The sequence below is a fragment of the Haliotis rufescens genome, unplaced genomic scaffold (genome assembly GCF_023055435.1).
Source record: "Haliotis rufescens isolate VD_foot unplaced genomic scaffold, xgHalRufe1.0.p SCAF_6, whole genome shotgun sequence".
Lineage (NCBI taxonomy): Eukaryota > Metazoa > Mollusca > Gastropoda > Lepetellida > Haliotidae > Haliotis > Haliotis rufescens.
The window spans coordinates 21,990,508-22,278,865 of record NW_025964334.1 but is presented as its reverse complement, the minus strand read 5'-3'; the positions used below and the strand labels follow the sequence as shown (position 1 = coordinate 22,278,865).

The 288,358-nt window shown below is 40.1% G+C and overlaps 3 protein-coding genes across 4 annotated transcripts; 2 read left to right on the top strand and 1 right to left on the bottom strand.

The window, feature by feature from the left end:
- Positions 1 to 17,571: 17,571 nt before the first annotated feature.
- On the top strand, positions 17,572 to 18,711 carry LOC124150750 (cholecystokinin receptor-like). The gene has a single exon (XM_046522781.2). The coding sequence runs from the start codon at positions 17,572 to 17,574 to the stop codon at positions 18,709 to 18,711; it is 1,140 nt and encodes a 379-aa protein (XP_046378737.1).
- A 59,569-nt stretch (positions 18,712 to 78,280) lies between these two features.
- LOC124150784 (potassium voltage-gated channel protein Shaker-like) lies at positions 78,281 to 205,271 on the bottom strand. 2 transcript variants are annotated; one of them, XM_046522855.2, is made up of 4 exons: positions 205,063 to 205,271; positions 164,746 to 165,125; positions 158,013 to 160,344; positions 78,281 to 89,324 (listed from the first exon to the last, which is right to left on the bottom strand). In XM_046522855.2, exons 1-3 carry the CDS (start codon positions 205,084 to 205,086, stop codon positions 158,892 to 158,894), a joined length of 1,857 nt encoding a protein of 618 aa, XP_046378811.1. In that variant the 5' UTR covers positions 205,087 to 205,271; the 3' UTR covers positions 78,281 to 89,324; positions 158,013 to 158,891. The 2 variants fall into 2 exon arrangements, with proteins under 2 accessions (XP_046378811.1, XP_046378812.1); XM_046522856.2 differs by lacking the exons at positions 164,746 to 165,125; positions 205,063 to 205,271 and adding an exon at positions 161,715 to 162,907.
- LOC124150785 (U1 small nuclear ribonucleoprotein 70 kDa-like) lies at positions 161,254 to 279,595 on the top strand. The gene is made up of 10 exons (XM_046522858.2): positions 161,254 to 161,617; positions 170,408 to 170,470; positions 173,368 to 173,422; positions 186,546 to 186,604; positions 236,273 to 236,335; positions 259,492 to 259,573; positions 271,335 to 271,436; positions 275,195 to 275,276; positions 276,577 to 276,767; positions 277,993 to 279,595. Exons 1-10 carry the CDS (start codon positions 161,474 to 161,476, stop codon positions 278,343 to 278,345), a joined length of 1,194 nt encoding a protein of 397 aa, XP_046378814.1. The 5' UTR covers positions 161,254 to 161,473; the 3' UTR covers positions 278,346 to 279,595.
- The last annotated feature ends 8,763 nt before the right edge of the window (positions 279,596 to 288,358 follow it).

The window sequence follows — 288,358 nt, the reverse complement described above, 5'->3', positions numbered from 1 at the left end:
ACCGCTCCACAAAGGATGGTGTCTCCACCTTGGATCAGCATTTCTCCTGGGACTGGTGTCTAATTGATTGGCACCCAGAAGGGGACTGATGCACAGTTTATGCCATGCAGTCCACAGGTGGTGGTGTTGGATCCAACATAATGACCACAGCTTTTGCCCTGACCAATTTTGGCCTTGACGATAGCATTGCTGACTGGCCGGTTTTTCTTGCCTGGACAGGCGCTTTGACCATCCATGGCTATGATGAGCCCTTCATCATCCTGGATGTCATCATCACCAGGCCCGTCCTCCACCAGCGCCTGGATCATTGATGGCTTGTCTGGTGTCTCTCATACTCCACTTGGACCAAAGTGCTTACCAGGGATTGGCCCTTCCCCTGGGATCAGTGTTAAACCAACCTACCCTGGGACTGGTATCTACTTGGAGACTGGAAAGGAAAAGTTGGGACCTGGTCCCATTTCAGTTGCTTCATTACATATAAGACCTGTTCCATATCAGCTAGGGCCTCTAATGGTTCCAGTGGTCAGATGACTAAGATACAATTATCAATTCTGCACTGGTGGTGTCCTCGGATTGTTGACGTCAGAACAGGACACAACAAGGAAAGAACGTTTGCAGTGTCATCTCCAGGAATGGATCAACAGTGAACAGACCTCTGTCTCTTTGCTTTGACAATTTCAAGAACTGTCCCAGGTGGAGGAGTGTGCCTGAGAGACGACTCACCACCTCTTTGAAGACACATCGCTACAGGTTCAAGGAGCTCATATGGCTTCCGGGAAGTGTGCCTTAGATGTAACCCAGTTAAGGGGGCAAGATGCCAAAGTTCACTTGGACTTCAAATAGGCAGATAGTTCAAATTTTCATGATACTGTCGCGGTCATCAGTATTGGGGTATGATGGCACTGCTGACAATTTTTGGAAGTTCTACCAGGAAGCGGTTCTTTCCACGGCGTCATGGAGCACGAACATCATGGGGTTCTGACTCAGGGCGACAGTACTAACAGGCAGTGTCGGATCCTCCTCAGGCACATAGTTCACACGGAATCACAACCCAAGCATCCAAGAGATGCTTTGGCGAACGGACAGCACCTTCACCAACTATTATCGGAGGGAACTCTCTGGAGAGGATTACCTGTTTGGACAACTCGTATTGACACTGTAGTTGACTGTTCCGCATCATGTACCTAATCTCTGGCTATGTTTTGTGGGGAGAGTAAGGATGTATCAACAGCACTGATTGTTGAGCTCATGTTGATATACGATACCACAACACCTGCCAATGCTTTTACTCAGGGGTCGTAGGCCTTTCTTGCTTCATCTTGAAGTTCCGATCCTCCGGGCGTAACGTATCGAGAACTGCAGAGGCATTCAATGTTAGACTTCAGTTTACATTACGTGTCCGAATATATACCCCCAAAGACACACACTTTGCGTACACGTTTTACAATAGTTGAGGAACCAGTTTTCTGATGTAATGTCACTGTTTTGTGAAGCACACGTAAAATAATTGACATCAGCATGGATATTACATTTCTGTCCTTTTGATACAAGATTAAACCTGGCAGTCATTAATATATCAACTAAAGGGAATGTGACGTTGACTAAGCTAGACTTCTAATTCGCCTTATACGACAAGCATGGGTTGCTAAAGACCTATTCTACTAACCCTGATTTGCACGGGTCTTTAGCAACCGATGCTTGTCGTAAAAGGCGACTAACGGGATCGGGTGGTCAGGCTCGCTGACTTGGTTGATGCATGTCATCGTATCCCAATTGCGCGGATCGAAAATCTGTAAACCCAACCCGGATAAAGTTGCATGCAGGTATACCATCTCGGATTTTATAATATATGGAATATAATATTCGGAGCTGAAAAGCATCTGATGAATAATTGTATGGTGGTATCCCTTACAAGAGGGAAATTGAATTGACAGCCATTGCAGGTTTGATTTAAGGCTTTATGTTTCTCTTCCAACTGAGATTCTTCCATTTTCAATCTAGCTATTACTAAATATCCTTATTACACATAAATATTGTCTTCTCTTGAAACACTGTCTTCTCGTTGAGCCGTTGCGAGCAAATCAGGAGGCAACATGGGAGGTAAATCATGATTGTCTAGGGAAGGATGTAAACGTTTGTCGGTAGCTTGCCTTGTCAGCCGACTGAAGCTTTCACATGCTCAAACGCCTCTGTTGCATCTACGATGCAACTCAACTGAATCGGGTGGTCAGGCTTGGCGACTTCGTCATTTGCGTATCATGCACGGTACCACGCCATTGCTTGTACTATCAATAACGGATATGTCTATCCCATACATTCCCGTAGGCTGCCGTGACAGCTATATTGTAGCCAGTTGCGCGTAAAACAATAAACCAAATAGACATAATTCTTGAGAATATTCTACATCGGCGTAAAACCATACTAAAGAAGTAAACGATCTTCAATTCCGGCTTTTCCTTCACATTAAGCTTATGTGGGCAGTGTTCGAAATACCTGCCTGCCCGACCATCCGAGACCGGTTGATTTCAACTCGGGCTGCCAGATTTTCAAATCCCCCTGCCCGACGGTCAGGTTATATTTCATATGTGAAAATATTCTAAATATTTTCCAATGATAAGCATTAATTCACATGTAAAGATGAATGATAAAATGTAACCAAAAAGAAACCCCGTTAGCTTATCCTGAGAAACATATGATTATAGTGGGCAGGCAGGTTTTGGTCAGGGCTGGCAAGTATTTCAGCTAGCCAGTCCTGTGGTCTGGCTGAAATTTTGGGGAGTTTCATACCCTGATGTGGGTGATAAAACTGAAATACGTGAAACGAGTCATTCCAGGAGAGAATGAGTTCACGATTATTGTTCGTAAGAAGCGACTCCACCTACTTGTTTTCCTTGAATATGACAAGTATGGCTGATTTCGGTGCATAAATATAGTCCCCATGAAGATCCCTATTATAATCAATCTTGAGAAAGCCACGCTTGTCGTCAGGAGATGGTCAGGTCGGCATTCGGTTGGTTTATGTCATCGTACCCCAATTGCATAGGTCGATGCTCATGATGTCATTCACTGAATTGTCTGGTCCAGACTCGAATATTTACAGACCGCCGTAATATAGCTGGAATATTGATGAGTACGGCGTTAAACAACAAACAAGACAAAACAAAACTTCATATCGAGCGATTGTGGCTAACCTCTTTTCCTGTGGTGGAGGAAGGGTGAGACACAAATTTGACTAAATTTCAATGCCTTTTTTAAGCTTTAATCAAGTTGTATATGACACACTATTCATTAGAGCGTTGCAAAGATAAATCATTTTCACCTTAACCTCCCCCCCCCCCCCCCCCCCCCCCCCCCCCAAAAAAAAAACAAAACAAAAAAAAACAGCAACAACAAACAAACAAACAAACTGAGAAAAGAAATTCACGATCAAAGAAAATGTCTCACAGGAATATTTCACATTCGTCAGATGGATTATACTCAAGAAAGATGAAAGCTCTAGAAAGACGTGCCTTGCATCGACATCCTTTCACTGCTAGAAAGAGAAAAAATAACATAAAACATTATAGTGAGTGAGTATGGTTTTACGCCGCTTTTAGCAATCATCCAGCACTATCACGGCGGGGAACACCAGAAATGGGCTTCACACATTGTACCCCTGTCGGGAATCGAACCCGGGTCTTCGAACGATTTGACCACTAGGCTACCCGACCGCCCTTAAAACATTATAAATGTGTGCCATTATATAATGTTGACACAAATACATATTGAAACACAATTAATGCAAATTATAGAATGCGGGACTGTTTATAATTATCAATCATACATAAGTCATAACCTTCTTCTATGGTCCAAACTAAACGTTTTGTCTCTGCATATAATACTAAGTTTTGTCTTAGAATAGAAAATGTATCAATGTTGGATAACAATTAACACTTAGTTCCTTGCGCGTTAAGGTACCCACCATCTAACACGTATCAAATCAGTGTGTGAGTATGGTTTTACGCCGCTTTCAGCAATATTCCAGCAATATCACGGCTTCACACATTGTACCCATGTCGGGAATCGAACCCGGGTCTTCGGCGTGACGAGCGAACGCTTTAACCACGAGGCTACCCGACCGCCCCCGTATGAAATCAGACATTTCTCACGTAAAGTGTGACACTATGTTTCCATTATCTATTTCGTCATTCTTATCTCCCGTCTGTCTTTTGGACTGCTAAATAAAAAAATATATTCTAAATACTACAAGTCTTAAGAGTCACTTTACAGTAAGATTATTAAACGCGGCGTTACACCCAAGTTGGAGAGGTAAAGTCGGATGTAACGTCGCGTCCCAGATTATTGCACTGACATAACGACGTGCATGCGTGCGTGCGTGCGTGCGTGTGACTGTACTAGTCAGGACTAATGCCAGGTTTATAGTGCCAACCCACTAAGATACCATGCAGCAGTTTAACATGAATACCCCACTCAGACACTGTATACTCCGAGCCGACCAGTCCTATTTTAGCCCATTAAAGCCAAGCGCCAGGCAGGGTAACAGCAAGTACCATCTCTTAACGTCTTTTGATATGACGCGACCTAGGATTGAACCCCCGACCTTTCACTATCCCCCCAGAAAGCTGTACCACTACAGCTTTGGTATGACGCGGCCGGGGATCGAACCCCGGACCTTCCGCTCTCCGGGCGGACGCTCTACCACTAGACAACGGAGGCGGTTTATAGCTTTAAAATAGGCTGAAGTTGAAATAAATGTTTAGTTTTTTTATGACGTGCCCGTCCATGAAATTGAACCGTCACAGTTTGTTTTGCACTGTTAAGAAACGACGAGAGTACACCTTTGTCACTAGAATGATGTTCAGAGATAGTCACCGTTAGTTGATAGTGATTTATGAACATGTGTTTATGATATTGTCAGAATCGTAAAATGAAATCTGCTATTAACAGAGATTGCCTATGATTATGGAGTAGGTTTTGTCTCTTTTATCGTGCATATTTAGCGTGGTTTTATCAGAACGTTACTTGCAGTGGTCGCCGACTGTTTCCTCCATTGATCATGAATGATGACTTTAAAGCATTTTGCGTTCTGTTGAACAGTCCAATCGAAGTGTCGGTCTTTGAGGTCAATGCTTCTCAGACCTTGGATGACTTCTTGGGGAAGCAATGCCTCTTGCTTCTTCTGTTTATCAACAGAGAATAAGATCGATAGTAAGCTAAAGTTATTCATGCCGGATTCTGACACCGAGTTGTTGCAAGAGAATTATTTGAGTCAAAGAATGTTTGATGGTCAGAGGAGGGGTGTGCTGGAGTTTTTTGTATCGAGATTGGGTGTTTCCTTTGCTGCATCCAAAACAACAAATATTTTTCAATGAAAAATTGAAGAATAATGGTGTTTTTAAAGAAAGACGCATTGCAAAATGTAATTTTTATAGCAGGCAATTCCTTTTTTTAAGCATAATTATTTGGTTCAAGATGTTTTTGGAGACCATGTATATTTTTCGATAAAATCCCGACTATTAAATAGGTCCCTTGGTCACGCCAGAAACCTATGATTGTGGGTTCGAATCCCGGTTCGCCCAGATTATGTTTCTAGGTTTGTCAGGACCATACCCGTGCTCGTGGGTTTCACCGAAATGGTTAACGTCTGAGACCTGCATCACTTCGAGCTTTCCTCCCAAATTAAGCTGACACGCCGCGATATAGCTGGAATACTGTTAAAAGCGGCGTTAAACCCAACTCACTCACTCACTCACTCACTCCTAACCTGAATCCGTGTAACCATAATTATTTCGAGATTTATTTCGACTTAATTTGTAATAGCATATTCAGATCGGCACATGTATTATAACAACGACTAAGGTTAATATCTAAATGAAATAGAATAGGTCTTTTAGCAACCCATGCTTGCAGTAAAAGGCCACTATGCTTGTCGTAAGAGGCGACTAACGGGATCGGGTGGTCAGGCTCGCTGACTTGGTTGGTGCATGTCATCGATCGAAATTGCGTAGATCGATGCTCATGATATCAATCACTGGATCACAAACAAACAAACAAACAAACAAACTTCTTCACGGCTTCACAAATCGGGTCCAGTCTCTTCCACTGCCTGCGTAATGCCTTGGGCAGCACAGATGTATATCGTATGTATAGTGACATTGCACGATTTATCTGTACACCGCATAGCACGGGGTCTCATCAAAGAAAGTCCAAACACAAACATGATGAACATTTGGTTTCTTAAAACAGATTATAGTATGCCTAACATTTATTATGCTTATGCTTTGATTTTTTAAACAAAAACAAAACAGAAACAGAACCACTTAAAAATATATCAAAAGGGCTACGAATGGCGCCATTCGTGACCAACTCGTGTTATTCCGGGACAAGCTTCTTGCAGGTTACGTAAAGGGGCGAGTGGTGACGAATGGAATGGCGCAAGATTTTGTTGCATGATCACATGCATGAAAATAGTTCCGATACGGAATTCTACCATTACTGACCTATGGGAATGAGATGACGTTACCAAATGGCCGGGGTCTGTGTAGCCGAATAATAAGGCTCAGGTGTCATTGTGCCTCCTGGTGTATATAAAACCACAAAACTGATGACTTTGAATATATCTGAAAAGGATATTTTGAAAACTGTAAACATCTGAGCAACTATGCAAAACCGACGTGAGAAAATGTGGGTATTATTGTCAGTAAACCTTACTAGCGAGTACTCGTCACTATGTTACTGGAATACTGCCGTTGTGGCATCGAAGCTAAACACACCCACTCTAACGAATACTGACAAATACTTGGTTTACGGGACAACCTCCGTGGTCTAGTGGTAGAGCGTCCGCCCGGAGAGCGGAAGGCCCGGAGTTCGATCCCCGGCCGCGTCATACCAAAAGACGTTAAAAGATTGTACTTGTTACCCTGTCTGGCTCTCGGCATTAAGGGGCTAAAACAAGGACTGGTCGGCTCGGAGTCAGTATACTGTGTCTGAGTGGGGTATTCATGGTAAACTGCGGCATGGTATCTCAGTGAGCTAGCACTATAAATCAGTCCGGACTAGTACAACAGCCACACAAACACATACACGTACATTCACGTCGCTATATAAGTGCAATAATCTTGGACGCGACGTTAAACCCAATTTCACCTCACCTCACCTCACTTGGTTTACGGCTTAAGAACATGACGAACATTTCACAACACCTTTTATAGAAAATGGTTGCGTCAAATATGAAGGACATCCATTCATTAAATGTATTTTACCAATTTTGGTATATGGCCTTTCTGTTTGCAACGAGATGAGTTAGCATGTGCTTGGATATTGTAAAACCAGCATGCATATAACATGAGTCTTTGTTGCAGGATTGTGATCAAATATGACTTATACTTAATAATTGGCAGACAGCCAAGGTCACACAGTAAAACCTTAGTGATAATTTGCTGTGGATCATGAGACAGTTTAGTTCATATGATCAATGCCTGGCAAAATTTTAACTGCCATTTAGACTCATGCGGATTCATACGGTATTGACAAACACTTTTTCTTGCCAATTACGAGAGTGACGGGTACTACCGGTAGGGCAGGACATGCTTACCCTTTTCGAGGAAACCTGGTGTCATCGCTGATTTTCGGTGATCTATTCATATAATTTGGAATCTGTTTCGATGACGACCGAGACAGACCTTAAAATGCTGAAGGCCGGCCGCGAGTGTCGAGGAAAACAGCTATGGCTACCCAACTCTATTACACCCTTGAAGATCCCGACTATGGAATAGGTCATCAGCAACCCATGCTTGCCGTAAAAGGCTATTTCATGGTTCCCCAGATTGAAACCAGCCAATCAACATAAAGCTCTTAAGATGGACACCGTAAAGTTTTAGAATAGGTCTTCAGCAACCTATGGTACAAGTGAAAATAGGGATTTGAACCGGGCATAGCTTTTGTCACTGATGCGGGGTGGAATAGGTCTTCAGCAACCGATCCTTGCTGTAACAGGCGACTATGCTTGTGTCCAAGGGCGTTAGTTTCGGCCCTCGGATGGTAGCTCAGGGTGGATACGGATGACAAAACTCAGGGGTGAAGTTTAGACGACAGCAGCCATATTTATTGTTGATGGATTGGAATAAGTCGAAAAGGTACAAGTTGATAATAACGTGACAGAACGCACACCGGGACCGAGTGGCCAATCTTCCCGAGTGGATTGTCTGGCCAAGACTCGATTATTTACAGACCGCCGTTGTATGGCTGGAATATTGCTGAGTGCGGCGTTAAACAACAAACAAACAATCAAAACTGTTAACTGTTATGGGAATTTCTTGTTTAAAGTCAGTCACGACAAGCACTTGCTTTCAATGAACCTTGCTTAGCTGTTTGTGTGCCATCGTTGATCACCTATCGCTGTTTACTAATATTTATTTGTATTGCAGTTATTTAAACATGTAACATTGATTCGTCACCGATGCTAAATTCCTATTTCTTGACAGGCCAATTACTACACCTGTGACAAATATTCAAATGTGAGAATACTTGTAAAATTTTCACTATTCATCGGTCATATATGTTAGCAATGTTTCAGTTGTGTCCTTCAAATTAATATGTTTTTAGTTATTACTTGATATGATTATTCCCCGGGGGAAACCCAACTTTGAATTTTTTTTATTTTCTTTCGCCAAATCGATCAACTAATTAGTTTATAAACTAATAAATAACTTCAAAGACGGTCTATATATAGGAAGCTAAATATCATTATTTGTATTGACCGGTGCGGCAGGGGAAGGGGGTAAATTAATTATGCTTCGATGTTTGCCGATGAAGCTTTGAATTAATGGTGATGTTTTTCCCGAATTCCCGTTACAAGACAACGGTGGTTGCAGCACGTGCATGTCTCACCGTCTAATGTCAACAATGACACCTTCCTTTGTAGCTTTCATCTTTCCAGTTTTTACTGTCCGACAATTATTGGTCGATAGAAGCTACGGATCTTTCGTTCAGTAACGTTATAATAAAGCCATATACTTATCTATGTGGCATTCCCACCAGCTCCGTTGAAGTGAAACATCATGGAATGTTTCATAACACCATTCACGAACCCAAATGCGCGAAGTAAATCAATCATTCTGTTGCAGTAAACAATTTATTACAAACTCGTATGTGGCGTGAACTATGTTTGGTTAACTGGAGTCTGGTATGCGTCATAGAAAAAACTTTGTAGTTAGGTAAACATGTTTTGTGTGACATGGGTGGCCAAGTCGTTTCGGGCTCGCGCTGAAATTTTCCTGAGAGTTTCAGGGCTTCGGTCCTGCCCCACACTGAAGCACATGTACCACATATTGCGTCTCCTTCGATACGTGCCTCTGCATGAATGGGTACCCGGTACGATGGGTTGTGACACCCCCCCCCCCCCCCCCCCCAAGGTGAGATTGATTCTTGAGTGTACAATGACCCCGTCACCGCTTTGAGCATGAGTGGTGTCGGGAATATGCCTATTATTACATAACTGAAATACCTCTAACGCCATCAAAATCAAACAGTATAAGCTGTCGGTTGAGGGACTATACTGGATCGGTGTACATCTGAAAACATAAAAATCTTACACAATAATATTTAAATCATCCAATCACAGCTTCCAGATTTCTCAATCCGCATTCAAAGTCTACGAAAACTGCTGGTCGAAAGACTGATTCTGAGTTGGTGTAGTTGCACCTGTATGTCAGGATTATCTATGGAGATAGTATAAAGGGAGACAACTCGTGTTGGTTTATGAATAACCAATACAAGCGCTTGTGTTCCGTAAACAATAGAAGGTTCACAATATTATTTATCGATTGCCGTGATTACCGAAAACGCTATCTGAACTCCATTTAAAGAAATATACAAATTAAATACACTTTTTCATCTCAAACATGATCGTGTATTTTGTTGAAATATTACTAATCTAAAAGCGTCGTAAAATCGTAGCACCATACTCACTTATTTCCCATGTGCTGGTTTAACTTCTGTCATAGAAATTGGCTTATAAAACACCATACGAGGCTTGTGTATAGTATTTCTCAGCACACGGACAAAACGTCATTGCACTTTAGACACCAGAGAAATACAATCACAAACTGGTGTGATTGCACCTGGAGCCAGAGCAGCAATAAAAACCAAAAAAATGACTAGCTTAGCCAGCTCATTTTCCGAGTACAGGAAGTTAAACACACCACCCCCAGTTTCGCACCAAATGTCACCTACTTGAAAATAGCTGTGGTCACATTTAGCATAAGTCATCATGTTGAAAAAGACAGTACTAAATATAGAAAACCATGGTCAGTTTTAATAACTGGATGGAGCCTGCAGATATCTCTCGATCTGCACTGAAGGCTACGAAAACAGCACTGTCCCAACTGGTTCTGATTTGGTGTAGTAGAACCTTTAGCACTATTCTAATAATCACGACGGGGGACACCAGAAATGGGCTTCACACAATGGACCTATGTGGGAAATCGACGTTAACCACGAGACTTCCCCACTGCCATCATACCGAGTGCGAAATCGGCAACACCGGAAGCGCTGGTAAAATCTCCAACATCATCATCATCATCAACATCATCATCACCATACCCGAGTTGAGGGTAAAGACGTACAATTTTAGTGAGTGCCGTACTGATAAACCCAGCGTCAAGTGTACAATTGTAGACGCTCACTTATTCACTCACGTTTAATATCTCCCCCGTATTCCGCTTTAAGATTTGTTTTTTTGTTGCTTAACGCCGCACTCAGCAATATTCCAGCTGTATGACGACGGTCTGTAAATAATCGAGTCTGGACCAGACAGTCCAGTGATTGACAACAAGCACAGATCTACGCAATTGGGATCGATGACATGCATGAACCAAGTCAGCGAGCCTGACCACCCGATCCCTTCAGTCGCCTCTCACGACAAACATAGTCGCTTTTAACGGCAAGCATGGGTTGCTGAAGACTCTAAATCTTCCAGTGTCAGCCTTAAGAGCCTGTATATGCTAATTGGCTGGTTTGAATATGGGGAACCATACAATCGCTCAATGAGTCATCTGGCCCAGACTCGCTTAGCATCCGAGATATGATTAAGTTTTGTTTTGTTTGTTTGTTTTTCTTTGGCTATTATCATTTTGGGTTGGTTTTTTCGGGGATAATTGTTCTAAAAAGATACTTTCCCTACCCAGTTACTTGTGATATTACCGCTTTAATATTAGTCTTCACGCAAATTTTCGCAGAACAAACTGACAAGATCGTCTACTGGGGCCTTAATTGTTGTAATTCTGATCAAACACCGTTTGACCATGAATCGTATGACGCTCTTTGAGTTCTTCTTGAAAGGAGCTTGTTCAGCTGTACCTCAAAAGTTGAGAAATGTAGACACCAAAGGCTGGAGCTCCTGGAATATTACTCGACATAAAGGGAAAGTTGACTGGTGGAAAGCTTTTTCTTTATCGACATATTCTTACATGGTGAATTCTATAATAAACCTTTGCCTAACAGCATACTTAGCCGCACCACACAGTAGCGAATAGGATATAAAAGGGAAACAAATCGTGTTGGTTTGTAATGAATTGAGTCGCGCTTCACCCACTAAAATGCTTCAGCAAATGTTAAAAATAATGTCAGAAAAGATCTTTCCGATATCTTTTCTTTCAGAAATGTTTGATATGATAACTTGATAACAGTCACTCTACCTGTAACATCTAAAAGAAGAACAATACTTTTTACTCAAAAGTGACGTGAAGGCTATGTTCTTTGGGCTCATTCGTAAACCTGATAAGGAAATCGCCTAAACATTGAAAGCTTAATATTTAGTTTTCTTTTGACCTTGATATTATATAATGCACATAATCCTTTCAATATAAATTGAATTCCACATTTGTGAAATTTGGGTTATGAAAATAAAACTCAGTTTACCTAACTCTCCGACCCTTCTAGTGGAGATTGTTACTAGGTACTGTTTTTAACACTGAGATAGACCATACCATATAGGCCATACGGAGCAGACCATTTAAACAATAGACCATACGGCGTAGAGCGTTTTACAACCATATCCTGTGTGGCAATATACAGAAGCGACCATACGTAGTAGGCCATTTACAAAATGGACCATACGGTGTAGACTATTTACAAAATTGACCACATATAGTAGACCATTTACAAAATAGACCACGCGGAGTAGACCATTTACAAAATAGACCACATTTAGTAGACCATTTACAAAATAGACCTCGCGGAGTGGACCACTTACAAAATAGACCACATATAGTAGACCATTTACAAAATAGACCATGCGGAGTAGACCATTTACATAATAGACCATACGGAGAGGACCATTTACAAAATAGACCATACATAGTTGACCATTTACAAAATAGACCATGCGGAGTAGACCACTTAAAGAAGAGAACATGCGGAGTAAACCATTTACAAAATAAACCATACATAGTAGACCACTGACAAAAAAGACCACACGGAGTGGATCATTAAAAAAATAGTCCATGCGGAGTAAACCATTTTCAAAATAGACCACACATAGTAAACCATTTACAAAATAGATCATGCGGAGAGGACCACTTACAAAATAGAGCATGCGGAGTAGACCACTTACAGAAAAAGACCATACGGAGAGGACCATTTACAAAATAGACCATACATAGTAGACCATTTACAAAATAGGCCATGCGGAGTAGACCACTTACAGAAGAGAACATGCGGAGTAAACCAGTTACAAAATAGACCATACAAAGTAGACCACTGACAAAATAGACCACAAGCAGTGGATCATTTAAAAAATAGACCATACGAAGTAAACCATTTACAAAATAGACCACACGGATTTGAGCATTTGCAAACTAAATCGTGCTTAATGAGGCATGTACCAATAGATCATGCGGTATAGAGCATTCACAGAATAGAAACGATTCTGTAACATTTATGACAAAAATACAATATTTATCTTAAACAACTGAAATAGTGATTTCACACGAGCTTTCAAACAGTTGTGTAATTGATGTAAATTGTAATGGACTCAAACACATTCCAATAAACTATTAGACCTCCAGATCTACTAGTGCTGCTGTGAATAGTTGTTATTTTGATTGTCAATGTTGACAGATTAGATAGCATGAGGCGTAATATTTCAACTGAATTATTACATAAAGGGTGTGTAAATATTAAAAGTGAAGCATAGTTTGAGCTGCAATTGTGTAAACAATATTTCTACCAAAATGATATTTACTTTTCTGTACCAAATTAATCATGTCATGAAATGAACAAAAACCCAACTAATTAATGGTCAGTAAATGTGATCTTTTTATAATGAACAGAAACAGATAACTCTTTAACAGTCTGTATTCAAATATTTCAAATTCAGAAACTGATATTGACATGACTATAAACTTAAAGTATAAACAGAATTATTTTTTATGAATGCTGTGTAATTCCCATGGGTATTGCAATCAGAACACAATTATTCCCTTTGTTTAATTGTGAAATCCATCTGGTCGTATGTACACAAACATGTTTTGAAACTTTTAAAACAATATATTTTCTTTTGTTCAAGCAATTGCCATGTGATGTATTATTGATTATTAATCATGTTAATTTATATAACAGATGATAGTTGTACTTCCTGAGTCAGTGTGCAATAATTATATTGTTATGGTGTAATATTTTGCTATTGTTAACAATCTTTAGAACTTTATTTTATTTTAATCAAGTCAAGTGGTGTGATAATATTGATACTTTTGATAATTCAATCAAGACGAGAAATATATTAAAAAAATACATAGAGGATATTTGTTTTCCTTGCCAAATAACGATGATAGAATGAATTTATCTCATGTTGTGAGCTGACAAAGTTAATATTTTCATGAGTGGTACAGACACAAGTCAAAATATCAACTTTAGTAAACCACAAGTGCGATAAACATTTCATTTGACAAAACAAAATGCAAGTCTTATATTTTCTTTAGAGTGTCAATAAGGCAGAGTGACTGTTGGTGTGACAAAACGTGATACTTCACCTGATTTTAATAATCTTATTTATTTCACTCCAGTGAAAGTATGTTTTCAGCATGGTCAGACTAAACAAAGTATTTGATGATTAAATACATAAAACAAATGTCAAAACCTGTTTCATTCAAACAAGAGTGAATTTCTGTGTGACATTGATATAAATAACTGTAGTACACCCTGTCATTAAATTGATGCATCTGTTGTGTTTACACAGAATAAACAGTTTGAGATTTGGACATATCAGATAAATTGATGACTTCAAGATTGTTCTAAAGTAGTATGTAATGTTACACACCGTGATAAAATTTTCCTTAAATTTCTCTATTTCAGAAGAATGTTGTTTGCTCAATAAGCACAATTTTAAGAGAAGGTGAATATGTATTGTTTATAAAAAGATTTTATAGAAGTAGAAATATTATCACAATATTATTGAATTATTTTTTGGTCTTTGAGTCCCGAGAGTCAACACAGTGAAGTACAAGTATACGGTAATGAATGTCTGAGAGAGCTTTCCGCCGGCAGTAACACAATGGTTACAATGTGCGTTCTGTCATATTTTACTTAAATAGGACGATGAAGTGAAAAGCCATATTCACTTACTCAACAAACGTGCTTCCTGTCACATTTCACTTAAATAGGACGAGGAAGTGAAAAGTCATATTTACTCACTCAACAACATGGCCAATATCTATCAGACTCTAAAAAACACATTGCACCATTTGTTTACAGGTAAGAAAATTATTTTCGTCATGGAATTTAATTAGGTGCTTTTGACTGACAAAGACACCCGGTCCATGTTAGGAGTTGACAAGCCTGAATAACTGAAGAGGAAGAAAACCAAGCTTATATTGTGTGAAATAAAGAAATGAACATTTCGGTTTGTTTTTCTTTGTTAAATATGAGAAATCCACATTGTTCCATCAACATAATTTGTACCGGTACATTTATTTTATCTTGGCTTGATGACCAATTGAAGTTGATTCCTTTGCATCTTTTGTTATTTCATCTGTACTCATATCAAATGATATGACGTGTTTCATGTTATGCAGTTCATTTACGATACGATACTTCTGGCATTGAATATACTATCACATTGTACCCAAATGCCGTCGAGGTTATGATAAAACAATCTACTTCAGAAATACGTATCTCGAAATGCACCTTTCGATTCACTTCCGGGATCCTGACAGCAAAATGCGAATTCCAGTGTATTACATGATATTTTAGTTAAACCTCAGGATTAAATGTGCAATATACAGAGGATACCATTTTTGTTGGAAGTGTCCATCAGTGAAATGCACATGATCTCTGTTCCCTGTCAGCTGACTCACACTGCATGGAGCTATGCTCTCCAAGCCTCGTTTTCGATCCAAGATGGCCAAAGTATGAAAAAGGTCAATAATACAATGTCTCCTGTGAGTTTATAGATACCCAACATTCTGCTGGATCACAACACATGTTATGTAAGTAACTTGGTGTCCAAACACTTATTAACAAATAAAGAATAATAATAGGGGTTTCTAAGCGAAAAATGCTGTTCTTTCTTTTAAGCATTTAGGGGGCACGGGTGGCCCAGTCGACTAAGGCGCCACGATTCGCTGTGGAGAGTTGCGTCCCATAGGCACGCCAGAAACCTATGATTGTGGGTTCGATTCCCGGTTCGCCCCGATTATGTTTCTAGGTTTGTCAGCAACATACCCGTGCTGGTGGGTTTCACCGACGTGGTAAACGTCTGAGACCTGCATCCCTTTGGGCTTCCCTCCCACATTAAGCTGACACGCCGTGATATAACTGGAATACTGCTAAAAGCGGCGTTAAACCAAACTCACTCATTCACTAATTTAAGCATTTAAATTGTGGTTTTATTCAAACACCATTACTTACATTAATGATTGATATGTTGTTATTTAATTATTTAATTCAAGAAACTAGTGAAATGAGTGATGTGAGAGTCTCCAACACGAAGGACGTGAGGTGAGATGAAATGAAGTTTAGCGTCGCGTTCAAACCTATTGCACTTATGAGTGTGTGGCTGTTTGTACAGACTAATGCCGGTTTTATACTGCGAGCCCACTGAGATACCATGCCGCAGTTAAACATGAATACCCAACTCTGGCACAGTAAACGACCAAAACCCCGTTTAATCCCCGAGCGCCAGGCAGGGTAACAACAAATACCACTTGTTGACGCATTGTGGCATGAAGCGGCTGGGGATCGCACCACCGATCTTCCGCTCTCAGGGCAGACACTCTATTCACAAGATCACGGAGGCGGTCATACCATGAAGGAAGATTTAATTAATTACCAACTACGTACGTAAATAATATAGACACTACCCGTGAAGGTCCGGGTTAAAATAGGTCTTCAGCAACCATGCTGAAGTGCGACTTTGCTTGTTGCAAGATGCGACTAACGGGATCGGGTGGTCAGGCTCGCTGACTTGATTAATGCATGTTATCGTATACCAATTGGTGCTAATGATGTCAATCACTGGATTGTCAGATCCAGACTCGATTATTTACAGACCGCTATCGTATAGCTGGAATATTGCCGAGTGCGACGTTAAACAACAAAAAACAAACACACAAACAAAACATAGACACAAATATAGGAGACAAGTTACTTAAAGGGAAGCCAACATTTGTGAGAAAAAGAAATGAACTGATTGACAAAATAAGCTTTCAGTAAGAGCCAGGTCTGTTAGTATCACCCCTTGAAGCATATAAAATGAAAAACGATAGATACATTTATGCGTCATTTACTCGATTCTTAACACAATCCTGCCGCCGCGTTTATTTGCAATGCATTTGGCAGGGCGTATTTGAATTTGCTTCCGGACCTTCGGAATGTATGTTGAATATTTGTGCAGTAGTATCTCTGCATTTCAGTATTTGTGTATCGAGATTTTATGTATTCAAATACTTCATAGTCACGATAATCTTTTATGAATGTATGCACTTAAATATATTAATATGTAATGAGGACACATGCATGAAAAGAGCATAAGGAAATGTATTAGTATGAAATGTGTAAATATGCACGATTCATGTTCCTTGTGCGTGACGTATAGTGTTGTTTGTATTGCGTTATGATCCTATTACGTCCATATGAATGAACTTCAATTTGCTATTACCATGATAGTGTTATGTTTACCTGTTAAGTTGAATTCAGTTGTTATCTCATAATATACTTCCGAAAACAAATTGATGAGGAAAATATTTTGAAATATTATCAATAATTTGATTAACTTAAGTTCGCAAGTCATTCCTGTGCAGTGGGAAGAATCACGACTCCGCAAATGAGACCCCACTGAGGACAGATACGGATATGATGTAAATACTAGTATTGTGTTCCTGCAGGTAGTCACAGAAACTTCAGAAGACTGCAGACGAAGTGTGAAGTCACATGTTAAAAGTATAGCCCAACGTCATTTTCATCATCCTTACTGGAATGTTGTAGTATGTAGTTACTCTCTTCCCTCTCTGCATCAAAGGACTGACGCTTACAACAAAGATCGGAAAGAATTATCCAGAAAGATTCTATTGGACAATGCCGATCGCTGATAACAGTTCAGCTCCTCCTGTTTCCATTGATGACTTGAACGATGAATTCGCTATCAAGGTATTGCCCGTCATATTGTTTCTCTGCCTGATCATGGTGATAGGGATTTGTGGCAATGTCCTCGTGTTGTTCGTGTACTGTGGTAGGAATGCATCGGTGACTAGGAGGTTCATTTTGGCGCTTACTGCGGTGGATCTTATCAACTGTGTCCTCAACATCCCCGCAGATATCGCAGACATAAGATATAAGTACACTTTCGGCAGTTCCTTTGTGTGCCCAGCTACCCGATTTGTGATAGCGTTTTCCTGTATAGCATCGTGCAGCATACTAGTGGCAATCGCCATTGAACGGTATCAGAAAATATGCAAGCCGTTCAGGAAGCAAACAGCACCCCAAACAGCCATAGTGGCCATCTTGATTTGTTTTGTTTCAGCTGCCTGTTTCGCCATACCTGCTGGTGTTCTGAACGGGGAAAGGGATGTGAAGATCAGCGGTCTCAATGGGTCCGATTGTGGAATCATAAATGAGTTCAGAGACACAAACTTTCCAAAAGCGTTCAATGGTAGCCTTTTCATCCTGTTCTTTTGCGCATGTGTGGTTGTCATCGTAATGTATATACTCATCTGGAAACGTCTTCGCGTACAGAACGCGTGGCAGGCTTCTCGGGGAACGCATGGCCTATCACGAGACACTACTGAAAGAGTAAATCAGTCAGAGGAAGTCAGAACTTCAGACGTCAGCATGGGAGGAAATAACGGAACAACGTTGCAACCAGAAACTACCACAGCTCCGACGTCATGCTCAACACAGGGACCAGATCGACGACTACACCATCCTACACAAACGTCTTCTTCCTCTGTAGATAGAACCACGTTAATGATGTTCCTTGTCACGATGCTGTTCATAGTTAGCTTCCTTCCTTATATAACAATCACCACAGCATCTGCTGTCGACCGTACGTTGTTCAAGGGCTTGAATGGTGCCCCGCTTGTATTTTACACCCTCGCCGTCCGCTCCTACTTCCTCAGCAGCGCCTTAAACCCCGTCGTCTACAGCATCTGTAGCAGTGGTTTCAGGACATACCTCAAGAAGCGGACAAAGGAACTGGTTTGCATAAACGGACAATAACACGCCATTCTTCATGTACTTGTAGTAGGATTTAGCTTCCATAAGGATATCTAACAAAATGTGTGTATTTCGGTTATTAGTTTCTACTTTTAAAAATTACTGGATTATAAGGAAGTTTGAATAATTGCGATACTATTGAAATGATGATATGATTTTAATAACGACCACATGACAATAACTCTACTCTCAAATTGAATATAAACTGTCGGGAAAGAGAAAGTATACAATTGAAAATTGCATTTGACCAAACAATTACAAACGTTATCAAAACGATAGTAGGCGGAAAACTTAAAGTACAGAAAACAACCATATCAAATACCCATATCAAATATTTCACCATTGAATAGTCACTACTTGCCAAACTTGGGTGTATACGTTCCATATTACCAGGCAGTTTACAAACCTATTTACAATTATGGACACATATTTGGATTTCTACATTTGTAAATATGATTAGGATGTATACAATAAACCCAAAAATATGAATACACGAGTCTCATATATTCAAAGAGAATATATAATTATGCTGAAAGAAATCATACCGGTTCAACTACACTTAAAAACATGTCTTATAAACATATACTTACTTACTTATTTACTTACTTACTTACTTACTGAGGTGTTTTTATTATCAATTCGTAATGAGGCTCTGCGGGCCTTATTTAGATGTAAAGATTTGTGTCCCTTTGTCGTGACAGGATCCGTTTATAATTGTTCCAATCCCCGATTCACCTCGGTTATGAGTCTTGTTTTTAAGCACTATACCTGTGCTCGCAGGTTTAACGGTTCTAGTAAGGAGTCCCACGCTTTGGGCTCACCACCCACACAAAACCGACGCACCTTGATGTAAATGAAATACTGTTTGAATCTCACCCATCACACGAAATAAAATATTTCCGCCCAGCCTGAACTTTTTCTCATCGTACATTTCCCGTGGTATATTTGTTGTCCAAGCTGAAACATTCACACATCACCTCGACATTGCAGGCGTCATAGCGGTTGGTGTGACCGTCCCGTGTGACGTCCATGACCTATGCGTCATCACTGTGATGGCATCGAGGAGCTTTCAAAACAACCGATTTATGTAGTTATCGGAGGTCAACGAAATATCAGAACTCTCATGTTGAATTTAAATTGTGCGTGACTGTACATCATGTTGAACGTCTAGGTAAACGTCCTAGGTCAAAGTTGGAATTATTGCTGGGAAAAACCATCAGAAAGGTTTCACACATAGTTAAGAAAGCTGCCGCAGTTCGCCGTATGCAGATGTACACAGAAGACGTAAAATTAACATTTACCTTTTTAGTTATCAGTAAATACGCTATAGTCTCACTGGATTTTAGATCGTTGGTGCGAGTCCCGGTTCGCCCCGATTATGGTTCTAGGTTTGTCAGCACCATGCCCATGCTCGTTGGTCTGACCAAAGTGGAAAACGTCTGAGACCTGCATCCGTTCTAGCTTTCCTCCGACATTAAGCTGACACGTCGTGACATAACTGGAGTACTCAACTCACTCACTCACTCACTCACTCGATTTTATTGTCAGTCGATCACTTGATTGTCTGAATGTGTGTGATTGTCACACATTGTGTGAATGACGAGTGACACCGATATGGCAGGACTTGCTCACGATTTTCGCGAGGACCTGATATCATCAATGATTTTCAGGATCCGTTCATATAATCTTCACAGCTATTTTGCCTTTTAAGCCCAATGGAATCTGTTTCGGAGACTAGCTTTTCTCTGGCGATGACATTCTATATTATCCTTCACCCTTTATCTTGACCCAGCGGTCTGTTAAGGTGCCGAAATGTGCTGTTAGAATGGGGTAAATCTTTGGTGAAACCAAGGTTCGCCAAACTTCAAGATTTCACTTCTCCTTCTATTAAGCCGACACGCCCTCTTATAAACGAAATACTGGTAAAACGGAATCAAATTTCTCAATCACTCTCCCTCTCACTCATTCTCTCGCACTCACTCTCACTCTCTCACTTTGTCTCTCTCGCTCTGTCGATCTCTCCCACTCTCTCTCAGTTTGTCTCCCTTCTCTCCCCCTCTCTCTGTCTCTCTCCACCCCCTCTATTGCTCTCTATCTCTTCTCTCTCACACAATTACTCAATCTCTGTCTCTCACTCGCACCCTCTCCCTTTCACTCACTTACTCACACACTGTCTCTCAATCACTCTCCCTCTCACTCATTCGCTGGCACTCACTCTCACTCTCTCACTTTCTCTTTCTCTTTGTCGTCTCTCTCTGTGGGTCTCTCTCCATCCCCCTCACTCTCTCTCTCCCTCCACCTCTCTCGCTTTCTCTCTCTCTCTCTCTCTCTCTCTCTCTCTCTCCCTCCCCCTTTCTCTCTCTCTCTCTCTCTCTCTCAGGAGAGTAGAGCAGGATGTGTTTGCACATGTCTCACGAAGAGACAATTTCCTCTCTCGATAGAAGAAAAAGATCTCATTGATCCCGTGAAGAGATAAGGCATTATTTATACGACCTATAAAGACATAAATGTATGGCAAAAACATTCGCGGCTTGTTTATACCTCCAAACAAGCATAAACAGCGTTTAAAGATTTAGAAATGGAATGAGAATGTGTTTTAACAATCTACGACGGTGTTTCATGTTGCTGGTAGTGTCTGTTGATGTGTGTATAGTAGCGACGGAGCAGATCAGCCTAGATCCTTTACCATAAACACAGAGGGGGATAATGACAGAACATTCATCCTTGCTGTACTCCTCTGGCTAATTACGTTGTGGTTATGATGTCGACTCGTGCTCGGTATTTTGCACGTTTGGTTTTCTGGCAAGCTAGACGGGAAAGACACCATGACAGGGTATGACCTCATTTTTCAACTGGCATCGGTAATCTACATTGCTGAAATATTGCTGCCAAGGCTGTTCGCCAAATGTCAACGCGCAGTATTTCGACATAGACTAACATATAGTCTATCATGTCGTTTATTACACAGTATAATTTTCTCCTCTATTTTTTCCCTGGTGCTGATATGTGGAATAAAACTGACAAGAAGTGTTTTTTTTATAATCTAGATTGGTATTGGTTTCATAAAATGCATATATTCTACTGCCATTGTTTTGACGGAACACTCGTGTATTTTCATAAACCATATATACCCCGGTCTAGGTTGAGTGAGTGAGTGTGGTTTTACGCAATGTTAGCAATATTCCAGCAATATAAGGGCTGAGGACACCAGATATGGCCTTCACACATTGTACCCATGTGGGGAATCGAGCCCGGTGTGACGAGCGAACGCGTTCACCACTAGGCTACCCCATCGCCCCCAAGGATGAGGGTGATGGTTGTGAAATAAAAATAACACGGTAACAAACCATATTTGAATCCCAGTACAAGAGAATTATGTGAGCTCCTGATACATGGTTCCAAATCGTTATATTTCAAAAGTCAGAATTTTCTTCATATAAATTTAAGTTTTCTTCTCGAAAATATTATTCCTCGATTGACCTGCATTGTAATTGAAATTTCTACACCATACCAGTTACTTCACAGTGAATTGAGGCCAACCGAGCCTCCTCACAACTGAACATAGACAAAATACTTACGTTCGTGTCTGTCCATACGGCATGTATCTTCTTGTGATTTGTGGTGTCCGGCAAGGCTTATGTGTTCGGAAACGTGGACTAAATTGACCTGGGTGCCGAGGATGTCTCCAAGGGATGTGTGTGAAAACACGTGGAACATATAAACATGGGTTCCGAGGATGTCTACAAGAATTGTGTTTTAGTTGTATGGGAGTACTATACAGCCTTCGTAGTTATACGTCCATCGCCGTGATATTGCTGGAATATTGCTAAAAGCGTTGTAAAACCATATTCACTCACTCACTCATTCACGCACGCACGCTCGCACTCACTCACTCACTCGAAGTTATAAGGCTCAGTACGTTTCAACATGTCATTAAATAAATGCATTGTCCATGACAGAATATCAATACTGATGGCAGCTGGTCAGCTTAATGTACAGGAAAGTACAGAAGTGATCCGTTTTGAGGAAATCAACGAACGCATGTACACAAACCAAGACTCATAATCGGGGTCTGTCAGCACCATTCATGCTTGTGAGTTTCACGAAAGTGGTAAACGTATAAGACCTGAATCACTTAGGGTTTTCCCCACATCAAGCTGCCACGCCGTGATGAATTTGATATACTGTTCAAAGCGACGTTCAAGCCAACTCACTCACTCACAGCGTAACAGAGACCAGACACTGAGTATCCCTACACCCAACCCCGCATCATTACACCAGATCACTTTACCATCGTTCATGGCTATAAATATCTAAATTACGTTGCCCGGAATGCCGCATATCATATTTTAAGCCAATGCAATATCTGCTGTATGCGATGTTTCAATCAATATTTCAGTTTTAATTCCAAGCTAAATAATTGGGTCATATATCATGGCACGTCACCCACGCCTATCTACGGCTAAATTGATTTTGTTGAATTTGAGGAGAATGCCATTACACCTGATGTATGATCAGCCTCCCGAATGGGCATCACGTGGTCTCCCGTGGGGTCTCAGATGTACGTAAGACATGGTTGTGTTTTGGCGAGTCCGACAAATGAGAGTGGTTTGAACACGACACAAACAATGGAATTTACGCTGCTTCTGTCACACAAACAATGGCCGTAAACTGCAACAACTGCAAGATTTACGGTAGTCGAAACGCTTATGTCATACATAGCATTACGACAGTCGTAAATGCTGTACTTCAACATAAACGTAAGATAGTCGTAAGATCTTTTCCTTATCGAAGATTTACGACAGTCGTAACGTTTATATAATGCATAGATTTATGATAGTCGTAAATGCGGTACTTCAACATAAACGTAAAATAGTCGGAAGTTCTTTTCCTCTTCAAAGATTTACGACAGTGTAACGCTTATATCACACATCGATTTATGATAGTCGTAAAGGCTATAGTTCTACATAAACATAAGATAACCGGAAGTCAGTTAGTTTATTATGATCTTGGAAAGCGTCTTTTACATTCACCTTAGGTCACTCCTATACACATCAATACAAATACCACCCGTGATGATAAGAAATGGAGTCGTTATAACCGCACATTCGCTATATCCGACTTCATTATATCTAGTGAGTGAGTTGTGTTTATCGCCGCTTTTAACAGTATTCCAGCTATATCGCGGCGTGTCGGCTTAATGGGGGAGGAAAGCCCGAAGTGATGCAGGTCTCAGACGTTTATCACTTCGGTGAAACCCCCGAGCACGTGTATGGTGCTGACAAACCTAGAAACTTAATCGGGGCGAACCGGGATTCGAACCCACAATCATAGGTTTCTGGCGTGCCCAAGGGACGCAACTCTGCACAGCGAATCGCGGCGCCTTAGACGACTGGGCCACCCGTGCCCCCTCAATACATCTAAACATGACTATGATTATATAATGCTTGTGGTGAAATTTAAAACGACAAACGTTGCATAAAAATAAATAGAACCTTCCGCAATTATGCGTATGCGAATTCTAGAAGGTTCCCTTTTAACTTCCCCTTTGACTTCCATTTTAATTCCCAAAGGATGACGGGAGAAAACCAGACTCGACAAGCCAGTGCCAAGGGAGATGTGCACGAGGTGATGACGTCACACAAAACTTCCAATGTCTTCCTGTGCCTGTGTTGGATACAAGTGGGCTGATGAGAGATGGGCCTACGGGATGGTTTGGACGTGCGCCATAGTCAGTGGGAATATACAGGCGTTTGATTGTTCTCCTTTAATCTCAATGAATGTGTACTCTAAGGCCATGAAAAACACAACCGAACGTCAATAATCAGTTTGTAGTTTAATCTTGCTGGATCTGTATATATGGTGTTTTCTCTCTCTCTCTCTCTCTCTCTCTCTCTCTCTCTCTCTCTCTCTCTCTCTCTCTCTCTCTCTCTCTCTCTCTCTCTCTCTCTCGCTCGCTCGCTCTCTCTCTCTCTCTCGCTCTCTCTCTCTCTCTCTCTCGCTCTCTCTCTCTCTCTCTCTCTCTCTCTCTCTCTCTAATAACCGATATTTCATATCAAATTTCATTCGATGTTAAATGTAATATCGATTCTTGTTTAAGTCAAAATGTGTATTAACGCATGCAGGATAAACACAAATAGAAGAGAAACATATATTCAAAATATGACATTTCCATCGTGCTGATGTAAGTGAGTTTGGTTTAACGCTGCTTTGAAATTGCTGATGGGACTAAAAGCTCATTCACTCGGATGTTTAATATATTTCAAGCCATTATTTCCAGGAGCTTCGAATCCCGGTTCGGCCCGATTATGTTTCTAGGTTTGTCAGCATCATACCCGTGCTCGTGGGTTTCATCAAAACGGTAAAAGTCTGAGACCTTCATCACTTGTCAGCACCATACATGTTTCACCAAAATGGTAAACGTCTCAGACCTGTATCACTTCGGGCTGTCCTCCAATATTACGCCGACTTAGCATAACTGAAACAATGATTAAAGCGGCGTTAATCCAGACTCACTCACTCTCAAAGCAGTCATGGTAATAGATTAGCATTACGACTAAATGGTCAATACTGATATACTTTTTTCACAGACCTAGATACGTCAGATGGAATATAGTTGTATATACGTTGTTCACTTGTAATGTATAACGCAATTGTGTCTTCAAGGATGAGGCAGATGGGCACGACATCAATTGGGCATAAATCAGAAATGTCCTGACTGGCCTCCCATACATCACAGTAAGTAATTCCAGTAAGTGACAACTGACGTCACAAACAGCGTCCCTGGTCAATCTGTAGCCCAAATTGAAATTCACACTACCCCCGATATCGAGTTCCACTTCCTTGTTCGACTTTCCGCTCTTAAAAGTATATTTCACAACGGCAGCAATACCGAATTGTGGGCAGTTCTATGGGTCTCATGGTTAAGACGAATGTGAGAAAATGGTAAAACGACTGTTCCCACGAAACAGATAATGCATGATTGCGTAGTGGGTATGGCGTGATATATATCGAATATAGTGTATCATGAAAGATGTTTTAACGCCGCACTCAGCAGCATTCCAGTTATATGACGGAATGTTGCTGAGTGCGGCGTTAATACATCTTTCATGATATGACGGTTTGTAAATAATCGAGTCTGGACCAGAAAATCCAGTGATTGACATCATGGGCATCGATCTACGCATTTTGAATACAATGACATGCATCAACCAAGTCAGCGAGCCTGACCACAGGACCATAAGTCGCCTCTTACGACAGACATAGGTGGCAGGTACGGTATATTAAGCATTGTATTTCAAGTATTGTATGTAATGAATCGCTTTGCTTAGTTTTAGAAAGAGGAGTTTTAAGGACGCTTATATGTTGTTATCCCTCCCGACCTTGAGCATACCAGACCCCGAAATTAACCCTGTCACGTGGCTAAAGTGGTCGCTGTAAGAGGGGACTTTGGCCACGGAAGGCGTTCCTTCTTTAGAGGACGTGTTACACGTTTAATGTTCCTTCTTGCAAAGACTGTGTGTTACACGTTCATTGTTCCTCCTGGAGAAGACGTGTTACACGTTTGATGTTCCTTCTTGCAAAGACTGTGTGTTACATGTTCATTGTTCCTCCTGGAGAAGACGTGTTACACGTTTGATGTTCCTTCTTGCGTAGTCTGTTTGTAACACGTTCATTGTTCCTCCTGGAGAAGACGTGTTACACGTTTGATGTTCCTTCTTGCAAAGACTGTGTGTTACATGTTCATTGTTCCTCCTGGAGAAGACGTGTTACACGTTTGATGTTCCTTCTTGCGAAGACTGTGTGTTACACGTTCATTGTTCCTCCTGGAGAAGACGTGTTACACGTTTGATGTTCCTTCTTGCAAAGACTGTGTGTTACATGTTCATTGTTCCTCCTGGAGAAGACGTGTTACACGTTTGATGTTCCTTCTTGCAAAGACTGCGTGTTACATGTTCATTGTTCCTCCTTGAGGAGACGTGTTACACGTTTGATGTTCCTTCTTGCAAAGACTGCGTGTTACATGTTCATTGTTCCTCCTTGAGGATACGTGTTACACGTTTGATGTTCCTTCTTGCAAAGACTGTGTGTTACATGTTCATTGTTCCTCCTTGAGGAGACGTGTTACACGTTTGATGTTCCTTCTTGCGAAGACTGTGTGTTACACGTTCATTGTTCCTCCTTGAGAAGACGTGTTACACGTTTAATTTTCATTCTTGCTTTTTCATGTTCAGGACATCCTGGGACAATAAGTATGATTTTTGTTTGTTTGTTTTTAACGCCGCACTCAACAATATTCCAGATATATGACGGCGGTCTGGTTATTATCGAGTCCGGACCAGACAATCCAGTGATTGATATCATCATCATCGATCCACCCTATTGGGATACGATGACACACAAACAAGTCAGCGAATCTGGCCAACCGATCCCGTTAGTCGCCACCTATGACAAGCTTAGTCGCCTTTTACGGCAAACATGGGTTGCTGATGACCTATTCTACCCCGGATCTTCATAATAAGTATGAGGCACACAGTAGCGAAAGGTTGTTTTCTGTAATATTAATATAATTATTTAGAGCTCATGGGTAGCCCAGTGGTACGAGGCGCCACTTGCCCTGCGTAGAGTTAGCCAAGGATCCGTTGGTCCTGGTGTCGACTCCCAGTTACACTCTGAATAGGATCTTGATACATCAACACAAATCCGAGCTCTTGGGTTTCACCAAAGGTTGTAAACGGGCATTGTGAATGAGAGGTTTTAGGCGTCGAAATTCACTGTAAAGAGTTGCGTCCTTTAGCAAGTACCCGCTGATCGGTTCCAATTACAACATTGCTTTTGTTAGCATCGGTACCGTGTTCGCGGGTTTCACAAAAGTTTTCTCTTTGGTTTTCTTCTGACATGCCGTGATAGAGTAGTACTCAGAGCAGCATTAAATGATGCGAAAGATTGGGTGAATGGGGGCATACACGTGTCTTGTGTTGCGTACACCTACAAGACATAGCTTTCCCAATCTCTCAACATTGATGGATTCATATCGTGGACAAGGTCTAAACTCAGAGACATCAATCTGCGATCTTGACAGCACTAGTTTCTAGCAGTTCATCAGATGTCTCGTTACCATTAGGCGTTCGTGGCCCAGCGTCCATACAATACCACAGCTGATGTACCCCGAGCTCACATCCGTGTCAAGCTTTAATATGTCATGGACAGAAGCTTATCTTCATTCAGCTTCACTAACGTCTTTAGCTGCCTTGAAGTAAATATAATCGCCTAATATTGATGTGTGTTTACCCCTAAACATTGAATGCGACAATTGCCCCACCTGCCAACAGAGTGATCACCAGCCCACTGAAATCTTGTTGAATATGTATCAAGTAAGATATATTACAAAATCATACCTATCAACATACACAGCTCACTGAAAGAAATATATCCGAATAGTGGCATCATAACAATCAGGATACACCCAATACAACTAACATCAGTATACACACAATACATATCAGTATACACACACAATACACTACATATCAGTATACACACAATACACTGCATATCAGTATACACACAATACACAACATATAAGTGTACACAATACACAACATACTAGTATACAAAATACACTACATATCAGTATACACACAATACACTACATATCAGTACACACACAATACACTACATATCAGTAAACACACAATACACTACATATCAGTATACATACAATACACTACATATCAGTAAACACACAATACACTACATATCAGTACACACACAATACACTACATATCAGTAAACACACAATACACTACATATCAGTATACATACAATACACTACATATCAGTACACACACAATACACTACATATCAGTAAACACACAATACACTACATATCAGTAAACACACAATACACTACATATCAGTTAACACACAATACACTACATATCAGTAAACACACAATACACTACACATCACTATACACACAATACACTACATATCAGTATACAAACAATACACAAAATATCAGTATACACATAATACACTACATATCAGTAAACACACAATACACTACACATCAGTATACACACAATACACTACATATCAGTATACATACAACACACTACATATCAGTAAACACACAATACACTACATATAAGTATATATACAATACACTACATATCAGTATACATACAATACACAACATATCAGTATACACACAATACACTACATATCAGTAAACACACAATACACTACATATCAGTATACATACAATACACTACATATCAGTATACATACAATACACTACATATCAGTATACATACAATACACTACATATCAGTATACATACAATACACTACATATCAGTCAACATACAATACACTACATATCAGTATACATACAATACACAACATATCAGTATACACACAATACACTACATATAAGTATACATACAATACACTACATATCAGTATACATACAATACACTACATATCAGTATACATACACTACACTACATATCAGTAAACATACAATACACTACATATCAGTATACATACAATACACTACATATCAGTATACACACAATACACTACATATCAGTATACATACAATACACTACATATCAGTATACATACAATACACAACATATCAGTATACACACAATACACTACATATAAGTATACATACAATACACTACATATCAGTAAACATACAATACACTACATATCAGTATACATACAATACACTACATATCAGTATACACACAATACACTACATATCAGTATACATACAATACACTACATATCAGTAAACACACAATACACTACATATCAGTAAACACACAATACACTACAAATAAGTCTACATACAATACACTACATATCAGTATACATACAATACACTACATATCAGTATACATACAATACACTACATATCAGTAAACATACAATACACTACATATCAGTATACATACAATACACTACATATCAGTAAACACACAATACACTACATATCAGTATACATACAATACACTACATATCAGTAAACATACAATACACTACATATCAGTATACATACAATACACTACATATCAGTAAACACACAATACACTACATATCAGTATACACACAATACACTACATATCAGTATACATACAATACACTACATATCAGTATACATACAATACACTACATATCAGTATACATACAATACACTACATATCAGTATACACACAATACACAACATATCAATGTACAAAATACACTTCATATCAGTATACACGATTCACTACATATAAGTATACACACAATACACAACATATCAGTAAACACACAATACACTACATATCAGTATACATACAATACACAACATATCAGTATACATACAATACACAACATATCAGTAAATACAATACACTACATATCAGTATACATACAATACACTAGATATAAGTATACACAATTCACCACATATCAGTACAGACACAATACACCACATATCAGTAAACACATAATACACTACATATCAGTATACACACAATACACTACATATCAGTATACATACAATACACAACATATAAGTATACACACAATACACAACATATCAGTATACAGACAATACACTACATATCAGTAAACATACAATACACTACATATCAGTATACAGACAATACACTACATATCAGTATACAAACAATACACTACATATAAGTATACACACAATACACTACATATCAGTATACATACAATACACAACATATAAGTATACACACAATACACAACATATCAGTATACAGACAATACACTACATATCAGTATACAGACAATACACTACATATCAGTATACAGATAATACACTACATATAAGTATACACACAATACACAATATATCAGTATACAGACAATACACAACATATCAGTATACAGACAATACACTACATATCAGTATACAAACAATACACAACATATCAGTATACATACAATACACAACATATCAGTATACACACAATACACTACATATCAGTAAACACACAGTACACAACATATCAGTATACATACAATACACTACATATCAGTAAACACACAATACACTACATATCAGTAAACACACAATACACTACATATAAGTATACACACAATACACTACATATCAGTATACATACAATACACAACATATAAGTATACACACAATACACAACATATCAATGTACAAAATACACTTCATATCAGTATACACGATTCACTACATATAAGTATACACACAATACACAACATATCAGTAAACACACAATACACTACATATCAGTATACAAACAATACACAACATATCAGTATACATACAATACACAACATATCAGTATACATACAATACACTACATATCAGTATACATACAATACACTACATATAAGTATACACAATTCACCACATATCAGTACAGACACAATACACCACATATCAGTAAACACATAATACACTACATATCAGTATACACTCAATACACAACATATCAGTATACATACAATACACAACATATAAGTATACACAATTCACTACATATCAATATACACACAATACACAACATATCAGTATACACGATTCACTACATATAAGTATACACACAATACACTACATATCAGTAAACACACAATACGCTACATATCAGTATACACACAATACACTACATATCAGTATACATACAATACACTACATATCAGTATACACACAATACACTACATATTAGTGTACAAAATACACTTCATATCAGTATACATACAATACACTACATATCAGTAAACATACAATACACTTCATATCAGTTAACACACAATACACTACATATAAGTATACACACAATACACTACATATAAGTATACACACAATACACTACATATAAGTATACACACAATACACTACATATAAGTATACACACAATACACTACATATCAGTATACACACAATATACAACATATCAGTATACACACAATACATAACATATCTGTATGCACACAATACACTACATATCAGTATACAGACAATACACTACATATCAGTGTACAAAATACACTACATATCAGTATACACACAATACAAAACATATCAGAATACACACAATACACTACATATCTGTATGCACACAATACACTACATATCAGTATACACACAATACTCTACATATCTGTATGCACACAATACACTACATATCTGTATACACACAATACACTACATATCTGTATGCACACAATACACTACATATCAGTATACATACAATACACTACATATCAGTATACACACAATACACTACATCTCAGTATACATACAATACACTACATATCAGTATACATACAATACACAACATATCAGTATACATACAATACACTACATATCAGTATACATACAATACACAACATATCAGTATACATACAATACACTACATATCAGTATACACAAAATACACAACATATCAGTAAACAAACAATACACTACATATCAGTAAACACACAATACACTACATATCAGTATACACACAATACACAACATATCAGTAAACAAACAATACACTACATATCAGTAAACACACAATACACTACATATAAGCATACATACAATACACTACATATCAGTAAACACACAATACACTACATATCTGTATGCACACAATACACTACATATCAGTATACACACAATACACAACATATCAATGTACAAATACACTTCATATCAGTATACACGATTCACTACATATCAGTATACACACAATACACTACATATCAGTATACACACAATACATAACATATCTGTATGCACACAATACACTACATATCAGTATACACACAATACTCTACATATCTGTATACACACAATACACTACATATCTGTATACAGACAATACACTACATATCAGTGTACAAAATACACTACATATCAGTATACACACAATACAAAACATATCAGAATACACACAATACACTACATATCTGTATGCACACAATACACTACATATCAGTATACACACAATACTCTACATATCTGTATGTACACAATACACTACATATCAGTATACACACAATACACTACATATCAGTGTACAAACAATACACTACATATCAGTATACACACAATACACTTCATATCAGGATACACACAATACACTACATACTAGTATACACACAATACACTGCATATCAGTATACAAAATACACTACATATCAGTATACACACAATACACTGCATATCAGTATACAAAATACACTACATATCAGTATACATACAATACACAATATATCAGTGTACACAATTCACTACATATCAGTATACACAATAAATAAACGTATTAGTATACAAATAATACTATCAGAACAACTATACAGATCACATCCTTTCAGGGTCCGCTAGTTTACCAAACACCCTCACTAATGTTGCAAAGCTGACCCACACACCATAAAAAAAACTTCAAATGAGTTCGGGGAATCTTGTTAAACATATTTCTAAAGTCGACATTTTACTTTTTATCTACCGTTTTCCCCAACTCGAAACAGTCAGGACACGCGGAAACTGTAGCAGTGAAAACTAAACACACATAATGGAAATGACCCTTGCAGCATTCATGCATCTGTGGCTGGTGCTTAAGAAACCTTTACATGAACGCCAAGGCATGAGAAGCGTCAGTTACGTCACCATTGACGTCATGTTTAAAGGCAATCTTAACAATATAAGCATCTGAGCGTCTCCATAGCAACTAACCAAAAGGCAAGCTATTCATTCGGTGTCTCTGTCTGACGAGGTCGCAGCAGTTCAATTCCTGTATCAATCACGATGCATGTCGACACAGATGAAAGATAGAGATAATATTTCGGTGTGAATTCTAATTCTTTATTTTTGAGTTTTCCTAAATGACACCTACGGCATGTTGGACTCAACGGGCACCTGCCCAGATAGAGTTATATCTCATTTTCTTGTATTCGAGATGCGTGGGTAATGGTGGAAGAATGTTTTGCGCCCCGGTCTGAAATATTCCAGCTATGACACGGCTGCCAATAGCTATGTTTGTCTGGGCCTAGTGATTGATAGTATGAGCATCGATTGACAAGGACACGCAATCAGCCAAATAACTCCCGATCCTTACAGATTCATTATACACCAAGTACTGTGGAGAGGGACGTATGTTTCCTTATGATTGGTTTAACAGTATGTCAATAAATCAGCTTGATGAACTCGAGAGAAAGCGCAAAGGGCTGCCGATATAAGATGTTTACCGCTTTTATGTTTGTTTTGTTTGTTTGCTTTGTTGTTTAACGCTACACTATTCTAGCTATATGACAGCAGACTGTAAATTATCAAGTCTGCACCAGACAATTCAGTAATTGACATCATGAGCACCGATCCACGCAATTGGGATACGATGGCATGCATCAACCAAGTCAGCGAGCCTGACGGATCGATCCCGTTAGTCGCCTCTTTCGACAAGCATAGTCACCATTTACGGCAAGCAATCCCGAAGACTCATTCTACCCCGACTCTTCACAGGTCTTACCGCTTTTATGAAACCAAGGAAGCACGGTGCTGACAAACCAATGGTGATAATAAGATCGAATCTGGGATTCAAACCCACTATGATATCGTGACTGCAGGTCTCACAGCCCTTGAACCATATCATTTTCTCTTCCGCCCAGCCCTTACTGTCATGCAAAAGTCTGTACTGAAGCAAGTCTAGATTTTCCTCAGGTTCAGGAATTTCCCATCTCACTGGGGCTCCCTTTCAAATTAAATGGAGTTAATTGTTTCCATCAAAAATTGTACATTTCCAGAGAATAAGCGTTAGTCTAGAGACGACTTTGCGGGCCTTAGACGACTGGGCCACCGACACACACCTAAAGAAGCGAGTGTGTTTAACTAGTTTGTAATCGCCATGCTACTTTTTAACCTTGTTTGCTACACATACGAATGCTCCCCGGCCACGTCATACCAAAAGACGTTAAAAGATGGTACTTGTTGTTACCCTGTCTGGCGCTCGGGATGAAGGGGACTAAAACAAGGACTCGGAGTCAGTATACTGTGTCTGAGTGGGGTATTCATGTTAAACTGCGGCATGGTATCTCAGTGAGCAGTTATTAAAGCTCTGGCCTATGATGACTGACATGGTATCTCAGTGAGCTAGCACTATAAATCGGCATCAGTCCGGACTAGTACAAGCAGCCACACACAAAAACACACGTGCATGCACGTCGCTATATAAGTTCAATTATCTTGGACGCGACGTTAAACCCCATTTCACCTCACCTCATACCAAAAGACGTTAAAAGATTGTACTTGTTGTTACCCTGTCTGGCGCTCGGCATGAAAGGGACTAAAACAAGGACTCGGAGTCAGTATACTGAGTCAGCACACTGAGATACCATGCCGCAGTTTAACATGAATACCCTACTCAGACACAGTATACTGACTCCGAGCCGACCAGTCCTAGTTTTAGCCCCTTAATGCCGAGCGCCAGACAGAGTAACAACAAGTACCATCTTTTAACGTCTTTTTGTATGACGCGGTCGGGGAACGAACCCCGGACCTTCCGCTCTCCGGGCGGACGCTCTACCACTAGACCACGGAGGCGGTCATCATAGGCCAGAACAGATCTTCACGAACACATGTTATCTTCAGTGTAACTTTGGTCTTACGTGCCTTGGCCAAGCCAGGATCCAGTGATCGTGGATTCGAATCCCAGATTCACCACATGTGTGATCCTTGGTCCGTCAGCATCAGGTTGAAAAACATAAACCGTTAGATGTCAGCAAATAAGATGAGAGTGAGTGAGTGAGTATGGTTTAACGCCGCTTTTAGCAATATTCCAGCGATATCACGGCGAGGGACACCTTAAATGGGCTTCACACATTGTACCCATGTCGGGAATCGAACCCGGGTCTTCGGCGTGACGAGCGAACGCTTTAACCACTAGGCTACCCGACCGCCCAAAATAAGATGAGAGTAATGTGGACTTAATCATTGTTAGTATTTTTTCTAAACAAATTAACACCATAGCTTAAATACGTTATTAAAGTCCTCTGATTCGCCGCACAGCATAGGCGGATGTGATGTCACTCGCGTGTATTTCTATAAGAAATCTCAATATTTATCTCTTCTTTTAGAAGGCAGGAAATGGTTTGTGTTTCACCTAATTGAAGTTAGCCCTCCATACCCCCCGCAAACCCTTCAAACCAGCGGAGTACGGCGTCCTAAAGTAAACGATGGAATTAGAGAAAATATTTAGATACGATGTTTTCCACAGCTCCAGGAACTCTCCGTCGCCATTCAGATTATTGTGAGTGTCATCCCGCACTCATTCACCTCGGATCTGTTCGGCGCGTGCAGGCTGCCATGACAGTTGAGTGAGACACGTGCCAAACGTTATTGATTAGTTATTTTAGAAGCTTGTGGGGTTTTTTTGGCCGTATACAATCAAGACCTGCAATAACTGACAAGAAGGCTCAGTTTGATGTAACCGAAAGACATTTTATTCTGACATACGTATAAATCTACCGCCATGCATCCTCGAACATATAACATTGAATTATATCTAAAATAATGGATATGCGGAATTATCTTATACCGTTATTGTCATGGTAACCTGAAGAATTTTGCTGCATGTGGTTGACATATTCGATATTCAATGTGCCTGAACAGGCATATTTATCCATTTGAGATATAGCGGTGAGAGAATTCTTTCTTCAGTAGTGTTTAATAACGTGTTTGATGTTCAAGGGAAATGACATAACAAGATCAATACAATGAAAACATGACAGTCACCAGATTCCAAGCCATCACGAAATATGAATCAATCAATCGAAATGCTCATGAAAATGAAGAGAGTCAGTTGGTTTTATGCTGTTATAAACATGATTTCAGTTATAACACGGTACGATATAACGTTGGGGTCGTGTAAGACTCGAGCACTGCTATGATGTTATAAAGGCGGTTTCAAACGGCAACAGAAGTTTGCAAACACAGATTAGCAACCTCTGAAGAGTGAGAATGCAATCAAGAACGGTATTTTACTCTGTAATCAGCTATATGCATGTGAGAATGGTATTTTACCCTGTAATAAGCTATATGCAAGCAAGAATGATATTTTACTCTGTAATCAGCTATATGCAAGTAAGAATAGCATTTTACTCTGTAATCAGCTATATGCAAGCAAAAATGGTATTTTACCCTGTAATCAGCTATATGCAAGCAAGAATGGTATTTTACTCTGTAATCACCTATTGCAAGCAAGAATGGTATTTAACTCTGTAATCAGCTATATGCAAGTAAGAATAGCATTTTACTCTGTTATCAGCTATATGCAAGTAAGAATGGTATTTTACTCTGTAATCAGCTATATGCAAGTAAGAATAGCATTTTACTCTGTTATCAGCTATATGCAAGTAAGAATGATATTTTACTATGTAATCACCTATATGCAAGTGAGAATGGTCTTTTATTCGGTAATCAGCTATATGCATGTAATAAGGGTATTTTACACTGTAATCAGTTATATGCACGTAAGAATAGCATTTTACTCTGTAATCAGCTATATGCAAGCAAGAATGATATTTTAGTCTGTAATCATCTATATGCACGTAAGAACGATATTTTACTCTGTAATCATCTATATGCACGTAAGAAGGGTATTTTACTCTGTAATCAGCTATATGCACCCGCCCTCTACCAACAACTAGGGCCATCACTCCCAGGTGGAGTGGGGACACCCACTACTCTACCAACAACTAGGGCCATCACTCCCAGGCCGAGTGGGAACACCCACGTCTCTACCAACAACTAGGGCCATCACTCCCAGGTGGAGTGGGAACACCCACTACTCTACCAACAACTAGGGCCATCACTCCCAGGCCGAGTGGGAACACCCACGTCTCTACCAACAACTAGGGCCATCACTCCCAGGTGGAGTGGGAACATCCACTTCTCTACCATCAACAAGGGCCATCACTCCCAGGTGGAGTGGGAACACCCACTTCTCTGCCAACAACTAGGGCCATCACTCCCAGGTGGAGTGGGAACACCCACTTCTCTGCCAACAACAAGGGCCATCACTCCCAGGCCGAGTGGGAACACCCACTTCTCTGCCAACAACTAGGGCCATCACTCCCAGGCCGAGTGGGAACACCCACTTCTCTGCCAACAACAAGGGCCATCACTCCCAGGCCGAGTGGGAACACCCACTTCTCTGCCAACAACAAGGGCCATCACTCCCAGGTGGAGTGGGAACACCCACTTCTCTGCCAACAACTAGGGCCATCACTCCCAGGCCGAGTGGGAACACCCACTTCTCTGCCAACAACTAGGGCCATCACTCCCAGGTCGAGTGGGAACACCCACTTCTCTGCCAACAACAAGGTAATGAGTTACAGATCCGACTTAGTATATGGTTTGGATGCTCCACGTAAAGCAAACTGTCGTTCCCGGACAATGATTTGGATAAAATGCGTCGATAAATCAACCTGTACTATGATGAGACGAACCCTCAAACCTGCATGCTTATTATGTGCTCATTTGCACGTGTGGCGTCTCATCATGCCATATGATACTATTGATGCATATTCGGGGCAACAGTCATCCTGAAATATGATATGAGTATATGAAATAGAAAATATATTCTAAATAAGTCAAACATCACATTCGTAACACAAATCTAAACAACGTATTTGACTTCTATTAACGCAGACGACAAGTTGCCGCCATATTGGATATTCGAAGAACCTTTTCCCTTCACAGACCTTGACGTCAAACATACATCTAAATTTGTTTAAAATAGACATCCAATGTAAATATGAATAAAGGAATAATGTTTGTGTTTTAACCGACTGTGGCAACTGATTTCTCTGAATTCCAAACACGTCAAATGGAAACACCGTTCTTGGAGCCTGCGTCCAGTAAGTGCTTCGCCCGGTCCCTAAAGATTGATTTCTTCTTTGATAAACACACTCAGACTGCATAATCGGGGATCAAAACGCTAAACTTTGATGGTACGGGAATTGCCATGCTTTACAACAGTAGATGTTACCAGTCGCTTGAACGGCGCCCAGGGCACGCGCTAGAGTCGGACCATCACCCCGTCTCAAGACCCTGTTACTAGCTACATACAACGGATTTTTCCGATTTAGTCGGTGCCAGTCCCTACCCTTGTGACTCCGGAGCAGGTTCCAGTGTCAATGATATAGTTATTTGGCGTCTTTATGACGTCATGGTGTTATCACACTATCTACGTCCACGTGGGAAATGGCGGGAAAACCAGCATTCGTCCTTTGGTGACTAGGTGGGATTTGGTGGAAGATGACTGAGGATAGACTATGAGAAGAAAAAAAGGATATAGTAATACCTTGCTCCAAATTAGTTAGTAGGAGTTCCTGCTTGGTTACGAGTCTAGCAGGCGGGGATGTAACGCTCATCGCGGGATGAGGTGTGGTGGAATCATGTGTTTACTGGAAAGTATATCAGCAACGTGTGTCTATTTAATTAGTTCGTATACATGTTTCCTGTGATAAAACAGAGTGGAGGTGAATTTGTTTCATGATACTTTTCTGTTTGAAAATCACTTGTATCTATGTCATTATTCTTTCGTCTGCGTATTTGCTCATTTGTTTAGCGATTATGTGTTTTTCTGTTTCAATTACTACCTCTCAACCTGGTATTTGAAATCAGATACCATTTTGTGCCGGATGTATAAGACGCCTGACTCCATCCTGTACCCACCCCAGGTAGGTTGTGTTCAGGTATGTACATAAACGGTTCTCCAGAGTTCATATTGTTTAGGCAAGGCATATGTTACAGTAGAATATGTACACAGGGACATCTTAAAGCATATGCATTTCAAAGCTATGTGCGTATACTGGTAATATTTAGATGCCTTGTTCGTTACACAAAGAGCCCTTGTGATGTTTGGAAGTTGTCAGGTAGGTCTGCCTGTAATGAGGGATTCAGGCTGTAGATATGTTCAGCTCTTCTCGATATCTGGATACGTATTTAAAACAATGATTCGTGTGCAGCATGTAATATGACGCCAGTTATTGACAGATGATCATTCGACAGTAGTAGTAGTGGTGGTGGTCTTTTCGGCGTGTACAACTCACATAGTTCCTCGGGGTGCAGTAGTTATGGTCTACCACAGACAAAGGAGCAGACTCAACACCCAGTCATGGACAATGGGGACACATACAAACATATTCCATTAAAAACAAAGGATCGGACTAAACACCCAGTCATGGACACGTGGGGCATATACTAACACATCCCACCAAAGACAAACGAGGAGACTAAACACCCAGTCGTGAACGCGTGAGGACATATACAAACCCATCCCACTAAAGACGAACGAGGAGACACCCAACCAGCCAACATATGTGAACAGACACAATTCCATACACGCGCAAACGGATCCTTCTGTGAGGTGAGGTGGGGTGAAAGGGGTTTAAAGTCGCGTCCAAGATTATTGCACTTATATAGCTACGTGCATGCATGTGTGTGTTTGTGTGTGGCTGCTTGTACTAGTCCAGACTGATGCCGATTTATAGCGCTAGCGCACTAAGATATCATGTCGCAGTTTAACACAAACACCCCACTCAGACACAGTATACTGACTCCGAGCCGATCAGTCCTTGTTTTAGCCCCTGAATGCCGAGCGCCAGACAGGGTAACAACAAGTACCATTTTTTAACGTCTTTTGGTATGACGCGGCCGGGGATCAAACCCCGGACCTTTCGCCATCCGGGCGGACGCTCTACCACTAGACCACGGAGACGGTCCTCCATCTGTGACGATGGCGGTCATCGTGGCTCCCTGTTATCAGCGGAAGAAGCCAGGGAACTTCATTATAAGGGATTTTCTCTGCTGCAAAAGGCACTTGACCCCGCCCACAGATCTGTCCCTGCGGTTCTTGTCGATACTTGATCGTCAGCTTGAACTATTTGTGTGGGTGATACTGGGATGGAAATTCCAAATGAAGAGGATGCTCTTGACATCTGAAGAATGGCCTTGAAACCCACAACCCCATGTTCTCGTTCTTAATTTGAATGCGGGGGTTTCTGAAAGTAAACATTTAGCTGTTGACCTTTCCAAATAGATTCCCAGAATACTTACATGTGGAAAGTGTAATTCTATATCATTATATTTTTTCAAGAAAGACGTTGTTAACAAGTGGAATATGTTATGGTTTCCCACACGTCATTCGTAACGCCCTTTACAAAGTACAGTTTTCTCATAACGGCGAGTTGTGTGTGTGTGGTGTGTTCTTGTTCTAAAATACTTTTTTCAATGCTTATGAAGTTCGTCTGTGATAAAAAGGTATTGAATGTAGAATCCTTAAAGAATCGGGACCTCATATTTGACATCAGTGAAATGGCCGGTTCGTTCATGCAAACCTTATGTGAACAATACCGATTCAGCACTTTTTTATTTGGAAGATGCAAGAATCATTTGTGTTCACGGACGGTCTGTGATTCAGGACGCCGCAATTCGCTTTGCAGATTGTATCCTTCCCATCCATCTGATGCCTGACTCCACCCTGTACCCTTCCCATCCATATGATGACTGACTCCACCCTGTACCCTTCCCATCCATCTGATGACTGACTCCACCCTGTATCCTTCCCATCCATCTGATGCCTGACTCCACCCTGTACCAACCTCTTCCATCTGATGTCTGACTGCACCCTACAATACCCTACCTGTCAGTTACGTCTGTTCTCTTTAGTCTGCATTGTACGATACCTGTGAGACAGGGGTGTGCACGAAATAGCCCCCTTAAGACCTCCATCCCCCACACCCACACCCACACCCACACCCACACCCACACCCACACCCACATCCAAACAACCAGTAAAAAGCAAGACTTTTAGTTCTTAGCGCCAATTTCCCCATGTGCATGAGCAGTGTGGGGGTGAGGGAGAAACAATCCCGATGAGTCCAATCCTCCCTGAATTGTTATTTTCAAAACACCAAGAAGAGAAACAGCCTAAAGTGTTCCAGGAACAGATTTCCCTGGGGAAGGTGTGCCCTTCTATACTCGTCCAGGTAGGTTGTGTTCAGGTATGTACATAAACGGTTCTCCAGAGTTCATATTGTTTAGGCTAGGCATATGTTACAGCAGAATATGTACACAGGGACATCTTAAAGCATATGCATTTCAAAGCTATGTGCGTATACTTGAAATATTTAGATGCCTTGTTCGTTACACAAAGAGCCCTTGTGATGTTTGGAAGTTGTCAGGTAGGTCTGCCTGTAATGAGGGATTCAGGCTGTAGATATGTTCAGCTCTTCTCGATATCTGGATACGTATTTAAAACAATGATTCGTGTGCAGCGTGTAATATGACGCCAGTTATTGACAGATGATCATTTGACAGTAGTAGTAGTAGTGGTGGTCTTCTCGGCGTGTACAACCCCCCACATAGTTCCTCGGACTGCAGTAGTTATGGTCTACCACAGACAAAGGAGCAGACTAAACACCCAGTCATGGACAATGGGACACATACAAACATATTCCACTAAAGACAAAGGATCGGACTAAACACCCTATCATGGACACGTGGGGCATATACTAACACATCCCACCAAAGACAAACGAGGAGACTAAACACCCAGTCGTGAACGCGTGAGGACATATACAAACCCATCCCACTAAAGACGAACGAGGAGACACCCAACCAGCCAACATATGTGAACAGACACAATTCCATACACGCGCAAACGGATCCTTCTGTGAGGTGAGGTGAGGTGAAAGGGGTTTAAAGTCGCTTCCAAGATTATTGCACTTATATAGCTACGTGCATGCATGTGTGTGTTTGTGTGTGGCGGCTTGTACTAGTCCCGACTGATGCCGATTTATAGCGCTAGCGCACTAAGATATCATGTCGCAGTTTAACACAAACACCCCACTCAGACACAGTATACTGACTCCGAGCCGATCAGTCCTTGTTTTAGCCCCTGAATGCCGAGCGTCAGACAGGGTAACAACAAGTACCATTTTTTAACGTCTTTTGGTATGACGCGGCCGGGGATCAAACCCCGGACCTTCCGCCCTCCGGGCGGACGCTCTACCACTAGACCACGGAGACGGTCCTCCATCTGTGACGATGGCGGTCATCGTGGCTCCCTGTTATCAGCGGAAGAAGCCAGGGAACTTCATTATAAGGGATTTTCTCTGCTGCAAAAGGCACTTGACCCCGCCTACAGATCTGTCCCTGCGGTTCTTGTCGATACTTGATCGTCAGCTTGAACTATTTGTGTGGGTGATACTGGGATGGAAATTCCAAATGAAGAGGATGCTCTTGACATCTGAAGAATGGCCTTGAAACCCACAACCCCATGTTCTCGTTCTTAATTTGAATGCGGGGGTTTCTGAAAGTAAACATTTAGCTGTTGACCTTTCCAAATAGATTCCCAGAATAATTACATGTGGAAAGTGTAATTCTATATCATTATATTTTTTCAAGAAAGACGTTATTAACAAGTGGAATATGTTATGGTTTCCCACACGTCATTCGTAACGCCCTTTACAAAGTACAGTTTTCTCATAACGGCAAATAACACACTTAAGACTTAAGAGATATTCATGATATGTCATGCATGGTATTGTGTGCAAGTGTGGTGTGTTCTTGTTCTTAAATACTTTTTTTTCACTGCTTATGAAGTTCGTCTGTGATAAAAAAGCTATTGAATGTAGAACCTTTAAGAATCGGGACCTCATATTTGACATCAGTGAAATGGCCGGTTCGGTCATGCAAACCTTATGTGAACAATGCAGATTCAGCACTTTTTTATTTGGAAGATGCGAGAATCATTTGTGTTCACGGACGGTCTGTGATTCAGTACGCCACAATTCGCTTTGCAGATTTGCTTCCTTAAAACGTGGGTTCGAATCGAAGAGTATCCCTGCTAATTGTCAATACTTTAGCATCACCACACACATACGTATGTTTTCATGAAGTGGAAATCACTAACCTCATTATCACTAACAGCATTCAACAGACACACACACACAGTAGTGAGCGTTGAACAAATACTGTCCAATCACATGCCGTACTGCAGCCAATACCTAGGTTTGACAATTGGAAACGAATAAATAGATGGCGTGTCCTGTTCCTTGCGTCCAAGAGTCCAGACTGACGGACCGCACTCATGAAAGCTAAACAAATGAAAGTGAGACTTTTTTCATTTTGTATTTCTTATCGACATCCGGTCGTACTTTTACTGCCGATCTATAATAACATTAAGATGTTATTTTTTCGCCGTCTCAAGCCCGATACCAATAACGTTCGGAATGAAATGATTCAGAATATATAAAAAATCTTCCCTTGGTATAAAATGACGTGTATAATTATAAACACGAACCTACCGCGATCTGTTTTGAGAAATAACAATTCACCGAGTAAGGCAATTATTTTTACTTCTGTACTGTTTTTCAACCGGCGGACCGACAAAATCCAGACAGCTAATTCTGAAGAACAAATAAATCTTTTTTTTTTCTATCACTGCCCAGAATGGGTTTATTTATTTCAAATTTGTTAAACTTCGTATTTGATTTTGATTGGTTCCCCGACAAATATGCGATAGAATCGTGAAAGACCCGGTTCAAAGAGCTTAATGCTCTTCGTGAGTTTGTTGTCGTTAGTTAAGCTCAGTGGCGTCGGTCGTATTTAAGCTTAGTTTCTTTTGACCCCAGTGTCTTTAGCTCTGCAATTGGGTCACATCGCACCATTAAATACCGGAATTATTTACTATGGGATTCTGATATTCCGACCTAACAACCAACCCTTCCCTGATTTGCCTTTGATGCGCTGACCTTTCTAAATGGCGTTACATTTAACGTGTGAGTGGTCAACATTAATCCCGGCCCGTGTCTCTCCGTGTGATTAAAATCCGCTCAGCCTGTTAATGCGCGGGGCGCTGGATATTTTTTATCTATAATAAATATCTCCACAACGATCCGAAAGCGCCTATATAAGAAATAATAATAGTCAATCTCCACTTCATCTTGAAAGTCGTTAGGATATTGATTGTGATTAATTCCTTTGAAAAAGTGCTAAATGTGTTATCAAAAGATGAGATGTCTCATACTTGGGCAAGCGAAACAGGCTAAGGACCCTTATGGACTACTGGAAATGTCAAATATTAATAGATGAAAGCATTGAAACCAGTCTATGTTTTCCATACATTTCGATATTTTGGAAATTATACAAAACAAAAGTTTGTCTTTTTCTAACTAACTACAGTAAACTACGGTTAAAACGAACTCAAAGGGACTACTAATTTTAGTTCGTTATAACCGTAGTTCGTTATAAGCATATCTGCAGCATAAGTACAGCAAATAGTCGGGACCAAAAAAGTAGGTTCGTTATATCCGTCAGTTCGTTATAAGCGTGTTCGTTATAACCGTATTTTACTGTAAGTTAAAAACGTGACCCAAGTTGGATTTCAGCGTCATACGCCTCTTGCTCAAACGTTGCTGGATCAAGGAGACAACACTTTAGCTCCACCAATTCATTAACGTTTGTTATAAATCCCATTATAAATTATAAATATGCAAGTATAGAAACAAATCAGGCCTAATTCTCATTCATATGAACACATCTAATAGTTACCATAATGATTTGTAAACGTTTTTTCTCTTTCCTTAAGTTATCTATATTCCGAGAGGCAACACGGACCCTATCGTACCCTGTCCTTTGACTAAAGCTTAGTTTCTGAAAATATAAAATTTTGACATACACAAGAAACTACATTTAAACTGAAAAGGAACCCCAATGAGATGGTAGTGTCAGAGACTAATAACACCTTCACTTGAGCTACACGTGTTTGGGTCATTATCAATGACACATTCTGCTACCATCACATAAGGTTGAAGTGACAGGCATATTTATTGGCCCTCGTACCAAGCTGCCCTCTCATCATGGAGTCTAACCGGAACGTGTGTAAAAACTAGAAATTCTTTACTTGGGTACCCTCGATAATAAATTCAAGATCCAACTCAAGTCTAGAATTATATGGCAATCTAGATTGCCTCAGCTCCAGAAAATAAGCATTGTTCTGGGCTTTATTTAAGGAAAAAGCATAACATTAAGAGCTGGGTAGAAGGGTAAATGATATGGTTCAGGGACTGTCGCTGTGAGCTATATTCCAGCAATATCTATATCGGAAATGAGCTTCACACATTGTACCCATGTCAGGAATCGAACCAGGGTCTTCGGCGTGACGAGCGAACGCTTTAACCACTAGGCTACCAGACCGCCCCCGAGGGGAAACGAGGTTTCATCAAAACTGACCAAATCTATTTTACGTTATGGGCAATCAACAAAACGACGAACAGACTTTTAAGACATACTTAAAATCGTTAGTCTTCAGCCCATTTAACTGTTTAATCCATACACTTTCCTCATTTGGGTTTCTTTAGAACGAGAGCGTTCCATGCCCCTGCTTCCGCCATACTCTGGGGTTGACCTATATAGAGACAAGGAGCTGGTACCACGGTCATTGATGGATTTCTTAAGACATCTTAAAGTGCACCATCTGTAGCTGTACGGTAATGTGACTCTATGGAGCACGAAGACAGCAGCCAGCGGTAAGATGATTCCGATTTGCTACTTTCAAATCATCGATCTCTGAACACAATGTCAATCAGTGACAGGTAAAATACGATGGTACTGATAGAGAGAATTGTGTCAGAGACGGAACTCCGACCTTACTCTAGGTAGTATTCACAGTTGATCCCCAACCCTAATCCATTCACATCTCAACCTCTCCACCCCAAATTCATTCACATCTCAATCACCTCACCCCAATACATTCACGTCTCAACACTCCACCCCAAATCATACTCATCTCAATAGTCCACCCCAGTACATTCATATTTCAACCACTCCATCCCCAATACATTCACATCTCAATAGTCCATCCCCCCCCCCCCCCCCCCCCCCAAGTACATTCACTTCTCAACCACCCCAATAAATTCACGTCTCAACACTCCACCCAAAATCATACACATCTCACTAGTCCACCCCAGTACATTCACATCTCAACCACCTCAATACATTCCTATCTCAACAGTCCATCCCCAGTACATTCACATCTCAACCACCTCACCCTCAATTCATATCTCAACACTCCACCCCAATACATTCACATCTCAATAGTCCACCCCAATGCATTCACATTTCAACAACTCCACACCCAATACATTCACATCTCAATAGTCCACGCCAATACATTCACATTCCAACCACCCCAATTCATTCACATTTCAATCACCTCACCCCAATACATTCACGTCTCAACACTCCACCCAAAATCATACACATCTCAATAGTCCACCCCAGTACATTCACATTCCAACCACCCCAATACATTCACATCTCAATAGTCCACCCCAATACATTCACATCTCAATAGTCCACCCCCAGTGCATTCACGCCCCAACCACCCTAATACATTCACGTCTCAACACTCTACCCCAGTACATTCACATCCCAGCCATCCCAATACATTCACATCTCAACAGTCCACCCCCAGTACAGTCCCATCTCAAACCAATATATTTACATCTCAATAGTCCACCCCAGTACCTTCACATCTCACTAGTCCACCCCAGTACATTCACATCTCAATAGTCCACCCCAGTACATTTACATCTCAAAAGTCCACCAGACCCGTGAAGATCCTGGGTAGAATAGGTCTTCAGCAACCCATTCTTGCCGTAAAAGTCGACGAACAGGATTGGGTAGTCAGGCTTGCTAACGTGGTTAATGTATGTCATCGATCCCAATTGCGTGAAGCAGGAAACGCCCATCACCACCACCACCACCAACAACAACAACACCAATACATTCACATTTAAACGACTCTACCCCAATACATACACATCTCAACAATCCACCCTCAATACATTCACATCTTAACAATCAACCCTCAATACATTCACATCTCAACAATCCACCCTCAATACATACACATCTCAACAGTCCACCCTCAATACATACACATCTCAACAGTCCACCCTCATTACATACACATCTCAACAGTCCACCCTCAATACATACACATCTCAACAGTCCACCCTCAATACATACACATCTCAAAAGTCCACCCTCATTACATACACATCTCAACAGTCCACCCTCAATACATACACATCTCAACAGTCCACCCTCATTACATACACATCTCAACAATCCACCCTCAATACATTCACATCTCAACAGTCCACCCTCAATACATTCACATCTCAACAATCCACCCTCAATACATTCACATCTCAACAATCCACCATCAATACATTCACATTTCAAAAATCCACCTCCAATACATACACATCTCAACAATCCACCCTCAATACATTCACATCTCAACAATCCACCCTCCATACATTCACATCTTAACAATCCACCCTCAATACATACACATCTCAACAGTCCACCCTCAATACATACATATCTCAATAGTCCACCCTCAATACATACACATCTCAACAGTCCACCCTCAACACATACACATCTCAACAGTCCACCCTCAATACATTCACATCTCAACAATCCACCCTCAATACATTCACATTTCAAAACTCCACCTCCAATACATACAAGTCTCAATAATCCACCCTCAATACATTCACATCTCAACAATCCACCCTCAATACATTCACATCTTAACAATCCACCCTCAATACATACACATCTCAACAGTCCACCCTCAATACATACATATCTCAATAGTCCACCCTCAATACATACACATCTCAACAATCCACCCTCAACACATACACATCTCAACAGTCCACCTCCAATACATATACATCTCAACAGTCCACTCTCAATACATACACATCTCAACAGTCCACTCTCAATACATACACATCTCAAAAGTCCACCCTCATTACATACACATCTCAACAGTCCACCCTCAATACATACACATCTCAACAGCCCACCCTCAAAACATACACATTAACAGTCCACCCTCAATTCATCCACATCTCAATAGTCCACCCTCAATACATACACATCTCAACAATCCACCCTCAACACATACACATCTCAACAGTCCACCTCCAATACATACACATCTCAACAGTCCACTCTCAATACATACACATCTCAACAGTCCACTCTCAATACATACACATCTCAAAAGTCCACCCTCATTACATACACATCTCAACAGTCGACCCTCAATACATACACATCTCAACAGCCCACCCTCAATACATACACATCTCAACAATCCACCCTCAATTCATCCACATCTCAATAGTCCACCCTCAATACATACACATCTCAACAGTCCACCCCCGATACATACACATCTCAACAGTCCACCCCAAATACATACACATCTCAACAGTCCACCCTCAATACATACACATCTCAACAGTCCACCCCCAATGCATTCCCATCTCAACAGTCCACCCCAGTACATTCACACCTCAACCACCCCACCCAATACATTCACCTCTCAATACACTAGCCAGATGCAATCACATCTCAACGACCCCAATACATTCACATCTAAATTTGCCCAACCCACATACGTGCACATCTCAACCACCCCACCCCAAGACGTTCACACATCAGCTCTCTTTTATACATTCACTTCTCAACTCACCACCCAATACATTCACATCTCAATTTGCCCAACCCACATACGTGCACATCTCAACCACCCTACCCCAAGACGTTCACACATCAGCTCTCTTTTATACATTCACTTCTCAACTCACCACCCCAATACAATCACACCCCTACGACCCTACCCCTGTACATTCACATATCATCCACCCTACCTATTTCAGCCATGAAGACGGCACGGAGTGGAGCTGTGTTTGACCTCCGGTGTACACGTGAACCTGCCTCCAACAACCGCACCTTTCATTCCCCGTGTACCTGACACTCATAGGTCGACCGCTGGTTCACATTCATGAATACAACATAGACCCCCGTGGTGTCAGACCGGGCTAAGTACCCGTACCCTCAGTGACATGCCTATAATAGGGAATGTATGAACGCATGTATGTCTTCGTGTCAGGAGGGGAGTTGTGTATACTATCCTTGAATGGCATACACAGATCGTTCAATACAGAATGCAATGTACCCATATCACAGCAACACTACGGATCTCAAAAGTCCAGGGAGTGACTATTTGCCCAACGCTGTCGTGATTGGGATCTATTTGAAAAAAAAAGAATTGTTCCTGAAAATTAATGAAAAATATATCTTGTCTCCAAAATTAAATTCGCTGGATATAATCAATGTCCTGAAAAAGATGTACTTGGGGAAAATAAAAATGTTCACTCCTTCTTTCAAAGTGTCTTGAAGTAGTGACCGAAAACGCATCTTATGAAAAATGGTCGGTCCTCTATATTGGGGCGCTTGGTGTATCGTCCTTTGTGGTGATGTCGTGGATCAGTCTGGCTGTAGGAACAGCGACAACATAACCATTAGGACAGACTGGACTGACGATCCTAGGTCCCCTTCACACGTGTGATTTCATTTCTGGCTATTTTTGGGACGTTATAAGAAGGACGCTGGTCAGGTGGTATGTCAACGTCGGCTGTTTATAGACTGCGAGTGCGGAGCTAGTCACATCTCGCCTGTCTTACATCAATTATGAATCGCAACATCCAGCTTATGTCAGAGTGGAAGGACAATGCAGCACAAGGATCAGCTACGATGATTATACCGTCTGCCGCTGGAATATGTATCCGGGTTTTGTGGCGTCAAATTAGTGATTTGCAACCCCTCATCGACCCACACGTCTATTATCTGTGCCAGATTACCGAGACCTTATTGACCCCATACATCCAGTCGGGAGTGAATTGTGTCCAGCGACCATTTGAAAAGTATCCAAATATAAAGCGGCAAGTTTCCATAATCATAAGATATATGTGATGTAAGCAGATTCCGACTATATCCTAATCATGAGTTCACTATTTTGTTTCATAAGCACATGCTCATGTCAAAACTGTATCATCGACTCTGCTTTTAGTATATATTTCTTATAAATGTGGAAAGGGTTTTGTCGCTTTTATCAATTATTCATGAATCAGTATAGTGATTATGCCAGGTGTTCGCAAAAAGGTCTATTCTGTCCCATCGGTGGTACCCGTCACAAACACATGCAAAGGCAAGTAAAGTGTTCACCTGAACAAACACGGGAGGATGTGTCAAAATAGGGAATTGCATCGGGCACCATTTTGGTCACTGATGCGTCAAATTTGGAAATGTCCTCCATATGTCTACCATAAAAAAGTTGTGAAAACTTTAAAATGGGGAACCATCATCAAAATACATCTGAGCAAGAGTCGCATTACTCTCGTTCGTAAATCTTCGTAGAAAGAGCATGCTCGCTTTTACCTTAAAAGTTGTGAAACAAAGGCTGAGCTGTTGGAACATTGCACGACAAAAAGTAGAAGGTGACCATTAAAAACTTGAAGTCATCTCTCTTGTCATACAGTCTTGAAGAGAGTTTTTTGTCACTCTGTTTATGAACAGACCTAAATATAAAAAAGATGGGGAGGCTGGTCTTTTTTTCTAGTTCATTTGTGTAAATCAGTGGAAGGCAAATTGGAAATGGCTCTGAACCATGTCAGACCATTGAAATACCTGAAGCTTCAGTAAAACGTCGTAGCCAAAACCCCTGTTTGGTTTTGATTTTGATTTTAAGAAAGGGGGCACAATTGGTGTTCGTGGGGATGCCTGCTTCTTGCCTTCATGTTCCATCTCCAGATTTTATGGCACGGCGTGTCAGCGTGGTGTGGGAGGAGAGCCGAAAGCGATAAAGGACATAGACGTTTACAACTCTGGTGAAACCACGCGTACGGATATGGTGCTGACAAACCAAGATGGACGAATCTGGGATTCGAGTGAGTGAGTTGGGTTTAACGCCGCTTATAACAGTATTCCAGTTATATCAGCTTAATGTGGGAGGAAAGCCCGAAGTAATGCGGGTCTCAGACGTTTACCGATTTGATGAAACCCACGAGCACGGTGCTGACAAACCTAGAAACATAATCGGGGCGAACCGGGATCCGAACCCACAATTATAGGTTTCTGGCCAGGCTTAGTGACGCAAGTCTGAACATGGAAAACGGCAAATTAGAGAACTGGATCACGTGACACAGTCCATTTTACCATTCCAAGTTTCCATTGGCATTTAGCCGCCAAACCATCCGTCAAAGATATATAGTAACTTATCTTATCAATTTCAATTCTTGACGCTAAACACTGAGAATTTAATTCACTAAATGAACTTTGTATATTTTCCGGTCTTTAGACTCAACCTATTTTACTGTTTGACAAACGTCAGACGCCCAGAACTGAATGCATAAACCAAAGCCTCACTGGACCGTGAAGAACTGTCGCAATTCTCATAACTGCCAGTCCCGGGTGAATCGCATGACTCCAGAGAACAATACCACCAATGGTGTACCGTTACAAAGCCTTGAATTTGCCAAATCAGCTGTTCCAGATTCCTGAAACCATTATTTGGTCTTACGTGACGTGTGGAATCAACCCAAGACATTAAATCACGCAATATGGTGATGTGACATGACCGGATGAAAGCAAATGACGCTACATTGCGCGGGGGCGTCAAATGCCGCCAATCACATAAGCAGCATTAAAAACCTTCTTGACACAAATACGGCTTTCACCGAGGGCCTGCTTTCCATTAGCCTTGAAAATGGTGATGTTGAACCTTCTGATGTTACCAATATAACAGAGCGTCCTAAGGACTGCTATTATTTTCTTCATCACATTGTAACACGCGAAGTGTTCATTCGTTATTTCGTCAGTAAGTTAGTGGGTCATCGTGCGATATTGCTGCTTCCAGAACATCATGTAAGTGATGTGCAGGGTGACTTGAGCGGACAACATGACAACAATTACAGGAATAGATTGAGCATCAAGAGTGGTGGGGAGTATATTGAATGACTTTGGTGTAGTCCGGGTGTGGAGGGTTAACTGCCTCTGTGGTGTGCCATGTGAAGGGTTAACTGCCTCTGTGGTGCACCATGTAGAGGGTTAACTGCCTCTGTGGTGTGCCATGTGAAGGGTTAACTGCCTCTGTGGTGCACCATGTAGAGGGTTAACTGCCCCTGTGGTGTGCCATGTGGAGGGTTAACTTCCCCTGTAGTGTGCCATGTGGAAGGTAAACTGCCTCTGTAGTGTGCCATGTGAAGGGTTAACTGCTCCTGTGGTGTGCCATGTGGAGGGTTAACTTCCCCTGTGGTGCACCATGTGGAGGGTTAACTGCTTCTGTGGTGCACCATGTGGAGGTTTTACTGCCACTGTGGTGTGCCATGTGGAGGGTTAACTGCCTCTGTGGTGTGCCATGTAGAGGGTTAACTGCCCCTGCAGTGTGTCATGTGGAGGTTTTACTGCCACTGTGGTGTGCCATGTAGAGGGTTAACTGCCCCTGTGGTGCGCCTTGTAGAGGGTTAACTGCCCCTGTGGTGCGCCTTGTAGAGGGTTAACTGCCTCTGTGGTGCGCCTTGTAGAGGGTTAACTGCCCCTGTGGTGCGCCTTGTAGAGGGTTAACTGCCACTGGCGTGCGCCTTGTAGAGGGTTAACTGCCTTTGTGGTGCGCCTTGTAGAGGGTTAACTGCCTCTGTGGTGCGCCTTGTAGAGGGTTAACTGCCTCTGTGGTGCGCCTTGTAGAGGGTTAACTGCCTCTGTGGTGCGCCTTGTAGAGGGTTAACTGCCTCTGTGGTGCGCCTTGTAGAGGGTTAACTGCCTCTGTGGTGCGCCTTGTAGAGGCTTAACTGCCTCTGTGGTGCGCCTTGTAGAGGGTTAACTGCCTCTGTGGTGCGCCTTGTAGAGGGTTAACTGCCCCTGTGGTGCGCCTTGTAGAGGGTTAACTGCCTCTGTGGTGCGCCTTGTAGAGGGTTAACTGCCTCTGTGGTGCGCCTTGAAGAGGGTTAACTGCCTCTGTGGTGCGCCTTGTAGAGGGTTAACTGCCTCTGTGGTGCGCCTTGTAGAGGGTTAACTGCCTCTGTGGTGCGCCTTGTAGAGGGTTAACTGCCTCTGTGGTGCGCCTTGTAGAGGGTTAAATGCCTCTGTGGTGCGCCTTGTAGAGGGTTAACTGCCCCTGTGGTGCGCCTTGTAGAGGGTTAACTGCCTCTGTGGTGCGCCTTGTAGAGGGTTAACTGCCTCTGTGGTGCGCCTTGTAGAGGGTTAACTGCCCCTGTGGTGCGCCTTGTAGAGGGTTAACTGCCTCTGTGGTGCGCCTTGTAGAGGGTTAACTGCCTCTGTGGTTCGCCATGTGGAGGATTAACTGCAACTGTGGTGCGCCATGTAGAGGGTTAACGACTGGGCAACCCGTTCCCCCTTTAAACTATGGCTTTAACACAAAGCGCCTAATGGCTATCGAAATTATCACATTTTTAACCCGTTTCGAGATGATTATTGCTCAAACTAAAATAATTTTATAATCGGTTCCCATCATATAACTATTTATAGAAACAAAAAAGTTCCGTGTTCCGAGTCGAGAAACCAATACTTTTCTCATGTAATTATGTTTCGAAACCAAATGATACAAAACAGACACATCGTTGACTTCAGGCTGAACATCTGAAAATATATCGGCGCGATGGGGTAGCCAAGTGGATGGAGCGTTGATTTGTCACGACGAGGATCTGGGTTCGATACCTCTCGTTCTGAAGCCCATTCTAAATACGACGCAAAATCAAACCCACCCACTGTTGAGGTATTTCTTTAAAAGTTTGATGACGGGTACATTTGCATATTACCAGCATCTCTAGGGCCTGTAGATAGAGGATATAGACCCGTGGGTTCTACTTCCTGGGACATTTTCTATTAATCGTTTAGATTATAATTGCCAATGTTTGGTTGATAACTGAAGAAGGCATATACATTTCTTTAACTTAGTATTGCCGTTTTGAACCTTTGAACTTCTGTTGAGTGGGCTAGGTTTAACGCCGCTTTGAACAGTATTTCAGTAATATCATGTTAGCTTCATGTGGGAGGAAAACCCGAAGTGATGCGGGTCTCAGACGTTTACCACTTTGGTGAAACGACCACGGGTATGAATGCTTACAAACCTAGAAACATAATTGGGGAGAACCGGGATTCGAACCAAAGATCAACGTTTCTGGCGTGCCCAGGGGACGCAACTCTGCACAGCGAATTGTGGCGCCTTGGACGACTCAGACGCAACTGGAAAGTGGGACATAATCTTCTCCGGACCCCCCAAACTGTGATTCAACCTTTAATGCTCCATATTCCATCACCGTCGCAAACATGAACAACGATATGTTCAAATCATTGCTGAAAGGTTTGTTTTGAACTCTTTCTGAAATACAATGGGTCATTGTAGCCGGTGCATATGAATAACTCCCAATTGTTATATGAATGACAAATGATCCAGCACTGGTGTGTGACACAGCAGGAACGCATTTTGCAGAATGTTTGTATTTTACTGGCATTCACATAATCTATGCAGCAGAGTTTAGACACGAGCGTGTGAACGCTGAGGAAGGGAGGTGGTCTGGAGATTCCTCTCTGAGATTCCTCTTTGTGATAACGTATCACAGTGTCGCATCTCTGTCCGCCTCAGTTGTTATGCGTTTGCACGTAAAGACTTCTCAGAACAAAGGGATGGCTTGCACCAGATATTCTTATATGTGTCCGGCAGTTAAAAATGTGGTCATCTGTCCACTAGGTAACAATGTGGTCATCTGCTCATCAGGTAACAATGTGGTCATCTGCTCATCAGGTAACAATGTAGTCATCTGCTCATCAGGTAACAATGTGGTCATCTGTCCACCAGGTAACAATGTGGTCATGTGTCCAGCAGGTAACAATGTGGTCATCTGCTCATCAGGTAACAATGTGGTAATGTGTCCGGCAGGTACAAATTAATTATTATTAACTTGGTATTTATATAGTGCTAGTTTCCAGACTGACTGCTCAAAAGCGCTCTTGTAGCTCGCACAGTTGGTATGGCCGTATATATTTTGCTGAACAAGTGTGTCTTCAGATGTTTTTTGAAACTGTTAAGTTCACTGAGAATTCTGAGTTCTTTGGGCAGGGCGTTCCAAAGAAGAGGACCAGCCCTTGCAAAGCAGCGGTCCCCGTAGGAGATTGTTCTTGATGGTGGCACTTCAAGCAACGATTGATCACAAGATCGTAGGGTTCTTGTTGGCTGGTATTGTATGATGAGATCCTCCAGGTAACTTGGAGCAAGACCATGCTGTGCCTTGAACACAAGAACGAGAACCTTGAACCGTATTCTCTGTTCTACTTTAAGCCAGTGTAGACCTTTGAGAATCGGTGTGATGTGCTCACAGCGTTTGGCTCTTGTGATCAGTCTGGCAGCTGAGTTTTGTACCAGCTGAAGCTTTTGGATCAGGTGTTTTCGTAATCCTAACAGGAGGGTATTGCAGTAGTCAAGGTGTGATAGCACGCACGCTTGTACAATAGTAGTGGCTGTCTTGGTGTTAAGATAGCGTCGCACTTGACTGATGTTCCTGATGTTAAGAAATGCTTTTTTGCAGACTTTGTTGATGTGTGCCTCGTAGGTCAGGTTTGAATCCAAGATAACCCCAAGGTTTCTTGCTTGGTTGCTTGGCTCAATAACAATTCCGTCGATGTTGAACTCTGGTATTGTCAACCTGTGTTTTGATGCCTTCGAGGTGATGATGACAAGTTCAGTTTTGTCACTGTTTAATTTGAGAAAATTGTTTCTCGTCCATATTTTGATATCGGCTACACATGACATGACAGCTGCAAATGCAAGTTCACACGAGACCTCGTTTGTTAGTTTGAATGACAAGTATATCTGTGTGTCATCAGCAAACAAATGGAATGTAATGCCGTGTGAGCGGACCACTTCACCAAGGGAAGAGGTGTAGATTGTGAACAGCACAGGTCCCAACGCTGAACCTTGGGGAACACCGTATTTTAGCTCGACCTTTTTAGATGTTGTGCCTTTCAGTTGAACAGATTGGAATCGCCCGGAGAGATATGACTGCATCCACGCGAGAGCATTTCCTGTGATTCCAAACCTGTCCTCTAATGTTGATAGAAGTATGGATTGGTCTATAGTGTCAAAGGCGGCTGATAAGTCAAGGAGAACTAATATAGCCGCTCCTTTTGACTCCACTGCTTGTAGGAGATCGTTCTGCACTTTAACAAGTGCAGTCTCATCCGTCCACCAGTAACAATGTAGCCATCCGTCCACCAGGTAACAATGTAGTCATCCGTCCACCAGGTAACAATGTAGTCATCCGTCCACCAGGTAACAATGTAGTCATCCGTCCGCCAGGTAACAATGTAGTCATCCGTCCACCAGGTAACAATGTAGTCATCCGTCCACCAGGTAACAATGTAGTCATCCGTCCACCAGGTAACAATGTGGTTATGTGTCCGGCAGGTAACAATGTGGTTATGTGTCCGGCAGGTACAAATGTAGTCATCCGTCCACCAGGTAACAATGAGCCTACCAGTCGACGACTAGTGCTCACTTTTGCACGAGACAGCCGAGACTAGTCCACACTGTTTGCACGTTAGATAACGGTACCTACTTGTGTGTCCAGTAATGATGTTTGAACACGGCCATACGTTTGATGCAAGGACACTATGCTTGCCTTTACAGAAGAAAACGTTGTATCCACCGAGTAAAGGTCATGGGAGACAGCTATAACATGTGCCTATATAAACGATAACCTACCTGTATTGAAAATAACCTGACATTGTCTGCTATTAGTTTGTATATATACTTGAAGGCATAAGGTACCGTTATCATACTGATTTATTGACAGCTGAAAATACTCTCTTCAAAAAAAGAAACGCACAGGTTGTATATAGTTCATTGAACCTGACAACAAACAAAATTCGGTATATAAATTGGATGTTGGTGGCCTGATATTCGACAAACGGTGCGTCAAAACGCAGCCATTGCCGATTTGCAATGTCTAAAACGGCATTGTTTTCACATTTGTTCAAAAATGTTATGGAGGAAAACAATAAAGCAAAATGCACGTGCAAGTTATGGCATTCGTAACTCGTAACTGGCTATAAAAAGGCAAGCATAAGCCAATAACATTTTTCAAGTTTGAAAATGCCGAGACTCCGATCGGAACATCGCCATAGGACGTATCCAAAGAGGGGAATCGCAGTCTTCTGTTGCACGCCACTTCACCGTCAACCACAGCACCATTTGCCGCCTTTGGGACCGATACACACAGTTCAATTCCACTGCGGACCGTCCGAGAACCGGCCGAACAAGAGTGACCACCCCTGCACAAGATCGCTACATTCAACTGTTCCACCTACGTCATGGCAATGCCACAGACGGAGACTGCGGGACGCATCCCTGGTTTGAGGAGGATATCGGACCAGACTGTCAGGAACCATCTTCGCGAGGCTGGAATCCGACCCAGAAGCCTAGTTATCGTCCCTGTTTTGCAACAGATCCATCCCATCAACAGCGACGCTTGCGTTGGTGCCATACCTTAAAGCCTTGGAATTTGAGAAACTGGAGACGAGTGTGGTTTAGCGATGAATTCCCACATGTGTACGTGAATTCGACAAATTCAGTGGCGGTAGTCTAATGTTGTCCTACACCACGAGATCTGACTTGGTTGTGGTTCAGGGAAATTTGACAGCAAATCGCTACATGAATCAAATTCTTCAATCCCACCGTCTTCCAATCATTGCCCGCCAGAGGGAGCTGTTTCAACAGGGCAACGACCCACTGCACACAGCTAGTGTCGCGGTAGATTACCTTCATAATGCCAACATCAACGTTTTGCCCTGGCCGTCGAGATCTCCAGTTCTCAACCCAATCGAACACCTCTGGGATGAACTCGATCGACGTCTACGTCAACGTCAGAACACGCCGCAGACACTCCACAACTGGCCAACGCGTTACAAGCAGAATGGCGCAGAATTCCGCAGGACAGAATTCATACACTTATCCAGTCAGTGCCGAGGAGATGCAGAGCAGTGACTGCTGCCCGGGACGGTCACACGAGATACTGAGTTCAGCGCAACCTTGTGGCCTTATGTGACAATGAATGGTTTTCAATGCCTTTGTACACCGACAACATGTGACTATCGAGCTCCAAAATTTCATATTTGTATCCATGGTATTAAATTTAATATAGCGACTTTATTAGGTACAATGTTCCTGTGCGTTTCTTTTTTGTTGTTGGAGAGTGTAGTTAATAAATATGATGATATGAAATATATGACTTTACACTTTGCTTAATATTCAAACAAACAACTTTACAATAAACAAAACAGACCAGAGAAGCTTGATGTCAACTTAATGCCTGAGGATCAAACTACAAATCTTCTGTCCATTCTACTTAATACCTAATGGGACCTTTAAATGACAAGGCGCGTCATGAATTAAAAATATTAAATTTCAGATCAACCAAATACTCCCGGCAAATACTCCCGGCACCAGCTCTGCCAAGGGTTCTGCTTCCTTACGTTCCGTTCACCATAGTTTGTGTAAAGTACACCAAATCTGCTGTTCATATTTTTAATTTGTTTATATTTTTATTGTAACGAACCTAAGGAATCGAAATCTTTGAAAGCGCCCCAGTCCACACTTACATCTTCAAAATAAAAGGGATTATTTGTTTCTTTAACATTAAAAGAACAGGAATACTTTACTTTTCATTTTGAGTTTTGATGTAAACTGTATATACCAGGAATCAATGCAAAACTGTTACATCTGCCGTTTCTGTTCTAGGATGTGCTCTGTTACACACGTTTCCCGCCACCTGAATATACAATTACTATCAACAACATCTAACCACAATTTCATTAAACAAGTTGTTATTACAAGATGAAACAACTGTCATTCAACTAGTTAGCCTCGACCTAGTAAATATATTAGTCTAGGGGCCACCTAGGTCGGGATCAGATACTGTACTGTCTATTCAACTACATACATCACCCACAGCTCTCAACTTCATACATCACCCAGAGCTCTCAACTACATACATCACCCACAGCTCTCAACTACATACATCATCCAAAAGCTCTCAACTACATACATCTACCACAGCTCTCAACTACATACATCACCCACAGCTCTCAACTACATACATCACCCACAGCTCTCAACTACATACATCACCCACAGCTCGGGATCTAATACTGTTCTGCTTCATTCAACTACATACATCACCCACAGCTCTCAACTACATACAATACCCACAGCTCTCAACTACATACATCACCCACAGCTCGGGATCTAATACTGTTCTGCTCCATTCAACCACATACATCACCCACAGCTCTCAACTACATACATCACCCACAGCTCTCAACTACATACATCACCCACAGCTCTCAACTACATACATCTCCCAGAGCTCTCAACTACATACATCTCCCACAGCTCTCAACTACATACATCACTCACAGCTCGGGTTCTAATACTGTTCTGCTTCATTCAACTACATACATCACCCACAGCTCTCAACTACATACATCACCCACAGCTCTCAACTACATGCATCACCCACAGCTCTCAACTACATACATCACCCACAGCTTTCAACTACATACATCACCCACAGCTCTCAACTACATACATCACCCATAGCTCGGGATCTAATACTGTTCTGCTTCATTCAACTACATACATCACCCATAGCTCGGGATCTAATACTGTTCTGCTCAATTAAACTACATACATCAACCACAGATCGGGATCTAATACTGTTCTGCTCCATTCAACTACAAACATCATCGCCAATGTACACTTGTCAGAGGGGAACACAGAGTACTGGATCTAGACTGCAAGTTTCAATTTTTGTGGAAGCCTCGGTGGCTGAGTGGGTTAGATCGCTGACTTTGTGTGCTGACGATTAGGTGCCTCACTCTGGCAGTGTTGGGTCGAATCCCGGATAAGAATTAACTTAAAAAAGTACTAGAACCTGTATTTTACTAAGAAAGTGTTATCCCAAATAAAACATTTGTAACATACTTCACGCACAGACCGATATTTTATCTTTTACTCCCGAAAGCACATATTTATTTTTTTAAATCCCCTATTCCATTCTCACGCCTTCTCAGCTCAGGTCTCGCAGCTTATTCTGATTTCCTCGGCATCTCTGTAATTTAAGTGACTTAAAAATCCTTCTACTAGAAGGCCCCTTAGATATATTAAACCTTATTTCACAGCTTCGGGACTATATGTTAGGGTAATAGCTCGGGATATAATACAGTTGTGGAAAAACGTACTGCAAGCGTTAACTCTCTGAATGATCCTCATTGAAGGATGCAAACAGACACAAACCAATCACTCCATCACGGAGTGGCACCGTGGGTGTGGGTGTAAGAGTACACCGTATAGAACGGTTGTGTTAGCTGGGCGTGTTGTTTTGGCCTGTTAGGCACGATGTACGTGCTGAACGCACAGATTCCATGATCACACGATCCTGGCAGGTCATTGTTTGGACAAGAAATAGACACCTCTTTTCTGATTGGTTGATCGCTTATCTGAACACGAGAATGCACGTTATGCCCGTGCACGTCAAATGTGTCAGGGATCTAAATGGAATCAGACATTTATCTAGGAGGATAAATGTAACTGAAACTTCCATCTAATATGATGAAGGTGTATTCAGATTACAAAGAAGGCTCTCAGATTTGTTGTTTGAGTTCTACGTGGTCTTAGTTTAGAGTATAAAGTGTCCACTTTACCCAGCTGATTCTATATGGCGTATCAACTTCCCATTTTTGTGGGTTGGCATAGAGAGCTTTCCTTTTGCTTCTCAGCTGATGTTCTTCCAACTACTGTTCAGCTGAAACCTTTCATTGTTTACTGAGATGAAACATATATCAACCTCTTTTTCTCATCTCATCATATACTAAAATGTTTCTGTCTTAAGTTCGTGATTGTAGCTGGTAGCATATGTCTTAATTCAACAACCCAAGCAATATGATACACGCGGGTCAAAAGAGGGTGCGATGTTGGATGGGTGAGCGACCCACAATTTATTCGGCGTGTGTGTATGTTTGAGGGGATGGGGGTTCTGGGATTTCTGTTAGAGACAGGATATCTTTTCAGTCAATGCTTCAAAACGTGTAACAGAATCTAAATCGTACATTGAACACACATGTCCAGCGAACAATATATCGGGTGGGGTGGGGTTGGGGGGTTGCGGGTGTGCGTGTGTGTGGGGTGGGTGGGTGGGGGTGGGTGGGGGGGGGGGGGGGGGGGGGGTAAATAATACATGAGGACAAATTATTTTTCTGGAACAGAATTTCCCCCAGTCGTCGGTCCTGAAGTTGTCGGCTGTATAAATTGTCGCACTATTCAGGTGTCGTTTGAATAAGTTTTCAATTATGCAGATGTCGTTTGGATATGATATTTATTTATTCATTGTTGCTGTATTATTAAGTTGTGGCTTGGATAAGATTTACATTATTCAGATGTCAATTGGGTAAGTTTTGCTTTATTCAGATGTCACTTGAATATGTTTTGCATTACTTATATGTCAATTGGATACATTTTTTAATTATTCTGATGTCGTTTGGATAAGTTGCCGCATTATTAAGATGTCACTTGAATAAGTTGTCACATTATTCAGATGCCGTTTGGATAATTGTTTAATTATTCAGATGTGGTTTGGATATGTTGCCGAAATATTAAGGTGTCACTTGAATAGGTTTTGCAATTTAAGGTGTCGCTTGAATAAGTTTTCCATTATTCAGATGTCGCCAGCTCGACTCTTTGTTTAAATAAGATCAAGTGAACTTGTTTTCACGCCACTTTCAATAGTATTTCGGTCATATTCGGCTGAGTCGGGTCAATGTGAGTGACCAAAAGACACGCAGGCTGCAGAAGTTTACCACTTTGATGACACCAATAAACATAGATATAATTCACACAGATCAAAGATTTCAATCAGGGCATGGCCCGTGAAGATCCGGGGCAGAATAGGTCTTCAGCAACCCATTCTTTCCGTAAAAGGCGACTATACTTGTCGTAAGAGGCGAACAGATGGTCAGGCACGCTGACTTGTTTGAACATGTCATCGTATCCCAATTGCGTTGATCCATGCTCATGATGTCAATCACTGGATTGTCTGGTTCAGACTCGATTATTTACAGACCGCCGTCATATGGCTGGAATGTTACTGAGTGTGGCGTTAAACAACAAACAAACAAACAAACAAACAAACAAACCAATCAGGTCAAGTCCCAAATTTAGTCATAAAAGTAAAGGGTTAGTGGGACCCACAATACCAGTTGTCACACACCAAGGGACATAACTAGGGGACTACAGAGCGCCACCTATCTGCCATCTCGGGAACTCTGTGCAGATGGCGTTCCCTCCCGTTATGCACGGCTGCGTGTGTGGCGAGCAGCTTCGTCGTTGTGCTGAACCACTCCTTGACAGTCTGTTACAACTGTCACTGCTTAGCCGATCACATGGCAATCGGGGAATTAGTACGTTAATTATGCAATATATTTACCATTAAACACGGGCTGTGTACGTGCAGCGTTCACAGTGACACATTAGTGTTATTAAAACGATTGTCTGAGTGGGCTGACAAAATTGTATTATGAGTGAAACAGGTGGCTGCATGAATTATTTTTTTTGTAGTGACACGTGCGGTATACGTGTAATATGCAACAGCGTAATGTACACCTATTGGAGAGCAATGAATGAGTGAATGAATGAATGAATGAATGAATGAATGAATGGTGGGATATATCGCGTAATAGACAATATACATCAGTGTAATATACAACGGTATAATGAACAACTTTGTTGGCTAGACATGTCGTATGTAATATATAACGGTGGAATGGACAACTTTGTTGGCTAGACATGTCGTATATATATAATATACAACGGTGTAATGAACAACTTTGTTGGCTAGACATGTCGTATGTAATATACAACGGTGTAATGAACAACTTTGTTGGCTAGACATGTCGTATGTAATATATAACGGTGTAATGAACAACTTTGTTGGCTAGACATGTCGTATATAATATACAACGGTGTAATGGACAACTTTGTTGGCTAGAGATGTCGTATGTAATACCTATCTGTAATGGACAACTTTGTTGGCTAGAGATGTCGTATATAATATACATCGGTGTAATGGACAACTTTGTTGGCTAGAGATGTCTTATGTAATATATATCGGTGTAATGGACAACTTTGTTGGCCAGACATGTCGTATGTAATATACAACGGTGTAATGGACAACTCAGTTGGCTAGACATGTCGTATGTAATATATATCGGTGTATGGACAACTCAGTTGGCTAGACATGTCGTATGTAATATACAACGGTGTATGGACAACTCAGTTGGCTAGACATGTCGTATGTAATATACAACGGTGTAATGGACAACTCAGTTGGCTAGACATGTCGTATGTAATATATATCGGTGTATGGACAACTCAGTTGGCTAGACATGTCGTATGTAATATACAACGGTGTAATGGACAACTCAGTTGGCTAGAGATGTCGTATGTAATATATATCGGTGTATGGACAACTCAGTTGGCTAGACATGTCGTATGTAATATACAAAGGTGTAATGGACAACTTTGTTGGCTAGAGATGTCGTATGTAATATATATCGGTGTATGGACAACTCAGTTGGCTAGACATGTCGTATGTAATATATATCGGTGTATGGACAACTCAGTTGGCTAGACATGTCGTATGTAATATACAACGGTGTAATGGACAACTCAGTTGGCTAGAGATGTCGTATGTAATATATATCGGTGTATGGACAACTCAGTTGGCTAGAGATGTCGTATGTAATATATATCGGTGTATGGACAACTCAGTTGGCTAGACATGTCGTATGTAATATACAACGGTGTAATGGACAACTCAGTTGGCTAGAGATGTCGTATGTAATATATATCGGTGTGTGGACAACTTTGTTGGCTAGACATGTCGTATGTAATATATATCGGTGTATGGACAACTCAGTTGGCTAGACATGTCGTATGTAATATATATCGGTGTAATGGACAACTTTGTTGGCTAGACATGTCGTATGTAATATATATCGGTGTATGGACAACTCAGTTGGCTAGAGATGTCGTATGTAATATATATCGGTGTATGGACAACTCAGTTGGCTAGAGATGTCGTATGTAATATATATCGGTGTATGGACAACTCAGTTGGCTAGACATGTCGTATGTAATATACAACGGTGTAATGGACAACTCAGTTGGCTAGACATGTCGTATGTAATATATATCGGTGTATGGACAACTCAGTTGGCTAGACATGTCGTATGTAATATACAACGGTGTAATGGACAACTCAGTTGGCTAGAGATGTCGTATGTAATATATATCGGTGTATGGACAACTCAGTTGGCTAGACATGTCGTATGTAATATATATCGGTGTATGGACAACTCAGTTGGCTAGACATGTCGTATGTAATATATATCGGTGTAATGGACAACTTTGTTGGCTAGACATGTCGTATGTAATATATATCGGTGTATGGACAACTCAGTTGGCTAGACATGTCGTATGTAATATATATCGGTGTAATGGACAACTTTGTTGGCTAGACATGTCGTATGTAATTTACAACGGTGTAATGGACAACTTTGTTGGCTAGAGATGTCGTATGTAATATATATCGGTGTAATGGACAACTTTGTTGGCTAGACATGTCTCGACATGGAGACAGAGTGGTTTTGAAGACGTCTTCTTTCCGGGAATCTCGACATGGAGACAGCACGGTTTAAGAGATATATTCTGTCCAGGAATCTCGACATGGAGACAGCATAGGTATTGGATATCTCTTCTGTCCAGGATCCCGACATGGGGAAGGGTGGTACTGGAAATCTATTCTGTCCAGGATCTCGACATGGAGACAGCATAGATACTGGAGAACCATTCTGTCCAGGAATCTCGATATGGGGAAGGGTGGTATTGGAGATCTTTTCTGTCCTGGAATCTCGATATGGAGACACCATAGGTATTGGAGATCTATTCTGTCCAGGATTGCCACATGGAAACAGCATAGGTATTGGTAATCTATTATGTCCAGGATCTCCACATGGAAACAGCATAGGTATTGGAGATCTATTCTGTCTAGGATCTCCACATGGAAACAGCATAGGTATTGGAGATCTATTCTGTCTAGGATCTCCACATGGAAACAGCATAGATACTGGAGAACCATTCTGTCCAGGAATCTCGATATGGGGAAGGGTAGTGTTGGAGATCTTTTCTGTCCAGGAATCTCGACATGGAGACAACATAGGTATTGGATATCTCTTCTGTCCAGGATCCCGACATGGGGAAGGGTGGTACTGGAGATCTATTATGTCCAGGATCTCGACATGGAGACAGCATAGATACTGGAGAACCATTCTGTCCAGGAATCTCGATATGGGGAAGGGTGGTATTTGAGATCTTTTCTGTCCAGGAATCTCGATATGGAGACACAATAGGTATTGGAGATCTATTCTGTCCAGGATCTCCACATGGAGACAGCATAGGTATTGGTGATCTATTCTGTCCAGGATCTCCACATGGAAACAGCATAGATACTGGAGAACCATTCTGTCCAGGAATCTCGATATGGGGAAGGGTGGTATTTGAGATCTTTTCTGTCCTGGAATCTCGACATGGAGACAACATAGGTATTGGAGATCTCTTCTGTCCATGATCTCGACATGGAGTAGGGTGGTACTGGAGATCTCCTCTTTCTGGGAATCTCGACATGGAGACAGCTAGGTTTTGGAGATCTGTTCTGTCCAGGAATCTCGACATGGAGACAGCAAGGGTGCTGGAGATCTCTTCTGTCGCAGACATTCGACAAGGGGACAGTATAATATTGGGGTCTATTCTATCCCTGAATGCGTCCAAGGAAAAATGCATGACTGTGGTAATTTGGGACCTGTTATACCCCGGGGTATAACACGGGGGACTAGATAGTGTAATGCAACCAATATTGTAGGCGCTTCCGTTTCTGACAGTGTTCCTTCTAGGCTGCATGGAAAGTTCAGCATATGTTATGGCTTCCATCACGAGGTCACATATGCAATGGGCGGCACGGTAGGAGCTATGCGCATTAGAATAGACTGCAGACTGAAAAAAACAAACCGACGGGTAGACAATGTATTTTCACTCGGTATGCTCTTCTGTGTTTGTTTGTGTGTTGCCTTTGTAAACGATGGGGGTTCAGATTATTTTGGAATAGTGTTGGTTAAACTAACTTGTTCGATGCCAGTGCCCTCTACATGATACTGGGGGGCACGCGTGGCCCAGTCTATAGCACTACCTACATCCATACGTGATATAATGTAAATATACACTTAACACACATGTAATATACACATATATAGCACTACCCCCATCGGCGTGTAATTGATATATACACCTATGCAATTATGCACAAACGCAGTGCACGTATATAGGGCCCCATCCACACGGTATGTACACGTATATAAACAAAAAGGAAATTGATGGCCGAATTTCGTGACAAAAACTACCTAACACTTCAAGACAATCTACAATCTGCTCCTAATGCATTCGGGAGACAGAGGATGATGGGGACAGCGTCAGTGCCCTAGTTAATATTACAGCTATCTCTGGAGAACGGGGTCCTGCTTTATACACGAGGGGGCACGGGGCGTCTGAGGCGCAGCGATTCGCTGTGCAGAGTTGCGTCCCTTGGGCACGCCAGAAACCTATGATTGTGGGTGCGAATCCCGGTTCGCCCCGATTGTGTTTCTAGGTTTGTCAGCACCATACCTGTGCTCGTGGGTTTCACCAAAGTAGTAAACGTATGATACCTGCATCACTGTCTCCCACATCAAGCTGACACGCCGCGATATAACTGGAATACTGTTAAAAGCGGCGTTAAACCCAACTCACTCACACACTCACTCACTACATGAAACTGACCCGTTAAGATACAGATTAGAATTGGTCTTCAGCAATCTATTCTTTGTCGGCGCGATATTGTTCCGCCCAAATTTAGTTCCGACTGGGAAAATATATCAGGATTAAATACATAAAATTGCAGTGAAAATGTTCCGACCCTGTAGTGAAAAGTACCGGTTGAAGTAACAAATATTTGGGTGTGTTTATGAGCGATGATCCTGTATATTATTAATGTGCAGCATGAAAAACAGGGAAAATAAGATATACAATCGCAATACAAATAAACTTAATCTGAAAGAAAATCAAAAGAATATGATCAAAAGGGAAAACATGAAACAAATTTCGATAGTTAATTTAAGATAAAGGCAAGTGTGAAAACATGTGTAATTATAATAGAAACGGATAGAATGAGAGCCTAACACGCAACCGAAATCGGAAGTACTGCTGCACGACAATTCCATGAAATGTCTGTGTTTATGTCAAATAAATTAAACAAAATGCAGTCGCCAGTGAATATTACGTCTGTCGGTATAAAGTATTCTGAAGACTTAACAGAAAATGAGAAAAATACCATGGTAACAGAGATATATAAAAACAACATTTTTTTAATGAATTTGTGTTTTTTTTAAATATGTTAACGGAAATGTCAAGTAGGAATTTTCACACATTGAGCATTTGTTCCGACCGGAACAAACATATTGTATGTATTTGTTCTATTCTTAAAATGCATGTATCCTTTCTCTCTACCCCCACCCAAAAAACAAAAATACAACAAAACAACGAAATAACCAAGCCCCGTTTTTTAATATAAGCCCCATCACAAAATCCCTCTTTTAGACACTTGACAGTTTCACAAGGTAATACATATGTGTGTGAAAGTTCCTGTATGACTCGAACAAATGTCAGTGTAATAGGCACCAACACTTGACGCTATTTGCACTTCCGAAGGAGGTGAGGTGAGGTGAAATGGGGTTTAACGTCGCGTCCAAGATTGTTGCACTTATATAGCGACGTGCATGTACGTGTGTGTGTGTGTGGCTGCTTGTACTAGTCCGGACTGGTGCCGATTTATAGTGCTAGCTCACTGAGATACCATGCCGCAGTTTAACATGAATACCCCACTCAGACACAGTACACTGACTCCGAACGCCGACCAGTCCTTGTTTTAGCCCCTTAATGCCGAGCGCCAGACAGGGTAACAACAAGTACCATCTTTTAACGTCTTTTGGTATGACGCGACCGGGGATCGAACCCCGGACCTCCCGCTTTCCGGGCGGACGCTCTACCACTAGACCATGGAGGCGGTCACTTCCAAAGGAACAAATGTTGGTTTAAAAGTTCCGCTGGATCTTAGAAACGCATAGAACCAAATCTTGTTTACATTTTGTCTCCCCCAGTGAAGATTCCGGTTAGAATATGTTTTCAGCCACCATGCATAAGGAGAGCCTACATGTATGCTTGTCATAGGAGGCGCCTAATGGATCGTGTGTTAAGGCGCGCTGCCCTAACTGATGCATGTCATAGTATTCCAACTGCGTAGATCGATGCTCATGATGTCAGTAACTGGAATGTCTGGTCCAGACTCTGTTGTTGACAGACGGCCGCCATACAGCTGGAACATTGCTGAGTACGGCGATTAACAAACAAACAAACCTGATATTGTTTGTTTGTTATGAGTATTTAGTAAGACATACACGCATTTCTGCTGTAATTATCAGTACTATTTACAAATAAGGAGTATTACTGGTATCATGTCAGTCGACGTGCTGAAATGTACGGTGTTGTGTTGGAGACACGATGTACGGAAAAACAGACGCTGTATTTCGAGGCCTTATGCTTTCTTGAGATGGTAACCCGGGAAGATCCGGGGTAGAATAGGTCTTCAGCAACCCATGCTTGTCGTAATAGACGACTAACTGGGTCGGGTGGTCAGGCTCGATGACTTGGTTGAAGCATGTCATCGTATCCCAAGATCGATGCTCATGATATCAATCACTGGATTGCCTGGTCAAGACTCGATTATTTACAGACCGTCGTCATATAGCTGGAATAATGCTGAGTGCGGCGTTAAAGAACAAACAAAACAACAAAAAACAAAATCTTGAGATGGTGGTATTTTTTTTACAATTTCTTTACGTGCTCACGTCAGGACAAACAACCAGCTCCCTAATTAGATGAGTGCCAAGTAACGCAAACGCATTATACAATCGATTTCAATCTTTTAATGACAAAAGCACGAAAACGTCTCGTCATGAACACAGTGGCTGTGCCAGCTATGGAAGCGCGCTGGGAAATCCAGGGGACATTGTAAGCTCAACGGCCGTCTATTGCCAGTACTTTCTTCGCTGTCGTCATCCAACATCGTTTCTTCATTGTGGTCGGTACAATTTTGTCCGAGTCAGAGTAGCATTTGCACCAAAAACGGCTCCCATCGATCACTAGCCGTTAACATGGACGTGGTTAGGACCAATTAATATTCACACTACCAGAAAAGCAGTCTCCCCTGTCTTGACAGCCTATCTACTAATCGTTCTCTTCTATCGTGATAGTATAACCACAAAATGATCAATCCTACCTTGACAGCTTACCGCCAACAGCACAGACACACACACACACACATTCATTAGATCTAGTATATGGTCTCTGAAGGTACCAAGCAGCCCTACTGCAATCACTGCTGTATAACTCGAACCACACTCGTTACAGACCATGCATTGAGATCCTACCATACTAGGAGTTCGTGGATAGTGAGTGAGTGAGTTGGGTTTAACGCCGCTTTTAACAGTATTCCAGTTATATCGCGGCGTGTCAGCTTAATGTGGGAGGAAAGCCCGAAGTGATGCAGGTCTCAGACGTTTACCACTTCGGTGAAACCCACGAGCACGGGTATGGTGCTGACAAACCTGGAAACATAATCGGGGCGGACCGGGATTCGAACCCACAATCATAGGTTTCTGGCGTGCCCAAGGGACGCAACTCTCCGTGCCCCCTCGTGGATAAAGCAGGACCCCGTTCTCCAGAGATAGCTGTAATATTAACTAGGGCACTGACGCTGTCCCCATCTTCCTCTGTCTTCCGAATGCATTAGGAGCAGGTTGTAGATTGTCTTGAAGTGTTAGGTATTTTTTGTCACGAAATTCGGCCATTATTTCCCTCTTTGTTTATATACGTGTACATACCGTGTGGATGGGGCCCTATATACGTGCACTGCGTTTGTGCATAATTGCATAGGTGTATATTTCAATTACACGCCGATGAGGGCAGTGCTATATATGTGTACATTACATGTGTGTTAGGTGTATATTTACATTATATCACGTATGGATGTAGGTAGTGCCATAGACTGGGCCACGCGTGCCCCCGATGAGGGCAGTGCTATATATGTGTATATTACATGTGTGTTAGGTGTATATTTACATTATATCACGTATGGATGTAGGTAGTGCTATAGACGTGTATATAACATGTGTGTAAGGTGTATTTTTACAAGGTGTATAACTACTCGATAAATCCCAAAGAACGATAAAGAACGAAGCGTGGTATAGTTCACGTGACACATTGTTCTATCATGACGTCATTTCTGGAGATTTCAACATGCGCTCGCAACTCGTTGACGTCATATAATAAACAACGTTATATTTTTAGGGGAGTGTCTTGTGAGTTGTTCCCTATAGATAAAGCTGGGCAACGTAGATAAACGCGATGGCCGAACGATCGCATCCAAAGCGGGAGAGATATGACAATCGTCATTGGAAGAAAAGGTACAGGTAATCGACGTGAGGATTGTGAGAATATGGACTTGTCCGACATTGCCGAGGTCGGATTCTATTGAGGGAGTCATCATTTGTTTTAAAAACGGGTAAATATTTTTAAAGCTTGTACATTTAATCATCATCCTTAGAGAGGCTGTACATAATGTTGGTATCTCATATAAGAAATAAACGACTCGTTGTCGTTGTTTATTGTACGATAAACAACACCCACTCGTCGAATATTTCTCAATCAAAACACAGCTGTGACGTCAATTTATTGTTTGAGCGCTCCATTACTTTTAGGGAATGGAGAGTTGATTGCCTTCTCTGCCGCTGTTGCACGTGCTCCGTCGCGAGTTGATCTTCACAATGCATGTTTTGAGGCCCTTTACAATATTTGTCAAAGTGGAAGAGTAGAGATGTGTTTTTAATAGGGGAATATCCTCGTAACTCTCCTTCCTTATATTTAATGAACATCGGGTCCATTATTTTTAAAGAATGGAGACTATGCTTATCGTGAGGGAGCGACTAACAGGATCGGGTAGTCAGGGGCGGTGGCTTGGTTGATGCATGTCATCGTATCCCAGTTGTGTAGATCGATGCTCACGATGTCAATCCCTGGATTGTCTGGTCCAGATTCGATTATTTGCATATATAGTACATTGATAAAGCGTGTATCAGATACGCGTACACTACATTGGCTGTGTGTATTGATTCTGGGTGAGAACTAAACTCAATAGGTTTACTAGCCAGGGTAAAAATAAGAAAACGTACGGTACAAATTTATGGATAACGCCTTCTGGTCGATTGCATATGGCGTAGATTCGAATGTCAATCAAACAGTTGGATGGGTAAAGATAAAATGCCTTTGTAACGTTAAAACAATGGTGAAATTGGGGAATTCGTACTAGCCCGCAGGAAATTGTACTAGCCCAGTTCTAGCGAGCTAGTGTTAAGCTCTAACCCTGTAGATGTATTTACCACATTCATGTACAGCATATTGGTCGAGTATAGTTGTATATCACAGTGCACATTGGTAGGGTATATAGGTTTATTAACGTGTTTTTAACATGCATGTGCACTGTATTGGTAGGATTATTTCACTCAAATACGAGGGGTGCCTGACTATGGTGGCCTGTGTTGGTGAAGTTGGTTGCTGAGTATTATTCAACATAATCTATCCGAGGTCTACACAATCATGACAACGATGCTAGAGTGATTGGATCCCACTGGTGTAGGTTTTCTCCTGGTGGTGTGAAACGTCCTCTTCGGTAGAAAGAACCTTATCATCGTTTGCATTATGCTTGCCAGAGAGTTGTTTCTGAGTTTGGGAAAGGTGGAAATCTGACGGTTCAGGGAGTTCAAAGCCACAGTGGTGCATTGCAGCCATGGTGCCAACAGACGTGTGCACGGTTGCATTGTCTTGGTGGAACAACACACGTTAATGGTCTGATCTTTGGAATCACTCAAAAGCAAAGCCATCACCTCAGGAGCTGATGGAAAAGACTTTGCCTTCTTGAGAGGAGACGTAAGATGTTTCCACTGCTTTGACTGTTGTTTACTCTCTGGCTGATAGTAGTGAACCAGAGACTCATCCATGGTTACAAATCGCTAAAATAAATCAGCTGGGTCTGCTTCAAAACAACGTACATTTTCACGAGAGATCATGAAACTTCATCGTTTGCGACCAGGACCCAGAAGCCTTGGAACTCAGCGTGCTGAAACGTTTGTCATGAACGGTACATGAATGTTCTCAACTCTCACATGAGAGATGCCTTCTGTATTGGTTATGTGACGTGTGGTGAGTCGTTGATCATCCATGATTCTCTGTGTCTTATGATTCCCCGGCCGCGTCATACCAAAAGACGTTAAAAGATGGTACTTGTTGTTACCCTGTCTGGCGCTCGGCATTAAGGGGCTAAAACAAGGACTGGTCGGCTCGGAGTCGTCAGTATACTGTCTCTGAGTGGGGTATTCATGTTAAACTGCGGCATGGTATCTCAGTGAGCTAGCACTATAAATCGGCATCAGTCCGGGCTAGTACAAGCAGCCACACACACACACACACACGCATGCACGTCGCTATATAAGCGCAATAATCTTGGACGCGACGTTAAACCCAATTTCACCTCACCTCACCTGTCTTATGACAATTTTCCTTAGAGGTGGCACTTGAAGGTCTTCCTGATCTCGGATCACCTTCGAGTCTCACTTGCCTTCTTGAACTCCACTGCCGTCCTCTTTACAATGACAAAGGAACGAGCATCATCACCTTATAACGTTTTCACATCATATCCGAATGGCTGTTGGAATGGGCCCTTTCAATTGGGAGATACTTGATAGCGGGGTAACGTTTCATTTACAGAAACAGAGATGCCTGCAGGACTAGGCCACCTCCTGGTTGTGTACGGGTCTTTCACAGAAGTGGTAAACGTCTGAGACCTGCATCACTTCGGGCTTTCCTCCCACATTAAGCTAACACGCCGCGCTATAACTGGAATACTGTTAAAAGCGGCGTTAAACCCAAACTCACTCACTCACTGAAATGCACTGTAAGCATGGACAATTTTGTAGTAAGTGCATGCAAACTGTTCGTTAGGTCCAGGCCTCGTAGAGATCTGCATGTAAGTGTGTGTGTTTCTAGACTTTCGTCCGTTTTATAGTGCTATCCCAATGCTATCCTTGTTTTGTTTCTTTAATGCGAATCACTCTATCCGCTCCTTTGTATTAATGTTGATTTTTTTACAAAGGGTCGAGACACTTCATACGGTCTTGTGTGTTTGGACGGGCCCAAGTATATTTGGAACTTTTGGAACAGTTCTACAGAGTATGTCTCAGTCGTATATTTTGGGTGATTTTACTATGAGTGCTGGTGAAAAAAGTTTCAATCTGTTCTCGAGCATTTTAGTTTCATTTTTGTCACATGTAATCAGATGAAAGTGGTCTGAGCGTCTCATGAAACATTTACACATGTAGCACCTACTGGAGTTATTTGGGTGCAATTCAACCACAGTGGAAAATATTTGAACGCGCACATTCAGACCGAATACAGCAGTACGGAATTATTTTGTCAGGATTTGTCAGTGGGGTACAGATGTGTCAGGATAAGCGCTGGAAGAAAGTGGATGTAACATTTTGCAGTGTGATGTAGTAGCCTCATTTGCCAGGTCACACCTGTTCACCACCTCTGGTTATCACGGATGCTGTTGTAAGTTAGTTGCAGCTCCACCGTTGACGAGAGTAGCTTCGGGCAGAGGAGGCCGTCAGGCGATGCATGGTTATGCTGTATATCTCAGCATCTCCCGACACCTGCTCCCGCGTGCAGCTGGGCGGCGCACCTGCTCCACGTGGGCGTTAAGGCCAATACAAATAGATGAACAAGCGACACATGCCCAGGCTTGTGGCAGATCGATACGACACACTTCACTGAACATGGTCACGCTACAATAGTCTGGCAGTCAATCACGCTTGTTAAATACAAAATGACAAGTGATTTCATCAGGTAATTGATCGCTGGGAGTGGAGACGAGGCGGCACTCCAGTAATTGAATTGGGTTTTATTTGTACCCTTTCACGTCGATTTGGTAGTTGTATTTCTCTTGTGCATATTTTTCCAACTTACGCCGACCTTTTGCAGTACCTCGGGGATTCAATGTCTGTTCTTCCGAAGTGGGCGGGGGCAGAGGGGAATAATTAAATACAGACCACCCTCCGGAAGATGCATTCTTCATTAGAGTAATTAACATCCCTACATGGACTCAATCGACGTTATCACAGATGAGAGCTTACTTATAAAGTCAAGAAATGTATGAACATTTCCTCTTAAATAATAAGTGCGGATAATTAAATTCATTATTACACTTGTAGGGATATATCCATGTCGAGTCCAACACCGTTATCATTCAACGAAGTGAATTCGCATCGAACGTCGCTCGTTGTATTGAAGTTATGCATCCACGTGATCTAGTCAGAACAGTTTCATCCCAAATTCCACCCAAATGACTTCTCTTCTTGCCAAGCGCGCAAGATGTCCTTTATTCCTCCGTATAAAGAATGCAGTGGTGCTCTGGTTGATATCCTATATCTGGTGTATAGATGCATGTTCCACACACACACACACGCGCGGTCAATGATCCTAAACAGTTTTCGGGTGATGTTAAACATGGAGTCAAAACCAAATCTTAATACAATAATGCGGACTCGGAAAATCGTTAAAATTGGAACTTTGTAAATGGGATCTTCACGTATAACGAGATTTTATTTTCTCAGTGTAATTTGACATTTTCCAATTTGACGCACTATCATGGATGGATATATCCGCTCGTCATTATACACGGGTAAATTTCAATATGGACATTAGTTCCAGTTAATATTTTAACAGTCGTCAATATATAATATATCATGAAAGCTCTTCAGGGAAATAAACGGATCGAATGTCGTATTCAGGTTTTGAGAGGATAATAAATAATGAATCACAGGCGAAGTCAATGACAAGGTACATAATGACATACCATCATTAATCCGTCTGTCAGGGCAGCAAGTTGATGATGGTTGACATGCCTGATATTTCCAGCTAAATACAACTTATCAGTGGCAAGTCAATGCAAATAGATAGTTGAGGACCCTGTCCTGGTAGTATCCACAGGTCCGCTAACAAAGTGGAAATCAGAGCCGGCCTCAGCAGGTGCCCGTGGTGACCATTGTTCCACGAGTCGTGTCACGTTCATCAATCTCGCCACCACGTGTGTACGTCTTGGTGCGTGTTCCAATCGATATTGCCTCAATCTTGTGGCCACTGTAGCGTCTTGTCTAATTTCAGGCCTGGAATAGATGAACGCCATTAAATGGCTGTTGGCTGCTTGGTGGTCTGAGCTATTGGATCCAGTTCCAGATTATTTGCCGCAAGTTTGTCCTACACAGCCTACCCGTCGATCTCTTTCTTTACATATGCTACGGCAATTACATTGATCGTTTCCTTCAAACCATCTCTTGTCAACATAGTCTCCAAGTTGTATTACATCCACCGCTCATGTTTGTGCCTACAGTCCTATTGTTTATGACCTGTGTTCATGGTGAATACAACTCGTGTACAAAACAAATGTATACCCTATTTTGCTTAGTTCTGCCAAACCACTCAACAAAATCAGCTGAAAGAAACATCAGACACCTGATGGTTTCTTGTTTGCATGAGAAGTAGTTCATAACATATGAAAGGAATTTAAGTGGAAATGATTGATAAATATGCTTACAGTGGTGGGTGTAGAATACCAGGGTCCGTTCAACAAAGTGATTTCAGCCCTTCGATAAACTCCCATACATAATAGACTTTCAAAACACCAAGGTAAAGATCACTTTGTGAAAATGGGCCTTCCTCGTTTTTCCCAAAAGTGATGGCATTTGTTAACAGCCAAGATATTTATGAGAAGTGAGGTGAAATAGTGTTTAATGTGTTGATAATTGATGTGTGTGAGTGTGTGGCTGCCTGTACTAGTGCGGACATATGCTAGCCCACTGAGATTCCATGCCATTGGTTAACATGGATACTCCACTCTGAAACAGTATCCTTGGTCCGAGTCAACAGTCTTATCCCCTTAATCCTGAACACCAGGCAGGGAAAAAAACAAGTACCATCTCTCAAGGTCTTTTGTATGATGCCAGGATCAAATCTCCAACCTTCTGCTCTCCGGGCAGATGCTCCATCCATGGACAATGGAGGCAGTCCATATTTACAATAAGGTAGTCAGCCACTGAAAGGAATTTGGTGATCAATCTACAGGTTATTGCTTCATGACATTCATCATTCACGAAAAACAACCATGCTACAATTCTTTAATTCATTCGTGTTGGCTGTCCGGTTCAGATACTTCAATAAAAGCGACAAAACCCTTTCTAGACTCTAAAGAAATCTTTGCCAAAAACAAGAGTCCATTGTATGATTCCAACTAAATCATAAGCATGCATTGGATATCTTATCCAAGCCTGTACATATTAGTGTGTTTATGCTAGGTTATCAATTTGCAATATCATATTACAGCCATATCTTGGTGGTGAGTGAATGTCCAAGGGCAGATAAACCAGTGTTTGAAAGTGTGAGTGTCCTCCACAGTGGGGATATAAAATGTATCATCAGAAAAATGCTGAAAGTTGATGCTTTGAAATCTACTAACACTGTAGTATCCATATTCATGACTAATTGTGCCAACAAGGTTATCTTCATGATGATTAACAATTTTACCAGTGTTAACGGCAACACAAAACACAAAGTCCTGTGTCTCAGTGTGCATGTGTGTGTGTGTGAAAGGAGATTAACACTGCTTTGAACGGTATTTTCATAATATTATGGTGTCTCCATTCCATCCACGATAATGGATTTCTGGAAGCATAGCTATATCTGATGAACACCATTTTGCCCATATATTCAATTCTTGTTCTTTGTGAGTTCAGTTTTATTGCAACAGTTTTATCAAATGTTTTATTTGTAACCACCACACATGGCCTATTAGATGCATTATTAAGTAATTCAGACAAATATCACAAACATGACCCACTGCCCTCCAAATGTTGAAATAGATATCTAATTTGAAAAATACAATGCCATTCCTTAATAAAAACAGACTTTAATTTCAGTTTCCCCGATTGATTTCAAAAGCATACTAATGTATTGCATTTATTTGGATAAATGCCATCAAAGGAATCGTTAATAAAATATTCTGTAGAAAAGCTCAAATCCTAAGCTGGTTCTTTTAATTAAAAAGCATCTAATTGGTCATGTTCTGTATTGTAGACCACCTGTTGTTTGTGAGAGTTGAAACTTTGTCACATTGGCAGTATTGCAGCCGTAGAGTGAGGCAAACAGTTTACAGATGAACCTGTCAATGCTGGTGAAGCCCCAGGATGAGAACAAGAGATCGCGAGTGTGGGAGCTCAATCCCGCCGATGGTTTATTGACATTAAGTCGTAAACACCTCTCACAGGAGGAAGGTAAAGTATAGAGTAAGAGAGAAAAGACATTCATTCCTCCGAGAAAACTTCAAAATTGGTTTTCTAGGTCTATTCCACTATGAGGTAACCGGTGAAAATTATGCGTGGCAAGTAAATGTACAGAAGATCTCACAAAGAAAGGATTTCATTGGACAACTGGATGTTGCCATGACCTAACTGCCAGTACTTATGATGAGTTTGACAGCTATCCAACATGGCCACAGCCATCAGTGGTAGATTCAACTATAACGCCTGGGTATGTACAAGACTCACTTTAACAATCTCACATAACTTCATTCATTCACTCATCAGAACACAACAGGGAGCCAATATGCCCCAGATGGCAACAGATACAGAATCACATTGTCAGGGTATATATCAGCAATATAAATGCACTAGTTTTCATAATCTGGCACCCTATTCACACATAATAACTGGTTACACTGTTACCCTGGCGATGTGTGTGTGTCTGTGCCAACCACACCCACACCTGATGGAACACGTCCCACACAACAAGTTGTCACTCCGGGTCACAACCAACCAATCAGAACATGGCTCTAGTCAATCCATAATTTGATATAAAAAGAGGAAAATTTGACATATATCTCAACAACTTGATGTTTAATGTCAGAATTTCATGTTGAATAACTTTAAACAATTTTGGTGCTTTTAGATATTTCTTAAGCAATGCCATGATTGGTTGATGTATGACCAAGATGACCAATAACATTAGACTAAAACCTTCAGTACTGAGAACTAGCTCCACTGGCACTAAAGGCTATCCTGATTGGCTAACAGTCACCTGTACTGACCAATAACAATGGACTAAAACCTTAAGTGCTTAAATCTAGTCTCATTACAATTTGGGAGATTCACATGTCTAAAACTAGGAACAAACCAGAAAAATGGTATGAAACAGAAAAAGAGCTACAAGCTAAAATATGGGGAATAACAGGAGTATAAAGACTCCACAACAAATCAGTATACAAGTAAAATGGTAATACTCCTATGGTCATGAACATGTGATTGTTTGCATTATAAAGAGTTATAAATATTCAGTGAAAATGTGGATAAATATAAGTAATATTAGTCAAAGTCAAACGAGATTCATAAATAGTCTCATTAAGACGTGGTTATCTTCTCCATCTTTTCTCAGCATGGGATGGAATCTTTCTGATATGTGTTGTGTAAGTATTTGCTTAAAGCTCAGCCAAGATGTATGCAGGAGTACCCAGACAGCTCAACTCAAAATAGTAGGTTTGTAAATAATCGCGGCTGGACCAGACACTCCAGTGATTAGCATCATGAGCATTGATCTACAAAATTTGGATACAATGACATGGATGAACCAAGTAAGCGAGTCTGACTACCCGATCATATCAGTTGAAACTTATGACAGGCATGGTTTGCTGAAGACCAATTCTGACCCGGATCAATACGGTTTACAGGGAGCTGGGGAAGGTGCATCCTACAGATACTGACTGCCATTACTTATTGGTGTAGGAGATGGAACTTTTGCAACCTAAACAGTGTTGTTCTTGTTGTACTGAACTGCCATCTCATACAAAATGAAAACAAAATTATGACTGTGCCATCTCATTTGGATGCACCATAACAGCAGAACAATTTTCCTGCAGAACTTTCTGCCAAACTGGTCACTTTCTAATCAGGCCTCTGGGTTGCCATGGCAACCCTGACTAATGACAGTCTAGAGGGAGACCTGTAAATCCTCTGGGTTACCTCCCTTTATTCATGACTCTTGCACATGGAAGGCACGTACAGACTCCTAATTGACTCACATATGCACATTCCATTAGTTTCCCTATTTCATAACTTTCCGATAATCAGAGCTCGCACGCGCTTACATCTTTGATGTTCTCAACAAATATTCCTCGCTTACCATCTAAAGCTTTCTTTCTGTCAACTTAACCACTGTCTGCAGAAATAAAATGGCTATACTAATGAAGCTGCCCTTCCCCATTACTGTATAGTTTCTGGAGCTATAATTGCAAGGTAACCTACAGAAAGGTCATGACAGCACCCCTTTGCTGGGTTTGCCTGGAAGGAATATCACTTCTTGTGTCTAGAGAATAAGCCAACCCAAAATAATCAATATATTTACTGCTTGCCATCACACTCACACTGAGGTTTTAAAATTTCCGTTGCCCTTAATCCCTTGATAAGAATTATAAAGCCAGCATTATCCCTTCACAAAAAAGATATGGCTAGCCTTATGCCATAAAAACAATGATATAGCTCAAGTTAATGCAGCTTGCCTTGACACAAACCAGGCAAGCGAAATATGAGAAATAAATAGATCATACTTGTATCCGTCTAAATCATTTATACTTACAAGGCCCTCATTGTTTGCATTGAACAGACATTCTGAATCTAGAAACTAAGATTTTGAAATGGAAACAGACTATTTGTATGATAATTTCTTTAGAAGATAAAGCATACAATGCCTGTTTAGCATCAATACCAATCATCTTTATCAGATGTCTGAAAATCATGTATTTAGTGTACTCTTAAGTACTACATTCATACATTTTGGCTGAGCTTAATATTTAATTGATACAAGGAGCGATAACTAGAAAGCATCATCATCATCATCATCATCATGATCAATGAGACATACACACAAAGAAATACACTGCAAAGTGTGCATAATAACAGAGACAGAGTTCCAACACTAACACAAACTAAAAAGAGTTTGTCCTTCTCTATCTTGTTAGTGGCATATCACAGATTAAGGAATTCTGGATGTTAGTGACTAGTCAAACATTCGAGCTAAAACATGGTGCTACTAAAATAATCATCAATTACACTGATTGGTTGAGTGGAGGGGTTGCTATGGCAACGGTAAAAGCTGCCTACATCATCACAGCCGTAAAGGAGTGTCTTTTTGTAGCAAATATCAACTTTACACACATTTCTACAGATGTACTTATTCTTACAAGATAATGTTCTGAAATCATAACCAAACATTGCACAAATCGCAAAAGCGGCAAAGCATTAAAATTGTGAAGCTTTTTTGGAACAGACTCAACATATCTGAATCTTATTGAAAATCAACAATGCATTTTCCATTGATAAAAAAACTATGACCAATTCATGTAAAATTCAATGGAATCTGCATGGAACTTTTTTTCTTCACGTTTAAGTTCATGATACTGTTGGTAGGATTTTTCTGTAGGCTGTAAGACAATGGCTAGGTGATAAATTCATCTCCAAAATTGAGCATAACAAAATCTTGATTAGTTTTGAAATACATCTTGATACAAATTGTGCAATGTTTGCCATGGTAACAAAACAAACTGTAAAAGTAAAGAATAATATCATATTTACATGGCAAATAACATGAGATTTGCAAAGCATAATGCCATTACAGATTCTACTGACACTGAATATTTGTCAATTCTGAGCAAAGTTCTGAGTGAATATCAAGATAAGGATTTGATCTTTTCAGTGTTTAACTTTTTAATAACAAAATGCCACATTTCTGGGGAATTTAAAGAAAAGCTATTTCATTATCTAACCTTACGGATCCCACGGTAGCGCCTTATTGTTATATAAGATATCCCTAATATAATATATTACTAAGCTTTTACAATATTTGATAGCAAAACCATTTCGGTATGTGTTTCCACAGTAAAGCCATTTCAATATTAACGTTTCCACAGCAATGCCATTTTATTGTTAAAGGTTAGTAATAATACTTCCACAGCAATGCCATATCATTATTTAATGTTTCCACAGGCAGCTCATTTCAAGGTATTTTAGGTAACATTAAAAGATATTCCATATTGTGAATCATGTTGTGTCTGTACATCCTCATAAAACCGGAGTAAACGTTCTTGAGGTTCAGTAAGCATCTCTCACCACAACCCTTATGTTAGGAATAAAATCCACAGATTGCTGATGATGAAGACAAGCTCAGACCAGCAGGCAAATTTTTGGCACATGTTGAAAGTGTATACCACTCAAAAGAAGTTAAAGAACACCTGATTTTTCCATATTACTATAGTTAATCTCTCATGAAAACAATCAGTAGTTCTGTAACTTCTTTTGAGTATATATTATGAACTGTATGTTTCCCGTATTAATTCTTTCATATGCTGAACTTGTCAGAAAAGAACACAACCTTAAAATTTCAACATTCTCAACCTATCGAGGTTTACGTATCGTGATATTTACAAAACATATATCATCCATCTTCAATAACATACATACCACATTATTTTGTCAGACATGTCCATTTTGTATGGCACATTGAAAAGATCAAATCCAAGAAAATGATATATGGAAATAAGTAATAAATCATTCTCAAACAGTGTTGTGGAAAGTGTCATCGCACACGGGGGACAAGATACAGGTTTCTAACTCAAACTAACCGTGAACAAGGTCAACAATCTTGTTGATAAGTAAAGTAATTTTGTTACTTCATAATAGGATATAAGGATTCATTATATTAATATATACATACAATAATGTTTAATTAATACTTTGTAGTGCTAGCACAAATTTATTCCTGGCAAGTGCCTTGCTTAACTTATTCTACTGCTATGAATGTTTACTAACATGATCGAAACATTTGTCAGTATATTGTCATAGCTGCGGAAATCAATAACTCATTAACAGTCTGTAAAGTGTGGCTTAACAAGACATCAAAGTGGGACTAGGCCACTTTACTACAGGGAAGAGAAGTTGTATCTCTGGACTAGTTCACTCATATCCTGGGGGAGCAGGGAGTCATCACAGACTGGTAGATGGGGAGAGTGGAATACACTCGTATCTCATGGGAGGAAGATAAAACATAATATACATATTATATATCTCAATAAACAACCCAAATTAGTTTCGGAACAAATTTAACAACTTTCCCACTGAGGGTATTGCAATACAAGTACAGAAAAAACAATCAAGTCTGTTTCAAAACAACAGTAGCCTTTCCTTCCAAAACATAAGTTTTGAGACCATGCCAGTCTAACAAGAAATTACTTTAAGGAAACTATTTGGGGAAAAACATATAACTAATCTTAACAAGAAATAATATCAGAATAATGTTTCAATCATAAAATCTGAAACATTTAATTACAAACTTGTACAATTATTTCGATCCAATTACATTTAAACTCTCATTGAACATTTCATACAGAATCAAACGGTGAGGGCTTTAATAATATTTTTATAACGATAATACCTTATTACTTGGAACAAATGAGATATTTGGAGCAATCAAACCTGGTCCTCCATGCATGGACACCTCCTCCACTAGGCTAAACTGGGATGGTGTAAGATTGCTATATGTTGAGAGAAACAGACCTGAGTTATGGCACTATTGTTTTCTGGTGCCACCATTTTCCTGTACTAGTATTGGCTGATAACAACTTTAGGACAGAAACATTGATCAACACACTAAAAAAATAGAAAACCCCTACAAAGTGTCACTTGATAGACTATGTATATCAGAGAGTTCTATCACTATTACCTCCAATGTTGAACAACCTCTTGTCTTGTGTCTAGTTCAAGGGAACCTTATTAACATGTAAACCACGACATCACCTTCACATGGAAGATTGGTATTGTTACATTCGTTAGCATTTGTTTACTTGTTTATCCAAATATATTACTACATATGGGTAAAGAAGTAACTAATATTCATAGAGGAACAATAGAGACTATCAGGCTTAACGACGACAAACTGTTTTCTATTCCCACGACAAGGCAGTCATGTTCTTTGAGTTGATATTTTCATGGTTTAATCATCTCTGTTCACTATTTACAGGAATGCAATTACAAATTGGTGGACACCACTGGCATATTCCTAGTTTCGTTACCCAGGATACCAATCTACATGAACACAGGGGAAGAGAACTCCCAAAACGAGAGGTTGTTCAATTCGAGACTGTGACTGATGCTCGTACAAAGAACACAAAATGTCTCCTACATAAGTAGCAGAATATAGGCACGTATCACACATCTCAGACTCAAGGCAGAATAGCGGTCATCTCAAAAACTCTCTAATCATTTAGGAACAGAAACAGGTTCCTATTTCATGACGTGCCACAAATAACCAGTGGCCTGACTTCTGTACAAGCTAAGTCCATGTGGTGTTTTTGTTCAGAAATGACTGAGAACTTCTAAAAAGCCCCAACTTTGAATGCGTAAGGATAATTAACAATATATCTTGAAAAGTAAAGGCTCTGCAAAATATGGACAAAACATTGCCCTAACACAGGAAGTGTCGGAGAAGGAGCAGAGGCACACTGTGCATCTATTAGAAAAGAAATAACAAAAATGCTCAGAGACATTGTCTTCATAAACAATACTTCCTAACTGAGTCCTGTCATTCTATTCCAAATTCATTCCGAAACAACAAGAATGCGGACAACGTACTGAAACTGACGCACTCTGGCCAGAATTAAGACTTAGGGTAAAAAAGAAACTACAGTTACTTCAGACAATGCTTGACTTGATATCAAGAAATCTAACACAGGTAAATCTGAACTCTTAAATCAATATTTAAATGTTTGATGCATTATGGTCAGAAATATTAAATAAGATAAAGGAAGAAATAATAATTAATTAAGACAATGTTTGACTTGACAGGAAATCCAACAAAACTAAATCTAAACTCTTAAATCAATTTAAAAGTTTGATGCATTATGGTCAGAAATAAGATAAAGGAATAAATTAAAATATATTTGATAATATTCGAATAGACAAAAGGAAATCTTATCTCAGTTAAATCAACACTCTGATATAAAAATTTCAAAGGTCCCTAAAGAGTATTCTCTGAGCATTTTCTATGTGAAATGAAACAAGCCTAAGTGAAATCTCCCTTTCATCTATTAACAGTCACATCATGCAGAGAACATCTGCTACTATATCTCCAGATAAATTTGTGGAAACTTAACTTGTACATACATACTACATGGGAACATGAAGATATTACACCGTCATTCTTCAAGCAATGCTAAGTGAGTCTCAACGTAACAATTCATCACTCAGTCCTTGTAAACAGTGGAAAAATAAGATACACAAACAACCTCTGACAGAGCTAAATCCTCATCTGTCGCCTGAATAGTCCAGTATAGGGACAACCTCATTCAAATCTGATCCTAGTGCTCCCTACTGCTACACAAGCATCCGAGGACATCCCATTACAGGTCACGTCAGAATGAACTTTCATCCGACCAATCCATGCGTAGCTTACGAGATAGCGAAAGTGGAAGTCTGAAAGTGTTTTCTAAACAAGCAGCCTTGAAAAGGTTAACACAGGGCTTTCCAAACAACAGTTACCGGCTGTATGACTAATTCTGAATGCTAAACATCGTCTATCTCTTGCTTCAATGGGATAAACATTCGAAATGGAAGTACTGTCTTAGAATCTCGGTCATCAACTTGACATTCCAAAATTTTCTTTTGTTTGGTTTTCAATTTTGAAAAGAGAATATTTTCGAAATATTTTCATAAATGTAGTCTGGAATGGTCGCCTTTTGAAACCATTGCCAAAAAGCTTAAGAAAGCTGCTTTCTGATTGGCTAATGTTGACTTCCTCATAGTCATTTCATTGGTCGGTCAAACTTTACAAAAAGTCGTTCTGACATGACCTGTAATGGGATGGCCTCTGATGTTTGATGTAGCAGCAGCGAGCATTAAGATCTGATCTTAATGAGATTGGTACAGGGATAAGAGGGATCCACAAAACAACAAAAATGGATGGATGTACCTGAAGAAGGAACGGTGTTGGAAATAGAATGAAAATTATCTTTTACATTTTCTCTTATATTTTTGTAGGTTCTTTTTACGATTCATAAATACATGTACTGACACATTGTGAAAACCAACTATCATGTTCTCTACAGATGCATATAAGCCTGTATGTGTCTACGATCATATATAATTATTGTGAGATCAGAAAAACGTATTTTCTTACATTACAGATGATCCAGGCGTAAATATTGCTAACACAACATATTATTGGTGGCATATTTTTTTCCATTTTTAAAGTGTGGGTTTGATGATAATAAAGCATGTAGCCTTTTAATCAATAGGAAATTAATAACATTATTATTAACCTGATAAAAATATCGAATTTGTAATTCACCATTGACCCCTTCCAAAGTTTGTCACCTGTATCTTAAAATGGTTGGCAACAGGTGGATGCTACATTACAAAACTGACCTGGTTAACTGACCTTAACTATGAAAGCTGAAAGGCATCATTGTGATTTTGATCTGTATTGATCATTAGCAATAAACCCTATGTTCAATCTTTCAGTGCAACCTGTGTCCTCCCCACATTAACCTGATTTGCATGTTTATACTCTTAAAGATGTTAAGATTTATCATATCTTTAGGATGAAAATAACTTCTAAAACAATGTACGCGTCATCCAGTTCTTGTGGCTTGGAATCCCTCGAAGTGTCCCTGAACTATTACAGCGCCAACAGAGAGATAGCGCCGAGGCCAATATAGGTACTACTGGCCCATCATGAACACAAGGTCATGTGACATTCTACTTGTTGCCGGCGAGCTGAGCACACAGGTCTTTAGTGCAACCACAATGTGATGAAGCATAACCCCATGGAGGCGGACGATGACAGGTCTTACAGGCCCTGTTAGACGGTCGCATCACCAGAACTTGTTCCAGACTGGCTACATCGGAACGTTTTCCTGATCAGCTATGTTGTACTGGCTACAGAAACTTCTGTCTACACAAGCATCTTAAAGACTTGTGAAACACTGAACACAGCACCACCTACAGACATCAGCCAAGGGGGATAACTCTGTCTTGTGCAGGTGGAAGAGGGCAAGAAAACTGCATAAATTAGCTAATGTCACTAACATGCACATTCATGTTGACCGAAGAAAGTAGAACAGTTACCTCTGCTGGGAGGTTGAAGGATGAGGGAAAAGACATGAAGAGAGTTTAATCAGGTCAAACTGTGCTCTGAATTTCTGAGAGGGTTGCAGTCGCGCACAATTTCTTCCTTTCAGGATTTCTTAATCAAATTGGTTTACATTAACTAGATGTTTCCTGGTACGATTACCAATGGCGACAGATTTTTAAGCAAAAGCCATTTTGGAAATGTGCCAAATTATTCTTTTGTATGACACATTGCAGGCTCTCTACATACAGCTAGAAAATAAGTACGCTGGAATGTTGAAATTGGAGAAATATGTACAGATCTGGTAGGAAATGAGGTGACACTATCACCAAATTCATATGTATACACGCGTGATAGGAACGCAAGCTGCTGAATACAAGACAATATACACAGCTTGGTGAGGTGAAGAGTGTCGCATGCGGTGACTGAAGTTATCCCCCCTGACTGGCATCGCTGCATACTACTACCTGCCAGATAGCTCTCACCACTGGCTATGACTGTTCTAGGTATAGCATGCATTCTTGTAGAAATATCATAGAGTAGATGGCTCTAATTCGACCCTGCACAGTATCTGATGTCAGACAACATTGTCTACATGATGTACATATGTATAGCTAGGAGATCTGAAGGAGTGAGATAACAATGCATAGAGTCGTGCCTAGGGAGGCAGAGGACGTTGGACACATGATGATGCATCCACTAGCTCCGCTACATACTATATTCCTGACCAATGATTCAATGTAACACACATTACCACCGTCAAGAAATAAACTCACTAGTCTATGTGTCTGCACTTATCAAGAGGTTCATAAACTGTAATTAAACTGTTAATATGTAAAAATATGTAAAACAATAACAACGGTTTTCACAGTATACACATACACATGAATCGGAAAGAGCAAAACCAAGAGTCTCAATTGGCCAACAATGAAGGGAATTGAGCTACAGAACAATTTGGCTCACGTTAGTGTCCAACCTTAAGATATATAACCTAGAAATAAACGTTGCCATGACACCTGTATGAAACAGTGGAGAGCTAGACTGGGGAATAACCCAGACTGGAAGTTCACACAGGTATATTATCACATTACCACCAGGATCACGCTGTCAATCTTTCCGCTTGTCTTTCTGTTCAGCCAGAGGTACTTGTGTCTGTCCACTGGCTATGCTTCAATCCGGGTGATTGCAGGGAATGGTATGGTATAAATGCAGGACCGTTTTCACATCACACACCACGGGCAGGCAAATAGCCCCATTGTATACGGAACCATATCCACACTCCTTGGGTATATACGTAACACACACTACTCCATAGGTGTTATTCAGATATATATATCCTGCCCTGTTTCACACATAACCATTCCAATTGGAAGAGACATTTTCACCCCACAACTGTATAACAGTGAAAATTTCCAGTGCGGAACCAAGGCTTGAAAACATTTCAGGCCTTGGATCATAATATCCTGTGCATATAGCTTGTCCCCCTGAGACTTGGTCAAAGAAAATGAGAAAATTGCATAAAATCTGACTGTTCATTGTTTAGCAGTCGACCCTCTGTATACAGAGGGAGGAGCCCTCTGGTTGGTTGACAGGGACACAGAAACCCACTGATTGGTTGATTGGGACACAGAAACCCACTGATTGGTTGGTTGGGACACAGAAACCCACTGATTGGTTGTTGGGACATAGATCTCCTCTGATTGGATAACAGGGACACTGCAACCCCTTTGATTGGTTAATAGGGACACAGGAAACCCTCCTTTGGTTGATAACTGGTACACAGCAACCCCTTTGTGGCTGTTATAAGTCGTCTTACTGGTTATTATTATCCATCTTAACACATAACTTTGAGAACTGCCCACTGGTTGGATGTTGAGCTGATGCCTGAACTGTGATTGGTTGTTGTTGACTGATAGGCCTTCTGATTGGTTGTTGCTGACTGGCTTGCCTCCCACTTGGTTGTTGCTGACTGGCTGGCCTTCTGACTGGTGTTGCTGATGGTCTAGCCATGTGATTGGTTGAGGAATGGGTGCCTGGAGATGTTCCTTGCCAATCTTTGGTCATCTTGTCCATAATACTGTGAAAAAAAAGAGATGCAAGATGTCACCAATTGAATGACAATGGAACCAAATATCTAACAAAGTATCAAGTCTTTGAAAAGGCATTTAGAAGTGATACACATAAAGAAAAGAATTTATGGATGTCAACTTCTTTATTATGAGGAACACAACGTTTCGGAGTATATGCTTACTCCTTCATCAGTTAAATTCATCTGATCAAGGAGTAAGCATATACACCGAAACACTGGGTTCCTCATAATAAAGAAGTTGACAGTCATAAATTCTCTTCCTTATCCAACAAAGTACTTTACAGAAAATGTCTTCCAGTTCTGACTCACAACCAAAGGCATGTGAGAGCTTGTTCACCATTATCACCTAAATTGTCCACATTAACACATTTCTGCATTAACAACATCGAGTTATATCCCTTAGTATATAAATAATAGATTGCTCACATTTGCAAGTGAATTTATTGCATGTTAAAGGAACTAGTACTGGTTATGGCAAGTTGGGAATGGCAAAGTACTCAAACAAGCATTTTCACCTTATGACATATACAATGACCCTTAACTCAATATGCCAGTTAAAGTGTAGTCTCATGACTACATGGGCAATAGCATCTCATAAACTGACAATAATACAACCATGTTTTACAATAATGTGAATAGTGACCTTGACCTATGGCTGACCTTGAACAAAACCTAAAGAAAATATACATGCTTATGACAGCAATGTCAATATTTAACTATTCCTGAGTAGGCAAATCAATCATCTTGAAATGCTTGCCTACTGAAGCGTGCTCTTCAAAACAAAGCTCTCCACAACAATATGGCCGAGGAATTAATATTTCAAAGTCATTATAAATGGCGAAGTGTAAAGCATAATGTCTTGACAAGTAGCTTGTTTTAACAGCTTATGTTCTTTCTTTTTAGGGTCACTAATTCAAGCTCCTTCAAAACAATATGTGAGAATATATCCAACAAAACAGATATTGAATGTATTTCAGATTAATCTAAAAAAAAAAATTACATTGGAAGAAAACTGAACATATACAGATATAAAATATGTGTGTGACTTTGTCTGACCTACACAACGGCACAAACTGACATATACGCCCTTTCAGCGAAACTTGTTTTCAATGGAAAGTGGCCTTGCTTCAATAATTGACCTATAACAGCTGGCACTGCATAAGCAGCACTCATTGCAGCAATCAATACACACAATTCTTCTTGCATTTTCAGATACAGAACATCTCTTCAGAACACCATAATCAATATGAAAATCCCAATTGTACGTTAGTGAGTGAATTTGGTTTAGCGCTACATTATTTCAGTTATATCAAGGTGTGACAGCTTGATGTGAGCCAAAAAATTTGAAGGTCGAAAACGTTTACCACTTGTGTACAACAACAAACACATTCATATTGGTAAAAGACAAAGGTTCATAATAAGGTAGGGTCAGGTAGCCTAGTGGTTAAAGCGTTCGCTCGTCACGCCGAAGACCCGGGTTTGATTCTGGACATGGGTACAATGTGTGAAGCCCATTTCTGGTGTCCCCCGCCGTGATATTGCTGGAATATTGCTAAAAACGGCATGAAACCATGCTCACTTACTCACTCATAATAAGGTAGAACCTGAACTTGATTTTATAACTGATCTTGGCACGGCTAAGGGAAATAACTCTCTAACTCAGGAAACCATACTGTGTCAAATCAGCTTCAATCTTGATCAACTTTTGGTATGATGGTGCAGATCATCATCATTGTCATTATTACAGAGGTTTACAAATTTTCAGAAGTAGGTAAAGTGTTGGTGTATTGATTCAGGCCCTGTTCCACAAAAAGCGATCTTAGTGCTACGACTATCGTAAGCCTATGTTAAAGTATGGGGATAACCTTAGTGCTGTGATTGTTTTGTGGAACGGAGCCCAGGTCACAAAAACCTCAGACAGATTAACTCAGAATCATCAAATCCCATTTGACTCCTATCCTACCAACAAAACAGTCTGTGCCCAAATCTTTTCACTCCGCCAGCCCAAACATGCCTTTGGCACCTTTCAAACAAGATTTTACATATTAACATAAAGACTTTTGTGTTCTAAATTTACCAGACTGACAAAAACTAAACTAGCCTGGGGCCCCAGGCTAGTGCTCAAATGCACTTTTACTGACAAAATAGAATTCATCTGAAAGACCTAATTGTGTTCAGCCATTTTCCTGAAGCAAACACTGCTGACAATGCATAAGTGAACATATCTTGTGTGCGACCGTATGAAGTGATCACTCACTGGATTACAGGCTGCACTACAGGCTAGAATATATAATTACATTACCTATCAGCAAGAGACGGGACTGTATAATCATATTATCCATCACCCAATACTATCTAGGAGCATCAGCTATTGCCTGTCTCTGGGGTGGGTCCACCAAGTGGAGGTACATTTCTACATGGTGGTTACAGATGATGGTATTGAGTTGGGTTGAATGTTGCTTTGAACAATATTTCAGTTAAATCATGACATGCAAACTTAATGTTGCTGATCCCATTGTCAACAAAATGGTGAAACTACATGCACAGATATTGTGTTGACAGAATAATTTGGATGAATCAAGGATTCAAAACCATGACCCTAGTAAGGTTAGGATTACAAACAGTGTCTCCTGACATCACTGTGCCACCTGCGTAGAAGGTTTGAGACGGTGTGATCTCCGTATTACAGCAATTTCTCAATGTGGGATCAGGCATGTTGGGGTATAACATAATATTAACAATTTACAAAAATGTTAACTGTCAGTTACACATCTTTAGTTCAATGCTCATGATGTCAATCACTGGACTGTCTGGTCCAGGCTTGCTTCTTACAGGCCACTGCCATTAAGCAGAATATTGTTGAGTGCAGCCTTAAAAACAAACAACTATATAGTTCATCTATTAATACATATATATCCATCCGAGCATTTGTGAATGGTAAGGAAACAAATAATACTATTTTCTGATAAAATGTACACAAGTGTTTGTTTGTTGTGTGAACAATAATGTTTGTTTGTTGGTTGGTTAACAGCGTACTCAGCAACATACCAGCTACATGAGGGCAGTCTGTAAATAATTGAACTGGACCAGACAATCCAGTGATTGACATCATGATCATCAATCTATGCAATTGGGATATGATGATATGCATCAATCAAGTCAGCGAGCTTGAAACCCGATCCTGTCAGTCGCCTCCTACAACAAGCATAGTCGCCTTTTACGGCAAGCATGGGTTGCTGAAAACCTATTCTAACCTGGATCTTCATGGGTGTTAAAGTCAATGTTAGTTTAATTACATAAATGTGCTTTGATTAGATCTCCTTTCATTAAGATGAACAGTTTGAAGGGAATCCTGGTTCCCTGAGAAGACAGCAACCTTCTTATATTTTTGATGCAAACTATCAGTGTCATTTAGTTTTGGTCTTAGAGTAGATATAAAACATTAATGAGCATTTTTTAAAGGATCCCTAAATCTAAGAATGATATGTTTTTTTAATAAATATGCATTCATTTCTCAAACAATAGGTGTCAATAATGCCCCTTCATAATTAGCAATGTATTTTACAACCACCCATAAATAATTTCATCAATTCAGCAAAAGCATATTTGTCAGTGCAGTAGGAAACAGGTAAAACTCCAATGAGTGCCTCCAGTTCTTGAAGTTCATGAATGCCATGATGAGATCAGACTAGAGAGAAAAAAAACTTCAGAAAGTTTCCCAGTGTAATTTTATTAAGGGATTTGAATATAACAAAATTAGTAAGTAGCATCGTGTTCAATACAAGCACAAGGTTCAAGTAATTACATGCGCCATACCAGGTTAAGTAATAAAACATTGCTGCTGTTTCATAATGTATCAAGAAGAGCTGGCAGCACACGCATGCCTTGAGACGCATTAGCTTAATATACTGAGTACCGAGCGAGCCATGTGCATGCCGTTGCATGGACACCCAACTCAAACCATCGTATGCTTCACGAGGAGGCTTTTTATATTTTTCAAAACAATATCTTCCACTTATTGCCTTTAAGAAACATTTTTTCTGATATCTAATTTGTTAACCACAACTAAAACTAATCAGCAGTTAACATTCAAGTTTTTCAAAACTAACATAAAACAAGTATCTTCTCTGAACTTCAGATTGGAACTGGTACATTCATTACATGAACTTGAATATACATAAATCTGTGATTGAGTGTTTGAAACACAAATATACATCTTCTCAAGGTGCTGAATGGAGTTATTCCTGATGTATCCGTCACCCTTCTCCCATACCCACCTGATATAATCAATGTATGGGTAATTACAAGTTACTGATAGATTGTCTGGTGTGTAACCAGACCCGTTATGCTTGTGTTTAGGCAATCAATTAGACTAGCATGGTAAAGTAAACCAACAATGTGGTAAATAGTGCCGCAACTTGCCCAGCCTGCATTGGTTAAATGGCAGCTCGCTATTTCTGTCTGCCGATGTATTGATACAACGAGACTTGTAGCATCAACGTGCTCTGTACCACCATTGCATCCATAATCAAATTTGGACTGACTGTACATGATAAATTGGCAATCTGTCGAACGACAAGTGGTCAATAGGGGCTCCATTGTTGTGTACTTTCCCAATTAGCGGTCTTCCATACCCTTTCTTTACAGGCACATTCAAGAAAAGTATTCCTTCAATCCTACCCTAACATATCTTCCTTAAGCTTCAGCCATATTATTTGGCTCGTCTTCTCACAATCCCATTCCAAATCCCACTCACAAGAAGGCATTTTACACACAATCTTTTCACACCAGAATAATTATCCCAAGTAAATATCACTCTGTTCAGACAGAAACATATGAAAAAGCTAAACTTCAAGATTCTTGTCTTATCTAAACTCAAGTAGCAGAACAATCACTTCAGTAATTGAGTGAGCAAGTTAAAACTTATATTCAAGTCAGAAGAGCTTCAGCCCTATTGTGACCTTCAGTATTTGAAAACAATAAAGAAGCCAATTATTTATAAACATTTTAAGTTGCAAACAAATACACAATAATAATGACCTGATAAATATGACTGTATTTTGTGTGTAAATTCAGTAAACCAGTAAACCCTTGATGTCCTACAAATAGGGCTGGGACGAGTCCAAATTCACTAACCCTCCCCCATTACCCCATTACCTGACCCTACCTGGGTACCCACTGTAGGTCTCAGGAGATGTCTCAAAATATCCGATTGGGGACGTTTTTAGAATAGCCCTGGCAAAACGTATTTAGATACATGCATTAAACAATCTGGTCATTCATACACTGAAGTTGAATTAAGTTATATCTTTATTCAATCATATGAAAAAATCAGGAGGAATTGGTGCATAGTCAGAAAGAAATGCGAACATTAGTGTCTTGTAGTGTACCATAGAGTTCTAGATAATTTTTGTCATCAAACAATATATCACGTGACTAACCATGGGTCCGGGTAGTCCTGTGGGTACCCGGGTCTGACTCAGTATCCACCCGACCCGGGTACCCGAGTTACCCGTCCCAGCCCTACCTACAATGTAATTTCCTGATGATTATTAATTCCCAAATGTTAAAATGTGAAGGCACTGAGGAACTACAGCACTAACTGGAACAGCAACATGTATGCAAATGCTCAATAAAAGCACTAATGAAAAGCAGGGGCACTAAATACCTTAAACACAAACCAATTAAAAAAAATATGCCAAATCAAGCTAACATGCTAACACTAAGACCTGGCTACATTTGAGGAATCGATAATTGCCTTCATCTGCAATCACAATCCTTAAAACAAGTCACCCCAAGAACCCCATATTTCCCAGCCCTCCCAGCATGGTCCAAGGAACATCGTACACACATTAGACGAGGAATGCAAGATAAATGTGTATCATGGCCTTCCTGCCGCTGCAGTCAAGAGATGGGAGGATGCCATCGCAGATGGTCCTGCTGGTTCCAGCCCCAGTTTGGTGGATGCCATTATAGAAGGTTACAGGGCCATCTGGTGACCAGAACTCAGCAGGGACTGCCCACTGAGAGTGCCTGCTGGAGCTTCTCTACTGAATTATGCAATGTCTTGGCTCCAGATTATCATTGTCAGTCATGGCAGGTTCACCTGGATGGGTTGTTTGTTCAGAGCTTGCTTCATTTCTCGAGTAACGTGTTAAGGTGGGAATTGGGGGAAAGATTATGCAGGTTATCACCATAACGTGATCTTGATATTTCTGCGTTTACTTTGCTGATTCCCATGTTATTGATGTTGGAAAGTAGCTGCAATATCTTACTTCTTTTTGTCTCTGCATGACCCTTTTCAATTATGTCAGTTTTAGTTTTTGTGGCAGCAACGTGTGAGGGTCTATACAACTGTTAAGCCTTGTAAACAATGAACTGATACCTGAAGGTTATCACAGTACATGAAAAAAGATGTATTGATGACAATCAGAATGTAGTAGTTTTGTTCTGATTATCCAAACAACCTTACTTCACAAACACCCCTATCTATCCTGTTAGCATGGATCTCTGGTGATTTCAAATTTTCCCTTTTAGTATTCTCAGTTAGCAGGAATATTCTGTATATAGAAAGATTATGTGGCCATTGTTGTCGTGAGCTTACTTTACAATATCAAGAAATGACCAAGTATATGAGCCAAAATATTTTATCAAATCATAAAACTTCAATTGAAATTTTTAAGAAAGCCAACATTCCCATAAACTTAATGGACAATAACACAAGTAACCTTTAGTCTTGGTTTATCTTAAGGTGGCTAAAAAGTCATCGTGGAGTTTAAAGAATCAGTTCTTCTGATAACAAGATCCATTGACAAGCTAAAGGCAGTTTGACCTTTTAAAGATAGCTATCTTCAATCAAGTTCCTGAGAAACTCAATGGGCAGATTTAACTTACACATCTTGCATCTCTGACCTTTCAATGAATGTTCAAGGTCATTTTTATATTAATGAATAAAACATCCTGCTGTAATGGTTCATAGAGTCAGAATATAAACGGAAACAACATGAATTGAATTTTTTCTGACATATTGGTGTTTTGAGTGAGTTTTGTTGAATGCTTATTTTGTAGTATTCAAGCAATATCCCAGTATGGCAAACAATGAGTGAGTGAGTGAGTGAGTATGGTTGAACACCGCTTTTAGCAACATTCCAGCAAAATCACGATGCAGACACCAATTATGTGCTTGATACATTGTACCCATGTGGGAAATTGAACCCAGGTCTTCGGTGTGACAAGCCAACGCTTTAACCGCAGGGTTATTCTACTGCCCCTCAACAATGAATGAACTTCACAACATGTTATAACATAAAAAAAATCATCCCATATGTGAAACAGAGAAGTTGCCGTGTTTATCCCTGCAACATATGGGCCAATAATAACCCCATTCCATCTTTACAAAGATTCAAACATTCTAATCTGAAGTCACTCACAAGAATACCACAGTTGAATTTTGTTTATTTGGTTACCCCCAAATGATGTAGATTTGCATTAGCTATTTCAGTACATGTTTGGATCCTTTTTCCTTCTACCCAGGAGGAACATTTTGCTTCCACAAGCAGATCATCATGATCACATATCTGGGTTAATTAACAAACCATTGATCTTCCAGTCATGGGTATCTATGTGCAAACAATTTCTCCTATGGCTGAAACATCTACAAATCAATGGCGTAGCCTCCCAACTTACATGCTACTCTGCCCTAGCCAAAATAGCTTCCACCAATCTTTTAGCCAGTCGTATTGATCTTCTAAATCTAACATTTCACAGTCGCAAGAATGCAAATAGTACGATATATTCTGATGCAAAATAATCTTGCTGTAAGCCAATGATACTAAGCAACTAATACTACATTATTGGCGCTGCACGCTACGGACACAAACATACATGCCGATGCTATTCTGACAACTAGTATTCTCGTGTCTAACTTCATACAAAATCAATATTTCACATTGCCAGATCTGTGGTGCTGTGTTGCTCACGATTATTTCGTTAATGCTGTGACTCGCTAAATTTGCTGTAACTAATTGCCTGATTGCTTGCAAAGATCATACACCTTTTAAATTTGCTCATTTACACAAACCATTTCAGGGCCTGGAAGCAATATTCAATATCCACGACCCACGAAACGAGGACATTTCATTGCCTTCTATTCAATCACTTTACCAACATATAGAATCTGTAGACTGATGAGGATGGAAGTTTCCCTACAGAAATGCGATCTTTCAAATCTTATTCGGGTGGGTCATTTATATTTCTTTCTCTGAATGATTATATTTTTGTTAGGAAATCAATTAATGAGTTATTATGGATCAGCAAACAGCAATAAAACAATCTATTTTCAAAAATCTTCAAAGCCAGAAAGAGAGAACATGTTTAAGAAATTCTAGTGAGTGAGTAGGTTTTCATGATAATTTTAGCCATTTTTCAGCCTCATAGAGGATGAATGGACTGAAAATGTGAAGATCATTTGAGGAATCAATCTCTGTCATGGTACATGAACTGGCTACCTCGTCTCTTCTTAATATGCATTTAGAAGGTAAACTACTGCATACAATTTATGAAAATATGCATCACACGTTTAATTCACAGAAAGCACCAGTTTCTCATGAAGCATTAAAGTGAAGTAAAATGTGGTCTAACATCGCATTTAAAGTTATTTCACTTATACAGATACATGCATGCACATGTGTAAGTGGTTGGCTATATTAGTCCGGACTTATGCAGGTTCTATAGTGTCTGATCAATGAGTGAGTGAGTGAGTATGGGTTTACGCCGCTTTTAGCAATATTCCAGCAATATCACGGCGGGGGACACCAGAAATGGGCTTCACACATTGTACCCATGTCGGCAATCGAACCCGGGTCGTCGGCGTGACGAGCGAACGCTTTAACCACTAGGCCACCCGACCGACCCGTCTGATCAATGAGATACCATGCACCAGTTTAACAAGGATACCCTACTCACACACATTAAGCTGACTGCCTTTAATTATGAGTGCCCGGCAGGGTAAAAACAAGTATCATCTTTTAGTGTCTTCTGGTATGATGCGGCCAGGGAACCGAACCCACTGACCTTACCCTCTCTGGGCAGGTGCTCATCCCACTACACCCTGGAGGAGGCACATTAAACACAAAACTTATACCCAGTAGTAATGAAAGTTGTGTGAGAACACAAACATTGGGTGTGTAGGAGGACAATGATCACCCTATTGGTCAAGTGTTCCGTTTGAAAAAATGTTTGACTTGCCAAAAGTTCTGGTCAATTAATGTTTGACTGGGTAATAGTTCAAAGTGTGACAGGCCAATAGGTCCAGTTTATTATCGTGTGACTGGCTAAATTTTCCAATTAATTCATTTTCGACTGCTCAAGCGTTCTGATTAAAAATTGTTTGATTGGTCAAATCGTCAGTTTAATAAATGTTTGTCTGGTCATATGGTAGTCAACTGCACCTTGTTCACAGACACAATCAGTTTGAAAGCGGAGCAAGTTGCTGGGCCAATTGGGCCACTGTCCAAATAACAGTCAGATAATCATGTTCCCAGAAGTCAACAGATGAGCCAATAACTTTCATGTTGGTTCTGGCCATTAAGCAGGGGTACTCCTCCAGGCATCAGCAACATCACGACTGGCACCAGAGACAGACAATCGGCAAAAATATCGGTCAGTACATGGGACTGTCAACATGGGCCTTTATAGTTGATTACAGTGTAACGGCGAGTGTAGAAATGAGATGGGTTGACATCTTACTCCAGCAAGCAATCGTTGCAGAGGGCGCCCTATTATCTGTGGAAGGCAGTATTGACGTCATTCGCCGTTGACAGCTGGGAGTATCTGTCAATTTAGATGACAAAAGATGACACCGGGTTTTACACTAGTATTACTAATGCTAATTTATTTTGTGTACCGTTCACAGTATTGGAGTTTGGGAGTAGTTACTGTGTTGGAAGTCGTCCTGACTCCAGAGGTAATAGCTTCTAAAATAACTGCACCAACAGGGAGGGCAGTAATCACATAGTACTGGAATGATGAATTTAATAGTCAGTATAGAGATATTGTTATAAGCATGCGCAGAAAATGTAAGATTTGGAGTTGCCACCAGTTTTGTTGTTTAATGCTGCATTCAGCAATATTGCGGCTGTATAACACGGTCTGTAATTAATCAAATTTTGGATAAACCAGTTGTCCGGAGCGGCTTAACATTTCTGCTCTTTCAGCATTTTTGTGTGTGTTGTGTTGTTTGTTGTGGCATCGGCGTGTGCATGTTCGTGTGCATGTGCGTGTACATGTTTATACTAGTTCGGACTAATGCTGATTTTTATAGTGCAAGCCCACTGAGAAAAAATGTCGTAGTTTAACATGGATACCCCATTCAGACACAGTATACCGACTGAGCCGACCAGTCCTTGTTTTATACCCCTAGGGCAATGTAAAACAAGGACCCTCTTTCGGTACGTCTCCGGGCTGATGCTCCACCAACTAGACCATGGAGCGGTCGAATGATATACAAGGGACCCATTCTGGCGTTTAATCCTCATGAGGAGACAAGCACAGGACAATGCAGGCCTACATTAACTGGAACCACCATGGGTAGACTGACACATAGTCCCTGAAATACAGCTATGAATGAGGTTAAATATAAATAATTCTATAAGGCAACCTCCAGTGTAAAGGAACCCTTGAGTCTCTTAACTTCAGAGCTGAGAATGGGACAGGTATTAGCTGATAGAGTTGAGAAGAGGATGAGGACCGGAATAGAACTGGGGTGACTGCAATATGAAATGAGTGAGTGAGTGAGTATGGTTTTACGCCGATTTTAGCAATATTCCAGCAATATCATGGCAGGGGACACCAGAAATGGGCTTCACACATTGTACCCATGTTGGGAATCGAACCCGGGTCTTCGGCGTGACGAGCGAACGCTTTAACCACTAGGCTACCCGACCGCCCCCAATATGAAATGAAGGCCCTGGGGTCTGTAATATAGACCAAACCATGACTCACTAGTTAGGATGCAACAGCTTTGTTTCCTGCTGAATGTGTCATGGCTGATGACAATCTGACCATTCTCTGGAAAATGTTCCATTATCAAATGCTGATTGCAATGCTCAATGGCACGGAAAATCAAGATGCTATTCATGAAGCCCATTCTTACCACATAGGTTATTCTGACAAACAAAAAGCCACAACATATTATATAAGGAGACATATTCTGGCAGGATTAATGACATCTACTGGTACTGTATGTTTATTCCACATAAACAAATAAACATTTTCACTGGATGCTTGGATTGACCTAGGATTCCAAAGAAAGTACCCTTGGCAAGCAACTTTAGAAACATTATTTTGTTCAAAGGTTCTTATTTTCCTTAAATGCAGGGGTCTTTTATTGTATATTATTAATATTACATTTGATGCAATAATATAAAACTAAGAAATGAAGCCTCTTCTTCAGGGAAATACAAGTCAACCCCACGAAAGCATCAGATTAGATACAGCTGTATAGTTATAACTTCTTTGATCGGCATTTAGAAGTTGGAGTACGAAGTAAGGATAAGAACTTATGGATGAACAACTTCTTTATTTCAATTAAGAGCGATGTTTCAGTGTAGGTTTTAACACCGTTGTCAAGCAAATGTATAGTAATAAGTAGAAACATCAAATTGGGAAACTTCTGAATTTGGAAATGTTTGCCAATATTTGCTGCAGACTTTGAGCCAGATATCAACCTCTTAGCAGGTCTAGATAAATGCCTGAGAAGGCTGATATGTCACCACTTTAAAAATGTTTAATGCAGATCGAAACCTTCCCAACTACCCTCTACATTGCACGTTCAGTATTGCATCATATATTGGCTTATATTAGCATATGCCATAATGAATGACATGCCAGAACAGCAATAAATCATGTCAGGAAAATCTGAGTGACAGCAGACCATGTATAAGATACTTAAACTTTGTTTCTTTTGAAATACTGCCGATACTTGCTGCAATTGGTTTACAATACTTGCCAACAAATGGTACATGTTCTAATGCTGCAGTGATGGTATGCTCCATTATCTGTGGTCTACTTGCATTGGCAGACAAAGCAGCACCTGTTTCCATGTGTGACAGCTGTCTGAACTCCATTGTCAGACTTCTAATACAGCCATGTACATGTATGGTATGCCAGAACCTCCACCAGTACTTACAAACTAGGTCACAGCCAGTAATCTATAGATGCTGCCTATCCTCAAAGTAGGAGATGTGGTTGACTATAATTTAGTCTCACAATTAGTGGTAGACTAACTTTCAGTCCTGGGAATAAATAATCTTATTTCAAAATATATATATCAACAAAATAAAAATGATAAAATCCAAATGGATCCCTCCCCCCCCAAAAAAAAAAACACTCCTGAGCTGAGGCAATCTAGACTTGCCCAATCATTCTAGACATGAATTGGACTTTTTTTAAAATTTATTCTCTAGGGTCTGTTTGGAATAACTCATGTCCATGTCATAAGGATAATGTTAAACGATAATGTCTGTTTGCTTGTGTGTTTGTTGTTATATAACTAACAATATTGCTGACTCATTGACACAATGACATACTTGATTCCTTGTATTAGTCATCCTTTATACAGCCTTCAAAATTCACGTTAGTTTGCTCGCCCAAAATTGTTCTTTGGCCCCAATTTTGAACCACTTCTCAATGCTTCATTTTACTACAAATTTGAAGTGAATAAAACTGACAGAAAATGTTTTGTTTATTTGTTTTTTTATTATTTAACGCCACACTCAGCAATATTCCAGCTATATGATTGCGGTCTGTAAATAATCGAGTCTGAACCAGACAATCCAGTGATTGACATCCTGAGCACTGATCCACGCAATTGGGATATGACCTGCATCAACCAAGTGAGTGAGCCTGACCACCCGATCCTGTTAATGATTTAGGAACAAAGTCCAAGGACCCCCTAAATTTCAAAGTTAAAAGTTTAAATAATACAAAAGCAGACCTCAAGAACGCCATGACCCACTAGTCTGTCTCCCAGATCCCTGAGAATAAAAATTGACTCCAACTAAAGTCTTAAATGATTTGACAAGTTTAGATTGCCTCAGCTCTGAAATTAAGCATTGTGCTGGGTGCAATTTGGATTTTATTTCGTATTTTGTCAATATATATTTTCACATATGCTAACTAAATGTTAGTCAATACTCAGGACCCCCATTTAAACCCTGAGAATTTGTTTTGTTCGATAGTCAAATATCATTGACATTATGACAATATGGCATGGCCCTATTCAATGACATGGGCCTATTCAGTCTGGACTGAAAATATGACCTATTCAGTCTGGACTGATATATCACCTCCAGGTAGACATCAAGCATAATAAAACAGCACCAAAGCAAGTATCAGGTGGCATTGTCATGGTGGAATTCACTGTTTGCATCTGAATTTGCCAGAAAGAACCAGGTGTTACTGTTGACAGATAAAGCAAAACAATCATCATATCAACCAGTGGACGGAATCTAATGGGATCTTATGTAACATAATACAACATCCTACATATATATTGAAAAACTGTCTACTTGCAAAATGTCTGACAATGACATTCAGTTCCAGGCCATCAACTTGCCAGTTCCAGGCCAAGATGGGGGGAGGGGGAGGGGGAGGGGGAGGGGAGAACATACTTTTCGTAGGCCAGGGGTGGGTGGGTAGGTGCGAGGATGGGGGAGAGAGTAAGTCCATGCTCATTTTCCATGTCATCAATGGCAGATTCAGAATCTTCCAGACAGACATCCTGTGTTCATAAAATCACATTACTTCTAAATTCAGTGTCACAGCAAACGCTCTATATGTATGCAGATGTTAGCCCATGGGTCAAGGGGTCGAGCAAAATTCTCCTTGTAGAAATTTGATGATGAAAACTAAATTTGGCGAGGCAGGCTCCTACATGGGCATGAGTTCATTTGAATGAAAGTATTGGTGCAAAGACTTCAAACCACATATATTCAAACAGTAGCTCATTTCTGCTGTTTCATACCAAAATGAAGGCACAATTATTTAATAGTTAAAAGCTCTTTCTGCTTATTACAGCCCAAGTAAGGGCAGCCTTGATGGGGTCAGCTACTTGATCTTTGGGCAATAGCTATTCTTGGATGCCGTTTACCACATTTGTCTAGGTATTTATCTTTGAATAAACCATGCCATTTGTTTGATCAGGAAAACAATTCTTGAATGAAATTGCCTAAATTGATTACAAATAAGGAAAGTGCACAGCACAGTTTGTGCAATCCAAACTTTTTAAGTCTACTTGTCCAGATTTGTCTTCTGGCATCAGTTTCTCTAGATTTTAATCACGATGTATGGATATCATTAGCTGAGCTTGCATGACTGAAATAAAATTTACCAGACTAGTGGCTAAGTCGGAAATCAATACACTTACGTGCGCTGAGAAACCAGCTTTAACTCCACTACTCCACAATTATTTTTCTAAAATCAATCACCACTAAATGTTAAAATAGCAGTTCAGGACATACACCCAGTAAAAAAGACTGTAGTTGACAGAGAATGTATGATGGTTTACCATTAATTATCCTTTTCAGAAGCTTAGAAATGAAAACTGGCATAACAAAATACAACAAACAAGCATTAACTTCAGGATGCTATAGTTTAAGTCCTCATTTCATGCTGTGTTTGGTTACATGATATCAGTGAAGAGATATTGATTCAATTTCCCCATTTGCCGCAGGAAGATTCAAACAGAGGACGCCTCCCAAAGTCAATGCCCCATGGGTACCCTATTAACTGGCTCAGGCACTATTGAACTATTTCTACAATATCTTAAGAGGACTGTTGCTTGTTGACAGCCCAGTTTGTCTGCAAGTGTATACAAAGTTCAATACTTCAACGCCACAGAGTGTGGTGGCCAATCGTGGCCTATGGCTGGCGCCAAGGTCAGGAGGCTATGAGGAGCAGTTCCAAATCAATAGACTCATCTTCAGCAGCCAAGATATCTTCGAGGAATCAAAATCACTTCTCCATAGAATATGGACCCACATACAGTCACTATAGCAACAGGGATGGAATATATTCCGATGTGGTTTTCTGATGTACCGTTACACATACTTATAGGAGAATAAATCATTGCTTTCTGACTTTATGCAACCATATAGAAATCTGCTGAGACAGCAAATCTCAATTTATCTTATTGAAAATCTTAAAAGGTGTTCACCATTTAATCCATTGTGGGCATTAAGCCATCATGAAGAACAAAACAGAAACAGCTTTTTATATTCCCCATAGGGTTAGAAATAACCAAGTTCATAAAAATTGTTATGCATTTGCGTAAATATCCCTTCACATACACTTGTGTGGTGTTTTACATCATATGGACAGCACTGTTGGCGTCATTCAAATCATATTGTGATGTATGGTGGGCATGGCATGACATCACACCAGAAATGACGTGCTGAAGATGCTCGACGTCATTCGACAATTGTAGTTAACATAAGACAGCCGTTGTGATCAATTCATTTCTCTAAAGGGGAGTTCAAAAGGATTAAGAAATAATGGGTAATAAAGAAAATATTACACTCGCATGTGTGTCAAACTGATTTACAAAATTTGTGTAAGAATTCATGTATTACTCTCCCTCTCGCTTAGGAAATACACAAATTCTGACACTCATTTTGCAAAATCAGAATGACACACATGCTTGTATAATAATCTCCACAGACAATCCCTAATGCTAAAACCTTTCAAAGGAAGATTTTGTACAACAAACATTAAATCCTTCAGGACACGATAGATGCTAACAGATATTGACAAAATTTAACAGTGACATCAAATCAAATAAATGAAATGTGCATTTTTTTTCCAATCTTGTTGGATCTAGAAAACATGTTCTCTTACCATTGTAATACAGACATGGGTGAGTGAGTGGGTTGAGTTTAATGCCGCTTTTAACAGTATTCCAGTTATATCGCGGCGTGTCAGCTTAATGTGGGAGGAAAGCCCAAAGTGATGCAGGTCTCAGACGTTTACCACTTCGGTGAAACCTACGAGCACGGGTACGGTGCTGACAAACCTAGAAACATAATGGGGGTGAACCGGGATTCGAACCCACAACCATAGGTTTCTGGCGTGCCCAAAGGACGCAACTCTGCACGGCGAATCGCGGCGCCTTAGACGCCTGGGCCACCCGTGCCTCCAAAACAGACATGAAAAAGAAGCACTAAACATCATGCAATGTCTTGACCTTCCCTTAGAGTCGCCACTACACAGACGACAAAACCAACCAAATGATACCGTCACCAAGAGTCAATACCTTCTTTCATGGCATGTCACTGCAGGTGCCATAGATTCATTATTAAACTACTGCAATACCTGTGAGTCAGAGAGAGAGTTGGGTTTAACACTGCTGTCAAAACTATTGAGTCATGGCATGACAGGTTCAAGCCAAATGAAGAACCAAACGTGATGCAGCCCTGGGTGACATTGTACAAAGCAATCTTAGCGCTAAGGTGATCGTAACTCCCATACCTTAACATAGACTTATGACAGTCGTAGTGCTAAGGTTCTTTTATGCAACTTTGGTGAAACTCATTAACAGTAGCAGTGTTCGAAATTAAGCATGAAAGAGCTCGAACCCTGATGTTCAAGTTAAAAAATTAAGGGTTCCCCCGATTCATATACCACAGAAAACTTCATTGACTACAGGAGTGAGTGAGTGAGTGAGTGAGTGAGTGAGTGAGTGAGTGAGTGAGTGAGTGAGTGAGTTTGGTTTTATGCGCTTTTAGCAATATTCCAGCAATATCACGGCGGGGGACACCAGAAATGGGCTTCACACATTGTACCCATGTCGGGAATCGAACCCAGGTCTTCGGCGTGACGAGGGAACGTTTTAACCACTAGGCTACCCGACCGCCCCTCATGGACTCCAGGAGCCCCGCTGATTTGGAACACTGATTTGTTAGGTGATAACAGACCCAAGATCATAACCAGGTTCAACTGGGTTAAAAACCAAAGATCATGCATGGTTAAGGGACACAACTCTGCACAGTAAGTTGTGGCACCTGAGACCACAGTGTTCAGGTATGGTGCTTACATTTAAGGATCCAACCAACATGGGGGATCACACAGATAAAGGATGTTAGAAGGAGTAACAGCATTATGTTAGAAGTAGAAACTATGCCAACTTCCCACCTCTACCACCGTGTGAGTGTATTTATGTTTGTATGTGGTATCCACCTGTATGCAGACAACAGTTATAGCCCCTCTCACCGACCATCATGGGTATGGCAGGTCTGGCACAAACATGGCCAAATGGTTGAAAGTGCGATGCAAACAGTGTGCCATTTGCCGAACCCCCTTACATATAATGAGCATATGTGGGTAGGCACAGAGAGAAGCAATTAACCAGCGAATCCTCCCAGAACTTAGTGTGTGTAGATCACGGAGCCACTTCTCTCTGCACGTGTTCCCTACCTGATTATTTATAGATGTTCTGTTGATTCTGTGGACATGTTTTTCAAAAGGAAGATTGGTCGTTAATGCTTCCTAAAACCCTTATATGAGAAACCAACTATCATTAACCTCGAAGAAGGTAAAAAAGTAGCTTAAGGTTCCTGACAGTACTTTGATGTGATAAATCATTCCCCAATAACAGCTCAAACATTCAAATATATGAGCTCAACCATCTTAATCACACTTTCCGGTTTGTGGAAACATGTATTTCACTGAAATGGTTACAGACAGAATTCTGAAATCCATTCAGGGGTAGACACCATGAGGTTAGTCCAGTTAGGACAAGTTGCTTGCATAGCAATACTTCATTTTTGGAAAAATAAGTCATCCTTATATCTCCTCACTATAAGGGTAAGGCTTTTTTTCAGGGCATTATCATTTGCAGAAGCCCGAGGTCTTCCATTAACTTGCTGACGAAGGAGGGCAGCTGAAAAGACCGAGGGCTTCTGCAAATGATAATGCCCTCAAAAAGAGTGTTACCGTTATTATAGCTAAAATGGATGGAATTTGTTATGAAATAAAAAGAAACAACAATATCGGTTTTTGAAACATATACTGCAATCAGCACGAATGTCATTGACCCACTTTTACAAATATGGAAACGTCATAGAACAAACCAGATGACGTCACTATTGAACGTGACATCATCTATCCTATCCCTATGATGTTACCTAACAATGGGCATGATAATGGCCCTTCATCAAGAAATATGAGGGCATTATCAAGTTACAGTGGCCCACTCATTTTTGATTACATGCGGCGGTTTAATGATAATTCTATCCATTTTAGCTATATTAGCCTGTAATGACTAGCTATGTCTGACACTAGCGATTTCATTAGCGCCATGCAACAGGGAAAATGTTTCTAAGCACTGGTCCAAGTATTAACCAAAGGCTGACTTTGGAAATGTTTACACACCTTCAAATGTTTAACAAGGAGCAGATTGCTTCAGGGGTCAGGCAAGTGATCCATGTTATCCACGATGCTGCATATTTCTAAAACTATTGATTTATTATTTCTGTCTTCTTAAACAACTTCAGTATCGCCATATATATCTACGAAATCAAATGGCGCCAACATCAATAACTAACAACTAAAGCTGCCTCAGAGATCTGTTTGATAATTGAGACATCATCCAGAGCTTACGTTTTTAAAACAACACATGTCAAGTGATCCTTTTTACAACAAGAAATGCAAAGGATGATAATGACTGTTATCCCCCTCAAAAATAAGCACTGTTAACGAGATACTAATGCTCCAATACTTGTAGTAGGCTCTTCGGCCAGAGAGAAAGTTTAAACACTCTGAGGAGAATGGGAGTAAAAAAATAATAACTGTTTAGGTCCATCGACATGCCATTCCCATGAGAAGCCAGAGTCCTAATTACAACCACATTACAGCAGGAGCACATCAGCCTCTGCTGGGGAATACATTCTGTTTGCCTAGTCACACTTCCAATACTAAACTGGAGGATGTCACTGATTAGCTTGCCATAAGACCTAAGACCTAAGACCTAAGACCTAAGACCATATTTCAGCAGTTCCCATTTCTCATATTGTTTTCTATTATAAATGCAATTCCCATAAAATCTTGCAAAGATTAAGGACAAATTTATACTTTTCAGTATTTTACTCAAAAAGGTCAATGACATTAGATTAAATTGCGGTTTTATTATGTTCAATGGAGTGAGTGAGTGAATATGCTTTTACGCCACTGTGAGTATGGTTTACTCATCTTTTAACAAGATCAGGACAGGAACTATCATGATTATGCTTCACACTTTGTACCTATGTGGGAATGGGAACCAAGGTCTTTGGCCTTGACTACTTGCCCTTGCTTTCTGTACCCGCATCTGCAATGTTTGGGTCCTGGGGTCCTAGAAGTTCACAGCTTGTGTATATTGCTATAAGGATCAATATATTTCAATAAGGAATAGTAATGTCAAGCATCCTTGCTAAATGCAAAATTTCGAACACCGAATCAAGATGTCAAATTTGCTCTAACCAATGGAGGGGGCGGGCGGGTAGCCTAGTGGTTAAAGCGTTCGCTCGTCGCACCGAAGACCTGGGTTCAATTCCCGACATGGGTACAATGTGTGAAGCCAATTTCTGGTGTCCCCTGCCGTGATGTTGCTGAAATATTGCTAAAAGCGGCGTAAAACCATACTCACTCACTCACTCTAACCAATGGAACATGTTACCATCCCTTTCAATTAAGTATCAACAGCACAAGCTGTTCCTCTTCCGAAGCAGGTTAACTTGCCCATGTGACAAACAATTCAAAACAAGCTAGTCCATTTCTGACAGAAAATTCACTTATCTCATGCATGGGTGTCTAGAGCAAGGTTTGCGTCTTGCTTTCAGTTGATGAAAGGTTAATACTTAGTATGTTTCCTGTGCTATGCCATGCACTATAAACAATCCCCTGCATTGGGAAAACCTGTTGGGATCACTCGAGACAAGAGGCTTCATAAAGAGGGATATAGCCGAGGATGGAAAGTAGGTAACCAAAGCTTCAGTGTCTAGTCTAAGCGTCTCTTCACAGGTGTGGAATCCACTCCAACACTCACGGCCACTGCAGAGGGAATATACAGTTTCCGGACACACGGTTCATGCTGAAGGAGGGATCAGGCTTTCGGACATTGAACGCATACCCCATTGGTCTTACAAATCTCAGAAGGGAGATTACGACGGGTGCACTCAGAACAATGAAACAGTTTGCATAGCAAAGAGGACAAGCTTTCAGTTCATGAGACAAGAATAAGTGCCAAGTTTAGATCTCTTCAGAAGTGTCGCATGATTTGAATGAGGTTTTTTATCCATTTTCAGCTCAGTGAATTGAAGGCCTGGGTGAAACCAGGCTAGGTGAGACTACCTTGGGGATACAAAATTTCTGGCTAATATGATGAAATTAGGAGGGAAAAACACAATACGAGGAATGTCCCAAGGGTTTGGCTGTGCATGTTGGTAGGCAGATTCCTGCCGAAGGCTGCTACAGGCACCATTGTGGGGCAAAATGAACACATTGTTACACTGCAGTGGGGGAGAATATATGGAAATGAATTACGTCAGCCGCAAGAATACAAATGATGAGGAATGAATGCCAGCTTCCTTCCCTTTCAAGCTGTCTTTGATCTTACTTTGTGTACATCACTAGGGAGAAATGTGCTTGGAATAGAGAATGTGGTAGCAGAGATAGAATCAGTTGCTACCACTACAGTTCAATGTCTCTGTTCTCAAACACAATGCACGTAGGTGCTGGTGGCAGAACGGTGCATGCCTCTCCTTCTGGTGGGTGAACTGCATAAAAATGGTAACATCAGTGCTACATTCATCACCTACTAAATAGTCGCAACACATGATACAAGGTTTGATAGACAGACTGACAATTTTCACATCAGCCTTTTCAATGTGTATAGATACTATTCAAAAGAAGTTAAAGAACACCTGATGCCCTGCCAGATTAACTATAGTATTATGAAAGAGCCAGGTGTTCTTTAAGTTCTTTCGAAGAGTATATGAAGGAGCACTGAGTACACCATGGGACTGTTCCATCTGCATACGATCAAGGAGCAATGAGTACACCACCGGATTTCCATCTCCATACAAACAAGCAGTGATGAGCCAATTAACAGCCAACCAAATGATGATTGGGTGGTCTGATTGAGTGTCAACATATCCAACCAGTTCATCATTTCATGCTGTCAATAACTGGTAAGCCTTGCATACTTACTAAGGCTGTTGTTTTTGTTTATTTGTTGTATAGGCCACACTCAGAAATATTCCAGTCATCTGACGGCGGTCTGTAAATAATACAGTCTGGACCAGACAATCCAGTGGTCGACATCATGAGCATCGATCTACGCAATTGGAATACGATGACATGCATCAACCAAGTCAGCGAGCCTGACCACCCGATCCTCTTACAGTAAGCATGGGTTGCTGAAGACCTATTGTAATCTGGATCTTCAGTTCAAGGTAATTTAAAGCTGTTGTGTCAGAGCTGAAATATTGCTGACAGAAGTGTAAAACAATTTTCACTCACTGACTCTGGAATTGTGAGCAAAAAACAATTTTCACTCACTGACTCTGGAATTGTGAGCAAAACACTGCAAAAATTGCGTACACCTACTATCAGTTATTTAGGTTAGAATTGGTTCATGGCAACCCATGCTTGTTGGAAGAGGCGTTTAACAGGATTGTGTGTTCAGGGTAGCTGACTTAGTTGCATGTTATCATATCCCGATTGCTCATGATATCAATCACTGGATTGTCTGGTCCATTATGCACAGACCGCGGTCATATAGCTGGAATATTTCTGAGCGAGGCATAAAACAACAAACAAGCAAACTAATCTGACCATCAAGACACTTCACTACAAAAATCAAAATGGACTGACTGTTCCATATCAAAGCTATCCCATTCACCTCCCTCTCATTACCATCTAAACAAGAGCAGAACAACAGATCTGGAAGGTTATTTACACATACTGAACACATTCTACTCATCTTCCACCAGGAATCACTACATGAAGCAAGGAGAAAATGTCTCATGCATTTGAAGGACATTCCATTCACCTCCCTCTGAGACTATATAATATGTTGGCCCAGCTCCAGATGCAATGAAGGCAGAGAAGTTGTTTGATCAAGCCAGTCTGTCACCAGCATACAACCAGACCCCAGCACATGCCAGTCTCTGCCACTGGAAGCTTGCAAGGGGCAACCAATCAACCAATATGGTTAAGACAGAAAATAGAAACATTGGCAAGTGAATCAATGTGTTTATGCCTTGCCTCATGAAGGTATTACAACCATGAGGCAAGCTTGTACTTACACATATTCGTTGTGTAGCACTTTCACAGGAGCTTGAACTGGTTAACTGCTGTGCACAAGTTTAGTGCAAGAACACAAGGATTCCAATTAAATTGCCAACAGGCCATATTTAGCACAGATTACATAAATGCAAAACTGGGAACTGGGCCATGTCTGTGGAATTTATATTTTTCTAAAAAAAAATTTTTTTTAAAAACTCAAATTCAGCATGTAAGGGAGGTAATTGCATAGAAGTCAAAAATATGGTTTAAGATGTAAAACAGGAAATGAATTGAAACCTATAATGTTCATATTGCTTTAAACATGCCTATCACGGCGGGGGACACCATAACCATGTCGGGAAATCGAACCCGGGGCTTCAGTGTGACGAGCGAACGCTTTAACCACTAGGCTACCCGACCGCCCTATAAATAATATAAAGCGTGACCAAGTATGTACTTCAAAATGTATGGTATACGTAGCTCCTTTAATTCATTTATCACGGTCTTAAACAAATGATCACGTGATCATGCGAACCTGAAGCAGTGACTCATGTTTCAAAGAACACAAAATTTCCAAATTAGGTCGGACAACTATATTTCTCCCAATCATCCTCCGACCAGCAGCAAGTCCAAATACCTGGCTAAAAACCCTGATCTTTTCATTCCGGTCATATCACTATCAATGCCCCTACATCATTGCCACAGCACGATCCATGTCACATTCACAATCAGCATCCATCCCAACCGCCATATTTACTCCACACTCAGGAGACGACAGATCATAATATATAAATGTTCCACGACAGGTCATAAATATATGTTCTGCGAAGTAGTGGTGGCAGGTGATGGGATTGGCAAAACTACATGACCCTTTATTCAATATTGTTGATCAAGGCCTCTAATATCTGATATTTATGCAACATGAGCCCAACATGTCTAATAATGTATAAGGGACATTGCACCTGATGCGAATACAGACACATTTGCCTGAGAGCAATTACATCCATTGTAGACAAAGTAGGGAATGGTGTGTTAGTCCTAGCTTCAGCCATCTGATATAAAAACAAAACACGGTGCCACTGAATTGAACATCACCTGCATACAAAGTCAACAGCATAAAACCAACAAAGACAGACAGTCAACAAATCAGCACTGTTATTCAAATATCTTCTGTGTGAATCTCCAGGTGGACCTAAAAAACAAGTTTGACGAAGTTTGTTATCACCTGTTTATTTCCCTGAATTCGCAGAGTGAGTATGGTTTTACGCCGCTTTTAGCAATATTCCAGCAATATCACAGCGGGGGACACCAGAAATGGGCTTCACACATTGTACCCATGTCGAAAATTGAACCCGGGTCTTTGGCATGACGAGCGAACGCTTTAACCACTAGGCTACCCGACCGCCCAAGGATTCGCAGAAGGGATACCATGTAGTTTTTTTTACTGTGCCTAATAATCGAAAAACCTTTTCTTCCAAAATACTCCATCCCCAAGATGGGGTGGGGGTGGGGGGTGGGTTAGGTACGTTATGCCTGGTTGTGCACTATCTTAAGAAGAACGGTAAAATCCTACCGATTTGGACAAAATATTTTGTTACCATAAGGAGAAACATTGATGCCATAGATTCCTCATTGATTTCTCAGTCTGACAATTTCAGGAGGATTAGAGACCAATACATGCACTTTGAGAGAGTTTAATACAAGGTTAAAACAAGGTAAAAATATCAAATACGTCTGAGTCCAACTACCAACCAAACAAAAATCACATTTCATTCCATGGTCTATTTGTAATGGTGAGTGAGTGAGTATGGTTTTACGCCGCTTTTAGCAATATTCCAGCAATATCACGGCGGGGGACACCAGAAATGGGCTTCACACATTGTACCCATGCCGGGAATCGAACCCGGGTCTTCGGCGAGACGAGCGAACGCTTTAACCACTAGGCTACCCGACCGCCCCTGTTTGTAATAGACTAGTTAAAAGTCTGTGGGGACATGTTTTTTTCTTCTTCTAAATGTGTCTGTGTTGATATAATAATCTGTAACATTTTTTCTTTTGTTTGTAATAGTTTTCTGAAAAGTCTACAGGCCTTATGGGTAATTGAAATCAGGCCTTATGGGTAATTGAAATATGGCCTTAAGGGTAATGGAATAGAAAGTACATGCATTTCTATTTTTTTAAACAATTGTTTATGACATGCCATATTCGTCTAGTGGTAATTGTTTTGTTAGATGTTCAGTTTTAGTTTTATTTCAAACCTGAAATGCAAGAAATTTGTCAAAACGTTTACCGCAATAATGGGAGAGAGACAATGCCCTCGTTCAGGTTCATCATAAGCAGAATGCGGCTTGACCTAGTTTTGGCCTGAATAAGCTTCTGCGCTCATTTGACTGGAAAGTTGATCAGATTCAGTATGTAAAGGAGGTAATCGCATATTAGGCAAAAATATGGTTTAAGACATAAAACAGGAAATGAATTGAAACCAATTTTCTTGATATTGCTTTAAAAATGCCTGTGTTGACGAAATAATTTTGGGAAATTATTTCATTGTAAACATAATTTGACGAACAACGAGTTTGCCGCTGTGTTGATGCATCGCATCATTTTCTTGTCACATTTGACCAAAAAATAGCGACAAAAATGGCTAATGGCTGAGGTTACAAAGCTCTTAAACAAATTGAGGTTTTGGTCTTGGTGGGAACATTAGCATGTGATGTTTTCGTTGGTCCAGTGGTTTCTGAGATGTTTCAAAGAGAGAGTTCCAGAGAAGATGTTTTAGGGTTTTTCTATGAAATCAAAGATGCCTCCCTGGCTGCGATATCAACATTGTGGCTTTGATACCTTGAACCCCTCACAGTAACAAGCATAACAATATTCACTCGACTCTATCCAGCAGTATTAAATCTAAAACATAAAACGTTTATGGACACGGATGACAAAGGGTCACATAGCATTTTAAGCTAGATCTGGGAAAAAGAACTGCAACCTTATGTTTTCAACATTATAACTAATTGTGCTTTATAATGAGACAAAACAGACAACGTATAATTATTTCTTCCTATGTGGTATCTGTGAATATCATCTTATAAAGACTTCAATTATTGTTATCCTTTTGTCCAACCTATTTACAGTCCATGTCAAAAACAACAAGTCTACAAGTCCAAACATAGTTGTTGCCATTATTTTCAGTAGATATTAGTGTTCTATTTGGACTACTAATAGCTGAGCTTACAACACCAAACAGACTAGGGCTTCAGACTAGTGGCTAAAGGCACTGATTGCTACTATCTGTTTTTTCAAGTCATATAAAGAAAGGGTGAAAATTCTATAATTCTGCTATTCGAGCACTCATGTTCAACCCTGCCATGGACAGAGGCTTATCAGTTCCCTAAAAGAGATCTGTGTCAGAAAAGGTTTTGATTACAAGCCTTCAAAAATGGGATCTGTGGGTCACATGGTCATATCGCATGGCTAGTGCTCATACTATCAACCAGTTTATTCTCACACCATTCACTCACTCATTCTATATAAAGTAGTTTGGCCTATATTTCGCTCCACACCCTCATATCGCATGGCTAGTGCTCATACTATCAACCACTGTTTATTCTGACACCATTCACTCACTCATTCTATATAAAGTAGTTTGGCCTATATTTCGCTCCACACCCTCATATCGCATGGCTAGTGTTCATACTATCAACCACTGTTTATTCTGACACCATTCACTCACTCATTCTATATAAAGCAGTTTGGCCTGTATTTTACTCCACACACTCATATCGCATGGCTAGTGCTCATACTATCAACCACTGTTTATTCTGACACCATTCACTCACTCATTCTATATAAAGCAGTTAGGCCTGTATTTCGCTCCACACCCTCATATCGCATGGCTATTGCTCATACTATCAACCACTGTTTATTCTGACACCATTCACTCACTCATTCTATATAAAGTAGTTTGGCCTATATTTCGCTCCACACCCTCATATCGCATGGCTAGTGCTCATACTATCAACCACTGTTTATTCTGACACCATTCACTCACTCATTCTATATAAAGTAGTTTGGCCTATATTTCGCTCCACACCCTCATATCGCATGGCTAGTGCTCATACTATCAACCACTGTTTATTCTGACACCATTCACTCACTCATTCTATATAAAGCAGTTTGGCCTGTATTTTACTCCACACACTCATATCGCATGGCTAGTGCTCATACTATCAACCACTGTTTATTCTGACACCATTCACTCTCTCATTCTATATAAAGTAGTTTGGCCTATATTTCGCTCCACACCCTCATATCGCATAGCTAGTGCTCATACTATCAACCACTGTTTATTCTGACACCATTCACTCACTCATTCTATATAAAGCAGTTTGGCCTGTATTTTACTCCACACACTCATATCGCATGGCTAGTGCTCATACTATCAACCACTGTTTATTCTGACACCATTCACTCACTCATTCTATATAAAGTAGTTTGGCCTGTATTTCGCTCCACACCCTCATATCGCATGGCTATTGCTCATACTATCAACCACTGTTTATTCTGACACCATTCACTCACTCATTCTATATAAAGTAGTTTGGCCTATATTTCGCTCCACACCCTCATATCGCATGGCTAGTGCTCAGACTATCAACCACTGTTTATTCTGACACCATTCACTCACTCATTCTATATAAAGTAGTTTGGCCTATATTTCGCTCCACACCCTCATATCGCATGGCTAGTGCTCATACTATCAACCACTGTTTATTCTGACACCATTCACTCTATATAAAGTAGTTTGGCCTATATTTCGCTCCACACCCTCATATCGCATGGCTAGTGCTCATACCATCAACCACTGTTTATTCTGACACCATTCACTCACTCATTCTATATAAAGTAGTTTGGCCTATATTTCGCTCCACACCCTCATATCGCATGGCTAGTGCTCATACTATCAACCACTGTTTATTCTGACACCATTCACTCACTCATTCTATATAAAGTAGTTTGGCCTATATTTCGCTCCACACCCTCATATCGCATGGCTAGTGCTCATACTATCAACCACTGTTTATTCTGACACCATTCACTCACTCATTCTATATAAAGCAGTTTGGCCTGTATTTTACTCCACACCCTCCACATGTTGAAGACTCAAGCCTCGTACACAGACTGTTCAGCACCCATCCCCAGGTTACCTTTTGATGTTCATTTCATTGTGTAAACTGCTTACACAACGCAAATTAGTCTTCTTTCAAAAGAGACGAGCTTCAAAAGTATGATTAACCTAAAAGCCAAAATACCTGGCTGAAAATAGTCCCACTTAATTCTGTACCGGGAGGAGAAGCAGCAATACCTTGCTCCATGAGATAACCTGAAGAACCTTCACATAGTACTTACATACATGGTGTAAGTGCTAAAACATCTGAGAAGCAAACAGAACTAGCTGAACGTGATTTGTAACCCAGAGGCCTAAATACCTGCCTTGGGCTGGGCCGCGTTGGTTGTACCCCTACGTCAGTCTCACTGCTGTAGTGAGGCCATCCTCCTCCACCATTCGAATCCCCCACAACGGGGGTGATGAGAGAAACAACAGAAATATAGAGCTGAGGAATTTAGTTCCTGCAGCCACATCAGTGCAAGGGAGATACCTTGAATGACATAGATAAGTGGCACGGTTTCTAACAAGATTCATAAGAACTGATTTTGATAGCATTATTCTGAAAAGAAGGAGCCTGTCTGACATTCCTTGGCTGCAAATACCTGGGGTTATGTATATACACGAGAGCTCAACATCAAATGGGAACACGTCACTGACGTGTAGTGAGACAGCTGTTTTTTACTATAAACGTCTGATGACGTAATCAGAATTTTGATGGGCTTCTCAGAGGTGAACAGCAAAACCAGCACAAGTCGACATCTTAATACACTGCTACTACAAACTGCTGAATCAGCATTAGTGACTCAATGAAGAATGTACCAATAATTACGCTGGGGTCAATGTTAGTCGCTATATCATGGCAAAAAGTGGGTTGGGATGGCTTGTCAATGTTTTAACACAAAAAAACAAGCATATATGTTACGACGAGTGAGTGATGAGTTGGGTTGGGTTTAACATCGCCTTGAACATTATTCCTGTTATATCATGCCGTGTCAGCTTAATGTGAGAGTAAAGCCCTCGTGACGCAGGTCTCAGACTTTTACCACTTTGGTAATGTGAAAGCCACAGGTGTGTCAACCCTAGAAACATAATCAGGACGAACTGGAATTTGAAACTATGGTCATAGGTTTCTGGTGTGCCCAAGTGGCACAATTCTGCATCACATATATTACAAGGTATCAAACGCCTAACTCGCCATACCAAGACGAGCATGAGCCAAACGAATGCATAGGATGACATTTCACATCTGTTTTATTAGACAAGAATCAGGGAGAAGTGATAATAAAAATCAGCTTGAGAACAGCAGGAACAATTCTAAGTTCTGGTCAATTTTCAAAATACATGCTGAATATTAAATAAGAAATTCAAACTAGACTTTAGTGTCGTTATAGTCAATAATGACCTGTTCAATTTTTTTTTTAAATTACCTGTGCTGTAGACACAGTGAGACACAATGCAATGCCCCACTCTAAAGAGACACAAATACACTGATCTAGAAGTGGAGGTACCACTTCTAAGTGAGAGAGCAAATGCTGCCAGTCGGCGATATTGATGGTGCCCTGTAAATCATTCATTCAGACCAGGCAAACCAGTGACTGAATATAATTAATGATCCATGCCATTGGTGCACATTGACATGCTATGAGCCAAGCCACAGAGCCTAACTACCCTTCCAACTGAGTTGCCTCTTGCAACAAGCAATAGGTGCTGCAGGCATCTGACCTAGATCCAAATAGGGCCAACAACATAGCATCGTGTTCATCAGTATATCACAAGGTGACCAATGGGAAGACAATGCTACAGTTACAAAGAGCACCAAGCTAAATCATCCCCTTAAGTAAGCACACCATTCTATCAGAGCAAATATATCATAGCCAGTAGCAACAACACCAACTCCTTCGGAGGTATCCACACACTAAGAACTAATACATCTGCCCCAACACAAGGACCTGGATCCTGTGTCCTGAACAATGTATCAGGCTGCTGCACAACTGATCACATGCCAGTCAAGATATCTTATATTTGCCACATCTACATGACGGATAACACCAATACAATGACAAACGTAGATGGCATATCAGTCCAAATGTGAATATCTGGCAACTATGTGGACAAATCAAAATAAAAAAAGCAGATATGAATATCATCAATGTTTAGTATAAAACTTTGCACTTTTTAAGAAAAACATTAAAAAATGATTATGTACACAGGAAGCTGTAATATGGTAAACATAGTTTTTGAGAAATCCTGCCAAACACCATCAAGATGATACACAGTTGATCTGAAAGCAATAAAATCTCCAGTTTTAAAGTGTACAGCATTCCAGTAGGTGATTTGTCTTATCTTTGTAAAACACCCTGTTACAAAGACAAAAGATGAGTAACAGAGGGGCTTTGTCACAGAAATTGAACTAGTTGATGAGAAATGAGGTAATACATCAAGGATCCCTGTGTTTTCCACCGTCTCTGGACTGCTTAACGATTCTAAAGAATAAATGATTATATGATAGGTTTCTGAAGCTACACATGAAGGTCACGCAGGTCGTCAGTGGTAGAGTCATACATTTATACAAAGCTAGTGACTTCAAACGAAATACAATCAAAATGTGCAGCTTTTAACTCCAATATCCATTTCTGTACCACTGAATAATTCATTGATAAACGTAGCATCCATTATTGATGAAGCTGTTTTCTTGTGCTCCTTGTGGCATATTGCATGGAAAATGACAGCCATATTGGAATTGTGATGAAAATGTCTTCTATGATTGGAGGACTGTAAACTGTTCTCATTTAATCCAAAGAGCCTTGAGTTTATAGATATGATCTTAATCTAGAATATGAAAGATGGTTGTCAGAGCCATATTGAAATCTGGATGAAAACACCTCAAATGAAATGAATTTCTTGCCACAAACATCTAAATTGTCAGCAAACTGCATAAAGCAATTTAGAAATTACGAAATATGGACAGCGTATGACAAAATCGGAATGAGAACATAATCTCATCAACGTCACTGTGGAGAGATAAACCTCACTCCATGAGTTCATTTTAACTGAGTAAAGATCTTGAAGAAAGAATAGAATAGAACAAATATACCTAAATAATAGGATAGAAACAGGCTCACACAATACTTGCCGACAAATGGATTAATTACTTTACCATATGCCAACTATGCCACTTTGCACAAGTTAATTCTTAATTCATTAGAAAGCATGGTACGCAGAACACGAACACTGAACCCAGTCAGATGTCAACTTGAAGCCACATTACAATCGTCATCACGCCAACACAACAACTGACATTTAGTTCGTTGCCATGGTAACGGAAGAGTAATTTGCATAATTGAATTCTATTTCAACTTTGGCAGGATTATCTCTGGAAAATGTGTACCATGTAAGTTATGAGGTATGCTTGGTGAACAATGACAAATTGCCTCAGACCGCAAATAGCATCCTGCTGGGCTTCACTATACAAATCAATACAAGAGAACTGTCATTCCAGCAGCAAGGTTAAAATATGTTGTCCGCTTTCTGTGACCAACCAAGCACATGGAGCTTCTCATACGATAGCTGAATGGTGTATGGTTGCAGTACTGAGATGACCCAACAAACATCAGGCAAAGAAATTGTTTGCGGAACCAGCTGCAAAATGTAGCATATATTGCTGTAGTTTGTAGTTAAGGAAGCCACACATTTTTTATTCTTTGTTTCATTGGCCACGGACACTACTGAAAAGCAGTTCGAAAATAAACAAATAAATTATACATAAAAATATCTATTATTATGTCTCCCACTAGTGATATAGACCCTCCTTAAAATATAAAACGTTGTATATAAATTCCATGTTCTTATCCCTATCAGCGATTGAAGAAGCCAGCTGCAGTTTTTTAAATCCACCACAGACTGACTTCCATAATAACAAATAAATGACTGAGATAGCTATTTATTTTTATTTCGACCGACCTTGTGTGGAGTGAGTGAGTGAGTGAGTGAGTGAGTGAGTGAGTGAGTGAGTGAGTGAGTGAGAGGTTTTACGCCGCTTTTAGCAATATTCCAGCAATATCAAGGCGGGGTCACCAGAAGTGGGCTTCACACATTGTACCCATGTCGGGAATCGAACCTGGGTCTTCGACATGACTAGCGAACGCGTTAACCAGTAGGCTACCCGACCGCCCCGACCTTGTGTGGAAAACCTGGAACAAATCAATGAAACACAAAATATAAAAAGGGTGCCCTTAATGCCAGTCTCAGCAATATTTCAGCCAAGCCAAGCATAGACAAGCCTTCTTGTTAGTTTCCTTCTGTATTTGAGGACACCAAGCATGCCGGGTATAGTTTGTTCCACTTTTTGGGGGGCCTACGCCTGCTGGCTAAAAAATGCAAAACATAACCAGTTCAAAACCAACACCCAAATCTTGTAAACTTTCTGTCAGGCAAGTAACCATGGTTACTTATATCCTATGGAAAGATTGACACATGGACTATGTTGAAAGGCTAATTTGGCTGGTTGCCCAAACCATTTTGGCACAGACTGACCACATCAATATTACATTGACAGGAACAGTGTACAAGGTAATGAATGGTATCTGTATAGTCTATAATCAGGGCTGCCACAATCCCCCACCCCCCAACACACACACTTCATCATGCACCAGCCACCACCAGTACATCAGTGCCAGAAGAACAATAAGCCACCAGATTGGAACATATATATATCACCACAATATGTAGGTCATTCCTGGGTCAATGTTTTAACAGTACATATCCCCTACAGTCAAGTGAGTGAGTAGGTCTGGATTGTCACCATTGTATTTGTTTGTTTTTTGTTTAATGCAGCACTCACCAATATTCCAGCTATATGACAGCGGTCTGTAAATAATTGAGTCTGGACCAGACAATCCAGTGATTGATATCATGAGCATCGATCCACGCTATTGGTATATGATGACATGCATCAACCCAGTCATTGAGCCTGCCTCTTATGACAAGCATAGTTGCTGAAGACCTATTTTAATCCGGATCTTCAAGGGAATTTCCTGGGTCAACATGTTTAACACTACATATCACTGCAGTCAATGCGCAAGTGAGTCAGTGGGTCTGGCTTGTCACCATTGTAAGCACTTTTAAATAGGTAGCACATAAGAGGTCTTCAAAACATCATGATGGGGATCGGTGGCATAAATTCACTTGTTTCAAATGCTGTAAATCATTCTTATTATATATGACAATAGACACCATGAGACAAATTCAACCAGTCAACAATTGATTTCAGATCAGTAACTTATGTACAATGCAGAAAACTAATAGTGAGTGAGTTGGGTTTAACACTGCTTTCAACAGTATTCCAGTATATAACGGTGTGTTAGCTTAATATTGAAGGAAAGTTTGAAGGGATGCATGTCTTAGACGTTTACCACTTTGGTGAAACCCATGAGTACGGGTATGGTGCTGACAAACCTAGAAACATATTAAAGGTGAACCGGGATTTGAACCCACAATCATAGGTGTGTTGTGTGTCGAAGGGACACAACTCTACTCTGCAAATATGGGCCATCCGTGCCCCCCAGAAAACTAATAAAATGTGAATACTTTATAACTATTTACTAAGACAAGCAAACAAGGTGCTGTGTCAAATCCTTACATCCATTTTATTAAACCTTAGTGCATGCAAGCTACTGATGGAATCGTAGACACATAGCCAGCAGCAACTAGCCAGACTATGTCTCTGTTTTGATTGGTTTTTAACAACCTATATTTCAAAAATTACTTTTTATGTTTTCTGTATGCCTTTGATGTCAGCCGAACAAGCAAAGTGTTATTTCTAGTTTCATAAGCCTTTGCCCCATTTTGACATTGGTATATGTCTGACCACACAATAACATTTCTCATTACCAATACATATCCTCCAGCTGTCCTGATGACCAATGTTATTGACACTGGATATGGTAAATATGAAACCACTGCTTTTACCAAGGATCATCCTTGGAACAAGCCGACAACCACAGTAACATATCCAAGACGGAGATATTCATAAATCAGAAGTTCCTCATAAAACCTCCATGGAAGCATTCCTCCCAGGGAATAATATGGCCTACTTCAACAGATGAAGTCAAAGCTGTCTCAACTCGGCATGACGTTATTGCTCTGATAAGCACAACAAACTTATCACTTTTCACTTGCTCTGACGTTTCCACTGGTGCATAACAGAGACATATCTACACACAGCCTTGCTTCGTATCGCAATGGAAATCAATAGTTGGAAAAATAAGATAGGTCTTCGAGGTTTCTTTAACAATATCACACTATTTTATTGTCTTGGTTTGTGTTAGGTGCATATGTGCAATAGCTGATTGTTCCAACAGGTACAAGTTGTAGTGAGTGAGTGAGTGAGGTTTTATGCCGCTTTTAGCAATATTCCAGCAATATCATGGCTGGGGACATGTGAAATGGGCTTCACACATTGTACCCATGTTGGGAATCGAACCCGGGTCTTTGGCGTGACGAGTGAACGCTTTAACCACTAGGCTACCCAACCGCCCCTGTACAAGTTGTAGAAAAGGTGCATCAACCTTTCTGAGTCACTTCATTCCCGGTATGTAATAGATTGTTTGGTTGTTGTTTAACATTGCACTCAGTCATATTCCTGCTATATGACCAGACAATCCAGTGATTAACATCATGAGTATTGATCTTCGCATTTGGGAAATGATGACAACATGCATCAAGCATGGGTTGCTGAAGACCAATTCTAACCCGGATCTTCATGGGTTGGGTAACAGGAGTAGGTGAGTGGGTTTTACACGTAAGACAGATGTACCTCAGCATTCTGATTGAACCTGGTACATGCACACCTACAACAGAGACTTGACCCACGTCGTCTGGGAACATTGTTTCCATTAACGGCGGGCCTGCATATTTGAATGGGTGGCAGCCCAACAATTAGTCCTGCTCCATGACTGTGAAATTCTTATTTTAGGTATTTTTTTTAACTAAAAGCCTAAGCATGTCTAGATCAAACTAACCAAGTCTAATTTGATTGATTCCACATATATATGAAAACAGCAGAAGAGGAAAGGTTCTTTTGAAAAGAAATTCGTAAATTATTTTGAAGACATGTTTTCATTGACAAAGTGTCAGACTACCCAACGACGTAAAGTGAGTGAGTGAGTGAGTGAGTTGGGTTTAACGCCGCTTTTAACAGTATTCCAGTTATATCACGGCGTGTCAGCTTAATGTGGGACGAAAGCCGGAAGTGATGCAGGTCTCAGACGTTTACCACTTCGATGAAACCCATGAGCACAGGTATGGTGCTGACAAACCTAGAAACATAATCAGGGCGAACCGGGATTCGAACCCACAATCATAGGTTTCAGGCATGCCCAAGGGACGCAACTCTGCACAGCGAATCACGGCGCCTTAGACGACTGGGCCACTCCAGCCCCCCAACAACGTAAAGAGTGAGTTATCAATGCCTGTCAGCTTAATGTGGGGGGAGGAAAGCCTAAAGTGATTCAGGTACTAGATGTTCTCACTCCGGGTGAAATCCTTGAGCACATATGGTGCTGAAAACTCTCAAATCATAACCAGGGCAAATCTGAGAAAACCTGATTTCTGAGATCAAGGGAAGTAACTCTGTGAACTGATGTGCCTCAGATGACAGGGTCACTCATGCTCCCTCTTGAGATCTCTTGGAGTAAGTAGACCCTTGGTCAAGACGCCACAATTAGTTGAGGGCCATAACCTGTTTTGCGAGATAGTGTCTCCAGAATTAGAATGATTGTCTGACCTAGCTATTGCTAATGGTAAGCCATCTTCCCAGGATGTTGGTTGAAGGGAAGGTTTCTCCTGTCCTCCACTGATTTGTCTAGTGACTCCTGACTCAACTACTTACATGGTACTGTTACGTAACTAACAATACTGCTGACTGAAACAAAGCTCATTGACACAATCGGGTTCACTTGATTCCTCGTATTAGTCATCCTTTATGCAGCCTTCGAAATTCACACTAGTTTGCTCGCCCAAAATTGTTCTTTGGCCATTATTTGAACCACTTCTCAATGCTTCAATTTTACTACAAATAGGAAGTGAATAAACTGACAGAAAATGTTTTGTTTATTTGTTTGTTTATTATTTAACACCACACTCAGCACTATTACAGTCATATGACGGTGGTCGCTAAATAATCAAGTCTGGACCAGACAATGCAGTAATTGATATCATGAACATCGACCCACGCAACATGGATATGATGACATGCATCAACCAAGTGAGCGAGTCTGACCACCCGACCCTGTTAGTTGCCTCTTACGACAAGCATAGTCACCGTTTACGCAAGCATGGATTGCCGAAGACCTATTCTACCCCGGATCTTCACGGGTCACAAGTTGGGAGTGAATAAAACAGACAGAAAATGTAAACTTAGTCAACAGATTAGTCTTGTTCAAGCATAATAGCAACATACTCGGGGAACCAGTGAAATAAAATTAGTTGGACTGCTCTTTAAAAAATAATTTCTACGGCCATTTATGCCAGACATGCCCAGGTAGCATGTCCAGGAAAAACCAGGAACAATCAGCAACCACACCACTTTGCATGCTTGTGAGCATTAGACTAATTACATGATCAATCCAGTCATGCATCGTTGGCATCTAATCTAATCTCGAACTGGGTGATAATGGCATCAAGTATGACAAATTGAAACTTGGTTCGTAAAGTTCAACAGCAGTGAGTTATTGTTTCACGTCATAAGAAACATCAATCCGATACTCTGCACGCCCTGGTGGCTGCAAATTACTTGTGTGCATGACACTGCCCAGGTGGCGAGGCATATTGTATACTTCAACATTGGAGTGTTTAAGGTACTCAAACTACACACACCAACAGCTCCCATTTCTCACTCAATCTCCAGAGCAGATAAAAGTTTATGGATAACAACTTCTTTATTACACTGTAATAGTGACGTTTCGGTATAGATAATTAGACCATTCTCAAGCAAGACTTATCCTAATTCTCCAAACCTAGACATAATTTAGCTCCTAATAACTTTTCCATACATTTGTTCAACCCAATATCCTCACATGTGCCAATGTACAGACAGACAACCATTTGTTTGTTTGTTGTTTAATGCCGCACTCAGCAATATTACAGCTGTATGAGGGTTGCCTGTAAATAATCCAGTCCGGACCAGACAATCCAGTGATTGATATCATGAGCATCGAACTACGCATTACGGATACGACGACATCATCATCCAAATCAGCAAGCTTGACCAACCGATCCTGTCAGTCGCCTCTTACGACAAGCATAGTTGCCTTTTACTGCAAGCATGGGTTGCTGAAAACCTATTCTACCCCGGATCTTCACGGGTGATGGACAACGAGCATTTGTATGCAGGGACTGTCAACCCACATAACTACAGTGTGTTTGCACTGGATCTTCTGGCTACATATGTATTATTGAGGTAACCAGCTATCATCATTGCAACATGTATACGAACGTAGAACCAACAGTCGTCATAACAACATGCATCAATGGGGAACCAGTTATCATCATGGCAACATATATTTAGGAACATAGAACTAATGGTCGTCATAACAACATGCATTGTGGCAACATTTGTAGCAATTCATGTGAAAACAGAAGGAGCATGTGTATGAATGAACAACTAATGCTTGTCAATGCAGTATATGTGTCAATGTAAAACTAATTATTGTAATGGCAACATATGTATGAAAGTAACACCATTTATCATAGCAAAACTGTGGGAAATAGATCTGGTGTTTGTCATGACAAGATAAAATAATGTAGAACTTGTGTTTGCCATGACAGTATATGTTGACAAAGATATGGTGGTCATCATGGCAACATAACTGACCCTTAAAGGCCTATTTACAAAAAATAAGCAAGCCTCACACAGTTAATAACAAACAATAGAACTTAAATCTCTTTAACAGCAAATTTTCAAAGGCCAACGCAACACTTTGATCCTTTTTTCCAAACATTTCAAAGCAAAGGGATGAGAACCACACAAGAGGCCCCAAAGGCACTTTGATCACTTAAAGAGTCTTAACAACATGGAGAACTAAACCCATTTCTCCTGTATCTGACATCAAGTCATTAGGTACACCAGTGAAATCTTGCTGACAGATCATTTGACTTCACACCATGCAACTGTGAAGAACCATCAAGGAAGGTGGTTCTGTGAAGATTAATAGGCATTAGGTGAATGTGGTGGTGTTGGTGTGTGTTGGTGTGTGTGTGTGGGGGGTGGGGGGGGGGGGTTGAAGGTAATCTGATGGTCATAGGTCATCAAGAACATGAATTTTTCTTAACTGAGTATTGATAGCGCATAAAGTTCTTTGAGCGATTTCTTGAAGAAAAAGACTTGTTTGATTTATGCTGTATTGACAGTGAAGGTGAAGGTTGGCAGCTGGCGTGCCTATTTGTGTGCATGTACTGAAATGATCAGTGCACTGTTATACAACTGGCCACAATATGTCAATGGTTCAGTGAGGTCATGGATCATAATAAACTACACTACTCAACATGTGCTCAGGACACAAACAGTCTTCTTTAGTCAAATGGTTCTTTAAAGCAAATGTTGAGTCCTGTAAGGACATGTAAGGTGAACACTTCTTCAGTGTTTGAAATGAAGGAGGTCCAAGGATCCTTAATGTTTGGGACCCGTGAAGATTCCGGGGTAGAATAGGTCTTCAGCAACTCATACTTGCCGTAAAAGGCGACTATGCTTGTCGTAAAAGGCGACTAACGGGATCGGGTGGTCAGGCTCGCTGACTTGGTTGATGCATGTCATCGAGTCCAATTGCTTGGATCGATGTTCATGATGTCAATCACTGGATTGTCTGGTCCAGACTCGATTATTTACAGACCGCCGTCATATAGCTGGAATACCGCTGAGTGCGGCGTAAAACAACAAACCAAACCCAAAAAAACTTAATGTTTGCTTCAATTATTGTAATCTGGGGACCCTAATGTCTCAGTTTTAACATTTGGGTTTAAAAACAGTCAATCGATTTCTAAGCTTGATTTTGAACACTGCCAACTGTCGAAAATGAAAACTGTAATATTGGGTTCTGTTTATTCTGAGAAACAACCAGCATCGTACATGGTACTTATGAAGGACAAGAGCCATCCTGCAGTTATCATGGTTATCAATGGCCAAGATACAAGACAACTCAATCTGGTTCTGTCAAGATCTTGTAATTCCCTTGCAAGTACAGTTCCTCAGCAGACAAATATGGTTTCTGGGTATGTCATAGTTAACATCACATCCTTACTATCCTAATTATTGAATTAAATTGTGATATTTATAACCCTGTTGCATAACATATCCAAGAGCATAGAATAACATTAATAACAACTGAAAGTAAATTTTACTTGTCATTGATTGTTTAAAATATTTCTTTTAACTTCTAATTTATTTGAAATGTTTAGTATGTTTAGAATTCCAATGTTTACATGAAAAGAATACCTGCTTTTTGCAACAACTAGGAATGTTACATGAGAATTCACTAAATGTGCACTGCCGTTACCCAAAACCTATAAATGTGCTCACACACCAATATGCACTTGCACTTGTTCAATCAAGACACAATGTGAGGATGCCCTTTGCATCTGTGTTGTGTTAGACTGTAGCTCCCCTGCAGCAGGGTAGCCCTTACCCGACTCAGCAATAAGCCAAACGCCTCCATATGTTTAGAGCAAACTACAGCCTCCCCAAGGTCAGGTCAGAGAGGGTGGGGCTCCCAGACAATATTACATCCCCTGTACCTACTGCAGCGGAAGAGGTGAAATGGGGTTTAACGTTCCATTCAAGATTATTGCACTTTTAAAGTGACGTGCATGCGTGCGTGTGTTGGTTGGTTGGTTGGTTGGTTGGTTTGTTGTTTAACACCGCACTCAGCAATATTCCAGCTATATGATGGCGGTCTGTAAATAATCGAGTCTGGACCAGACAATCCAGTGATTGATATCATGAGCATCGATCCACGCAATTGGGATCGATGACATGTATCAACCAAGTCAGCGAGCCTGACCACCCGATACCGTTAGTCGCCTTTTACGACAAGCATAGTCGCCTTTTACGGCAAGCATGGGTTGCTGAAGACCTATTCTCCCCCGTGAATCGTGTGTGTAGGGGGGAGGGAGAGAGAGATGCTCATCAGGACTAATGATGGTTTTATAGTGCCAGCCTACTGAAATAACATGGATACCCCACTCAGACACAGTGTACTGAATCTGAGCTGACCACTCCTTGTTTTATCCCCTTAATGCACAGTGCCAGGCAGGGAAACAACAAGTACCATCTTTTAACTTTTTTTTACATGGCACGGCCAGGGCTACACTAGACCACAGAGGCAGTCTGCAGGGGAAGGACCTGCTACTAGATTATCAATGTGTTTGCTGGAGGGAGAGATGTGCAAACTTTTCATGATTTTATCAATGTTTTCACAGGACATTTCTTCACCATTACCATTTTTTTAAAGAATTTTCATGAAATTTTGGAAAACAATCAGTCAATAATACTGGAGTATCAATGAATACAACTGATGATAGGTTGGCCACCCGGTAAGTGTCCATAATTGAATTATATCAATTCTTTATCCAAAATGTCAGAAGACAGTTCGTCTGATATGTAAAATTACACACTAACACAATTTCACAATCAATTGCAACCAATCCCACATCACTTATGAAATAACATTCTATTTCAAATCATGGTAAACACAGATTCTCTTTCATGCAATTTCTGGAAAACGCAGAAAACATTAGCCACTGATTAATTATTGATGAACGATCTGTGTGAACAAACAGTTTTAGACCAATGATTGATAACAAAACCCCAACTGATAGCCAGAACGATTCAATGGCGTGAAAGAAGAATCAATCTTAAGCCTTACTACATGCTTGGAATGCCATCAAGAATAGTCCACTGTGTGCACAAAATTGCTAAAATGAAGATCTCAACAAAAAAGTTACAAACGCTGCCTTGGATTTACATTTTGATATCAATAGATCATAAACACAATTAGATCTAATTTCTCTGTATTGACACTAACATAATTTAGATGTGCCCAATAAATTTGAGCCTACTGGCCCCCGAAGTCTTTTTACATCACTTTGTGTTCCAGATTGGTTTAAGATTGGAATTGTATTCAATACTGCTATTGATTGGTAGACTGACGTCTAGTCTCCGAAATGAAAGTATTTTACAGACAAAACAGTTGTTAAATTATCTTAATAAAATATAATAAAAAGCAGACCAGAGATTCCCTTCACAAACTGTAGTTAACTAGACTTGCCAACTATTACAGACTTGCATGGTCTGTATTGGACATATTTGTTTCAGTGTCTGTTTGACCGACGAATTGATCGGAAGAATTTTTTCACAGAAAGTGAGCTGAGTTTAACACTGCTTTAAATAGTATTCCAGTTATATATCAGTGTGTCAGCATAATTCGGGGGGAATATCAAATCACAATAAACAAAGTAAACAAATGGCTGTCTTCTGTCTTGTAACACTATGCAGTGTTAGAAAATAAGGGTGTTACAGGGAACCTTTAGGTTTGCATCTGTGGACACCCTTAAATTCAACATTATGCTTATGTCAAGGACCACTCAACATTCTTGCTTTATTTCAAACACTGGTAGAAAATATTTCAGTCACTCTCTCACTCTTTGAGTAGTGTATCACACCTGCAAAGTTCCCTGATGGTCAATCCCAGTTAATGACTGGCTGTGCTATTATGCATCAATAAAGTGTTGTATCACTCTTTGATGTGTGCTATGCTAATGAATTGACTTTTCAGATCATGGTGTGGGGACACTTCTTCCCTGTTTGAACCTTCTGATACACAAATTGATTTACATCAACACCAGTATTATAATCATCAATGGCTATTCAAGACAACAAAATCCTTTCTTGAACTCCTCTAACAACCCTGACTGACAGCTGCTCCTATCATAACAAAACAATGATGTTGTCATTGCACAAAATCCATGGACAAGTGCCGACTGTATGTCACTCTCAGACAGTAATGTGCTACAAAGCCCATGCAAGCTCCTCAACACTCAAAATGGCCACTTATCTTCATTATGGCAGCAAAATTTACAGCTCCTTAGCCTGATAGGATTACATCATGCAAGGCTATTATGTACCAGCAAGAGATGTAATACAGAGTTGTATCAGACACTGTTTGGTCTTGTGTAATCATTAATGAAACACAGGTGGTATACTTAGAGTAATATAACTTCCATTATGAGAGATTAAAATGCAGTTCATATTGATATTATAATGTTTGAGATGCACGAAGGTCTGTCACCAGTGCGCTGTTCCACAAAAACGATCCTAGCGTAAAGACTATTGTTAGACTATGATAAGGCATGGAAGTTGTAATCGGCTCAGCACTAAGATTGCTTTGTGGAACGGGGTCCATTACAGATGCATGATGGAAACCTCCTGAACAGATACAAGTGTTTCCTACCTACAGACACATGAAAGTCCTCCTTTACAAATACACCAATACAGTCACAAGAAAGCTCACGACAAGAACACCAGACTGTACCACATAACAAGAACACCAGGTTTTCTTAATTACAGGACCACAAGGTGTCCTTCACAACAGGAAGACCAGGGTGTCTAACCATTACAGGACCACAAGGTGTCCTTCACAACAGGAAGACCAGGGTGTCCTACACTACAGAAACACAAGGGTGTCCTACACTACAGAAACACAAGGGTGTCCTACACTACAGAAACACAAGGGTGTCCTACACTACAGGAACACAAGGGTGTCCTTCACTACAGAAACACAAGGGTATCCTACACTACAGAAACACAAGGGTGTCCTACACTACAGAAACACAAGTGTCTCATTACAGCACCAGCATGTTCTACTGACACACAGCTATGCTATTGTACCCTTACATAAGTAGTGTATCCCACAGTTACATCCCCAGGATGATAATGCACTTATCCCCTGTTGTGCTTATTATAACAAGGAACAGCTGGAACAACGATTCAGTCATGGAAATACAACAACATACAAGTCCCTGACTAATAACCCTCTTCAACTCCTGCAAATATATTGTTATCTTGATCTTTCTCAGCATCAACAACATTCAAAACTGGAGCGTATCTACTGTCAGCTATAACATCTAGAGCTACAAAAGAGTGGGGTAGAGTGTCGGTTTGACAGGTCTCCACCACTAATGGGGCTCTTGGTGCAACACAATATTTGATGTTACAAATACATCCAAACTCTTTGTTTGACCACAAGGACATCAGAATGACTAGACTAACAAGTAGTTTCTGAAATCAAGTTATGTGTGTATGTATATGGTTCAATCAGACAACAATGAAAAAAAAAATTGCCTTCTGAATCAACGGCACATTTGATAGAGAAAATTCGCAAAACAAGAAAAAAAGCTATTTTTCTATTTTAATCCGCGCTCCAATACATCACCAAATATATAAAAAAAATGTTTGTTTATCACATCAAGTATTAACTTTATCTCTTCCTAACAGTATAGATCCAAACACACATATTATCTCAGCTTGAATATTACTCGACACCACACCAGCCAAAATGTTTGGACTGCAAAATATACACTGAAAAGACACAGGTGAGCAGGAGGAATTAACAGGGAGGCACAAAGGAGTCAATATGCATCGTATTGCAATCGTGGTATCGCAATGGATATCGCATCGGGACCTCCATGCTTAGTTCCCCCCACTGAACTCTCCAAGAACACTGAACAGACCCCTCTGTGGCAGACAGAGAGGCACTCTAACATACAACACAGAGGAGTTCATTCCATCTTTACAATTAGGCTAATTCCCAAGGTGTGCCATGTGCTTGCTTCAGAACTCCACTTTTTCATCTCATTATCTGAAGAGTTCCTTCCAGTGACGCAATTCTTACTAGCCTCTCCACTCAGCAGTTGGGACAGAAGCCATACATTAATATTGTCATCTTACAATGATCAAGTCTCAGGTCTGTGTCTAATGAGAAATAGGCTGATGAGGGAGGGATTGGTTTGAAGTGTGCTAAAACCTGTTCTGGTACTTACAATAATTTTTCAAAAATTCTTACTTCTAATTATGCAATGAACTCAACATGTGGTAATTTGTTGTCCTAATTGATGGTCAAAACAATGTGTACATTAGGGATGCTACAGACGACACGATATGCGGTACACACATCTGTATCAATTCATATTTGATTCCTGTAATGTTTCACACATGGTACATTTAAAACAGCAACAGAATGACTATGTTGCCAAAATGGGTCCAACCTACATGTTAATAAACAATTTTATCATTATTAATTCATGCTGTATCTAAATTGCACAATGTACTTAGTTATAAGACTTAAATTCTGTTCCAACCTCATTAAAATCAGATCTTAGTTCTCGCTACTGGTAAACAAAGATCTGAGGACATCCCATTACGGGTCACGTCAGGCTGACCTTACGCGAACTTTGACCAACCAATAGAATGACTGACAAGAAGTAGACGTTCGCTAATCAGAAGGCAGCTTTCTTGTGCTTTACGGCACAAATTTTAAATTGGTGACTACGCTTCGAAACATATTTTGACAAATTCTCGATTAAAAACTTGAAACCTGAACAAAAAAACATTCTGGAATGGCTAATAGATGGTTTAGATTGTATGGATTCAGTCGTTTAACCAGTAACTAACATTCGGAATACCTCCTGTTTAAGTTTTTGACGTTGCATGATTAGAAATCGCATTCCAACTGTCACTTTCATGATTGGGTAAGAGATCCTCTGATTGGTCGGATGAACGGTCGTTCTGACGTGACCCCTAATGGGATGTCCTTAGATCTTTGTTTTGCAGTAGCGAGAACTAAGATATGATTTTAATGAGATTGATTCTGTTCTTGTCTTTTTCTAAAGGGTGTTGACCCTCAAGTTAGATTTAAAATAAAGAATTGATTGAAATGAGACATTTATATTTTCAAACATGAGACCAGATGTTCAGGAAGTTTCAAGCCTTTTAACATTGTTTATTCCCCATGGAACACATAAATTCATGCACAATTGATTCACATGAAGTATCGCGATACAAATCATATCATAAACCAAGTACAGGGATCATCATATTGTTACATCCCCAGTGAATATGTCAACTTTATAAACATGCATACAAACATTTGTGTGGTAAGTGACAGCATCATGACCACACAAGGACAGTATGATTTTATTATCTCAGACTCCCAAAACCTGTAAGTACAGGCTAGATTAAGACAAGGGTATGTGCTAACAACCAACTGTTTAGCAGTCACGTCTTAGAAATAACAAACCATGCCAAATGAGTGAAAATATTCTTCATGCTTTCATAACCTGTTAAGCAATCATGTCTTAGAAAACACACGTCAGAAGAGTGAATATAGTTTTCAAGCTTTAAACTTTGTGATCCCTCCAGTTGATAAACAAACAACATCATTCGTTTCCATGGCATCTGTAATAGTTAATTGTTGACAGAAACAAAGCCAGAAAGTCAATATTACTGCTCTAAAAGTAAAGAAAGAAAACAAGAAGAGAAACAATGTTTTTTTTCAACTTTTCCTTGGAAGTTTACAAGCCAAGATATACTTTGTTTGTTTGTTGTTTAATGCCGCACTCAGCAGTATTCCAGCTATATTATCATTATTAAACATATTATATTGTCCAAAAAGACAAAGGGATTGGGCACAAGTGCAGCACTTATTACCGATCTCCAGCTATGTGACGGCGGTCTGTAAAATAATCAAGTCTAGACCAGACAATCCAGTGATTAACATCATGAGCATCGATCCATGCAATTGGGATCGATGACATGTATCAACCAAGTCATCGAGCCTGACCACCCGATCCTGTTTATAGTCGCATAGTCGCCTTTTACGGCAAGTATGGGTTGCAGAAGACGTATTCTACTCCAGAATCTTCACGGGTCCCCAGATATACAAGACTAGTTTGTGATGCAACCTTCAGCAAACATTATGTAGGACTCCAGGAGGGTGTTCAACTAGCATTACTAAAGGTCTTGACGGCTGTTGTTGAGCTTGATGTAAGTGTACTTGGTAAGATTGTCCCATGTGATTGTGGCATCATCAGGGATTTGTCTATGATTCCAAACTAAACGACATAAGCTGGGAAATTATGGGGGGGGGGAATTATCATGATATTCAAAACTGGACCTTTTTTATTTTTTTTATTATCGTAAATTCTAAGGAATTGGGACATTCATAATTCAAACTGGGAATTTTTACTGTCATTTGCAGCCAACTTGAGGGCAAATATCGGCCAACAATCAGGTTCAGATTAATCCCTGATCATTTTGCTTTCAGACTAAGTCCATTTCATACTGAAATCAATCAGTAGTCGGTAAGTAAACCATTGTTTACATTGTATCATACATCTTCTTATTGAAATGAGCCTGCAGTCAGCAACATATTATATGTTCTTGTGCTGAAATGTGTTGTTTGAAAGTAAACGATTATTGTATCATACATTTATTGGTGAAATCTTTACGAAAAGCATTATGATATTATATGCTACTCAAAAGAAATTAAGGATGACTCGATTCTTTCATAATGCTACAGTCAATCTGTCATGGCATGATGGATTAACTGTAGTAATATGAAAAAACCTGTTCTTCCTTCACTTCTTCTTGGTAGCATGATCCCATCCTCTGTCTGTGTGTCAGAATGTCCATATACCAGGGATGTACCTGATGCACAACGGATGCATCTGTACGAAATCATTTTAAAAATACAATACCTAGAGTGAGAGTTGTTGCAGTTGGGGAACTCCATATCTACTTTTAACTAACAACCAGATCATGCAAAATCTTAGGTCACTTGAGTACGTTATTCAATTTTTGCCATTTCTCTGGGACCCCCATTGTATAGTTTGGGACTCCTATTTTTTAACCTGATTTCTTATGTTTCAAGGTGTTTTTATATATTGTAACTGTTTGGACTGGTTGATATGCAAAGTCACTTCATGCTGTGAAACCCAATACACTCATTCACTTTCCATCAAAGCTGGAATATTGCTGAGTGCAGCAGCATTTAACAACAAACTCTCTCTCTCTTTTATTTTGGGACCCATATAATTAAAGGCTTCGAGTCACCTGGTCCCCAAAATAACTAACCCAATGAAATCTGTGATAGGTACCATCTATATACAAGCTGTCTCTGGCAGCATCACAGCAGGATTAAGTGTTTAGATATCCACACACAACATTTACCAAGCAGCATTTCTAACATTGAACAGAGCCACGATGAATATTGATCATAAGATTCCTCTTGGTTACCGCGGTGATGGCAGGAGTTGCATACATCAACATCCAGTAATGCTCAGTGATGGAACAACTGTCCAATCAAATGATAAAACACATTTATATCACATATGCTACAATATGTGTACAGCTCATATGACAACATGAGCTACATCTGGCCTAAGAGATCACCATATTCAGGGTGTATCGGATCATGTAGAAGTCATAGTTAGCATACCATGCAATTTCATAATGCATCTAGAAAATTGATAACAAATTCATTACTTGCCGAAATATTGTCCACTTTCCAAATACCATATTTCCTGTAAAAACCTATCTGACTTTGGTACTAACAAAGTTCCAGGCATGTATTCCATCCATATAGGTTTTACACGATGCAGAAAAGTTGGTCCCAGGGCCCACTTGCACAAAGCGATCTTAGCACTAAGACTATTGTAAACCTATGTTAAAGTATGGGCGTTACGATCATCTTTGCGCTAAGATCGCTTAGTGCAAGTGGGCCCTGTACTCATATATATATTGAATGGAAGCAGATAAAATACACAGTGCATCCAGAGGGACGCACAAAAATATTTATTGCAAGAATTCTTGACAAGAACTATAAAAGTTCTGTAATTAAAGTAATTATCAAAACTTACATTGCAGTACACTTCACCATGTCATGACTTTCAAGGACCAACATATTTCCTGTTAATTTAAGTTAATTATCAGAGCTCCCAAGACCCCCAGTCTTGTAAGTGACGGTAAAACCCTGCATCCCTGTGGTTATCTTGGTTATCTTTATTCCATCTTTACTGCATTTCAACATGTTTCACTGAGCTGCCAGGATCTTCTGGAAGGAGGTTCCGATTTAGGAGAATCAAGAAATTTTACTGTACAGGACACCCTCGTAGAGCAGGGTACAAACTAGCTACATTTGGGAATAAACATAATCATAGACATGAGAGGTAGATATAATTAATGTACATTATTTATAGAGATACAGTAAACTACGTTTATAACGAACACGCTTATAACAAACTTTTTTTTTTTAGTGCCGGCCATTTGTTGCACATATGCTGTATATATGCGTATAACGAACTATGGTTATTACGAACTAAAATTAGTGGTCCCTTTGAGTTCGTTATAACCGTAGCTTACTGTATTACATGTTATTTTCATTTACAGCATATAACATTCATATATGTCATAAGGCGGCTGGCAGCATACACTTAGTGTAGATACTGTGTTGATAAGTCACAATAGTAGTAGTTAAGATTTAACGTCATATCTAGACGTTGTCTATAAGATAGGTTCTTTTAATAAACATGTCAAAGATAATTTGTGTAACATATTTTGCTTTTTCAGAGCAGAGATTCACGATACTTTAGCAAGGATAGTGATTTCTGCCTTGTCAGCACTTTTACTGTTCTTAGTCTTCCATCAGTGTGACGGAAGCGGTAACTGTCTTGAACACACATCAATGGACTGTCCTTATTGGTTAAGTTGAGACACCTAGCAGTTACTGTGATGCAGTTGTGAATGCAACAACTCACACCCAGCAATATTCAAGCCATATGTAAATAATCAAGTCTGGACCAAACAAACAGGATCATCTTCCATTATCCATGGTATCATATCTCCATTCTATTACCCTCACTTCGTTTTGACGTAAAAATAGCCATACAATCAAATTACACTCCCAGGCGAGAGGAATTCTGCGCAAAGTTGGAGATGGATCGATGGAGGTGGTGATGTCACATCCAACACAAAGCTATGGAAGTGACTGGATCTAGAGTAGTTATCAAAATAAAAGAGATACAACACAGGGGAAAATCAAGATTGACTTGTGATTGATACCAGAAAAACCAGTGATAGATATCATGAGCAACGACCACGGTTACTTACAATGTCACGTCTTAAAAACCCTATCACCAAGTCTGATCAGCAGTCCATTAAGTTGCCTCCAACAACAATCATAAATTGCTTCTGTCCCCAAATCCCCAATGAACCATTACTGAAGGACAAATTGAAACTATGAGTCCTGGGTCTCCTTCCACATAGTGATCTTAATGCTAAGACAACTGCAAGTCCCATACTTTAACAATAACATACAAAAGTCTTGTATGCACCATGTGAAGGTCATAGCAGTCATGGTTTTGACCTACAAAACTAGGGGTCCAGAGGACCCCCAATATATAATTTCAATTGTCCCTACAGAACATGTGAGGGTGAAGTAGTGAGTGGGTGAGTGAGTGAGTTGGGTTTAACACCGCTTAAAACAGTATACACGGCGTGTCAGCTTAATGTGGGAGGAAAGCCCGAAGTGATGCAGGCCTCAGACGTTTACCACTTCGGTGAAACCCACGAGCACGGGTATGGTGCTGACAAACCTCGAAACATAATCGTGGCGATTCGGGATTCGAACCCACAACCATAGGTTTCTGGCGTGCCCAAGGGACGCAACTCTGTACAGCGAATTGCGGCGCCTTAGACGACTGGGCCACCCGTGCCCGCTGAGAGTGAACTAAGGAAATGGTGTAGTGGTGTAATCTTTATATTTCTTGTCCATGGTATAACTAATATTACCATGTGTCCCTGAGGATGCAACTCTCATGTATAACCCTGTAGCAGTATTGTATATGTTTCATTTATACAACTGCAAGTATCACCAACATTCACGACAAGAGGGTGAATGTATGAATTCCACATGTCTATGAAACAAATTAACTAAATTATTTAGATCCCTTTCCTTTACATGAGGAATACGGTACATGCATGTTTGCTAATGAGAATTCTTAGCAATACAGTCAATCCATATAGATTCATTTACACAAGAATGGGAAATTTCTTGATTACAGGTGGGTTTTTTAAGAAGAAACATTTACATATTAAAACCAATGCCTACCACAATACTTAATGGATTTATTGAAAGTTGATATTCTGCAATTATATAACTGTTTGTGTTTTCATTAGAAACTGCCTGGAATTTAACAAAGCCAAACACACACGAATGAACTGGCAATCCATAAGCACGCAAAACAGTCTCACAAACACTCTACAAAAAGACACCAGGCGAGTAATTGCAATAGATTTCTTCCACTGAACATTTTTTTAAAGCTAGGCTTGGTGCATTAAAAATTTAGTTGTTTCTTCTGCATGGTATTGATTGCTTGGGAAACCAAACCAAGACAAGCAGCAGTCAGACTGACATGATGTATGCGTGAGTGAGTGAGTGACTGATAGAGGTGAAGTGGAATAGAGTTTAACATCGTGTTCAAGACCATTGCACTTATATAGCGCCGCGCATGCATGAGGGTGTTCCTTGCTGCTTGTACTAGTGCAGAATATTGGGGGTTTTATAGTGCTAGCCCACCGAGATGCTACTGATACCCACTCAGACACAGTACACTGACTCTGATCTGACCAGTCCTTGTTATCTATCCTCTTAATGCTGAGCACCAGACAGGGCAACAGCTTCAACAAGTATAATCTTTTAATGTCTTTTGGTATGACAGACCAAGAGACTGACCTCCGACCTTCTGACCTTCTGACCTACGGGCAGACACTATCTGAACAGAGACTGAGCCGAGACTGAACAGAGACATCTCCATTTACCAAGCACTCCCTTGAAGAGAAGTAACATTACGCCAATTTGAACAGCATGTCACTTATCACGAGATCGCGGAGTTGGAGGAAACCTCAAGTAATGCAGGTTGTACATATATACCACAAGCACAGGTATGATGCTGAAAGACCATTCATCCTTATTGGGGCAAATCTCAGGTTCTAACTCAAGATCAGTAGATCCCGGAAATACAACTCTGCACAGCCAATTGCAGCACCTTTGATCCATCCATCCATCCATCCATCCCTGTCTTGCCAAATACTTGCCAAAAGAGCCCGACAGTTATTTAAGCACAATGATCTAGTTCTTACTTGTTGACAGAGTTTGACAGATACTAAGCCTTAACCTCAAATATATATGTCAAATATATGATACCAGATTCAGAAAGATTAATTGCCTGCAAAGTTCACTGGCAGGAATGTCAAACAGGCATACTTGACAAATTATATGCTCCTTCTTTGTGACAGGTCATTGACACTACCTCAATGTTTTTTCCCCAGCAAAAATGTCAATGCCAAAATAACATACCCCAAAAATAAATTTCTCATTACTTCCAGAGAGTACAAATACTTAAAGTAATTGCATGATAAGCTGAAGAATAAATAAGTTTAAAATGTTCTTTTAAGTGACTGCAGGACTGGTAATTCATTATTCATGATCAAAGCCATTGGACTGTGCATCCGGCACAGGATTGAGTGAGTGAGTTGGGTTTAACGCCACTTTTAACAGTATTCCAGTTATATCACGGCGTGTCAGCTTAATGTGGGAAGAAAGCCCGAAGTGATGTCTGAGACGTTTACCACTTTGGCGAAACCCACAAGCACGGGCATGGTGCTGACAAACCTAGAAACATAATCAGGGCGAACCGGGATTCGAACCCACAATCAAAGTTTTCTGGCGTGCCCAAGCGACGCAACTCTGCACAGCGAATCGCGGCGCCTTAGACGACTGGGCCACCCATGCCCCCAACTGGCACAGGAGCTTTGACATATTTCTGTTGTTGTAATTTACAGAACCTCAATGACAGGATATTTTACATGTCAGCTTGATAAGGTCATAAAAATCTACATTGAAAGATCGCTAAATGCAATAAACTGGAAGTTGTTATCCATAAAGTTGTACATTGTATTACAATTACATAGGCACAAGGGGGGACAGAGAGCCTAAAGACAACAAGAACACCCACCCGGCAGAGATTGACAGTGGGGAGGATAACTGGGTATCTTATCTGCACAATGTATTTATGTGCTGAAGGATCCTGGAGTAAAACAATCTTCCTCATTGTGTAGCTATGCAGTGAGGTGTGTATTATAACCATGGGAAAAGAACACTTGTTGGTGGTCACAGGTGGCAAAGTCATCAGTGTCAGCCGTTCCTTTGTTCCAACCTGTAACAGTTCTACTCAACATGATCAATGATGCCCTGTAAAGAAATGATTTTGATCTCCGAACATAAGCCTGAAATACGTTGACCTCAGGATTTGAAGCAGAATTCAAGGTAAATCAAAAGACACTAAGAATGGGTTTCACTCTTTGTCTGGTGCTTGTTAAGAGAGGCTCTCGGAAAATAATGACTGATCATTCTGATAGCTGACTGTGCCAAAGTGTTTGAGACTGCTATCCCAAACTTGTCTCTCTCTATCATGATAATCAAATAGTGGCTGCAGTCGCAGTGTTGTGGATCAGTCTGACATGGGGAACACTGCTGTGGATCAGTCTAACATGGGGAACACTGCTGTGGATCAGTCAAACAAGGAACACTGCTGTGGATCAGTCAAACAAGGAACACTGCTGTGGATCAGTCAAACAAGGAACACGGCTGTGGATCAGTCAAACAAGGAACACTGCTGTGGATCAGTCAAACAAGGGAACACAGCTGTGGAACAGTCAAACAAGGAACACTGCTGTGGATCAGTCAAACAAGGGAACACTACTGTGGATCAGTCAAAGAATGAAACAAAACTGTGGATCAGTTACACATGGGGAACACTGCTGTGGATCAGTCAAACAAGGAACACTGCTGTGGATCAGTCAAACAAGGAACACTGCTGTGGATCAGTCAAACAAGGAACACTGCTGTGGATCAGTCAAACAAGGGAACAGTGTTGTGGATCAGTCAAACAAGGAACACTCCTGTGGATCAGTCAAACAATGAACACTGCTGTGGATCAGTCAAACAAGAAACACTGCTGTGGATCAGTCAAACAAGGAACACTGCTGTGGATCAGTCAAACATGGCTGAGACAAACCATGCTGCACACATACTGGGTAATTGTGATTGATGAAAATGGTTTACACTGCCTATCCAGATGAGACCAATTACAAATGTTGCAGAGCTAGAGGTCTGTTGTAGGAATATGGAATGCGCCATTTACAGTTGGCTAATGTCAGTGTTGATGGTTCAGCCATTAAACTGTTGTACAGTGAGCCACATATGTACAATGTTCTTGCAAAGAACATGTAACTTTGCAATTGAGGGAATAATGCTTTCCAGATTGATTTCCTTCCCACTTTTCATTACTTATGGGTCAGCGGAATCTGTAAATCTATCTTGTCCTGTTTTGAAATAACTCTTACTCTTGTAGGGTTATAATATAGCAGGGATTTACCGGACTTGAAATCCTGCATTATATCCGAGTTAGAAATTGGCACTAGTCCTGAAGTCCTTGCCAAACTGCCCAATAGTTAAGGTATCATAAGAATTAATAGAAATTCACCCTTTTGCCACCAAAGTTTCGCTATATGTTATCATAATACTGGACTAAAACAGTTAGTTTCTATTGCTGCACGAACACATAAGAATTGCACATGGATGCAAAAGAAATACTGAGTGCATCTTCCGGGATGCAGTAAATCTGTATGCATGTTTAGGAACAAATGCTGCTATTTCATAATTCGATACAACTTTAATAATTAATTTGTGTACATTATCATTTAAAAAATTCAATACGCAGTCGAAAGCTTCACGATTTTCTAGTGCTAGCACTTGTTGTTTCAGTTGAGGAGTTCCATATCCATCTCATTAATGGCTTCTGAGTATGTGCAATTTTATGTCATTGGTTGCAGAGTACTGTTTCCGTATTGATTGGGGTAAAGTGTGTGCTTCACAGCATGGGAAAACAACAAGGTATTGGAATGTTTTTGGGAGCAGCAAGTTCGAGTAAATCTTCAAGTGCAAACAAATATGAGGAAAACTTGTACATGACATCACATAACAAATAGGATAACAACAAGCAAAGGATTCAGCTGGGTTTTTTAACCAACATTGTCATATTCAATTGTTTACATTTCTCTGGAACTCCTATTTGTTAACATAGAGCTCCTTCAATTAAAGGCTGTGAGTCATAAAGCACCCAAAATAAATAAACCAGTTAAATCCCTGAAACATGTGAAACAGGGGTTGAAATAACCTATGAAAGAATATGTTTTGCCCATTGTAGGGTATCATTTTTTATAGACTTAAGTCAAAACTGTAAAAATGAGTGAATGAGTATGGTTTTACGCCGCTTTAAGCAATATTCCAGCAATATCACGGCGGGAGACACCAGAAATGGGCTTCACACATTGTACCCAACTGTAAAAATGAACTATCATCAGTTTAACCTTACGCTCAGAATCAGGCTTTGTACAAGTGAACTGAAGATCAGAATTCTAAACAAGTTTCATTTACCACAGCTTAAGAACAAAGATCATAATCATCTTGCATTAGAAAAGAAGACATTCAGCAAAAAAACAACAACATCTGAGCCCTTAATCTATAAACTCCTGACAACCCCCCTCTAAACCCTCTAACCATAACAGTTTTAGATGAGAGCAGTTTCCTTGCACTCCCTGTGGCTTGGGGTGGTGCATATGTGTGTATGTAAACAAACACACATCCCTTGGAGATGGGAGCAGTGCTCATTCCACACAGGTAATGAGCCTGTACTTGCTGGTGGTGGGTGCTCTGATCAGGTTTAAATTGTCTTTAGAAATACTTGGTGGGGGCCCCTAATGTGTTCGATCCAGAGCATGTGGTCTGAGCAGGACTGAGAAGCCTATTCTTCATTACAGTATGAAATGATCATTTACACTGTCATACATTCAACCGAGGCCTTAACTCGACATTGCTGGCTCCTACCCAACATATGATATTCTCAATATGTCACCCAAAATATTCCCACTTTAATGGAAAGTGAGTGAGTGTATTGGGTTTCACAGCATGAACTGACCTTGCAAATCAACCAGTCCAAACAGTTATAATACATAAAAGCACCTTGAAACATTAGAAATTTGTTCACCCCTTCTAGATAAACTGAATAACATGCAGATATTAGTATGATCTATCCTGCAGCAAAGACCTCTTGTCCTCAATGATTTTGTTTGTTTGACACTGCACTCAGCAATACTCCAGCCATATGAGTGAGTGAGTGAGTGAGTGAGTGAGTGATTATTTAACGTCACATCGGCAGTATTTCAGCCATATCCTGACGAGAAGTCATACATTTTTAATACATATTTTTAAACTACATAAAACCTGTCATCGATGGACAGTAAAATTACTAGAATATCAAAGATTAATGTTTAAAACTAGCATACAACCATAAAAAGATATCACTAAATGAAACAGTACAATATAAAAAAGGGCTACAGATCGCCAGCAGCTGAAGGTAGATCACCATGCTAGGGTCCATGGGGACTTACAGTACTTTTGCTACCTGCATGGACCCAAGCCAGATTTACATCATCCCTTCCGCTGTTGGCGATTAATGACAAATTTAGCCAGATTAAATGAACATATATACTACGATTTAAAAAGTGGCAGACATAAACTTTCTTTGAAATGTGGTCTTACATACCCTCTCAGGGGGACAATAATTTTACACTACTTCAACCCCCTTCGAGGATATAGCCACTAACAATCTCAGTTATTTATGAAAGCAGTCTGTAAATAATGAAGTCTGGTCCAGACAATCCAGTGATTGACATCATGAACATTGATTTATGCAGTTGGGATACGATGACATGCATCAACCAGGTCACTTAACCTTACCACACGATTCAATTAATCACCTCTTACAACAAGCATCGGTTGCTGAACATCCTAACCAGATCTTCATGGGTCTAGTCATCAGTGAAAAGAACTGATTACTTCAAAAGAAACGAAATGGAAGGAGAAATGTTCTAAATTGAGGCTTCTGATGCTGGAGTAGAGCAACTAAGATTGATGTCTGTCAAAAGACTTTATCAAGGTTGAAGCACTTAATTGGAATTACATTTTATGTCTCCACCCCCCTCATTACCCTCTTGTGCCATTTGCTGAAATAATAATACAATAATAAGAATATTTTTATCAAAAGTAGAGAAGTATATTTCAGCTACATTTCTGGTATCTGATGATCGCCTGTAAATAATCGAGTCATGACCAGACAATTCAGTGACCAATATCGTGAGCAATGATTCACACTGTTGAGGTACAATGACACACAATCAATTAAGTCACCATTTGTTTGTTTGTTTGTTGTTTAATGCTGCACTCAGCAATATTCCAGCGGCGGCGGTATGTAAATAATCGAGTCTGGACCAGACAATCCAGTGATTGACATCATGCCAGCTAGTCTGACCACCCGATCCCATTAGTTGCCTCTTACGACAAGCATAGTCACCTTTTACAGCAAGCATGGGTTGCTGAAGACCTATTCGGCCCAGGATCTTCATAGGTATCCAAGTCACCAAGTTTTCCTAAAGATCCATTTGGTTGCCAGCATAGGTTTTTTGCACAGACTGCCAAGGACTAATATACTTGTGAAAGAAAGGGCTGACATACACTAGCTTCACACTACAAGATCATTGCAAGAGGGACTTGAGATAAGAATCCCAGATTTTATCAATGGAAAAACGTTATTTTTCTATCCATATGTATGTGGTTATTTGGGCAAGGATAGTCTCACACATGAGAGACAGTTTCCACTGAAGGCAGAGACTAAACAGGGGGTAAATGGCCCCTGCAATAACATCACAGCACTTCAAGTTTATTTGATTACCCACACCCAATATTACAACATTACAGCCAAATGGCACCAAGAGAAAAGCCAAAATGATTATATGTTTACAAGATCGCTTCCACAAACCAATCCTTACAGCACTTGTCTGAAATGACCTCAACTGGTACACATAAACAAGAGCCAAGCTATATCAGCCAGGGAGCTCAGAAGAAGGTAAATGGCAGCCCCTACTCCTACCAATCCAAGTTTTATTAATTCCCCTAGCAAACACTTCTACTTCTGACTACATTTGCAAATCCAACTATTCTGGCTGGAGCGGACTCGTCCCCAGGCATGAGGCAAAGGGTCAATTTTCATATTGGAGGCGTGCCAAGCCTTTCCACTCAGCCGACACATGGCTCAACCCTGGCCATCTTCGAGTCATCATCTTGATAGAACACCAATCTTCGACACTGGACACAAATTACCATCATTGGTGGAAAACAATACAGTGACATCGCCTATTGTGATTGAATACTCATTCCAGAGGATGCCAGAAGTGTTAGAACTGAATATTCATAAATGTGTTTGAACAATAATGAAACTGTGTGTGCTCAGTCTTCACTGCAAAAAATATCCCCCCAAAATATTTATGATCCCTCATTATTTTGGTTCAGCATACATGATCAAGAAACAACCAATACGTCCAATTTGGGGCTTCTAAAATGGTAGTTGGCACTGCCTGTGTTTATGACTGTAGAAGTCTGCAGTCTCCCTACACAACCTTCTGGATCAGCATCTTTTCCATTAAGTTCAGTAGACATGGCCAATAATGACATTGTGAAAATAAACAAAATAGCCTTTATGGTCGCCTTATGGTCTACACTATAGCTTCACAGTATCCTGCTTGAGTTCATAAAGGTAGTGTCAGGTGAATAACATTATTATCACATTGTATCTGCTACAGTCGCTGCCAGCACAATCTCTTTTCGAGCCAGTTAACAGCAAACCACAATGGGAAGCAATCATGTGTTGATCTTTCAACATCTCACAGGTATATTGCTTGTATTCTGTTGTATCAAGTTGTTGGCTTCATATGAAACATGGAACAGATTGCGAAAATTAGAACTTTCGTCAACAAGATCAATGTGACATTAATGTCAGGGAAAATTAATAAATTCTGCATTTAAGGAATATGATTAACACCAAGTGTTTCTGGATATAACACCATCATGAATATGTCACGCTATTGTTGTGGCAGTTGATTCTGAGCCAGGAATTCAATGGCCATTCTGAACATGCAGTGTATCAAGTAAACCTGATGGCACCATAGGTCATTATATTAAATCATAGACAAATTATTTTATCATACATCCACGTCAGAATGAGGAGATCTGATTGGTCCACGTGATCTTGATAAAATATTATGTATCCCGTCTTGGAGGGGAATAAATTTCTCAGCAGGGGAATATATCTCTGAAACCCCACCACGAGCAAGTCAGGCCGTGTGTGGACTTCTTAGAGGCAGAATAAATCCCTCATCCCCTGCTTTGAAGCAAAACAGCTTCATGCTTTTTCAATAGCAATCACCTGACATGGCACACATTAACCTCACTCAATCAAACAGCTATTTCCTATCAATTTCGAATTTGTTTTAATTCTTTTACAATGTCATATTAAAACATGTCGGTGAGATACATTTGTCGTAGCAGGATCATGAGGGGCATATGGGGTTTTATGCATCCTTGTTAGGTTTCATAATGGTCAACACTGCAGGAAAGAGTCATGTATAAAATAAAATAACAATGTATATTTCACGAGGTCATAAATACTATAATGATCATGCCCTAGTTAACCAAGACCTGAAACAGAGTTTGCATTGAATGTAACAGCTAAGTGTCTCTCCGACTTGATTATTTCATTATGTTTATTCAGAGCAGGGATTAGCCCTAATTAATTATTAAAAAGCTCGCCTAACATGAAGGTGACCTGTTGCCATTGAGAGATAGTTGATAGATAATGAATTTAAGGAATTGGAGTAACAGCTCTAAATTATCAAGCACCATTATCGCTTTCAACCATCTGGTTCTCTAAGATCTAAAAGAAAATTAAAACTGTTGGGTCGGAAAACAGAAACTGTTTTTTCCCCTGATTCTACTCTATTTACAGTGGCCTTGGCCTTCTTCACTCCAATAGATAGCACTTAAAGCCATGCTCCATCTTCAGAATGGACATTGTGTACTTGATTTATCAATCATGTCAAAACCGTTGAAAAATGTAGTTACAACGAACACAACCTGTATTTCATGCATCATGACACTCAGTAACTTTTTAAGCCTTTATAAGTACTCAACAGACAAACGTTGAAAATGATTTTGCAAAATTGTTAATTTGGTTTGTTTTTTTATTTGTGTTATATGGACAGCAGCCTGTGCATAATGAAGTTTGGACCAGACAAACCAGTGGTCGATATAATGAGCAATGTTCCATACCATTGGGGTATAATTGCATGCACAAACAGCCTGACAACCTGATCCAAACATTGCCTGGTACCACAAGGGTATATTCTAGCCACGAATCTATCCAGGGTATAAATGGTATAGACTAGAGATATGAGAGTTTATTTTTGCAGTTGATCACCTACACGAGCAACAGCAATACCCATCAGCCCCTCAAAATCAAACCTGTGTCTCTGAAGTGAGAAGCATTTAAACCACTGAGCAACCCTATTCTTGATGGTTAATATCCCAGCTGGGATTGGTGTCCAGTCCACTACACATTGTTATATATGTTACAGCTGGTATGACCCACATCTCGTTCTGTTCAGTAATTATTAGTAAAGGATTATTGAAGTAGAAGTGTCACTAATGAACCTTAATGAACGCATGGAATGCATGATGACCCAATTCACTCAGCAGTTTGCATATATTTCATACAATTCAGGCAAGAGCATAAAAAGATGTTTGTTTCATGTTTCAGATTCATTAGGAAATGACATATAATGCCCCCCAACCCCACCCCCAACACACGCACGCACGCACGCGCGCACGCACACACACACACACACACACACACACACACACACACACACACACACACACACACACACACACACACACACACACACACACACACACACACACACACACACAATCTGGTACAATTTTGATGCAGCTTTTAATAAATATATTTAAAATAATGATAACCCTAAGCGTAGCACTTCGGTGCAGCTGATCGCTATTACTGGTTATTTTTTTCACATGGAACATTCTGACCAGTCACCGTAGAGGCTCCCACGCACATGATCGCGAGAACTACTTATATATGCAGCCATGTTTATAACTGCATGCATAAAACGACACATTTCTTTTGTCTCATTTTTAGTTCTATTAGATAGCATGCTTTCATCCCAATTGCGTAGATCAATGATCATGATATCAATCACTGGATTGTCTGGTCCAGACTTGATTATTTACAGACCGCCGTTATATAGCTGGAATATTGCTGAGTGCAGAGTTAAGCAACACACAAAACAAAACTTTCAGCAGATACAATATTACTCTTAAAAACACACTAGTCACACAGTCGAAGTCAATGCAGAAATAATCATGCTAACAATGCCTCAATCACATTGTTGAAAGATGTCACACATTGTTAAGACAACTAAAATTAACCCTTACACACAATTGATCATTGACATTGTTTTGAATAGTAATACATAATGCTTATGATCTTCTATCTTCACCAGCAATATCACTTCATAACACCTGATTTTATCTTGTATACAAATATAAAGGCAACATATTTTGTAAGTGTTTCTATGTGTATATTTTTTATGTCACCAACAAGTGTATGAGTGTGGTTTCATTGGTGAGTGAGTGATGCTTAGTGCTGCCATCAGCAACATTCCAGCTACACAGCAACCTGTAAATAACTGAGTCTAGGCCAAGGCAACCAGTGGTTGATAGCAAGAGCATTGATCCAAGCTGTCCCAGTAAGAGGACCCGTGAAGATCCGGGGTAGAATATGTCTTCAGCAACTCATACTTGCCGTAAAAGGCGACTATGCTTGTCGTAAAAGGCGACTAACAGGATCGGGTGGTCAGGCTCGCTGACTTGGTTGATGCATGTCATCGATCCCAATTGCGTTGATCGTTGCTCATGATATTAATCACTGGATTGTCTGGTCCAGGCTCGATTATTTACAGACTGCCGTCATATAGCTGGAGTATTGCTGAGTGCGGCGTAAAACAACCAACCAACCAACCAACCAACCAACCAACCCAGTAAGAGACCAAGCCAGTAAGCAAATAAGCCAGGTCACTTATTGCGATCACCTGCCTAACCTCAGTTCCAACTTCTATGGATTCCTGCAGCCCTATTCTGATCTGGAATCCCCAAGGTTAATACAAGAAACATGTGAAAATTAAAAATGGCACCTAGAAATAACAATGTTGAATGAAAACTAATTACTTCTGAGGAAGACACAGCAGCCACTTCTGTTCGAAGGTAGACGTTATTACATATGCCTGCGAGAAGGGAACTCACAGTGTCACCTTGACAATCCAGAACAGTCAGTACCATGTCAACAAGCAATGGAATATTTCTCTTCATGATTACTTATTCATCATTTTTCCAACTGAGAGAGGGAAATTATCAGACAAGGTCTTGGGTGACGATAACCTTATTGATGATTCATGACAATAAAAGAACATTTACCATGTTAGCTAACTTTGCAGCCATCTGCAGAACTTTGCAATACATATTCAGCTAATCTTCAATGTCAATGGCACTGCCATTTCTAATGGCACTGGATGAAGATTAACAGATTGAATTTCTTCCTGCAATATACTGTATATAGGTAATTCTATCCTCATAATTGGCATGTCAAGATAAGCGTACAGTACATCAAAAGATGTCAGTATTTTATGGGGACTTGTTCTTATTATTTATATAATCTGGGAATTATTATATTATAATTTAAACCAATAATCAATTCCTTAGAGACTTATGCAAGTCAACTTGACAACTCTATTAGTGTCTCTAACATAGATGTACACAAGGCTATGACTGACATAAACTGATAGCATTTACCCAGTTGACATTAATTGTGCTGTGATTGTTTTCTAAAAGACTGTTGCAAGTCTACATTAGCCTCTGTCCAACAGATTGGTCTGCTTCTCAATCCAGATACCATTCATTAGCGGAAAGGTCAAAGATTACGATGTTTGTTAGGAGTGCTGGTACTGCTCTGGTAACACAGGCTGGAGTCCTTGGACTCCCATACCAGGAATCCTGTGTAGTTGATGCAATCCAACATGTCGCAGATACCCATAATCAACCCTTCTGCATCACTCTTGACGCAAACCTTTGGATCGGGATTATTAATTTTGTATGAGTCTCTGATTTACTATCAGCAATCATGGAGAGAAACTCTGAAAGCATTATCCATGAACAATATATCAAATAACATATGAATTATTACTCAGTTACAATGGTGAAGAGTAAAAAAAAATTACATGACTTACGATGTATTCAGGCATGATCTTTAGATGCTAAATCCCTCGATATTATACGATATACTTAGAACTTATATATGAAGTAAAATGCATCATCTACAAATAGGTACTTAAGAGTACAAGGCTAATATACCACTCAAAGAATTTGAAGAACACCTGATTTATTCATATGACTCATTGACTCTAGTTAATCTATCATGGCAGGTGGGTATTGAGTAGTATATGCCAGTAAGAGTCACTTGGAACACTTGAATGGGTGAGGAAAAGCAAATTGATGTTGATCTTAAAACAGGTGAGGTGAAGTGGATTTAATGTCGCATTCAATATCACTGAAATTATATAGCAACATGTGTACATGTGTGTGGCTGCTTGTATCAGCATGGACTATTGCTGCTTTTATAATGCTAACCCACTGAGAAAAATGCCACAGTTTAACATGGACACGCCACTCAGACATAGCATACTGACTCTAAGCTGATCAGTCCTTGTTTTATTCCCTTAATGCCGAGCGCCAAGAAGTGTACCAAGTAACATCTTGAACATATTATGGTAATTTTTGTTTGTTTGTTTATTTGTTGTTTAACGCCACACTTAGCAATATCCCAGGTATATGGCGGCAGTCTGTAATAATCATGTCTGGAACAGACAATCCAGTGATTGACATCATGAGCATCGATCCATGAAGTTGGGATACAATGACATGCATCAACCAAGTCAGTGAGCCTGACCACCCGATTCCGTTAATCGCCTCTTTCAACAAGCATAGTCACTATTTACCGAAGACCTCTTCTAACCTTCTGCTCTCTGGGCAGATGCTCTATCCACTGGACCAGGGGTTGGTTCAAGTCATATAACACGTATAACTTTGGTGAAAACCAAATGTGGCTGGTATTGAGACACCTTGGCGATTACTGGCACATTTGAGGTAAGTGTCCACAATCAGCCTGGATCTGCGAACTGGGCCCTCTAGTAACACACACACACTAACAAAACTGGGCCCTCTAGTAACACACACACTAACAAAACTGGGCAGTTAATTCAAGCTGTTATCTTTGATGGGAGGTAATGAAATTGTCCTCTTTCGAAAAAAATCCCATTTGTAAAAACATTTCATTGTTGTTGCTTGGGTTCTTGTTATAAAACAACAACTTTTGAGTGTCAAGTCTACCCTGATTACAACAAATATACCTCAAGACCTTTTCCAAAATATTCATCATTATATAATACTTGCAATATTAATAAACAAGTCACTAAAAAAATAATCAAATCAGAGAGACACTTCCTAACCTGCCACTTGTGTCAAGGCAAAAAGGGATTTTTGACAAGGTGCAAAAAACAACATGGTCTGTATTGCCTCTTTTAAATTAGCTTTGCATACATGTTAGTCATCTTCAGAATTGTGTGATACACATTGAATAAACATTCCATAAACACTTAGAACGGAAGGCCATTTCATATAATTGGAAACAAGAATGACAAAAACATACTGGGAAAATAAAATATCCCCCCCCCCCTTGTTTCTAAGTCGGAAACTCTAACCAGTGTTCAAAATAAGCGTATGCCTGTAGGACTGTGTCAGGTTGATCTTGTGACCATAGTTTCAAATTTGTACAGTTCCCCTTGGCCTGCAGTACATTAATACATTTGTCACAATAAGGTTTTTTTTCTAAAATGAGAACCTGAAGAGTTTAGTCGGGGGACTGCAGCTTCTTAGTCTGTGAGTCCTGATGGGAGACCCTGGCATTTAAAAATATTCAAACATTGGTTCTACCCATGGTCAATAAACAAGTAGGTTCAGGAAATTAGGTACAAGTTAATTTCTGTCACTGTTAATTATAAAAACAGACATGCACAACTGAGCTTGACATTGCTTGTTGTTATTGCCCTGAATAGCTCAAAGTGAGCAGTACAGGAATAGGGCTATTTCAGTGCCTGAGTTGGCTAAAGGGAAAGATTAAAGTATCTATAGGACATACTGACAAGGTGTTTGATTGATACATGAATAATACAGTATTGACAATCGGTATTTCATGCCTCAGACTGTGGCAGGTATTTCAAGCTTAGTCTGTGGATCAATGGAGGAGAGGTTTATTGTGGAAATGCACATTCCTTCAACAAAGGTTTCTTCCATGAGCTTACAGACCTACACAAAAATAACCACACATTGTGCAGAGCTTTGTTATTCCACCAGGCAAACAAAGTAAGAATAATGACTAAATAATTAATGAGAAAACCTTAGTCAAAACCGGTGGCACTTTCTTTCTAATTTGATCCAACTTGGAAAACTCTCAATACAATAATTGATTTTTACAACTTCCATTTGTACAAAAAAAATACAAGTTTTTCGCAAGCACAGTCATTCTTATTTTTTTTCGATTTTCCTTTACAAAGACTGCATTTCGCTAATGGCCATCCATTATATTCCCTGTGGTATGTACATCTAAATCAATGCTACTAAATCACAGTTAGGCTTAAACAAATGTATGGGAAATAAAGTAAAATGTACCATCAAAAAGCCAACATACTCCTGAAAAACTGTCCCGTGATGTGTTTCCAAATGGGCACATGAGAATTGTATTACAATTGCATACGATTATCATACTATGGTTACCAAATTTAAGATGAGTTAAAATCATCAAGGAACCTGGTGGGCCTATCACCTTTCAACCATGAACACAACATTGATAAGCTCACCAGTGCTGCAGTTTGCATACAATATTTCACACATTTCTTTCATCAATGACCCCCATGTTTGTCAGACCCTGGTGTAACTCTGCCTAACATTACTGTAACTTTCCACTGATGCAAGCAGGTCCTCACACATGCTACTCCCCTTAACATTCCAGTTGAATACACTTGTAACCAAATGTTATACCATCACATATGCACAACAAATGCATTGGAAATATTACTCTGCACTTTTAATAGGGATATTTTTATCTCTCTATGACACACAAAACTGATTCTCAAGAGTATACATATTCTAACAGAATGACATATCAGCTTATCACTATCACAGGTTGAACAGTAAATATAAGAAATTAACAAATTAATCACTCAAGACAAATTCTTCCATACCTAGCCCCATCTGTAACAATGCCGCCCCTATTCTTCCATACCTAGCCCCATCAGTAACACTAGCCCCTATTCTTCCATACCTAGCCCCATCTGTAACAATGTAGCCCCTATTCTTCAATACCTACCCCCATCTGTTACACTGTAGCCCCAATTCTTCCATACCTAGCCCCATCTGTAACAATGTAGCCTTTATTCTGCAATACCTAGCCCCATCTGTAACAATGTAGCCCCTATTCTTCAATACCTAGCCCCATCTGTAACAATGTAGCCCCTATCCTTCCATACCTAGCCCCATCTGTAACAATGTAGCCTCTATTCTTCAATACCTACCCCCATCTGTAACACTGTAGCCCTTATTCTTCCATACCTAGCCCCATCGGTAACAATGTAGCCCCTATTCTGCCATACCTAGCCCCATCTGTAACAATGTAGCCCCTATTCTTTAATACCTAGCCCCATCTGTAACAATGTAGCCCCTATTCTTCCATATCTAGCCCAATATGTAGCAATGTAGCCCCAATTCTGCCATACCTAGCCCCATCTGTAACAATGTAGCCCCTATTCTTTAATACCTAGCCCCATCTGTAACAATGTAGCCCCTATTCTTCCATATCTAGCCCAATATGTAGCAATGTAGCCCCTATTCTGCCATACCTAGCCCCATCTGTAACAATGTAGCCCCTATTCTTTAATACCTAGCCCCATCTGTAACAATGTAGCCCCTATTCTTTAATACCTAGCCCCATCTGTAACAATGTAGCCCCTATTCTTCCATATCTAGCCCAATATGTAGCAATGTAGCCCCAATTCTGCCATACCTAGCCCCATCTGTAACAATGTAGCCCCTATTCTTTAATACCTAGCCCCATCTGTAACAATGTAGCCCCTATTCTTCCATATCTAGCCCAATATGTAGCAATGTAGCCCCTATTCTGCCATACCTAGCCCCATCTGTAACAATGTAGCCCCTATTCTTCCATATCTAGCCCAATATGTAGCAATGTAGCCCCTATTCTGCCATACCTAGCCCCATCTGTTACAATGCAGCCCCTAGTCTGCCATACCTGAATGAACAGTTATATAATGTCTAGTGCGCTACTACAGGTATTATTATTCATTCAGCACAGGTCTACCCAGTGATCAGGGTATATTCAGGTATACACCAACCTGTTCAGTAGTGTGTCAAACAGTGTGATGACACTGTCTGCTACAAGATCTGCATTTGCTTTGATGTGATTCAAAAAATGCTCTGATCAATAACCAAGCGAGCTGAACATCTCATGACCATCAATTACTATACTAAATGGTTATATAGATTTACAACTCGGCTGCGCATTGTGATCAAACTCATAATGACAAATATTCCAAAACATATTACTACTCTGAATGATACATTGCCAAAACACAGCCGGCCAACTATGAATAAGTTTTTTATTGCAGATATCCTAATTTCAATACAAATTTATATCTCTGTATCTGTAACTAACAATGGGAATGTAGCTGTCAGTGTCGCTATTGTTCAGTTAACTAAATGAGTGAGCGATACAGTTAAAAATTGCCGCAAAAACACTTTTAGAATAATAGAAACGTGTTCCATAATGTTCACTCAACACATTTCTGAATACTAAAGCATGTTTTGCCAAGTGTCCATAAATATTAATCATGTTAAACTGCATGCTGACTATTTGTGGTAACCCGAGCCAGGAAACACTTGCAGTTCTAATCTGCAAGTTCTCACCATTCACAACCAGGCAACCTCTTACACAACTCAGAACAGTAACCACTTCATGAATACACAAAAATATTCAACCTCTTTCAAGTAGATGGAGAAAGATGCATAGAAAATAAATGCTGATACAAATGATGCACACAAAATAAATAGCGATTGCCAGGACTCAGCATCTTCCTTGCACCAGTGCTCTTCACTGCCAAACATAATGTATTACAAAAACAGCCATGTATGGCCATTTGACACGCACCACGTTCAACCGTTAGAAACACTGACTAAGTGGCTTACAAAAGTGACAGGATGCACATGTCAGATCTGGCTTTTCTTCCAGTTACGTGAAAGGGCTTACATGTGCAGTCATCTTACAGGGAAAACTACTTGTTTTTTCAAAGTATTCCGAATAATGAAAACAGTTATAAACAAAAATATGTTTTCCAACCTAAGAGAATTCAAAACATGGGCAGGGTTAGAAATTAATCTTCATTTTCACTTGTCCGCAAAAATAATATGCTACAGAGCTGCCACCTGATAGTAAAACTGGTGGAGCACAAGGAAATGTCAATAGTCCTTCCTGAATTTTACTGGCTGCAGACTAGTAGACTCTGTTAATTAATAGGAGCTAATTTATCTTAGGCTAGGTAACTAAAAGAATTTCGATAGAAAAATGTTCAACTAGTTTCAATTGTTTCAAAACCTCTTATTCAGCCTCAGAAATTAGTTTTTGTTCAGACCAGTCCAGAGGACAACTGGAAAATGTATTTCACTACTCTTCAGAGTTTGTATCCAGTTCTGCGTGAATGAGACAAACACGTTTACTATGCTTACATTTTCTATCAGTTTTAGTCAATTTCAATTGGTAGCAAACTTGAAGCATTGAGAATTGGTCCGGAATGACAGCCCTCAAATGCGGCCACTGAAGAACACCATCAGTGAGTGTTTACTGGTCCTCAAAACAAGTTAGTAGTCTTGCCAATCAGACAATGTGTGAATTTTGAAGGCTGTTTTTTAGGCCTGATGGTGGGTTTGGGATATTTGCATCTTGTAAAATCTGATGTGTGAAATGAGGGGGAACAAATTAACTGACAATGGATCATTTCCTCTGCCAGATACTGTAACAGAGTGATATTCTACTCAGATGCAGTGAAGAAGCTACTGATCATAAGAATCTAGCAAACTATCTACAGTGTGAACGGACAACCAGACAGTCACAGTACTATCCACTTGCAATGAACAAGTTCTCCTCAAAACATTGCACAGATATGTGGGATGTCTCATCATGAAACTGAAAGACTGGGCTTATGACAAATTGTTTTAATGTGTTCGCAACTTTGAACAATCACAAGACAATGGATTTGACATAACGCAAGTACAAGGCAATCCCTGCAGTTACAAATTCTTTATCTCTAGTCTACTTGACATTCCAAACAAGACAACTAATACTCAGAGGAGACGATCTTGACCAACCTCAACTGTCATTGTTACAGGTTTCTTTATAGAAAACCTGTCTCTGACTATTGGTGACAACAAGGTGCGCACTTCTTAGTATTAAAGTACCAATGGCAGACATCATAAAAGCGTGGTAAAACTATGTTCTTGGTGCCTGAAGTCCTGCAAAATTATTAAATGAATTCAGTGGTACATGCACTTTTGCACATGTAATCGACAAAAAGGAACAAATGTTTCATGGTAAGTATGAATTACAAAATAATCTTTGGAATTCAGAAGCTGTCAGGGTATCATCAATCTCATTGAAAAAGGGGAGGACAAATTTACTATCAGGCTGATGAAATGACATTCACCGAGATCAAAGATGGTTGAAAAATAATTTTCTTGTACTTCTCTTGGCACGCTTCAAATGTCAAAGGGCATACCTTGACATTGTAACAGGTGACATGTGACAGGCTTGAAAGAAAACGCAATTCTTTCCCTGGACAAGATGACAAACAATAATAAAAGACAAGCACGTACCTGAACTGTGATCCACAAGTTCCCTGAGAAGGTAACCTTCCTGGTCATAAGGTGTGAACATGATGAAGTGTAGCCATCTCATGGTTGGTCGGAGCAGTTGGCAGAGACACAGCTGGAAGAGGGACACTACTTGGAGCTGGGGACATCGTCGTCAGGGAATGTTGCCTCCATCATTACCTTGGTATCCGCATGTGCGTCAGTCACGGCTAGTCACTCAGGCTACTACAGAAAAGGAGGTGCTCCTCGCAACTCGACAGCTAAACTTTTCCATTTCTTTAGAATGCATAGATGAAAGCAATGAGCTGGTAGATATATCTGTTACACTTGTTGATGAAGAAATACTGTCTCTTCTACTTGTCTGATTGTTAGCCGCATCGATACATACTGGAATCCACACACCTAATTTTGAATGATAAGCAGATTCAATGTTGTAAGATAATTTGCACAAGTGGTTTGGCTCAACATGAAACACAGCTTAAAGGAAGGAGGGCATCTCATGGTCATCAGCACTAGGTATTAACGCTTAATGTTAACACCATAATGAAATATCTCATTGAAACTATGCAGGAAATGCTTGTCAGTAGAGGATATATAACAATTATCACATAAAAACTTGGTAATATCATGTTCTCCAGAATCAAAGACAATCTTTGGATCAGGCTTACATCTCATCCTAACTGGTGTCAGTAGCCAAGACTAGATAACCTAGTCCTTGGGTTTGCTGTAGAAAGCATGACCAGGTTCATGTTGGGTAGGACCTGTGCTTCTTGTCTTTCAACAATGGAAAATGGCAAGATAAAAACCTGACTCTTTGACATACTTGCTGGGATACTGTAGCACAATTCAAACACACCATCAACGAAACACATGTGCCATACATCAAACATCGGTCTCAATACTTAAATTGTTGATGCTAGAAGGATTGTTTACTTTGTTTGCATGATTTTCTTTCAGTTTGTCCGTAACCATCAGACTATTCCCTTCTTCCATTTCCATGATATCAGAGCCACATTCAGAATCCAAAGAACTCTTTTTCCTTGGGAAATTTGGACATGACTGCACATGCGTATAGTTGTGTTTGTCATCACTTTCGGTCTCTCTATGGTAGAAATAATTGAAATTTGACACTATAACTGGCACAGGTAGAGCAATAGTTAGAACACCTGCAATTGCACACAGCGACCCTACCAGTTTCCCCCACACTCCAATAGGACGCATGTCTCCATAACCCACTGTTGTCATGGTGACCACAGCCCACCAAAATGCATCCGGAATACTTTTGAAATGAGAAAGTTCTGCATCTGCCTCTGCAAAATACACAGCACTGGAAAACAAGATAACGCCTATAAACAAGAAGAAGATCAGTAGGCCCAGCTCTCTCATACTGGCTTTCAGGGTCTGGCCCAAAATCTGCAACCCTTTGGAGTGTCGAGATAATTTGAAAATACGAAAAACTCTCACAAGTCTGATCACTCTCAAAATAGCCAGAGACATAGCCTGACTGTTGCTTTTACTTTCATCAGCAATCACAGTTCCAAGGGTTATGAAGTATGGAATGATGGCCACAATGTCAATGCAATTCATTATATTCTTGAAGAATCCCAGCTTTTCAGGGCAGGAGGCAAACCTAATAAGCAATTCAAATGTAAACCATATTATGCAACATGTTTCGATTATGAAAAATGGTTCATTGAACTTTGGAAGATCATCTTCTTCAATTGAGGGTTGTGTGGTTGACGATTGGGACTCATTTTTGGTGGCATTGACAACCCTGTAGTGTTTGAATTCTGGTAAAGTCTCCAGGCAAAATATCACAATGGAAAGCAGGATAATCAGAACTGAGAATATGGCTATAATTCTTGCCGCTGTTGAGCTTTCCGGGTATTCAAATAATAGCCACACACGTCTCTGGAACTCATTCTGAGGCAATGGCTTTTCCTCTTCCTTAATATATCCTTCATCTTCTCGATACTTTTCAAATGCATCTTCCCCAAGCTCATAAAACTTAATTTCCTCTGAAAACACATCCAGTGGGACATTGACAGGTCTCCGTAACCTTCCACCACTTTGGTAAAAATAAAGTATTGCATCAAAACTTGGCCTATTTCGGTCAAAGAAGTATTCATTTCGAAGAGGATCATAATACCGATTCCGTTTCTGTGGATTTCCCAGCAATGTATCAGGGAATTGGTTAAGTGTCTTCAGTTGTGTCTCAAAACGTAGGCCACTGACGTTTATCACGACCCGCTCACAACACTCGAAGTCGTTCCCTGCCGTACCCATTCCATCATCCACATTGACATCGTCGTTGTCAGTCAGCTTGGGAAAAGACCTGGAATTGGGAAGATTAGATGAACGTGAAATGAGGGGACGTTGCGACATAAAACCAGCAGGGCCGCCATTGCCCTCAAGGCCAGCCATGGCAACCTCCATCCTCCGGCGTCGTCTGCTACATCCATGCACGGGGTACACCCCCGTCAATGCTCCACATTCATATGGAGCCTACTCACAATTTTGGTCAGTTTAGGATTATTATATATCGACAAATATGGCGGACAAAAATATTACCCGAGCGCCATGCCCGGATGGTACAGAGAAGAGCTTAGAATCGATTATTTTGACGTCACTTCGTCACTCGTTCTCGCCAGGGGTCCGTCATTTTCTAGCGAGAGATTGTCATGCCCGCGAGCACTGTCATTCGGTAACAAATCCCTAACACGATAGAGAATTCTCCTCCGGCCCATGGTTAACAATCCACACCCCGACATGGCGTTACATTGGCAGCGCACCAGCCTGAACCCTACTTACAATGCAAGCAGAATAGTCCGAAAATGTTCCACGAGCCCATTGGTTCACGAGAGCTATTATTCCTAACGAAACAGACATTATGCAGGCCGTGCGTATTTAAGAAGAAAATGTGAGAGGATTCATGTCAGGTTATGGCCTAGAGAAGCTCGAAATCGAACACTGTACCTTTCGGGTAGTACCTATACCGATCCCGTCTAGCATCTCATGCTTCTGTTGTCTAAAAACAGACAGTAGTAAATACTGACCAATCAGGCGCGACCACTGTTACTCAATGGAATTCCCAACCAAAAAAATAATCGATTATGTAAATAGACACTGCTGAATACTTGTGACTAATAGTCTATCTGATAACTCCGCTCAAAATACAATTTTTATTTTTTCAACAACAACATCCTGCCCCGCACCATCATTTGGTGCGGACAGCGTGCTTACCCCAGTCTTTATTGTACGGCTCGCGCACCTGCTGCTTTCCAGCAACGATCGATCGACCACGCTGTGTGATTTTTAGGGACGGGGTAATTTACCATGTGCGTTTGGCTTTTCACGTGAAATTCAGGAAACAGGGCCGCTATCTTCAAATATATGCATGAACATTCGAAAGGAGAAGGATAGAAGACTATATTAGTGGCTTGAACTAAAGCAGAGCGTGCAAGATGACTCAGTATCTACCACCTAACTTGCTGGCTTTATTCGCCGCTCGCGATCCTGTACCATATAAGCCGCCAGTCGACAAACAGAGCCACGAGAAGAAGCGAGTGCCATACGGGGGATTGGCACATTTGTTGAAGGAATTTGAGGTAATATTTCGTGCAGTGCCAAAAGAAAAATAAGTAGTGAAAGTGTGCTTGTAAAATATAAATGCAAACGTTGACTTGTCAAAGAAAACGAACTTACAGCGTTTCCAAAATGGCGGACACTAATGTCGCCATTGTAAGCTAGTCAGTATTCAGCGGGGCACAAACGCCGTGACACTGCGGCTAGTTATAGCTACAGCTTGAAATTATCGATTGGATGGCTGTTGCTAATGCGCCCAGCAGCCTTCGGTCTTTTGAATTTGTCAACAGATGACTTTTCCAACGAATTCCACATGAGTTTTTGGCACATCTTGTCTACTCAAAGATTCTGTCATTACTAGATGTGTATGTTGAAAGCACCACCAACATGGCTAAGAGCACAGTGGTTGGTGCAGCAGTCTCTTGACTAGATAGTGTATAGTCTCCACACGAAATGTATAAATAATTCACACACACTTCCCCACAAGGCGCGCATAATTCAATTGAACCCAGCCATCGAAAGAATACGTAGTGTTGCAAAAATTGATCTCTCGACTGAGGACTGAAGCAACCTCGTAGGGATACACTTTACATTGAATCATCACATGATCAGCTACTGCAATTTACTCTGCTAAGTGCTTAATAAGCGTGTCACACGTACCATAGTTCCTAGATTGGTGACGTATCGTCCCATTGTTGGAACGTGGAAAAGTCAAACATTGAACAGATTCATAATCTGCTGTAGGATGCTGTAGGTTGCTGTATCAGTGGCTGCCATTAACATATGTACACAAATTCGTTCATAATGTATTGCTGTTCAGGCATTGTGGGTCAATTGATCGCATTTATGCCAGAGCTTTAGCAGATAGATCATAAATGGATGTGCCCACTTTCATAGCAGCATATTGCTGTGTCGTTATTTAGTGCATTAATTGTTAGTTGATGTAGGGCTTTGAGGGAGAACATAAAAGATTGAACAGTCAAGAATAATGTAGTATAGTCTGTTTCAGATAATAATTAATATTCTTTTATTGGTGACAACATGTTTGTGGTGTATGTCAGGTTTATTTGTCAGCGGGTTAATTTTGCTTTTTCGTCATTTTGTCTTAATGTTAGGGTATTAATTCTGTAATAGCAATTATAAATAGAATTGGTTGTTCATTCACAAGACATTGGCTATAAACATGATAAAAAACCTTAAATCCAGAGTATGTTGTTAATTTGCTTGACATTGCCTCTGTAAGAGTAGTTTAAGTCCAAAACAGGACATTTGCATGACAGAGATGAAAATGATTTCACGTCACAGATAAATGGCTTGTGGAAAACACCCATATGTAAAACTTGAAGATACAGTGGCTGTGAATCATGACAAACATAGGCGGATACAGCTTTTTTTAAAAGGGGGGTGCACAATTAAGATCTATTTATTGTCTTTGGTGGTAATTTATACAGAAATAAAGATTTTTTTCGAAATAAAAAGGGGGGGTGCGCACCCCCGCACCCCCCCTCTGTATCCGCCCATGACAAATAAATAGGATTCAAGATTTGACTGGACCGACAAATGGAAGTAAACATACTCAGTACCAGTAATTATAAAATCGAGATGGTCCAATATGAAAATATTGAAATGTTGGTCTCCTTGTTTTGTTTACAGAATGAAAAGACAAATTGTGATAATAACTAAGTAAGATTTGACTTGTGTTTAGATTGTTTGCAAGTGTCCAGAATTGGTTTGATTGGACATTGATTGTTGGTACCACCGACCAGATAGGTTCCTTAGAATACTAACATTAGTCTAACACTTGTTGAGATTGACACGCATCTGTACAGTGCTATTACATGTGAGTAGGCGGTTTGTGGCTAGGTAATACTATTCTACTATGGTAGTTTTTAAACAAATTAGTCAGTTATTTGGGCGCACACAGTTGAAACAGGTTTTGGGCGTTTTTTAGATGTAGCTATCTTCTAAAATTATTAGGGGTTGTGTTGGGATATTTTCCATCATTAAGGCTATCCTACAAATATTTTTGTTTGCCCATCATAACTTTTACAGAAGTGGGTATGGACGTAACACTTAAAATTAGGCATTAAGGGGCTAAAACAAGGACTGGTCGGCTCGGAGTCAGTATACTGTGTCTGAGTGGGGTATTCATGTTAAACTGCGGCATGGTATCTCAGTGCGCTAGCACTATAAATCGGCATCAGTCCGGACTAGTACAAGCAGCCACACAAGTACATGCACGTCGCTATTTAAGTGCAATAATCTTGGACGCGACGTTAAACCCAATTTCACCTCACCTCACCTACTATATACACAGTCATGTTTATGTTATATGACAATGATTTTTTAAACTCAAAAACCAAAACCTTCCCATATGCTTCATGAGAAAAAGTAACATTAAGCTTAGATATTGGATGGCATTCATTCTTAGAATAAAGAATTGAAAAGAGAAGGTGTTATTAATAGGTTTTTGTAAAAGAGAAGAAATGGGGCATAGCGTGAACATCTCATATGTCAATATGTCAATACAGGTCGGTGTCTGTCACACACACATGTTTGCAGTTGTATTAATAATGCCAGTGGTAATCACATTGATTTATCGCTGTATTATGACATCTCTATGCGTTGTGCTGTTCAGTGTCATGAACTCAAGGCGGGTTAGTAACAGAAAGGATGAGTCCAGGTGATAGCCAAGCAGTTCTGATGGGGCTGCAGAATCATTCTATGTAGCTGTTTTCTTGATGAAATTTTAAATGGTATTATTGAATTCAAATTTAAATAAACAATATAGTAATGGTAAATATATGTATTTGTGTACTTTTAAGAAGCCCAAGCCGAACATATAGATCATTATCCGGAAATACATTTTGTTAATATTAAATAAAGTAATCATCTTGGAGTGTGAGTTAAATTTTACCATCACATCGGCATTATTTCAGCCATATAGCGACTGTAATCATCTTGAGCAGTCTCATTTTTTTTCCTCAAATAGAAATTTCTTTTTTTTATTTTCATTTCACCTTTAATCCATTTAATTATACTTATGGTAATGGAAGTTATAAGAAGCATCTTTAAGCAAAGTTAATAACATTTAAGAACGATGTATATATATATATATATATATATTGCTGAAAATGTATCCTTGAATTACCGAAAGTTTTGTGCATTCGATCCCAGAAGAGGGGCAGTTTGGTCATCACGCAACTCGTCAGGGAAGCTCTTGTTATTGGCAGACCAGGTGTGTGAGAAGCGCTGACCAGCATAGTGCACAGCCTCCTCTGAGAGAGGAGGGTTTGAGTCAGGGGAAGGGTAGTCAGAACTGCTGGGGTCATTCTGCGGCCGATAGAGTTGGTCTCGGTCAGACCTCTGCTGCATCCTCAGACAGTTGGGAAGGCATGTTGTACTGCTCTCTTCTGTCCTCGAGTCAACGGAGTAGGAACGCTGACTCTGGGCTGATTTAGACCGACGGATCCTCTTGGCGGCTTGGATCCGGTCGTGACGTTGGGATTCAATTGCATCGATGTCCTTTGACTGAAGGAGAATAGAAAATATATATTTGATATTTAATTCCACGTGTTGAACTGGGTTGGGTGGGATTATTGTGTTGTCAGGTGCCTGGGTGTTTGTGGACGGTTTGAATTCGTGTTTGCGAAGTTTTCTCCCTTTATTGAGAAAAAGAGTGGGTTGGGTTCAACACTGCTTTGAATCTGGAAAAAAACAAATGCTATTCTTTCACGTAAAATTTCCTGAAATATAGGTTGACAGGAAGGAAAATAATTTATAAAAGTTTTTTTCAAGTCCGAAAAGTTGCAAATTGGTGGGTTAGTTTATAGGTCAGAAAGATATTGTATTTTGTTTTATGCTAAAACTTGACAAACTTGCTATGAAAATAATCATAAGATGATGACTTTTCACTTGAATACCTGTATGGAGGGGACCTTTGGTATACCCACATGACACATGCTGTTACATAATGAAATTTGTCATATATTAAAAAAAGTATTCATTGGTCATAATTAGGCACGATAGTCGAGGGTTCCTTGTCATAGCCCTAATGTTGAAAGTTGCAGATTTTTGGGTCAGGCGCCAGGATTGAAATACCGTAGAAGACCCTCTTGATTTTGAGTAATGATAATTCATCCAATATATTCATTTGGTCTTACAAGATGTGAACTGAGTGAGAATCTTTGGGAAAACATGTCGAGTATTTGTCAGTTTTGGTGATTTTATGTCATTGGGGAATTTAGTGATTACAATGCAACTGGCATGAACTAATTCGATAACAATATTATCTGCTGGTCGTAAGAGGTGACCAAATGAATTGGGTGGTCAGGCTCAATGACTTGGTTTATAGCGTGTTATTTTAACCCAGCAGCATGGATCATTGCTCACGTTATCGATACCAGGTTACCTGGAGCAGACTTGATCATTTACAGGCAGACATCATACAGCTAGAATATTGCTGAGTGCAGTGTTAGACAACCATTAAACAAAATCAAATCACACTAATATGTAGCAGCAGGGATATTAACTTTTAAAGTCTTACAGCAGGGTTAGAAACTAACAGTTTTTGTCCACTAGTCCTTATAATGATAACATATAGCAAAACCCTTAAAATGGGCCAATTTCTACTAGTCCTTAGGATGCCTTTAGTATTGGGCAGTTTGGTAAGGACTACAGGACTAGTGCCAATGTCTAACACTGCTTACAGTCTGATTGCCAAGTAGAAATATACAACAGCATATTCCAAAATATTCAAGATTCTACGAGACTTGAGGATGCCTTTGCATTAATTGACATGTTGAATACAGGAAAATCAAATGAAATCGTTTGAGATTTATGATTAAAAACATACCAAACAATTTGTCCAAGTATCGGTCAATAGAAAGCTGTTATTCTCTATGAAACTGTTGATAACCCAGGAATGTATTCTTAAATATACAAACAAAAATCCTACCGAGATTGACAGAAGGTGCACTTGTTAGACATCAGGATGTGTATGATTTGGAACTGCCATACCTAGGTCTCCCTGCTGACACACTCGACTGGAACCACTCCCTTTGATTACAGAGACACAATTACCTCATTATACCACTGAACATCATTAAAGTTGGACTTCCACTCCCCTTTTTAACACTTGTGTATGTGGAGCATGTCTACTTAATCAAGCGATGATCTGTAGTCTCTGATGCCACATGGCGCTTTGTGTTGTCGACAGTGTTACACAAGTGTTAAAACGAGGTAGGTTTATGAGTGGGATGATGGGAAGCTAGGTGGGTAGATAAGGTATCAAACATATCTAAGTGAGGGGTGTTTAATTGCATGTATCTGGGTTCAATTGGTAAAACGGAGAGGCTATCCCTCAGAGCAGCATGATGGACTTGCCCCCGTGTGTGTTAAAGACCTACCTTCTACAAGGCTGGTGTTGCACTACTGCATAGACATGAAGCGTAGTGTTTACAATGTTAATAAAATCACTTACAATATCCAAGCTTTTAACACGTTTAATACCTTTCTGCAAAGAATGTTAATTACTATGAATTTGGGGGATCACGATTTATGAGTGTGAGGCAGGTTTTCGACAGGTTTTGGATCAAGTTTCAAGAAATAATTCAATCAGTAAAAGAAAGAATGTTAACATTTTAATTCAGCACCTTTCTTCTTGAACACCTGTTGATATTTATTGTAAGATAAAGTATGAACAGACATTCATAGGCAGTTTATCTTGGAATCATGTTTTTCAGTGAATTCAGGAATAAAGAGCAATAACATTAAGATCACTCAACTTTTTAAGTTTGGTTTTTAAGAGCATGAGATACGTTTATTGTGAAATGTTTAGCTGTTGGATACAAGTTCAAGTGGTACTTTAGATAACTCCTTCATGTATAAATTGTTTGATAGGCATTACTTAAAGGGTGATGGATGACAAGATAGACACAATTTTATGGATAACAACTTCTTTAATACTGTGAAAAGCGACGTTTCGGTATAGATCCTTATACCGTTGCTTGCTTGCTATACCGGAACTACGCTTTTCACAGTATTAAAGAAGTTGTTATCCATAAAATTGTGTCTATCTTGTCCTTCATGTATGTACAAAAAACAATATTTCAGTCAGAATTTCGAAGGATACACTATGTAGATGTAAGTTAGGGCTGCAAAGATGCAAGATAGGAAATTATAATTTGATAAGAGTATCAATACCATCATAGATAAAAGTGTGACTAGAGAAACACAATATTCTCAGTAAGCTTGTCATTTGATTAACAGTGGTTTGGGAACTGATTTTATTAGAAATAGTATTTTATCATGCAATTTCCAACAATATAAATTTGTCCCACATAGCTGATTATCAATACATCACCTTGTGATACCATAGTTGTCATGGCTTCATTTCCAGGTGAATGGTAGCATTGTGACATAACATGAAGCCTCTCTTTTAAGCTATAAATTTCATCTGTATGATGACAGCTGATATATTCTACTCAAAAGACTTTAAGGACCACTCAATTCTTTCATACCCGTGAAGAATTGAGACAGAATTGGTCTTCAGCAACCCATCCTTCTGTAATGGCGACTGCGCTTGTCGTAAGAGGCGACTGAAGGGATCTGGCTTGCTGACTTGGTTAATGCATGCCATTGCATCCCAATGCTCGATCGATCGATGCTCATGATGTCAATCACTGGATTGTCTGGTATAGACTCAATTATTTACAGACCGCCGTCATATGGAAGAGATATTGCTGAGTGCGGCGTTAAACAATAAACAAACACACAAACAAACAAATCAATTCTTTCCTGTTACTATAGTTTATTTGCCATGCCATTACTGATTAACTATAGTAACATGAAGGATTGGGTAGTATTTGTTAGAATCTAGCAGACTGTTTGTATTTATGTATTTGGAAATCTGCATATATGGTCATACTGAGTGTATTCGGCACGCTCCACACCCACATGAATCAGATGCTAGTTGATGCTGATGAAAGTTCTAAAATGTTAAGGTAGCAACTGTCAAGCCCTTGTACTTACATAAAAGTTATGGAAGTAAGCAATATTAATGTCATATAACTTTGATCACATGAGAAGTGCATACATACATGCATAGGCAGAGGGTTTTAGGAGACAGGTTTATGACCTATGATTATCACATCAATTACTTTTTCTTCAAAATCTTTATGGCTTGAAATAAGATTATTATTGAGCCTTTATCACCCATGTTGGAGATAGGGAGAGCGATGGTATCTGATACCTGCACCATGCGTGCACATGACGCACCATCTGTTGAAGCATGCAGGTGGGGGGAGAGGGGATGCACATCACCTTGTAACCTACATCGGTTTCGGGTAACGGAATTGTTGGACCAAAAAATGACAAAATGTATACCTCACTTGCGGAGACAGAGCCAGAGCGATAGTGCATGCCGAAAAAGAGCACAGAAAAGATATCTGCCATACACGTTAAGCCATTGTCTCGATAAACCCTGTTCACCGGAAGCAGAACCCTTGCTTCTGTGGCACTGTAGGGGAGACAATAACCAACCGTGCACTAAGTTACTGATAGTCCATTGCTAAATTTACCCGGTGAGATTGGAAGGGATGCGACAAATACCTCCGAGCTGGAGGCAACTGTCTTGGCAGCAGCCACAGGGAAGTCTTGCACACGTAACTCGTACCACATGTTCCTGTACCAGTTAGGGAAGGTACTTGGTAACAGTTGCCAGGAAAGTAGCACTCCTGTCATCAGTCGCAGGACTCGCTCACCACGTTGTTTGACTCAACTGTTTCTGTTAGTCCTAAATAATGCCGTTCAGGCAACCCATCCTTTGTAAGATTTGGTTGTGAAGGAAAACAAACTTTTTCATGCTACTAAAAAAAATGGCATGTTTGTCTTTTCTTGTGACCAATAAACAGATGCACTAGAAGTGTGGTCGCAGGTAAAATGGTTAGTTGGTGGGGTATTTTAAACAAGACTTATGTCTTGTGGTAATGATTCTGAGACTTAGTAATAAGAGATTTCGACTTCAGTGACAGCATCATTAGACCCTGTAAAACTTATTAAACAAGGGGTAGACTAAATGAGGACTATTTTAGGTGTTCATCAACTTTAAGAGAATGTTAAGAATATGATTCATTATGAATAAATGACTTATGCTGCATTTACTGCATTGCTTAAATAAATGATATTGTAATGATTGACTATTATTGATGATTGATCAGTTACCCCAAATCAATAGTTATTGATTATAAATGTCCATAATCATCTGGAGATGAAAAGTGAATTTGATATTTCATGGTTTTGGTTTTTTTCAAAATTTGAGGATTCATTTAATCTGTGCTTACTGCACGTAATGCGCATCATATACACGTAAAACTGTTTCATTCAAGGAATAGGATATTTAGTTTTATCTAGATTTTGAATCTGTGACACTATTTGTGAAAACCACTACGCTATGACAACTGATTCAGGAGTGGCAGAATCTTATTTGAAGACGTATTTTACTCTCATACTTACTTGTACATTTTGAGCCCACCATCAACCTGTTTGAGGTATGCTGGGAGTGAGACTGACTTTGCCAAAGTATACACTGCATCAAACTCAGGTGATAAATCCTGGGCATATGGGAAGGAGATATGTTCTACGATGATGTTTGTATGATTATAAACTCAACTGTTGCTTGTACAACATTTTTTCACACATCGTGTTCCTGCATTAGCCATGATCAGAGCGGATGGATCCCAAGACATTTATAGCTCTCTGTGTGGCACTTGATTCCGTTATTCCTGAGACTGAATATTTACATTTCATTTCAGGATCCTAAAGACACCCCACCGCCCACACGTGTTGAAACCAGAGACGAGCGAAAGGAAAGAAAGGTTTGTGAACATTTAATTTTTTATAAACTTATTGTTTTGAAACAGATTTACTTGCATGGTATTTTTGATGTTAATAAGGTAAGAACAGATTAACGCTTGGCTCACCACAGCAGGGATCAGGGAGAAAATCAGGAAACACATGTCACCAAGTTAATAAATATTAAGCCTAAAATACATTGATCACCAACGTAATGTGAAAGTGCTGGTAACAATTGGGACTGTTTCATGGTCTCGTGGACATGTATTTACCAAGTTAGCTGGTACCAGTGTAACAATTGTGAGTGAGTGAGTTGGGTTTAACGCTGCTTTTAACAGTATTCCAGTTATATCGCGGCATGTCAGCTTAATGTGGGAGGAAAGCCCGAAGTGATGCAGGTCTCAGACGTTTAGCACCTTGGTGAAACCCACAAGCACGGGTATGGTGCTGACAAACCTAGAAACTTAATCGGGGTGAACCGGGGTTCGAACCCACAATAATAGGTTTCTGGTGTGCCCAAGGGATGCAACTCTGCACAGCGAATTGCGTCGCCTTAGACGACTGGGCCACCCGTGCCCCCCCACCCCCAGTGACAATCAGTGTAGTTGGGGACCTTTGATTTTGTATGGAGGCTAGATGTCTCATAAGCTGCAGCTGAAAAACCAGATATTTTTTTAATTAAACCTGAGCCTTAATATTATTTTTCGTTGAAGGGCCCTTGCAAAAGAATTTGGGGGCACTATTTTAGATAGTTTTTTGTGTAGAGTTTCCATAAGTTTGACATTTTGAGCATTGATTGCAGCAAGAATGAGTTAGACCATGAATATTGCAAGTTGCCCTTGAATTAAAAATGTGAAACTTTCAAGAATCTCAATTTGTGAACTAGCTTTACCTTTCTATTGAGAGCTTCCTCCATGGCAGTTGATTTGATGCTGTGTAACCCAGTACTCCTGAGAGAGTTGTAAGCTGCCACTGGGTGCACTTCTTACTTAACTCATTCTCATTGAACTAGTAGCTCAAACTAATCCCGCTTTACAGCATAATAGTTTTTGTGGTTATCCTAATATTTGTCTGACTGCCTATCAAGTACAAACGTGTTTGGAAATAGTAGAATATTAAAAGTGTTTATCTGAAGACATGCAAAAAATTGTTCATATATTCCCTGTCATTGCACATATTAATAATGGTTGAATGAGTATCAAAAATAGCTCACAGGCTGTCAACATTTTGTTAAACACCCCAAGAATGAATAAAATCTTTCCTCAAATTTGAAATTGATTAAGCTTAAAGTGTTCATTATTTTCTCCTTAAAGGTCATGGGAAAGTGCAGTTCTAAAGAACACTTTGCCTTTCTGAAAACATGTTTTGTCCTTTGAGCTACAGGTTATTAAGACTGAGCTAAATATAGCTTTATAACTTTTGACAACTTGGCCCATTTAGCAGGCCATTGAAGTGGAGTGTTGGTGGTGCATAACACTCTGTAGACTCAAAAGTCAATACAAAGCTCGAGCTGCCATGGTGGGATATAAAATTGATATGGTTATTCAGTTTGTCTATTGGGTATTAGTGGGGCTTATGTCTTCTATAACATACTAGGGCACTGTGGCTGTCATGGTTGAGGGGTTATTGAACCAAATGTCATCTTGTTCCAGGTGGTAAGATTAGAGGAAATATTGATAGTTTGTGTTAGATTACGATAAGGGGTTTAGAGCTTAACTGAGCCTAAGCTGTAAGCGTTGGAAACGGTCCAAAGTAATTTATTGATTGTTATTCCAACCAAATTTATTCTGTGCCTTCCCTGGCTTATGATGGTTAAGCTTATGTATGCACTGATGCACATAGAATGCAATCATAGAAGTTTAACTGTTCTATACCTGACCAACCTTAGTCTCTCAGTGCTGTCTCGGACAATCTTTTTGACAAGTTTATCAACTGTAACTCCCAAAATGTGAAACCCAAATGATTTATGGTTTTTTTAAGAACTAAGAAGTCCTTTGTCTAATATTTTGTTGGTACTGGTTTATCGTAAATAAACATGTTTCTTTCTTAACATGTGCAGGTTTGTTCAGATAGAAACAGTCCTGTATAATTGTAACTGTTAAATGAAAGTTGTCACATTGGTATGTTGTTATGAGCTTATTGTCTTAGTAGTATGTTATTGCCTGGGAACTGTTAGAATGACATGGGCAACCATTACTGTCTCGAAACTATTGTTGCCTTGGCAGGATATAATCAGAAAAACACTATTGCTGCCTTGGATGTTATTAAATGGGAAACTATTCTTGCCTTGGTAGGATGTTATTAAATGGGAAACTATTGTTGCCTTGTAAGGATGTTATTAAATGGGAAACTATTCCCGCCTTGGTAGGATGTTATTAAATGGGAAACTATTGTTGCCTTGTAAGGATGTTATTAAATGGGAAACTATTGTTGCCTTGTAAGGATGTTATTAAATGGGAAACTATTGTTGCCTTGGTAGGATGTTATTAAATGGGAAACTATTGTTGCCTTGGTAGGATGTTATTAAATGGGAAACTATTGTTGCCTTGGTAGGATGTTATTAAATGGGAAACTATTGTTGCCTTGGTAGGATGTTATTAAATGGGAAACTATTGTTGCCTTGGTAGGATGTTATCAAATGGGAAACTGTTGTTGCCTTGGTAGGATGTTATTAAATGAGAAACTCTTTGCATTGGCAGGATGTTGATAAGAAACAATTATCTGAAAGGTTGATTAGATGGATGTATCATCAGCTAACAGCAAAGTAGGGTTTGTTGGAACAGTGTACAATAATTATTAAATAGCTAATTATTCTATTTAGTTTCTTTATCGAATTGAAACACATCAATAAGATGGTCTTCCAGATATGTTTTGTTGTACTTTTTTCAAATTAATGTAAAAATAATGTTTGCAATTTCAGCGCAAGGAGCGGGCTGAACAACATGCCTACAAGTTGGAACAGGACCTGGCCCTTTGTAAGTAAAGCTTGTGAATGCAGTTGGTGTTGAGGTCATGTTTGATGTGTGAAAAGACTTAATTTCATTACCCCAAAAGTGGTTCATCAGGTTTACCATTTTGCATGATCAAAATGAGAGAAGAAAAATCCACTGCAGTAGAGGTGCACTCTATCACAGGTACAGGAAGTGGTAAAAGATGCAGGGTAAGCCATTTGGGGTCCATTTTGGAATTAAGACATAAAAATCGAAGATAACATAGCGGTGTGCTAACACTGGAACTCTTTGGTGAAACATGCATAAGGTCGGGGACCACAAATTTAACATTCAGTGACATCATCCACTGAAAATGCCATAACAAGTTACAGATAAAAAACACATGCAGCGTTAGAAATTGGCACTTGTCCTGTAGTCCTAACTGGCCAATAGTAAAGGTATCCTAAGGACTAGTAGAAATTGGCCTATTTTAAAGGTTTTGCTATATGTTATCATTATAAGGACTAGTGGACAAAAACTGTTAGTTTCTAACCCTGACATGCAATTTATCGTGGGACATATCATAAATACATGAATCATAATTGCAATAAATCGCAAGATAAAAGTCAGTCCCATCTTTACACTGCAAAAAGAAGCCTGAACCTTGTCCAACTTGTCTTGTTGAAATGCTGAGAAGGATAGCGTAGGAGGAGTTTGTAACTTACTGAAAGTTACCACGGATGACATGGCAGTAAACTAAATAACATATTTGAAGAAAAACAAATGTGGCTTTTGTGTTCTGTTCCCTGGTGAGTACACTTCAACAAGGAAAGGGGGCGGTCGGGTAGCCTAGTGGTTAAAGCGTCTGCTCGTCACGCCAAAGACCCGGGTTCGATTCCCCACATGGGTACAATGTGTGAAGCCCATTTCTGGTGTCCCCTGCCGTGATATTGCTGGAATATTGCTAAAAGCGGCGTAAAACCACACTCACTCACTCACTCACTCACTCACTCACTCACTCAACAAGGAAGGCTGAGGATGTTGTATTGAGTCAAGTTGGCCAAAAGACAGGCATTGCAGGCAGGCACTAGGTCGCGTATGTGGTGAGGAGCAAAATTAATCAGCATTGGTGACTACTTCATCAATTATTCAGACTTCACGAGCAAAATGGGGCAAATTTTCTTCAGGAAGTTACATGAACTGGTTTTGCTATGGGAAAGAGGTGACCTTGGTGTGACCTTGTTTTTTCACCGAGTGTTTATAGCCTCTACTCGAGGATTGGCTTCTGAACCTTGTGTCCATAAATGCAACTTAAATGATTAATTTGTGGTAGTAACTTTCTCAACCGAATGATTGTGGAGGCATGGAGGAAAAGTTTATGGGCTGCATACGAAATGATTTTCATGAAATCGACAGTAACTGGAACGGATAGACTGATAAAATAACGTCTTAATTGTAGGCCCAGAATCTCTTGATGCTATAGTATTGCAGTAAATTGATTAAACTCGGTGGCAGATTTTATTGGTATGCTGTAAATATCATTTGGGTAGAGGTGTCGGTTTGATTATAACCCGCCCGTGTGTCAGACGAGTGTGGTGATCCAATCACTAGGGGCTGTGTTGTGGGCAGGAAGGAGGAGGCTGCTAATTGGCTGATGTAAATACATTATTGTATCAATCTGGTTTGGGCCACAGAGCTGTCCACAGTAGGAGTCGCATTTGGTGGCAACGGTGGCGGTATCGATTAACGTGTAATCAATGTGTTAGTCTCAAGGCAGGCCCAAGAGGAGTGGTCAGTGCCGATAGCTGTATTCAAATACTCCAGTTGTTGGTCATGTTGAGATGGAATGTCAAGTATCTGGTCCTGCTGTCAAGATGTCATGATAGGAACCTCCTCATCAGGAAGGTTAACAGAGGGTGATATGAGGGGAGGTGATGCTTTCCGTATCATGATACCAGGTCACTCACTATTAGGGGTCTGATACACTGCGAATCATGGTACCTTTCACAATATCACATGGAGTGGATGGTATATGTTGCAATACACTCATAGTGATGTTTGATTGGAAGACTCCTTGACTGGCCAACTTGGTGTTTGTGCATAAGTCATAAAGATCACCTCATCAGGGCCAATGGACAAACTGGTGGTGAGGTCAGGGTACAGGTTTTATTCCTCAAACTGGTCAATAAGCTTGTTTCTTGTGTCCTGACAAGATACCATTGATCACTTAGAGTGGTGGAAAAACACTTTCAGAATACACAAAGAAATTTGGCATCATTATCATCTTTGATGCAATATGAGGTCGACAGCGTTTCATATTCCTGCTTTTAAAGAGGTGTTTTGTCATAAAACTTGGGACTGTAATTTGATTATTTTTTCTAATTCTGAATTCAATTAAATTTATCCATTTTTGAAACCGTCAGTCATTAGCATTAATGCCAAGTAAAGGGAATTGGAAGAAGCTCTTGTGCATTAAGTCCTGCCCAAGATATTACTTGACAGATTAAGGTGGGTGAAGTTTGGATTGAGTTAAATGACTCCAATCACAGAACTATCAGGTCAGTGTGCCCAAACGTGTGAGAAGAATATTCACTGATTTCAGGTGTCGTCAAGCAATGAGACTTCCATGAAAACAAAGCATTGCACTGTGGTGAACCACTTGATCAATGATTGGGTTAGGGCCACTGAACGTGAGAGATTTTAATCGCTGCATATCACATGCCCTGAATGGATGTGCAAGCTGAGTGTAGGAATTTAATGATTTGTATTGATGTTTTAAACTCGGCAAATATGGCTTGAGTCTCGCTGTGTTAGTTACGTGAGCCGGTTGTGAGGGAAACATGATGTACGAGATGTGAGTGATGTTATGCTTCTCGTATCGCAGAGATTCTCGTTAGTAAACAAATTATCTTCATTGATCAGTGATTGATGGGTAAATAGGTGAAAAATCGTCTTATTGACCAGATTAGTGTTATAATGTCGTGTTATTTGATAGGATGTTTCATGTATGATAGCACCGGTGTGAACATTGTACTACTTTCTGTTAGCACAGAATCTCATCATTTCTTTTATGCCTCGACATTTATGTTATTTGAAATTATTAACAACAGATAATACAATTATAATTGAAGGAAAAAAGATTAATATTTGACATAAGCGATGACTTCTCTGCTTTTTAATATCGTAAACTATATTCATCAAAACATCTGCCTCCCATCACGGCTTTTTAGTATGATAGTTTCCATTGATCATTAATCTAACTGGTACTTGTTTCTTCTGAGAAATATATATATTATTCAAAATAATAAGCTCTCCAGATTCTTTAAAGTATCAAAAGACACGTTTTATAGGAATATGTTAGATGATGGATGGCGATATGTACTGCTCAACTTTTGATAGGGGTATTCTGAGTGTTTTGGTTGTCTGAATCTGACTAATTACTTTGTGTTGTCATACGAATAGTACCATGATGCTAAAGCATGTTCAGCCTAATTTAAAGCTCATTAAACATAAATACAAAGTTCAATTAGCCCTACTTACATTACACCACAGTGTGAGAAACCTCAGCATTCGTACCAAATTTGGAGCTTGATGACTCAGTTGTGTCATCGTACCTTAAAGAAGTAGGGCATTGCTGATAATATCAGTCACTGGTTTACTAGGTAGGAGTTGAATATTTACAAGCTGTGGTGACAAGACTGGCACCACATTGAGTGCAGAATAAAACTTGAACAAAATTTGCAAGTTTTTGTAACAACATTTCTTTGACCAAGCAGATTTTAGTCAATTTGGAGTAATAGGTGCTTATACCATTGTTATGGTGTTTCAGTGTAGATGCTTTTTCAGTGTTAGAATCTTGCATTCGTGCTTAAACCAAGTAACATAAAGTGCCTATTCTCATACACCAGCACTTCTTTATCTGAAGAAGAGCTCAATGAAGTACACCAAAGTTATTACTTGGCATATTTATGTAGACAGTAAGCATCTTTAAGCCTGTTTTGACATGTCGTCACATGTAGGCTTACACACTACAAACATAAATCTTGATCAGCCTATTCCCCAAATGACTTGGAAATTGACAGGATCAGTATTAATACTTTTTATGCCCGGCGTTGGCTTTCTATGCAAAACCGAAATTAGGACGTGTGTTGGAAGCGCAATACAGCAGACAAGTCCTGCAGTCTCAAAGTGACGCCATCAGTTGCCGTGGAAACAAGGGGATGCTGTTTGGGAGTTGAAGGACCAACCTCACTGAGTTAATGCAAATGTTGCTTGACATGAATGGCTGCAGGAGACACTTGGGTAGATGGTTTGAATAATCAGGTCTCTAGAGGATTGGTGTGGGTTGGTTGGTTGTTGTGTTGTTCAACGCCGCACTCAGCAATATTCCAGCTATATGACGGCAGTCTGTAAATAATCAAGTCTGGACCAGACAATCCAGTGATTGATATCATGATCATCGATCCACGTAATTGGGATCAATGACATGCATCAACCAAGTCAGCGAGTCTGACCACCGGATCCCGTTAGTCGCCTCTTACGACAAGCATTGTCATCTTTTCCGGCAAGCATGAGTTGCTGAAGACCTATTCTATTGGGGTATGTAGACTGTATTGACCAGTGTTCATACTGATGTAGATGTAAGAAGAATGTTCAGCTGTATGATATCCAGAGTTAGAAATTGGCACTAGTCCTGTACTCCTTGCCAAGCTGCCCAATGGTTGGGGTATCATAAGGACTTGTAGAAATTTGCCCTTTTTAAAGGTTTTGCTATATGTTATTATGAGGACGAGTGGCCTAAAGCTGTTAGTTTCTATCTGTGAAGAGTAATGTTTGAATTCATATTGTTGTTTGAGTCTCCAGTGGCAAAGGCGTCTGCCCAGAGACCAGAAGGTCATGGTTCAATACCTGGCCTCATACTAAAAGCAGAATGGTACTTGTTGGTACACTGCCTTGTGCTTGGCATTAAGGGGATAGAACAAGGACTGGTCAGCTCCAAGTCAGTATAATGTGTCTGAGAGGGCTGTCCATAGTATTGTATCTCAGGGGCTAGTCTGGACAAGCACACACACATATCACTATACACGTGCATTAATCTTGAATGCAGTGTTGCACCCCATTTCACCACCTCAAAGTGTTTGTACAAAGAATACCTAAGTTGAAATCCATTTAATTTGTGTCTATATAAAACCAATATTGATAAGATATACCACTCAACATTTGCTTAGGACCAAAATATTCACCTGTGGTCATAGATGTGATCCTTTGATATTTTGAATACAGTAGTGGTGACTTATATTGTAAATACAGAAAGTAATAAGATCCTGTAAAAAAGTAAATTTTAAATCTGACTTTACAGGACGTCATATTTTCTATTAGACCCATGAAGATACAGGTAAAATAGGTCTTCAGCAACCCATTCTTGTCGTAAAAGGTGAACTAACGGGATTGGTGGTCAGACTCGCTGACTTTGTTGATCCAGGTCATTGTATCCGAACTGCGTGGATCAATGCTCATGATGTCAATCACTGGATTGTCTGGTCTAGACTTGATTATTTACAGACCGCCGTCATATAGCTGGAATATTGCTGAATGAGCCGTTAAACAACAAACAAAAAACAAATAATTCCTATAAGGACCCATGAAATTAGTATCCCTAGTTTTGTTGGCACTATATTAAATATAGTTACTAATCTTTGACATAGATTACTTAAACATATAGACATTTTCTACTAGTCCTTTGGGGCCTTCTCCATTGATCATTATTCTAGGGCTTCTGCACTGTGAGTCTATTTGTAGGTGCTATAGATGGATGGTGGCAATTTGTCCATTAGTTTTGGTCTGGTAGTGACAAATCTAACAGCAAGTGACAAGAGGGAATGGTCTGGCTAGTATAATTTTTGAAGGAAGTCAATTGAGTTGGAAGGACCTGTAGACTCACTGTAATAACATTGTCATAAGGAGGGAAGGATGTTGAAAGGAAAAATAAAATATCGAAAACTGCAAACAGTCAGAACTTGGCTTTCATATTGACTGTTTATAGAATGAATGGTTATATGTGAAAGTATTTTTTAATAAAGTTTGAAAACCGAAAACATTTTATTTATTTTTTCATTTTGAGGTATTTCTTTATTGGAAGCATTTGTGATAAGAAATGTATATTAAATAGCTAGTACAGATTGATAAGTGTCCCTGAACTTTTATGTGTGCCTTAGATGTTATGATTATTAAATTATCAAGAATTTATGCTCCCGTAGTTATCTAATGTGGATAAGAGGAAAATATGGATTACAGGGAAAACGACTTAATTTTCTTGACACTTATCATCCGATTAATGACAGAGATTAGTTTCAATGTACAGCATATTACTTGTGGCAATTATCCAATCCATTCCTTGGATACTGACAGGTAAACATGGAGAAAGGTCAGTGTTTGAACTATTTTTTGGGTTGTATGTATCCCAACCTGTCTGAAACAATTTGACAACCTCTTAATAGTGTATGCCTCTACATTGCTGTATCTGCATTGACAAGTTTGTTATCTATGTTACATTCAAGCAGGGCTTTGAAGATGTGGCATGGTAGAAGGGAGATAACTCTTGCTAATTCTTAAGATCTTTGGACCAAGAAAATCATTGATCATAGGGTCTTGGGAGGGTTGATTGATAGTCAAAAGTAAAAAACCTTGGTGCCAATTTTACCAGTGCGATTTTAAGTAATTTCTGTAACTGTGGCTAAAAATGAATTTGTTTGATTGTATTTTTACAGAAACTCTTTGATTCCACTTGTCACTATGGTAACTTTCATCTTTAGAAGATAGTTATTTTATCAAAAGAAATCATTTGTCATGAATATGGCTTTCAATTTTTGAAGAAACACTTTTTTCAGTTCCTTATTTTGTAAATAATTATATTCTTAAGAAATGTGTAGATATCTTCAAGACTGAACTGGTTAAAAAATCTTCCTTTGCACTTGGACAATCAGTCAAAGGGAGACAACTCTGTGATATGAGTTTTTGCACTTGTTTTTCATGTACTGTAAGATGAGAGAGAATACAGGACATATTTTAGGCCAAGTGCTTGTTTCAATTATCTGCTTTAGCAATTTTGTTGCACGTTTTTGTCAAACATCAAAGATTGTCACATTCTCTAAATGCAAAGAAAAGGTAATTTTGAGCACAGCTTGATATTGTCTGGTGGCCAAGATTTCATGAGTTCAATAAAATGGATCCTGCACACTTTTCACCAGATTTACACATTCTCTATAAACAAGGCAATGAAATGTGAATGGCAGATCTCCATTAGTCTTGGTCGTCCTATGTTTGCTGAGTTTGCTTGTTATTCAAATTTTGAAAGGTTCAACAATTATTCCCTTTGTAAATATTTGAAACTTGTTGTGAAGGCATCAAATCTCCGTCCATTTCGGTTCAGATTGGGAGAAGTTATTTTGTCAGAACCACATAAATAAGGAAAGGTGCAAGGGGTTTACCATCAAGAACACAGGCTAAGTGAAGGCATTGTTAACAAAATATTTTCTAAACAAGCAAGCAACACATTACCTGCTTTAGGCTCAGGTTTTTTGGTTAAAGCTTGGTAGCATTAGAAACTGACACGAGTCCTTTGTCCAAACTTAAATTCTAAATAGTTAAAGAATTCAGTTCACTTTAGTAAAGTTTCAGATTGATATTTCTTACAACTACTGTATTTGACGTAATAAGCGCCCCGCTCTAATAAGCGCCCACGGCGATATTTGCTAATATATTGGCTAGTGAACAATCCCAATTAGCACCCCTTCAGATTGATCAATGTACACAAGACCTATTTATTTGCGTATAATCCGCACTCGTGTGTAATATGCACCCTCAATATGGGCAATTAAATTCTGGAAAAATATATCTGCCGTATATAAACATTTCAGGCTGTCAGCATAAACCACGAAATGTATCTTTCAACTCTGTTGTTTTCACCAAAATAATATTCTAATAAGAGCCCCCTATTTTTAATTTTGAGAGCGCCCTGGGCGCATATTACGTTGAATACGGTAATAGCCATCACGTGTTGAGATCTGCAAATATCAACTACTCTGAAGGATGTTTGCTCTGGGAAATTGATAGCCAGCCATTGTACCCGGACAGCATGGATTGTTGCTCATGATGTCAATCACTTGTTTGTCTAGACCAGGCTCAGTTATTTACAATCTGCCGTCATAAAGCTGGATTTATGCTCAGTACTGCCTGTCATGTAACATGGTGAATCTGATGGCAGAATGCAATTAGAAATGACTTGCATTAACCCATTACTGCTATGTAAGCCCAACTAATTGACAGCAGCCTCTACTTGTTTGCCAGTCTATATGCAACGTGCATACAATTTGTATGAATGTATTGTATCGTGACTCGTGTATTGTGATACGCATCGATACATGAAACATGCACGTCATGACATCTCTGTTTCCTGGGGTTATTTCACATTCTGCAAATTAAACCACTAGTCAGGAGCCTGGGTCTAGCAACATTTTGTTTGGTCAGAAAGCATAGCTGCCATTTTTTCCACAGTAAAGTCTACTGGAAAGGATGTCAAGTGACAAGTTTGGCCATGTAGATTAGTAAAGGTTAAGGCACATGTTCAGTCCATTTGGGGAAAATTCAGCAGGACAGGAAGGGTAAAAGCCTTGTCTTTGAATATGGCCACCCATAGAACTTTTAGCATTAGGGCTTTGACAAGGACCCCTGATTTTCGAGCCCTGTAGGAAACTAGATAATTGAGCTACCAAGCTACTTTTTTCAGTTTCTCAGTAACACTTAAAGGGACACAACTCCTCCAAGCTGGTTACACTGCGATTGATAATGTCTTACAAGATGTTTGATTTTACTATAGTCACAGCAGCTAATTTGACTCTTTGACAAAAAAAAATTATCCTGCCTGTTTGATTTTCCTGTAGTTATTAATAATTGATTTCTGCTGGTATTGTCTTGCATTGACTCTTGTCTTGTGAGCTGGGAGATTTCTCAAGGGACCATCGTCCATGGTAATCTTGAAGCAGGGTTTCAATGAGATGGCGATACGGACAGAAAATGATATGTCTTTTCGGCTCGCAACTTCTCTGAGAACATTAATAAACAATACACAAGCTCAGAATAAGTTTTCCTTTGTTGATTTTGACGAAATTGACACTTCGCTGTGTATTTTACACATAATTTATCAAGTGCTGGTGGACACAAATGCTTACCACAAGGCAATAAGTTTTGAATCTGATTTTAAATGAAATTTAAATTATGAAGTAGTTCAAATCTTATGCTGTTTTTGATCTTGTTAGTAACTGTGTGAGCAATGTTGACAAATACTACTCAAAAGAAGTTAAAGAAGACATGATTCTTTCATATTACTGTAGTTGATCTTGACAGAATCTGGTGTTCTCTATCTTTGAGTAGTATATATGATCCTTTTCATTTCGTGATCCCAATTCCTTATTTCAAGGACCAACTCTGTGGTCTAGAGCATCTGCCCTGAGAGTGGGAGGTCGGGGTTCGATCCTCGGCCACGTTGTACCAAAAGATGGTACTTGTTGTTACCCTGCCTCAATCTTGGCATTAAGGGGCTAAAACAAGGACTGGTCGTCTCGAAGTCAGTTTACTGTCTGAGTGGGGTGTTCTTGTTAAACTGTGGCAAAGGTATGTCAGTGGGCTAGCACTATATAATTTGCATTAGTACATGCACATGCACACATATACACTCAGTTTAAGTGCAATAGTCTTGAACGTGACGTTAAACCCCATTTCACCTTACCGCCTTGTTTCAAGACCCACTAAGTTGCAAATACTTAGTGCTGTGCATTGTGAATGTGTTTATATTTACCAGTGTGTGGCTATCAGGTTTATTCCCGGTAGGCCTGGAGTCCAGCTACTCTATCTATATGATAAACTTTGATATTGCATGTCCCTGGGGTTTTCACATTCTTGGTCGTTATGAACTTGTGTGTAGTAAAACCCAGGAAAAGGAAGTCTCTGGCACGCTATGTGTGGTTGAGAAGTAACAATTGTCTCGACCTCAGCGTATTGGAGAGACAGATATATCCTGGCTGACCGTCACCATTAGGCCTTATACTAAAATACACTTTAAATACCTTGGCATTATAGTTACTGATCTTTCCAACTCTTAAACAAGCTATTTGCATATAAAAAGAAGGGGAAAAACATGTTTTTGCACCCAGTATGTGTTTAAGTGCGACAAAAATAATGATTTCTTACTCTCTAAGCTAATTTTTTTTTTAAACTACAAAACCTCCAATTGTATTTCTTTGGGACCAGAATTGTATTTATCTGTTTTCCTGAAATGTTTGCCAAACCGCTCTTGTTTCATGATGGGGCTAGCGTTTCGGTAGGGAAATAGAACATGGAATTTCTTATGGTAATGGAAAAAGTAAATTATAAGTACTTGATTTATGACAGAGGTACTATACTAACTTGAAAGATTGGGTGTTCTTTAACTTCTTTTGAGTAGTATATGATTTTTTTCATTAATGTGGTCCTAATTCCACATTTAAAAACATGAACCACTCAGTTACAAATACTTAATCAGATCAAAGCATTTCTCCAAATGTTGATGAAAGGGGATACCATTAGGGTCTGTAATGAGTCTTGGTAATAACAGAAGTTGAATTAACAGTGCTGTGCATTGTGAATGTTTACCAGTGTGTGGCTATCAGGTTTATTCCCGGTAGGCCTGGAGTCCAGCTACTCTATCTATATGATAAACTTTGATATTGCATGTCCCTGGGGTTTTCACATTCTTGGTCGTTATGAACTTGTGTGTAGTAAAACCCAGGAAAAGGAAGTCTCTGGCACGCTATGTGTGGTGGAGAAGTAACAATTGTCTCGACCTCAGCGTATTGGAGAGACAGATATATCCTGGCTGACCGTCACCATTAGGCCTTATACTAAAATACACTTTAAATACCTTGGCATGATAGTTACCGATCTTATCCAACTCTTAAACAAGCTATTTTGATACTAAAAGGGGGGAAAAACATGTTTTTGCACCCAATTTGTATTTAAGTGATAAAAAAATTAAAAGATTGCTACACTTCCACCTAAATTATTCATGTAAAACCGACAAAATTTATTTGTTAGTAACTCTTTCTATTTATCTGTTTTATTGAAGGGTTTGCCAAACCTTGTGCTCCTGTATTAAAGGGGAAGTGTACACGCAAAAATCACTTTCTTTCTTTTTCTAAACAAAACGCAATTTTAGAATTAGTTAGTATCTGTGTTTGAAAATATACACTCATTTTTTTCACAGTGAAAGTAGGAAGCTCACAATAGTGTTAAAATAATATGCCGTTATGAGGCCTTCGTTTTACGAGCGAAATAGGCCTGAGTTATCCCCCTTAGATTATGACGTAATTGGTGCTAATTCAACTGGGTCCCTGTCTATTCTCAACGCAAAAGATATCAAGGACCAGTTTGCGGTAAAACAACATGGTCTACGACACACTCCGGCGCAGTGGTGAGTCAGCATAACACAATTCTGGCTGGCATCTGAGACGCTAGAATCACAAAACTGTACCTACACCACGTGAAGCGGCTCTAACAAAGCATGATGACGTCATAATGTTTATCAATTGGCACCAATGACGTCATATTGCAAGGGGCATAAGCCATGGTGTTTTTGTTATGGAAATAGAACACTTGGTTAATGTGAAAAATATAAATCGTTTTAATGCAAAAAATATGTTAATTAAATATGATGTTTTTATATTTTTGTCTATGACACTTCTATGTTAACACTTTTAATGTGGAAAAAGTACAAGAAAAATTGGTTCATTTCCGTGTGAACTTGCCCTTTAAGTTTGATCTCTGTACTTGGTACAATCTCTCAGTAGGAAATAGAATATGGAATTTTTTATGGTAATGGAAGGAGAATATTCTGTAACCACTCCTTGCTCCTCTCTCCCCCTTGTCCTCCACTCCCTTCTTTCCATCCCCACTCCTCTCCTCTTCTAAATCCTGTTAGGAAATGTTTCAGTCATTAGAACACTTTTATCAGTCCTGTTTGTTTGATTTTGATTGTTTTTGGACTTTAATTGATAACATATTAAGACAGCTGCGTATAGTTGATACATGGTTGTTTTCTTTCTTATGGTTCTTTCACATGAAATAATATATTTAGCATTTTACTAATTATCGGTGCTTAATTTGTGCATTCCTGAATTTTTGTGTGGAATTAATTCGAGCAATAACCAGGTTGCACCATTGTTTAGGTTTCAAAACATATAAGAGACCTGCATTGACATTCAGGAGATGACTGTCAAGGCCACGGAAAGATATATATTGATCATTCATACATTACCAAGATATGGGTGATATTTGGAAAGGACTTCTGTTGTATGAAGCATGTATTAATGTTGTTGACAACTACTCAGGTGCATTGTGAAAGTCATAAATATTTAGTTTCTGTGATGTATCTCATTACATCACTGGTCTGACATTATGGATGGTATCTCATTACATCCCTGGTATGACGTTATGGATGGTATCACATTACATCCCTGGTATGACATGATGGATGGTAGCTCATTAAATCAATGGTATGACATTATGGATGGTAGCTCAATACATCCCGGGTATGATGGTATGGATGGTATCACATTACATCCCTGGTACGACATTATGGATGGTAGCTCATTACATCCCTGGTATAACATTATTAATGGTAGCTCAATACATCCCTGCTCTGACATTATGGATGGTAGCGCAATACATCCAGGGTATGATGGTATGGATGGTAGCTCATTACATCCCTGGTATGACATTATGGATGGTAGCTCATTACATCCCTGGTATGATGTTATGGATGGTATCTCATTAAATCAATGGTATGAAGTTATGGATGGTATCACATTACATCCCTGGTATGACGTTATGGATGGTATGGCATCATCAGGGGACCTGGGTGGCCCAATTATTTAAAGCGCAGCAGAGTGGTCTGAACCACAGTTCACATTGATTGCTTCCAGGTTTATCAGCTCCAGCACCAGCACCATATTCATATTCAGCTGACATGCCTAGATATAACTGGAATATGTTCAAAGAATTGTCCCAAACTCACTCACTTCCCAACCATATACACTGTGCATTAACACGAGTAACAGTGTTATATTTGCTGTTTCAGGGGACCCAGCCTCCACTGCACCCGGTGAAGCCTACAAGACTCTATTTATTGCAAGAATCGTAAGTGTTTCCTTCTTACCCCAACTCATAAACAGCTACAGGAACAGCTCCTGGAACAGCTACACTATCCCCACACTCCCTGGGCACAAACTCATGCTGTTGGTGCAACAGTAACAGTCGGGTCACGCTTATGTAGATGTTTTCTCATTTCTTCAAGATTGCCTCCGTGGTCTAGTGGTAGAGCGTCCGCCTGGAGAGCGGAAGGTCTGGTGTTCGATCCCCGGCCGCATCATACCAAAAGACGTTAAAAGATGGAACTTGTTGTTACCCTGTCTGGCGCTCGGCATTAAGGGGCTAAACAAGGACTGGTCGGCTCGGAGTCAGTATACTGTGTCTGAGAGGGGTATTCGTGTTAAACTGCGGCATGGTATCTCAGTGAGCTAGCACTATAAATCGGCATCAGTCCGGACAAGTACAAGTAGCCACACAAACACACACACGTACATGCACGTCGCTCTATATATGTGCAATAATCTTGGATGCAACGTTAAACCCCATTTCACCATCACCACTCGTTTCTTCAAAGCGAAACATGTCTTATAAAATAGTCATTCATTGAGTTCTGACATCAATATATTTGTGACGGTTGATGGACAGGAAATAGGACTCCCCGTTTGTCATTATTTTATGCTAAAACATGTATACTGTGTACAGCCCCAATATCAATATATTGATAAGTTCCTAAGTTCCTAAATACCTGAGTTTCAATATTGAATTAATAATTCACTGGCACAGAAACTTTACCATTTATCAAGATTCCCATGGTAAATAGAGACGATGATAATAAGGCAGAAATGAATTTTTGTCAATAGGTAATTCTTATCTTTACACATACAGAGTAATCTTTTTCATTATTAATCACTCCATCGGGTTTCTTTTGAGTTGATATCTAGCAATACCTAAATTTCCAGTCAGTGACAACTCTGATCTTATGAGGCATAAGCACCAGTCAGGATTCAACAAATTCGCTGAAACTCAAGGCAGTGCCAGTAACATCAGAACAATAATTTAGAATCGTTGGGAATATCTAATGATCAGTCTCATTTTGTATACCAGTGGCCCGTTGTACAGAACAACCTTAGCTCTACGACTGTCGTAAGTCTATGTTAAGGTTTGGGAGTTACGCTTTGTACACATAAAGACACATAATAGCACAATAAGCTTCCTGGTAAAAAATATTTGTTGAACTCTGATATTAATCAAGAAAATAGGTTCGTAAACCACTGGTAAGTTACATAATGTCGGAAAAGGAGCTGTTTTGTAATTTGGTATATTGGTGCTCTTGCCTCAGATCAGGCTCTGTTCAAAGCGATTGAAGCGCTAAGTTGGTCGTAACTCTCATATTTCAACATAGACTTCCGACTGAGGTAGTGATACGTTTGCTTTGTGGAATGGGGCCCTGGTCAGGAGGCTTTTATTTGGCGGCCGCTAGAGGAAGAAGGACACGGCATATTAGACCCAAGTTTCAAACCAATAGCTCAATCTGACCAAAGTCCTGCAGAAAATGTTATGTTAATTTTTTTCTGCTGCATTCATTTATGGAACTCAAGGTCCTACAAAAGTCACTTTTGTTTTAATATTATTATCCAATATTTTCACTGCCTCTGTGCCCACTTCTAATGTGACCAGATGAAATCCTTTTGTTTTGGATGTGATACGCTGCAATAAGAGATGGCGTCATAAGGTAAGTTTAAACATGAACAAAGCCTATGCAGAAGAAAACGAAAGTGTATCAATGACACTTTCTGCATAACATGTGGTGGGTGCAGTTCTCAGGGAGCAAGCACCACTCCATTGAGGATCATATCGGAGGGTCTCCCCATGTGGCAGACTGCCAATCAGCTGACTATCCCCTACTGCTTATGGGTCATTTGTGATAGGGCCATTATAATGGAGATTGTCCTTATTTAGATTTATGTGAAGTAAAGTAAGTTCCTCAGGGAAGGCAATGAATAACTTGGGTTGAAGATGAAGCTGTGAGTTTGGTTCTTCAGTGTATTCATGTACACAGTCATGGAGAAATGGTTCAGTATCAACAACAGATTATCAGCTTCATGAATATAATCTGTCACATCTATGCACAGTCATCATGGTAGAGTTCTTTAACCTACCCTTTTAACACCATGGGGAGTCCCAGGCAGAATAGGTCTGTTGCTGTATCTGCTGAGCAGCTTGGGGATCGATTGGACATTGTGGATGATGATGATGTCACAGTGGGAACACAATTCTACATTGTTTATGATCCATATTTCATATGTCAACACCAGACCCTAGAGAATACATTAAAATATTGATCCAACTCAGCTAGAATGATTTGGCAAGTCTAGATTGTCTCAGCTGAATTTAATCATTGTTCTGGGCTAATTTGTATTTTTTTCTTTATATATATTTTTTGATAAGATGACGATTTCTGGGTCTAAGCTGTTGAACGGCTGGTCTCACTTTGCTTAAGTATATACAGGATATATACAGTATGCTCTTTGGTTTTACATTTATAACTCAAAAATATTGAAATCAATTCTTAAGTAACTGAATTATTGTTCACTTGTATATTTCACAGTTATTGCATTGAAACTGTATTTTAGATTGTATAATCAAAGAGAACAGAGAAGCTGCATTCCTCCCCTGACACAGCCATTTGTCTGTTTGATCCAGGCAACACCAGTATGTGATCAAATGAGCACAGTACTTTATGGCAAAACCATACATCGATCTGGGCCCACTTACACAAAGCTGTCTTAGCTTTCCGATTATCTAACGTCTGTGTTAACATATGCGAGTTATGATCGTCGTTGCTCTGAGATTGTGTTGTAAAAGTGCACCAAGACCTTGGAGAATGAGGAAAATATGAAAGATCATTTTAAGAAATTTTGAAAAGAAATATCTCCATATGTGTCGAGTTAGATCAAAAAGTGTTCCGACAAGTTAAATATTGTTGTTCATGGCAGCCTTGCATTCAGCCTTGATATACACCCTGACATTTGTTGGCACCTATTCTTTAAAGACTTGTTTAGGCTGGCTGTGTGATGGTTTATGGTTTAATTCCTTAATTAATTTACCACACATTTGGCCTACACTCGAGTGAATCTATTTAGACCTCATTCGTATGACACAAAAAGAAACATCACTGAAAGTAACCAATTTCATCAAAATGACACATGGTCTGTTAATGAAAACACATCTTGTTATTTGGAGCAGGAATAATTTAGACTTAAGTGATGGACCTGAATGTGAGAGACAGGCAGGTGGGCGTTGCGTACCAATGTAATGTGGGTATCAATAGACTTTACAGAGTGCACTTAAATATTGATACTTGTCCTCAATGGGGCTTTTCAACTGAGATATGCTACCCTATCTTCCCTTGGGCTTCCTGCTGATGATGAGGATGTTCGTGGGATCTTGTGTGTGCGTGTAATGAATGATAGATGAAGCTGCTGTTTGTGATGATAGTGTAATCATGTAATCATTGTTTCACACTTGGGTCTTTGTAACAATGTACCAAGTTTGTGTGACTATTGGCATCGGACAGATGGATGTTGACTGCTCGAAGTTAAGGGCCAGCCAATTCTTTCATATTACTAAGGTTAATCTGACATGCATCAGGGGCGGTGGGGTAGCAGAAGACCTGGGTTCGATTCCCCTTGGTTCAATTCCCCACTTAACTACAATATGTGAAGCCCATTTCTGGTGTCCCCCACCGAAATACCGCTGGAATATTGCTGAAAGGAGAGTAAAACCAAACACACTCGCTCGTTCACTGTCATTCATCAAAAATAGTTAAGGACTATCAATTCTTTCATTTTAGAGAGGTTAATCTGTCATGCCTGAAGCAAAAGTTGAGGACCACCCAGTTCTTTCATATTAGGGGGCATGGGTGGCCCAGTCGTCTAAGGCACCGCAATTCGCAGTGCAGAGTTGCGTCCCTTGGGCACGCCAGAAACCTATGATCGTGGGTCCGAATCCCGGTTCACCCCGATTATGCTTCTAGGTTTGTCAGCACCATACCCGTGCACGTGGGTTTCACCGAAGTGGTTAACGTCTGAGACCTGCATCACTTGGGGCTTTCCTCCCACATTAAGCTGACACGCAGTGATATGACTTGAATACTGTTAAAAGCAGCATTAAACAAAACTCACTCACTCTTTCATATTACCATGGTTACTGTCATGCCTACAAAAAATGTTAAGAAACACATTATTCTTTCATAAAACTAGGTAATGCGATGCTGTTACAGATTAACAAGAGTAATATGAAAGAACCTGGGGTTCCTTAACTTTTTTTAATCTTTATATTTGTACAACATACAAAATTCGTTTGAAAGCTTTCACATTGCAGTACATTCAAATGTTTGCTAAAATTATATAATTATGTAAAAAAAGAAACTGGCAGCAGTGTAGGTTTTCAATGAGTGAGGAACCAACATGTGAGGTGTAAATTCCTTTTCAGCAAGATTGACTTTTGCGGGAGAATTCAGCCTTAACTATGTCTGGCCTAGTGTATTTTCAGGAGGGTTTTAGGGTGTACTAAGTCATCGGCCATGTTGCTGTAATTAAGTCTAACAGTTAATGATGAAGCTAATTGCACAAGAGACAATGTCTTGAATAACTAGTAACTACCCTGCTATAACCGAGACAGGGCACCATGCCATGAAGCGAACTCAAATGTTATGGCCGTTCAGGACTCAGTGGACCTGTGGAAATTCCTGGCAAGAATATAGGTCCCCAGCAACCTAGGCCTGTCATCACAGGCGACTAAAGGGATTAAATGGTCAGACTGGCTGACTTACGTATTACGTATCATCATATCCCAATTGAGTGGTTCGATGCTCATGATGTCAATTACTGGATTGTCTGGCCCAGACTCGATTATTTACAGACCCCAGTCATATAGCTGGAATATTGTTGAGTGCGGCGTAAACATGTGAAAAATGTCTTCTGGTAATGAAAAGCGTTTTGACGTGTGATTTAACATGGCAATCTTTGAACATCAGCCAGGAATAATCACACAGATGACCCAGATAATGAAACCACATCTATAAGGACCATGTATTATCACATAAGAAACTTCTATTACATCAAAAGAAGTTAAGAACCACATGATTCTCAGATCTTTGAATGATTCTCACCTGATTGTTCCATATCACTCGAGTTAATCTGTCATGGCATGTTAACTGAAGTAATATGGGAGAATATGGCAGCTCGTAACTTCTTTTGAGTCGTATAGTATACCGTATTCGATATAATATGCATCCAGGGCGCTATCAAAATTAGAAATAGGGATCTCTTATTAGAATATTATTTTGGTGAAAAACTAACAGAGTTGAAAGATAAATTTTGTGGTTTATGCTGACAGCCTGAAGTGTTTATGTACGACAGATGTATTTTCCCAGAATTTAATTGCCCGTAATTAAGGTTGCATATAACACACGAGTGCGTATTATACGGGAATAAATAAGTCTTGTGTATGTTGATCAATCGGAAGCTGTGCTAATTGGGATTGTTCACCAGCCAATAAATTAGCAAATTTCGCCGTGGGCGCTTTTATAACGGGGCACTTATTACGTCGAATACGGTACCTGTTATCTGCTGTTTACATCTGGAAAGGCTGTAATAATCCACCAAAAATTGGTGTCGTGATAGGACCATTATATCATAGGTCATATGTGAATACAAAACATGTGGATTCATTGGAGTGTGTTGTTTAGCAGAACGGATCAAGAAATGTGTTATAAAGTTCATTTGGTATCAATTAACCATTTAATTACCGGTGTTATCACATATCCACATTTGCCAAAGAAACTATTATACTGATGTTCGCTCATTCTAAGATTTGCATGTATCTTCCTTGGAGCAACAACTAGGATGTGTTATTAATTCCTTTCATATTGGTTTGTCTTTGTGGCAAAGATGTTAATCCCTGCATGTGTCATTTAAGAATTTCTTTTCAAGCTTACAATGTTAATTATCAACTAGTGGTGTAACGATACGGCGATACAGTATTGTATCCCGATACACAGCCCACGATACGATGCATCGATTTGGAAAGCATGTATCGCGATACATACAATATTTTCATAACACAGTTTTACTTACCAGTACTTTTAAACATGAAATACGTTTAACAGTTTCAAAGCCAGTTTGTTGTTTCAGTAAAACATACTGTATTGCTGACAATTTGCTATAACAGTAAATAAACATCTTATATCTTCTTCAACTGTACTTGTCACATCTTTTAGAGAGCAGAAAGACATCAACTTGGCTTAGCTTGTACCAGTAAACACTGTATCGTGATACGTATCGTATCGCGACCCCTGTATCGTGATACGTATCGTATCGCGACCCTCCCGTATCGTTACACCTCTATTATCCACCACACAGCAAGTTTTCCCTATAGAACAACACAGGATGTGTATGTCAGGTTCATTGCTAAACCGAAGGATAATGGCCTATAGGAGTTGCATGATGTATTTGAATTGTGATTAACCAATTTGGCATCCTTGTAGTAATATGCCTTACACTGATGTTATTATGACAACACTGCCAGTTAAACACATAACTGTTTGCAGTGAATTTCTATCAGTTTTCGAAGTGAATCATGTAAATCACAAGTCGTTGTCATAGACCTTATAGCCCTTGTCATAGAGGATATGTGACCATGTAGGTAAAGATTTAGGGTCCCTAGATTAGAATAACATAGGAGCACACCTCAAGGAGGAGAGACTCCGCTTATTTGAACACTGTCAAAGATCAATCGTGACCAACTCGTGTTATTCCGGGACAAGCCGAATAGCGAGTCGTGCCCCTCTCGTGGCCATTTTTGCGACCGGGTTCCGTCTTAGCGCAAACGTGCATACCTAAAACAATTGTCAATTCGTTGGGTAATGGTTCACATATATTTCCCCATATATTATATATATTTCAGATGCAATTAAAAGCACATCGGGACGTGCAGAATTATACAGTATGATTGAACACATTTAATTGTGTCTTTGGTATATTTTTAGATGCAAGACATGTAAAATCAAAAATTATTTCTGAGGGATTCTTTGACGAAGTACTTGAAATCATACGCGCATTCTGATTGGTTTGTCATATTTTCGCACATAACATTCATCGATAGGGGGACAAGTCTTCTTGCAGGTTACCGAAAGGGGCGAGTGGTGACGAATGTGTCAAAGATACAATCAAGACATGTCAGAAGACAATATAGGATGCAATGTACCTACCATCCAGCTAGAGAAAGGCATGGTCCATTTCATCCCCAACAAACTTACAAATGTTAGGAAAACTAGGGCCCTAGCAGTGGAATCTGCCCACAGATCGAGTCATGCCACCCCCACTGATGGAAAACCCTGGATACAAATGATCAATTAGGGGTACATCCTCCACCCTGTGACTCATACACACTCAGTGACAGGGGTGTACAATGCAAACATGGAAAATATGGCAGAATCATCTTCTTTGTTTCCACCCCCAGACTACACCCCCAATGTCAGAAAACCCATACTACGTGTCCACAACTCCAGAATTTTCAAAAGGATGCCATTCTCCGCCGCCTCGTGAGTCAGATACACTCCCTGACACACATATACAAGACATCTACCTCTGAATTGATTGTAACAAGACCGTCGCCAGTCTTGGAAATCCCCAATCAGCCATGTGAAACTGATCAGTCATTCCTAGACAACAATCTTTGTAGATCCCCACCTAACTGTGTTGATGATGTGTGTTGATCAATAATACAGTATGTCGACTGTCTTGTCCATGTGGCCATGTTAGCAACGCGCTTGTCATGCTAAGATCCATGTACATATGTCTTAAATCAATGAAAGCTCTACAGTGGTGTTTAAAGTAGTGATGAGCTTTCAGTACCAACTCGAGGTAAGCTTAGAGTCAATTACACTGAAGTGCCAACATGTTGTTATTCTCAATGAAATCCCCCCTCGTAGATCATTGTTCATTCTTTTAGCAATTCAGGATATAGATTAACTTGTTTTTGTACATATATTCTATCCTGTAAACATGAAACAGTGATAGAAAATAATTTGTCAGATGGCAATAATGGAAAGACTTCCGCTCGTATCCCCTGCCCAGAAGTTACTTCTGTATGCATTGTAGCTCAATCCATTTACTTTGCGCAGAATACTGTTTTTGATATGCAAACTGGCACAGGATTTCTATCCCTGTCAAATATTTCCAACCCTAAACATGATTCCATCTTTAAGTTGTGTGGACAGATTATGTCAAGGTCATCTACATCAGCAATATGTTCGTCTTTTGCAATAAAGATGAATATTTCATTCCCTGCCATCTCTCCCCACACATGACTGCCTCGCTGTCTTACCACATGGCTGTACAGTCCGTACATATGGCTGATGTCAGCTTCACTGGCTTCCCCCGGACTCATCAATATGTGTTCTACCTGTCATGCCGGCCTCCCACTCACTGGAGACAAGTGTCTGGGCGTACATCCTTCATTCTGTTCTGTGAGTGAGTCACTATCCAGGTCAGCAGAGTTGTGTAATACCTCCACCCTCACACCAGTGTTATGACCTGTGCAGCAAATGTTGCACAATGTCGTCGTCCGCCTTGTAGGAAGTGTTGCACAATGTCCTCCTTCTAGTAGAAGTGTTGGACAATGTTGGCATTCAAAGAGAGGTGTATAAAGGCATTATATCCGCTCTTGTCATGATAATCACCCACCTTATTTGATTATTTTTGACAAGCTGACATTATTTTCACCTTCTTGTATGTTTTCTTTTTGATGATATCAAGGCAATCTTAAGATCAAGATATTTTGGTTCCAACTTGTCAACCTACAAGTTAAACGACTGTCAAGTGCCTGAATTAAAAAACTAGATTTCAAAAATGCAACTTGATGTTTTTTTGTCATATTGTCATAACTGTAAAAAAATCAAAACTAATAACCAAAAAATAAACTAAATTCTTTTAAATTTATTGATCTGTAAGGTTATGCTACCTTATCTGAGGGAGCTTATTCTCAATTTCTGTGTAAGAACATAGCAAGGATAACCCCTGATAGTTTGGCTTGAGCAGAGATGTGAGATTTTTTGTTTAGATTTGACCCCTGTAATCTTTGCTCTCTGTCTGTGTCAAAACCTATCAATACAACAAATCCTTAGATGTATCTTTTGGAACATGTTTTTGTCAAATAGGTAAGATCATACCTTTTGGCACTTTTTATTGAAAAAATTTGAAAATGTTTCCAGAACATGATTGTACCTTTTCAATAGTTCTTCAGCAACCCATGCTTGCCGTAAAAGGCAACTATGCTTGTCATAAGAGGCGACTAACAGGATCGGGTGGCCAGGCTCGCTGACTTGGTTGATGCATGTCATCGTATCCCAAACCGGGTGGATCGATGCTCATGATATTAATCACTGGATTGTCTGGTCCAGACTCCATTATTTACAGACCGCCACACTATATAGCTGGAATATTGCTTAGTGCGACTTTAAACAACAAACAGACACCCCACCATGAACTAATTTTCCGATCCTGATGGAACATTGCTTGGTTAAGGAATGGTGGTTAAATACAATGACTAGAACATCAAAGAAATGGTAGTGGTTGAGATGACTATGTGATCAAAGTTAATAAGTGCAGGAGCGGTCCAATTCCATACTAACTGACGTGAAACCAGGAAGTTAACGCTACATTGCCGTCGCGATGGATCTGGGAGCATTCACCCCTGACAAGTATTTAGTACAGTCAAGCAAACAATTCCATGTGTGCAAGTAGTTAACCAACCCATGGTGATTCTTGCTTAAATGGTCCCCAGCAATCTACTCATTGTACAAAGGCGACTCAATGGATGGGGTGGTCAGTGTCGTCTACTTCGTTGACTGCGTGTCATCGACCTTGATGGTGTGGATCGTTGCTCATAATATCAATCAATTGATTGTCTGGTCCAGACTTTTTTGTAACAGGCTGCTGTTGTATGGCTGGGATATTGCTGAGTGCAGCATGAAGCAGCAAACAAGTACTTTCTTTAATGGTCCCTCGGCATGAATGAAAAGTGAAATTTGCTGACATTTTGGACATTGTAATCTATTTTGAGACTGCCTTGTCAAGTTGGTATAAATGAAATGGCACAGCCTGAATGTCAAGGTAGGTTCATCTCAGCTACTGTGGAGTCGGATCACAATCAAATAAGCAAATATTGGCAATGTTGTATCTCGTGTCATCTCGCAGTGAAATGTCAGGCGTATTGTTGCTGATGTTAGATACTTACAGTTGTAGGTTTTGTCTTTTGAGGTTCACTTTACTCATTACACTGAGCGTCGTGACAGATAATATCGAGGGTAGTAAGAAGTTTGGCCAGGATGGTTCAGAGTTACATCCAGTTATTCTTCAAAATAAATGGAGATGCATTTCAAATTCTGTAAGCATTTTCTTTCAATTAAAGTAAATTAAAAATATGATCTTTTTGTGAAAGGTAAAATGTTACGAGTGAGGATTTGCTGACATGGTTAATGGCAACTTAAGCCATTTTTGCTTAGTGATGGATTTAAGGGCACCCTTCCTGGTTATCGTGTATCGGGTATATACAACAATTCATGCATATCAGGGGACAAGGTTGTGCTCGTCTTCTTAGGCACCACTGTTCACATCAGTTTGCTGTGCCAGAAACCTTTGATCGTGGGCTGAAATCCCAGATTCGACCAAATATGTTTTTTGGCTTGTCAGCACCATTCCCTTGCGTGTTGGTTTCACGAATATCAAATGTCTAAGATCTGCATCACTGCCGACTTTCCTCCCACAGTAAGCTGACGCTGTTATATTACTGAAGGACTTTCCATTGTTGTGATATACTAAACTTACTTACTCCCTTCTACAAAATATGCTCCCCAAAGTAGCTGTTCCGTAATTTCTTTCCATCAGTATATTGGCTTTTGAATCAAACAAGAAATAGTGAGGGCAAAAACTATATTAGATAGAAGGCAGACTTGTCCTGTTGAGGAGTGTGTGTTCACTGTCCCTGTCCCAGGGTAATGTGAGGTGGGTTTCAGTTTGAACAAGGTAGAGTTAACAGTTCTTTGTAATTCCCCCTCCATGCCGGCACCCCTCTCTTCCCTGTATTAGTGGCTATTGGATTAAGTTGATAGGTGGCGGCGTCACTCCCGTAGGGCCATCCATCCATTCATTACAAGCTGTTAGGAGTCTGGCCATGCAGGCCAAGTGGCCAATCACCACACGGAAGGGTTGCCCAGGGCCATCTCCTGCCATGCTAGGCACCTGTGACTCGGCCAGTATGTCACGACATCGATAAGATCGCTTTGAATTGAGATCAATCTGCTCCATTGATAGAATGAACCTGATTCGTGTTTTGTCACTGCAATATGTGTCAAGTTCTGTCACGTTGGGAAACGAATCTGACATTCCTATGGTGATCTTATTGTATGCATTCGTTTTGTGTCTCCTTGGTAGATTAGGTCCATGTTTGACCCCTGTAAGTATTCCAGGGTAGAATAGGACTCTAGTACCGCATGTTTGTCTCTTGTAGGGAATCCAGGGTAGAATAGGTCCCAGTATCCCATGCTTGTCCCCTGAAGGAAACCCAGGGTAGAATAGGACCCCAGTATCCTATGCTTGTCTCCTGTAGGTAATCCAGTGTAGAATTGCTCCCTAGTATCCCATGCTTGTCTCTCTCTGCCTTGGCTTGGAAGGATTGTTAGCCTTTTGGAAGGCCTGGTAATCGAGGTGATGGGTCCTTATCCAGTAAAGGTTAACATTTTGAAAAAAGTCATCTAACTGCTATGACTAATCAGAATGATCCTCATTTATGCAATTTGCATGTATATCATCATATAAGAGCTGCTGTGATGAAGTTTGTGAAATCAATGAACATAATGTATGGCGCCCAATTACCGACATGAAACAATCCAACTTACTAACGAATTCACTGACCGTGTTAACCAGACTGTGTTGTATTTGTATTGCTGATTATCCAGTCAACTTCTTTTTCATTATACTGGACTATTCCATTGTTTTATGACTAAGAAATCTTCAAAATCTTCATGTTTTAACCATACTCTTGTTGTTTGGCAATGAATATCTAAGAAGGCACAACGTAATACAGACCTTAGTGGTCATATTTGCTGTCTTGGTAAAGAGAGTTTCATTTTACTTCTTCAAGCAACATATGGTTAAAATCTTCCCGATCGTAACCTTACGAATGAAGCCTGTTTTATATTTAGTCCTCTGTGTGTGGAATACCAATAAATATTGGAAAGAATAATTTAAGGGCTAAAACAAATACAAGCATGATTTTCAATGCCTGGGTAAATTGATAACAATCCATAAAGTGAAAACAATGGTTATCAATAAGTGTAGGTAAAAAGTTAATGGCACCCAATAACTCATATGATCTCATGAGCCTTCCCCTTAGCCTATGTAAGTATAGCTCTCACAGTTTAATACTGATTTATGCCCTTTCCCTATGCCATAAAGCTACTGTGAAAATGAACACTTGCAGCATTGAGTGATTATCTGCAGGGACTCCCCAAAGGGAAGCACTGTTCAGCTAATCAGAACATGGTCAAGCTGTGGCTCAACAGGTGCCCTTTCCGGGATCCTAGTATTAATGGCTTGATGTGGAGATGGTCAATATCTGGTGACCACTGAGGCCAGGTTTCTTGGTCAGTGTTTAGTGAGACTTCATTTAATGACTATCAGCAAAATAATCAGTGGTCTCAGTAGGGCCACTTGTGTATCTGTTGTGAGGGTCATTGACACCAAGAGAGTTTCCTCACTGAATGTACAGCTTGCTGGGCAAGGAGCAGTCTTGACCAGATGCTGCCCATGTGTCAGTCAGCACCAAGAACAGTTAGCAGTGAGGAGCTGTGATGAAATAACTGTATCAAGTAGACAGCTTGTTAGATACGACAGATTCTGCTTCAGACCCGGTAGAATAGGTCTTCAGCAACCCATGCTTGCCGTAAAAGGTGACTATGCTTGTCGTAAAAGGCGACTAACGGGATCGGGTGGTCAGGCTCGCTTACTTGGTTGATGCATGTCATCGGTCCCAATTGCGTGGATCGATGTTCATGATGTAAATCACTGGATTGTCTGGTCCAGACTCGATTATGTTACAGACCGCCATCATATAGCTGGAATACTGCTGAGTGCAACGTTAAACAACTAACAAGACGAGAGATTCTGCTTCATCTCAGTATGTTGCTGCTACTGCTGCTGCTTCATCTGTGATGCTGTCACACGATGTACACATAACACAAAAGTACAGTAGAAGAATTAAGCACAAGTCCAAAGCCGAGTCCAGTAAGACCCTCTGGCTTGTAAGATTAGAAGAGGAAGAACACATTGGTTTTGTTCAGTAAATAGCAAATTCTACCACTAATAATAATAAAAAGACCAAAAAGGATTTGTCTGGTAAATACAAGTCGAATGTATTCTTGAATTTACATGGGCAAAAGGTACAAACTCATCTTCACGTAAGGGTGAAAAGTCTACCGATAATGATGCTGTTAAATGAAGGCTTTGACATTTTGACATAGTCCCCTTGTCAGAGCCAAGTTGCTAATGTGCCCTAAGAGATTTTAACCTATGAAGACGAGATGCTATAACTGGTGCTGTGAAACATCTCATGTTTACTGATATCATTAATTCAGGAGATAACAAAACAAAGTACCTCATTTCTACTAAATGTTCCACAGTTAAACTAAACAATGATTTATTTTTGAAAATGTTTTTGTTAATTGGGTTTTAGCACAATTGCTGTTATCAGGTGTTGAGGGATTCCAAATGTTAAGTAACTGGTAATTGCTGTACTATCAGGTTGTGAGGCCTGCCTGTACTGTCAGTGCCATGATGTATACAAGCAATAGGGGTAGGCTCTGTGTAATGAGGTTTATGGTGCTCTTTCAGATTTGAATTCTCAGTTGACCTGGCTGATTGCAACACATTTGTAATTATTCCGATAAATGTTCCCAGTAACTTCCCACTTCACAAGGCTGTTAGGTGCATCTGTCCCATAAGGGCTATTTGCCACACAGTTGCACAAACAGAGAGCTTTCTATACAGCCTTGGTCCACGTTTCTGTTTCATCAGCATACTAGTCAGTTCTTTTATGAATACATCAATCATGGACAGCATCACATTATCGTTAGAAGATATTACTCAGGAGTTGGTATTCAATTAAGTTTGTTTGAGGTCTTGAGATGACCCCCCAAGGACTTTAGGAGACAGTAGTCATTGTGATTGGTGGAAGCTGTGGATGGAATAATAACTAAGAAATATTTGCACATATCAATCAATCACTGCAAAATACACTGAAGTCTTGACAAGCTAATTAACATATGTGGTGTCAATATCAGTCAAAACTTCACTTATTTGAGTCTCTTGATATTATGATGTGTTTAAGAAACACTTGACTATCTTGGAAATAGAACCGTATAAGCTTCAGGAGTTGTCAGTTTATCAGGATTAGTGTATGTAGACACTATCCAGTGGCAGGATCGATCAGTATCGCATAGTAATATAAGTGGACCTTATTTGGAAATGGCGTGGAATTTCTGGGACATATCACTTGGTACCAACTTAACAGTAGTGGGTATTGTGCCAGATAGTGGGTATTGTGCCAGAACAGGTCATTGTGACCTTGACCATCGCCTACTTGGGTTTACACATTGAAATCGTGGCAGGTTTTGTTATGTTGACATGATTCAAAGTGTGTGTTGGGTCACTGTCAGCATCCCTGTCAGATCATGGCATGCATCTTCCAGTTGTGTCTCCTTGATTAGAAATGCATGCACCGATGTTCGGCAACCCACTGTACATGGCCCTTGTTCCTGATTGTGTGCAGGCTGAATTAATTTGAGGTAGAACAAAAACCAGCCTCAACTATTTGCAAAATGCATTACTTCTACACACGATTTTGATGTAGGAGTTCCTGCCTTGGATGATAAGAGGACGGACATACAGACTCGCTGCTAGATGTTGCCATTGAAAGAATGGACTAACTTAAGAAAGTGACGTTTCTACATTTTGGATGCTGACAGTGATGCCAATAGAGCACAACTGATTGTAGTGTATCAGATGACAGTCTTTGCACCATTAGCATTCCAGCAGGCTGTGTTGACAATAATTGCAATGAATTAACCGGAATGTAACAGTGCCTCTTAGCAATGGGAAGTGAAGAGGCCAAGGTCAAGAAGTGATAAAATATGGGAGTCAGATTTCAATCCTGAACTATTCCTATTTTCACATTCACTTGTTAATATTTTATTGTTTGAAAAGATATGCTATCTGTTTAATTAGCATTAGAAGTTGAGTAAGAAAACTTCTGGTTTATTGCATATAGCGACATTTCGATGTAGATTCTGACATGTTATCATGCTGGAGTGACAACCACCAAGTGATGAGAGGTAAATATGCATGACATGTTGTGATCGGCAGCAGATTAACATGGACAACAACAGGTAATAGATAACAAGTAGCATACAGATAATCAGATGAAAAGGATATGGTTTACATATCGGCTGATGACTGATTTTTTTATTTCCTTGAAATGTCTGATGACATTTCCACCTATTGTTAACTATTGTCTAACTGAAAGTGAGACAGTGGGAAAAGGATACAATTCATCACTTTCAAAAGAAGACTAAAAAATTCATACATTAGTGTGACCATTGTTTGAAATAATTTTTTAACCAAACAAGACAGTCAGACAGGCAGAGGAAAATTTCATGCAGCCCAACAGAAAAGTTAACAGCCATGGGCAGGCGGGCATGTGGGCAGGTTGGCAGACAGTTATTTTTTACACTGAGCGTGACCTATATCCTAGTAACATAAATCATGTATAGGGACTCTGCATTTACTTTAGTACACCAGTACCTTTGTTACTGAATTGTCCAGGTTTTTGTGAAACCATCATGAATTATATATTGAACTATTTAGATTCACTTCTGAAGCTGTGATGTAGATTGTCTCCCAGCAGCCCAGATGATAAGTCTCTCTGTTTGATGTATATTGTGTGTGTTGTTTCATCCGATAACTGCACCAATAAGTACCCAGCTGTAGCACTGAGCACTTGATTAAAGGGGAACTTTAGTTTTGAATTATTGGCTTGTTCAAAGTATGTGAATTTTGAAAATTGGATGATACACTGAACAAGAAAAAGTTCAAGGTACATGAATATTTCAATTATTTGGGAGTAGTTTTATTTTGATATTTGTATAAAATTGTGTGCTCAGACTTAAAAAAAGATAGTCAAGTTCCCGAACGTTATTTGTTTAGTATATATCATTATGTGCCTTTTCGGTTTCTCTGCCATTGCACAAAATTTGTTGAATCATTCAGTGTGAAGAATCTTGTGAACTGATTCCTTCTGTCAACCAAATGAATAAGTATGTTTCTGAATCCACTTGTTTGACAAGCATTTGACAGGGGTTTTTTTTCCCCAGCACACGGTTTGCAGGGGAAAACAATGAAACAATTGAAACAACTTTTGAATTATTCAGTGTACATTGATTCGTTTCTACACATTGTTGTCAATCCATTTTACAATTATTGTCATTGTTGAGAAGTGAACTGTCGGTGATAGATTTCATAATGAGAACAGCAGTGTAGACGTCTTAGAGCACTACTGGGATGTTGGACAGAACAAGGATTGGGAATTTGCTTCCCTGGAGAGATTTTTACTTTTGACTCCTGATCCACTTGTCAGTTTACTTGTCCTAGCTGGTTGTCAAGGGAATGGCATGAATAACCTGTCCAAGTCAGATGGCAGCGCTATCATCCACTGACTGATTTGTATCAAACTGAAGGAGACAGTGGTCCTGTAAGTGTCAAAATAGGGTAAAACTCTTTTGAATATTTTGACAGATATGGAAAAACATAATCCTTGAAAGCTTAAGCACAAAGTTTCGTGTTGAAAATTCACGAGAAAAATGTTTAATGTGGAGAATATTCACCTCTTTTGGTGCTAAAAATGAAGTTGTTAATACTCAATTGGACACTGATCGTTTGTTTAACAAATGGGGATGTTAATATTCCATGGGACTCATTTCACGTTTAATGTTTAAATCAGTGTTGAAAGTGTATCCCATATAAACGTGTATGTATGTGCTATTAATTAGACATGTGCTGCCAGTAGGTTCCACCTGTCAAGATACGGGTTAGAATAGGTCTTCAGCAACCCATGCTTGTTGTAGGAGGCGACTAATGGGATTGTGTGGTCAGGCTCAGTGAATTGGTTGATGCATGTCATCGTATCCCAACTGCGTAGATCGATGCTCATGATGTCAGTCACTGGATTGTCTAGTACAGAGTAAATTATTTACAGACCGCCATGCTATAGTGAGAGTATTACTGAATGTGGTGTTGTCACATACCACATATACTAACCCGGGCCCTGTGTGTGTACTCATTCAGGGACATGACCACCCCTGGCTATTCCTGTACCACAAATGGCACATATAATTATGCTGAAGAGAATGTGTGACATAGCCCTATTATACATTACTATTGGAGGCCAAAGTCAAACACTACCAACAATTAAGCAAACCCATGAACACTCTTGACTGATGTGATGAATCAGAATATGTATACTGTTACACTTGTTACCAAAATTGTTCCTGTCATAAATGACATTTGGCGTCAGATCTAAGTATAAATATATATCTGATTATCCTGTTTTGTCTTGAAGGTTACTCGACGCCATCAAATTTGGATTGCTATATATTTTTATGTTCAGAATTCAGTGTGAAAGTCAATGACTGACCCTAGGACACCCCCCTTGTCAACTCTTCTTTCTCCCCCCACCCCCAATTATGAAGACTGTATTTGATATGTTGTTGCAACATTGTGTTTTCTCTAACCCATTGAAATTTACTTGTTAGGCCTTTGTTATTTTTTGCTTTACAAGACTGATAAGACACACACCTGAAATTAGGCCAACATTTTTGTCAACCAATTAATAGTAAATAGAAAGCCTTTATATGTCAATTAATTGTCAGTAAGAACATGTTAACATGGCATTCAGATAAGGAAGCTGTTGAAGGTAACTTGGAGCATGGTGTCAGTATTGGTTGTCACAGAATGGCAGCTACATGTTCAGCAGGGTTTTATCACTGTTTTATCACAGTTTTATCACAGTTTTATCACAGTTTTATCACTGAAGAATGAATCATTCACAGAATGCATTTCAAGATATAATTGGTTGGAATACTTCCATATATTGGCCTGCCAAATAAATCACTTGGTACTGTCACTGATTGGTAGATTTTACAAATAATACCATTGTATTCATGGGAGACATTTGTAAGGAAGTTTGAATTTGTAAGAAGTGTGTCGATGTTTCTGCGCAGTGTACATATCTAGGACAAGACGGCACTTGCTCTCAGACTGAGACATGATCCTGCTATCGTGTGTAGGAGACACTGACTTTTTTGGTGGAGGATATTCCAATATTCTTACCTCTCGGTTCACGATACGGAACATGGCAGTGGTTGTCGGAAGCTATGAAGACACCGGAATCGGACATTCAGGAAAGTGACCACTTCCTGTTCACCATAACGTATCATGACATTTTGCCACTCATCCCATGGTAAGAAGTCCACTGTCAGCCACTCACAGGAGGCACAGCACAAAACACAAGTGTGTAGCCTCTCTTCCTCACAGACATATGAGTATCAACATCCAGTACAAACAGTACTCCACTACTAGCTTACTCAAGCTGGGAATTAATCAGTTACAGCCAGGACGCAGAACAGTACGAGTCGTAACTGCTACATGGAGCATACAGATGCAGCAGGGCACAACTGCCAGTACATGTTGGTATCCCATGTCAGTTCTCCATTTACCAAGGAATGTCCTCCAACTTTTCCTGGCCTGTCACATACTGCATTGATGCTGGAGTTGCTTCCATATTAACAGTGGAACCTGCACGCTTCAACTGTACGGTTTACTCAGCCACGACCTGCCCGTCAGCTGATAGCCCTGACAGAACTGTGTCACTAATAATTAATAAACAGTGGCAGGGTAAAGAATGGCACAATCAACAAGCCATTGCTGTAATGAACAGATCAAGGTTTCGAGCAGAAGGCCGGTGAAAAGTTACTGGAGACAGTGAGTAGGTGCTGGAGACGATATGTTGCCCCTTCTGTCTCAGACCAGATGTGATTCTTGGCAACAGGTCCTCCTCCTTGACTTCGTCACACCTCAGTTTGTGTTACGCTTTCAATCACTATTATCATCTCCAGAAACCCTGCACATTTTGTGTGAATATACCATTGGGAGATATGACGTGTTATGCAATAGCTAGTTCTAAATTGCAGCCATCCCAAGAAAACTTGGCTGCAGTCATGATTCTGGAACTGATGAAACAAGTGATCTGCATTAATGAAGTAAATGGACAATGATGTCTCCTGGGTGTTTTAGTCAATCACATTTTGAAAGTTCCTGATGTGGAGAATGTTCATCGTGTGTCAGGTTGAAATAGTGATGAGGTCTGTTGACGTTTAGTCAAAAATAGCAACATCCTGCAGGATAAATCATGTGTGTCCTGTTGGTTTCCAGTAGTTGACTTCAGTGGAATTTTAATAAGGTAATGATACATGCCAGTGTACAACATTTAATAATTTATCTAACTCGGTATACACCCATGAGGGAATCAATCCTCTTGCTTTTGCGAAGGCTTTTCATATCAGAGTATTTGAACAACATTTCATGATCTGCTGTGAATTTTTTTTATTGTGAAATCGATTTTTGAACGGGGTATTTTACCAGAGCCTATATATCATTGCTGTTTGAGAATTGTGAATTATTTATCCATAACTTGACAGGTGCTTGGTAGGACAATTGTTCATTTTCTTCTTAATCATCGGTTTCATTTTCAAGTTGTACTTCATACAATATGGATATGTGTTGAATCGTTATTCTTGATAATGTAGTGGTCATAAAATTTTCATGTCCCGTAATGGGATTCAAACCAAGGACCTTATGAACAAAGGTTGGATGCCTTGTCCACATGACCAAAGAGGTTGACACCGTCAGCAAGCTGACAAGGGAAGGATGTCATCTGTGGAATGACTCCACGCCCTGCTGCCATAAGATGTGTGGTCCTAGGCACAAGGCATTGCTGTGAAGAGTTGCAACCCGTTAGTGTGCCAGGATCTGCTGATCATGTGTTCAAATCACAGATTTGTCACAATTTGGATTCTTGACCTCCACCACTTTACCCAAGTTTTTGGTTTCTGTCATTGTACTGTACCAAATGCTGTTCTTTTTGTGCAAATGGACGCTGTCATGATTTTGTCATTTCTTGTCAGACCAACAGTGCATGTAGAACTAATGCCTGTTTCTGTCGGTTCCTACACCAGTTATATCATTTAACCTGTCTTCACATATGAATTAGACTATGGTCGATGTACTCAGAAGCCCCTACAAAATTGATCAGAAGAAGCAACTACTGGAATCAAATGGCCTATTCTGTGCAGCTAAATACATTTAATGAACAAGTTCCTCCAATTGTTTCCATATCTTCCAAAATCGTCCGTTATGAATGATAATTTCCTCTCATTTATTGTGAAATGATTATTGAATCATGTGTCTGTTATATAATGCCTCCTAAGCATTATGACATTTATTGGCCGCACGTTATCGTGCAGTAGCGTAACTTGTGGTGAGCCCTTTGTACCCTTCCAGTGAATTTGTGTACCTGCCCATCCATCAACCAATTCAACCATCAAGCAACCATCTCTTCCCACCCATCAAGCAACCATCTCTTCCCACCCATCAAGCAACCATCTCTTCCCACCCATCAAGCAACACCTACCCACCCATAAACAAGTCAACCAACTTGCCCCACATAACCCGACTCATCCACCCATAAACCGACTCACCCACCCATAAACCGATTCACCCACCCGTCAAACAACTCACATACCCATCAATCCTGTTTTTCACTGTCTTGCTGCAATGCCATCTGTGAGCTCATAGCATGTGTGTGAAACAACATTTATTCACCCACTGCTGTTCGCTTTCTGAACCCAACCTTATATTTCCAGTCCTTAACATGCCTGTGATGGGTCTGTTGCCAGTACCAAAGTTAGTTCATGTTCCTTTGTGATCCGATGGTGGCTCTTTTTGCCAGAGCTCCATTCAAAGAATTCTCAATCGGACATTTTGTACCCATCTCTTGAGACCTACAGCGGGTACCCAGGTATTTTCGGGTAATGGGGGTTTGGGTACCTGGATAGTAAATTTGGACTTGTCCCAGCCCTACAGTAGAACACACCAAATCCCATGCTACAGAACTGTATACTGCCTAGTAAGGAAGTGTCCTGTGAGAATTCAAGGGCAGGACAGTTTCCCTGTGACCCCAAAGCAGCTGCAGTGTGGATTGGCTAACAGCATGACTACCGAGTATGGACAGTACACTCATCAAGCCATATCCCAACGGCGACTTACTTTGCTTGGAGCATGACTGTTCTGTGATCTAAGGTGCCACAATTGGATTGGAAGAGTTATGTCCCTTTGCCTTGCTAGAATCACTGAAAAAGGATAACTAGATTTTCTGGTCCATCACCTGATTGTCTGGTTTGTTTACATGCGGCCACATGGCCGGCCTACTGCTGTCCAGCGTCAGTTACATTTTTAAGCAAATTGTCTGAGTGGCACGGAACTAAGTCTTTCTGTGAGCATCCCCCCCCCCCCCCCCCCCCCCCCCCCCCTCCCCGAACATACATGAGGTGACAGTGATTAAAAGAGACACTGCTCCATCATGTGGTGGCCAGGTTGAGGTGTTGTATTCTGTGCATTCTAAACCAAGACATTTTCTCTGTCAGTTCTCTGTGAGTAGGTGACTAATGATTATGACTTTATTACCTTTATTTCATCCTGCCCTACAATCCCAGGCATTTCACACCTTGCTATCAGTTGGACTACAGCAGAGATATTGCTGAATGTAGTGTGAAGGCCCATTCAATCATATGCTCTGAGGACTTTGTGTTAATTGACTTAACAAGACATGTCAGTTTTTTATATTTTTATGTAAAGTACCCGATATCCCTCAGGCTGTGAATGACCCAACAGATTGGGAAACCCATTCCTTTTTAATTCCCAGTGGATACCAGAAGTGTTTTGTTTTTTATGTCAGTTACAAGTGATTTGACCTTGTCTGAAGAATTTCCCAAATTTGTTTGATTCCTTGTCAGAACCCTAACGTTTTATTTTTAGGCATTTTTACCTGTCTTGCTATAATTCCAAATATGGTATGGTGTCAGTTTATTACAAACCAGGATATTCATCAGTGAAGATACATGTGTGGCACACAGCTGTACAGTTAATACAGAAAACACACGAGTCCAATAGTACAATTAGTAAGGACTAGTGGCATTCCCTTGTTGACCACCACTTTCACAATTAGGCAGATGCAAATTCTATAACAGATTAATTTTTTGAATTAGTAAATATCACAATTTATTTTACCCTGAAATATAACCCATTTGCTAATTTATTTGAATTAGAGTAGATGGCATTCACATATGCTGTTTCTGTTAGACCAATTAAGTATATCAGATTTGGATTGTGGATGAAGTTTTTCTGCTCATATATGTATCATTATTGCCCCCGTTATAGTTACACACTCACATGGAAGAAGATTCCATTAACAGCATTGCTGGGGATGTTCCTGTCAGTGTAATAGAAGTTTCATTGACATTAAACAGGATCCGAATTTGGAAAACTGAAATCCGTTATTAGAAAGAGGACAGACATCAAATATCTAAGCTTTTCAGCATTATTCACATATTCTGATGTCATTCAGACTGTGAGCCATTGATTCCATGGCATTATTTACATTCTTAAAAGCCCTAATATGTTTCGAAGCTGGGGCTCTCTGAAATATCATCCAAGTTAACACGTTGAATGCATGCGTATACAAGTCACGTATTGAATTGGATTTCACTTCCAGATTGGGTTTGGATATTATTGATATGCAGCAGGGATGAGGATAGTTCCTCCCAAGCACTAGATGTCAATAGTTGTAAATCATCAGCCATTTTGAGTGATCGTTTCATTGCTTCTTTATGAGTTGTTTTATTTACTAAGCAAAAGAATTGATTTGGACTAATATCCCCTTCAAACACTTTATGCTCTGCCATGTTGTTGAGACCTCTGAAATTGCTCTGCTTGGCATTTTATAGGCAGTTAAGTCATTTGGAGTATTGGGTTGTTTATTCCACTTCAAGGCCAATGGGTTTGGGTTGACACCCCGACATATGTATGAAGGAATATAATGAAATGTATGAATGGTGCTGGACTCATCTGCCATCTTGTTCATCAACCCAGCCGTTACCATTCTTTCTCAGGAGCATAAATATCATTTTAGGAGGTGTTTGCTTTCATAACTTCTGTTTTGAGTGAGCTCACAGCGGATAATTGTTATTCCACAAGCTGTACCATTTTGGACCTCAAGCATGGATGACTTCTTAAAGAGATGATCACAACTGTGAAAAGTGATATAGAGTTAGTGTAGTCCGTTCATGAGGTGGCCAAGTCGTCTAAGACCCTGCAAATTGCTGTGCAGAACTCCATCCCTTAGGCATGCCAGAAACCTAAGGGTTTCAATCCAAAAGGTTTGACTCCCAAAGGTTTGAATCCCAAATTTGACCCCATTTGCAGCGTTAGAAATTGGCACTGGTCCTGCAGTCCTTGACAAACTGCCCAGTAGGTATCATTACAGGACAAGTTGAAATTTGCCATTTTTAAGTTTTTTACTATATGTTATCATTATAAGGACCAGTGGACAAAAAATGTTAGTTTCTACCGCTGCCATTTCTCTTTTCATGTGCCCCATTCCCTTACCAAAGGTATAAATGACTAAAATTTTCATTGTTTGGGCTTTCCTCCCACATCAGGCTGACTGGTGACACAAGTTATTTGGGCACATTGAAATAACAATATTCCTGTGGAGTGGAGTGACAGGCTGAACAAGCAAAACCCTACATATACTGAACAAACAAGTTAGGGATCATGATATTTGTGGAGATATTTTGTTGTTGTGAAGACTGAGCACACAATTTCACTTTTCACACAAATATATTTCATGATCCCGAATATATTTTGTTCAGAAAAAGTTCTGAGAACGGGTATTCATTTTTTGTATGGAGAGTCCACTGGATCAAGTGTTGCTGTTAATTCATTTTTTGATCAAGTTCAAAGAAGGTCATTATTGAGTATGACGGAAGGTCATAGAATAGTGGGGACTGAAGTGACATTGCTTTATGGAGAAGTTTGATTATGTTGCTACCTATTGCACCTGGAGGAAAGTGAGAGACACATCTACTCAAAGGTTAATGGGGTTTTCAATGTTCAATGTTGGCAAAATTAAAATTGATGTGTATCATGGAGGATAATTCATAACTATGATACGCCTTCACACATTTCAGGCTGACGTGATGACAAGTTGATAATGTTACTGGGGCCTGAAGGGCATAACTAGATTTGTCGATGCAGCAAATTGTATGTGCATACTAGATGTGAGGTTTGGCCCTCGGGTTCTTGAGGAATGTTTTTATGTTCGCCCACTCTAAAAAGAACATGAAATATGAAGAAAACCCAATCTGATAGGGATTGGAATTGGTATTTACGAAATAATTGTGTGAATATTGTTAAACTACAAGACAAAACAGTAAATTAACAAAAGGTTTAACAAAAAGACAGTTACCCCCCCCCCCCCCCAAAAAAAAACCCCAACAAACAACAAGTTTCTTAAACTTGAAAAAAAGTGTTGAAATTTTTTTGAAAACCTGTGGTAGAAGTTCTCACAGGAAGATGCTTTCATGAAAGGCTGGAAATGAAATTGCATTATGCCAAGACCAATCACTGTGAATTCTCTCTCTCTTCTCTCTCCTCCTCTTCCCCCCCCCCCCCCCCCATCATTGTTCATGACAGAACACCCCCAAGAAATGGTTGCAAAATTCTGTCTCTCTCGTGAAGGCGATTATGCTATTTGATGGTTTTAGACGGTACATTGACGTAATACGTGCCTTTTGGGCATTCTTTATCAAGGGCATAGCCGATCAGGAACTCTACTCAGAGAAGAAATGTCTGGGCATGAAATCTGTCCGGGCTTTTTCTGCTGTGACAAATGTGTCTCTATATCCGATTATTTTTTTATCCAGCTGACCTGGCTGTAACACTCCATGTTTCTGTTGATATTTTTGAGAGGGCCTAGGACTTTGTGGATTGGGTTTCAAGGTTTTATGTCGCAGATGCCCAGGATCTGCTGGTATTGAAATAGGATCTAGGTAAATTATAGGGGAATCAGTAATAGGAAAATGGAGAGAGTAATGTTTGTAGGAAACTTAACAAAGATGGATAGGAATCGCATCGATATCCAGATTTTTATGCCTATCATTTTATTCTCACATTCTTCACGACACCAACTTGTACTTAAACAGTGTTGGGAACTATGCGGGACTGGGCCTTTTCATAAAGTGATCTGGATAGCTTGTCACAATTCCCTAAGGCATGGGACGTTGTTCGTAATATAAATGGTGGACAAACATTTCTGTCTAGCTCTGACTCTTATTTACAGGTTGCCATGATATGGCTGGAATATTGCTGACCACGGCATTAAACAACATTTCACTCACTCACTCATCCATCTTGCTCTATTTCTCCAACATTGACTTGGACCTACTGCAGACATTATTGGTTTGTGTGAAGGTATAGGTAATTGTCTTAATATTGAAACGCTGTTATGGGAGATGTTTGAAACTTGTGTAAGTTTGAATTGTCTGTGTTCCTGTGTCTGATCTGCCATTGCTTTATTAACTTTTTAAGAAATGCAGAATTGCAATGGAATTGATTTGCGTTTTCCCCCAGTGTTGACAATTTCCAGGTTTTACAGGCCAATAGCCCATTACCAGTTGCACTTATGGGGTGATGCATGGTGGTGTGGTTGTCCAGAGGCATGCAGAGGCGTTGCATGGTGGGTAACAATGGGTTGGAGGGTTGACCTGTCTGAACCCTATGGCCAGTTGGCTGATGTGTATAGTAAGCCCAGCAATAGATCCCACTCTCCTTTCACAGCGCAGCTCATTGTGTCATGGTATCTCTATACAGGCGGTATTGATTGCCTCAGTTTATGTAAGTTGAGGTGCTGGAATTGATGTAAAACCTTTTCCCTGTACACCACAAGCAGTCTTGTGTGACTTTCATGTACATTTCTGCTTGAAAAAGCAGCCCTGTTAGGGCCATGATTGCTTGTATTTCTATTGGTCGTATTAGACGAGTTGGAGTAGAAAGTAATCTTGCTTGGAGGTTATCGCCCTCTAGACTGGCTTCATTTGAACGAGACAATCCTTTATGTGGAGGCCCAGTGGGTCATGCAGAAATTGCTCATGCAGAAGGGTGGGTTCAACTCTGGTTGGTTCAGTGTGGGTGAAGTTGGATGTCTCCATCCAGAGAGTGGCTGATGCTGCTGTGATGTTGAATGAGGCATCAAACTGTTTCATTACTTTGATTTTGGACAGCAAGAAAAGTTTTTACAAAATGTATTCAAAATGTAGAACAGCTACTGTGCAGGGCTAGAAATTACACTGTAGCAATGTTATTCTGGTTTTTACATCTTTCCTTTCACAGTATAAACTCAAGACATGCCAAAATAATGTTAATGCAAAATCGATTACCAAAGTAACATTCAATCAAATATTATTTACAAGTAAACAAATATATGCATCCACAACAAGAAAATTGCTGTTATCTTATTTCCATGTGTCTGAGAAAGTTTAGATGACATTCCTGTTATTTACTGTTTCTGTTGTGCTTGTCAGATTATATTTCAAATATAGTTGTCTGAGTTTTCTCCTGTTTTAATTAGGAGAACACTTGAATGTTTACTACAGCAGGAAATAAACCTGGCCTCTGCATGATAAGCCAATCCACCAACCATAAGATCACCCACCTCTGACAGTACATTCTATATGGCAAGGATAGAAAATTAACCATGATCTACTAGCCCAAGGTTCATACAGGCTTGAAGAAGCATTAAATTTTAAGTTCTCTCGTGTCTTGATTTTTGGTTTCAACCTTGAAAAGCCTTGAATTTGTACTAAATGACATATACTTGTTGTATTTGTGTGCCAAAGGCCATGAAGAAATCAAGACAGACATAATTTATTTTGTTTATTAGTTGAGAAAATAAACGTTTATTACATTGTTTGCAAAATATGGACAGACTAAGGCCAATAACCCATGGAAATGACAGTTGAAAGCCTGGAAAAGGCCATTGAATTTGTGTCTTCCATACCTGTAAGAACCTTGTAGCCAAATTGTTATAACATATAGCATACCTTCCAAATGTTTGAAATTCTACTAGCCCCCAGGACACTTTTAACATTAACAAAATTGGTTCAGGCTGGAATGCTTGTGCTAATATCCATCTCAGAATGGGTTATCTCCCTTATCTTGGTCTTCAAAACCATTCACAAACCCATCAAATGTTATTTTTGTGTAATTTCATCATGGATAACAGGGATTGTCAACATGTATTCAGTCTCTAAAAAGCATTAACTATAGACTTTAGATGTCAGTACTCTTTGAAATACAATACATATTTCTGAATTGAATTTATTCACAGAAAAAACGGGACATTGCTGTGCATGCATGTAATGAGTGTGTTATATGTGGGATAAGCTGTCGCATCAATGTATTGAATTATATTAATTGAAAAAGGTAGTATTGATTGGATGGAAAATAAAAATTAACCATCTAAATTGTTCACATTTGAAAATCCAGTTTTCAATTATGTGTCTGAAAATTGTTTAACAACCTGTTTGTTGGGTGGATTGTATAATAAGGTGAAGTTTGTAATGGCAGAACTTGTTTTTCATAATGATTGGTTTTTCATGAAGAATATTCAGTCACTAAAGTAGTTACCATAACCCAGGAATAATTTGATAAGCCACTAGGATTTAATCACTTGTCTTGAGGGAATTTGTTTTATAAGTATCGATCCTGGAGATGTATAATCTATAAATCACTATTATGAGTAAGTTATTACTTGTATTAACCAGATATATAGTATTATAAAACCAAGTGGTAATGTTCAGTTATATCGCTTTGTCCTTGTATCCATGGCAGGAAATCACTTATTTTAGCATTGGGATCCTGTACACTTACTTATCTGTGAATTGTGTAGGTCCAAAAATAAGTAGAATATATTGACTCCTGCTCAGTGTTACTGTGAAGCATTCTATAATAGAAGTGGACTAGTATAAAAAATGACCAGGATAACATTGACATTAATGAAACTGAGAGGTCATGCTTAGTACTGTCAACTTTGCTGGAAAAGAAGAGAGGTCCAGAACAAGTTGCTAAGGTTACAAATTATTAATGGCATGAAAACAGGTCACAATGTTCAAAGTACCCTTCTGTATATCCCAGCACTCCCCTACTGCAAATTGAAGGCGTGCATACTCCTTTATAATTATATGTAACACTGCAGTGTGCTGCTCTGGTACAATGCATAACAGTTCTGCCACAATGTACAGATGTACTGTAATGTATAACAGTTCTGCTACAATGTATGAATTATGCTCAAATGTATCACAGTTCTAGTACAATGTATAACAGTTCTGCTGCAATGTATAACAGTTCTGCTGCCATGTATGAATTATGCTCAATTGTGTCACAGTTCTGGTACAATGTATAACAGTTCTGGTACAGTGCATAACAGTTCTGGTGCAGTGTATAACAGTTCTGCTGCAAAGTATAAATATTGCTCAAATGTATCACAGCTCTGGTACAGTGTATAACAGTTCCAGTACAATGAATAACAGTTGTGGTACAGTGTATAACTGTGGTGCAGTGTTTAATCGTTCTGGAACAGTTTAAACAGTTCTGCTGTAATGCATAACAGTTGTGCCACAATGCATATTAGTTCTGGTACAGAGTATTTTGTGAATGTGTTGTCTCTGCTGTAGTAGTTTTGTTTCAAGTGTCACTAAGGCTTTCCATCCATTTGTTTGACCCTGTTTGCTGGTTTTCCAGAATGAATGTTTAATGACAGAGGGGAAGACGAGCCCTGTCTATTGATCACAGGCAAAATTCCGTTGATACATCTTGGAAGCTGAAGATAGGTCTGGAGAGGAAATTTACTGCTTACACATTCAATCTTATCACCATTTGTAGGCACAGAAGTCAAGGATCTGGCAGAATGCCACAGCATTACTCCGTTTAGTGTCACTTCCTACTCACAGCTAGTCCTAATCGTCATAAACTCTCTAGGTGGCACCTTGCATTCATCTAATACCCTTTTTATCATAGGCAGTTTTCCCTGTTGAATAATAGATGTTATGGTAAAAGCTTTTGTCTGTTTTGTAAGCTTTCAAAATTTTGTAATTGATCCAGATAACACAATTTTCAAGTATGAAAAATTGGGTTTCATATCAACTGATAAAATTTTCTGTGGACAATAGGGTAAAATATTGTGTCAAAGTCAATGCAAGAATGCATGAAACTATTAAAGTCAGATAGTTATTAAATATACATGACTTAACAACCATTTTATTAGTTTCTGTGTCAGCAAAACTAGCATAAGCCTGAAATCTGCGACAACTTGCCAATATTTCATTCCTGGATTCAACGATTTGAATTTTTAAAATAAATTCTCATCCCGACTTGTTATGAAATAACTTTTACTGCATTAGAAGTTCAAACCAATGAAGGCTCCACTGTTTGAAGTACACAATAGGAACTTTTACATGGTTTATTTTGTGGAAAATGGGATTGTTAATTTGGAGACTGATGATGACAGCGTCAATACGACGGCTATCACTCCAGCTCACATTATCATGAACGGGTAGCAAGTAGCTGACATGGGAATCAATGATTTATTGAATGCTTGGCTAAGTACCGGCGCCTGTCATTGCAACAGCTACTGGACTACTGTGTCCATAGTTGAAACACACTGGGCAGCCTGTGCCTTGGCATTCGATTGTCAGTGCACAAAGGACAACAAGCAAATGGTTTGGTTTGTCCAGTAGTAATGTGTTACTGCTTGTTTAACATAGATTTATATGCCCGCATCTCTCCACTGCACAGAGGAACTTTGATGTATGAGGTGATAAAACGAGTTCAGAGTATTTTTTCAGGTGCATCAAAAAGCGGTAGGACTCTGAAAATGGTTTTGAAACCTGATTTTCATAACTGTTCGGTAATTATGTGTTCAATCAAATAAATTGATGTCAGAGAGGCGTAAAAGTTCTTTATTGCACATGGGAAGAATGTTATATCGGGTATTTACATTTGAGACGACATGCAGTAGGGTCCTTGATTTTTTGCTGTAAATATTTTACAGAGACAGGTGTTTTATGATGAAACTAACATTTCATGATGAAATCTGTAAGGTGTCGTCCAAACCAGTCCAAACTAAGATGGCTGGAAGGGAGGTGACATCATTACAACTTTATCTTTGCCATTGAAACTTGTCCTTTTAGGATGTGAGGAAAGCCTGGAACACCAAGAGGGAAAGCCTTCATTGGTTCATTATTGTAGGGTAGGCACATGAATCATTTCATTTAAAAACATATCTCTAGGACATCTCATAAAAGGCAATTGGAACGAGTAGCCAAGACATCATGGTAAAAATCTATTTAGTTTTGTGAAAGAAAAAGTTATCAGCAGTGAATTTGCTGCTTTGGTCTGTCATCATACTCTGATGTTAATCAGTTCTGAACGGCAGATCTTCAGATTGTTGTGAATAATTATTGGAACCCATTGCCAGTGAAAACAATTGCCCTGGTTCTAAATAATGCAGGGGGAAGGGGGTAGGGGGGGAAATGTTCAAGTGCATATCTTTCCAGGGTCAATAACTCCAGTCCCCAGACAGTCTGAACATGGCACCATTGCCTGCATCTATCATGTCACACGCAACGTTATGCTTCAAACTTTGTGAAAGCTTATGGGAAAGAAATCTATCAGTGTAACCTTTCCCAATGGTCTGAAGAGTTACTTCCCTCAGCTACCAGGATCCTGATTTTGAATTCAACATTCTGCCTGATTATTATCCTTCGCCTTTGACAGCAGGCTGAGCCTGTAGGTTGCACCAACATAGGAAATGAATGTGACCTGAACCATTAGTCATGGTTAGCAACAATATGTAAGTCGACATAGCATTCTCAAAAGTGTCTTATCAATGTTTATGTCAGTTAATGCTATCCTGAAAGACATAAAGATTATTGCAGTATCTTTTTGTGACGGACGATCTAGAAGAGAAGGTGTCAGCCTTTATATGGCTCCCTGTCAGCAGCAAGACATGTTGAAGAAGGGATTTTGGTTTTGGTTTGGTTTGTTGTTTTACGCCGCACTCAGCAATATTCCAGCTATATGACGGCGGTCTGTAAATAATCAAATCTGGACCAGACAATCCAGTGATTTACATCATGAACATCGATCCATGCAATTGGCATCGATGACATGCATCAACCAAGTCAGCGAGCCTGACCACCTGATCCCGTTAGTCGCCTTTTACGACAAGCATAATCGCCTTTTACGGCAAGTATGGGTTGCTGAAGACAAATTCTACCCCGGAATCTTCACAGGTCTTGAAGAATGGAGCAGTAGTAAAGTAGAGCCAGGGGCACAGGGATATATAAAACAATCTGAGGTGGTCTAATGTAGGTGCAGGGCATGATATATCCTTCAAGCAGTGTGTGGAGTTGATGTAGGTGCAGGGCCTGATATCCTTCAAGCAGTGTGTGGAGTTTTGTTGTAGGTGCAGGGCCTGATATCGTTCAAACAGTGTGTGGAGTTAATGTGTAGGTGCAAGGCAATTCGAGATTCAACACACACTGATTGTAAACTGGCATTTTCTGCTGTAGGAGAGGCAGACTCTCTCCAGTGTACATCCAGCTACCCCAAAAACTTACAATGTTGGTGTCAAATGGTGGTCGTCACTATATACTACACATGTATAGGTCATCATGCAGGCTTATATGTATTCATTGATGTGCATGTAAACTGTCCTCAGCATCTCCCATCTATCGTAACAGATGGATCAATTGTGCCGTTCCTTCATGTCAAAATATCATTGTTTCTCAGACAGGTATATGCAGTGAATGTCGTAATTGAATATACTTAACCTAGTGATATATACACTGTTTCAGTGGGGAATAGCTTCAGGGAAATGTGATTTTCAAGGTTGTTTAAATGATGTGATACAGAGCGAAGGTTCTGATGTATGCTGTTCGGGAGATATTTGCATTTCTGCAAGGCGAATAAATATACTAATATATACGTTTCAAAGCAGAATAATTGTACTTGTATAAGCTGTTCAAGGGCTATTGAAAAAAGGAAGGAAAAAGGGCTTTTCATAAGGGGAAATACATATTCTCATAAGTGCTGTTCAAGGATGGGATGTAAATATGTTCAAATTTGCTGTTCATGGGGAATAAGTATTTTCATATATGCTATATATACAACATGAAATAAGGATTTTCAAGGAACTACACCTACTAATGCATGCTTTTCAAGGAGAAATAAAAACTTTTTACTGTGATGTGACTATAGTCTACAAAATGAATCAACCATGCAAATTATCTTGCTGCCCATAAGTAGAGATATGATAAGACATAACACTCAACGTATTTGTGAGCAGTGGAAGACCTTTCTGATAAGCATTAAGCCAAAAAACTTATTTTGCCAGTTGCTTCGGAAATTCAGATTAATGTTTTGGTTGATCATGTTTATGGGCTGTTTGTCCAGGTGTGAGTGAGTTACACTCCACCCACATTAAAACCTGACGTTGTAAGTACAGATTTGTCTTTACTAGTCTTTGTGTACACAATATTAAATGTTGATGGATGAAAGAGCAGCATACACTTTCAGTGAGCCTACTTAAGGCAATGATGTATCTAACATTGTGATGAGGGTAAAACCTCAAAAGGGTTGGCACATGCAAATCCATGTTCAATATTGGTGACACCATGATGTATTATGGACATCGGAAAAAGGAAATTATATTCTTTTGGTGAACGTTTTGTTTGTGTTTGACATTGAGGAGCAGTTCTTGGTATTAGGTAATAGATAGGGTTAACAAGAGTGTCACCATTGTGTGATGGAGTGAGGGAAGGTTACCGTGACCTGCTGCAGGCAATGGCTACTTGAACTGGTAAATACCCTTGGTAGTGGAACTTGTAAATACAGGAAAATGTGGATAGGTAAACACTTATTCTTGTTTACCTAACAGGATTTGAATGCACAATAATTTCCATCAGTTAAAAGAACCACACAGCAGGAATGCAGATTGGCACTATCCCGAGTCGGTGCTCTAATGTTAAAGGTATCCCAAGGAATGGTAGAATTTCAGGCGGAGTAAGGGTGTACTTATGTTCGGGGAAGTTAATGTTTCAGATTCATTTTCATCCTGTCGGATTCCTTTTCTGAAACATGTTCTGTCAACGTGGATGTTCTTTTTCCAATATGGATCTTTGTGACTGAATTATAACAGTGGAGAGGAAAACAAAGCTCACATCAAATGAGACCAGATGGACCTACTTGTGACCGTGTATGGTATTGGTCACACTTGTGTGTGAGATACATGACTGAGCTGCTACTGAGGAGAGCCCACATTGGCCTACTTATGACCATGTACGGTATTGGCCACACTAGAGTGTGAGATACGTGACTGAGCTGCTACTGAGGAGAGCCCACATGGGCCTACTTATGACCATGTACGGTATTGGCCACACTAGTGTGTGAGATACGTGACTGAGCTGCTACTGAGGAGAGCCCACATGGGCCTACTTATGACCGAGTACGGTATTGGTCACACTAGTGTGTGAGATATGTGAGCTGCTACTGAGGAGAGCCCACATGGGCCTACTTATGACCGAGTACGGTATTGGTCACACTAGTGTCTGATGCCTATCTCACAGTACAAGTGTGAGAGGCTAATAGCAGGCACTGTGTAAATCAATACATGCCTTACATCAGTAATCACCATGTTGACAATTCTCTCTAAATACTTGCTCGAACCCATTTCTAACGCGGGGAAATAATCAATCTGTTTCTCCTGTTGGGGACTTAATATCCAATACAATTTACCTTCTTGCTGCGGTGTGCTGCAATTTTGATATGAATGACCAACATTTTTCTTGACAATACAGAACGTGTTTGTTGGTTGTTCCACCACACTGCTGTATAAATGTCAACTTCATTTATGTTATTCATGTGATATGCATCAGAAAGGATAATAGCAGTTGTTTCTGTCTCTATTGTTGCCAATTTTAACCCATGTTACACACAATAGCACATTGTAGGAGGAACACTGTGTACATTGAGAGGGTATATACAGTTATGATGACCTCCAATGTTAACCGACATACGGATCTTATTAAGGTTTTTCATATTTTTGCTGTGAATAATTTTATGACAGTTAATCATAAAATCATTTCCTGACAACATTGTGTACTAATACCTTCCCAGAGCTAGTGAAGCCAACACAAGTCTTTCATTCATTGTCATCCGATCAGTATCGCCCTCCCACAACTACTTAATTATCTCCCTTTACATGCTCAGATCAAAACGTCGGTATATTTTCAGAGAAGATTGATTTTATAATGATTTTTGTATATTTTTTATCATCGATTGAAATCTGACAGTATGGTCTGTCTTCTTTGTTTTCGCTGTGACAGCAGGCAGTGTGAAACATGATGTGCCCAACATCAAGTTGGAGACTTATAGCGTGTTGTGTGTTAGAGTAGCCTATCCACTGTAATCTCTCAGTCCGACTTTCTGTGAGTGAGTGAGTATGGTTTTAAGCCGCTTTTAGGAATATTCCAGCAATATCATGGCGGGGGACACCAGAAATGGGCTTCAAACATTGTACCCATGTCGGGAATGGGTCTTCGACGTGACGAGCTAACGCTTTAACCACTAGGCTACCTGACCGCCCCTCAAATTTCTGTAATGGTGTTGGTATGTACTGCAGTGAGCTCTGACTTAATTGAAACACCCAACCCATGTTCCTCAGTTTCTAATCCAGACTTGATCACAATACATGATGATCTGTACTTGTATTCATTGATACAAGTTAGAGGGTTTGTGTACACAGCCTTTAAAATTCATGTTAGTCTGATAGCCCGAGACTCCAAATTTATACTGAGGACAAGTAGAGATCTGATGATGGTAGTCCTCAATGACCAGGGCTCAAATACTGAACCAGAACTCAATGCTTCCATTTTTCTACAAACCAGAACTCAATGCTTCCATTTTCCTACAAACCAGAACTCAATGCTTCCATTTTTCTACAAACCAGAACTCAATGCTTCCATTTTCCTACAAACCAGAACTCAATGCTTCCATTTTTCTACAAACCAGAACTCAATGCTTCCATTTTCCTACAAACCAGAACTCAATGCTTCCATTTTTCTACAAACCACAACTGAATAACACCAAACAGAAAATAGAAACTTTTTGTATTATTCAACCAGAACTAGCTAGAAACTCAGAGGAGTAGTGAAATAACGTTCACACAAGTCTTAAATATGATACATTTTTGATGATACAACCAAGGGGCTTATTTTCTCAATTTCTAATCCAGGATATTTTTTAGCTCATACTCATTGAAACAAGTTATATATATCATGTTCTTTTTTTGGGAGTTTTTTTCACCCCAATCCCCAAACCCACCCATCACCACACCCACCACCTTATGCTGATCACTGTACTGAGCAATAATGGTATGTCTCCCTGCCAAACCCTGCTACCTCAAAGCACAACAGCGCTACAACGTTGTCAACCGGAGGTAGTATAATCCCCTGGTAGCAGACCTTCCAAATGCTTTCAACAACTTCTGTATCTCCGTCCTTGCATCACTGGTGGATTACGAGGTGATAAAGCATGATGTAGCCTCACTAACAAGTATTAACCATGTGCTATGGCGGAGATTACTGTGTGCCTAGCATTACATGCTAGCCTGATCGCTTCCAGACAATAACTCTTACCATGTGTCTGCTAGAGCTAGAGATTTGTCAAAGACGCTGAAAAAATGTTTGAGATGCTTTGACAGTGAAACATTGTAGTTGGAAGGAGCAATGGGACTTAATGAGGCTGTACCTTGTAGTGGTGGCCTGATGCCACCAGCTTAGGACAAGTTGGACAAGTGACAATAGAGGTAATGGTAAATGAGTACGTACCCCTCCTGTGTACGATATCATTGTCATTGGTACGCAGTACGTCCTGTTGAGCCAGCAGCGACAGCGGCGGTAGTAGAAGTGGTGGTGGTAAAACTTAAGGTAATCCGAGCATCATCCATTCACTACATCATATCACAGATTTATTAACATTTTAATGAATGACATCCGTGTTGGAACCAAGTAATCCAGGTGTGAGCGGGAGTCTGTGATCCCCGGAACTGACCATGTGACCAGTGACAGGTCGAGGTGGGTCCAGCTTGCTGGGGGGTGGGTGGGGGGAGCCAGTGCTGCAGGGTGTGGAGTTGGTCTGACGTGGGTCAAGTACAGTCGCACTGGTCACACAACATGAAGTAAAAGGTGGGTGCAGTCTCTCACAGACACTCGACTATCACCAAGCATTCGGCTCCATGCTGTTTTTCCTGCAGATTAATCAGAGAAGCTGAGCTGACTGGCCAGAGTGAGAGAGAGCGCTATAATCGCACATGTGCGTGGTCGACAGTGGGGTTGGTTAGCCAGACCTCGGACAGCATGAGATGTGGCCTCCTGAGCTGACAGACCCCCTCCCCAGGGATGACAAGTGGAGGGTCACACTTGGACTGAGTCACGGAGAAGCAGGAGGAGAGGCTTGTGATACAACACTTCCTACAGCTATGAGCATAATGTATGCAGTTTAATAAACATACTGCACTCACGAGTTAGGATGTGGCCGTCCAACTTCATTGACAAGTGGAACCAGGCTCTGTCGACTTTAATGCCACCCTGTCGTTAACACAAACACGCATGTACAGAGGAACGCAGGAGGAGTAGGCATGTAGAGGAGGCAACAGCAACAGGCAGATGCAGAAAATGTATGTCGTAAAATCCCAGTAATCTTATTCTGCCCACTCGCTCTTGTACTCGTACACGGATGACAGCCCTCTCTGCTCATTGATGGGTGCAGGCACCTGGATGGGTGTTAAGTACCTCGGCTGAGATGTCGTCCGAGTTTCCATGTGTGTGGCTCCGGTGACCACAGGACTCGCTATCTGCAAGCGTCTTTGAGCCAAGCTAACGACTGAGCAGGCGGATTGCAGGCAGGCAGGCAGGCAGGCAGGCAGGCAAGCATCAGGTGATTCTACACTACTGTCATACAGGTGTTCCGTGATGACGGCAAGGAACCCTGTCACAGCGTCTCCTGCAGCCTGCCACAGATGTTAGGCACCCGGGTGTATAACCTATCCATACGTATCCTCTTCAGCCATAGAAAGTGAGAAAATGAATAAATGATTGCCTATTGATGTGCTGTTAAGCATGGCTGAGGCGGACAGGTAGGTCACATCTTTGATTGTCATGTATTGATAGTTTGTCAGGTAACCAATCTTCTCCCCTGCATCTCCCAAGCTTTAAATATTCATTGCTTTTCGGTGCACTCTCATTTCACCATGAAAACACACCTTGATTTTGAAGTTACGCAGCGTGATAATTAAGAATAAGCTTAACTGAACTTCATTTAGGGTAAACTGAACGCCATGTGGATGTTAATTGCACCACAAAATATTTGATTTTGTTTGTTCTTTAGACTCTGATGTCTTTGAAGATATGTGAAACAAATTGTGGTTATTTGTTGATAATGTATGTTATCACTTCTCGAATACCATAGATACTGTCAAGAGGCACATTGTCATTTCCCTGATCAAATTAATCTGATTACATTTGGCTCAGTGTTGTAAATTAGGGACGAGTAAGTGATTGTTTTTGGCAGCAACAAGAAATGTTCCAGCAACCAAACTCAGCTTGTCTGCAATGTGGACCACACAACTCCATGGCATGGGGTACACACATAGACATCACCTATTTTTTGTCAACCCACCAGTCTTGTTAGACAGCCCTTGAACAAAGCCCTGAGCAGCTGCTGTGGACCTATTGTAGTCCAGAATCCCCACATTACCTGGTACTCCCAAGGCTAGTGGAGTCATTAATTGGAAATTTTGTGTCAATATATTGACTCAAAACTATCCTGACATATTGATTACTAAAATGAATTATTCCGTATATGTAAAAATAAATCATTACCTAAAGACCTGCAATTGATAAAGTTAGTGCTGAATATGAACTAGACTGATCCAATATATATTTAGAATTGAATTTTTTCCTTTTACATTGTCCATGTTAATCATGGTAATCTTAATTATTTCTGTGGCCATGAATTATTAATTTAGTATCGATATTCATAAGTTTGAATCGATTGCAGCTTCAATGTCATGATATTCGATGACATCCCTACCTAAGGCCCAGTTGTTATAATTGGCTATTCTTTGCTAAATACTATATTAAAAAATAATGACATGAAAACCTAGAACCTGATATGGATAACAGTATGTGAGCATTTTTCTTAATAGGCAGAAAGAAAATCATTCACATTTTGTCTAATCTGTTTTTTTCTTAAATATAATCACTCATCTCTCCACGATAAGTATATCTCTGTCATGTGACCCTGATATGTTGATACATGTGTTACCGTGTCGGCTCAGTCATACTCCCCAATTAGCACATACTGTCTGTATTGAATTCAACCACAAACTGAAATGTTCACACAAGTCCTGTAATTAGTATAAGATGAATCGTTACCGGTATAAAATCTTTACGAGTGGTGCTAATTTGTTGATACCCTTACCGACGGGTTAGCATTAACAATGAAAGAAAGAAGGATTTTCTCAAGTGCTATTGATGGCTTGTGGGGAAACACACACTTGCTTGCGTTACTCACATTGATTGCAGAGATAGATTTCTTCCCAGTGTTGCAAAGAGCAGGTAGGAGAGGTCAATTAGAAGTGATAATCCTAGAGATAACAGGTGATTGTGTCTTGTAGCACAAGCAGTTGTGCTTCAGGGGTGTGCACATGGTAATGTATGGGGAAAAGTTCTCCATGCTCCAATGCTTAGAATACAGGGCTAGGTTTACAGAATGTGGAACTAGGTTTCAGAAATACCTCGACAGGTTTGTTGAATATCAATTGGTTTAAAAAATATGGAGCAAGGGGATGTGTATTGTTTTGAAAAAGTGGGACATATTGTTGGGGGGGGGGGGCATTTGATCCTTGTTCACTGAAGCACTGGGGTCATGCTTGCGCCTAACATTGTGACCTGGAACAGCCAAGATGACCTGGTGTGCCTTCATACCCCTACCGTGAATCATTGCTAACACCAGTAGCTGTGGTTGACATTCTTTCCTGACAAAACCAAATTTACCAGCTAATTTGATGTTGAAGTGTTGTTTGAAGCATCCTGTTAGATTGGAGGTGATGCTGAGAATGTCTTCATCATGGGTGTCTTGGTGCTGTGTCGTCCATCAACACCTTGAAGAACCTCATGCAAAGGGGCAAGTTTCCAAGAGTGAAGTGGCATATTTTACAAGCCCTAATTGCACTTGGATTCAAATTCCTACCAAGAGATGTCAGGCTGAAAATATTTCGAAAAAAATTGGTGTGGAGAGCCCTCAAAGGGGTTATGGCTTTCAGAATGTTTTCTTTTCTAAGTCAGTTATGGGGAATTGATATGTGATTGATTAGAAGGATATACCACCAAGTGTTGATTTTTCTTGCACTCTACGGGGGCACGGGTGGCCCAGTCGTCTAAGGCGCCGCGATTCGCTGTGCAGAGTTGCGTCGTTTGGGCACGCCAGAAACCTATGATTGTGGGTTCGAATCCCGGTTCGCCCCGATTATGTTTCTAGGTTTGTCAGCACCATACCCGTGCTCGTGGGTTTCACCGAAGTGGTAAACGTCTTAGACCTGCATCACTTCGGGCTTTCCTTCCACATTAAGCTGACACGCTGTGATATAACTGGAATACTGTTAAAAGCGGCGTTAAAACCAACTCACTCACTCACTCACTCACTCACTCTTGCACTCTACACAGGTTGGTAGAAACATGGGTATGTTGATTCAAGGAGATAAAAACATTTCTTTGTAATATTTTAGTTGACTTGTCGCCTGATGTGTTTCTTTTGAAAAGATTCTGTAGTTCCAAAACCAAAGAGACCCATGTTATCAAGTTGCAAGTCTTAGGTGTCTGGACAAACGATTACAACACCGAGCTTTGATCTGCTGTTTGATCTGTCCTTAAAGCAGCACATGCTTTCTGTAGCAAGTGATTAGCTCATCAGCCACATGGAAACAGTCACATACAATAGCCATCACACAATAAACCACCGTTCACACAGGAAGGGCACATTAGAGGCAAGACATCAGTTTTCTCTAGTATTTATGTCGGCAGTCTTAGGACTCAAGTGTCTGCGCTGAGTGTCTGTATCGATCGTTGGCTAAGTCATGAAAGTGATATGTAGAGAAGATATGAGGAAAGAATCCTGTAATTAAGTAAATCTGCTCCCACAGTTGAGCATTTTGTCAAGATTTCAACTCTGCTCTGTGTTAAAAAATCAATCTTGCACTACAGTGGTAACAGTTTTGGGATACGACAACATTAAAAATTAATAGGGAACATAGTATTGATCCAGAGGGAGATAACATTATAGCCCGCGGAGAAATAATTGTTGAGAAAACTCTAATAGTATGAAGCATCTCAACAGAGCCGCCATCGTTAACGCAATCTAGACTCTCCTAAAAACACCTCATCGTCTCCAGGCCTTTGTTCCAAGGCGCTCTGCAAAGATGTCACTTGCTCCAGTAGATCTGGGTAGCAGCCCTAAGTTAGCACATCGTAAATCTGTAAGCATGTGACTATATGGCTTTTCAAACTTAGTACACACTTATTCATATTTGATTCATTGGAAAATTATTGCCTGTGTCAATGAAATATTGCTTTGATATGTTGGAAATTGTCATTTAAATGTTGGTCAACAATTAGATTCTGAAGGAAATATCTTTCAAATCTGCATTACAGGAATTTTAAGTTTCATAAAAAGATTGAGAACACAAATAGATAGGTTTAAAAATGTAGATTTGAGACATCAAATAGAAAATGCTGCTTGGCGCTGACAATACCCTACAAGAAAAGATTGCAAAAGATTCCATTCAGAGTAGGACAATTGGTAACATGATATTGAATGATGATAATCACTATTTATCATTAATAATCCATCAGTGTGTCGGGCTACATTTCTCATATCGCATAAAGAAGGGATGAATCCAAAACACCAGCCACCATGGCAACAAGACATTCCTTCACATCAGCCAATAGAATGTGATTTTACACTTGTCTTTGATATTTCAATGCTGACGCCTATAGACCTCTGATTGGTAATGTGACAGATCAAACTACAATTGGTAGGTTGGTTTGTTGTTTAACGCCGCACTCAGCAATGTTTCAGCTATATGACGGCAGTCTGTAAATAATCGAGTCTGGACCAGACAATCCAGTGATTGATATCATGAGCATCGATCCATGCAATTGGGATCGATGACATGCATCAACCAAGTCAGCGAGCCTGACCACCTGATCCCGTTAGTCGCCTCTTATTACAAGCATAGTTGCCTTTTATGGCAAGCATGGGTTTTGGAAGACATTCTACCCCAAATCTTCACGGGTCATCAAGATACGAGATGAACATGGTCACAATCAACAGGTTGTGTCCGCAGCTTTTTGGGAAAGAAAAATCTTTCTTGTTAACTTTTGGAGAAAAGGTAAATGTAATTATTGGATGTGCTGTAGTTATGATTGGGCAGAATTGACGACACACAGAACAGGAACATGTGATGGTCTTCGTATGTTAGGAACATTAACAAGTTGATTTGTCTTGTTGAAGGGACGGTGGGGTAGCCTTGTGATTAAAGTGTTTGCTCATCATGCCAAAGGTCCAGGTTCTAGTCCCCAAATGCATACCGTGTGTGAAGTCCTTTCCTGGTGTCCCCCCACCATGATATAACTTTGGTTTTACTCCACTTATCAATACTAATCTCACACTTTTTGAAATACAATTTCAAGTTCTTTTGCTGGTACAAATTAGTGCATTGAACATTTGCCCCGATGTTGCATTGAACTATTCTTTCCTGCAGCAGCGATCATCAGCCACACATTGAAACCTTAACTGATTAAATTGAACTAGATTTGGGCACTTATACTTGATCATTAGATAAGGAAAAACACTATCTTGAGATGTAATGATAAATTTGATTGTGGGAAAGAAACAAATTTCCATTGTCCCTGATCAGTTCCTGAGGGTTCTGCTGCTGATAAGATTTCCAGGTAGTACATAATTAGTCTTCATACAAAGTGTTGGAAATGTTTTCACCAAAATCATTACCAAAAAACAAGCCCATTGTGATGGCTTTTAGGGTAAAACCGTTGAAAATTGAAGTAACCAGAGCCCAAGGCTCGGCTCCTTATTTGTTGGTCAGAGAAAGTGTGCTGTCAGCGCCACCTATAGGACCGATCACAACCAGTGTGCTTCTAATCACAAGTGAATTTATCTTAAAGAAATTGAGGCTGTCTGATGGAGAATCAGAGGATTCTGGGATTCGTGACCCAACTGCAGATGTTGCCCTGAGCAACACAAATGGATGGGGAAAGTCCCTCATTTGATGTCTGTTCACAAACAGACGTTGTTGTGTCCGCCTGATTACCTATGTAAGACCAAGCTGACTAAAATTGTCTGCAGATTACTGGCTAACAACATGAAGATGTCATTGACAATTGTCCTTCCGAGAGGTCTTGTTAATTGCGGTATTTATCAGCATCTAGCTCGATTGCCCTCACTTCTACCATTAGCTATTAGAACTAAGATAGTTTGCTTGGCGATTGATTGATAAGTCAGAAAGCAGGCAGTTGTCTGCCCTGAAGAATTGCTGCAGCCATGAAAGATGACCCTTGTGATGTATGTCCAGCTGCCAGAAACACAATTGACCAATATTTGGTAGCGGCCACGGTGGGCAGTCATTGAAGTGAGTGGACACTTGGATTGATCTAGTGGTCAGATTGGAACAAGCATCCTCATTGTGTTTGAGTGAGAGATGAACATGATCGTTAGGCAGAGGTGTGGAATGACTCTCACAGAGAGTATCGCTTTGTCACAGACAGTATGGTTGTATCCCGCAGTATGCCTTTGTCACTGGTCATTGTATCGCAAAGTGTATGATTGTATCTCAGAGGGTATGTTGCATCACAGAATGCGAATGTATCAGAGTGTATGATTGTATTAGAAAGTATTGATATTGTTTGTTGTGTAACGATGCACTCAGCAATATTCCAGCTGTATGACTGCGGACTGTAAATAATCGAGTCTGCACCAGACTATCCAGTAATTGACATCATGAGCATCGATCTACACAATTGGGATACAATGACATGCATCAACCAAGTCAGAGAGCCTGACCACACAATCCTGTTGGTTTCTTAAGATCTTTATCATATTGAGCATTGTTGCAATGCATTGAGTCAATGCATTGAGTCAATGCATTGAGTATGTTTTTCAGACTTTATGTATCACATCCAGTATCATGCATTTATTTGATCGTACAGAGTCACTGCCAATACATCTGTGTCTTTAATGTTGTCAGCTGATACTGAGAGATACAATGTGGTTACAACTATTCCAGTAGTATAAGGGGGCACAGGTGGCCCAGTCATCTAAGGCACAGCGATTCGCTGTGTAGAGCTAGAAACCTATGATTGTGAGTTTGAATACTGATTCCCCCTGATTATGTTTCTACGTTTGTCAGCTCGTGGGTTTCACTGAAGTGGTAAACATCTGAGACCTACATCACTTCGGGCTTTCCTCCCACATAAAGCTGACACGCCGTGATATAACTGGGATACTGTTAAAAGCGGCGTTAAACCCAACTCACTCACTTACTCCAGTAGTATAGCCTTATATTCAAGATGGTATTCAGAGTAAATTGGCACAGGTTCAGCCTGGAAACAGACCTGTTTACTAGGGCTGAGACGAGTCCAAATATACTACCCGGGTACCCACCCCCCCTATTACCCAACCCTACCCGGGTATCCGCTGTAGGTCTCAAGAGGTCCAAATGTCCAATTGGGAATAGTTTGACAGTAGCACTGGCAAAATGTATTTAGATACTCGTATAAAACGAACTTGTCATGAATACACTGAAGTTGAGTGAAGTTTTATCTTTATTCAAACACATAAAGTCAGAAGGAATGTGTGGATAGTCAGAAAGAAATGTGAACATTTGTGACTAGTAGCATAACCATTCTAGATAAGTTTGCCATTAAACAATATATCACATGACTAACCACGGGTCTGGGTAGTCCTATGGGTACCCGGTTCCTACTCAGTACCCACCCGACCCGAGTACCCGAGTCATCCGTCCCAGCCCTACTGTTTACACATACATCTTTAGTGTGTACAAGCTTGTGCATGTATATAATGTAAATATGAAACGTCAGTTTTCTATGACAAATTACCTGTGGTAATGTGAAAGAATCGGCTGGCCCTTAAGTCTTTTTGAGTAATATGAAGCAACATTTGCATCCTGTAAAATCAGAAACTGTGAACATGGCGGTCTGTCAAAACATCAACTTCATTTATTAACATTATACGGTAAACAGGAAGAGCTAGAAGTGCTTCCATCGCATGTGAGGGTATTTGTTTGCCAAGACATGAGAGGCATTACACAAGTGTTCCGAGCTGTTAGAAAACATCGAGTGAGGTTGAGTATAATGCTCATTGTCTCTAATTAGGTTCAGCTGGTTAAAAAATAGAAGCTGATGGAAATCCTTCATGTAAACACACACTCCCTGGTTGAGCAGGAAAAGGTTGATGTGAGATTGAGGAACTGTTTGGTACAGGAAGAAGACAAATCCAAGAGAAGGAACATCGTTGTTTACTTTTAAGATTCTCCAGATATTTTTTGCTCTGATATTCACATCATGAGGATAAAATTGATGATCTCAGCTGTGATGGTGAACTCATCATTTCAGTTGGTACATAGCAGCAACAGGCAACTTTTTGTAGTTCTTCATTGATGAACCTTTCAGCCAGTTGGTAAGTTTGAGCCATGTCCTGCCACCCGAGGCACCAACTTGCTTTGCTGAGTTGTTCCCCTTGGCCAGGATCCATTGATGATGAGTTTGAATCAGTTTGAGCCTGATTGGGAACCTTTGCCAGTCAGCCCATCCAACTGGGTTTCTCCAGAGTGGTAAGCATCTGAGACTGGCATCTTTTAGGGCTTTCCACCTGGACTTACACACTGGGATATAATATAAATACCATTAAACCCAACCCGCTCACTCACTCTCTGTATCTGGACTTGTAGTAACATGCTTTGATGAGTCCTAGGTCTATCACTGGCAGATACTTATTATCATCATCAATCTTGTGTGTTCCCCGAAGTCTTTGTCTCAGAACCATTGTGTTTATCAACAACATTGCCCTGGGTTTTTTTTACCACTTTATTGCCCAGATCAAAGGAGCCTTTTTCAATAGCTCCATTTGTTGCAACCTGGTTTGCAGTGTGTTGTCACCAGGTCACTTTCACGTAAATTCACAGATCTTTCTTCGGGTGACTTTCTGACATTTCCCTCCAATTTTCTTCCATGATTCTGTCAAACTGCTTTGCTTAAACAGACCATTAACATTTGCTTCACCAACAATTTAATTAGTGAAGGTGAAGGCCCTTCTGATTCGGTTCCAAATGTGTTATGTGTTCAGACACTTGAGAGAAGTGTGCACAAGCAGCATGGCAAACAGCCGATTACATCACCAGACGACTGGCACATTCACAGCACTGAGACTAACTCTGTCGAGTGTGTAAGTCGCTTCTTCAGCCTGTAGGAGATTCCACTGGTGACATGAAGCATTTGCCCTGGCTTAAGAGTAATTCTGACTTCAGGGTGGACAGCGTCTTATCAGAACCGCCATCGTTAAAGCAATCTAGACTCGCCAAAAAGTGCCTCCTCAGTTCCAGTATGCCAGGCAGTGTACAATTCAGTTGACTCTTTCACTGGTGATGATTGATCATTGTTACATCAAGTTGGAGAACTCAGGATCAGGGGTTAAAAAGATTCTTTACAATTTTTTATTTCTCAAACATAATCAGAGGAAGATGTTTTGAATAGAGAATCTGCAAAGAGATGAACTTCCATCAGGAAACAGATTTTTTCTTTACGTGAAAGCCAAACCTACACGAGAGGGCAGTCCTGAAAGAAATGTTTCTTCATTTAAGAAAATAATCCAACGTAATGCTGAAAGTGATCTTGTAATGCAGATATTGTTATCACTGAGGAAGGATTGGATCTTTGAATACATGGTTGTCAATCACCAGTGTAGATAGACTGAATGTCCGTCTCAAGTCAGCTCCTTAGAGATAAACTAGCTAAGTGGCCCTCCATTATCATCCTAAGATGAAAAGAAAACTTCTTGTCCCAGTTGTTGTTCCTGCATTAAACAGACAAATTTTCTCCAATCATTAAATGCAAATGGGAATATTTTTGTAAAATTTTGGAGGATATTACCCCAAGGAAGCCTTAATTGTCTACACATGCAAGGATAATTCTGCAGTTAAGTGTAAAAACAGAGCCCAAATCTCATGGATCAATGCTTATTACGACATGAAAAGCCTGATTACGCAGGAAAGAGACGTTTTTCATGTTCGGTTTAATAGCAGGATAGGTACAAGATTGATTAGCAGTTTTTGGATGGATGCACCAGACTGAAAAAGAATGCATTTTTGGCCAGCAAGAAAAAAAATGTTAAAGACTTCATTAAATGTGCCAGAGATTGTGGTGAAATTGGCCAATATCCTCTGAATTTGATGACTCTGGTCAACTGGTTTCATGTATCTGGGAACCTTGCTTGTTTCTTGCTGTAGCTGAAGATTGCAGAAATAATTGGAGCGGACTCAAATGAAATGCTGGAGGGGGCACAAATTTAGTTCTCCCCATTTCGCTTTTGGTGCCCTTGACCATGACCTTAAAAGCAGTGTTACACGTTTACAGTGTGACAACAGCAGCTGGATGATGAATGTATACTGCTCAACAGTTTCCAAGGACAAGAATAATGTGTTTCTTTCATCAAAGGTGGCCCTTGGCAAATGTTGAGTAGTATAAAACAAACAAGGGCATGTCACTGATAACAAAAACAGGCTTGTTTGAGGATTAAAGAGTGAAACCATTGCATGAATACATCTCCCAACCCACGCTCTCCTGGGCTGAGTGGCTGGATCACATGCAGTGGTGTTGAAACTGTGGCACTAGGGAATATAGCATTATGATTCCATAACTCATGGATATTCAAGTTAAACATTTTTCAACGTTGTTTTCCTAATTGAATTGACTTTTTTATTGCAACATTATATAGTGTTTCCACATAATAGTTTATTGACTAAGCATCAACTCATAGCAGTATGGAGTTTCAATGTTGTAACATCGCTGAGCATCTTCTAGATACAATATGGTAACTAAACTGAGCATTGTATTGTCACATGGGGCTGCAACATTGTAGTAACTTGACTCAGCATAAAGCTACTACCTGTTATCCCTAGTATCACCTCATGGGTAATATTTCTCCTTCAGACCATCTGTTCCTACCCAAAATAAACAGACCACTGGTCTTGACACAGCAGAAGGTGATCTTGAAATGGCATCTGTTCTGTGGAGCAGACTGGTGGTGTAAATCATCCTTAATGGTCATTTACATTGGATGTTATGGTAATTTATCACATCTCTGGATTTGATAGGAGGGGAATTATGTTTAAGTTGCAACTGGTGAATATACACAATACTCAACTTATTGCCTCCAACTTCTCCTTTATCAGATAGGTTTATCTTAGAGTTTTGGGAGTTTATGTATATCGGTATCATCAAACATTCTTGATAGGATTAACATGAAATTTCCTGTTAATAAAATCCATATCTCAGCTGTCTGTCTTTATTCAGCATTAAAGCAGAAAATTTTATACCTTGTGATGAAGATGATTTCAACTTCCACTTTCTTTCAATGCAACATTTTGGTACAGATGCTGCTACCCTTTTTGTTGATACTGCAGCTTCTAAAATGCCACTTAAAGATACACATCTTTATTTTTGGTGAACTAGATACTTTTTCATTATATTTGTTGGGTTAAAACCTTGTACTGATATTTCTGTGATGGCATGATGTGGTGGGCGAGAATACCACCAAGACTCTCCCACCGAGCAGAGAGCTTTCACCTTCATCAACTCTGCATAAGCTAAATCCACCCAGCTCTGTACCGCAAAATAATTGATTGCAATGAATTGCTTATTTGTTAATCAGACAAGCTGAGTACTGTGTTTCAGAAGGCTGAAGATATTGATTCTGTAGATTGACTGGTTCCTATTGTGGGATGGTTGATGGCGACAAAGTATATAAAAGCATTGTACAAATATTTTGGTGTTAGGGGAATCTGTTGTTGGAAGTGCATTAGGGGATATTGGATTTGTCATTATTCTCAAATAGACGTCATAAAAACTAAACCTCACACAGAAATGGTTTTTATGCTACTTCTTCCTCATTCATCCCTCAAACATATGTGGATATCGATGAGGGGAATATATTATCCATAACTACCAAAGAATGCTAATGTGTTTTTATGTTTTCCTTATGCTTGGTCACTGGCCTTTGGGTGGTAGTCTTGTATGAGCTATGGCTGGGAATACTACAGGCCATAGTGGCTAGTTGTTTAAATTCTTTTGGTGTTTTACATTCTTTATTTATGTAAATGAAAAAGTATTGAAGTCAATTCTTAAATATTGTTGTTGTACAGATAAGACCAAAAGAATAATCGTGCAAAAATTGAGTTTCCGGTTGAAGGATCTGGGTTTTACTGTCTACTTCTTACAGAAGCATGAACCCATCTCTCTCACATTCAGCATCTTGGTTCAAAGCATATTGGTGCCAGTATCTTTTCTTCATGTCAGGACCCATTATGGCTGAATATCAAATTAATTTGCTTTACAAACCATTCATCAGTATTTGGGTACTGATCATATGTTCTGTGCATGGTTAGGCAATGTGACAGTGATTCATGGGGAAAGGGATATTCAGTTCACTATCATGTTGAAGTGATGCTTCTTTTCCCTCCCAATTTAATTTTGAGGACCCTGATTTTGATTGATGTAGGTATTGGCTGGGTCTGGGTGACAGATTCTGAGTTGGGTATGATTGATCTGCATATTTTGGGGCCATAGTCTGAATCTGTGCTTCCTACCAGGTTGGCCTTGGAATATGCGAAAAGAAAATCTGAAACTGATTATTCTGTTTAATATTTTCAGAATGTTTGAGGTTGTTGGAAATCTCAATATTTTGAATACCTTGTGGTCATATCAAAGTGTGCACATTTGTCATTTTGAGAGTTTTGGTATCATTTATTCTTTTAGAGACGATATCATCAACATTATTCCCATGGGGAAGACTTGTATGTTTTTAAGAACTCTTTCTGATCACCAGGTCAGCCTTAATTTAAGATGCTTCCAAATTGACATTTTACCCTTTGTTACATCTGTAGTACTTCACAGCAGTTTTTATGACATTGGTCTAACCAGGAATTCTTTGTTTGCAGAACTATGACACAAGCGAGTCGAAACTGAGGAGAGAGTTTGAAGTGTATGGGCCGGTCAAGAGGGTAAGTCCAGATCGGGAAAATATCACGGACCTCACTTTCACAAAGGAATCAAAGCTGTGAATTTTGTTTTGGTCAGATTGATGGGCTTATGATTGTCTTGATGCTGAGATCCCTTTGTGAAAGTGGTCCGTTTACCAGGAGATTAGTGTGTATATAATGTATGTTGTATCTCACTGATGCAGAAATTATTTAATTCATTATCCTTAATTTTTGTGTTCGGTATATATACTGTCATATCACATGGCTGAATATACTGTCATATCACATGGCTGAACAATTGCTACTGCAAGAATGATGGGCACAAGATACCAGTTGGTTCCTTTTCATGTGAAGGAAGTGATGAGTTATCACTTAGTATGCACACATGACATAACAATGTGTCACTCATTGCCACATTGCATGTGTTGACCTTGTGTCAGCACTCCTACTGAACTCATCCTAGTCTTTATGGAACCTAGACCATTAACCACCACTCCAACACACCAATATTGATATGACTTGTAAGAAGCTCGCACCTTCCTGTTGTGTTGCTGATACATTGCCATAACCCTTGACTGTCTCCACAATACATCTTGTGTTATGACCATCATAAGTAAGTGAATGAATGTTGTTTGTAATATTGCAGCTATATTACTGCAACCTGTAACTAATCAAGCTTGGACCAGACAAACCTGTGTTTGGTGGTAGCGACGATGCTCAGTCAATGAAATCATCCCAGCCTGAACCACGTAACCTGTTTCAGTCACCACTTACTATTGGTCCCTGATAAAGTCAGCGCTAGATATTGGCACTAGTCCCGTAGTCTTTGACAAACTGCCCAATGGTTAGGGAATCATAAGGACAAGTAGAAATTTGTCCTTTTGGAGGTTTTGCTATATGTTATCATTATAAGGACCAGTGGACTAAACCTGTTAGTTTCTAACGCTGTAAAGTATATATCCCAGAAGTCCTACAAGGTGACCATCAGAGGCGATTGTTGAATACTACTTAAAAGAAATTAAGGACCTTCCAATTCTTTTATATTATAGTGTTATAGTGATATGAAAAAGTAATTGTCTATAAATTTTGAGTAGTCTGTGTAAGAGCCATGTGAGAGGCCTGATATGAAGGGGCCAGTCACTGTATCTACCACCTTCACATTGTCCAGGGCTCCAGTCGGCTCTCCTGCTTATGATGGAGACTAATTATACCACCTCCCAAGTTTCTTGTTACTATAATTGTCTAGTTTGTGGCCAGCTCTGGTGTCAGAAACGCCATTCAGAATGAATATCCTAATTGAAGACGACAACTGTTCTAATTTTTGCAAGTGGCCATTTTGACCCTGAAAGAGCCATGGCACACTCCATGAATAGATCCGGCTTTGAATTCTTTCTCATAAAACGTGGTCAGTATTTTCAGGAAAATAATAACCTGGAATGCTCTGAATTACAACTTTCTTTTGTCAGCTAATAATGTGATAAAATTACAATTGCAATTTGGTTTTGCAAGTCTTTCTCTAGCTTTATTGTATAAGAAGGTGTTAACAATCCCTCTGAGAGATCTGTAGTGACTTCAGGACAAACTGAGTCCAGTGTATAATCTGTCTCTGCCTGGTAGACTTCGAATATCATTTTGGTTCGCCCCGATTATGTTTCTAGGTTTGTCAGCACCATACCCATGCTCGTGGGTCTCACCGAAGTGGTAAATGTCTGAGACCTGCATCACTTCGGGCTTTCCTCCCACATTAAGCTGACACACCGGAATAACTGGAATACTGTTAAAGCGGCGTTAAACACAACTCACTCATTCACTCGAATATCATTTTAAGTCCATTATTGTTTCAAGATGAATGTGAATAACATGTTCGAGTTCACCTGTCAAAACATTTGGAATTTAAGTGTTTGTACTAAGTGAACAAGATATCACAGATTTTTTGCTACAAGTATTAAGGATTTATGTCTTCAAAGAAAGTCTAGCCGACAATATATCAAATTGTTTTGCATGGTTTTTTTAAGATGGGTTGAAAATCAGTTAGTTGTGTTGAGAAGCTACCATCCTCAGATAAGCAGACAGCTGTTTGAAATACCTCTTTCTCATACAAGTTACTACCCTTCAAGTCAGATTTTGACAGTCATGTAATACACTTTGAAGATTCTTTGACTGGAGATTTCCCTTGAAACTTCCCTGATTTTTTTTTTTCTTCTGCTACAAATTGCCTTCAGCGGAGTAAGTAGTCATGAATGGTTCACTGATACTTGACGTCAAAAGAATATGTGAAATAGTTGCAACTTTCATATTGTAATGAAACGACATGAAACGGAATCAAATACTTGACATCTTGAAACCGTTAGCAACCAGGAGTGCTTGTGTTATCAAATACACAACAGGTGATGTTGAATATAAATATTCCGGAGTCTCTCTGAGAGATGCAACACACTTCAAGGTTTTCAAAAACACATGGACTTGAAGACTACAGGCAGTCGGATCTTCTCACTGCTTCTTCAAACTGGTGACCTTTGTTATAATTCTCAAATAATCTTTACAAATCACGGCTTTCATGTTTTTTGAAAATGCAGAAGAAAAACAAATGATCTCATCACATTTTGATGAACACTTGTTTCATTTATTGGCAGGGAATCAAGATGTAAGCGTCAAATGCTGTTTGTTTTTGCAAATAATGTGGAACAAAAATCAGCATTCCAGGAAAGTGTTGTCTCGATTCGATTCCCATCACAATTGTGCTTTCATTATTTTCATCCTTTCTCTTGGGAGCATTATTGTTTTAAGTCAACCTAAAAGCTTTATAATGATGCTGCAGTGTCAGAAGGTTGCCGAGGGTCTTCCAACCAACTCCAAGGAGCCTTCCTCTAAACACAAACCTGATTTCCGTGTGGGAGGTTCACCATACAGTAGGCCATTGGCTCTGGATGATTTATTCATGGCATTCTTTGAATGTATATACTGAACAATAATATATTTTTTGTACGAGACGGTTTTGACAGTAACCAGTGTTTAACGTCTTCTGTAAATGTTGCTATTCTTCAGATGTTATTTTGTGTCCATTGTTTTAATTCCTGACTTGTAATCCTGGAATATAAACGTCTCAGTCATAACCACTCTATTTTTTTTAGGGGGAACTGAATTTACGAATGTGAGAATATTGTTTGCCGTGACAGTTTTGTATTGAAAAGCCTTGTCAAAATTGCTTCTCTTCTGTTGATGCAGTTTAGTTCTAAGGGGCATTTTGTTCCTATTCTAAATTTTATGGCTCTTCTGTTTTGGCCTTTGTCCTGTTTTTGAACCAGGTGTTAAGCATATTTAACTATTTAGCTACATCAACAGTCGTGATCTGTCATCATTGAGGTCACAAGTGTGTGTCATGTCTGTCCGGTCAGGTGGACAAGTATTGTTAAATGGTATTTGAAAATTGATTTGATTTTCAGATCAAATTACAGTGTGGTAATACCTGTTAAACGTTTGACACAATTACATTAGCCAACAAACTCTATAAACAATTAAAATATTCTTCCTTTCAGTGTTTATCTGTTCATTTTAATACATATATATATATAATTACTAATAGGGATTTAATAAATTATATATAATGATATCAATGTATTAAGAATTGTTTCATGTTTGTACATTATCAATACAAATGCATGAATGTCAACATTAAATGTCAATGTCAATGATTCACTGCCACAGAATCTACATTCTAGGTGCCAAAAGTTCAATTTTAAACATTTAAGGATCAACCTAGTTCATATTTAGCATTAAATTGATTAATTGCAGGTCTACGTAATTTAAGTAGGTAAATTTTATAGACAAATACAGAACATTGTTTATTTTGAGTCGATATATCAATACTTAACTTTTCATTCAATTACACCTGGCACTTTATTATATAGCATGCCCTCTGTTAATTCTGCTGGCCATAGGCCAAAGGACCAGCTGTTAATGTTGGCCCTTGCCTTCTTGATGTCAGCCATGACACAAACACTTCCTTCTTGTAACTAGGTCAGCCATTGACTGTATGCAGCCTATATACTAATATACTTGTGTTGCTATGGAAACATAATCATTTATGCACGAATGGTTTTGTAGTTTCAGATGCCTTTGGACCTAATTGTGTTATTGTAGACATACAGTTTAGTATTGATGGACCGTGATTGTTCCGGGTTTCTGATAGTATACTGTTTACGAAGCATAGAGCCGAGTCCTGAAGAGCTTGATCACTTGCTGGATCCCAAAGGAGGGGAATGAATGGCACGTGGTTAGCTAAATTACACTCAACTGACATTGTGTATTTCTTGAAAGAGACTGCTGATCCATTGAAGTGAAGCATTGTTTTGAATCCGTAATTGTACGTCAAGTACATGGCAGCGATAGAATTTGGCACAGTCCTTTTGTCCTTACCAAACTGCCCAGTAGAAATTTGCCATTTTAGAGGGGTTTTTCTATATGTTCAGGACTTGTGTACTAAAGCTGTTAGTTTCTATCATGGTCTTTGCGCTTGTCATGTAAGAAGTGGGAGCATTTTAACTGATGCTTCTTTTACAAGTTGCTACATTTACGGTTTAGGGACCAGTCATATATCCTTTGGGTATCAGAAGGAAACTCTGGAGGGTCACCTACCACAATGGGGATCAGATGTTCACAAAGGCTGCTGACTAGGAATACTACCTGGGTTATGACTAGTGAAGACTCTCTCAACTGTCTCATCTCGCCCCTCATCAATGCAAGCTGGTGCTCACTCCATCACCCACTTGTTGAGCCTTATCATACATGATCACTCACTTGCTGTTGTGATGGAGGTGTAATGTCACATGAAGATCTCACTCTGTTAGTGGCACAGGTCCCCAGTGGTTCCATGTGACCCTACGGGCGGTCTGGTAGCCTAGTGGTTACAGCGTTCGCTCGTCACGCTGAAAAACCGGGTTCGATTCCCGACACGGGTACAATGTGTGAAGCCCATTTCTGGTGTCCACCGCTGTGATATTGCTGGAATTTTGATAAAAGCGGCGTAAAACCATACTCACTCACTCATGTGACCCTACTTGTTTTTCAGAGCTAAAGCTCAACTTCCATGACACTGACATTGGGTTTGATTCCTCATTCACCCTAATGATGCTTGGTTTGTTTGTACCAGTATTCTACGCACCTCAATATGCTCTTTTGCTTTCCGTAACTGTGTTGCTCTCTACTGGTCGTGGGTTTGAATCTCATATTTGCCCCATATTTGATCCTTAGCATACCTGTCTTTGCTGGTTGCATTAAAGTGGTAAAGGTCTCCAATCTGAATCACTTCTGGCTTTCCTCCCACTTCCCTCCCAATTGTCCCACTATGCTATCTGTGTATTTCATGAAACCAAAACGAATCTAGATTATAAAGACGTCTATCGAGCTCTATTTCACAAAATCAGCAGCAGCAAACAGAATTTTAGAAGAGGTGTTTGTGTAAGAAGAGATTACATAGATCTCCCACGTGCTATGATATAAGTACCTGAATTATTGCTCAAAGCCAAGTAAAATCCAACTCACTCATTCAGTGTTTCAGAGCAGCATTCAGTCCTTCATTATTCACTGACTCAGTCCTTTACTTTTGTGATTGGTTACCCTTTTATTACACTTCAGTTTAGAGATGAGTTTCCACAGTCATGAATAATTGTCTACCCTTTTAAAGACTTCCATTACAATTAATTGTAATCAGAGACAACCACATGAAAGTCCATACCCTCAAACCTGCAGCCCCTCAAACCTCCAGCCTTCAAACCCCTAGCCCTCAGACCTCCGGCCCCTCACCTCCGGCCCCTCACACCTCCAGCCCCTCACACCTCCAGCCCTCACACCTCCAGCCCCTCAAACCTCCAGCCCCTCAAACCTCCAGCCCCTCAAACCTCCATCCCCTCAAACCTCCATCCCCTCAAACCTCCAGCCCTCAAACCTCCATCCCCTCAAACCTCCAGCCTTCAAACCCCTAGCCCTCAGACCTCCAGCCCCTCACCTCCGGCCCCTCACACCTCCAGCCCCTCACCTCCGGCCCCTCACACCTCCAGCCCTCAGACCTCCAGCCCCTCACCTCCGGCCCCTCACACCTCCGGCCCCTCAAACCTCCATCCCCTCAAACCTCCAGCCCCTCAAACCTCCAGCCCTCAAACCTCCATCCCCTCAAACCTCCAGCCCTCAAACCTCCAGCCCCTCAAACCTCCAGCCCCTCAGACCTCCAGCCCTCAGACCACCAGCCCTCAAACCACCGGCCCTCAAACCTCCAGCCCCTCAAACCTCCAGCCCCTCAAACCACCGGCCCTCAAACCACCAGCCATCAAACTTCCAGCCCCTCAAACCTCCAGCCCTCAAACCACCAGCCCTCAAACCACCAGCCATCAAACCTCCAGCCCCTCAAACCTCCAGCCCCTCAAACCACCAGCCCTCAAACTTCCAGCCCCTCAAACCTCCAGCAAGCTGTGTGCTGGTATTACCTGAGCTGGAGCTAATGAGAAGTTGTTATCAAATCTGAGAAGCCTGGTGCTCAGTAACAGGCTACACGTGTAAACATTCAATGCCCTCCTGAGTGTGAAGAACATTAATTGCGATTCTGTTTATTTATGTTGTACATGGTTAAATCATCTCAGATGTGTGTAAAATATTTATATAACAGCAGTTTGGGACTGAAGCTGTCATGTGGGATGATGCTGTTGGTGAATGAATATTGTTGTCAGCAATATTATTTATACCACAGTGGTCTGTAAGTCATCCAATCAAGAGATAAACACTGTTTTCAGATTTTCAGGTGTTAAATGAGTTATGATGGCACATCGAATACTATGTCTTGATAACACATAAAATGGGAAAATGCATTATGAATATTGACATTATAAGATGCAAATGTTATCAGTAATTTTCCGTAGCTCTCTCAACATGAACTGCAACAGTTGTGAGACACGTGACGCCACTCTGGAATTCTGTGATATCATGATATAATGAACAATGGATGACATACATTTCCAAGATAACTGAAACTGCTTGCTTAGCAGATTGGGTGAAAAATAATACTTAATTAAGTATTATAAATAATGATCCAACATAGTATATAATTAATGGCAAGCGGAATTGCACATTAATGTTTCAATTTGGTTTTGAGAAAAAAAGATACTCAGAAGTATTCATGCATAGTGAAAAGCCCAGGAAGGGGGTTTATGAAGAGAATCAGGTTATTGATAGCTTTTTGTCAGTATTTGATTCCTGCCAGCAATGTTATGAGATACATATTGCATTAGAAAGTTGATGGATATCCAATCAGTAATGGAATGGCTGTGGATAAGAACTAGCTTAAGCTTAGAGATGACCTCCTCTGAGACAGCATGTCAAATTTGGTGAAAAGTAGCATTAGTAGAAAAATAATAGATACCCTTTTGTGTCCAATATTACCATTGTACTGCTATGTAGAGTAATATAAGACACATACCTCCACATCAACTGGAAACACTGGCACACTCACGTTGGTTAATATGCTCAAACAATGAACACAATGGGATACCTTCCACATTGGGTAATATCAGATATATACCTTCCCACTCAGGCTTTGTGAAATATACTCCGATGTATACTAAATGAACCATACACTCCCACATAGGCTAAAGGAATTATACACTCCCACATATGCTAGATGAGATGGTAATACAAAGTAATACAAAAAGACACTGACAAAGTGATGTGTGCAGTGCTAGCTGATGTTTGTTGATGCAATACACTCCTATATACATTCTTTGTGTATAGTATGCTCCCATGTTAGATAACATCTTCAGTACCTTCCTTCTTACGTTATTGATGTATAAAGTACTCTGTAGATATTCGTTTTACACTCCCAAGGTTTGGCTTAATGTTCAGCATGACCGTAAACATTGACATATTTACCTCATCACGGGGATGATTGCCCTCCTCTGCAGTTATCAATATTTCATTCTGGCGACTTTTTACACCCCATTTTCCGACCTGTAATGATATAGGTTTTTCCCCCCTTCTTTTGAAGACTAAGTTCTGCTGGAGTGGTTCTGATGATGGGTTTTACACTCTGTGTATATTTGGAACCTCAGGCCAAGATGGTTTGATTGAAAACGTGCAGAGATAAGTTCTCATCTTGAGGACATCTGATTATATCTTAATGTGGCTACATGGATCTGTATGTCAGGCTGGTGTGTGTTGTAGCACCTGTGAAAGTGTTTACTCGGTTTGTGTTGGGGAACTTATTACACGAGTTAACCTCCATTGCACCCAAACGTGAGGCTGCAGATCCGCTAGGATACACCGGTAAATGACGGAACATAAAATATCTGGCAGTCTTGTCAGAGACTTCCCGGTACATATCTCCTAACGGAGCTGAACATAGACACTGAATTCTTGCCAGTTAATCCGCTTCAGATAGACAGCCCCTCAGAAATAGCTACACCTATGCTATGTAATCCTCCTTTGTGTTGAAAATACCTGCAACTATCAAGGGGATACTAGTCAATGTCTCAACATAGACTGACCTTTCCTGAGCTGTCGATGGACCCTCATTAATGAGGGATTGATGCTGTAGACGGAAGTGTTGGTCTGACTGTTTTAAAAATGCTTGATGCTTTACTCAGAGGGCAGTGTTTGAAAATTAAGGATCAAAGTCAATGGGTCCCTTTTGTAAGTCAGCACTCTGATGTTTAAAATTATTGATTGAGCTGGTCCCCAGATAAAAACACTAGAACAGCTAGCTTTGAGGAAGCCCAGACTCACCAATGATATATCCATAAAAAATATGTCCTTAACGGCAGAAAACTGTTGAAATATATAAGTAAAAATGATAATATTGAAGGGAATTATTTAACAGGCGACTTTCAAAAACTACAATGAAATGAATGAATTTTGTTTTATGCCACTGTCGACAATATTCCAGCTGTATCAATGCAATGTGTGTTTAATCAAGTCGGATCCAAACAAACCTGTGGTTGATGTTATGATCAACATTCCAGGCTGAGGTAAATGTAGCCTTTCTCCAAGGCAGAACTGAAAGTTGATAAGTCCATGGATGTGTAGTAATTCTAGGGGCAACTTGTTCTTGTTATTTATATAAACTATAAATAATGATTTCTGAGACTTGTGCAAGTCTAAGGTAAATGTCAGAGTAATTTCAGTGTCCATACAAGTCATGAACCCGAACAGGATGAGCTTGTATTCACTGAAGACATGGTTAAACCTTATAGTCTGATAGATGTCAGGGAGATATTGGCAGTTGTCAACCATCAGCACATGCTGAAGGTATGTTCCTTGTTACACTGTGGCTGGTTGGAGAACATTGTGATCATACACAGCATACCACATGGGAGTACGTTCACCTCAAGCTTGTGCAGCTGGTATTCAGCTCGAGGCCATGGAGAGGCAATTAAAAAAATCACTGTTAAGATATCAAATGTCTGATTGGTTGTTGATACCAAAGTAAGAGCAAACCGGTTAATCAGAGAGAATAGGTTTACCAGATATTAATCTAGTTTCTTGTGCAGTTGCAACTTGGTTATGTTAAACTTGTACACTGGACATATTTTGAATTGGGTTTTTAAAAACAAATAGTTGGAAAATATTGCTGAAATATTGCCTACTTTTTATCATATTATTCTTATTATTATTGTTTATTTATTTTTATTAATATCTTGTGAAACAACTTAGTTAATAACTTCTCAAATTCATTTTTTTTGTCCAGTTAATTTATCAACAGGACTTGATAATTGCTTCCTCACATTAGTTATTGTGCTCCTGTTCAGTTCTATCCTCAGGAGAATGAGATGCATGATCAATCAGTGTTGCTGCTTTGTTGAGCTAGACTTTAATACTGTGAAAATAAGCAGATACCTTCTGTTCTAATAGATCCAAGTAGTGTCCTGTGAGTTTAATTGCATCTTAGCATGCAACATCATTTGTGGGGGACATACAGGTAGGCTGCAAGAGCTGGGGGTTGTGGAGGGAGGGGGCAGTGAAGGGAGGGGGCAACATCGTTTGTAGGGAGCATACAGGTAGGCTGCGAGAGCTGGGGGTTGTGGAGGGAGGGGGCAACATCGTTTGTAGGGGGCATACAGGTAGGCTGCGAGAGCTGGGGGTTGTGGAGGGAGGGGGCAGTGGAGGGAGGGGGCAACATCGTTTGTAGGGTACATACAGGTAGGCTGCAAGAGCTGGGGGTTGTGGAGGGAGGGGGAAACATCGTTTGTAGGGTACATACAGGTAGGCTGCAAGAGCTGGGTGTTTCGGAGGGAGGGGGCAACATCGATATCGTTGGTGGGGGACATACGGGTAGGCTGCGAGAGCTGGGGGTTGTGGAGGGAGGGGGCAACATCAATATCGTTTGTGGGGGACATACAGGTAGGTTGCGAGAGCTGGGGGTTGTGGAGGGAGGGGGCAACATCGATATCCTTTGTGGGGGACATACAGGTAGGTTGCGAGAGCTGGGGGTTGTGGAGGGAGGGGGAAGTCAGGTTTACACATCAGTGTTTGCATAATGAATATAAATATCTGCAGTGAGAAATAATTTTACCTCAGTGTTTATACAGTTGCATAAAAAGATTGGCAAAATGTCAGGTACAACCTTGGGTTACTGGAGTTGTGCTGGGCAAGACATTGCCTTGTGATGTGTTATGTGCAAATATTACCGGCATGTATTACGCAAGTGTAAGGAAGCTGTGGGGTTAAGCTTTGATCTCTTTGGTATATTATCAAAGATATACATATTGTCCAATCGATGTGTAATATTAAAGTATTATGCTTGTGTAAGGCACCAAGCCCTGCAAGTGAGCTGGGATATACTTTTTCGGGGATGAAAAATGACTAGGAATTTTGCAATATCCAAGTTTTGAGCTCTGGTTGAAGCATTTAGCACTAGAGATGAGATTGGGTACACAACATCAGGAAACTGCCACCTAGTATATATATATTGTCCTGACACTACTACATGTCTTGTGCTGAAGCAGAATCCAATCTAGCAGTGCAGCAGTATGCAAGCTTAAATCACCTTTAAATCAAATATTGAATCCTTTGATACGATCAAATGTTTGATTTAGATACACCAGAACTAGTTTGGCTCCCAAAGTCCTGAAAAGAGAAGCTAAAGAAAGGAATTGATTTTCAGTAAAGGTTTCCATCCTCTACATTTGCACTTCCAAAGTTTTGTCAAATGCAATTCCAGGTCAAAAGTTCCACTTGCCAAATGTTAACAAACTTAAGACATAATGGATTTGTTTTTATTTTTCACCGTTGGTGCATATTACTACGTGAGTTTGATGCTCCAGAGAGCTAAGAGAGTTCAAATAATTAAGTTATTCCAGCAGCTATTTTAGGGTGCCATTAGGGACAAAGTTGGGCTGTCATTATCTGGCGAAAGATCAGTTCCAGTGAGGAAATGGTGGTGCACTCACTCTTCCCCCACTCTCTCTCCTAGACCCAGGCCACTGAGTGACTGCTGAGAGTAGTGAGACTCGCACCCCTGTTTTCTCCTTAATGTGCATATAGGTATTTCCTTACAAAATCAACATCTTCTCAGAGGGCAATTGCTATGTACACTGTGTTCTTGTTGTAGCTGTGTTGTCTCCATTGAGATAATAGATGGTAACTATATCCCTGTATGTTGTTTTCAGGAATTTATGCCACCTTCATAAGTGTCATAGTGGTGATTTTGCTAGAAACCTATCACAGTAAGACACATTTTCATGATGTTATCAACTTGTGATGACTTTCTGCTGTGTCAGTATCAAATTTGAAAGGACGATTTCTAATTTTGAGTTTGCATCAGAAATTGAAACTATTGATAAAATTTTGATGTCAATTTATCTCAAGAAATTATATGACTCAGAAAATGGACTCTTATGTCGTGATCAAAATATCAAATATGATCTGTTCGTGGGCAGTTTATGTGCAGATAATTGCTTTTGTGATGGCTACTTCTGGATACAGAAGGAAGGGTACTTATTGTCGAGTTTTATGGCAATGTGCTGTTTGTAGGTGAACAGTTGCAGTATTAAAGGAAAGGAAGCATGTCATTGATATGCGCTTAGTGTCATTAGCTGCTTGCCTAAAGATGCTTTTTGTAGTGACATCTCCGTAACTTTACGATTCTCAAAATATGTGTTGAAAACAAACAAAAAACAAAAGTGAAAGCGTTTGCCTCTGCGGTTGCTTCAGCTTGAGTTACCTGCACGGTAAAGCTGTTAACATTTTACACTGTTTTATCTGTGACCTCTCCAAATGTTGCAGCATGACACTTACAGTCTAGGTTTCAAACATGGCTGGTTTTTTTAATCATTCATTTCAGTCGAGAAACAGTTTCCCTTGTGTTACAACCATTGTCTTTGTTTACGAAGAGATATATCTAAGTGTACTTGGGTCCTAAGGTTCTGTCTGAGTTTCTTCCCCACCTCTCATTCTGCATACAAACATGGTATGTCTTTTTGCAACTCTTCAGGGTAATCCTGAAAGGACTGCCTGCACTTTTGCACTTAACTTTTATCGGTGGTGTTTGTAATTAAGTCGGGGTCAATTAGTGATAAGTGTAGAAACATCTCCGTGTCTTACCTTCTCATCCCCCCATACAAACAGCGCCCGGTTCGTGTGCATCACTGGTCCAGGTCCATTCTGTTGCGTACATCCCTGTCCTGGCTATGTTCACATCCTAGTATCTGTGTTCGTTAGTATCCAAGTAAACTCCCATTCTCTTTCATTGCGTACTCCATGGTCCTGATGGGGGCTGCACATAGTAACTACTATACCTTGGCTTTCTGCTCCGCATCAGCAGGTAGGCGATGCACGGCAGGTCTTAAATGGTTCACGGAGAAAGGTCGCCAAGTTTTTGGCGATGGTTCCGGGTTTGAAGTATAGTTTGTTTCTGGTGAATCCTTGACGAAGATGCCACAATGTTTACTCACAACAGCTTGTTCTATATAGCCAGGTCTGCTGACAGATGGGCAAATGTAAAGTAGGGCTTGTCTACAAGTCTAGCTAGCTAACACACTACATGTGCTGCAAGCCTACAGTGGGTGTACCTCACCTTCTCACGGTCACAACTCGTACTCCTGGCACCAACCTTCACAAGGCGATATTCACCACCGCGATCACACCTGCGATCTGTCACGCAATCACAGATCGAAGATCAAAGACTTCAATTGTGCTTGCAATTGTAGCAAGGTGATTTGTTTCATTTTCTAATTAGGACGATGTCAATCAAATCTGTCCCATACCATTCCTATGTTTGAGGACATTGCAGTGTCACCTGGTATCCAGTGATGGGATAGAGGCGAGCTTGTGACAGACCAGTTCTAAAAATACACACGCAATGTCCACATCTACAAATGTTATAATATCAGGTGTTGGTTTCTCTTCCAACATCAATGACTTTGTGGCATCTGATTTATTGTCAGGAATTTCAAAAATCAGATTCAATGAATTTCATACTTTTTTGTTTTGGCACCACTGAATCTTCTGATGATGACAAGCTGTTCGGAATGATCAACACAAAGTGCCTATGATCATCTCATTTCTTCCCTGAAGGATGCAATTGTTTCAGTGTTAGAAAAAATCTCTCTGTGAAATGCTTCACAATATTGCCAGCCTCACCAGTTCTGACCTTTGTCAATTTTACAAGAACAAAACGGCTCGACCTGGCAGGATCAACATTAGTCAGAATCCATACAACGGTAATATAGTGTGAACACTGAACGGAACAGAAAACTATTGTCAATAAGGTATCTTGGAGACTATGAGATATTGAACCAGTAGTCGTCAACAAACATTGAATAAAGTAGTTTTTCTGCTCAATACATGATTGATTTTCATGCTCCCAAACTGCCCTCTATTGTTACATGTTTGATTTATTATTTCTCATAAGTTAGATTATGATCTGGAAATTACAGTCCCTGGATATTTCATTATGTAGATTCTATTATTGCAGAAGAAAATTCTTTTTAACCATAAATAAATCCTGCAGTAAGCTTTCAGAATGTAATTGTTCAGTTTTCATGGAATTAAGCAAATTCAAAAATATTTAAAAGCCAGCCAGCCAGCCAGCAGTTGATAAAGTGAGTCTTTGAAGTCATGCCTGCTGTAATCAGAGGTCTAAAGTGAGGTTAAGTTGGCCCACATGGGATAGACAAATTGGATGAAAATGCTAATATGGTTGCATTAATGTTTGAAATTTTTTTACCAGTCACCCTAGTCTAGACATTGCTCCAGCCAATATCTCAGGGAGAACCATTCTCCTGCCCATCGAGACACTTGCTTGCTCCCTGGTGAGACAGATGCACAGACATGTATGCAAGGACAAACCGTCCACCATCATGAATTGCTCTGGTGCAACGCTGCGAGGAGATATACGAGATTCCTGGCAGGAATTATGAAGCTACATGTGGTCACCAGATCCTGTTAGTTCTTGTTGGATCAACTGCACTGTGGAGTGCCTCTGCACTTCCTACACATATATTCCTCTTGACCTGGTCAAAAACTTCTGGCACACTTTCAGGTTCTTTTTCCCTCAAAAATGTCACGTGAAATATCCTCCATCAACAGATACAAACCCAGTCCAGGACCGTTTGCACATATATATCCAGTGTTTGCAGAGCTATCCACACTCCTTGCCAGAAGTACCCATTGTAAACTCCGAAGTATGCATGAATTGGAGATCGTGCTCCTTTAGATTGTCATAATACCTACATCTGTTGCATGTGATCAATGTACCTGTTTCATACTCTGCCTTTCACCAATTATTCCCCATCCAAGTCTCTATGTAAACACTCCTTGATTGGGAAAAGGCTGCGTCCATTAGGTCTCGCAATCTAACTCGTTATTTCTTGTCAAAGACAACACTAGATTGAGAGGGAGACGTGGGTGAGTAGACAGAAGATGCGAAGGTTCCTGATTGTAACAAATGCAATTGATGGAAAGACATGATTGCTGTATCAGGACCATGTCTGTAGCATGTGTACGTACACCCAAAGCTGTGACACGGCTTTTGTGGTTATAATTTACACTTCCCGATAACCGTCAAGGTTTTATTAACAGGTGAGACTCGTAATGCAAACTGCGGTCAATTAATGTGAGCATGAAATGTTTGAAATCAATACAGATGCACTTTGTCAATGAAAAACCTTTTGAAATGACAGTGGTATGTATTAATTTCTCCACAATGTTAATAATCCTTTGTCAATGATATGAAAATTGCATCCGACATTCAAACGATAAATTATGGCTGTTATTAAGTTATTTTTTACAGCCTACTTTCCTGATAATAGTCTACACAAGTTAGATCTTTGAGAGAGGTCAGAAGCTTGTCAGCCAATGAGATGTGCATAACTTGTTGCTCAAACCAGCAGGCTTCCTTTCCAAGAACAGGCAAGGTGGTTGGTGTCCCACGTTTCTGAATTAAAGGCTTTCAGCTCTTCAATAGTGGGGGCCACGGGTGGCCCAGTCGTGGTAAATGTCTGAGACCTGCAACACTTCGGGCTTTTCTCCCACATTAAGCTGACACGCTGTGATATAACTGGAATACTGTTAAAAGCGGCGTTAAACACAACTCACTCACTCCCTCACTCACTCTTCTCCTGTGGCAACCAGTGGGGTAGCCAAGTGGATGAAGGTATTGCTTGGTTAGGCCTGGGTTCAATTCCCCATGTTGGTATAAAGAGTGAAGCCCGTTTCTGGTACTTACACTCTTCATCTAAGGACTACATTACTTTGTTGGGGAGGGATCTTTGAATGTCTTGGGACATTTTTAATTGTTGCTAATGTCCGTCATATTCAGGACAAGGTTGATGATCATAAAGTTCATTTGCTTCTTCACCCGTTGACTTGATGACGATTGGGCTCTTCCTGATAATTCAGAGCTTGATGTAAGGAACTTGATTTAATTTGCAACAGGTGCTTGTTCACAAGAAAACCTAGTCGCACCAGACAAAACCAGGTTGCACCCTCATCAAAATTGAAACATAGATGCACAAACTAGTCTAAGTATATTTAGTCTCAGATCTCTAATGACTGTCATGACTTTTGATACAGTTAGTACTTACTGTGAACAGAATGTATGAAGCATTGTCATCAATGGCAACTGTCATATGCACTTTCTTCAGTTTGTGGAATTCTAGAACTCTCAGTATGTTCTTTGTCACCAGCATTCCAGGTTATAGAAGAAACTGACACATTTGAACAACCCTTCCGCTACCACTGCCTACAACTGTCATGTGATTTATTATCAGCAGCAGAACAGCTTGTTGGGACGGCAAAAAAATGTCTTTAGTGACTTTGCTTCTTGCTTGTTCTGAATTTCATTCATAACATCCAAGAAATATGAAGCATCAACACTAACATGTGCCAGAAAACTAGGCTGGTCTGCTGCCAGTGTCACATAAATTAATGGTGTATTGCTGAACACATAATCTTGAAACACCCCCATGTGGATGACGTCAGGCATGGCAAATACACATCACCAGGATCAGTGATTTTTGTTTGTTTGTTGTTTAACATCGCGCTCAGGAGTATTCCAACTGTATGATGGCGGTCGGTAAATAATTGTGTCTGGACCAGACAATCCAGTGATTGACATGAGCATAGATCTACACAATTGGGATACGATGACGTGCATCAACCCTGTCTGACCACCCCAATGTCGTTTGTCGCCTCTAACGACATGCATGGATCAATTTGTGATGTAGTGTGGTAAATATAGCCTGGAGGTAGTGTGTATTCAAAGATCGATGTTGTATGGAAAAATAAGGGTAAGTCAGATACAAATTTGATTATTTTTTTTACATGCACTTAGTTCAAGTAAGTTACATGTTTCAATAATAGGTTGCACTGGAGCATGTTTTATATATAGCTACGTCAAGCCATGTAATTTATTTTTCATAGCTGACAGGATATATCATAAAATCTATTAGCCTTAATACATGAAGAATGCCTTTCATCTTTTTAATCTAAAAGTGGGGCAAATTATTTTTACTGAAAAATACCAATTTTGGTCAGTCGCGAACCATTACATGACTATTTTTACTGCATTCTGAAAAATTATCTGTTCTTAGTGAGTGTGCTAGGAGCACTAAAGCTCAGATTATTTCCCAAAGGTACGACATGAGCATGAATGAATGTTACAAGTTGGGCTGTGAGCAAGCATTCGTTCTCACAACTCACAGTATTTTTGCTCATTTAAAGGGATGTAGGTGATTTGGGAAGGGAGCAAGAAATGTATCAATCAGCGAGTATTTGTTCTGTAAACAGAAGTGATAGCAATGAAACACAGATGGGACCGACTGTCAGGAAACGTGTATTGTTTCTGCAGTAAACACAACACAAACAGTAACCCAAGCTTTGCCAAACAAATAATTGCGATGATATACATGCGCTGACCCCTTAGACATGCTGCCCTTGCCCAGACAGGCATTTATAGGGGAATTCTTATGGCTTCTACAGGGGAGTTCCCTTGTTTCTTCAAGGGTGGCACTGATGTAATCATTCAGGTGTAACTTCCACGGAATTTTGTGATGGTGCATATCGTATGTTTAAGTCATTATTCTTTATGTTGTTGAAAGATTTGTCTGCTGGCTGAACCTGGGGTACTGTTGGAAGATGGTGAGCCTGGTTGATACTTAACAGAGAGTTGTTGGGATGGAGAATCAGTGCTGGATGCTGAATGAGTTCTGGAATTCAGTGTGAAAGTGGGATTCTGAGTGATGGGATTCTGTATGGGATGGGATGGGATGGGATGGGATGAGATGGGATGGGATGGGATGAGATGAGATGGGATGGGATGAGATGAGATGGGATGGGATGAGATCAGATCAGATCAGATCAGTGTCGTCCATTTCTGGATTTTGTTCTCTTTTTTTTTTTATTCATGAAATGTGGATCAGTGTTTGGGATTCTTCCAAGGGATGAATTCTTTTGAGGAATGGGATTCAGTCTTAGATTTCTGAAAAGGTTTGGGAGAGGTCTTGGATGGGATTTTTATGAGTGATGTGGTTCAGTTTTAGATGGGATTCAATGTTGTTTGGAATGTTTCAAGGGATTTAATTCTGTTGATTTTGACGAGGAATGTCATAATCTTGGGTGAGATTTTAGGTGCAGATGTGGTTCAGTGATGTTTAGTCCATGAAGGGATTCTGTCTAAATGTAATTAAGACATGATCTGGCACTTTAGGCTGGGATCTGAGATGTGAATATCAGCCTTGGAGGGTACTTCAGTGATAATCTTTGTCTAATGTTGTCATGGCAAGTGTATTCTACAAAGGAAAATGATTGACTTTTGCACAGCAGAATATCACAAGTCACCAGCAGTTTCTTTTCGCCAACGTTGATGCCAAGCAAATGAATGGCTGCATATCATCAAGCCCGATTAATAAGCAGGTTGAGATTCTGAACTTTCCATTGATGCCAAGCTGCATATTTCCGCGTCTCGGATGTAATATAGACACTACTATCTACTGATGGAAATTGCACGTACAGGCAGTGTGTGTGTCCCTGCAACGGTGATTAAGACTTCAGCCAGCTACTTAAACAGAACCCTTTGTAGCTAACAACACACATCACACAGCTGGAAACTGGACTAGATTGTGTCATTCACTGTAAATACAGTTTAATCAATACACAACCGTGATATATTTCAATACTAACGATATTAACACAAAGTCGCATTTTAAGTGCAAAGGCAGAACGTAATATTGCCGGTACTATTCAGCCAACCATTGAGACTTGGTTTTTCAATTTGTTCTCCAAAGTATTATTAATGATTGAAAATTGATGTGTAGTATCATTAGAGGGTGATACAGGGACAAAGTGAGTGATGATAGGAATAACAGAGGGAGAACGGGTGCATCGAGAAAAAGATGATGGCGGGTAAATGGAGAAGTAACCCCCACGAGAGCCTGGCAGTCGCGCCACAGTGATCAATTGTAATGTAAGCATACAATTACCCTATAATTGACATGTACAATTAATTGTATTCATGAAACGTGTTTTGGCCGAGGTGGCATTTTGATGAAGATCATTGGATGTAATTTGCCCACTCAACTCAACATGTCTGGCTAGGTTCAGAGATTTTGCACCAGGCATGAGGATGAATCTATTGGAAGTGAGGATGCAGAGTTGCCGGTCGACACACGATGTTCTGTAGACAGTAAAGCTCTAGAAAGGTCTGTGAAGGAGGACAAGTTTTAAAAAGAATTCTAACCTTCCTGAAATAGATTAGCTGCCACAGACAGACGCTGCCATTTATTTCCTAAGTAGGGAGGTTATTACACCAACCTACATGTCCATCTGGAGGAAAAATATTCAAGTCACTTCACACGGAACCGATCATGAAGATTGGGTCCATTTTGTTTAATTCTGATCACAAATCGTTATTTGTTCTGTTGCAAATGTTTTTACAAAACTTGCAGCTTGAATAAGCAATATATAAGAAATGTGATCTAAATTACAAATTATGGTTTATTTGGACTTTTTGCAAAATTGAAGAAAAAAACATTGACAAAGCTAACGATCAGAGTTATAAGATGGTTTTGATGGATTCATATGGAGCAAGAGAAAGGCTTCCCTTGAGTCAAGTAATAATGCTGAGTGAAGCGGAATGAATTAACTAGTTGGGTTGGTACGGGAGACGTCATGGTACAACCGATACTGTTAGGCCCCGAAACAAAGATATAAAATGTCCTGCTTGATTGAGTTGAATTGTGCAACGAACCAGCAGTAGCACATGCAAGATTTGTATTTTATTGATAGTTATTCCATTTTGGTCCCAAACAGGAAATTTTGCGTGCTATTATTGGCCACCGGGGGACCGACATGCCATTATCACAGACTTATTGTTTGGGGCATGATTGACAGCTTGGGCGCGACTGAAATAGGTTAGGTGAAATCTGCGCACATTACGTCATTCATGGCCTTCACGACACTGTCTCTCGAAGCTGCCTGTTGCCCAGACAGCCTCAGAGAACCCCGACCAGTTGCACTGTTATGCCATTTAGTAATCTGATGATAAAGCAATAAACTAAAGAATTGAAGCCCTCAATAAGAACAGGGTTGCTTTTCATTGAAGTGGTTGTGAAGAAGTGTTGTTAGGATGATTTGGATTTGATAAGATTCCTCATTCCTGGACCAAATGTTTGGGTAGGATTGTATTGTTAGGTGATTAGGCTGAATTTATTGTTGTACTTATTATTAATGTTGGATAGAGCAGTATAGTGTTCACTTTTCTGAACTTTGTAATTGGAAGAAATGCAATATCCAGGATTTTATTAGTATTTCCTTTATGCTGTATATCAGTCAGAGAAAGACATCTTGATTTCAATAAAACTGATTGTATAAACTATCCATTATCAGCAATTGCATTCTCCATGAGCACCTTCCCCAAACTTTTTGTCCTAACAGCCTGCTTTTTCTAGTTTTAAAACTGTTCCAAGACATCTTGAAGCATGGATGTATTTGAAGCATTTGCTCTAATGGTACCTTCTGCTGTTTAAAATTTTTCAATTTCAATATTTTTTGTGTTTCTATGGCAACGTTTTGATGGAGAGTGGTGTTGGTTTCCAGGGCAAATCTACAGTGTCATCTTTAGTGTTTGAATTTGGCTTGAGATTCCTTGTCATTACCCCCAGTGGTTCCTAGATTCAAATACTTTAACTCTTTCAAAACAGTCAACCAGTCTCATGCATATATTTTGGCATTAAACATTGTTTCTGAGCCGAGGTGTCATTTGGCTTACATTACACATGATCACTTGAAAAGATGTAACTTTGATGTAAGTTTGACAACTTTTAGATATATTTTTGTTGATTTTGTTTATAATGTATTTAAAGATTTGCTTGAAACGTCTTTATTTTGCTCTTTGACATGTTTGATATGGACCCGTTGTCAAAACGTGTCCAAGAAAGAAAAAAGGAATTCCAATAACATTGCGGGAAATAGTGAATAAATTTTGATCTCTCGATAAAATATGATGAATTGAAATGAAATACATATTTTAGACATTGTGAAAAGTGATAGTTTTAATAAATGAATGATATGACAGGTAGGTTAATAAAATTATACATTATTTTGACATGGCTACGGTCTGGCCTGTGTACCGGCCTGTGTTGTTGAAAGAGGTAAGAAAAAACCTCAAGGTCCAGGACTTCCCTTAATTTTTCAAATCCTCCACTTGGTGCTTGTATTTATCAAGCAAAGTAAACCCTTGTGCTATAATTTCATTGCATACTTTGCAAAATTTGTTACCGTATTCGACGTAATAAGCGCTCAGGGCGCTCTCAAAATTAGAAATAGGGGGCTCTTACTAGAATATTATTTTAGTGGAAAAAACTGAGTTGAAAGATAAATATCGTTATTTATGCTATTTATTAATGTACGACAGATATATTTTTCCATAATTCAATTACCCATAATTAAGGGTGCATATAACACCTGAGTGCTTATTATACGCGAATAAATAAGTCTAGTGTACATTGATCAATTGGAAGGTGTGCTAATTGGGATTGTTCACTAGTCAATATCTTAGCAAATGTCACCAAGGGCGCTTATTACGTCAAATACGGTAACTGGAAATAGTGTTTCAAGAGCAGATCGTTGAGACTATTGTATTCAAACTCATAACAAGTAATGCCATTACCTATTACGAAATTTTGCCCTTTTGATCATTTCTTTTCCCTCCCAATATACCAAATGATTTCTGAAGAGGGTTCATGTTTTAAAAATTGTGCATTGGCAATGTATCTCATCGAGATGTCACTTCACACAGCAAGCCGTTCCTCTTTGCCGTGGTCAATGCAGGTCATTTGCAGTGGTTTCCTGTCAATGGAAGCGGATGTTGTTTTCATCCCCTGACATGTCGTCCTCTACCCACAGTAGTGCAGTGACATGGCCTCGTCTGTCTTTGCCTTCACTACGGATTTATCAGACTGGATTAATCGAGATTCAGAGGAGACATGATTCCTCACGACATACTCATAATATCATTTGTCAAGCGTGAGACTTTACCAATTTATTCTTTCCTGCATTGGCCAGAGGACATTTCGCATACAACAAAAATAAGCTGGATAAGTTATTTCTTTGTCTTTGTTGAAATTAGCTTGTCCACCCACTGAACTGCAAGCTTCTTTGACTAATGTGAGGCTTTTCTTTAGGAAATGAGTTCCAAAATGCAAAATGGACCAAAGAGTTAATAACATGTCTTATTTCACATGTAGACAGGCAATTTAAGCTGATATTTTTTCTCCCAATTTTTATGTCATTTAGTGAGTCAATGTTGTAAAAAAGGCTTGCATTATCACAGGCAAAATACTGCTGACTTGTGTAAAATTATATCCACTTGCCCTCACTCACTCACTCACTCACTCGAGCGGTCGGGTAGCCTAGTGGTTAAAGCGTTCGCTCGTCACGCCGAAGACTCTGGGTTCGATTCCCGACATGGGTACAATGTGTGAAGCCCATTTCTGGTGTCCCCGCTGTGATATTGCTGGAATATTGCTAAAAGCGGCGTAAAACCATGCTCGCTCGCTCACTCACTCACTCACTCACTCACTCACTCACTCACTCACTCACTCACTCACTCACTCACTCACTCACTCACTCACTCACTCACTCACTCACTCACTCACTCACTCACTCACGCTTAGGGAAAGAAATTAACCAAGAAAGTCTGAGCCTGAAGAGTAATAACATATAGCAATAGCCCTCAAACTGTTTGAGCTTGTCGTAACAGGCGACTAACAGCTTCAGGTGGTCAGGCTCACTGACTCGGTCGATGCATGTCATCGATCCCAATTGCGTGGATCGATGCTCATGATATCAATCACTGGATTGTCTGGTCCAGACTCGATTATTTACAGACCACCGTCATATAGCTGGAATATTGCTGAGAGCAGCATTAACCAACCAACCAACCAAACTGTTTGAATTTCTACCAGCAGTCAGGATGCCTTTAACATGAGTGAAACTAGTCCAGGGCTCCAGGCTAGTGCTAATTTCTATCCCTGCACATGCCCACACATGCATACCTAAACAGGCAGTAGATGCTTCACAAGGCCTCTGTTGTGGCTGTTACAGATGATAGTAGTGTCATTCTCTACATGGTTTATTAACATCATAAGCCTTTGATTCAATTTATCTCTCCTCCTAATGTGATAAATCTCATGTTCCAGATTACATTGATCCATGACCGGAGCGGTGGAAAACCACGAGGATATGCTTTCATCGAGTATGAACATGAACGAGACATGCATTGTGAGTATGACTGCAGCTATTTTCCATTTTCCCTTTGGGAGGCACCATTAATACTTCAGATTCCCTTACATATAGGATTCCATCCATTTGTCAGTCTGTCAGTCTATCAGTCTAAGTAGAGATGGATTAATGTGGATTATATCCCAGGAGAGTATTTCAAGGGAAGATAACTCTGAGTTGCCACACAAATTTACAGTTATTTTTTAAATAAACAAATCTGTCATTGACACTCTCATTGTTTCAACTTCTACCATAAAGGTCAATGGGCAATCCAGAAAGTGATTTTGATCTTTTTTTAGTCGTGCTGATCAGTGTCGGGATAAAGGTCTTGTCTTCTCCCTGCTATGACTAAACAATATCTCTCTCTCTCTCTCTCTCTCACTCTCACACACACACACACACACACACACACACACACACACACACACACACACACACACACACACACACAATAATCTTCAACACGATGTTTAACCTAACCTTGCCGATACTTCACACTGTACTACTTTCAGGACCCGTGTATATCCGGGTTAGAAAAGGTCTTTAGCAACTCGTGCTTGTCACAAGAGGCCACTAACAGGCGTTATACAATAAACAAAGCTTCTTTCAGCTGGACAGATAAAGTCCACATAGCTGGAATATTGCTGACAAACAAACAAATCAGTGAGGATCAACTGTTGCAATGTGTGATCTGGTTGATTATGTCATTGTACCCAACAGCGTAGATCGTTTGTCATGTCATCAACCACTGGTTTTCCTGGCCCAGATTTAACAGATTCGATGTCGCAGGCAGAAGTAATATAGCTTGGATATTGCTGAATGCAGCTGCATAAACCAAACTCCATTCATTGACTATTCCATGCTTGGAGTCGGCTGATCTCATGAATGGCTCCTTGTTGATCAGACTGCTGGGCCGCCCATGTTGGTCTCTGGCCTTGTAAAATTGTAAATCAATTAGAGGGTTAGCTCCATGACAGTGCTGTGGAGTTATTGCCCCTTGTCCTATTCTGATGCATTTACATCAAACTCCAGCCCCCCATACACCTATCGACAATACCACACAGAATTTCCTATCATTTCTCATCAGACACGGAAATGTTTCACGTGAAGTAATAGGGTTTGCAAACAATTCGGATCCTAAGTATAATTCTCCTTATTTACGAGAATAAAATGATTGGAGCATCCTGTGTCTGGATGCGGCTCTTGATTACACAAAATCACTTCTTCATAGAAATTGTTTCCGGTTAGTCGAATACTACAAAGCAAGGTTGTTTTGTATGTTTAAAAAGAAATTATTTCCTAGTAGGTAGTTCTGTCACAAATAAGACTACAAAGAGGAGACATTTTTATATTATGAAACGGATAAATACAGTCAGCAACTTTTTTCCATCAAAGAGAAAAATAAATTGTATCACATTGAGAAAAAATGTAAAAAGTTTTTAGTTTTTATGTTATAATTTCAGAATAAAAATAGAAATTTGAAATTTTCCTGTTCCTAAATGGGAAATGGTTTGTATATCAAAATTTGCAAACAGATATGAAATGCGAGTTTTTTTGACATTTCTAATGGAAGGTTTAAGTTATAAGAAAGTGCTATTTCCGGTACAGGACCACCTGCTTGTTTCAACAAATTATGCAACAGATCATCTTGACAGATGCCAGACACAGAAATAGAGTAGTGGAAATCAATAACGCTCGATCACGGCCCATGTGTTGCCTCGATCAATGACAATGATCGTTAGAACTACCATAGTCGTCATATTAGTCGCCCAGGGTTCATGAAAAATGTGCAAGGGTGACTGCTCCTGAAGAGATGTCCGTTTGCTATAAAACAACATATGCTACAGACGGGAAGGAGATCTATTGCTTCAGGACAATTTTATTTTGTTTTCAAAACATGTGCAGAATTGTTATTGGAACAGGTGCTTTATATGTTGAATACAGTATTCTGCTTATAGAAGGTTAGGGAAACAGGTTTCATCAAGGTGCAAGTCTTGGTAAGCAGTGATGTATTTATACAGGCAAGGATCGGAGGCAGCAGTTGGAAGTGCTTCTTAGACCTCCCCCAATTTGCTTAATTAATATCCTGTAGTTTTAACAACCAGGCAGTTACTTTCCGATTTAGCCAGTTTTGATGGATTAAACTTGTCAGCCTTTATGCTGCGGTAAATAAGGATGGGATATCAGGTTTTCCCCATTGCCATTGATGTAAGGGGAATTTTATCACAGGAATAGAAGTTGAGGTTGTTGGACAACATTTTATTTTCACGTAGGTTTGGTTGAATCAAACATTTATTGCCAGTCCGGGTTGTCCATTATAATCCAAATCAAGGGCTGTGCTTTAAAGATGAAACGTAAACCCTTCATCATCAACCTGAACTTGAAGCATTTACATTACAGTCTCTATGAAGTGGTAGAAAACAGCTTTAAAGACAGAGCAAGCTTAAGGCTAACAGAAACTTGATCATGTTTTGTGTGGAGTATTGCTCCAGCTAAAGAAATGCCACTATGATGTGTTGAAAAACATAATGAGTGAGCGAGCAAGCGAGCCCCACAGCCACACTCCATGTGATGGCATGTTCCGTGCAATATAGCATCAGTTAGGGGCGTTGGATGTAGCTAGGTTTGGCCTGCTACCTTGTTTCAGTGGGACGACAGGAGGTTCTGCCCACTCGTCACACAATGCAAAAGCTGAGGCAGATTTTTTAATCCAGCTGAATGATATGGCTACATTATCATTAAAGTGTATGGATGTTTCAGTTACCGATGCTGTGAAGTCAATTACGGTTGATATATTGCTTGAGGGATTTCTGCATTACTGCTTTTGTTCTACCGGATGAACTATATCAGCTATTGCAATGATATTTTTGGCGCAATATAATTACTGATGCAATTCGTTTATTTCTGTCGCTTGACAAACTCGTACTAGAAAAAGGGTATTGCACCTGCCTGTTAAACATCGGGAAGAATTTGAAGATGTCAAAACTATACCGGAATTTCATACATCATAATCTGTTGTCTGTCATTTTTTTGTTTCTTGAAATATTAAGTGTAAAATGTCCAGTTGACATGCAACAGGCTGAAAAAATGTTGTGAAGGAAAATAAATAAGTGTAACAAAAATTGAAAATTGAAAATAGTATTATCACATTGTTTGGAAGAACATTACCCCCAAATTGAATGACAGAATGTGGAGCTCTGTGTATTTCTGAACAGATTTCAGAGCTGATAATATTAATGAAGTTTTCTTAATTAAGGTATTGTATTATTCAATGCAATTTCAGCCAAGTATCATCAATCCGCCATCTCTACATTGTATGGTATAGACACTGAGTCTGGTTCCCTCTGGCATCATAATACCCTTCTTCCAGAAAACTGATTCTTGCTTGATGCAACATAGAATTAACGCCTGTTATCCCATATAGAACTAAGAACCCAGGGACTCATGGGAAAAGGCTGGGGTAATCACGTTTCAGATATTGTCTATTATGTTGAGTACCAATTATTGGTTCTTCGATAAAGATGGAATTTGTCAGGTTCGTCTGTCTGGCCCATTGCCAGACTTTAGCTGAGAATCAACTCGGTTACAAAAAGTGTGCCTTCGTAATTGATATTGTGCACCATGCTGGATTATTCTTTCAATGTGGTGGCCAGATCGGGAGTTTGGTGCTCTGGTGGGTGTCATCCAATGATGCACTTAAGTTTTTTGTCCCCTTGTATAAGGGTCCTATCTGCACCATGGTTCTGTTATGGCCCTGTCTTGCACCAAGGGTCTGTTTGGGTCCTGTCTTGCACAAAGGTTCTGTTTGGGTCCTGTCTTGCACCAAGGTTCTGTTTGGGTCCTGTCTTGCACCAAGGTTCTGTTATGGCCCTGTCTTGCACCAAGGTTCTGTTGGGTTCCTGTCATGCACCAAGGTTCTGTTTGGGTCCTGTCTTGCACCAAGGTTCTGTTATGGCCCTGTCTTGCACCAAGGTTCTGTTGGGTTCCTGTCATGCACCAAGGTTCTGTTTGGGTCCTGTCTTGCACCAAGGTTCTGTTATGGCCCTGTCTTGCACCAAGGTTCTGTTGCGTTCCTGTCATGCACCAAGGTTCTGTTTGGGTCCTGTCTTGCACCAAGGTTCTGTTATGGCCCTGTCTTGCACCAAGGTTCTGTTATGGCCCTGTCTTGCACCAAGGTTCTGTTATGGCCCTGTCTTGCACCAAGGTTCTGTTTGGTCCTGTCCTACACCAAGGTTTTGTGTAAGGGTCCTGTCATTTGTTATATAATGACTGTTGTATGTCTTTTTCAGCTTAGATTTAAATAGTTGTTGGATTTGCCATTGATTTATATCTTAATTCTTATGTAACCTTAAGCTTTAAGCACATTAGTACTGTCGATGGAAATGTTAAATTCTTGTTACATTGTTTATTGGAGGTAGTTGATTTAACGTGTGAAACAAGTCAACCCAAAGCCTGCATTCTGCACGACATATATATCCTGAGTGAGTGAGTGAGTGAGCAATAATCACCCACTCACTCACTATCAGCTATTTGTAACTCGTGCACATTCCAAACAGCTCCTTGCACAGTTCTGGAGATGCAACAGGTTTACAGGCACAGGCAAATATGCCACAGCTCCTTTGTGGATAGAATACGATACAAAAGAAGCAGAATGCTAATGTTTTCAAAATAATTATAGCATGAAATTGGCATTCTGGGATGGCTTTAGACCTCAATGACTTCAGATAGGGCAGTCCTCCCTAGTGCCTTTCAGCTTGAAATGTGGGTGTCGTTACAGCAAAGCTCTCATCACCTTGGCTGAATGAATGCTTTCTGCAGAGGGAAATGACATAATTTGTCGACCTATCTCTACACAACAGGCTGTGACGGAATATCCAATGTGCGCGCCAGTGACTGGAATTAGTAATACCCCAGTGTCTCCCCAGTAGCAGTAGCAGCAGCACTCGATGGCAGCGATCCTGCATCCCAGCATGTAAAGCTGATGCCAGCATCCTCCGTTAACTCTTTGCACAAGCAACAGGCTGCAGATAAAGGGGAGGGGGGGTTTTATGATCAAAATGTGAATATAACACTTAAAATGAGTCTGATGTGAATTAAGTGAGACCCTTTAATATCAAGACTTTAATATAGGAGATTGTGTCTTGCTGTGGCAATTTATGAGGCTATTTTGAAAAGCCACAGATTAACCTTTAAAACTTTACTATGAATTGCTTCAAGAATGGTGTTCTGGATTTTTATGTTAAAAGTCAGTACTCTTTTTAGAACCACCAGGTTTTCGCTCAGGCTTACATTCTTGAGAACATTGATTCATCTGTCAGTACTGGGTAAAGTCGTTAAAGTTACTCTCTTAAGTACTGGTACACCCTAACTATCTCAACACAGTTTGAGGTAGCAATATCTTCTATATCACCCAGATGAAACAATGTAGAAAATCCTGGCCCATGTGACAGTACAGTGGAAGACTCTGAAAGCATGAAGGGCTGTTCTGATGGCGAACTATCCTTCCTCCAGGATGATATACACTGATCCCCTCCTGGCGTATATTACACTGTGAGATGTAAGGGGTTAAAGTGGTGGGCGGACAGGATTCAGGCTGTATGAAATTCTGTCATTCTTGTCTGCAGATTTCTGAACCAAGTGGCTTGCCAACAATCTAATGAAGAAGTAGAACCACAGGGCGACTTCATCTCTGGCTGATAAAACACCTCCAACCCATTTCCCTACTTTTTCAACCTACACGCATCACTTTCAAAATGTAACTAATCATGGTTATTTTAAGAAGTACTACAGTTTAATTGGACAATATTCAAGAAACACACTTTACAGCCTTATATAAATTGGAAAGTGTTGTCTGCAATGAATCTTGAAATAGAAAATAGTTTTAATTGGGATGCATATTAAGCTATTCAAGTATGTGAATAAATAAGTTCTTTTTTGCACCATTGCACAGACTTGTTTTTAGATAAATGCTGGTTACGTGGTTAAGGTATAAATCTTGCAGAAGTTAAAAAGATGAAAAAGGTGGATAATTATTTGCTGACAAGGGAAAGTTGCTTGTTAAGGCCGTATGATATGTGGTTGCAGTCCAAGTGCTGTTCGAAGTACATGGGGAAAGAGATGGATGCCATTCTTCTACACTGGGGTTGTTGTAATGGGAGGAAATGCTCAATGCTCTTTTATTGATTTTTTAGAAACTTTGAGGGAATGCTAGGAAATTTGAGATGTGTGTGATGAAAACAAAGCAAATATATCACCTAATTGTCTCATTAGTGCAGGGATGAAAGGAAAACTGAGAATTATTGAAAATGCAAACATTTATGGACATAATAGAACAACATGGCTATGATGAGCTTATTTTCTGTAGGTAAAGGGAAAGGAAACAGGCAGGATTATTTCAAAAATTAAAAAATTGATAAAAGTTTTCATTAAATTTGAAATTTGTGAACTTGTTGAAAGTTCCAGGTTGGTCATTTTTCAGTTCCAACACACTTAAAATCTCTTTAAAAATAAGGGGTTTCGAGTTGTGCTTCTAAAAATTCACAACCTTTGTATGAAGGTATTTGTCCCACAATTATTTCTGAACAAAAAGGATGTGAATTAGAACCAGCATGTCCTGTATCTAAGCATGCAGAACCACCATGGTGAAGATGACCATTTGTCTGGTGGAGGCACTGCCACAGCTTTGTCCAACAATTATTTTTCGACAAACATGATGTAATATGAAGCCAGCAATTCCTGCATGTAGAACCACATAGATGAGGATGTCTAGTTGTCTGGTTGAGACACTGTCACGAAGCCTGTCGTCTGTTGATATGATTGATGCCTCCCTCATGTCCTACAAATGTTTGCCAAGGTCGTTTTAGTGTAAGCACTTGTATTCTGATGAGGGCCTGTGTTTATTCATCTGGCCAGAAGTGTAACCCATTGTCCGGTCAATTGGGGGACTCTTGGTGAGTCTCAATCAGCATCTTCATCAACATTCACTACTCCGCTCCCCCATTAACCTAAGTTGGTGTCCAGAGGATCTGGTGATGGTAATATCCCTTGACCATTTATGTGCATCCAGATTAGCAGCATTCCAGCCAGTGGTGTTGAGATTTGAGATTTGGGTGGTCCAGGTTTCAGATCGGTTAATTTTCAAGGACAGAACATGACTGATGTCCAAAATTATTTGAGATTTTTTTTTCACAACTTGACAATGGCAAGAATTTCTCATCAAAACCTGAAAAAATCCATCCAAATCCCCTTTCACTGGTCACTGGTGGTAGAACCCTGTGAAGATTCAGTTTACAATAGGTGAAGAATTGGTCTTGAGCAAAACATGCTTGTTGTAAGAGGCAACTAACGGGATCGGGTGGTCAGGCTTGTGACTTGGTTGGTACATGTCATTGTATCCCAATTGCATAGATCAATGCTCATGGTGTTGAGATTTAGCTTGAATATTGCTGTCTGCAGCGTTACAAAAGCAAAATAGGGAAAACCTTGTGGTAGAGGCCACCATTTGTGCTACTTCTACTGATTACTACATAGAGTTGGGTGAAGAATGTGCAGCACTTGTCCGGTGATGTTGGCATGCAACAAGTCGGCACCAAGGTTCTAACTAAGCTAGTGTTGAGGAATGTGGAGGTCTCGTGATCCAAGTCCCCAGAATTAGCTTGTGTGAATTAGAGTTAAGATAGTTGAAACTGAGCTGTAGAAGAGAGAGAATTGTCACTTGATGAAGGAGTAAGCATATACTCCAAAACGTTGCTTCTCATAATAAAGAAGTTGACATCCATAAATTCTCTCTCGTGTGTATCCCTTTTAAATGCCATTCAAAGACTTGAGCTGCATATATACACAGCAATTGAGTTATGAGGGAAAGTTCAAGTCTTGCTGATGTGCCCTGGGACAAACTTCTTCCTCCACTGTTTCCACTTGACAGATAATCCCTTCCTGCTGGTTGATGGACTTCTGGCTGTTCTCCCAATCATGACATATTGTTTGGTCATTCTGGCCCAGCTTGGTGATTAGTTCATTCTTATCCCTCAGTGGCTTTCACAACCACCCCATGTTTGTTTCTGTCTTGTTGTGAATTGGCCTTGATTCTGTGATAGTGTCCAGCGTTAGTTTGATACTTTGTGTGTCAAAGTCGGCTTAAACTAATGCTAGTGTATCGGCCATAAAATTTCTGCGTCCCGTGAAGGGATTCTAATCACAGACCTTCTGATCCGGGGTCGGATGCCTTTTCCACATGACCAAAGAGCTTAAACCCCTTCATCAGACTGGCAAGGTAAGGATTTCATCTGTGGGATGACTCCACACCCTGCTACACTGACAAGGTAAGGATGTCATCTGTGGGATGACTCCACACCCTCCTACACTAGCAAGAACAGTTTCAGGCTTATGGTAAATAACAAAAGGATGTTATTCCTCATTTGTTTTGAGGATTATCATCTCCGATTCAGTCTTTCAATTTCAAGCTGATATAGTTCAATCATGTAACACAGTATCAGTCCATATATCAGATCCAACTGACACCCCACCAGGCCGCTTTATGTGGCAGTTCCCTACCCGTAGCTGCACGATGAGTACCGGCTGGTCTTGGAATGGAGCCGAGGTTGTGTGAAGCCACTAATTATGATGAGACCATGCTAATCACTGAAACCACCCATGATGGCTACTTATAATGAAACACCTCATTATTGCTTGTAATTTGATAATGAAGTAATTGTCTGGCTTGTAATGGAATCAATGTGACTATTACCCACTATATATAATTATCTGCAATGCTGATAGTAGATATTGAATTCTTGAAAATGAGTCATCATTGGGGAAAAAAATGGTAATCAATTCAGGACTAGTAAGTACATTATTATGTGAATAAAGACTAATATGTGTATGGTCTACAAAGCAGTATAATGATAACATATGGTTAGGACAAAATTATCAAATATATCCCGAAATTGCAGGATATGGACGGTGAAGAATAACATAGCACAGATCTGATGGAACATGGCACTATTCTGCCTGTATTATATGAGTATGTGATAAATCATAATGTTGTACAATTGGTATTATGGCTCTGCTTTAACAGAATTAAAGAGTATATCCAACTTATATTACCAGTACAAGAGCAGTGTTTGACATTAAGCATGAAAATAAAGGGAGTCCTTGTCGTAATGTTTGTTGTGAATTGAAGATTTAAGGGTTCCCCATATTCTATACTATAAAAGCAAAGCTGATATAAAGTTCTGCAGTGATAATGAAGTATGATGTAGTTATCTGACAGAATTAAAGGATATATTCCTATATCACTGGAGGGGAATGATGAAGAATGATAATATGGCTCTGATCTAATAGGATGAAGGAATATATCTAGCCTATAATACATGAGGGTGTGATAATGAAGTAGGGCTCCTCATCCCGTATTCCCCAGCCTCCTAGAAAGTGTCCTGACTGCTGTATCCAGATATATGTGGCAGATTGAGAGGCCGTTAGACATTGATCAGTTCCTAGAGAATAATGACCTTTCCAGTAATTAGTTTTCATTGACAAGTACCTCCACATTGGTTATAAACACTGATCATCTACGTGACGGAACTTCATACCAGCGTTATCTTCCCTGAAAGAGGATTCTTTTCCAGTTTTTCTTATTTTGAACTATTTTGGGGTTGTTCAATTTAGTATACATTACAGGTTTGACATTTCATCCGACTCGTTCGGAAATTTGACTAATCGGGATGAATGTTTGTATTCTGACGTTTTTGATGGCACTAATATTACTCTTGTTTCAGCTGAGCTTTTATGTTACTGCAAGAGTGCTAGGATGATACAAGATATTCACGTCGTTTGTTACAAACGCTTCGAAAATCTTGACATCTCGGTGTTTAAAGAAAAATAACGGATAGTATGTGTTAGTATATGAAGAGAAATAGGAAAGCCATGATCGTGGATTGGTAAGTCAGGGTCGATGAAACAAAAGGGAAAAAAGCATGTTATAAAGCATACAGCTATTTAAATGATTGGTAAGTTGGTTATAAAATGGGTACAAAATTTGGATTGGTAAGTGATTAAATTTTGCAAAACAATTGCACCAATTTGATTGGTAGGTTGTTGTACTGAAATCTTTGTGGGTGTTGTAAGTGCGCCCGGTAAGTGTGAATATACATGCAGGATTTGGCGGGTAAATCCCAGGGACCGGGACTAATGGCGGTATTCCTTATTTCTCTTCAGACATCAGCCAAACATGATGGCCTAACGGGGCATCCATGTTGCCTAAACATACGAAAGATTGCTCAAACTTAACAGTCACATAGGTTTGTATGTGTGGTAAGCGTGGGTGTATTCTAGCTGGGACAAGATGATTGGTTTAAACATTCATTGTTTCTAAATTCTCCCAAAGTGGGTCAGATCTTGTCCAATCGCGAAAATCCTACAGCTTTAAAAAGACTTATAGTGTGGATCAGTAAATCTTTTTTTTTAGGATGTAGTTTTGAGTGTGCAATGATAAGTATGTTTTAACTTATTTCATGCAATTAGCACACGGTAAACGGAATTGGATCTTCAAATAGTATTCATGACAACAACATTTTTAATTATTATTTTTTTAATTTTTTTTTCGGGAAGCCTGTTCCTTTTCAAAAGTTTAAAGGGGGAAAGAACTCCAGGACTGGGTGATTAACTGGTAAAAAGTACAAAATACTACTCAAAAACTGTCACATCTTTTCCTAAAATGGTAAGGGAGGGAATCTGATTTTGTAATGCAATTTTTGTGACATTTTTGATGTGGTCAGGTAAGAATGGGTGTAATTTCGGGTAAGTTATTCGGGTAAGTAAAACAAACCCCCAGGAGGACTGCAAGATAGATGGCGTCGTTTCCATGGCGACCATGTATTCCGCCTTTGCAAGTCTGTCCAGATTTAGGAAGGGACCAACCGTTGTGAGCTGGGTAGGTAGGGTGGCGTAAGTGTTCTAACATTTTCAATCTTTCGTGTGACTTAGGGCTTTTTGCTGTTCAGGTTATAAGATTTCAAAATTTCTAAATTTTCTATGCAGGTAGGTATGAATGACACTTTGTGTCGGTTAACCAAGGGAAGCTTGTTTTCAGCTAACAGTGGAATATGATGACCTGTGTCAAGTTCTAAATGCCATGCTTATCCACACTGGTCCACATTTTGGAATTCCAAGAAATATTCCCAGTTCTTACGATGGGAGGATATTTTAGAATGTTTTTAAAAGGTTGATTTTGGAAAGTGGCATTTATAGCAGCTCATCCTTTCCTTTCCTTAATGGTAAGCAAGGATTGGAAGGGGAGTTTGTTATGAATGTTGGACTCTTGAGACTGTGAGACTCCTAAGTGTGGATGAGTGTTTATACATTGATGTTGTTTTTCAGAAATACAGTGAGACAAGGTGCACCAATTGAGATCATAGAGATCTGCACTCTTGTTGCTAGGCAACAACAATCCATTTCTAACCATGACAAATTTCAGAAAATTCTTTTAGCCCAAAGAGAAATTTGACAGTACAAAGATATCTTTGTGATTTTATTGCCTCTTTGATCACTTTTCGGAAACAACTGAAAGGGAGGTAAATCTCGTAAGTAGTTGCAAGAAATGGTTCCCTTATAAAAGAAATTGGAGCATGAGAGTATTTGTCATAATGAACAATAAAGTACTGGTAAGTATGGCACGAGTGTAGATTTCTTCTAGTATCTGCTTCTTTGGCTAAAACACCAAAAACTATTTGTATTTTCATTTGTGATCTGTGTTTTCTTTTAGCTGCTTATAAGCATGCTGATGGTAAGAAGATTGACGGGCGCCGTGTACTGGTTGACGTTGAGCGAGGCCGGACTGTCAAGGGATGGCGACCCAGGCGACTAGGTGGGTAGCTGTGAGTGAATGGTGGTGATGATTTTTCTAGCTACATCAAGACAGCCTGTGCACATCTAGTTCAGCCAGGCAAACCAGCAGGTGGATGAGAATGACAAACATGATCCTCGTCATCTGGGCATGATCAAATCAGCCTTGTCATGCACTGTTACACCAGATTGGTCTGTTCTTACTAAATACATGAGGTGTTGGGGACCTGTTCTGGCTTTTAATCACCATGGGCTGGAGGGGACCTATTCTAACATGGAATCTCCAGGGGTTCTGGGGATCTGTTCTGACATGGAATCACCATGGGGTGCTGGGGGATCTGTTCTGACATGGAATCTCCAGGGGTTCTGGGGGATCTGTTCTGACATGGAATCTCCAGGGGTGCTGGGGGATCTGTTCTGACATGGAGTCTCCAGAGGTGCTGGGGGATCTGTTCTGACATGGGGTCTCCAGGAGTGCTGGGGACCTATTCTAACATGGAATCTCCAGGGGTGCTGGGAACTTATTCTGACATGGAATCTCCAGGGGTTCTGGGGATCTGTTCTGACATGGGATCACCATGGGGTGGAAGGAACCTATTCTGACATGGGATCAGCCTGGGATGCACGGATATGGAACTACAATGTTCCCTGGTTGTGCCAATCAGTGACAACTAATATGTATGAAAGGATGAGTTCCTTTCTATTGCTTCTGTCCCAGGAGAACCCACACAGGGTTAGCACCTGACTCATGCATTGTTCCTTCATTGGACATACTTATCCGCTGGAGTGAATACAGTTATCTATTAATATATCGACATTGGCTTGTTCAATAAGGCATTGTTCAGTGATGGTCACACAGGTCAACGAGACCAAGACATGTAATGGCATATCAGTTGTGACATTGTCATTATCCACCAATGTTGTTACCCTTACATTTGTTGTTATCACATAACCGGTAAGTAATGGGAATGTCAGTCATTGTGAACATAGTGCAGTAGCTATGATTGACATGTTGGTTGGACCTGTGAAGAAACCCATGCTTGTTGTAAGAGGCGACTATGCTTGTCATAAGAGGCGACTATGCTTGTCGTAAGAGGCGACTAATTGGATCAGGTGGTCAGGCTCGCTGACTTGGTTGATGCATGTCATCGATCCCAATTGCATGGATCGATGCTCATGATGTCAATCACTGGATTGTCTGGTCCAGACTCGATTATTTACAGACCGCCATCATACAGCTGGAATATTGCTTAGTGCTGCGTAAAACAACAAACCAACCAACCAACCAACCAACCAACCAACCAACCAACCAACCAACCAACCAACCAAACTAACATGTCGGTTGTGTCATCAGTGTCCTTTGGTCAGATACTTGGAGTCCTGAAAACTAGATATTCAGTTCGACACTCGACACTCCAAAGGACAAAAGGGCTACGGTCAAACTTATAATGGGGTGGTCTAAGTAAATCTAACTACACCACTAAAGGACGTTAAGGACAACCAGATTCTTTCATATTGCTGTAGTTACTGTTGTGGTCATATCACTGGGTACCCATAACTGCATATGTTATTGCGATATCGCAACAAGTATACATTACTATACAATGTCTACATTCAAAGGATACCAGTTGCTTACTGACAGTGGGAGTCGAGCAGTATACACATGTCACAATGTTTCTGTCGCTTCAAGTCAGTTGGAGTAGTTCATTGAACAGTGAAACGTGACTACTCTGGGATTTTATCTGATATGTGTATTTTAGGGCATAGACCTTTTATATCATATAAGCTCGAGGCATTCGACTTTCTTGTGTGAATGTTTTCCAAAACAGGAAGTGACATTTGCATTTCACTTTTTAATTATGTAACTAGAGGCATGGTGGTACACATTCATATGTAAGTTTGTTTTTCAAGTGTTGGGCATTTAGAAATAGGTGGGGATGGTCCGTTTCCATTTTTAATGTAATGTAATCGCCTTTGTAGTTATTTCGGTCTGTCCTTTTGGTATTAATCTTTTTTGTCCGTAGTATGAAGCATGTGGAATAATATTCTCCATTTTGGCATTAATTTTATTCCACAGTAAGAAAACTATGAACACAATGACATGGTCATGACAGACTAAATATTGTCACATGAAAACATTGAACTTCTTTTGAGTAGTACAGAATGTTGTTTCAGCAATAGCGAGCAAATAATCTGCAAAGACCAATGTCTCATGTTAGGTTTGATTTTGAGAACAATAAGGTCAAGGTTCTCTACAACCAGGCTAATGTCACATGTTGGAATGTCATGTGTTCTGTCATCCCCAGTTACACACACTCCATGGAGCAGATAATGTAGGAGATTACAACGTCATACACAACCAAATAAGATCAATGTTGCAAGCAATATGTATGATGATATCAAATGTGGGAAACAGATGTGGACCAAAACACTTTACATTTGTGAAGACTTGTCAAGCTTATTCTTAAATCAGCATCATGGGCAGGGTTAGAAACTAACAGTTTTCGGCCACTAGTCCTTATAATGATAACATAAAGCAAAACCCTTAAAAAGGGCAAATTTCTACTAGTCCTTATGATACCTTTACCATTGGGCAGTTTGGCAAGGACTATAGGACTAGTGCCAACTTCTAACGCTGATGGCAAGCAGGTCTGTGAATTAAACTCCTCCACAGAACTCAAGTGGTTATTATCGTTAAGCCTCCTACCTGTATGTTTCTGTAAGGGTGTTGACCCAGCTGAATGCCACAAGACCCATCCTTCTCAAAGCCAAGTGCGTTCATGATGGACACTCTTGCACCTTGTTATATATCCTGGATCGCTTATGTTTATCAAAGACAGTGGCAGTTCTTAGGCTATCAATGTCTCAAACACTGTGACACAGTTTGCGGTTGCTTAATCTTGTCAATTTGACAAAAAATAATTAATTAGGTTGTCTTCATTTGTTAAATGACCATATGAGCACAAGAACAGTATTCAAATTTTTGAAAACCTTCCTTAATCCAAAAGCAGCCAAATACCACTTTTCACTGTACTTTTTGGCAAAGCAATGCTGTAGTATTCCTCCCCTGTACACAACTGGCGCCGAGTGCCATCTCATGCAGGTTCATGTGAAAAAGCCATTAATCTGTAGTCACATCTACAGGAATCAGAGTACATTTATGTCAATTGTTAAATTGGGTGATGACATTGCTGAGAATCGGTGATCTTTGCCTGTGCATGTCTTGCCTTCATCATGTAACATGGCTGTTGACCAAAGCGATGATGGATAAGTACCAGTGGAGTTGATGAGGCAGGGGCATGCACAACATCGTATCAGCACTAATTGTTGATGTGCAGGTTCAGTTTGAATTGGAAGTGCAGTGTCATTGTAACAGTGTGCACGGGAGGGAACTGTGAAGACACACGATTAACCTGAGTTTTAGTAATAGGCTATCACTTTAAACACAACCAGGTCAATGGAAATTTTTCTCAGGCCATGACATCCTGACCTAGCTTGTGACTCACAAGTCCATGGATTTGGTCTAACATGATTAAACTAAACATGTTGACAGAGTGATGTTGTGTTTAGGACATTTAAACAGTGGAAAAAGTTAGGGGAAGTTTGCATTGAGTGCAGCAATTGATAATCGAGCGGACTGTGGTACAAAATGTGACATTGTGTGAATGTCAACAATTTAATGTCATTTATTTTTATATCAATTGTTGGGTTAAGTTCTATTGATATTTCATCTTTGTCTCATTTGTGGAATGTAATTGTCATGGTTTCATTGATTTTCAGGTGGGGGACTAGGCGGAACCCGTAAAGGTGGGCCGGACGAGAACACGCGCTTCTCCGGACGTGATGAGTACGCACGTGAAAGGTGAGAGCTGCTTGGCGTCACACATAGCTTTGTTATCCTGTTTGTCAAGCATGTACTTAAGTATTAATTGAAAGATGAGGAAGACCACCAAATCCTGTCACGGCATGTGTAGAGAGTTGAATAATACGACCTTCAACAGTCAGTTTTTACAAAACTGAGCCAGTTTGTCTAAGAATGCTTAGGGGATGTTGTGAGCGCATTTGAAGTACATAGAGGACAGACATAGCTATTCATGAAATAAGTTTTCTACACAATAAACTTCAGTAGCCTATCCAGTGTTTAAATGAAGGATAAACTTCAACAACCCTTGTAAAACACCAGTTTTAAAGTAATTAAAGGCTTTACGGGTCCCTTGATTCAGGTACAACAGCAGAAACAACTCATAGACCAAATGAGCCCCTTAGCTTGGAACACCACTAATCCTTCTGAGAATGTGGTCAGTGTACGGCCCCCAGCAGTTTCAGGTTACCGTACTTGATGTGAAGGCAGTGTACGAGTCATTCTTTTAGCAACCATACTTCATAGGAAGCCAGTGTCTAGACAATTCATCAAGATGTTTTTTGTTTGTTTGTTGTTGTTTTTGTTTAACGCCGCGCTCAGCAATATTCAAGCTATATGACGGCAGTCTGTATATAATCAAGTCTCGACCAGACAGTCCAGTGATTGACATCATGGGCAACGATCCACACAATTGTGATCGATGACATGCATCAACCAAGTCAGCGAGCCTGACAACAGATCCCATTAGTCGCCTCTTACGACAAGGATAGTCGCCTTTTATGGCAAGCATGGGTTGCTGAAGACCTATTCTACCCCAGATTTTCACGGCTCTATTCAAGAACTCAGCAGCCATTATGCCACCGTGTACGCAATATGTAGGCAGTGAGTAGGCTTAATCTGTAACATGTTGGCAGCCCATGTGTCAGCATTGTATAGACTTGTGATAGTTTTCCTATACTTTTTGTCTAGTCGAACCATGAAACTCACAAAGAAGACAGTGAAACTATGTCTGATCTTGTGCGTGGGCTTCTTCCATATTCCAATATCAAACTTTCTTTTTCAAACATGGATTTAACAGATTGTTGAGATTTGTTTGGATATGTTCACTGTGTTGCAAGGCCCTGACTGAATCAGCCAGGCCACACAGATGCTGTAACTATCAGGAGTGTCAGTGTCTCCTTGGTGAGTTTCTAACCACTTACTGTGTCAGCAGCCTCGGTCTCAGCTTCCAGCTCGGAGTCCTGTTCCTCATCAACAGTTTCCATAATCATGTATAGACTAATCTTTATTTATATCACAGTTTCCGTGGGGATGAGAGAGGAGTTGGTGGTGGAGGAGGAGGAGGCCGTGAGCGTTCCCGTAGCAGGGAGCGAGAACGTCGCAGCCGTGAGCGAGAACGTGAACGTCCCAGACGCCGCAGCAGGAGCCGAGAGAAGCGTCGATCCCGCAGTCGTGAGAGGAGGAGAAGCAGGGACAGAGATGCACCTGATGGTAAAAAACAAACACTTACATCTTGACCCATTACAGAATGTTTAACAGCATCGGCCAGAAAGATTAACTGCAGAATATATTCAGATATAGGGATGTAATGGACTGACCAAGTGATATTCTTGGGGGATTAGGGACTGGGATTTTGTATCGAGATTAGATGTCTTTTCACCAGATTTTATTTAAAACTATGAACCTGATTTTTGTGGCAGGCAATTTCTTTTCTTTTTTTCAACAGTCTGAAGCATAATTATTATTTTTTCAAGAATTTTCAGATACAATCTATTATTTCAATAAAATTCCAGTCCCTCCTCAGAATGTCAAATGATAAATCACTAAAGGTACAGGATGCCTTTACCCTGTGTTATTAGAATTTGTCTGCAGCACTCTACTGCTTGTCATAAGCAGGGGTGAGATTCTTCCACAAATTTTAGTGACCACAAATTTGTTAAAATCAGATGTCTTCCACCATTAACACCCCCAAATTATGGACCACACTCCATTGCAAAGAAGTTTCTGCTGAAAAGGAAAATATCCATTCTCATCCCTGCGTAAGAGATGACTGGTGTGGGTCAGCAGTTGACTTGCATGTTACTATGACATGAGGGCATTGGACATTGATCCTAACATCCACATGTAGTTTCTCAGCCAAGAATTAATTATCTACCGCTGCATTGATATGACTTGGAAGTTGCTGAATATCATGTTAACCAGCAAACAGTTCTTACGATTTTGATCGCTGAAGTCTTTTTAAATGGAAATGTAAGTATAGTAGAGGGAGGCCAAACAACCTTTAAGAAGTTGAAAAATAAAACAACTTCTTTCTGGTATTGGTATTGTAATATCAGGAACAATGACGATTCCGGTTTGGAATTGGTCCCTGCCATCTATGCTGGTCATAAGAGTCTACCAAAGGGATCAGGTGCTCAGGCTTAATCACCTGGTTGACAGCGTATCCTCATACCCTGACAGGGTGGATCGTTGCACACATCGATCACTGGACTGTGTGGCCCAGTCCCGATTTGTTTATATAACGGCTACTGTCATATAGCTGGAATATTGCTGAGCTTGGCATTTCACAAAAAACGTACAAACATGTTGGACAGTCACATATCATAACACATTGGTATCAGGTCATAAAGCACATTCAGTTTCGTTTAGGTGGGAAAGAATTGTATAACGCTTTGTGGTATAAAGGAGACAGATAACTTAAATTTGTTTGTTTCAGAAGAGGAAATGGGACGTTCCAAGGACAGGAAGCGCTCTAGACGCAGCCGTTCCCGTGATCGTAAAAGGAGCAGGTCCCGCGACAGGAAGCGTAGTCGCCGCAGCCGCAGCAAGGAACGTCGCAGACGACGAGAAGGTGGTGAAGATGGTTTTGACGATGTTGTGGTCAAGACGGAGAAGGGTGACGACTACGGCTATGGTGGCATCAATGGGAGTGGAAATGTTCCTCAAGAACCGGAACAACCGGCACCCGAGGAGGCTGCACCACCACCGGACAACAATGGGAGTTTGCCTGGCACCGAGACACAAAAAGAGCCAGAACCACCACAGGAAGAGGATGGATACGGAGAATGAAGACCATCCAAGTTTTCCAATTTTCCTTCGTGAGACAATAGGAACAGTCTTGACATTTTGCACATGTATTTGAGTTGGTGTTCTACTGAGCTAGGTCACGTTTGTGTTGTATGCTCTGCTAGCACTTTACCACACTCAGAATTAACACTTCAAGCCCTGGTACATATACCACTGGAATATGTCTCAATACTCCCACAAATTCAAGTATTGCAGTGACTTAAATTTGCTCATCTCATGCTGTTGGTATGTTACGTGTGTGTATATAGGGGGTAAATATTCCGTAACTTGTCGTCACATCAACAATCATCACTCTTGCCAGCGTCATTTTGCTTGAGTTTTGTGAAATTGGAAAATCTAAATCGATGAGTTTGTCAATTTCTATTCCAGAATTAAAGTCTCTGCATCCCTAATTTGATTTTTTCATCATGATCCTAGTCGATTGTTCTCAGCTTTGTTTTAAGGATCGTTTACAATGTTTTATGTATTGCAATTACCATTTTATGTCCCTGTTTGAAATGCCAAGCTCTATAAAATGGCAGTCATTGTAGTGCTTGGAAATATTTTCTGTAAATGTTTGCAATCCTCCTGAGAAAGAGTTTAGTCTCTCAAAGCACAAACACGTTTCTTAGAACTTTGAGGCTGTGCATCCGCATTCCAACAGCAAATCATCCCAGTCAGTAATAAATTCATTAGACCACCATTGTTCAGAGAAAAGGCATCTTTGTTATCATTAATTTTAAATTGTCATGAAGTTCATTTGCAAATTTTTAATATGTTACGCTTTTGTGTCTTAGTAATTGTTGTGTAGATGAACTAATCAGATTACTCCTGGCAAATGTAGTAATTTAATTGGACTACTTATGGGTTGAGGATGGTCCAGAATTTAGAAGCTTTCTTGCATTCATCAGCATCCTTTCATTCTGGTTGCATCTCGGTATGAGCAGCCTCCAACCCACATAATCAGCTGAATAGGAAAAGCCCAGATGAAAATGATGGATTTTATCATCCAGCACTCCTTCACTTGATGAAAGATGGGGATCTGTGATGCCCTTTTCAATTTTGAAATTTCCTATATAATACTTTTGGCATTCCTCGAGTAGCCATGATTGGAAAGCCAGGATAAAGTTTCATGTATTTTCCTGCTCTGATTTCTCTTCCAGCTCTGTATTGTGGCCTGGGCACCTATTGGTAGTTTTGGTCGTTCTACACAACTGTAATGTTTGTCTACTGTAATAAAATGAACTAAATCAGATATGTGTTCGTGTTATGTTGAAACGAGTGGTATAACCTGCACTGGTGTCAGATATCGACTTGGGGACACTTAGTTGTTTGTTGGAAAGTGCCAACAAACAGTGCAGTTTATGCTGTAACAGGCCAGTGGGGAATTATGACTGATGCTTTCCCTAATGTTGAGTTATAATGTCCTGGTGAATAGTTCCGAGACTTGATGATGTTTGCCACACTAAACTACACTTTACCACACTATACAGCACTATACCACACTTTATTGCACTATACCACACTTTACTGCACTATACCACACATTACTGCACTATACCACACTTTATTGCACTATACCACACATTACTGCACTATACCACACTTTATTGCACAATACCACACATTACTGCACTATACTACACTTTACCACACTTTAGTGCACTATACTACACATTACTGCACTATACCACACTTTATTGCACTATACCACACATTACTGCACTATACCACACTTTATTGCACTATACCACACTTTACTGCACTATACTACACATTTACTGCACTATACCACACTTTAGTGCACTATACTACACATTACTGCACTATACCACACTTTATTGCACTATACCACACTTTACTGCACTATACCACACATTACTGCACTATACCACACTTATATTGCAGATTGGTTACAATGAATGTCTGGAATTTTGGGATAATTTATGTAGTAAAAGGATGACAACTTCCAAGTCACATTCCTGACAGTAGAAAGTTGTCATCAAGAATATCAGTCTGGACTAACATGGCCTGACTGGCTTACATATTGCATTTGAGTTCTAGAAGACAATAGGGCATGGGTGGCCTGGTCATCTACAATTGCTGAGCAGAGTTGCATCCCTTGGGCATGCCAGAAACCTCTGATTATTGGTTTGAATTCAGGTTCGCCCTGATTGTTTCTTGGTTTGTCAGCACCATACCCATGCTCGGGGGTTTGAGGAGAGGTAAAAATTGAAACCTGCATCTCTTCGGGCTTTCCTCCCACATTAAACTGACGCCCTGTGAAATAATACTGTTAAATGTTGCCTTACACCCAACTCACTCACTCATTAAGCAGGCAAAGACTTCATAATTCATTGTCTTGTGTTATCCGGATTTCACCAAAGTGGTAAATTTCTGAGACCTTTCTCACACTTCAGGGTGACATCTCTTGGTCTTTTTGAAGTGCTGATCAAACCAGGGACACTACCATGGCTGGTGGTGACACTTGCCACAATACAACCCGAGTCGTGGTTGAAATGATCAACGTCCCACGCCCGTCATCTGAGACCGTCTTCAGCAACCCCTGTTTGCGGTAAAAGGCAACTATGCTTGTAAGAGGCGACTTACTAACGGCATCGGGTGGCCAGACTTGCTGGCTTGGTTGATGCATGTCAACTTTTCCCAATTGCGTGGATCGATGCACGTAATGTCAATCACTGGATTGTCTGGTTCAGACTTGATAATTTACAGACCGCCGTCATATGTGCAGAGTTGCATCCCTTGGGCAAGTCAGAAACCTATGATTGTGGGTTCGAATCCCGGTTCGCCCCAATTATGTTTCTAGGTTTGTCAGCACCATACCCGTGCTCGTGGGTTTCAGCAAAGTGGTAAACGTCTGAGACCTGCATCACTTCGGGCTTTCCTCCCACATTAAGCTGAAACGCCGTGATATAACTGCAATACTGTTAAAAGCGGCGTTAAACCCAAGTCACTCACTCACTCTTTTCTAAAAGGTGCGAGGCTTGAGCCAATTAATATTCCTGCCAAGTTTCATTCATGTCATCACCAATCCACTTTGTGTACTAACTCACACTTAATGAAGTGTCAATTATTTAGTTATCTATTAGGGCGATGTTGCACCTTGTATGAATTAATACCGACATATTTGCCGATGCGATGCTAAATTGTAACTCCCCAACAATCAAAATGACACTGCGGTCAGGGTGCTTTGTCATTGATCGAAGGTCCTATATAGTGGTCAGCATATCGCTAAGCCTCTTGACAATGGACGTTTAACAATCGTATAGATATCTATATGCACGAACAACCTTAGTTTGATCGTCCTCGAGATGTCTATTGACAAAATCGCTTGGGATATTCAACGGGCGAATGGCATCTTAGGAGACCGCTTTTGCTGGAAAGTGCTATTTCATTGCACCAGATGTGAAGGCCCTTTACACCCCACTCTAATCAGCAAGAACATAAGTGATCCGACATCACGACACTGCAGCTATTGATGGTCGATCGACACGATACTCGAGGTCAGAAATCCAGGCCATCATTTTTCATGTAAGGGACTGGTCATTTATAGTAAAGGGAGGGTGGAGGGTGTTACCTTAACGGTGTGTGTGTCAAAATATTCTGTCCTAAGACAAATATCGTTTTGATTGTCAAGAGCAGAAATATCGTATTAGTCAAGAACAGTATTCAAGGAACTATCTATACACAATGTCTCTAAGTCTGCAAGAATGGATGTACTATTTGTTGCAATGCAGAACACTTACATTGTGAACGGATATGGTTGACCAGTGGTAATAAATGTTTTTGAATGAAACTATAATAGGCATATTGAAAATCAGTGTCACATTTTTAAGTTCAAATGCTGAAACAAGTATATGAAGCTTCAGCTTCAAATGGTTTCTGAGGAGATATTGAAACAAATATGTGAAGCTTCAGCTTCAAACAGTTTCTGGGGAGTGATGTTTACAATGCCGTTTGAAAGAATTTAAGACCATGGTCCAAAGTGGAAATTAAAATAAAGGTAAAAAAAGTAACGTATTTATTAAACTGGACATATACCCATCACGATTACATTGGGAACACAATGACAAAGTATTGGCCTTAAGAAGCATCAACCTTCAGTATGACAAGTGTAAAGGTCAATTCAAGGTCAAAGTTTATCATATCACACAAAACCTAGAACATATATGTTGAACCCAACTAACTACTCATGTACTGGCCATCAATAACGCGCCGTGGAGGCCATGTTGAAAATCAGATTGTGTAAACCAGCAGATACAGCTTTATTGGTCCAGTGGTTTCTGAGAAGATGTTTACGACGGATGAATCGTGATTTCTTTGTATTTTCCAATATGAGCCATATTTGATTACCGCTTGCCGTAAAGGGAGACTATGCTTGTCGTAAAAGGCGACTAACGGGATCGGGTGGTCAGGCTCGCAGACTTGGATGATGCATGTCATCATATCCCAGTTGCGTCAATCGATGCTCATGATCTCAATCATTGGATTGTCTGGTCTAGACTCGGTTAATTACAGACTGCCGTCATAAAGCTAGAATATTGCTGAGTGCGGCGTGAAACAACAACAAAAGTAAACTTGTTCCTAGGCAATGTTGGAATGGTCTATGTAGTGCAGTCATGGAAGCCACACAGTAACCTCGGACTAGGTGACAAAAAGTATGTTACACTCCTTCTCACAATGTATTTTTAAAAGTCTTGTCGCCTTTTTCATGTGTTAGGTACAATTAGAGAATCTGAAGCAGTTGACGTATTGGGTTTCCTTTTGACTTCTGTCGTCTCCCGGAACGACATGACAGACGTGACACTCAACCGACGGCTACAGTCATAATGGGGAACTGTAATTTCAGGGCCGGGATCAACAAAATGATCTTAGCGCTTAGACAATCTTTACTCCCATACGTACACTAAGACCCCATTATGCCTTAGAACCCTTTTTTAACTGATTAAAATTTCTTTTTGTCTTGAAACTGGCCTTTCACCCACTGCATACAAAAATAGCTTCGTAATGTTGCTTGTGTCTAACTGTTCACTCTAAAAGGCAGTGGGTAGCCTAGTGGTTCAAGCATTCGCTCATCACGCAAATGAAGGCCATGGTTCGAATCCCTTGCAAGGGTACAAGACCTAAAACCCAATTTCTGATGTCCCTTTCCGTGGTATTGGCGGCATGTTGCTAAATGAGGCGTAAAACCATACTCACTAATTTCTGAAAGAACAAATGCAATTGTTGCTTTACTTTGATCGCTGGAATAAAAAACGGTGTCGGCATTCAGTGCACTAACGACGAAATCCCAACGAAGGCGGATGAGAAAATGACTAAACGTGTTAGCGACGATGAGACTTGAAGATGTTCGAACAATGGAAGGGTAAACCAATCACCAATCATTAACACAATTCAAGTAATTTGAAATAAATAAACTCGTAAGGAGTCCAATAAAAGTGATACTTTTTTGCACCACAACATCACGCAATTTCATCCCGTAGAACCTGGGTCAGAATAGGTACCTTGCACCCCGTATAAACCATAAGAACCAACTAAAATGAAACCGGTGAAGATCTGGGGTAGAATTTGTCTTCAGCAACCCATGCTTGCCGTAAAAGGCGACTAACGGGGTCGGGTGGTCAGGCTTGCTGACTTGGTTTATGCATGTCATGTATCCCACTTGCGTAGATCGATGCTCATGATGTCAATCACTGGATTGTCTGGTGCAGACTCGATTATTTCAGACCGCAGTCATATGGTTGGGATATTGCTGAGTGCGAAGAAAGAAAGAAAGAAAGAACTAAAATGACCATTGGTTAGTTGTGACCAGACTGGTTCTGTGTCACCGTGCCCTCGATGGCGTGGACCGATGCTCATACTATCAACCACGGGTTGCCGGGCCCAAACTCGATTAGTCATATGTCACCGTCATATTGTTGTTTGGGGAGTTCTGAATGCGCACACCACTTCAGACAAGGATATTAGTGTGAGTTGGGTTTAATGCCGCTTTTAACAGTATTCCAGTTATATCACGGCGTGTCAGCTTAATGTGGGAGGCAAGCCCGAAGTGATGCAGGTCTCAGACGTTTACCACTTCGGTGAAACCCACGAGCACGGGCATGGTGCTGACAAACATAGAAACATAATCGGGGCGAACCGGGATTCGAACCCACAATCATAGGTTTCTGGCGTGCCCAAGGGACGCAACTCTGCACAGCGACTCGCGGCGCTTTAGACGACTGGACCAACCGTGCCCCCGACAAGGATATTAAGAAAGTATTTTCGTATTGCATCCATCAACACCTCTATCGACGCCAGCTATTGATTTTCACCGTGTCATCGATGTATTGCCGGGTCATGATCAATACCACCGTATGGATGTATTCGATTAGTCATTACAACACTCCCGCTCATACTAACCCAGTTCCTGCTTCATCGCACCACCATCAGCAACACACACACGTCTTGACAACTAATTACAACGCTTCCTGCAGATTATTGATTCTGGTTAGTCAAATATCATTCAAGTTGTGATTGATAAAGCAATGGAGTATTTCCTACGTTTACCATAGTCAACCCAGTAACACACACAATACCATAACAGTTAACTGCACTATGATGAAGAGTGAGTGAGTGAGTGAGTATGGTTTTACGCCGCTTTTAGCAATATTCCAGCAATATCACGGCGGGGGACACCAGAAATGGGCTTCACACATTGTACCCATGTCGGGAATCGAACCCGGGTCTTCGGCGTGACGAGCGAACGCTTTAAGCACTAGGCTACCCGACCGCCCCCTACTATGATGAAGAGAATGGTTCACGCATCGATACCATACTGAATAAACAGAGGATATTTCGTGTGTCTCGTGAAATATCATGTTTCTCTCATCGAGTGACGGTGGAAAGGAGATACATCTCCTTTTCTTCCCATCACGATATATATACTTTTTACATGTAGTTTTAATCAAATTATTTCATTACTAATGTAAAACCTTGAAGTGTAAATTCTCTCTACCTAACACAAAGGTTCGCCATCCTTGCACTTGCGACTTAAAAAGTAGTTTTCTGTTTGCAAAATCTTAAAAAATATAAACAAAAGTATAAAAAAATACGTACGGTCACGGAAATTCAACTATTACAAAAAGTATTTTTGAAAAATACGAGACCGCTGTTGGAAGCGAAAGTATACGCGCTGGTCAAGTACCGAAAATGGCCTTTGCGATACGAACATTCTCAATTGATGAGTTAAATGAGAAAATTACAGTTTATAATGAATCATTTTCGAGAATTTTTCAACTATTACAAAAAGTATTTTTGAAAAATACGAGACCGCTGTTGGAAGCGAAAGTATACGCGCTGGTCAAGTACCGAAAATGGCCTTTGCGATACGAACATTCTCAATTGATGAGTTAAATGAGAAAATTACAGTTTATAATGAATCATTTTCGAGAATATAACAAACGGCAAAAAAAGTGATATTAACTCCATAAATGACTATCTGTCTTTAGTTTGCCTTGTCAATGTGGATCTAACATAAAAAGGACGTCAACAGTTTGTGTACGGTCTTGACACTTACGGGAGACAATTTAAGGGGAGGTAACTCTTGCATAACAATAGTTCCGTCAAAGTGTTATATTCACTGCAGTGAAATATCAAGTGTTATGTTCACTAAAGAAAATATCACTTTTCTCAACTTCAGTAGTCTCCGTCTTTCACACTGAAGTATATAACAAATAGTAGCGCCTCGCTTTTAACAGCATAACAGCTGCTAATCAGAGGATGTTTTGGACAAGCATTTCGTACATAGGCCTGCCAACAACTATAAAGGACTATTAATCACGCAATGTCATTTAAGCCCTGTGCAATTTCAATTTTCAAAGATTCGCCATGGTTCTGTCTGTAGGTTTGTCAGCAACCTTGCTCGTGGGAGTTTCAACAAAGAATAAACGCCCAAGATTTGCATCTTTTCTGTCTTCTCCCACATCAAGCTGACACTGAAATAACTGATTATTAATATCGGGAAGCTGAATTTCTAAGCAGACGCTGGTAGAACCGTCTTGCTCATCATGCGAAGATCCAGGTCCGATTCCCCCCATGGGTACAATTTGTAAAACTATGAATTTTACATGGACTTTCGCGACCTTCTAACTAACACTTTCTTTGTCAATGAACATTGTGTGAATGGCGGTGCTGTCGGTAGGACAGGAAATGTATGCCCTTCGCGACAACTGGAGTCACCACTGATTTCCACTGATCCATTCATATTGTTTCTGTTGCCTGTTGTTTGTTTGTTTGTTTGTTGTTTAACGTCGCACTCATCAATATTCCAGCTATATGACGGCGGTCTGTAAAATAATCGAATCTGGACCAGACAATCCAGTGATTGACATCGTGAGCATCGATCCACGCAATTGGGATCGATGATATGTATCAACCAAGTCAGCGAGCCTGACCACTCGATCCCGTTAGTCGCCTTTTACGACAAGCATAGTCGCCTTTTACGGCAAGTATGGGTTGCTGAAGACCTATTCTACACCGGAATCTTCACGGGTCTCTGTTGCATGTAAATTTCCTTATCTTCAGGTTTGCTATACTGTCTTATTTATGATTGTTATTTTGTACGGGAGAGGTCTTTATTTAGATTTATATATGCCTGTTGACAAATTTCATTGCTTTTTTAAATAGATACTGTTAAAACCATACAAGTTTCATCACTACTTTGCCTCTTACGCCCTGTGGAATCTGTTTCGGCAGATATTCGAGACATATTACTCTCTTGCGTTGAAATGTTCGAGTCCCTTAAAGTGATAGGGTTGATTGATTGAGTGAGTGAGTGAGTATGGTTTTACGCCGTTTTTAGCAATATTCCAGCAATATCACGGCGGGGGACACCAGAAATGGGCTTCACACATTGTACCCATGTCGGGAATCTAACCCGGGTTTTCGGCGTGGCGAGCGAACGCTTTAACCACTACATTAGGATACCCGACCGCCCCGGGTTGATTGATGTGTACCGGAGTGTACCTTACCCAAAATACTATCGAGACTTACTATCTTCAGTCTTCATCTTTAACATAAAACTACAGTAAAGTACGGTTATAACGAACTCAAAGGGACTACTAATTTAAGTTCGTTATAACCGTAGTTAGTTATAAGCATATATACAACATAACTACAGCAAATAGTCGGGACCAAAAAAGTAAGTTCGTTATATCCGTAAGTTCGTTATAAGCGCGTTCGTTATATCCGTAGTTTACTGTACTACAGTTGCCGGGATAAACTTGCTTGGTAAGGCCATACCCACTTGGAATGGCGCTGGAGAGACACGGTATCTTCTATTGAAGGGACTACGGTAACGTGACTGGAATCTTCATGGGATTATTCCACTGGGTGTAATCAAGTTTGAAAAAATGTGTCACTCCAACAAAAATTAAACTACACCGATTTAAAGAGCAACTCTAGATTAAATTAAAGAAACCCTCTTAGATTCAGAAGCAGTTCAGTTGATATATCCAGTTCGGATTATAGATCTTGCAAAATGATTTAAGCACTGTTGACCTTGGTATCTATATATCATTTCTTTCTGCGTAGAGATGGCATTTTAACAAAAGCAACATGACTCTACAACATAGTGACTTGCTCCCACGCGTAAGATCCCCAGTGTCTATTTACGGAATACGACCATACCTATGACGCACAGACCACGGCTCCATCTCAAATTATTGTCTAAATCTCTTTAAGTAGATATATATAGCAGTATTACATTTGATACTGCTGCGAAGGACCAGTGAAAAGAATGTTTATTTCGCTGTTTGACTCTGGTCCCGCTCTGCAGCCAGAAGGCTGGGAGTCTCACGTGTCCTGATCCCCTGAAGAGAATTAGGTGTCAACTTCGGGTTGAGCTTCTGTTTCTCAAGCATGCATAAATAAATGGGGAAATCAATAGTGTCCCCAAATATTATCAGATAGTATCGAAGCTTGAGGACCTCCGCATGTTCTTGGCTATTCTGGAA

What these genes read in the sequence shown, in the direction of transcription:
- LOC124150785 (XM_046522858.2), top strand. Translation starts at nt 161,474, where the DNA reads ATGACTCAGTATCTACCACCTAACTTGCTGGCTTTATTCGCCGCTCGC. An exon ending in ATTTGTTGAAGGAATTTGAG is followed by an intron (nt 161,618 to 170,407) that starts GTAATATTTCGT and finishes ATTTCATTTCAG; the next exon opens with GATCCTAAAGACACCCCACC. An exon ending in GATGAGTACGCACGTGAAAG is followed by an intron (nt 275,277 to 276,576) that starts GTGAGAGCTGCT and finishes TTTATATCACAG; the next exon opens with TTTCCGTGGGGATGAGAGAG.
- LOC124150784 (XM_046522855.2), bottom strand. Translation starts at nt 205,086, where the DNA reads ATGTTCCGTATCGTGAACCGAGAG. An exon ending in TCCGTATCGTGAACCGAGAG is followed by an intron (nt 165,126 to 205,062) that starts GTAAGAATATTG and finishes ATTCTCCTTCAG; the next exon opens with TCAAAGGACATCGATGCAAT. An exon ending in TCGAATGCACAAAACTTTCG is followed by an intron (nt 160,345 to 164,745) that starts GTAATTCAAGGA and finishes TCCCAATTCCAG; the next exon opens with GTCTTTTCCCAAGCTGACTG.
- LOC124150750 (XM_046522781.2), top strand. Translation starts at nt 17,572, where the DNA reads ATGCCGATCGCTGATAACAGTTCAGCTCCTCCTGTTTCCATTGATGAC.